At 52.4% G+C, this 215,366-nt stretch overlaps 1 protein-coding gene across 1 annotated transcript; it reads left to right on the top strand.

Annotated features, from left to right (window-relative positions):
• The first annotated feature begins 1,650 nt into the window (after positions 1-1,650).
• LOC140411400 (SLAM family member 5-like) lies at positions 1,651-200,526 on the top strand. Its single transcript, XM_072500508.1, has 7 exons — positions 1,651-1,724; positions 3,646-3,833; positions 110,470-110,793; positions 123,890-124,174; positions 196,424-196,555; positions 199,095-199,213; positions 200,187-200,526. Exons 1-7 carry the CDS (start codon positions 1,651-1,653, stop codon positions 200,280-200,282), a joined length of 1,218 nt encoding a protein of 405 aa, XP_072356609.1. The 3' UTR covers positions 200,283-200,526.
• Positions 200,527-215,366: the final 14,840 nt, after the last annotated feature.

Below are 215,366 nucleotides of genomic sequence, written 5' to 3'. Positions count from 1 at the left end.
CCTTAACACCTAAATCCCACCCTTAACACCTAAACAATACCCTTAACACCTAAACCCCACCCTTAACACATAAACCCCACCCTTAACAACTAAACCCCACCCTTAACACCTAAACCCTACTCTTAACACCTAAACCCCACCCTTAACACCTAAATCCCACCCTTAACACCTAAACCCCACCCTTAACATCTAAACCCCACCCTCAACACCTAAACCCCACCCTCAACACCTAAACCCCACCCTTAACACCTAAACCCCACCCTTAACACCTAAACCCCACCCTTACACCTAACCCCCACCCTCAACACCTAAACCCCACCCTTAACACCTAAACCCCACCCTTAACACCTAAACCCCACCCTCAACACCTAAACCCCACCCTTAACACCTAAACCCCACCCTTAACACCTAAACCCGACCCTTAACACCCAAACCCCACCCTCAACACCTAAACCCCACCCTTAACACCTAAACCCCACCCTTAACACCTAAACCCCACCCTTAACACCTAAACCCCACCCTTAACACCCAAACCCCACCCTTAACACCTAAACCCGACCCTTAACACCCAAACCCCACCCTTAACATCTAAACCCCACCTTCAACACCTAAACCCCACCCTTAACACCTAAACCCCACCCTTACACCTAAACCCCACCCTCAACACCTAAACCCCACCCTTAACACCTAAACCCCACCCTTACACCTAAACCCCACCCTTAACACCTAAACCCCACCCTTAACATCTAAACCCTGCCCTTAACACCTAAACCCCACCCTTAACATCTAAACCCCACCCTTAACATCTAAACCCCAATCTTAACACCTAGACCCCACCCTTAACACCTAAACCCCACCCTTACCACCTAAACCCCACCCTTAACATCTGAATCCCAACCTTTAACCTCGAAACCCACCCTTAACACTTAAACCTTTAACTCCAACAACAATCCTAACCCCGAACACAAATCTGTAAACCTAACCTCCAACCCAAACCCTCTCGAGCCATAAACCCAGCCCTTAACCCAACCCTTAAATCTCAACCCAAAAACTAAACCCTTAACTCCAACTGTAACGCCCAAACCCCTTAAACCCAATTCAAACCTCCCAACCCAACATCCAACCCAACCGTTGGATGTCTAGCACGAGGGGACATACCTTTAAATTGAGGGGAGATAGATATAGGACAGATGTCAAAGGTAGGTTCTTTACTCAGAGAGTAGTAAGGGGGTGAAAGCCTTGCCTGCAACAGTAGTGGACTCGCCAACACTAAGGACATTCAAATGGTAATTCGATAGACATATGGACAATAAGGGAATAGTGTAGATGGGCTTTAGAGTGGTTTCAGAGGTCGGCGCAACATCGAGGGCAGAAGGGCCTGTACTGAGCTGTAATGTTCTATGTTCTAACCCCTTAACCCGAACACTTACAACCTGTGAATACCAACAACAACCCTAAACAATATGAGAAAGGGCCTGTTTCAAGTGCACCATCACTGGCACAACCTGAGTGAGACACAGTCTGAGTGGGAGTAGTTGGGAATTTGGTGCAAAGTGGGAATTCGGTGCAGAGGGGAAAGAAATGCTGCTTTGCTTTTTGCTTTATAACTTTTCACCCTTCAGAAATTGGGCTTACCTTACTGCAGCAATAATGGAGAACTTGGTCCGCATTTCAGCTGCTGTGACGCACGGGAACCCTGTCAACCCTGAAGTCACAACAAACCGGTAAGTTGATTGTCCAGTTTTGAATCCGCGATAAGGGGAACGGACCGACAATTGTAGAAATTAAAGAACAAGGTTTATTTCAATACGATTACAATACTCCTCCACTCGTCTAACGGTCTGACCTCCAGCTAGGCCAGGGTTTTATACAGCTGGGCCTCTCCTTGTAAAACAGAAACACTGCCCCATGAAAGGGGATGCCCTGCCTGCCTTGAAGAGGAAGTTCATATTCCGGGGAGGTTATGGAAAATTGTATGGTCCTGACTCCGGGACCTCCATTTGGTTCATAACACTCCTCCCCACCAAGTCTGGAGCAACGTCCACATCGATGGGTAAGCGCACCGGGCCTTTCGACCGTTGCGCCTTCAGGGGTCAGGAGGCGTACATCAGACCGGGGAGTGGCGTTTACGCGGCAAGCTTCTGGGCGGTAGCGGAAATGCTGACGTGGCCACGAGAGCCGGCACGGACACCTCCGGCGGTGGCAGAATATCCGTCACGGTTTCCAAGTCGGAGCTCGGCGGCTCTTCGCCTGGCATCTCGGCGTCCTCAAATATTACCGCTGAATCCTCGACAACCAGCGAAGCCGGGTGCGTTGCCGCTAACGGGTGGCTGGGGCTGCGGTGAAGACGGCGGAGCCGGGATCTCTGAATCAACGGGAACGGTGAAGCGATGCCCGTTGATATAGTGATGGAATTTCTTGACCCCGAATATGACAGCCAGACCCTCCTCAATCTGGGCATATCACTTCTCTGCATCGGCCAACGTTCTTGAGGCGAAGGCGATGGCAAGTTCAGATCCGGCGTCCATGTCATGGGCCAGCACGGCCTCAATGCCATATGGAGAAGCGTCGCAGGTCAACAGGGTTGACCGGGATGGGTCAAAGTGAGTTAGCTGTCTTGACGAGGAGAGTTGTTGTTTCACCTTGACGAAAGCCGCTTGCTGTTCTCGGCCCCACTCCCCACTGCGGAGGAAACCCGAAAGAGCAGGGGGGTGTGTTCATATAGCCACCTGTGTGTGTTCATGGTTACGAAGTATCTGGACTCGGGGGGCCAGGACCAACTGGAGTTAAGCATGATGCATGTTTTGTAAATGTGTTTTGTAAACGTGCGCCCTTCACTGAGCTTAGGGTAAAGATCCTTGATCCGAGCAGCCACTCGAGACACAAGGTTGTGTTGTTTTATAGTCGCCACACAAGCGCACTGTTCCATCCGGTTTCACGACCGGGACAACCGGTGCCACCCAGTCAGAGAACTGTACCGGGCACATGATGCCCAAGTTCTCCATCCGTCCAACTCAGAATCCACCTTGGATCGTAAGGCCGACAGGGCAGGTCGGGCTCAGAAGTAGCAAGGTTGAGCCATTGGGTCCACACTTATTTGGGCCACAACTCCTTTTATAGTGCCCAAGCCACCCTTGAATACCGATGGAAACCTGGACAGAAGCCCTTCAGGGCCAGGTTTGCATACCTGCGGCACACCCGCTGCAAATCTCACCGAAAGTGGAGTAACCAGTCACGCCCCAATAAGATCGGACTGCTCCTGTGGACCACCACCAGTGGAAGGTTTGCAGACTGTGACCATACTCGACCCATAACCATGGAAGTGCCCTCTATTGCCAGTGGTTCCCCCAAAGAAGTGGCCAGCCGCATGTTGGCGTCCAACAGGTTCAGTGATAGAAGGCCAGATCGGATGCGGTTGAATGTACATCGACTGACTACTGCCACTGCTGCCCTAGTGTCAAACTCCTTGCAGATTGCGTGTCCATTAATTTGCAGCAAGATCTGGATGGGCACTACTCTTGGCACAGCCACACAATGTAACTGGTAGTAGGTGTTGTCATCATCTTCCATGTAGCAAGCCCTATCACGTAGGGTCAGCGGGCGGGTCGATCCTCACAGGGTCTCCTGTCTTTCCGGTTCCTGCAGGGTGTTGCAGCCCCCGCTGGCCGGTGGTCATATTCCTGTTCCTCCTGGTCAGAGGAGACCGTCCGGGGGCGACCCGGCCTCCAATGCGGTCGTCCGTGATCCTCCAATAGGTGGTCCAACGTCGGGAGCCATCCTCAGGTCTAGCCGAGTCCGATTGGCGCATGTTATGGTGTCCCAGACTGAACATTGTCAGTTCCTGGACCATTTTTTCGGTGCTTTCTCTGGAGATAGCTATGCCCGCCACGCGTTGCAGGTCCAGGTGGGCCTCAGGTAGTAATTTCCATGTTTGGTGTGGCCGCATTACGGAGTCCACACACCAAACGGTCCCTGAGTTTCTCAGTCAGCGTCACTCCGAATTTGCAAGTAAGTAATTATTTGAAACATATTAAGGATGGCGGGACAGGTAATGTGTCATGGGGAGCTCCTAGATACAATTGCGATCCAGGGCAAACACGTTAGCGGGAAGTGTTTGCGGCTTGAGGAGCTTCGGCTCAGAATCATTGAGCTGGAGGCTAAACTGCGGATACGGTACACATCAGAGAGGGAGAGAATTACCTGGATGTTTTGTTTCAGGAGATGGTCACGCCCTTAAGATAGAGTCTTCTGGTTTGGAAAGTGGTCAGGGACACCAGAGTGTGACTGCAACTGAGGCAGGTACAGAGACCCAGATGGCAGGAACGTCAGCCTCTGCAATTGTCCAGCCGGTATGAGGTTCTCTCAGATTATTTGGAGAGTGGGGGCTGCAGGGTGGATGAGCTGACTGACCATGGAACTGTGGCACTGGAAGCCATTCGAGTGGGGGGAGCACATCAGAATGTAATGGGAGTAGGGGGCAGCATAGTGAGGGGTATTGACATTGTTTTCTGCAGCAAAGAGCCGGAGTCCAGATGGCTGTGTTTTCTGTCCAGTGCCAGGGTCCGGAGGACATCTGCTCCAGGCTGGAGAGGAACTCAGGGGGAGGATCCCATTGTCGAGGTTCCTGTAGATATACCGACATAGGTAGAACAAGGAAAGAGGTAACTATAGCCCAACTTAACACCTCTCATTGGGAAAATATTAGAGTCCACATCATATTTAATGAATAACAAAATATATGTTTAAGGGGTGGTGGCTGCTATTGCCTCTGGACTAATAAACCAGAGACCCAGGGTAATGCTCTGGGAACCTGTGTTTGAATTGCACCACAGCATAAGAAAAATCTGGAATTAATTTGGTGATAACAATGCAAATTTAGCGGCAAATAGGTATGGGTAATAAATAATCCCCATCCCTGACCGTAATCCCAATTCTTGACCATAATCCTTGACCCTGACCATAACCCCAAAACCCCGAGGGTAACCCTAAAAAGCCTGGCTGTAATTTCAAACTCTGACATGAAACCCAAACTCTGACACCAAACACTCACCACAAAGTCTGAGCATAAATCCTGACCCCAAACCCTTGTCACAAGTGGTGATTCAAGTGCATGGACCATCTCGGCCTCCTCCAGAGGTCCCCAGCATCACAGATGCCAGTCTTCAGCCAATTCGATTCACTCCCTGTGATGTCAAGAAACGGCTGAAGGCGCTGGATACTGCAAAGATTAAGGGCCCTGGCAATAGTACTGAAGACTTGTGCTCCAGAACTTGCCGCACCCCTAGCCAAGCTGTTCCAGTACAGCTGCAACACTGGCATCTACCCAGCAATGTGGAAAATTGCCCAGATATGTCCTGTACACAAATAGCATACAAATCCAACCCAGCCAATTACCGCCCTATCAGTCTACTCTCAATCATCAGCAAAGTGATGGAAGGAGTCATCAACAGTGCTATCAAGCTGCACTTACTCAGCAATAACCTACTCAAAGACTCTCAGTTTGGGACCACCAGGATCACTCAGCTCCTCATCTCATTACCGTCTTGGTTCAAACATGGACAAAATAGCTGAACTTCAGAGGTGACGCGAAAGTAACTGCCCTCGACATTAAGGCAACATTTGATCGAGAATGTCATCAAGGAGCCCTAGTGTTATGACACCTTGGGTTAGTGCATGGTGAAGTTAAAAACTCACCACTATTCTTAAAATTCCCCCATACCAAAAAGGGTTGATATTCTAAATGGTAAACAGGGATTCTCACTCCCGACTCCTATGCAGGCTTCAGTGGGTGCTATTCAGGTCAAACTATGTTTTCAAGTTATCCCCCGGTATAACCCATACCTTCACAAAAGAATTGTACCTACTTACCCCTCAGTAGCATTGATATCCTGGGTCCAGCGTTGCTAAGTAAGTCAAGTAGGCTTTGTAATAACCACTGTTTCAGGTTAAAACTTTTAAGTTATTTTATTATATATTTTTTTCTTTTAAAATATGCAATCACTGTCTTTACAGAAAAGTAAAAAGATCTTGCTTCTGGATCCTTCTGGTTGGTTGAAGGGATCTTCAGGCCCAACTTGACAATCAATCTTCTTTTAAAAATCTGGTCTTCTTTAGATGTATTCGCTGGTGAGCTTGGTTGCTATGTCCTATCTTTCCCATGTACTGAGCTATGAGAGCTGGCTCTGCTGGCTGTCTCTGAGCTGACTCTGCCTCCTCTTTAAATTCTGGTCTTCCTTAGATGTATTAACTGTTTTAGCTCGGCTGTTTGGCTCTATCCCATGACCGAGCTGACTGTAAGCTGACTCTGCTTGCTTCTCTTCTTCCTTCTCTGCTTCTCCCTGAGTTCTCTCTGAGTTCTGGTAGTTCCTGCTCTGGTCTCTGGGTTTATATATTTTTCTAACAGTTATTAAGTTTTTATGACTTTATTGTAAAGTAACTTTTATTTCACTTGGATTGTGAAAGGTTCCTTTAACCAAATTTTTCTAACACTACTAAGTATTCATTTTGACATGACCTCAGCTCATAGATCTCTGATTACATTGTCCTTTGTGATGTTCAAAATGCTTTGATTTCAAGAGGGGTCTGAATCTCGGTTCCTGTCATTTCTATAGTTTTATTTTCCAATTGTGTCCCCAGCTCATAATTTTGACTTTGATTTTGGCTTTAAATTATGTTTCTCGTAGACTGATAGTCTCCAATTTTCTTTTAATTTACCTGATGTTAGCAGAATTTCACACCTAGAATTGTCACCAAATTCAACTGAACCTCATCCTTTCCTTTCCAGCTGCTTACTAAGATAGTTAATTTCAATGAAGGTGTGAGCCATTGTATTTAGCTTCATACAAAAATCCTGTTTGTTTGTTTGGGAGAAGGAATCTGCATTTTATAATCCTGCTCTTTGCAGCTGCTGTTAACCCTTCGTGGGATCTTTCCCTGTATCCTCTCATGTTTCTCTCAGACCAGATATTGCCAAACTTCCATGTTCCAAATGACACATCTTTCCATATTATCAATTACAATGGTCATTTCCATCCCCACTTGACCCGGAGTCACAACACCAATGAATTAACCAACAGTTCTTTGAAATATATCTGAGGTCTTTTACCCAATAATTACGGTCACCAGGTTTGTAAATGTAAACACAATTACTGTTTATTTGTAGCAAGCACTAGAATGAAATATACAGCAAATACAACGGGTTAATTAGTATCTAATTGCTAATCCCCACTTTAACTCACTCCCCCTAGACACACATAGACACACAAGACAGACAAACACAGAGGGGTGGAAAGAGGTAAAAATCATGAGTAAAAGGAAAGAGAGACTTTGTTGTAGATGGTGGCTTTTAGCACACCTTCTTTCACAGAAAACTTACAGGTTAAAGTCACTGTTTGCAGCTTCTAATGGTCTTCTTTGTAGATTCATTCATTCAGGTTTTCTGCAGTTTCTCGCAGCTTTTCTGGAGAGAGGTCATAGAGTCCCTACAGTGCAGAAGTAGGCCATTCGGCCCATCTTGTTTGCACTGACTCTCTGAAAGAGCGCGCTAGCTTGGCCTATGCCCCACCTTTTTCCCGTAACTTCATCTAACCAAACCTTTTGGACACTAAGGAGCAATTTAGCATGGCCAACCTGCACATCTTTGGACGATGGGAGGAAACCGGAGCACCCAGAGGAAACTCACACAGACACGGGGAGAACATGCAAACTCCACACAGTCACCCAAGACCAAATGGCAGGTTGTAGTCTTTGGTTTGCAGCATTTCTCTGCAAGTTCAGAAATACAGCACTCAGAGCAGTCTTTCTGGAAAGAGAGTGATACTCAGCCCTTGCCTCTGTTCCGCCGAGATAACAACTGAAATTCCCTGGGACTCTGAATGGTATTCCACTGGGACAGGATCCAATCACCATCTGTTACCGGGCAGAGTACAGCCTTTTGGGCCACTTCATTGGCCACCAGCCAATCGACCCATTTCTCTCTATGTTGCCGACAAGCCTAATCTCCTGTTCATACCAACACAGATGAGCAAAGGGATCTCTCCTGTAACTTATGGATTCTGATGCTTTCCTTAAAGACACATGTCCATTAATCGTCCATGGATCAAAATAATAACAGCAAAATAAATGAAATGGGAAATAAGGGAATAAACAGGAAGGGCCCTTATTAGCCCAGTTTTCAAGGGCAGCACGGTAGCATTGTGGTTAGCACAATTGCTTCACAGCTCCAGAGCCCCAGGTTCGATTCCGGCTTGGGTCACTGTCTGTGCGGAGCCTGCACATCCTCCCCGTGTGTGTGTGGGTTTCCTCCGGGTGCTCCGGTTTCCTCCCACAGTCCCAAGATGTGCGGGTTAGGTGGATTGGCCATGCTAAATTGCCCTTAGTGTCCAAAACATGTTAAGTGGGGGTTACTGGGTTACGGGGATAGATTAGATACATGGGCTTCAGTAGGATGCTCTTTGTAAGGGCCGGTGCAGACTCGATGGGCCGAATGGCCTCCTTCTGTACTGTAAATTCTATGATTCTTACACTAGCAAAACTGGAGTCAGTGGAAATCGGGGGAAAACTCCCCACTGGTTGGAGTCATACCTGGCACAAAGGAAGATGGTTGTGATTGTTGGAGGTCAGTCAGCTCAGTCCTGAAATATCATTGCAGGAGTTCCTCAGGGTAATGTCCTAGGCTCAGCCATCTTCAGCTGCTTCATCAATGACCTTCCTTCCGACATAAGGTCAGATGTGGGGATGTTCGCTGATGACTGCACAATGTTCAGCACCATTCGTGACTCCTCAGACACTGAACCAATTCATGTACAAATGCAGTAAGAACGAAATAATATTCAGGCTTGGACTGACAAGTGGCAAGTAGCATATGTGCCACAGAAGTGCCAGACAATGACCATCTCCAATAAGACAAAATCTAATCATCGCCTTGAGATTCAAAGGCAATACCATCATTGAATCCCTACTATCAACATGCTGTGGGCGGGGGGGGGGGGGGGGGTTCTCATTGATCAGAAACTGACTGGACCAGCCATATAAATACTGGGCTACAAGAGCAGGTCAGAGGTTAGGAATCCTGCAGTGAGTAACTCACCTCCTGACTCCTATTCGCCATCTACAGATTTTGCATTTGGGATTAAGTACAAGGAATGTTTTGTAGAATTATGTACTTAGTTACCTGTTATATTTACTGTATATAATGTACAGGTAAAATATAATGTTGGATGCAGTACTATGCAGTTTGTATTTTATAGAGGTCAAATAAATTAGCAAAGTTAGGAGTGTAATGGAATACTCTCCACTTGCCTGGATGAGTGCAGTCTCAGCAACACTTAAGAAGCTCAACGTCATCCAGGCCAAAGCACCCACTTGATTGTTCCCCGTTCGACAAACATTCAGTCCCTCTACTGACGCACAGTGGCAGCCGTGTGTACCATCTACAGGATGCACTGCAGGAACTCGCCAAGGCTCCTTGGGCAGCACTTTCTAAACCCACAACCACTGCCATTTCGAAGGACAAGGGCAGCAGGTACATGGGAATCCCAGCACTTGTAAGTTCCCCATCAAGTCATTCACATTCCTGACTTGGAAATACATCACCATTCTTTCACTGTCACTGGGTCAAAATCCTGGAACTCCCTTCCCTCCCTTACATCACAGTGGATGTACCTACACCACATGGACTGCAGCAGTCCAAGAAGGCAGCTCACCACAACCTTCTCAAGGGCAAATAAAAATGGGCAACAAATGCTGATCTAACCAGTGAAGCCCACTTCCCGTAAGAATGAATGAAATAAAAGATCCTGACTCCACAACCCGAGGCCATTGATTCAGATCCACTCACTGTTACTGAAAAGCCTTGATGTCACCCATCGGGCTCTTCTAACTTTGGTGGCACTTCCTCACAGCATAGTTTCCTGTGTTACCATGCACCTCTTTTTTGCTGCACACTTGTCCATAGATACAACAACACAGAAAAAACTCACTTGTGTTAGGATTATTCTCATCCTCAAAAGAAAATAGGTTAGCGACGGTGAAATGACCAACAGGTAATCATGTTTATTAATGTTTTTATACAAAATGAAAGATCAATAACAATGAATTCACATTACAAATAGCTCAGATCTCACATGGCATTGTACTGGTTATTGTGATCATGAATTGTTACAGAAGTACAGGAGACTGACACCTTGCAATATATTCTAGGTACTATGGAGAGATCTCCCGGGCCATTACTCCTGGTTATTGTGATGCGAATGAATAAAAGCAACTTTACAGCATGTAATATATTCTAAGTATTGTTGACAGATCTTCAGTGGCATTGCTCCCGGTTGCTGTGATGTTAGCAAGGGAAAGGAGCCTTACAGTGCAATATGTTCTAAGTATTATTGACGGATAACCCATGGCGTTACACCTGGTTAACATGATATTCTGATCTCTACAGTAGCAGGTTTCTCAAGGCACTGGATTGGAGTTAATTTTGGCCTTTAAAAATATAGACGAGAATCGCACAATTTAACAAAATGTCACATAAACTTTCTTGTATTGCTTGATACATAAATATTAATTTTGCTTTCTTTGAGGATTGTCCTCATCCTTTAAATAATAGATGGTGATATATCTGCAAATGAATCCCATTTGTTAGTTTTACACAAAATCACGTATCACCAGTAATGAATTCACGTTAAAAATCAAAGCAGTCCATGCAGTTCCTGGATTCTCACTCCCTGGAAATGAGGAGTGATCCTCAATCCTGATTATTAATGAAAAGTAGTTGAGATTTTCTTTGTAATCCTGATTGACCCCATGTTAAACATAAACGAGTGGGCAGCACGGTAGCACAAGTGGCTAGCACTGTGGCTTCACAGCGTCAGGGTCCCAGGTTCGATTCCCCGCTGGGTCACTGTCTGTGTAGAGTCTGCACATTCTCCCCGTGTCTGCGTGGGTTTCCTCCGGGTGCTCCGGTTTCCTTCCACAGTCCAAAGATGCGTAGGTTAGGTGGATTGGCCATGATAAGTTGCCCTTCGTGTCCAAAAAGGTTAGGAGGGGTTATTGGGTTACGGGGATAGGGTGGAAGTGAGGGCTTAAATGGGGGTGGAAGTGAGGGCTTAAGTGGGTCGGTGCGGACTTGATGGGCCGAATGGCCTCCTTCTGCACTGTATGTTCTATGTATGTTCTAAGTGTTTAGGCATAGATAATTGAAGTTGGCAGGACAGGTGGAGAGACAGTTAATAAAGCACATAGTGTTCTGGACTTTAGTAACAGGGGCATTGAGTACAAGAGCAAGGAGGTTACGCTTAACTTACACATAATAATAATAATAATAATCGCTTACTGTCACAAGTAGGTTTCAGTGAAGTTACTGTGAAAAGCCCCGAGTCGCCACATTCCGGCGCTTGTTCGAGGAGGCCGGCACGGGAATTGAACCCACACTGCTGCCTTGTTCTGCATTGCAAGCCAGCTGTTTAGCCCACTGTGCTAAACCAGCCCCTCCAGTTAGTCAAGACACTAGTTAGACCTCAGCTGGAATATTGTGGACAGTTCTGGGTGCAACACCATAGGAAAGAAGTGAATGCATTGGAGAGAGTGCAGAAGAGGTTGACAAGAATGGTTCCAGGGATGAGGAACTTGAGTGCTGAGGATCGATTGGCGAGGTTGGGACTGTTCTCCTTGGAGAGAAGAAGGCTAAGAGGAGATTTTGCAGAAATGTTCAAACTGATGAGTGGGCTGGATCGAGTAGATCGGGAGAAACAGCACCCGCTCGAAAAATGATCACGAACAAGAGGTCAAAGATTTGAAATGATTTGCAAAAGAAGCAAACGTGCCGTGAGAATTTTTTTCCGCACAATGAGTGATTGTGGTCTGGAATGCACTGCTCAAAAGTGTGGTGGAAGCAGGTCCAATCAAGGCATTCAAGATGATTACTTAAATATTATGGGGTCTGGAGAAAAAGCAGGAGAACGGCATTACGGCCCTCTCGGGGACCAGGGTTTTCCATTAACAGGTAGGAACCTAACTGTATAAAAACCCCGACCTGGGTGCAGGTCAAGCAGGGTGGCTCTTCAACAAGAGGAGTTGTTAGTAGCTGATGGAAATCTACTTTACAAAGTACAGATCCATCAGTCGTGTACTTTGTGTAAACCTAAATAAATCAGTAGTTCATTTTATCCGACCAAACTTTCCTACGTCTCTTTGGTTGGATTCTGCAGTCATGATGCTCGTTTTGGAGAGCTGATCAGTTTGGAGATCTGGTGCGGACATGATGGGCTGAATGGCCTCCTGCGCCATAACAATGCTGTGATCCTGTGGGTAATACTCTCCGGCTAAGGGAATCATTTATTTCCAGGCATGTGGCGGCCTTGGCGACCTACTGCTAGACCTGGAATACCTGACCGTGAAGTGCCGTCCATACTATCTTCCACATGAGTTCACTTCAGCCATTATCACAGCGGTCTACATCCCACCCCAAGCGGAAGTGAGGAAGGCGCTGGACGAACTATACACAGTTATAAACAACTACGAAACAGAACACCCGGAGGCCTTGTTCATCGTGGCCGGGGACTTCAACAAGGCCAACCTCAAGAGTGAGCTGCCAAAATTCCACCAGCACATCTCCTGTCCCAGGGCGACAACACTCGTGACCACTGCTACTCAAAAATCAAGGGCGTCTACCGTTCCATCCCCCGACCGCACTTTGGGAAATCAGACCATAAGACAGTGCTCCTTCTCCCGGCATACAAGCAGAAACTCAAGTGGGAGAATCCAGCTAAGAAGGTCGTGCAGTGCTGGTCCAAGGAAACAGAAGAGCTCTTACGTGACTGCTTAGAGACAGTGAACTGGTCCATATTTAAGAACTCAGCGGCCAACTTAAATGTGTATGTCACCACCGTCACAGACTTCATCAGCAAATGTGTGGACGGCTGCATGCCAAAGAAAGAAGTATGTACATTCCCCAACCGGAAACCATGGCTCAGTCGCGAGATTAACTCCCTACTGAAGGACAGGGCTGAGGCGTTCAAGTAGACGACCCTGACCTATACAAGAAATCCAGGTACAACCTCCGCAAAACCATCCGAAATTCCAAGGGAGAATATCAAACCAAGCTAGAGTCACAGACAGACTCTCGGCGGTTGTGGCAAGGACTAAACAACATAACGGGCTACAAAGCGAAGCCGAGCATTATCTCTGGCAGCAGCGCACCCCTCCCCGATGAACTCAATGCATTCTATGCTCGGTTCGAGCAGGAAACGAACAATTCGCTGTTGACTTCCCCAGCAGCCCATAACTCACCCATACCCACCATCACAGCTTCCAAAGTCAGATCGGCCTTCCTGAAAGTGAACCCTCGGAAGACGACGGGCCCGGATGGGATCCCTGGTCGTGCACTCAGAGCCTGCGCGGACCAGCTGGCAGATGCGTTCGCGGACATCTTTAACCTGTCCCGACTCAACTCCGAGGTCTGCACCTCCTACAGGCAGACCACCATCATACCGGTGCCAAATGTTATGGGCGAGGCCGTTTCAGAACCCCAAAATGTATCATGGAGTTCTACCAACCTCTCCCTTTAATGGATTTTTCGGTTTTCCTAGCACATGGCTTGTTCCCTAGGTGTGGGATTACAATTGTGGACACGTGAGTTTTTAAACACAAAACACTGTTTATTCCATGAACTCAACTTAATATCTTAAATAAACATTGGATCTCTTAACACCCCTTACTTCAAAGATAACTCAGAAAATATTGCAACAGTAAATAATTCCTTAAAATGTTCCTTCAAACCTCCAAGAGACTTAACACCTTTAAACAGAATCACATCAGGTTAAAGGCTTTACTTTAAATCACCCAAATGATCCAGAGATAGTCTTTCATGGCAGAGATCCAGCTCACTGCAAAACACAGACACTCCCAAGCTCTTTTCAAAACTAGCAGCTCTCTGGAAACATACAGACACACACACACTGCTTTTTTAAACTGAAACTAAAAACCTGTAAAATGGCTGACCTGAGCTCAGCCCCACCCACTCTCTGACATCACTGTTTTCTTAAAGGTACAGTACGAAGTCTTACAACACCAGGTTAAAGTCCAACAGGTTTGTTTCGATGTCACTAGCTTTCGGAGCGCTGCTCCTTCCTCAGGTGAGGAAACTTCACCTGAGGAAGGAGCAGCGCTCCAAAAGCGAGTGACATCGAAACAAACCTGTTGGACTTTAACCTGGTGTTGTAAGACTTCGTACTGTGCTCACCCCAGTCCAACGCCGGCATCTCCACATCATTCTTAAAGGTACATTCTTAAACATCCATGTCTTAAAGGTACTCTCACATGACACAAAGAAGAACCAGGCAACGTGCCTCAATGGCTAGCGTCCGGTGGCCCTGACTTCAGTCATAATGAATTGCTTCGAGAGGTTGGTCATGAAGCGCATCACCTCCATACTCCCAGAATGCCTTGATCCACTGCAATTCGCATATCGCCGCAACCGGTCCACAGCAGACGGCATTTCCCTGGCGCTACACTCATCCCTAGAGCATCTCAACAACAAGAACTCCTACCTCAGACTCCTATTTATTGACTGCATAATCCCAGCCAAGTTCATATCAAAGCTCCAAAACCTAGGACTTGGCTCCCCACTCTGCAACTGGATCCTCGACTTTCTGACCCACAGACCACAATCAGTAAGAATAAACAACAACACCTCCTCCACAATAGTCCTCAATACCGGGGCCCCGCAAGGCTGCGTACTTAGCTCCCTACTCTACTCCCTGCACACACACGACTGGGGGGCAAAATTTGGTTCCAACTCCATCTATAAGTTTGCTGACGATACGACCATAGTGGGCCGGATCTTGAATAATGACGACTCCGAATACAGGAGGGAGCTAGAGAATCTAGTGGAGTGTTGCAGCGACAACAATCTCTCCTTCAATGCCAACAAAACTAAAGAGATGGTCATTGACTTCAGGAAGCAAAGTACTGTACACACCCCTGTCAGCATCAACGGGGCTGATGTGGAGATGGTTAGCTGTTTAAAATTCCTAGGGGTGCACATCTCCAGAAATCTGTCCTGGTCCACCCACGTCGATGCTACCACCAGAAAGCACAACAGCGCCTATACTTCCTCAGGAAACTAAGGAAATTCGGCATGTCCACATTGACTCTTACCAACTTTTACAGATGCACCATAGAAAGCATCCTATCGAGCTGCATCACAGCCTGGTATGGCAACTGCTCGGCCCAGGACCGTAAGAAACTTCAGAGAGTCGTGAACACCGCCCAGTCCATCACACGAACCTGCCTCCCATCCATTGACTCCATCTACACCTCCCGCTGCCTGGGGAAAGCGGGCAGCATAATCAAAGACCCCTCCCACCCGGCTTACTCACTCTTCCAGCTTCTTCCATCGAGCAGGAGATACAGAAGTCTGAGAACACGCACGAACAGACTCAAAAACAGCTTCTTCCCCACTGTCACCAGACTCCTAAATGACCCTCTTATGGACTGACCTCATTAACACGACACCCTGTATGCTTCACCCGATGCCGGTGTTTATGTAGTTACATTGTATATGTTGTGTTGCCCTATTATGTATTTTCTTTTATTTCCTTTTCTTTTCATGTACTTAATGATCTGTTTGAGCTGCTTGCAGAAAAATACTTTTCTCTGTACCTCGGGACACGTGACAGTAAACAAATCCAATCCAATCTAACTGGGTGGCAGAGAATTGTCTAAAGCAGACACATGCAATATAATCTCATTCACTGTGCACAATCAGTGAAAATTCAGCTGAAGATTCCACTCTGAACAGCTCTCCAAAAATCACCTGAGAATCTCCCGAGTCATTGACATGTAACCCAGGGATAAGCAGAGTGATGTTCTCCTGATAAAGACGTATCCGTTTCTTATAATATTCAGGGCCGTAATATTCATGGGAGGCAGTGGCGTAGTGGTATTGTCGCTGGACTAGTAATCCAGAGACCCAAAGTCATGGTCTGGGGACCTGGGTTCCAATCTCACCATGGCAGATGGTTGATGCACAATCAATTGCACAAAGACGAGATTTGAATACAACTGAGGCTTTATTGCTCTAAGATGTGTGACCTCCCACAGCAGCTGGCGAAATGGCTGCTGCACGGAGGACACACATATTTATACTCCGCCTACTGGGCGGAGCCAGCAGGCAGGGACTAAGCCATTCCTGTAGTATAGGTCCGACTGTACATCACCTAATATAGGTGCAACAGTGGTTTACCACATTCACCCCCTGTTAAAATTGAGTCCGGCAGGGGTGGTGGAGAACTATATACAGCAATTGAATTTACACATACAATATTTGCGGGGGGAAAAAAATTATTTTGAAGTCCAGTGAACCAGTTAGAGGTTTTACTGGTCCGGGGCCTTGATGTGCCGCTGGGAGCGACGCAGTAGTGGTGGCGATGCCAATGCTGGTCTGGTCTTCGGTGACTCCGGGAGCATGCCAAAATCCTCTTCATCCTCGGGCGTGGGCAGGGGGAGGACGAATGGTCCTGGGGGAGGGGGGTGCTGCTGGGAGTGCCTGGGAAGGGGGAGGGGTGGAGCCGGGCCAGATGTGTGTGTGTGTGGAACTTGCTGGTGCCAGGCCCCTGAGGGAGACAGTACCCTGGCGGCCATCGGGGTGCGCTACGTAGGCATACTGGGGGTTCGCGTGGAGCAACTGCACCCTCTCCACCAACGGGTCCGCCTTATGGAGCCGGACGTGCCTACGGAGAAGGACGGGTCCTGGAGCTGCGAGCCAAGTTAGGAGCGACACCCCGGATGTGGACTTCCTGGGGAAGGCAAAGAGACGCTCATGGGGTGTGTTAGTGGCGGTGCACAATAGTGACCGAATGGAGTGGAGTGCATCAGGGAGGACCTCCTGCCAGCAGGAGGCCGGGAGGTTCCTCTGGACAGTAGGGCCAGCTGGACGGCCCTCCAACAGTCCCGTTCTCCCTCTCTACCTGTCCGTTTCCCCGGGGGTTATAGCTGGTCGTCCTGCTGGAGGCGATACCCCTGCTGACGAAGCTCATCACTCATGAATGAGGACCCTTGTCACTGTGGATATAGGCGGGGAAACCGAACAGAGCGAAGATTGTGTTGAGGGCTTTGATGACGGTGGCAGACGTCATGTCGGGGCATGGGATGGCGGAGGGGAATCTGGAGTACTCATCGACCACACTGAGAAAATATGTGTTACGGTCGGTGGAGGGGAGGGGCCCTTTTAAATCCACGCTGAGGCGTGCAAAGGGGTGGGAGGCCTTCATCCAGCGTACACGGTCTGGCTGGCAGAAGTGCGGTTTGCACTCCGCACAGACCTGGCAGTCCTTGGTGATTGTCCGTACTTCCTCGACGGAGTAGGGCAGATTGCGGGCCTTTATGAAATGGTACAACCGTGTGACTCCCGGGTGACAAAGGCTGTCGTGCAGATCCCGGAGTCGGTCTACTTGTGCGCTGGCACATGTACCTCGGGATAGGGCGTCCTGGGGCTCATTGAGCTTGCCGGGGCGAAACAAAATCTCGTAATTGTAGGTGGAGAGCTCGTCCTCCACCTCAAGATCTTATCATTCTTGATCTTGCCCCGCTGTGTGTTATTGAACATGAAGGCTACCGACCGTTGGTCAGTGAGGAGAGTGAATCTCCTGCCGGCCAGGTAATGCCCCCAATGCCGCACAGGTTCAACGATAGCTTGAGCCTCTTTTTCGATGTATGAGGGCCGAATTTCTGAGGCATGAAGGGTACGGGAAAAGAATGCCACGGGCCTGCCTGCCTGATTGAGGGTGGCGGCTAGGGCGACGTCTGATGATTCGCTCTCCACTTGAAAGGGCAGCGTCTCGTCTACTGCATGCATCGCGGCCTTGTCGATATCGGCTCTGATACGGGCGAAGGCCTGTTGAGCTTCGGCCGTCCGGGGAAAATGGATGGACTGTATGAGTAGGCGGGCCTTGTCTGCATAGTTTGGGACCCACTGGGCGTAGTATGAAAAGAACCTCAGGCAACATTTGAGGGCCTTGGGGCAGTGGGGGAGGGGGAGCTCCATGAGGTGGGCACATGCGGTCGGGATCAGGCCCCAGAACTCCGTTCTGGACCACATAGCCGAGGATGGCTAAGCGGTTCGTGCTGAACACGCACTTCTCCTTGTTGTAGGTGAGGTTTAGGAGAGTGGCGATGTGGAGAAATTTGGCAAGGTTGGCATCGTGGTCCTACTGATCGTGGCCGCAGATACCGGTCGGCCATTCGGTCCATCTCCCTTTGGATGACTGAGACCCCGTTGGTGACGCCAAAGGGAACCGTCTGCCTCGAAGGCAGTGTATGCACGGTCCGATTTACGGATGGGGAGCTTGTGGTAGGTGGATTTGAGGTCTACCGTTGAGAAGACCCAGTACTGTGCAATCTGATTGACCATATCAGATATGCGTGGGAGAGGATACGCGTCGAGCTGCGTGTTCCGATTGATGGTCTGGCTGTAGTCCATGACCATTCTGTGTTTCTCCACAGTTTTAACTACTACCACTTGGGCTCTCCAGGGGCTGTTGCCGGCCTCGATGCTGCCTTCCCGAAATAGCCGCTGGACCTCGTACCTGATGAAGGTCCTGTCCTGGGTGCTGTACCGTCTGCTCCTGGTGGCGGCGGGTTTTCAATCAGGGGTTAGATTTGCAAACAGAGAAGGTGGATCGACCTTTAGGGTCGCGAGGCCGCACACAGTAAGGGGTGATAGGGGCCCGCCGAATTTCAGGGTTAGACTCTGGAGGTTACACTGGAAGGCCAGGCCGAGTAGTAGGGCAGCGCAGAGGTTAGGGAGGACGTAGAGGCGGAAGCCGCTGAATTCTATGCCCTGGACCGTGAGTGTGACCATACAGTACCACCGGATCGCCACGGAATGGGATCCGGAGGCCAGGGAGATTCTTTGATTGGCGGGGTTTACTGCGAGGGAGCAGCGCCTTAAAGTATCCGGGTGAATACAGATTTCGGTGCTCCCGGAGTCCAGCAGGCAAGAGGTCACGTGTCCGTCGATTTTAACGCTGGTCGATGCGGTGGCCAGGTTGTGCGGACGAGACTGGTCGATGGTCACTGAGGCGAGTCGTGGTTGGTCGTCGCGGGTGTCGGATAATGTGGTGCCCGTGGATACGGTTCCTGGAATGCTGGTGGTGCCCATGTGCCTTGGGGGAGACAAGATGGCAGCAACTGAAGATCTTGGAGAGGACAAAATGGAGGTGCCCATGGGCCGCACGTGGCGGGGGTTGAACAAGATGGCGGCGCCCATGGGCCGCACATGTTGCGCGGAGGGGAAGATGGCGGCGCCCACTGTCTGAGGGGGAGAAGATGGCAGCGCCCACTGGCCGCGCGTCGTCTGAGGGGGAGAAGGTAGCGGCGCCCACTGGCCGCACATGGTCTGGAGGGGGCTGAAGATGGCGGCGCCCATTGTGCGTAAACGAGAGGGTGGGGGCAATAGCGGTGACTGCGTGGGCCTGGCACACCGCAGCGAAGTGCCCCTTCTTACCTCAAGCCTTACAAAGGGCAGCGCGGGCCAGGCCGCATTGGTGGGGGTGTTTTTGCTGGCCGCAAAAGTAACATCGTGGACCCCCGGGGTTAGCTGGCTGGTGCGTGGCGCAGGCGTATTGGCTGGGTAAGGCCCCCGCTGGGGCGGCCGTCATTGGTGTCCACGATGCGTAGGAGGGGTGGGCCGCGTGGCTGGGGTGTAGGCCTGATTGCACGAGCCGACCGTCATAGAGAGCACTAGCTTCTTTGTCTCTGCGAGATCGAGCGTGGCCCCTTCTAAAAGTCGCTGGCGTATGAGGTCCGACCCAATCCCCGTAACAAAAGCGTCCCGCATAAGGAGGTCAGAATGTTCAGTGGCCGTAATGGCATGACAGTCACAGTCCCGGACTAATGGGATTAGGGCCCGCCAGAAGTCTTCTATGGACTCACCAAGGAGCTGAGAGCGAGTGGCGAGTACGTGTCTGGTGAAGAGCGTGTTCATCCGCTGGGCGTAATTTTCTTTAAGTAGCGCCATGGCTTCATCGTAGTAAGGTGCATCCTGGATCAGCGGAAAGACGTTGGAGCTCAACCTCGAGTACAGTATCTGTATTTTCTGAGTCTGCGGAACAGGGTCTGGTGCAGACCTGATGTACGCCTCGAAACAAGCTAGCCAGTGCTGAAACTCCTTTTTGGCGTCGCTTGATTGCGGATCCAGCTGCAGGCGATCCGGCTTGATATGGAGGTCCATCTTCTGAAAATCTTAGAGCAATAAATTGATGCACGATGAATTGGACAAAGACCAGAGTTGAATACAACTGAGACTTTATTGCTCTAAGATGTGTGGCCTCCCACAGGAGCTGGCGAAATGGCTGCTGCACGGAGGACACACATATTTATACTCCGCCTACGGGGGCGGAGCCAGCAGGCAGGGACTAAGCCATTCCTGTAGTACAGGTCCTACTGTACATCACCTAATATAGGGGCAACAGTGGTTTACCACAATGGTGAAATTTGAATTCAATAAAAAACAATCTGGAATTAAAAGTCTAAAGTGACCATGAAACTGTTGTCGATTGTTGCAAAAGCCCACCTGGTTCACTAAAGGGAAGGAAATCTGCCATCCTTACCTGGCCTACATGTGACTCCAGATCCACAGCAATGTGTTTGACTCTTAAATACCCTCAGGGGATGGGCAATAAATGCGGCGCCAAGCCAGCAATGCCCACATCCCGTGAACAAATTTTTAAAAAGTCAACATGTTCCTGTATCTTGTGATTCGAAGTTTGTGTGAAGGCCGCTTCCATTCGACCTCGGTATCCATCCATCGATATACCTGTAACCTCTGGAGACAGGGAGACCGACTGACAATGGAATCCATTCACTGAGAAAGGCTCAATCCCAGTTGAAGCATCAGGAGGATACATGCAGACAGAGAAACCCTGGGAATGATTGATATCTGAAAAAGCAAAACAATCTGGGAAATTACTCGGCAGGTTACGGGGCGAAGTTGGGGGGGGGGGTGGAATTGAGCCGACACTTCAGCTCCCAGACCTCTCATCGGAACTGGGAAAAGGTAGAGACTTGATAGATTTTGAGTGAGCTCCGGGTGGGATGAGGACAAGAGGATTGAATGACAGAAATGTCAGAACGAGGGGGTCACTGTTTAAAAATAAGGGTGGAGCTGAGGGGAGTTTTTATTTCCTTTGAGTCGTGAGTCTCTGGAACTCGCTTCATCAAAAGGCAGTGGAAGCAGAGTCTTTGAATATGTTTAAGACAGAGCAAAACAGATTATCAATGAACACGTAGGCGAAAGGTTGTCGGGGGTCAGCGGGAATGTGGGGTTTCGGTTACAATCAGATCAACCATGATCCTATTGAATGGCGGAGCAGACTCGAGGGGCCAATGGCCTACCCCTGCTCCTAATTCATCCTCCAGGATCAAAGTGAATGGTGATAGGTGAGAAATCACAATCAAACAGCAGAAGTTGTGACGAGAGAAGATTTGTTTTGGCAGATAGCAAAATAAAGCGAAACGCGCGAAGGCATGGATAAAGGAAAATGGAAGGGAGATTATGGTTTGCAATTGACAAAGAAAATGTTGAGTCCTGAAATTGATGAAGTGTTGAATTGAGGAGCTTGTAATAACCTGCATGTGACATGCATGAGGTTCATCCAGCTGGGGATGATTGTTCCCTTCTCCTGATTGTACCGGGAATCAACCAGCATTTGTACAGTAGCTCGGCCTCTGTAGTAGCCGACAGAAGGGAGTAAGGACCCGGTTATGTGTAACTGGGCCCCATATATGTGCTGCTGTAAAGCTGAATAATCAACTTCCTGTGAATTCGCCGGACTTCCCTTGTCGTTACTATATTGGCGACGAGGGGGGCTGTAGCTGTCAGCCACCTCCCTGAAATGTTTTTTACGACTTTGTGGACTGAGGTACAGACTTATTTCATTGCTGTGATGCCTTTTCCTGTATTGAGATGGAGGGTGAACCCCGGGCCTAGGTTTGATAGCGGCTTGTGGATTGTGTATGCTGCGTATGTTCCGGGGTCGGATGTATCCGGCAGTACCGGAAGTGGCGTCGTCAGAGGCGACTTCCGGGGAGGTCACGTAATGTTTTCGTTCATCTCCATCTGCCGTCCTATTGCGCTGCTGTTTGCTGCGGCAGTGGGTAAACCGGGAATTCCGTTCATGTGTTTCCTGCCACCTCCTTGGACTGTTGTCCGGGTTGTGAGTGTGGCGTTGGTTTTGAGAGACTATTCTGCGATGACTGGGAAAGAGGACTGTACAATATTGATTTTCTACATCGGTGCATGGCTACAAATTTTGAGTCTAATGACTGTGTTGAATTGATATGCGTGTGACTGACTCCATTTGTGTTCAGTTGACTCAATCCGGTTAAGTGTGATGTGATGCGCTTGGGCAGGACAAACAAAACAAGGGAACCCATGATAAACGGCAGGACCCTGGGAAGCACCGAGGATCAGAGGGACCTTGGTGTGCATGTACACCCATCCCGGAAGGTAGCAGAGCAGGTGGATACAGTGGTTAAGGAGGCATAAGGTATACTTGCCTCTATTAGCCGAAGAATAGATTTTAAGAGCAGGGAGGTTATGCTGGAACTGTATAAAACGTTCGTTAGGCCACAGCTAGAGTATTGTGTGCAGTTCAGGAATCCACATTACAGGAGGGATGTGATAGCCAGTGGAAAGGGTGCAGAGGAGATTTACCAGCATGTTGCCTGGGCTGGAGAGTGTTAGTTATGAAGAGAGATTGGACAGACTGGGGTTGATTCCCTTGGAGCAGAGGAGACTGGGGGGGGGGGGGGGGGGGAGAGACATGATTGAGATGTAGAAAATTATGAGGGGCGTAGATAGAGTAGACAGGAAGAAACATTTACCCTTGTTGGAGGGATCAATGACCAGGGGGCATAGATTTAAGGTGAGGGGCAGGAGGTTGAGAGGGGATGTGAGGAAAAACGTTTTTACCCAGAGGGTGGTGGGAGTTTGGAACTCGCTGCCTTAAAGGGTGGTGGAGGCAGAGACCCTCATAACATTGAAGCAGTATTTAGATGTGCACTTGCGATCTAAGGGCATACAGGCTACGGGCCAAGTGCTGGAAAATGGGATTAATATAGTTCGGTGGTTGTTTATGGCCGGCGCAGACTCAATGGGCTGAAGGGCCATTTCTGTGCTGTATGATTCTGTGACTGGGCATTCCAGGTGTGAATGCTGGTGTTGTGATGGCCTGTGTGGGGCTCTGTTTTATTTACGTTGTGCTTAAACTACATTACTATGATGCAAAATTTTGGGGTAACAGCTTGCTGAGTGTTTTCCGAGGGCTCGTAAATCTTTCCCCTTCTTGAAAGCTAATGCTGTGGCAGGCGTTGGGGGTGTGTGGAGTGCGGAGCTGGACGTTGTCTGTCACCCAACCCCGTCCCTCTGTGGCTGGAAGTTACGTTGTGCCGGTGAGACCTTGGGTAGATGGATCAGATGTCAAGATCCGCATTGTCCCCAGGCTCAACCGTTAGCGACATCGCCTTTTGTGTGTGCCCAGTGCAGAATCTGTATAATAGGTTGGCCTCTTAGTAGCTGACAGAAAGGAGGAAGGACCTGGTAATGTGTAACCGGGTCCGATGAATGGGCCACTCTTCACTGTCCCCATCATACACTCCCAGGACAGGTACAGCACGGGGTTAGATACAGAGTAAAGCTCCCTCTACACTGTCCCCATCAAACACTCCCAGGACAGGTACAGCGCGGGGTTAGATACAGAGTAAAACTCCCTCTACACTGTCCCCATCAAACACACCCAGGACAGGGACAGCACGGGGTTCGATACAGAGTAAAGCTCCCTCGACAATGTCTCCTCCACACACTCCCAGGACAGGTACAGCACGGGGTTAGATACAGAGTAAAGCTCCCTCTACACTGTCCCCATCAAACACTCCCAGGACAGGTACAGCACGGGGTTAGATACAGAGTAAAACTCCCTCTCCACTGTCCCCATCAAACACTCCCAGGACAGGTACAGCACGGGGTTAGATACAGAGTAAAACTCCCTCTCCACTGTCCCCATCAAACACACCCAGGACTGGGACAGCACGGGGTTCGATACAGAGTAAAGCTCCCTCTACAATGTCTCCTCCACACACTCCCAGGACAGGTACAGCAAGGAGTTAGATACAGAGTAAAGCTCCCTCGACACTGTCCCCATCAAAGACACCCAGGACAGGTACAGCACGGGGTTCGATACAGAGTAAAGCTCCCTCTACACTGTCCCCATCAAATACTCCCAGGACAGGTACAGCACGGGGTTAGATACAGAGTAAAGCTCCCTCTACACTGTCCCCATCAAATACTCCCAGGACAGGTACAGCACGGGGTTAGATACAGAGTAAAGCTCCCTCTACACTGTCCCCATCAAATACTCCCAGGACAGGTACAGCACGGGGTTAGATACAGAGTAAAGCTCCCTCTACACTGTCCCCATCAAAGACTCCCAGGACAGGTACAGCACGGGGTTAGATAAAGAGTAAAGCTCCCTCTCCACTGTCCCCATCAAACACACCCAGGACAGGTACAGCACAGGGTTAGATACAGAGTAAAGCTCCCTCTACACTGTCTCCACCAAACACTCCCAGGACAGGTACAGCACGAGGTTAGATACAGAGTAAAGCACCCTCTGCACTGTCTCCATCAAATACTCCCAGGACAGGTACAGCACAGGGTTAGATACAGAGTAAAGCTCCCTCGACACTGTCCCCATCAAACACTCCCAGGACAGGTACAGCACGGGGTTAGATACAGAGTAAAACTCCCTCTACACTGACCCCATCAAACCCGCCCAGGACAGGTACAGCACTGGGTTAGATACAGAGTAAAGCTCCCTCTACACTGTCCCCATCAAACACACCCAGGACAGGTACAGCACGAGGTTCGATACAGAGTAAAGCTCCCTCTACACTGTCTCCACCAAACACTCTCGGGACAGGTACAGCACGGGGTTAGATACAGAGTAAAACTCCCTCTACACTGTCCCCATCAAACACGCCCAGGACAGGGACAGCACGGGGTTAGATACAGAGTAATACTCCCTCTACACTGACCCCATCAAACACTCCCAGGACAGGTACAGCACGGGGTTAGATACAGAGTAAAGCTCCCTCTACACTGTCTCCACCAAACACTCTCGGGACAGGTACAGCACGGGGTTAGATACAGAGTAAAACTCCCTCTACACTGTCCCCATCAAACACGCCCAGGACAGGGACAGCACGGGGTTAGATACAGAGTAATACTCCCTCTACACTGACCCCATCAAACACTCCCAGGACAGGTACAGCACGGGGTTAGATACAGAGTAAAGCTCCCTCTACACTGTCTCCACCAAACACTCTCGGGACAGGTACAGCACGGGGTTAGATACAGAGTAAAACTCCCTCTACACTGTCCCCATCAAACACGCCCAGGACAGGTACAGCACGGAGTTAGTACAGAGTAAAGCTCCCTCTACACTGTCCCCATCAAACACACCCAGGAGAGGGACAGCACGGGGTTCGATACAGAGTAAAGCTCCCTCTACAATGTCTCCTCCACACACTCCCAGGACAGGTACAGCACGGAGTTAGATACAGAGTAAAGCTCCCTCGACACTGTCCCCATCAAAGACACCCAGGACAGGTACAGCACGGGGTTCGATACAGAGTAAAGCTCCCTCTACACTGTCCCCATCAAATACTCCCAGGACCGGTAGAGCACGGGGTTAGATACAGAGTAAAGCACACTCTACACAGTCCCCATCAAATACTCCCAGGACAGGAACAGCCCGTGGTTAGATACAGAGTAAAGCTCCCTCTACACTGTCACCATCAAAAACTCCCAGGACAGGTACAGCACGGGGTTAGATACAGAGTAAAGCTCCCTCTACACTGTCCCCATCAAACACTCCCAGGACAGGTACAGCACGGGGTTAGATACAGAGTAATGCTCCCTCTCCACTGTCCCCATCAAACACACCCAGGACAGGTACAGCACAGGGTTAGATTCAGAGTAAAGCTCCCTCTACACTGTCCCCATCAAACACTCCCAGGACAGTTACAGCACGGAGTTAGATACAGAGTAAAGCTCCCTCTACGCTGTCCCCATCAAACACACCCAGGACAGGGACAGCACGGGGTTCGATACAGAGTAAAGCTCCCTCTACAATGTCTCCACCAAACACTCCCAGGACAGGTACAGCACGGGGTTAGATACAGAGTAAAACTCCCTCTACACTGTCCCCATCAAACACGCCCAGGACAGGGACAGCACGGGGTTAGATACAGAGTAATACTCCCTCTACACTGTCCCCATCAAACACTCCCAGGACAGGTACAGCACGGGGTTAGATACAGAGTAAAGCTCCCTCTACACTGTCTCCACCAAACACACCCAGGACAGGTACAGCACGAGGTTCGACACAGAGTAAAGCTCCCTCTACACTGTCTCCACCATACACTCCCAGGACAGGCACAGCACGGGGTTAGATACAGAGTAAAACTCCCTCTACACTGTCCCCATCAAACACTCCCAGGACAGGTACAGCACGGAGTTAGATACAGAGTAAAGCTCCCTCTACACTGTCCCCATCAAACACACCCAGGACAGGTACAGCACAGGGTTAGATACAGAGTAAAGCTCCCTCTACACTGTCTCCACCAAACACTCCCAGGACAGGTACAGCACGAGGTGAGATACAGAGTAAAGCACCGTCTACACTGTCTCCATCAAATACTCCCAGGACAGGTACAGCACAGGGTTAGATACAGAGTAAAGCTCCCTCGACACTGTCCCCATCAAACACTCCCAGGACAGGTACAGCACGGGGTTAGATACAGAGTAAAACTCCCTCTACACTGACCCCATCAAACACGCCCAGGACAGGTACAGCACTGGGTTAGATACAGAGTAAAGCTCCCTCTACACTGTCCCCATCAAACACACCCAGGACAGGTACAGCACGAGGTTCGATACAGAGTAAAGCTCCCTCTACACTGTCTCCACCAAACACTCCCAGGACAGGTACAGCACGGGGTTAGATACAGAGTAAAACTCCCTCTACACTGTCCCCATCAAACACTCCCAGGACAGGTACAGCACGGAGTTAGTACAGAGTAAAGCTCCCTCTACACTGTCCCCATCAAACACACCCAGGAGAGGGACAGCACGGGGTTCGATACAGAGTAAAGCTCCCTCTACAATGTCTCCTCCACACACTCCCAGGACAGGTACAGCACGGAGTTAGATACAGAGTAAAGCTCCCTCGACACTGTCCCCATCAAAGACACCCAGGACAGGTACAGCACGGGGTTCGATACAGAGTAAAGCTCCCTCTACACTGTCCCCATCAAATACTCCCAGGACCGGTAGAGCACGGGGTTAGATACAGAGTAAAGCACCCTCTACACTGTCCCCATCAAATACTCCCAGGACAGGAACAGCACGTGGTTAGATACAGAGTAAAGCTCCCTCTACACTGTCCCCATCAAAAACTCCCAGGACAGGTACAGCACGGGGTTCGATACAGAGTAAAGAACCCTCTACACTGTCCCCGTCAAACACTCCCAGGACAGGTACAGCACGGGGTTAGATACAGAGTAATGCTCCCTTTCCACTGTCCCCATCAAACACACCCAGGACAGGTACAGCACAGGGTTAGATTCAGAGTAAAGCTCCCTCTACACTGTCTCCACCAAACACTCCCAGGTCAGGTACAGCACGAGGTTAGATACAGAGTAAAGCACCCTCTACACTGTCTCCATCAAATACTCCCAGGACAGGTACAGCACAGGATTCGATACAGAGTAAAGCTCCCTCGACACTGTCCCCATCAAACACTCCCAGGACAGGTACAGCACGGGGTTAGATACAGAGTAAAACTCCCTCTACACTGTCCCCATCAAACACTCCCAGGACAGTTACAGCACGGAGTTAGATACAGAGTAAAGCTCCCTCTACGCTGTCCCCATCAAACACACCCAGGACAGGGACAGCACGGGGTTCGATACAGAGTAAAGCTCCCTCTACAATGTCTCCACCAAACACTCCCAGGACAGGTACAGCACGGGGTTAGATACAGAGTAAAACTCCCTCTACGCTGTCCCCATCAAACACGCCCAGGACAGGGACAGCACGGGGTTATATACAGAGTAATACTCCCTCCACACTGTCCCCATCAAACACTCCCAGGACAGGTACAGCACGGGGTTAGATACAGAGTAAAGCTCCCTCTACACTGTCTCCACCAAACACTCTCGGGACAGATACAGCACGGGGTTAGATACAGAGTAAAACTCCCTCTACACTGTCCCCATCAAACACGCCCAGGACAGGTACAGCACTGGGTTAGATACAGAGTAAAGCTCCCTCTACACTGTCCCCATCAAACACACCCAGGACAGGTACAGCACGAGGTTCGACACAGAGTAAAGCTCCCTCTACACTGTCTCCACCAAACACTCCCAGGACAGGCACAGCACGGGGTTAGATACAGAGTAAAACTCCCTCTACACTGTCCCCATCAAACACTCCCAGGACAGGTACAGCACGGAGTTAGATACAGAGTAAAGCTCCCTCTACACTGTCCCCATCAAACACACCCAGGACTGGGACAGCACGGGGTTCGATACAGAGTAAAGCTCCCTCTACAATGTCTCCTCCACACACTCCCAGGACAGGTATAGCACGGAGTTAGATACAGAGTAAAGCTCCCTCTACACTGTCCCCATCAAAGACACCCAGGACAGGTACAGCACAGGGTTAGATACAGAGTAAAGCTCCCTCTACACTGTCCCCATCACACACACCCAGGACAGGTACAGCACGAGGTTCGATACAGAGTAAAGCTCCCTCTACACTGTCTCCACCAAACACTCTCGGGTCAGGTACAGCACTGGGTTAGATACAGAGTAAAGCTCCCTCGACACTGTCCTCATCAAAGACACCCAGGACAGGTACAGCACGGGGTTCGATACAGAGTAAAGCTCCCTCGACACTGTCCCCATCAAATACTCCCAGGACAGGTACAGCACTGGGTTAGATACAGAGTAAAGCTCCCTCTACACTGTCCCCATCAAATACTCCCACGACAGGTACAGCACGGGGTTAGATACAGAGTAAAGCTCCCTCTACACTGTCCCCATCAAATACTCCCAGGACAGGTACAGCACGGGGTTAGATACAGAGTAAAGCTCCCTCTACACTGTCCCCATCAAACACTCCCAGGACAGGTACAGCACGGGGTTAGATACAGAGTAAAGCCCCCTCTCCACTGTCCCCATCAAACATACCCAGGACAGGTACAGCACAGGGTTCGATACAGAGTAAAGCTCCCTCTACACTGTCTCCACCAAACACTCCCAGGACAGGTACAGCACGAGGTTAGATACAGAGTAAAGCACCCTCTACACTGTCTCCATCAAATACTCCCAGGACAGGTACAGCACAGGGTTAGATACAGAGTAAAGCTCCCTCGACACTGTCCCCATCAAACACTCCCAGGACAGGTACAGCACGGGGTTAGATACAGAGTAAAACCCCCTCTACACTGTCCCCATCAAACACTCCCAGGACAGGTACAGCACGGAGTTAGATACTGAGTAAAGCTCCCTCTATACTGTCCCCATCAAACACACCCAGGACAGGGACAGCACATGGTTCGATACAGAGTAATGCTCCCTCTACAATGTCTCCTCCACACACTCCCAGGACAGGTACAGCACGGAGGTAGATACAGAGTAAAGCTCCCTCGACACTGTCCCCATCAAAGACACCCAGGACAGGTACAGCACGGGGTCGATACAGAGCAAAGCTCCCTCTACATTGTCCCCATCAAATACTCCCAGGACAGGTACAGCACGGGGTTAGATACAGAGTAAAGCTCCCTCTACACTGTCCCCATCAAATACTCCCAGGACAGGTACAGCATGGGGTTAGATACTGAGTAAAGCTCCCTCTACACTGTCCCCATCAAATACTCCCAGGACAGGTACAGCACGGGGTTAGATACAGAGTAAAGCTCCCTCTACACTGTCCCCATCAAACACTCCCAGGACAGGTACAGCACGGGGTTAGATACAGAGTAAAGCTCACTCTCCACTGTCCCCATCAAACACACCCAGGACAGGTACAGCACAGGGTTAGATACAGAGTAAAGCTCCCTCTACACTGTCTCCACCAAACACTCCCAGGACAGGTACAGCACGGGGTTAGATACAGAGTAAAACTCCCTCTGCACTGTCCCCATCAAACACGCACAGGACAGGTACAGCGTGGGATTAGATACAGAGTAAAGCTCCCTCTACACTGTCCCCATCAAACACTCCCAGGACAGGTACAGCACGAGGTTAGATACAGAGTAAAGCTCCCTCTGCACTGTCCCCATCAAACACGCACAGGACAGGTACAGCACGATGTTAGATACAGAGTAAAGCTCCCTCTGCACTGTCCCCATCAAACACGCACAGGACAGGTACAGCACGGGGTTAGATACAGAGTAAAGCTCCCTCCCACTGCCCCCATCAAACACACCCAGGACAGGTACAGCACGGGGTTAGATACAGAGTAAAGCTCCCTCTGCACTGTCCCCATCAAACACTCCCAGGACAGGTACAGCACGGGGTTAGATACAGAGTAAAGATCCCTCTGCACTGTCTCCACCAAACACTCCCAGGACAGGTACAGCACGGGGTTAGATACAGAGTAAAGCTCCCTCGACACTGTCCCCATCAAAGACACCCAGGACAGGTACAGCACGGGGTTCGATACAGAGTAAAGCTCCCTCTACACTGTCCCCATCAAATACTCCCAGGACAGATACAGCACTGGGTTAGATACAGAGTAAAGCTCCCTCTTCACTGTCCCCATCAAACACTCACACGACAGGTACAGCACGGGGTTAGATACAGAGTCAAGATCCCTCTGCACTGTCCCCATCAAACACTCCCAGGACAGGTACAGCACGGGGTTAGATGCAGAGTAAAGCCCCCGCTCCACTGTCCCCATCAAACACTCCCAGGACAGGTACAGCACGGGGTTAGATACAGAGTAAAGCTCCCTCTACACTGTCTGCACCAAACACTCCCAGGACAGGTACAGCACGAGGTTAGATACAGAGTAAAGCACCCTCTACACTGTCTCCATCAAATACTCCCAGGACAGGGACAGCACAGGGTTAGATACAGAGTAATGCTCCCTCGAGACTGTCCCCATCAAAGACTCCCAGGACAGGTACAGCACGGGGTTAGATACAGAGTAAAACTCCCTCTACACTGTCCCCATCAAACACTCCCAGGACAGGTACAGGACGGAGTTAGATCCAGAGTAAAGCTCCCTCTACACTGTCTCCACCAAACACTCCCAGGACAGGTACAGCACGGGGTTAGATACAGAGTAAAACTCCCTCTGCACTGTCCCCATCAAACACGCACAGGACAGGTACAGCGTGGGGTTAGATACAGAGTAAAGCTCCCTCTACACTGTCCCCATCAAACACTCCCAGGACAGGTACAGCACGAGGTTAGATACAGAGTAAAGCTCCCTCTGCACTGTCCCCATCAAACACGCACAGGACAGGTACAGCAAAGGGTTAGATACAGAGTACAGCTCCCTCTCCACTGTCCCCATCAAACACACCCAGGACAGGTCCAGCACGATGTTAGATACAGAGTAAAGCTCCCTCTGCACTGTCCCCATCAAACACGCACAGGACAGGTATAGCACGGGGTTAGATACAGAGTAAAGCTTCCTCTCCACTGCCCCCATCAAACACACCCTGGACAGGTACAGCGTGGGGTTAGATACAGAGTAAAGCTCCCTCTACACTGTCCCCATCAAACACTCCCAGGACAGGTACAGCACGAGGTTAGATACAGAGTAAAGCTCCCTCTGCACTGTCCCCATCAAACACGCACAGGACGGCTACAGCACGGGATTAGATACAGAGTACAGCTCCCTCTCCACTGTCCCCACCAAACACACCCAGGACAGGTACAGCACGATGTTAGATACAGAGTAAAGCTCCCTCTGCACTGTCCCCATCAAACACGCACAGGACAGGTACAGCACGGGGTTAGATACAGAGTAAAGCTCCCTCTCCACTGCCCCCATCAAACACACCCAGGACAGGTACAGCACGGGGTTAGATGCAGAGTAAAGCTCCCTCTGCACTGTCCCCATCAAACACTCCCAGGACAGGTACAGCACGGGGTTAGATACAGAGTAAAGATCCCTCTGCACTGTCTCCACCAAACACTCCCAGGACAGGTACAGCACGGGGTTAGATACAGAGTAAAGCTCCCTCTACACTGTCCCCATCAAATACTCCCAGGACAGGTACAGCACGGGGTTAGATACAGAGTAAAGATCCCTCTGCACTGTCTCCACCAAACACTCCCAGGACAGGTACAGCACGGGGTTAGATACAGAGTAAAGCTCCCTCTACACTGTCCCCATCAAACACTCCCAGGACAGGTACAGCACGGGGTTAGATACAGAGTAAAGCTCACTCTCCACTGTCCCCATCAAACACACCCAGGACAGGTACAGCACAGGGTTAGATACAGAGTAAAGCTCCCTCTACACTGTCTCCACCAAACACTCCCAGGACAGGTACAGCACGGGGTTAGATACAGAGTAAAACTCCCTCTGCACTGTCCCCATCAAACACGCACAGGACAGGTACAGCGTGGGGTTAGATACAGAGTAAAGCTCCCTCTACACTGTCCCCATCAAACACTCCCAGGACAGGTACAGCACGAGGTTAGATACAGAGTAAAGCTCCCTCTGCACTGTCCCCATCAAACACGCACAGGACAGGTACAGCAAGTGGTTAGATACAGAGTACAGCTCCCTCTCCACTGTCCCCATCAAACACACCCAGGACAGGTCCAGCACGATGTTAGATACAGAGTAAAGCTCCCTCTGCACTGTCCCCATCAAACACGCACAGGACAGGTATAGCACGGGGTTAGATACAGAGTAAAGCTCCCTCTCCACTGCCCCCATCAAACACACCCTGGACAGGTACAGCACAGGGTTCGATACAGAGTAAAGCTCCCTCTACACTGTCTCCACCAAACACTCCCAGGACAGGTACAGCACGAGGTTAGATACAGAGTAAAGCACCCTCTACACTGTCTCCATCAAATACTCCCAGGACAGGTACAGCACAGGGTTAGATACAGAGGCAAGCTCCCTCGACACTGTCCCCATCAAACACTCCCAGGACAGGTACAGCACGGGGTTAGATACAGAGTAAAACCCCCTCTACACTGTCCCCATCAAACACTCCCAGGACAGGTACAGCACGGAGTTAGATACTGAGTAAAGCTCCCTCTATACTGTCCCCATCAAACACACCCAGGACAGGGACAGCACATGGTTCGATACAGAGTAATGCTCCCTCTACAATGTCTCCTCCACACACTCCCAGGACAGGTACAGCACGGAGGTAGATACAGAGTAAAGCTCCCTCGACACTGTCCCCATCAAAGACACCCAGGACAGGTACAGCACGGGGTCGATACAGAGCAAAGCTCCCTCTACATTGTCCCCATCAAATACTCCCAGGACAGGTACAGCACGGGGTTAGATACAGAGTAAAGCTCCCTCTACACTGTCCCCATCAAATACTCCCAGGACAGGTACAGCATGGGGTTAGATACTGAGTAAAGCTCCCTCTACACTGTCCCCATCAAATACTCCCAGGACAGGTACAGCACGGGGTTAGATACAGAGTAAAGCTCCCTCTACACTGTCCCCATCAAACACTCCCAGGACAGGTACAGCACGGGGTTAGATACAGAGTAAAGCTCACTCTCCACTGTCCCCATCAAACACACCCAGGACAGGTACAGCACAGGGTTAGATACAGAGTAAAGCTCCCTCTACACTGTCTCCACCAAACACTCCCAGGACAGGTACAGCACGGGGTTAGATACAGAGTAAAACTCCCTCTGCACTGTCCCCATCAAACACGCACAGGACAGGTACAGCGTGGGGTTAGATACAGAGTAAAGCTCCCTCTACACTGTCCCCATCAAACACTCCCAGGACAGGTACAGCACGAGGTTAGATACAGAGTAAAGCTCCCTCTGCACTGTCCCCATCAAACACGCACAGGACAGGTACAGCACGGGGTTAGATACAGAGTACAGCTCCCTCTCCACTGTCCCCATCAAACACACCCAGGACAGGTACAGCACGATGTTAGATACAGAGTAAAGCTCCCTCTGCACTGTCCCCATCAAACACGCACAGGACAGGTACAGCACGGGGTTAGATACAGAGTAAAGCTCCCTCCCACTGCCCCCATCAAACACACCCAGGACAGGTACAGCACGGGGTTAGATACAGAGTAAAGCTCCCTCTGCACTGTCCCCATCAAACACTCCCAGGACAGGTACAGCACGGGGTTATATACAGAGTAAAGATCCCTCTGCACTGTCTCCACCAAACACTCCCAGGACAGGTACAGCACGGGGTTAGATACAGAGTAAAGCTCCCTCGACACTGTCCCCATCAAAGACACCCAGGACAGGTACAGCACGGGGTTCGATACAGAGTAAAGCTCCCTCTACACTGTCCCCATCAAATACTCCCAGGACAGATACAGCACTGGGTTAGATACAGAGTAAAGCTCCCCCTTCACTGTCCCCATCAAACACTCACACGACAGGTACAGCACGGGGTTAGATACAGAGTCAAGATCCCTCTGCACTGTCCCCATCAAACACTCCCAGGACAGGTACAGCACGGGGTTAGATGCAGAGTAAAGCCCCCGCTCCACTGTCCCCATCAAACACTCCCAGGACAGGTACAGCACGGGGTTAGATACAGAGTAAAGCTCCCTCTACACTGTCTGCACCAAACACTCCCAGGACAGGTACAGCACGAGGTTAGATACAGAGTAAAGCACCCTCTACACTGTCTCCATCAAATACTCCCAGGACAGGGACAGCACAGGGTTAGATACAGAGTAATGCTCCCTCGAGACTGTCCCCATCAAAGACTCCCAGGACAGGTACAGCACGGGGTTAGATACAGAGTAAAACTCCCTCTACACTGTCCCCATCAAACACTCCCAGGACAGGTACAGGACGGAGTTAGATCCAGAGTAAAGCTCCCTCTACACTGTCTCCACCAAACACTCCCAGGACAGGTACAGCACGGGGTTAGATACAGAGTAAAACTCCCTCTGCACTGTCCCCATCAAACACGCACAGGACAGGTACAGCGTGGGGTTAGATACAGAGTAAAGCTCCCTCTACACTGTCCCCATCAAACACTCCCAGGACAGGTACAGCACGAGGTTAGATACAGAGTAAAGCTCCCTCTGCACTGTCCCCATCAAACACGCACAGGACAGGTACAGCAAAGGGTTAGATACAGAGTACAGCTCCCTCTCCACTGTCCCCATCAAACACACCCAGGACAGGTCCAGCACGATGTTAGATACAGAGTAAAGCTCCCTCTGCACTGTCCCCATCAAACACGCACAGGACAGGTATAGCACGGGGTTAGATACAGAGTAAAGCTTCCTCTCCACTGCCCCCATCAAACACACCCTGGACAGGTACAGCGTGGGGTTAGATACAGAGTAAAGCTCCCTCTACACTGTCCCCATCAAACACTCCCAGGACAGGTACAGCACGAGGTTAGATACAGAGTAAAGCTCCCTCTGCACTGTCCCCATCAAACACGCACAGGACGGCTACAGCACGGGGTTAGATACAGAGTACAGCTCCCTCTCCACTGTCCCCACCAAACACACCCAGGACAGGTACAGCACGATGTTAGATACAGAGTAAAGCTCCCTCTGCACTGTCCCCATCAAACACGCACAGGACAGGTACAGCACGGGGTGTAGAGGGTGCCATCTCCGCTACTCCACTACTGGGCCGATATCTGGGGTTTGAATATCTGTGTGTGTCTCTCTCCAGCTGGCACTGAAACTTCAGAGGCCAGGGGATGTCGCACTGGGACACTTCCACTGAAGAGAGCACTGATTCAAGCCTGCCGTTTATTCCTAACCGACAGCCTGAGACTTATATCACACAGATCTCCAGACCCCTACCAATACCCAGGTGATTCTCTCTCTTGCCGGTGGTACAACCCCCACCCGGTTCCTACTCCACTAGAGTAGCTTTCCCAAGAGAGAGAATAGGACACTGCTGTTTATTTCCTAATCAGCAGTCTGTCCTGAGTGAACCGCTCAAGATGACCCTCGATTCTTGAACCCGGAATTAAGGTGAGGAGTATTTTTAACAATGACTTGGTCAGAGATCGCTGGTGAAGGATTGAAGAATTTAAACGACTCCAATTAGCATCAAATCAAGATTTATTGTAAAACCCAGGTCAAAATCATCAACAGAAGAAACACAATAAAATCTTATGCTCTAATACAACTAAGTCTATTCAAAAGGTAATATAGCGGACACAACGAAAATTCTTACGGTTACACAGGTTTTAGCAAAATCACAAGGCACAAAACAAGTTCCCTTCCCCAAAGCCTCAACCACTATTAAAATCAAGGGAGCTTCGCAAGCTGCTGCGGGTTACTTACGGTCACAGGCTGCAGAGGTCAAGTCAGGGGTGCAGAGGTCGAGCCAGGAACGAAGAGACCCCCAATCGAAAACACAGCCCCTTTTATATTGTTTTACCTGGCTTTGTCCTGTGGTCGGCCAGCCCCTTTTGCATTGAAAAGGTAAGTTTTAAAGTTCCCGCTGGTCCCGCCCCCTTTGAGCCGGTCAGAGCTGTCGAGATGGGAGTACCTCCCCTAGGTCCGCCTCCAGTCTGTTTTTTGAGATAACGAGGTTGAGCTCCCTTGAAGATTTTCAAAGACTTCCATCTGCTCCGGAGATGCTGCTATGTTGATGGGGTGTTGATTGGATTCTGCTCTGGTGGAGGCCAGGTCATTTACATTTGCATGGGGCTATGACCATCCCATTGTCCTGCTTGCATGCAAGCCTCCTGTGTATTCCCGTGCCCCTTTGTCTGTGTCTTGATGTTATCTTGTTGTCTGGCTCCTTCTTCCTTGTAGCTCCTAGGGGGGTGTTTGTAAATATTTATGTGCTTATGTCCCCACTCAGCTCAGCGGGCCAAGCCTGCTGGGAAAACTGGTTCTGTTCCCTTGGCTGGAAAGTCAGTTTACAGTCTCTGAGTTTCTCCAAAAGGGCCGAATTGCCCGAAAACCTTACAGATGCCCCTTCGATACGTCCCTACCTGCTTGGACCGTATCGACACAGGTGAAGGGCAATTATTTCCTTTTGTGTGGACCGTAGGTCCCCCCCCAACAACATGCGAAACTACAAGTCCCAAGACAGTTCCCTTAATCTAGGCTACCCCTGATTTCAATGAAAGGGAAAGACAAGACCATACTTAATTCAAGCAGACAGTAACATATACACATTTCACCGGAACCCCAAACGTAAGGGTCCCTGTACATATATCACACTCAAGTACACATTTCACCGGAACCCCAAACGTAAGGGTCCCTGTACATATATCCCAGTCAAGTAACTGGGACCCGCGAATCCATACAACTATTTACAATTGCATCTGTTTATTTCATCAAGGATCCTCCTTTCTTGGCTGCACTTCGCTTCTTCCCGTTGAGGGCTCTTCATTTATCCTCCATCGTCGATACCTGCAGCTGAAAGGTTTAGTCCAACTGAGGCGGCAGCATAATGTACCCCCTGTACAACATTTCCTTTGTGGGGGCAAACACTAAACCATTCTCAGGCTCCCCCCTGGTGGTGATCGGACAGTTGTGAGGGTCGATCGGTTGGGCTGTGGGCAGGGGTCGCTTTACCTGAACCAGCAGTTCGGTAGCTTCTACAGTCATCCCTTCCCTGGGCGTTACACATCCCTCCCCACTGCGGTCAATTTATCCCGTTCCCTGGGTTCTGCCACCACCTTACAAAAGTGATTAATGCCCTTTGTGGACATGCCTTGGTAGATCCCCATGAACACAAATAAATGCCCTGGTCAGAAGCCCACCCCTTATCCCCGCAAACGGTGATCCTACCCGGTGACCCCGTGATGGTCCGTTAGGTGTTGTCCAGTCCGTTCCCAGTCCGAGGACCGATCCCTCATGTCCAGCCTCAGCTTCCTGGGCCACCACCGTCTCCCCAAAGGAACGTCCCCCTCACAGGTTGAACACACCCGCCTGCCCTCAGTCACCCTAACCCGGTCAGTCGAAGGACTCTTCTGTCTCGCCTCTGCGGAGTTCTCCCGGTCCCACCATCGCCAAGATCAGCAAACTCCACATCGTCGGGTGCCCCATCTGTAAAAACAAAACACATTCTTGCCTCTACAGCCCTACCTACCTTGAAGTGCATGGGTGCTATCCGGTGGCGGCAGCAGCTCCTGCTTTGAAGTTGCCGCAGCCTGTCTGGGGTTCTGTGTTTTACAGCCCGGCTGCACCAGGGTCCTAGTGCCTGGTGCTTCATCATTTTACCCTTGCACCAGGCGCTTCTGTGTTCCCACGATCCTAAATACTTCACACACAACTACACACTAATTAGAACTAGCAGGGGGAAAGAAAAAGGAATATGATATATACAATGCCACCCGTCTCCGGGTGGCCAAATTAAAACTGTGCCCCGCTAAACTGGGGCAGTCCACCTGTTTGGTCCAACGGCTCGGGCCAGACCGTCCCCTCCCGGGGGTTCGGGCTGCCCCTTGCCTCTCCTTTCCCAACAGGGTTCGGTGATCCCTCATCGCTCCCTTCTACTCGGGTCCCCTTACTGCGGGACCGGGTGACAGGGAGATGGGATGGGGACCATCTTACCGGGGGCTTGGAGACCCGATTGCTCCTTCGTCCCCTGACTGGTTCCCAAACCCAAGGTGATACCTCCACTTCCTCCGCCTCCTTAGCCTCTATACTAAGGCAGGCCACCTGACCCACAGGTAAGGGCTTGGGAATCGTTCCTGTCCCTGGGCTGGGTGCTTGCAGCACTGTCGGTCTCTTTGGGACTGCCCCTTCGGGACAGCACCTTGTCACCGGTTGTGTGACCGTGGAGTCAGGGACCTCCCCCACCGTCGTTAATTCTACGGGGGGTTTCTCCACTACCACCCCCCGTCTTCCCCCCACCTTGCTCTTTTTTGTCCTTATGGGGTGGAACAATTTAAATTGACTGATGTGGCGTTCGCATGGGTCCCACCTTAAGGGATTTAAACTGCAAATAGCCCCTGAGGCAGCCTCCAGAATGGGACCCTGCACCTGGACCGGACCAGGGTCTGGGGCTAGAACTACCCCTGCGCTCCCTTTTTCCTGAGGCTGCTCCCTGGGTAGTCATACGGGTTCTTGTGGTGTGGGTGCGGGCAGGCCCTGGCCCGTTGCCATTGCCCCCTGTCCTGAGCCTTGCAAAAGGGCTAAAATTTTACTTATCTCGATGGTTCCCGGGGCAGCTGCTCCTACCGCCGGGGTCTGACTCTCTACTGCGGGAGCCCTCTCCTGCTTGCTAGGGTTTTTACATTCCCTCTTGAAATGTCCGGCCTTCCCACACCCGTAGCATACCGGTTTCTCGTCGGAGGTCCGGGTGCCCTCATGCTTCCACTCTCTCTTAGGGGCTGTTGGCGCGATTTCATGCACCCTACCCTTAAGGGGCTTGTCCTCACCCCTCTCCCCATTACGATATGCAAGGGTGAGTTTCCTAAGGACCTCTGCCTCATTAAGGTCCGGACTCTGCGGGTCGAACCAGTGTTCGGCCTTTGCCCTAATGTGAGGGAGACAGTTAGCTACGAGGGTCTTCAGCCAGTGGGCTGTTCTCTCATCTAAATTCTGCCTATCCGCGGGAGCCCCACACGCCTCCACATAGACAGTCCACAGCCTGTCTGCGAACATAGTGGGAGATTCCCCTGGTTGCTGCTTGGTTTCCCCCACCCTCATGAAAGGGCTCCCCAGATTCAAGCCCATTGCCTCCAGAACAGCAGTCTGTGCTGCCGCCCAGGTGTCAGGTCTTCCCCCATTCCCAGAGGTCACTGTCCTGCATAGCTGGGCATCTAGGGTTATCAGGAGCATCTTTATTTGCTCCCCTTCGTCGCAGTCATTGATGTTGGCAGCCTGTTCCACCTCCATAAAATGCAGCGACGGATCCCCCTTTGGAGTTAGTCTGGGAACGTGGGCCACCATCCCCCTGAGCGCGGATGCCCCATGAGGAACGATAATGTCGCCCTCAACCGGTCCCCTGTTTGCCATCCCCGCCGGGGGACCATACCTTCTTTGCCTGACAGGGCACATCTGCCCTACCCGGGGTTCCTGCTCCTCCTCCCCACTGTCCAGCTCTCCTGCCTCGTTGGGTAGCCCCCCTGTCCCCGGGCTAACTACCCATATAGGAGACGCCGCTATCTGGGGATACACCACTGACCCCCCTTGGACCTGCCCCTGACCGGGCGGTCCAAACCCTACCTGCTGACCCGGCCCCATCACCGGCATCCCAGGCAGCGGTTTGTCCCCATCCCATGGGGACCCACATACGAAACCAGGCGGACACGCCGCCAGCTGGGGGTACCCTGCCGACCCCCCTTGGACTTGCCCCTGAACGTGCAGTCCGATCCCCCCCTGCCGGCCCGGACACAATCCCGGTGCCTCAGGAGGCGGTCTATTCCCCTTGGCCTTTGGGGAATCATCCGCTGCGAGGAGCACCTTGCCCCTAGGGAACCCCCCTGGACCTACCAGGTGTATCTGTCCCCTGAACCTGGACAAGGCCTCCTCCAACTCCGTTATTCGTGCCTGGCACGGCCCATGGGCACAGTCCCCTACTTCCTCGCGAGCCACTCGGTATGCTGCCTGGATGTCCCGGAACTTCCCCTCCAGCTTCCTACACTGCTCTGTACTCCGAGCATATAGTTCCTGGAGCCTCCGTTCCTTTTCTTTACCCTCCACTATCTGGCAGTGGAGATAGTCCTTCTCACACCTGTTAGACTCGCTTTCCTGTTTCATTTCTGCCAATTCCCCCCGCAGTCGTTCCGCTGCGCTAGCCTCCTGCTCTAACTCTTCGATCCTTTGCTCTGCGTTGACTACCTGCTGAGACAGGCAAACCAGCCAAACTGCCTTCTCCAAGTGCCTTTTGTGCGCCTTGCTTTCTGTCCATGCAGCCGCTGCCATTACCGGTTGCTCCGCATTGATCAATTCTGAGACCCAAGGTTTGGTGAGGTTGACCTTTTGCCACAAATATGAGGATATTCTCTCCTCCATTTTGCTTCGTTCCCTCACCCCCTCTGCCAAGTCACATACTCCAAACCACCGGGCTCCTGCCCCGGTCGCCATTGTAGAGGGTGCCATCTCCGCTACTCCACTACTGGGCCGATATCTGGGGTTTGAATATCTGTGTGTGTCTCTCTCCAGCTGGCACTGAAACTTCAGAGGCCAGGGGATGTCGCACTGGGACACTTCCACTGAAGAGAGCACTGATTCAAGCCTGCCGTTTATTCCTAACCGACAGCCTGAGACTTATATCACACAGATCTCCAGACCCCTACCAATACCCAGGTGATTCTCTCTCTTGCCGGTGGTACAACCCCCACCCGGTTCCTACTCCACTAGAGTAGCTTTCCCAAGAGAGAGAATAGGACACTGCTGTTTATTTCCTAATCAGCAGTCTGTCCTGAGTGAACCGCTCAAGATGACCCTCGATTCTTGAACCCGGAATTAAGGTGAGGAGTATTTTTAACAATGACTTGGTCAGAGATCGCTGGTGAAGGATTGAAGAATTTAAACGACTCCAATTAGCATCAAATCAAGATTTATTGTAAAACCCAGGTCAAAATCATCAACAGAAGAAACACAATAAAATCTTATGCTCTAATACAACTAAGTCTATTCAAAAGGTAATATAGCGGACACAACGAAAATTCTTACGGTTACACAGGTTTTAGCAAAATCACAAGGCACAAAACAAGTTCCCTTCCCCAAAGCCTCAACCACTATTAAAATCAAGGGAGCTTCGCAAGCTGCTGCGGGTTACTTACGGTCACAGGCTGCAGAGGTCAAGTCAGGGGTGCAGAGGTCGAGCCAGGAACGAAGAGACCCCCAATCGAAAACACAGCCCCTTTTATATTGTTTTACCTGGCTTTGTCCTGTGGTCGGCCAGCCCCTTTTGCATTGAAAAGGTAAGTTTTAAAGTTCCCGCTGGTCCCGCCCCCTTTGAGCCGGTCAGAGCTGTCGAGATGGGAGTACCTCCCCTAGGTCCGCCTCCAGTCTGTTTTTTGAGATAACGAGGTTGAGCTCCCTTGAAGATTTTCAAAGACTTCCATCTGCTCCGGAGATGCTGCTATGTTGATGGGGTGTTGATTGGATTCTGCTCTGGTGGAGGCCAGGTCATTTACATTTGCATGGGGCTATGACCATCCCATTGTCCTGCTTGCATGCAAGCCTCCTGTGTATTCCCGTGCCCCTTTGTCTGTGTCTTGATGTTATCTTGTTGTCTGGCTCCTTCTTCCTTGTAGCTCCTAGGGGGGTGTTTGTAAATATTTATGTGCTTATGTCCCCACTCAGCTCAGCGGGCCAAGCCTGCTGGGAAAACTGGTTCTGTTCCCTTGGCTGGAAAGTCAGTTTACAGTCTCTGAGTTTCTCCAAAAGGGCCGAATTGCCCGAAAACCTTACAGAAAATATAGCGGACACAACGAAAATTCTTATGCTTACACAGCTTTTAGCAATATCACAAGGCACACAAACAAGTTCCCTTCCCCAAAGCCTCAACCACTATTAAAGTCAAGGGAGTTTCGTAAGCTGCTGCGGGTTACTTACGGTCACAGGCTGCAGAGGTCAAGTCAGGGGTGCAGAGGTCGAGCCAGGAACGAAGAGACCCCCAATCGAAAACACAGCCCCTTTTATATTGTTTTACCTGGCTTTGTCCTGTGGTCGGCCAGCCCCTTTTGCATTGAAAAGGTAAGTTTTAAAGTTCCCGCTGGTCCCGCCCCCTTTGAGCCGGTCAGAGCTGTCGAGATGGGAGTACCTCCCCTAGGTCCGCCTCCAGTCTGTTTTTTGAGATAACGAGGTTGAGCTCCCTTGAAGATTTTCAAAGACTTCCATCTGCTCCGGAGATGCTGCTATGTTGATGGGGTGTTGATTGGATTCTGCTCTGGTGGAGGCCAGGTCATTTACATTTGCATGGGGCTATGACCATCCCATTGTCCTGCTTGCATGCAAGCCTCCTGTGTATTCCCGTGCCCCTTTGTCTGTGTCTTGATGTTATCTTGTTGTCTGGCTCCTTCTTCCTTGTAGCTCCTAGGGGGGTGTTTGTAAATATTTATGTGCTTATGTCCCCACTCAGCTCAGCGGGCCAAGCCTGCTGGGAAAACTGGTTCTGTTCCCTTGGCTGGAAAGTCAGTTTACAGTCTCTGAGTTTCTCCAAAAGGGCCGAATTGCCCGAAAACCTTACAGGGGTTAGATACAGAGTAAAGCTCCCTCTCCACTGCCCCCATCAAACACACCCAGGACAGGTACAGCACGGGGTTAGATGCAGAGTAAAGCTCCCTCTGCACTGTCCCCATCAAACACTCCCAGGACAGGTACAGCACGGGGTTAGATACAGAGTAAAGATCCCTCTGCACTGTCTCCACCAAACACTCCCAGGACAGGTACAGCACGGGGTTAGATACAGAGTAAAGCTCCCTCTACACTGTCCCCATCAAATACTCCCAGGACAGGTACAGCACGGGGTTAGATACAGAGTAAAGATCCCTCTGCACTGTCTCCACCAAACACTCCCAGGACAGGTACAGCACGGGGTTAGATACAGAGTAAAGCTCCCTCTACACTGTCCCCATCAAACACTCCCAGGACAGGTACAGCACGGGGTTAGATACAGAGTAAAGCTCACTCTCCACTGTCCCCATCAAACACACCCAGGACAGGTACAGCACAGGGTTAGATACAGAGTAAAGCTCCCTCTACACTGTCTCCACCAAACACTCCCAGGACAGGTACAGCACGGGGTTAGATACAGAGTAAAACTCCCTCTGCACTGTCCCCATCAAACACGCACAGGACAGGTACAGCGTGGGGTTAGATACAGAGTAAAGCTCCCTCTACACTGTCCCCATCAAACACTCCCAGGACAGGTACAGCACGAGGTTAGATACAGAGTAAAGCTCCCTCTGCACTGTCCCCATCAAACACGCACAGGACAGGTACAGCAAGTGGTTAGATACAGAGTACAGCTCCCTCTCCACTGTCCCCATCAAACACACCCAGGACAGGTCCAGCACGATGTTAGATACAGAGTAAAGCTCCCTCTGCACTGTCCCCATCAAACACGCACAGGACAGGTATAGCACGGGGTTAGATACAGAGTAAAGCTCCCTCTCCACTGCCCCCATCAAACACACCCTGGACAGGTACAGCACGGGGTTAGATACAGAGTAAAGCTCCCTCTGCACTGTCCCCATCAAACACTCCCAGGACAGATACAGCACGGGGTTAGATACAGAGTAAAGATCCCTCTGCACTGTCTCCACGAAACACTCCCAGGACAGGTACAGCACAGGGTTAGATACAGAGTAAAGCTCCCTTTACACTGTCCCCATCACACACACCCAGGACAGGTACAGCACGAGGTTCGATACAGAGTAAAGCTCCCTCTACACTGTCTCCACCAAACACTCTCGGGTCAGGTACAGCACTGGGTTAGATACAGAGTAAAGCTCCCTCAACACTGTCCCCATCAAAGACACCCAGGACAGGTACAGCACGGGGTTAGATACAGAGTAAAGCTCCCTCTACACTGTCCCCATCAAATACTCCCACGACAGGTACAGCACGGGGTTAGATACAGAGTAAAGCTCCCTCTACACTGTCCCCATCAAATACTCCCAGGACAGGTACAGCACGGGGTTAGATACAGAGTAAAGCTCCCTCGACACTGTCCCCATCAAACACTCCCAGGACAGGTACAGCACGGGGTTAGATACAGAGTAAAGCTCCCTCGACACTGTCCCCATCAAACACTCCCAGGACAGGTACAGCACGGGGTTAGATGCAGAGTAAAGCCCCCTCTCCACTGTCCCCATTAAACACACCCAGGACAGGTACAGCACAGGGTTCGATACAGAGTAAAGCTCCCTCTACACTGTCTGCACCAAACACTCTCAGGACAGGTACAGCACGAGGTTAGATACAGAGTAAAGCACCCTCTACACTGTCTCCATCAAATACTCCCAGGACAGGTACAGCACAGGGTTAGATACAGAGTAAAGCTCCCTCGACACTGTCCTCATCAAACACTCCCAGGACAGGTACAGCACGGGGTTAGATACAGAGTAAAACTCCCTCTACACTGTCCCCATCAAACACTCCCAGGACAGGTACAGCACGGAGTTAGATACAGAGTAAAGCTCCCTCTATACTGTCCCCATCAAACACACCCAGGACAGGGACAGCACATGGTTCGATACAGAGTAAAGCTCCCTCTACAATGTCTCCTCCACACACTCCCAGGACAGGTACAGCACGGAGGTAGATACAGAGTAAAGCTCCCTCAACACTGTCCCCATCAAAGACACCCAGGACAGGTACAGCAAGGGGTCGATACAGAGCAAAGCTCCCTCTGCACTGTCCCCATCAAATACTCCCAGGACAGGTACAGCACGGGGTTAGATACAGAGTAAAGCTCCCTCTACACTGTCCCCATCAAATACTCCCAGGACAGGTACAGCATGGGGTTGGATACTGAGTAAAGCTCCCTCTACACTGTCCCCATCAAATACTCCCAGGACAGGTACAGCACGGGGTTAGATACAGAGTAAAGCTTCCTCTACACTGTCCCCATCAAACACTCCCAGGACAGGTACAGCACGGGGTTAGATACAGAGTAAAGCTCACTCTCCACTGTCCCCATCAAACACACCCAGGACAGGTACAGCACAGGGTTAGATACAGAGTAAAGCTCCCTCTACACTGTCTCCACCAAACACTCCCAGGACAGGTACAGCACGGGGTTAGATACAGTGTAAAGCTCCCTCTGCACTGTCCCCATCAAACACGCACAGGACAGGTACAGCGCGGGGTTAGATACAGGGTAAAGCTCCCTCTACACTGTCCCCATCAAACACTCCCAGGACAGGTACAGCACGAGGTTAGATACAGAGTAAAGCTCCCTCTGCACTGTCCCTATCAAACACGCACAGGACAGGTACAGCACGGGGTTAGATACAGAGTAAAGCTCCCTCTCCACTGTCTCCATCTAATACTCCCAGGACAGGTACAGCACAGGGTTAGATACAGAGTAAAGCTCCCTCGACACTGTCCCCATCAAACACTCCCAGGACAGGTACAGCACGGGGTTAGATACAGAGTAAAACTCCCTCTACACTGTCCCCATCAAACACTCCAGGACAGGTACAGCACGGAGTTAGATACAGAGTAGAGCTCCCTCTTCACTGTCCCCATCAAACACTCCCAGGGCAGGGACAGCACGAGGTTAGATACAGAGTAAAGCTCCCTCTGCACTGTCTCCACCAAACACTCCCAGGACAGGTACAGCACGGGGTTAGATACAGAGTAAAGCTCCCTCTACACTGTCTCCACCAAACACTCTCGGGACAGGTGCAGCACGGGGTTATATACAGAGTAAAACTCCCTCTACACTGTCCCCATGAAACACGCCCAGGACAGGTACAGCACGGGGTTAGATATAGAGTAAAGCTCCCTCTAAGCTGTCCCCATCAAACACACCCAGGACAGGTACAGCACGAGGTTCGATACAGAGTAAACCTCCCTCTACACTGTCTCCACCAAACACTCCCAGGACAGGTACAGCACGAGGTTAGATACAGAGTAAAACTCCCTCTACACTCTCTCCACCAAACACTCCCAGGACAGGTACAGCACGGGGTTAGATACAGAGTAAAACTCCCTCTACACTGTCCCCATCAAACACGCCCAGGACAGGTACAGCACGGGGTACCGAGTACAGCTCCCTCTATACTTTCCCCTTCAAACACACCCAGGACAGGTACAGCACTAGGTTCGATAGAGTAAAGCTCCCTCTACACTGTCCCCATCAAACACACCCAGGCCAGGTACAGCACGAGGTTAGATACAGAGTAAAACTCCCTCTACACTGTCCCCATCAAACACTCCCAGGACAGGTACAGCACGGAGTTAGTTACAGAGTAAAGCTCCCTCTACACTGTCCCCATCAAACACACCCAGGACAGGTACAGCACGGGGTTCGATACAGAGTAAAGCTCCCTCTACAATGTCTCCACCACACACTCCCAGGACAGGTACAGCACGGAGTTAGATACAGAGTAAAGCTCCCTCGACACTATCCCCATCAAAGACACTGTGGTAGTATGTATTGGGGGTCATGTGGGACTGGAAGCCCTAATGTCATTGGCTGACAGATCCCGGGTCCTGGTTGGCCGTTGACCTCTAGCTCCGCCCTGAATGCGGAGCATAAGAAGTCGGAGTCTTCCCCCGCAGGCCAGTTTACTATCGAGCTGCGGGGGAACAGACACGCTTAATAAAGCCTCATCGACTTCACTCTATTCGTCTCACGGAGTTTTTGTGCGCTACAATTTATTAAGCGTGCCTAAAAAGGACTATGGAGCTCAGGATCATCCCGGAATGCCTGAGGATCAGCCCCCACGCAGTGAACGCGGCAGCAGCCTTCAAGCACTGGCAGACTTGCTTCGAGGCCTACCTCAGAACGACCACCGGCCGGGTCACAGAAGACCAAAAACTGCAGGTCCTGCACTCGAGGGTGAGCACGGAGATTTTCTCCCTCATCGAAGACGCGGAGGATTTCCAGACGGCGTTCGCAGCACTGAAAAGTCTCTCTGTCCGCCCAGTTAACCAAATCTACGCTCGCTACCAGCTCGCGACGAGACGGCAAGCTCCCGGAGAATCGATGGACGAATTCTACGCCGCGCTGCTGATTTTGGGACGAGCCTGCAGCTGCCCGTCGGTGAACGCAAACGAACACACGGACATGTTAATGCGCGATGCTTTTGTGGCAGGTATGCAATCCTCCCAAATCCGCCAAAGACTTCTAGAAAAAGAGTCGCTAGGACTCTCAGAGGCACGGGCCCTAGCAGCCTCCCTAGACGTGGCCGCGCGTAATACCCGCGCCTACGGCCCCGACCGCGCGGCAGCCCATTGGGCCCCGTACGTACCCGTTGCGGCAAACCCCCTACCCCCCCCCCCGGACACCCCACAGGCTTGCGCGGTCCAAACGCCGAGTCGCACCGGGGGCGCCCGCTGTTATTTCTGCGGCCAGGCGAAACACCCCCGACAGCGCTGCCCGGCCCGCGCAGCTATCTGCAAAAGCTGCGGGAAAAAGGGCCATTATGCGGTTGTGTGCCGGTCCCGCGAGGTCGCCGCTGTCCCGGGAGAACAGTGAGTCCTGCAAGCCGTTTACGCGCCCCAACCCCACCAGCGCCATGTACGACCCGCAGGCGCAGCCGCTCTGGGTCCCGACCACCGCGGTCCCGGGAGAACAGGGAGCCCTGCACGCCGCTTACGCTCCCCAACCCCCCTCCCCGCAGCCCATGTATGACCCGCCGCCGGCACTACCGCTTTGGGTCCCGGCCAACACTCTCCACGGAGAGGAGGGAGTTTTGCGGTCCCTAACGCCCCCTTAACCCCCACCCCGCGCCCAACGCCTGACCCGCCGGCGCCACCTACTTGGGCCCCGACCACCGCTGTCCCCGGTGAGGGAGCTCCGCGCGGTCCTAGCGCTCGCGGTCCTAGCGCTCGCGGTCCTAGCGCTCCCCAGCACACCATGTGCGACCCACAGACGCCGCCAATTTGGGTCCCGGCCACCACGAGGGGAGGAGGGGTGCCGCCATCTTGGACCGCCCCAGACCTGTACGACGCATGGGGGCGGCCATTTTGTCCACCCCCGCCGCCATCTTGTGACCCCCCAGCCACGTGCGATGTATGGGGGCGGCCATTTTGTCCATCCCCGACGCCATCTTGGACGGCAACAACGGACCCCACTCCACTTCTACAACCACGTCTCGCTTCAATTACGCTCGATCAAGCTCGGCCCCGGACACTCCAGACGACGACGACAACGGTGCTAATAAACTGCCACGAGACGCCATGCCTAGTCGACTCCGGGAGCACGGAGAGCTTTATACACCCCGACACGGTAAGACGCTGTTCCTTGACCACCTATCCCAGCGCACAAAAGATTTCCCTAGCTGCAGGATCCCACTCCGTACAGATCCAGGGATTCTGCATAGTTACCCTAACGGTGCAGGGGAGGGAGTTCAAAAACTACAAACTAAACGTCCTTCCCCAACTCTGTGCCCCCACCTTGCTGGGATTAGATTTCCAATGCAATCTACAGAGCCTTACGTTCAAATTCGGCGGCCCAATACCCCCACTCACTATCTGCGGCCTCACAACCTTCAAGGTGCAACCCCCGTCCCTGTTTTCGAACCTCACCCCGGATTGCAAACCCGTCGCCACTAGGAGCAGACGGTACAGCGCCCAGGACCGAACCTTCATTCGGTCCGAAGTCCAGCGGCTACTAAAGGAGGGCATAATCCAGGCCAGCAATAGTCCCTGGAGAGCGCAGGTGGTAGTAGTGAAGACAGGGGAGAAACAAAGGATGGTCATTGACTATAGCCAGACCATCAACAGGTACACACAACCTAGACGCGTACCCTCTCCCCCGCATATCCGACATGGTCAACCGGATTGCCCAATATAAAGTCTTCACCGTGGACCTCAAGTCCGCCTACCATCAGCTCCCCATCCGCCCAAGTGACCGCAAGTACACAGCCTTCGAGGCAGACGGGCGATTATACCATTTCCTACGGGTCCCTTTTGGCGTCACAAACGGGGTCTCGGTCTTCCAACGGGAGATGGACCGAATGGTTGATCAACATGGGTTGCGGGCCACGTTCCCGTATCTCGACAATGTAATCATCTGCGGCCACGATCAGCAGGACCACGGCGCCAACCTCCAAAAATTCCTCCAGACCGCCAAAGCCTTGAACCTCACGTACAACGAGGACAAGTGCGTTTTTAGCACCGATCGGCTAGCCATTCTGGGCTACGTAGTGCGCAATGGGATAATAGGCCCCAACCCCGAACGTATGCGCGCATTCATGGAATTTCCCCTCCCGCACTGCCCAAAAGCCCTGAAACGCTGCCTGGGGTTCTTTTCATACTACGCCCAGTGGGTCCCCCAGTACGCAGACAAGGCCCGCCCCCTAATACAGACCACGACCTTCCCTCTGTCGACAGAGGCTTGCCAGGCCTTCAGCCGCATCAAAGCGGATATCGCAAAGGCCACGATGCGCGCCATCGACAAGTCCCTCCCCTTCCAGGTCGAGAGCGACGCCTCCGACGTAGCTCTAGCGGCCACCCTTAACCAAGCGGGCTGACCCGTGGCCTTTTTCTCCCGGACCCTCCACGCCTCAGAAATCCGTTACTCTTCAGTAGAATAGGAAGCCCAAGCCATAGTGGAAGCTGTGCGACATTGGAGGCATTACCTGGCCAGCAGGAGATTCACTCTCCTCACTGGCCAACGCTCGGTAGCCTTCGTGTTCGATAATGCACAGCGGGGCAAAATCAAAAACGACAAGATCTTAAGGTGGAGGATCAAGCTCTCCACCTTCAACTATGAGATTTTGTATCGTCCCGGAAAGCTGAACGAGCCGTCCGATGCCCTATCCCGCGGCACATGTGCCAACGCACAAATTAACCGCCTCCAAACCCTCCACGAGGACCTCTGCCACCCGGGGGTCACTCGGTTTTACCACTTCATCAAGTCCCGCAATCTCCCATACTCTTTAGAGGAGGTCCGTACAGTCACAAGGGACTGCCACATCTGCGCGGAATGCAAGCCGCATTTTTTCAGGCCGGATGGAGTGCACCTGATAAAGGCTTCCCGCCCCTTTGAACGCCTCAGTCTCGATTTCAAAGGGCCCCTCCCCTCCACCGACCGCAACGCATATTTTCTTAATGTGGTGGACGAATACTCCCGCTTCCCTTTTGCCATTCCCTGTTCTGACATGACCGCGGCCACAGTCATTAAAGCCCTGAACAGCATCTTCACACTGTTCGGTTACCCCGCATACGTCCACAGCGACAGGGGGTCCTCTTTCATGAGTGACGAGCTGCGCCAGTTCCTGCTCAGCAAGGGCATAGCCTCAAGCAGGACGACCAGCTACAACCCCCGGGGGAACAGGCAAGTAGAGAGGGAGAACGGCACGGTCTGGAAGGCCGTCCTACTGGCCCTACGGTCCAGGGACCTCCCAGTTTCACGGTGGCAGGAGGTCCTCCCGGACGCTCTCCACTCCATCCGGTCGTTATTACGTACGAGCACTAATCAAACGCCTCATGAGCGTCTCCTTGTTTTCCCTCGGAGGTCCTCCTCTGGAACATCGCTGCCGACCTGGCTGGCGGCTCCAGGACCCATCCTGCTCCGAAAGCATGTGCGGGCACATAAGGCGGACCCGTTGGTCGAAAGGGTTCACCTCCTCCACGCGAACCCCCAGTACACCTACGTGGAGTACCCCGACGGCCGACAGGACACGGTCTCCCTGCGGGATCGGTTCCCCTCCCCTCAGCACCGACCAAGAATAAAGCCCAAGCTGAAACCGTAAGGCTCCTGGAGGCGACAACACCGGTACAAGCACCACCACCACCAGGGCCGAGGCGATCGACACGGACGACCATCCACCCGACCGACTCGTGGCGTCGATCTAAAACTAAATATGGACTTTTCACAAGAACATTTTGCTTTTCTTCCTATACCCTCTGTAAATAGTTGCAACAGGACAAAATTGTACAATACTGTATTGCCATGTGAATGTTTTTTTTCCTCCCAGGACCAGCCCTGTAAACCCTTACCACCATACGAAGCATCACCCCGCCGGGTTCATTTTTGACAAGGGGTGAATGTGGTAGTATGTATTGGGGGTCATGTGGGACTGGAAGCCCTAATGTCATTGGCTGACAGATCCCGGGTCCTGGTTGGCCGTTGACCACTAGCTCCGCCCTGAAGGCGGAGTATAAGAAGCCGGAGTCTTCCCCGCAGGCCAGTTTACTATCGAGCTGCGGGGGAACAGACACGCTTAATAAAGCCTCATCGACTTCACTCTATTCGTCTCACGGAGTCTTTGTGCGCTACAGACACCCAGGACAGGTACAGCACGGGGTTCGATACAGAGTGAAGCTCCCTCTACACTGTCTCCACCAAACACTCCCAGGACAGGGACAGCACGGGGTTAGATACAGAGTAAAGCTCCCTCTACACTGTCTCCACCAAACACTCCCAGGACAGGTACAGCACCAGGTTAGATACAGAGTAAAGCACCCTCTACACTGTCCCCATCAAATACTCCCACGACAGGTACAGCACGGGGTTAGATACAGAGTAAAGCTCCCTCTACACTGTCCCCATCAAATACTCCCAGGACAGGTACAGCACGGGGTTAGATACAGAGTAAAGCTCCCTCTACACTGTCCCCATCAAACACTCCCAGGACAGGTACAGCACGGGGTTAGATACAGAGTAAAGCTCCCTCTCCACTGTCCCCATCAAACACACCCAGGACAGGTACAGCACAGGGTTCGATACAGAGTAAAGCTCCCTCTACACTGTCTCCACCAAACACTCCCAGGACAGGTACAGCACGAGGTTAGATACAGAGTAAAGCACCCTCTACACAGTCTCCATCAAATACTCCCAGGACAGGTACAGCACAGGGTTAGATACAGAGTAAAGCTCCCTCGACACTGTCCCCATCAAACACTCCCAGGACAGGTACAGCACGGGGTTAGATACAGAGTAAAACTCCCTCTACACTGTCCCCATCAAACACTCCCAGGACAGGTACAGCACGGAGTTAGATACAGAGTAAAGCTCCCTCTATACTGTCCCCATCAAACACACCCAGGACAGGGACAGCACATGGTTCGATACAGAGTAAAGCTCCCTCTACAATGTCTCCTCCACACACTCCCAGGACAGGTACAGCACGGAGTTAGATACAGAGTAAAGCTCCCTCGACACTGTCCCCATCAAAGACACCCAGGACAGGTACAGCACGGGGTCGATACAGAGCAAAGCTCCCTCTACACTGTCCCCATCAAATACTCCCAGGACAGGTACAGCACGGGGTTAGATACAGAGTAAAGCTCCCTCTACACTGTCCCCATCAAATACTCCCAGGACAGGTACAGCATGGGGTTAGATACTGAGTAAAGCTCCCTCTACACTGTCCCCATCAAATACTCCCAGGACAGGTACAGCACGGGGTTAGATACAGAGTAAAGCTCACTCTCCACTGTCCCCATCAAACACACCCAGGACAGGTACAGCACAGGGTTAGATACAGAGTAAAGCTCCCTCTACACTGTCTCCACCAAACACTCCCAGGACAGGTACAGCACGAGGTTAGATACAGAGTAATGCACCCTCTACACTGTCTCCATCTAATACTCCCAGGACAGGTACAGCACAGGGTTAGATACAGAGTAAAGCTCCCTCGACACTGTCCCTATCAAACACTCCCAGGACAGGTACAGCACGGGGTTATATACAGAGTAAAACTCCCTCTACACTGTCCCCATCAAACACTCCCAGGACAGGTACAGCACGGAGTTAGATACAGAGTAGAGCTCCCTCTTCACTGTCCCCATCAAACACTCCCAGGGCAGGTACAGCACGAGGTTAGATACAGAGTAAAGCTCCCTCTGCACTGTCTCCACCAAACACTCCCAGGACAGGTACAGCACGGGGTTAGATACAGAGTAAAGCTCCCTCTGCACTGTCCCCATCAAACACGCACAGAACAGGTACAGCGCGGGGTTAGATACAGAGTAAAACTCCCTCTACACTGTCCCCATCAAACACTCCCAGGACAGGTACAGCACGAGGTTAGATACAGAGTAAAGCTCCCTCTGCACTGTCCCCATCAAACACGCACAGGACAGGTACAGCACGGGGTTAGATACAGAGTAAAGCTCCCTCTCCACTGTCCCCATCAAACACACCCAGGACAGGTACAGCACGGGGTTAGATACAGAGTAAAGCTCCCTCTGCACTGTCCCCATCGAACACGCACAGGACAGGTATAGCACGGGGATAGATACAGAGTAAAGCTCCCTCTCCACTGTCCCCATCAAACACACCCAGGACAGGTACAGCACGGGGTTAGATACAGAGTAAAGCTCCCTCTGCACTGTCCCCATCAAACACTCCCAGGACAGGTACAGCACGGGGTTAGATACAGAGTAAAGATCCCTCTGCACTGCCTCCACCAAACACTCCCAGGACAGGTACAGCACAGGGTTAGATACAGAGTAAAGCTCCCTCTACACTGTCCCCATCACACACACCCAGGACAGGTACAGCACGGGGTTAGATACAGAGTAAAGCTCCCTCTGCACTGTCCCCATCAAACACGCCCAGGACAGGTACAGCACGGGGTACAGAGTACAGCTCCCTCTACACTGTCCCCTTCAAACACACCCAGGACAGGTACAGCACTAGGTTCGATAGAGTAAAGCTCCCTCTACACTGTCCCCATCAAACACACCCAGGACAGGTACAGCACGGGGTTCGATACAGAGTAAAGCTCCCTCTACAATGTCTCCACCACACACTCCCAGGACAGGTACAGCACGGGGTTAGATACAGAGTAAAACTCCCTCTACACTGTCCCCATCAAACACTCCCAGGACAGGTACAGCACGGAGTTAGGTACAGAGTAAAGCTCCCTCTACACTGTCCCCATCAAACACACCCAGGACAGGTACAGCACGGGGTTCGATACAGAGTAAAGCTCCCTCTACAATGTCTCCACCACACACTCCCAGGACAGGTACAGCACGGAGTTAGATACAGAGTAAAGCTCCCTCGACACTATCCCCATCAAAGACACTGTGGTAGTATGTATTGGGGGTCATGTGGGACTGGAAGCCCTAATGTCATTGGCTGACAGATCCCGGGTCCTGGTTGGGCGTTGACCTCTAGCTCCGCCCTGAAGGCGGAGTATAAGAAGTCGGAGTCTTCCCCCGCAGGCCAGTTTACGATCGAGCTTAGGGGGAACAGACACGCTTAATAAAGCCTCATCGACTTCACTCTATTCGTCTCACGGAGTTTTTGTGCGCTACAATTTATTAAGCGTGCCTAAAACGGACTATGGAGCTCAGGATCATCCCGGAATGCCTGAGGATCAGCCCCCACGCAGTGAACGCGGCAGCAGCCTTCAAGCACTGGCAGACATGCTTCGAGGCCTACCTCAGAACGACCACCGGCCGGGTCACAGAAGACCAAAAACTGCAGGTCCTGCACTCGAGGGTGAGCACGGAGATTTTCTCCCTCATCGAAGACGCGGAGGATTTCCAGACGGCGTTCGCAGCACTGAAAAGTCTCTCTGTCCGCCCAGTTAACCAAATCTACGCTCGCTACCAGCTCGCGACGAGACGGCAAGCTCCCGGAGAATCGATGGACGAATTCTACGCCGCGCTGCTGATTTTGGGACGAGCCTGCAGCTGCCCGTCGGTGAACGCAAACGAACACACGGACATGTTAATGCGCGATGCTTTTGTGGCAGGTATGCAATCCTCCCAAATCCGCCAAAGACTTCTAGAAAAAGAGTCGCTAGGACTCTCAGAGGCACGGGCCCTAGCAGCCTCCCTAGACGTGGCCGCGCGTAATACCCGCGCCTATGGCCCCGACCGCGCAGCAGCCCATTGGGCCCCGTACGTACCCGTCACGGCAAACCCCCTACCCCCCCCCCGGACACACCACAGGCTTGCGCGGTCCAAACGCCGAGTCGCACCGGGGGCGCCCGCTGTTATTTCTGCGGCCAGGTGAAACACCCCCGACAGCGCTGCCCGGCCCGCGCAGCTATCTGCAAAAGCTGCGGGAAAAAGGGCCATTATGCGGTTGTGTGCCGGTCCCGCGAGGTCGCCGCTGTCCCGGGAGAACAGTGAGTCCTGCAAGCCGTTTACGCGCCCCAACCCCCCCAGCACGCCATGTACGACCCGCAGGCGCAGCCGCTCTGGGTCCCGACCACCGCGGTCCCGGGAGAACAGGGAGCCCTGCACGCCGCTTACGCTCCCCAACCCCCCTCCCCGCAGCCCATGTATGACCCGCCGCCGGCACTACCGCTTTAGGTCCCGGCCAACACTCTCCACGGAGAGGAGGGAGTTTTGCGGTCCCTAATGCCCCCCTAACCCCCACCCCGCGCCCAACGCCTGACCCGCCGGCGCCACCTACTTGGGCCCCGACCACCGCTGTCCCCGGTGAGGGAGCTCCGCGCGGTCCTAGCGCTCGCGGTCCTAGCGCTCGCGGTCCTAGCGCTCCCCAGCACACCATGTGCGACCCACAGACGCCGCCATTTTGGGTCCCGGCCACCACGAGGGGAGGAGGGGTGCCGCCATCTTGGACCGCCCCAGACCTGTACGACGCATGGGGGCGGCCATTTTGTCCACCCCCGCCGCCATCTTGTGACCTCCCAGCCACTTGCGATGTATGGGGGCGGCCATTTTGTCCATCCCCGACGCCATCTTGGACGGCAACAACGGACCCCACTCCACTACTACAACCACGTCTCGCTTCAATTACGCTCGATCAAGCTCGGCCCCGGACACTCCAGACGACGACGACAACGGTGCTAATAAACTGCCACGAGACGCCATGCTTAGTCGACTCCGGGAGCACGGAGAGCTTTATACACCCCGACACGGTAAGACGCTGTTCCTTGACCACCTATCCCAGCGCACAAAAGATTTCCCTAGCTGCAGGATCCCACTCCGTACAGATCCAGGGATTCTGCATAGTTACCTTAACGGTGCAGGGGAGGGAGTTCAAAAACTACAAACTAAACGTCCTTCCCCAACTCTGTGCCCCCACCTTGCTGGGATTAGATTTCCAATGCAATCTACAGAGCCTTACGTTCAAATTCGGCGGCCCAATACCCCCACTCACTATCTGCGGCCTCACAACCCTCAAGGTGCAACCCCCGTCCTTGTTTGCGAACCTCACCCCGGATTGCAAACCCGTCGCCACTAGGAGCAGACGGTACAGCGCCCAGGACCGGACCTTCATTCGGTCCGAAGTCCAGCGGCTACTAAAGGAGGGAATAATCCAGGCCAGCAATAGTCCCTGGAGAGCGCAGGTGGTAGTAGTGAAGACAGGGGAGAAACAAAGGATGGTCATTGACTATAGCCAGACCATCAACAGGTACACACAACCTAGACGCGTACCCTCTCCCCCGCATATCCGACATGGTCAACCGGATTGCCCAATATAAAGTCTTCACCGTGGACCTCAAGTCCGCCTACCATCAGCTCCCCATCCGCCCAAGTGACCGCAAGTACACAGCCTTCGAGGCAGACGGGCGATTATACCATTTCCTACGGGTCCCTTTTGGCGTCACAAACGGGGTCTCGGTCTTCCAACGGGAGATGGACCGAATGGTTGATCAACATGGGTTGCGGGCCACGTTCCCGTATCTCGACAATGTAATCATCTGCGGCCACGATCAGCAGGACCACGGCGCCAACCTCCAAAAATTCCTCCAGACCGCCAAAGCCTTGAACCTCACGTACAACGAGGACAAGTGCGTTTTTAGCACCGATCGGATAGCCATTCTGGGCTACGTAGTGCGCAATGGGATAATAGGCCCCAACCCCGAACGTATGCGCGCACTCATGGAATTTCCCCTCCCGCACTGCCCAAAAGCCCTGAAACGCTGCCTGGGGTTCTTTTCATACTACGCCCAGTGGGTCCACCAGTACGCAGACAAGGCCCGCCCCCTAATACAGACCACGACCTTCCCTCTGTCGACAGAGGCTTGCCAGGCCTTCAGCCGCATCAAAGCGGATATCGCAAAGGCCACGATGCGCGCCATCGACAAGTCCCTCCCCTTCCAGGTCGAGAGCGACGCCTCCGACGTAGCTCTAGCGGCCACCCTTAACCAAGCGGGCAGACCCGTGGCCTTTTTCTCCCGGACCCTCCACGCCTCAGAAATCCGTTACTCTTCAGTAGAAAAGGAAGCCCAAGCCATAGTGGAAGCTGTGCGACATTGGAGGCATTACCTGGCCGGCAGGAGATTCACTCTCCTCACTGGCCAACGGTCGGTAGCCTTCGTGTTCGATAATGCACAGCGGGGCAAAATCAAAAACGACAAGATCTTAAGGTGGAGGATCGAGCTCTCCACCTTCAACTATGAGATTTTGTATCGTCCCGGAAAGCTGAACGAGCCGTCCGATGCCCTATCCCGCGGCACATGTGCCAACACACAAATTAACCGCCTCCAAACCCTCCACGAGGACCTCTGCCACCCGGGGGTCACTCGGTTTTACCACTTCATCAAGTCCCGCAATCTCCCATACTCTTTAGAGGAGGTCCATACAGTCACAAGGGACTGCCACATCTGCGCGGAATGCAAGCCGCATTTTTTCAGGCCGGATGGAGTGCACCTGATAAAGGCTTCCCGCCCCTTTGAACGCCTCAGTCTCGATTTCAAAGGGCCCCTCCCCTCCACCGACCGCAACGCATATTTTCTTAATGTGGTGGACGAATACTCCCGCTTCCCTTTTGCCATTCCCTGTTCTGACATGACCGCGGCCACAGTCATTAAAGCCCTGAACAGCATCTTCACACTGTTCGGTTACCCCGCATACGTCCACAGCGACAGGGGGTCCTCTTTCATGAGTGACGAGCTGCGCCAGTTCCTGCTCAGCAAGGGCATAGCCTCAAGCAGGACGACCAGCTACAACCCCCGGGGGAACAGGCAAGTAGAGAGGGAGAACGGCACGGTCTGGAAGGCCGTCCTACTGGCCCTACGGTCCAGGGACCTCCCAGTTTCACGGTGGCAGGAGGTCCTCCCGGACGCTCTCCACTCCATCCGGTCGTTATTACGTACGAGCACTAATCAAACGCCTCATGAGCGTCTCCTTGTTTTCCCTAGGAGGTCCTCCTCTGGAACGTCGCTGCCGACCTGGCTGGCGGCTCCAGGATCCATCCTGCTCCGAAAGCATGTGCGGGCACATAAGGCGGACCCGTTGGTCGAAAGGGTTCACCTCCTCCACGCGAACCCCCAGTACACCTACGTGGAGTACCCCGACGGCCGACAGGACACGGTCTCCCTGCGGGATCGGTTCCCCTCCCCTCAGCACCGACCAAGAATAAAGCCCAAGCTGAAACCGTAAGGCTCCTGGAGGCGACAACACCGGTACAAGCACCACCACCACCAGGGCCGAGGCGATCGACACGGACGACCAGACCACCCGACCGACTCGTGGCGTCGATCTAAAACTAAATATGGACTTTTCACAAGAACATTTTGCTTTTCTTCCTATACCCTCTGTAAATAGTTGCAACAGGACAAAATTGTACATACTGTATTGCCATGTGAATGTTTTTTTTCCTCCCAGGACCAGCCCTGTAAACCCTTACCACCATACGAAGCATCACCCCGCCGGGTTCATTTTTGACAAGGGGTAAATGTGGTAGTATGTATTGGGGGTCATGTGGGACTGGAAGCCCTAATGTCATTGGCTGACAGATCCCGGGTCCTGGTTGGCCGTTGACCTCTAGCTCCGCCCTGAAGGCGGAGTATAAGAAGCCGGAGTCTTCCCCGCAGGCCAGTTTACTATCGAGCTTCGGGGGAACAGACACGCTTAATAAAGCCTCATCGACTTCACTCTATTTGTCTCACGGAGTCTTTGTGCGCTACAGACACCCAGGACAGGTACAGCACGGGGTTCGATACAGAGTGAAGCTCCCTCTACACTGTCTCCACCAAACACTCCCAGGACAGGGACAGCACGGGGTTAGATACAGAGTAAAGCTCCCTCTACACTGTCTCCACCAAACACTCCCAGGACAGGTACAGCACCAGGTTAGATACAGAGTAAAGCACCCTCTACACTGTCTCCATCAAACACTCCCAGGACAGGTACAGCACGGGGTTAGATACAGAGTAAAGCTCCCTCGACACTGTCCCCATCAAACACTCCCAGGACAGGTACAGCACGGGGTTAGATACAGAGTAAAGCTACCTCTACACTGTCCCCAACAAACACACCCAGGACAGGTACAGCACGAGGTTAGATACAGAGTAAAGATCCCTCTCCACTGTCCCCATCAAACACACCCAGGACAGGTACAGCACGGGGTTAGATACAGAGTAAAGATCCCTCTACACTGTCCCCATCAAACACACCCATGACAGGTACAGCACGGGGTGAGATACAGAGTAAAGCTCCCTCTGCACTGTCTCCACCAAACACTCCCAGGACAGGTACAGCAGGGTGTTAGATACAGAGTAAAGCTCCCTCTACACTGCCCCCATCAAACACACCCAGGACAGGTACAGCACGAGGTTCGATACAGAGTAAAGCTCCCTCTACACTGTCTCCACCAAACACTCCCAGGACAGGTACAGCATGGTGTTAGATACAGAGTAAAGCTCCCTCTACACTGTCCCCATCAAACACTCCCAGGACAGGTACAGCACGGGGTTAGATACAGAGTAAAACTCCCTCTCCACTGTCCCCATCAAATACTCCCAGGACAGGTACAGCAAGGGGTTAGCTACAGAGTAAAACTCCCTCTCCACTGTCCCCATCATACACGCCCAGGACAGGTACAGCACGGGGTTAGATACAGAGTAAAGATCCCTCTGCACTGTCTCCACCAAACACTCCCAGGACAGGTACAGCACGGGGTTAGACACAGAGTAAAACTCCCTCTCCACTGTCCCCATCAAACACGCCCAGGACAGGTACAGCACGGGGTTAGATTCAGAGTAAAGATCCCTGTACACTGTCTCCACCAAACACTCTCGGGACAGGTCCAGCACGGGGTTAGATGCAGAGTAAAGCTCCCTCTATACTGTCCCCATCAAACACACCCAGGACAGGTACAGCACGAGGTTCGATACAGAGTAAAGCTCCCTCTACACTGTCCCCATCAAACACGCCCAGGACAGGTACAGCACGGGGTTAGAGACAGAGTAAATCTCCCTCTATACTGTCCCCATCAAACACACCCAGGACAGGTACAGCACGAGGTTCGATACAGAGTAAAGCTCCCTCTACACTGTCTCCACCAAACACTCCCAGGACAGGTACAGCACGGGGTTAGATCCAGAGTAAAACTCCCTCTATACTGTCCCCATCAAACACTCCCAGGACAGGTACAGCACGTGGTTCGATACAGAGTAAAGCTCCCTCTACACTGTCTCCACCAAACACTCCCAGGACAGGTACAGCACGGGGTTAGATACAGAGTAAAACTCCCTCTACACTGTTCCCATTGTGATGAACGGTTACTGCCTTATCATCATGTAAGGTGATGTCCCCTTTAAGACCGGGTTTGGAACGCTGGGTACTCTGCCTCTGGCTCCGCCCATCTGGGAGCCATACATAAAGGGCTGCCTCATGGTCTGTGTAACAGTCAGCTCTTGTCTCAGCTCTAGCATAGTTATTAGTCTAATAAAGCCTTCTTTACAGTTTAATCTCTAAGCGTCATTATTGAGTGTACCTCAATTTATTAGTCTAAACTAGATTCAGGATGGACACAGGCCTAAAACCAGAGAAGCTCAATCTGGAAGCACGAACGCCGGAGGCAAAGGAAATTTTTAAATACTGGCTGCGGTGCTTCGAGGCCTACCTGGACTCCGCAGAGACTCCCATCCTGGGGCCACGCAAGCTGCGTCTACTCCACGCCCGGGTGAGTCACAGAATCTCCGCCACGCTCAAAAAGGCGACGACTTAGGAGGAAGCGAACGAGTTGCTCCGCAAGCGGTTTGTCAAACCCATCAATGAGGTGCACGCCGGCATCTGCTCTCTACCTGCCGGCAGCGCTCGGGGGAATCGCTCGACGAGCTTGTTGAAAAACTCACCGCGCTTGCCAGGGACTGTGACCATAAGGATGTGACAGGGGATGTCCATATGAACCTGCACATCAGAGATGTTTTCGTGTCCGGCATCCGCTCGACCTACATTTGGCAGCGGCTGCTCGAAAACGGGGCAAATGACCTCCAGGACACGCTAACGCTCGCCTCCTCGCTGGCGGTGGCCCGACATAACTTGGGTACGTACCCCGCGGACTCTGCCAGCCCCCCCCCCCCCCGGACTTCCTCAGACTCAACTCTATTACAGGCCTGCGCCACGCGGCGACCCGCTCACCATGGGGGCACACCATGCTACTTCCGTGGGCAGGGCCAGCACCCACGCCCACGCTGCCCAGCCCGCTCCGCGATCTGCAGTGACTGCGGGAAGAAAGGGCACTTTGCGAGGGTCTGCCTGGCCAGAACCAGGGGCCAGCAAAACAAAGAACAGCCGGCCCGAAAATCAGGCTCTCAGGCCCGCAGGCCTCGCAATGCTGCTGCGCACCGACCCGACGCGCCCTCTTCTGACGCGTCATCAGCCTCGTGCGAATCATGGGAGCGGCCATCTTGTCGGCGGCCATCTTCTCGAGCCGACACGTGCGACCGACGGCGGCGGCCATTTTACGAGTCCCACTCGGCTGAGGACTCCGACTACCCGCGACTGGGTGCGATCACCCTCGATCAAACTCGGCCAAAACACCTGCAGAACTCCATAATGCCGGTCCAGGTCAACGGGCACGACACTGCATGCCTCTTCGACTCCGGGAGCACTGAGAGCTTTATCCACCCGGATCGGTAAGGCGCTGCTCCCTACGCACCCATCCCGCATCCCAAACCATAGCCCTCGCATCTGGGTCCCACTCGGTACAAATCACGGGGTACTGTATTGTGGATCTCTCGATCCAGGGCGCCAAATACACCCGTTTCAAATTTTATATCCTCCCTCACCTCTGTGCCCCCCTGCTGCTCGGACTGGATTTCCAGTGCAGCCACCAAAGCCTGACACTGAAGTTCGGCGGACCCTTGCCCCCCCCTCATGGTATGCTGCCTTGCGACACTGAAAGTCGCACCCCCCTTGCTATTCGCTAACCTCACCCCTGACTGTAAGCCCGTCGCTACCAGGAGCCGGCGCTACAGTGCCCAAGATTTGGCTTTTATCAAGTCAGAGGTCCAGCGTTTACTGGGAGAGGGGGTCATCGAGGCTAGCAACAGCCCTTGGAGAGCGCAAGTGGTGGTAGTCCGGTCCGGGGAGAACAAACGGATGGTTGTGGATTATAGCCAGACGGTAAACCGATTCACGCAGCTTGATGCGTACCCCCTTCCTCGCATCGCGGAAATGGTAAATCGGATCGCTCAATACCGAGTCTTTTCCACGGTCGACCTCAAATCTGCCTACCACCAGCTCCCCATCCGACCAAAAGACCGCCCCTATACTGCTTTCGAAGCAGCCGGCCGGCTCTTCCACTTCCTCAGGGTCCCCTTTGGTGTCACAAATGGGGTCTCCGTCTTTCAAAGGGCGATGGACCAAAAGGTGGACCAGTACGGTTTGCGGGCTACATACCCGTACTTGGACAATGTCACCATCTGCGGCCATGATCAGCAGGACAATGACGCTAACCTCAAAAAGTTCCTCCAGACCGCCCGAGCCCTTAACCTGACCTATAACGAGGGCAAATGCGTTTTCCACACCACCCGGCTGGCCATCCTCGGCTATGTCGTGGAAGACGGGGTCCTAGGTCCCGACCCCGACCGCATGCGCCCCCTTAAGGAACTCCCTCTCCCCCGCAGCCTCAAGGCCCTCAAACGGTGCTTGGGGCTTTTCTCCTATTACGCCCAGTGGGTCCCCAAGTATGCGGACAAAGCCTGCCCACTCCTAAATACCACCATTTTTCCCCTCTCGGCTGAGGCTCAATTGGCCTTCAACCGCATCAAGGCCGACATCATCAAGGCCGCTATGCACGCGGTGGACGAAACCATCCCTTTCCAGGTAGAGAGCGATGCATCAGACATCGCCCTGGCTGCTACCCTCAATCAAGGAGGCAGACCAGTAGCGTTCTTCTTCCGAACGCTCACCGCCTCCGAGGTTCGACACTCTGCAGTCGAAAAGGAGGCACAGACCATTGTGGAGGCTGTGCGGCGCTGGAGACACTACCTAGCCGGTAGGAGGTTTACCCTCGTCACCGACCGACAGTCGGTCGCCTATATGTTCGATAGCAACGGGGCAAAATAAAAAACGATAAAATTTTGAGGTGGAGGATCGAACTCTCCACCTACTCGTACGATATCAAGTATTGTCCAGGGGAGCTCAACGAGCCCCCAGATGCCCTGTCCCGCGGCACATGCGCCAACGCGCAGGAGGACCGCCTGCAAGCCATCCACAATGACCTCTGCCACCCGGGAGTTAACCGGCTCGTCCATTTCATCAAGTCCCGCAACCTACCTTACTCAACCAAGGATGTCAAGGCCATGGTCAGGGCTTGCCAAGTCTGTGCGGAGTGCAAACCGCACTTCTATCGGCCAGACAAGGTTCGGCTCGTGAAGGCCTCGGGCCCCTTTGAGCGACTGAGCGTGGACTTCAAGGGGCCCCTCCCGTCCACCAACCGTTATGCCTATTTCCTCACCGTGATCGATGAGTTCTCCCGTTTCCCATTCGCCGTTCCCTGCACTGACATGACCTCAGCCACGGTGATTAAGGCACTGCACAGCATCTTCACCCTGTTCGGTTTCCCTGCTTATATCCACAGCGACCGGGGTACATCGTTCATGAGCGATGAACTGCGTCAGTATCTGCTCAGCAAAGGCATCGCCTCGAGCAGAACGACCAGTTCTAACCCGCGGGGAAACGGGCAGGTGGAGAGGGAGAATGCGACCGTGTGGAAGGCTCTCCTTCTGGCCCTGCGGTCGAGAAATCTCCCAACCACCCGCTGGCAGGAGGTCCTACCCGATGCCCTACACTCCATTAGGTCACTCCTCTGCACGGCCACGAATGAGACCCCTCACAACCGATTGTTTCTCTTCCCCAGGAAGTCTACCTCCGGGGTCTCACTTCCACCTTGGCTGATGGCTCCGGGACCTGTTCTTCTCCGGAGGCACGCGAGGAGCCATAAAACGGACCCCCTAGTTGAAAAGGTCCGACTGCTCCACGCCAACCCCAGTTACGCCTACGTGGAGTACTCCGACGGCAGGCAAGATACGGTTTCCCTCCGGGATCTGGCACCTGCTGGATCCTCCACCACAGACGGCCCTTCCCGCGCCGCTCCCCTGCAGGACCCGTCGCCTCCTACAACACCCCCCCTTCCGGTCCTACCACCCGTTGGTGAGCCCCTACCGTGCGCCACCCCTTGCGCCACTCCTTTACACACCCCGCCGGCGCCGGCACCGCTACCCCCGGCCCTGCCTAGTTTACCTGCCCCGACCCGGACCGAAGCTCCGACTGCTGTGCTCCCGGATGTGCCCTCAACCGGGACGTCCGTGCCCGCCGCACCACCGCCCGAATTGAGGAATTCGAGGAGGACGATCCGGCCACCGAGACAGATGGACCTCTGTTTGCACTTCAACCCCTCCGGACTCTTTTTTTAAACAGGGGGTGAATGTGATGGACGGTTACTGCCTTATCATCATGTAAGGTGATGTCCCCTTTAAGACCAGGCTTGGAACCCTGGGGACTCCGCCTCTGGCTCCGCCCATCTGGGAGCCATACATGAAGGGCTGCCTCAGGGGCTGTGCAGCAATCAGCTCTCGTCTCTAGCTCTAGCATAGTTATTAGTCTAATAAAGCCTTCTTTATAGTTTAATCTCTAAGCGTCATTATTGAGGGTACCTCACCCATCAAACACTCCCAGGACAGGTACAGCACGGGGTTAGATACAGAGAAAAGCTCCCTCTACACTGTTCCCATCAAACACTCCCAGGACAGGTACAGCACGGGGTTAGATACAGAGTAAAGCTCCCTCTATACTGTCCCCATCAAACACTCCCAGAACAGGTACAGCACGGGGTTAGAAACAGCGTAAAGCTCCCTCTACACTGTCCCCATCAAACACTCCCAGAACAGGTAGAGCACGGGGTTAGAAACAGCGTAAAGCTCCCTCTACACTGTTCCCATCAAACACTCCCAGGACAGGTACAGCACGGGGTTAGATACAGAGTAAAGATCCCTCTACACTGTCCCCATCAAACACACCCAGGACAGGTACAGCACGGGGTGAGATACAGAGTAAAGCTCCCTCTGCACTGTCTCCACCAAACACTCCCAGGACAGGTACAGCAGGGTGTTAGATACAGAGTAAAGCTCCCTCTACACTGCCCCATCAAACACACCCAGGACAGGTACAGCACGAGGTTCGATACAGAGTAAAGCTCCCTCTACACTGTCTCCACCAAACACTCCCAGGACAGGTACAGCACGGTGTTAGATACAGAGTAAAGCTCCCTCTACACTGTCCCCATCAAACACTCCCAGGACAGGTACAGCACGGGGTTAGATACAGAGTAAAACTCCCTCTCCACTGTCCCCATCAAATACTCCCAGGACAGGTACAGCAAGGGGTTAGCTACAGAGTAAAACTCCCTCTCCACTGTCCCCATCATACACGCCCAGGACAGGTACAGCACGGGGTTAGATACAGAGTAAAGATCCCTCTGCATTGTCTCCACCAAACACTCCCAGGACAGGTACAGCACGGGGTTAGACACAGAGTAAAACTCCCTCTCCACTGTCCCCATCAAACACGCCCAGGACAGGTACAGCACGGGGTTAGATTCAGAGTAAAGATCCCTCTACACTGTCTCCACCAAACACTCTCGGGACAGGTCCAGCACGGGGTTAGATACAGAGTAAAACTCCCTCTACACTGTCCCCATCAAACACTCCCAGGACAGGTACAGCACGGAGTTAGAGACAGAGTAAAGCTCCCTCTACACTGTCCCCATCAAACACTCCCAGGACAGGTACAGCACGGAGTTAGAGACAGAGTAAAGCTCCCTCTTTACTGTCCCCATCAAACACACCCAGTACAGGTACAGCACGAGGTTAGATACAGAGTAAAGCTCCCTCTACACTGTCTCCACCAAACACTCCCAGGACAGGTACAGCACGGGGTTAGATACAGAGTAAAGCTCCCTCTACACTGTCCCCATCAAACACTCCCAGGACAGGTACAGCACGAGGTTAGATACAGAGTAAAGCTCCCTCTACACTGTCCCCATCAAACACTCCCAGGACAGGTACAGCATAGGCAGGACTACAGGGAAAGACTGAGGGGGTCACTAAGAGGTATAAGAGAGATTGGGGGTAATAGTGAGTTACAGGAGAGAGACTGGGGGGGGGGGGGGGTCACTGGTAGAGAATTACGTGAGAGACTGAGGAGGTCACACAGAGTCACTGGAGAGAGACTAAGGGGGTCACTCGGTATTACAGGAGAGACTGAGAGGGTCACTCAGATCGAGTTACAGGAGAGACTGTGATGAATGATAACTGTATAACTGTACCTTTAATGTGATGATCCCTTTAAGACCGGGTTTGGAACCCTGGGGGAAGCCGCCTCTGGCTCCCCCCCCACCCCAGGGAACTGTATATAAGGTCATGTTCAGTGGGCAACGTGCAGTGAGCACACTTCTCGGCAGCTGTCTGGTTCTCTCCTAATTAAAGCCTTTGAATTATCAATCTTCTCTTTCGAGTCGTAATTGAGGGTATCTCAATTTAATTAGCAGAATACTTCGAGATGGACTGCGGTCTAAAGCCGGAGAAGCTCAATCTGGACGCTCGGTCGCCGGAGGCCGCTGAAATTATTGAATACTGGCTCCGGTGTTTTGAGGCCTATCTGAACTCCTCAGAGACTGCCGTAGACGGATCTCGCAAACTGAGCTTACTACATGCCCGGGTGGACTCTCCTCCGTGATTGAGAAAGCTACGACGTACGAAACAGCGGTCGAAATCCTACAGAAGCGCTTTGTTAAGCCGATAAACGAGGTACACGCCCGCCATTTGCTCTCGACCTGCCGCCAGCGCTCCGGGGAAACGCTAGACAAATACTTGGAGAGACTCACCGCGCTCGCAGGAATTGCGACCATAAAGAGGTGACGGCAGAAGTCCATATGAACTTACATATTCGTGATGCTTTTGTGTCCGGTATCCGATCCACGTACATCAGGCAGCGACTCCTAGAAGATGGGGCAAAAGATCTCCAAGGCACGGTAACAGTCTCTGGAAGCGGCCCATCATAATCTCTGCACGTACTCCGCGGACCTTGCGAACCCCTCTCGATCCCCTCCAGACTTGGCCACGCTACAGGCCTGCGCCGCGCAGCGACCCGCTCACACCGAGGGCACACCGTGCTATTTCTGTGGGCAAGGCCAACACCCACGCCAGCGTTGCCCAGCCCGCTCCGCTATCTGCAACGACAGCGGAATGAAGGGGCACTTCGCAAAGGTCTGCCTGGCTGGGCCCAAAGGCAAGAAACAATAGTTCCATCGGGCCCAGAAATCGAACTCCCGGGCCCACAGGCCCCGCAACGCGGCTGCGCGCCGGCCAGACAATCCCACTTCTGACACATCATCGGCCTCGTGCGAGTAATGGGGCGGCCATCTTGTCGGTGGCCATCTTCAAAATCCGACACCTGCGACCGATGGCGGTGGCCATTTTGTGACTCCCGGCGGCCATTTTGTGAGTCCGACTCAACCGAGGACTCTGACTACCCACAACTGGGAGCGATCGCTCTCGATCAATCACGGCCGAAGCACCTGCGGAACTCAATGATGCAGGTCCAAATCAACGGTCGCGACACCCCCTGCCTATTTGACTCTGGGAGCACGGAGAGCTTTATTCACCCAGACACGGTAAGACGCTGCTCCTTGCGCACCTATCCCGCCTCCCAAACTATCGCCCTCGCATCTGGGTCTCATTCGGTCCAAATCACAGGGTATTGTGTCGCGAACCTCGCTATTCAAAGCGCCGAATACGCCCGTTTTAAACTTTATATCCTCCCTCACCTCTGCGCCCCCCTGCTGCTCGGTCTGGACTTTCAGTGCAGCCACCGAAGCATGACACTGAAGTTCGGCGGACCCCTGCCCCCACTCACGGTATGTAGCCTGGCAACACTTAAAAGTTGCACCACCCCCCTCTTCGCGAACCTCACCCCTGACTGTAAGCCCGTCGCCACCAGGAATCGGCGGTACATTGCCCAAAACATGACTTTCATCAAGTCAGAGGTTCAGCGACTGCTAATAGAAGGGGTCATAGAGGCTAGCAACAGCCCTTGGAGAGCACAAGTATTGGTAGTCCGGTCTGAAGAAAAGCAACGAATGGTGGTGGACTGTAGTCAGACCATAAACCATTTTACACAACTCGATGCGTACCCATTTCCCCGCATAGCAGAAATGGTGAACCAAATCGCCCAGTATCGGGTATTCTCCGCGGTCGATCTAAAATCCGCCTATCATCAGCTCCCTATCCACCCGGAGGAACGCCCCTACACGGCCTTCGAAGCAGCCGGTCGGCTTTTTCACTTCCCCAGGGTCCCTTTTGGCTTCACAAACGACCAGTACGGCTTACGGGTACATACCCGTACTTGGACAACGTCACCATCTGCGGCCATGACCAGCAGGACCATGACGAAAACCTGAGGAAGTTCCTCCAGACCGCCCGGGCCCTCAATCTGACATTCAACAAAGAGAAATGCGTGTTTCACACAACCCGACAAGCCATCCTCGGCTACGTCGTGGAAAATGGGGTGCTAGGCCCAGACCCCGACCGCATGCGTGGAACTTCCCCTCCCCCGTAGCCTCAAGGCACTCAAGCGGTGCTTGGGGCTCTTTTCCTATTACGCCCAGTGGGTCCCCAGATATGCGGACAAAGCTCGACCACTCATTAAGACCACGGTTTCTCCCCTGACGACTGAATCGATTATGTGAAATGTGGTCTGTGCAAAGGTTTACTCCTATTTATCATAGAACATAGAACAGTACAGCACAGAACAGGCCCTTCGGCCCTCGATGTTGTGCCGAGCATTGTCCGAAACCAAGATCAAGCTATCCCACTCCCTGTCATTCTGGTGTGCTCCATGTGCCTATCCAATAACCGCTTGAAAGCTCCTAAAGTGTCCGACTCCAGTATCACAGCAGGCAGTCCATTCCACACCCGAACCACTCTCTGAGTAAAGAACCTACCTCGGACATCCCTCCTATATCTCCCACCCTGATGTTATAATCTTTGTGGTTATGGGAAGACAGTGCTTTTTTTGTCACCCCTTATCTTGTTTATAATGAAGATGACTGGAGTTAGGGCGGTGTGAAGGATGGCTGGTTGGGAATGGTAGGATTAGTTCACTTCTCCACCCCCATCCCACCCCCAGCACCACTGTGAATTACACATGCAGCGAATGATGTCCTCTCTGTCTCCACACGAGTAGCTGTGCCGCAATCGCTAGGAGGGGCCCCAGGCTGGCGGAGGGGTGCCAGACATAAGAATCCTCATGACCTTCGAGCAATGAGCCCTGGAGGTTACAGGGGTGACTGAGGACAGAACGGTCACCAATGCTGTGTTTGGCGCACGTCACAGAGGTGAGGATCCATGGGGATTCACCCAGAGGGCCTGTCAAACGTGAATTGTTATTGCCATACAGAGGGCAGCACGGTGGCGCAGTGGTTAGCACTGTTGCCTCACGGCGCCGAGGTCCCAGGTTCGATCCCGGCCCTGGGTCACTGTTCTTGTGGACTTTGCATATTCTCCCCGTGTTTGCGTGGGTTTCGCCCCCACAACCCAAAGATGTGCAGGGTAGGTGGACTGGCCACGCTAAATTGCCCCTTAATTGCAAAAAATGAATTGGGTACTCTAAATTTGTTTTAAAACTTATTGCCATCCAGACTGACCCATCCGTCCCACTGGCCATGTGTCCATTCTCCAGCAGGTCCTCCAGCCGATAGCGTCGGCCCACCCGAGGTGGCCCCCTCCATTGCCTCCCATGAGACCACTTTGGAGGAGAGCACCGAGGATGCCGCAATCGCTGCGTCACAGCTGTCATCTCCACCCTCCACCAGTGCAGCAACACCAGTGAACAGGCTTCTGGGGCACAGTCTGGTGAGCACCACAGTCGCTGATGCACATCAGGTGGAGGCAGGAACGCCCAGGCGCGACAGCAGTCGGAGGTCTGCCGGATCCCGGGACCCAGGCGGGTCCAAGCCAGATGCTGAGCCTATGGAATATTCCACCCCGGAGCTGATGGAGACATTAGGGAGCGGCCTGGACATTCAGAGGGCGATATCAGCGATGCTCCAACAGGTCCATTGCTGACTGGAGGACTCCCAGAGGCTACGGGCGCAGGAGATGTCGCCAGCAATGCATGGCACCGAAGCCAACACGGCTAGGGGGACGACCACGTGGAGAGCCTGGTGCATGAAGTCAGCACCAAACCTCTTCTATCTGAGTGACACATCCTGTAAATGATGTAAAGTTTCAGTGACCACAGGTTTATTCACACTCAATGACGTTTGTTCCGTTATCTGCTTCCTGACTTCGACAAATTCGATTTGTTTCGACCTAAAACGAGTAATTTCTCGATGGCAAGGATCTACAGCCTGCTCTGTGTCTCCCTTTCGGCTTTGTGTGTTGGTAAGAAATATCATTTGTAATCCATTCTGTTTTTGAAAACAGTGAGCAGTCTGTAGTTCCGGCGAATGTTTCCAGTGTGGAAAGACCATTTAACCCTGCCGTACCAGAATCTACTAGACCCCACCCTGAAGCAAATCGTATTCACTCTACTCTCTATCTTTCTCTCTCCCTCCCCTATGCCCTCACTGTCTTCCTCTTTCTCTGTCACTGCCTCTCTCTCTCTTTCCCTCTTTCCCTCTCGCACTCACTTTATGAAACTTTGCTTCATTTACGAGAAGTGTTCGTGTCTCGCCACATCCTGCTAATGAGGTTTATTGAAACAAGTGCCGCCATTACGGATGAACATTTTTTGTTCCATGTTCTCGACTACAAACAGCACCAGGAGTTGATTCACATGAATTTGGTGCTTAAAAGTAAAAGTTAACAATACCAATAAAATCTGAACCTCATACATTCTACTAGATAATTCAGGTGGAATAATTTCTTGCTGCCAAAAAATACATTTTCTGTGTCTAATCCCATGCTGTACCTGTCCTGGGAATGTTTGATGGGGACAGTGCAGAGGGAGCTTTACTCTGTATCTAACCCCGTGCTGTACCTGTCCTGGGAGAGTTTGATGGGGACCGTGTAGAGGGAGCTTTACTCTGTATCTAACCCCGTGCTGTACCTGTCCTGGGAGTGTTTGATGGGGACAGTGTAGATGGAACTTTACTCTGTATCTAACCCCGTGCTGTACCTGTCCTGGGAGTGTTTGATGGGGACCGTGTAGAGGGAGCTTTACTCTGTATCTAACCCCGTGCTGTACCTGTCCTGGGAGTGTTTGATGGGGACAGAGGAGAGGGAGCTTTACTCTGTATCTAACCCCGTGCTGTACCTGTCCTGGGAGTGTTTGATGGGGACCGTGTAGAGGGAGCTTTAATCTGTATCTAACCCCGTGCTGTACCTGTCCTGGGAGTGTTTGATGGGGACAGTGTAGAGCGAGCTTTCATCTGTATCTAACCCCGTGCTGTACCTGTCCTGGGAGTGTTTGATGGGGACCGTGTAGAGGGAGCTTTACTCTGTATCTAACCCCGTGCTGTACCTGTCCTGGGAGTGTTTGATGGGGACCATGTAGAGGGAGCTTTACTCTGTATCTAACCCCGTGCTGTACCTGTCCTGGGAGTGTTTGATGGGGACAGTGTAGAGGGAGCTTTACTCTGTCTCTAACCCCGTGCTGTACCTGTCCTGGGGGTGTTTGATGGGGACAGTGTAGAGGGAGCTTTACTCTGTATCTATCCCCGTGCTGTACCTATGCTGGGAGTGTTTGATGGGGACAGTGTAGAGGGATCTTTACTCTGTATCTAACCCCGTGCTGTACCTGTCCTGGGAGAGTTTGATGGGGACAGTGTAGAGGGAGCTTTACTCTGTATCCAACTGTTATAACCTGCCGACTGACGATTGGCTGGGGACTAATGATTATCCCACAACCCTATGGGAGTATGAACTTCCCCAATGAGGGGGGCGGAGAAACTCCTACTATAAATAAGCTGGCCAGTCCAGGAACCAGGAGGAAGGAGAAGGTAGCAAGGGAAGTTACTGCTACTACTATGTATATATTGTTATGGTAAATAAACTTTATTATTTTGTATCCTTAAAACTCGTGCTGGATTCTTCGGGGCCCTTCCAAAACTGGCGACGAAGGTAAAAGTGAATAGCTGTCTACACTGCTGAAGCCACCTCCCTGGATTTTTGTTGGATACAGGTTGGAAGTTGTTTTCTATTATACCATGCCTCTGTACGGACGTTTGGATGTTTTTGATGCTGCGCTGGAAAGCTGGAACCAGTACACGCAACGGATGCGTTACTATTTCCGGGCAAACAATATCACTGAAAACGAGCGCCAGGTGGTCATATTGCTCACCGCCTGCGGGCCGCATACGTTTGGGGTGATTAGGAGCCTTACGTACCCAGCTGCGCCGGACACCAAAACGTTTGACGAACTTGTGAATATAGTGGGGCAACACTTTAACCCAACCCCGTCCACGATAGTCCAGCGTTACCGGTTTAATACTGCTGAGAGGACCCCTGGAGAATCCCTTGCCGATTTTTTATCCAGGCTACGCGGGATTGCGCAATACTGTGACTATGGTGAGACCTTGTCAGAAATGTTACGCGACCGTTTGGTTTGCGGTATTAACAATGCGGCCACCCAGAGAAAGTTGTTAGCGGAGCCAACATTGACTTTTCAACAGGCAATACAAATAGTCTTGTCCCGAGAGAGCGCAGAGCGAGGAGTACAGGAGCTACAGGGAATGGAAGTGCATGCCTTGGGGCGAAACCCTTTCCGCCCAAAAACGTCCCCCCGCACTCCTGCGGTACCTTGGGCGAGGCAACGACCAGACCGACGCCAGTGGCCATCGGACATTCCTCCCCGAAGGGAGCCTTCTCCAGAGCCAATGGATGAGGAGCCATGTCCGTGTCAGACTTGTAGGCGCCGACCCCGTCGCGGACGGCGGTCCTGGGGACGCCAGAGGCGCCGTCGTTCCGAGCGAAACTGGGACCAGCCCAGGGGCCGTAACTGGGACCAGCCCAGAGGCCGTACCTTCCATGTGGATGAACCTGCGGCGACCACTCCTGAGGACATGGAGACGGAGGACGACTGCCTGCAGCTGCATTGTGTGGCAGCTCCCCGTGTGGCCCCCATTAAGGTGACAGTACGGGTCAATGGCCACCCGCTGGAGATGGAGTTGGATACTGGCGCAGCGGTCTCCGTGATCGCCCAGAGGACATTCGACCGCATCAAGCAGGGTATACAGACCCTTACACTAACTGACTCACAGGCCAGGTTGGCCACCTACACGGGGGAACCACTGGACATTGCAGGAACTACAATGACCCCTGTTGTCTATGGACGCCAGGAGGGGCGTTTCCCACTTATCGTAGTGCGTGGCCATGGGCCCAGCCTGTTGGGTCGGGACTGGTTGCGCCATTTGCGGTTGCAATGGCAGCACATCCTCCAAACAGTTTCTGGAGGGTTGACTGAGGTGCTAGGACGATACCCAGAGGTATTCCAGCCTGGTCTGGGGAAAATAAAAGGGGCCGTAGCCCGTATCCAAGTTGAACCAGGAGCCACACCGCGCTATTACCGGGCGCGCCCAGTGCCTTACGCTTTGCTCGAGAAGGTAGAAGGGGAGCTCACTCGTTTGGAGAGTTTGGGTATTATCAGGCCTGTCCGTTTTGCTGACTGGGCAGCACCAATTGTGCCAGTAATGAAGCCAGATGCCACAGTTCGCTTGTGTGGCGACTATAAACTTACAGTGAATACAGTTTCCCGACTCGACCGATACCCAATGCCTCGCATAGAGGATCTCTACGCGAAACTTGCAGGCGGACTCTCATTCACAAAATTAGATATGAGTCACGCCTACCTGCAGTTGGAGCTGGACCCTGCCTCCCGACCATATGTAACGATTAATACACACCGGGGCCTGTATGAATATACACGGTTGCCCTTTGGAGTATCCTCTGCCTGCGCAATTTTTCAACGTGTTATGGAGGGCATTTTGAGAGGTTTACCACGTGTGGCTGTCTACCTAGATGACGTGTTGATTACAGGGACATCGGAGCAAGAGCATTCGGAAAATCTGGAGGCTGTCCTTAAACGCCTTTCGGAGGCTGGAGTCCGTTTACGTCACACAAAATGCGTATTTCAGGCAAAAGAAGTAGTCTACCTAGGTTATCGGGTGGACCGCGAGGGTCTGCACCGCGTCGCAGAGAAGGTGCGTGCAATTCAACATGCCCCCACCCCGACTGACACTTCGCATCTTCGTTCTTTTCTCGGTCTCGTAAACTATTACGGGAAGTTCCTCCCCAATCTGGCAACTACGCTGGCCCCCTTACACCTGCTGCTAAAGAAAAATCACACCTGGGTTTGGGGTCAGCCGCAAGAAACCGCTTTCCGGCGGGGAAAGCAACAATTGTCGTCGTCTGGGTTACTAACCCACTATGATCCGGGAAAGCCTTTGCTCGTCACATGTGATGCATCCCCGTATGGTATTGGGGCTGTCCTGTCCCACAAGATGGAGAACGGGGCCGAGCGACCGATAGCTTTCGCCTCCCGCACATTGACTGCAGCGGAGAAGAAGTACGCGCAGATCGAGAAGGAGGGCCTGGCAGTGGTTTTCGCGGTGAAACGCTTCCACCAGTATGTGTACGGCCGCCATTTCACTATCGTGACTGATCATAAGCCCCTGCTGGGACTCTTCAGAGAGGATAAGCCGATACCGCCCATTGCTTCTGCACAGATCCAGCGCTGGGCTTTGTTGCTTGCTGCATATGAGTATTCTCTGGAGCACAAACCAGGTACAAATGCGTCGGCATTTGCAGATAGCAAATGCCGACGCACTGAGCCGATTGCCTTTATCGACCGGCCCCATGTCGACCCCCACGACCGGTGAGGTGGTCGCAACCCTAAACTTTACGGACACCTTGCCTGTCACGGCATCACAGATCCGTGAGTGGACCCAGACGGAGCCAGTCCTGTCAAAGGTTCGGCACATAGTCCTGTATGGTGGGCAGCATAGACAGCTCCCAGGCGAGTTACGGGCATTTTCCTCCAAGCTGTCAGAGTTCAGCGTGGAAGACTGCATCCTCTTGTGGGGGACGCGTGTGGTTGTCCCGGAAAAAGGCCAGGAGCTGATATTATCAGACTTGCACAATGGGCATCCGGGCGTGACCAAGATGAAAATGTTGGCCCGGAGTTATGTCTGGTGGCCAGGCCTCAACACCGACATTGAGAAGGTGGCCCAAAACTGCTCCATTTGCCAGGAGCATCAGAAGCTTCCGCCGGCCGCGCCCCTACATCACTGGGAATGGCCAGGGCGGCCTTGGGCACGCTTACATGCAGATTACGCAGGCCCTTTTCAGGGATCCATGTTCCTTCTACTAATTGATGCCCAGTCCAAATGGCTGGAGGTGCATAAGATGCAGGGGACAACGTCCTGCGCAACAATTGAAAAAATGCGTTTATCATTTAGCACGCATGGCCTCCCCGAGGTGCTGGCCACGGATAATGGCACTCCATTCACGAGTGAGGAGTTTGCTAGGTTTACAAAGATGAACGGCATCCGCCATATCCGCACTGCCCCTTACCACCCGGCTTCAAATGGGTTGGCAGAGCGTGCAGTGCAAACATTCAAAAGAGGCCTAAAGAAGCAGTCTTCCGGATCAATGGACACGAGACTGGCTCGGTTTTTGTTTACGTACAGGACCACCCCCCATACAGTGACTGGGGTAGCTCCCGCAGAACTCCTAATGGGCCGGAGACTTCGCACCCGCCTTAGTATGGCCTTCCCGGACATTGGCGCAAAAGTACGCCGCACACAAGAACGGCAGGGACCGGGATTGTCTCAGCATCGTCCGATTCGGCAGTTTGCGCCCGGTGACCCAGTATTCGTGCGGAATTTTGCTGGTGGTGCCCAATGGGTTCCTGGGGTAATCTTTCGCCAAACGGGCCCTATATCGTACCAAGTGCAAGCCCAGGGTCGTCTCCAGCGAAAACATGTGGACCACGTCCGGTCCAGAAGATCATCCCCGCAAAAGATTCCCCGCCCCCGGAGCTCAGTTCAACAGCGGCAAAGACCAGAAACAAGGGAAGGTAGTCCTCCAAATCTTCCACTGGTGCCTCACTCAAAGCCTGCGCAGGTCATGACGGGACCGAATGGGGACAGAGACGCTGACATGACGGAGGCAGCAGACTCTGACTCCGAGATGGAGACACAGGATGAATCAGAGGGGGAATCCTCGGGTCCACAGGCCGTGGATGTACAACCGCGCCGTTCATCACGGAAGCGCCGGTCACCGTCTTGTTATACGCCGCCTGATCCAGCGCCGCGTGCAAATGGCGTCCGGCCTGCGGCCAAACGAGTTCGACGCCTTCTTTCGCCAGGGCCTACGGTGGATTCCTTGGACTTTGCGGGGGAGGGATGTTATAACCTGCCTACTGACGATTGGCTGGGGACTAATGATTATCCCACAACCCTATGGGAGTATGAACTTCCCCAATGAGGGGGGCGAAGAAACTCCTACTATAAATAAGCTGGCCAGTCCAGGAACAAGGAGGAAGGAGAAGGTAGCAAGGGAAGTTACTGCTACTACTATGTATATATTGTTATAGTAAATAAACTTTATTATTTTGTATCCTTAAAACTCGTGCTGGATTCTTCGGGGCCCTTACAAAACTAACCCCGTGCTGTACCTGTCCTGGGAGTGTTTGAAGGGGAAAGTGTAGAGGGAGCTTTACTCTGTATCGAACGCCGTGCTGTACCTGTCCTGGGAGTGTTTGATGGGGACAGTGTAGAGGGAGCTTTACTTTGTATCTAACCCTGTGCTGTACCTGTCCAGGGAGTGTTTGATGGGGACAGTGTAGAGGGAGCTTTACTTTGTATCTAACCCCGTGCTGTACCTATCCTGGGAGTGTTTGATGGGTGATGCACAATCAATACGCTTGAGACCACGAGGAGTCAGATTGATTCAGCTTTAATCAGATAGAACTGTACCCAGCAGCGAAGTTACAGAAGTGAAGGCTGGTGGTGACGGCACTGGTTCTTATACCCTGTCTCTCAGGGCGGGGCTATGTACATTGCCCAAAGGTAGACCCCGCGGTCTTGCCAATGGTTATTCCTCTCTCTGGCACCACAGTCCCTGGTAATACCTCATTCACCCCCTGTTAGAAAAAGAGCTAGCGGGTTGATGGCCAGTATTGCTGTCGCCTTTTTCTGGTAGGACCATGTATTGCAGGTACCATGCTATCGAGGTTTGCGGAGAAAGTTCTTGCGTTGTTAATTCTTCTTCATGGTGCTGCAATCAGACGATCGGGCGGCCTGGTCATCCTACTGGAGCGTCTAAATTTCGGCGGCGATCCTGGTGAGGGCCCCGGCAGTATGACTCCGGGAACGTGGTGTCTTCCTCCCAGGCAGTTTCGTCACCCCTAGTCGGCGCTGGAAGGTCGAAGGATGGGCAGAAGGAAGGGCTGCCTGAAGGGGGCGTCGGTGCCTGCTCGGCTCCGGGTCGGGGTTCTGGCGGCAGTACTGACCCTCCGGTCAGGTACAGGGGGGGGGAGGGGGGGTGGCAGTGGCTCGGGCGCGCGTGGTGCTCCGGCGGGCGCCAGGTCCCGGAGGGTGACTGTATCTTGGCATCCGTCGGGGAATGCTATGTAGGCGTACTGGGGGTTGGCATGCAGCAGGTGGACCCTTTCGACCAGCGGGTCCGACTTGTGCGCCCTCGCATGTTTCCGCAGCAGGACGGTTCCAGGTGTCGCTAGCCAGGTTGGGAGCGAGGTCCCCGAGGAGGACTTCCTCGGGAAAACAAGGAGACGTTCATGAGGTGTCTGGTTTGTGGTAGTACATAGCAGTGACCGAATGGAGTGCAGGGCCACTGGGAGGACGTCTTGCCAGCGGGAGACTGGGAGATTCCTGGACCGAAGGTCTTCCAGATCGTTCCGTTCTCCCTTTCTACCTGCCCGTTTCCCCGGGGATTGTAGCTGGTCGTCCTGCTCAAGGCGATGCCTTTGCTAAGCAGGAACTGGCGCAGCTCGTCGCTTAAAAAAGGAGGACCCCCTATCACTGTGGATGTATGCGGGGAAACCGAACAGTGTAAAAATAGTTTGGAGTGCCTTGATGACGGTGGTTGTGGTCATTCCCGGCAGCGGATGGCGAATGGGAACCGGGAGTACTCATCACTCACGTTAAGGAAGTACGTGTTGCGGTCGGTGGAGGTGAGGGGGCCTTTGAAGTCCATGCTGAGGCGTTCAAAGGGACGGGAAGCCTTGATCAGATGCGCCCTCTCTGGTCGGTAGAAGTGCGGTTTGCACTCCGCGCAGATTTGGCAGTCCCTGGTGACAGTCCTGACCTTCTCGATGGAGTAAGGCAGGTTCCGGGACTTAACGAAATGGAAGAACCAGGTGACTCCCGGGTGGCAGAGGTCCTCATGGAGGGCTCGGAGGCGGTCTACTTGCGCGGTGGCACAAGTGCCGCGGGATAGGGCATCAGGAGTCTCGTTCAGCTTCCCGGGAAGATATAAGATCTCGTAATTGAAGGTGGAGAGTTCGATCCTCCACCGCAAGATCTTGTCGTTCTTGATCTTGCCCCGCTGTGCATTATCGAACATGAAGGCCACCGACCGTTGGTCCGTGAGGAGAGTGAATCTCCTGCCGGCCAGGTAATGCCTCCAGTGCCGCACAGCTTCCACTAAGGCCTGGGCCTCCTTTTCGACCGAGGAGTGGCGAATTTCGGAAGCATGGAGAGTGCGGGAGAAGAAAGCCACGGGCCTGCCTGCTTGGTTGAGGGTGGCGGCCAGAGTTATGTTAGACGCATCGCTCTCGACCTGGAAGGGGAGGGACTCGTCGATGGCGCGCATCGTGGCATTTGCGATGTCCGCTTTGATGCGGCAGAAGGCAGGGCGGGCCTCCGTCGACAGGGGGAAGGTCGTGGATTGGATTAGGGGTCGGGCCTTGTCGGCGTAATTAGGGACCCATTGTGCATAGTAGCTAAAGAAGCCGAGGCAGCGCTTTAGGGCATTGGGGCAGTGAGGGAGTGGGAACTCCATAAGGGGGCGCATGCGTTCGGGGTCGGGGCCTATGACTCCATTTCGCACTACGTAGCCTAGGATGGCTAGACGGTCGGTGCTAAACACGCACTTCTTCTTATTGTAGGTCAGATTCAGGAGGTGCGCGGTCTGGAGAAATTTACGGAGGTTGGTGTCATGGTCCTGCTGGTCATGGCCGCAGATGGTGACGTTGTCAAGATACGGGAACGTTGCGTGTAAGCCGTACCGGTCAACCATTCGGTCCATCTCACGCTGGAAGACCGAGACCCCGCTTGTGACACCGAAGGGAACCCTTAAAAAGTGGTAGAGCCGCCATCTGCTTCGAAGGCAGTGTACTGGCGGTCACTAGTACGGAGGGGTAGCTGGTGGTAGGCAGACTTGAGATCCACCATGGAGAAGACTTTGTATTGCGCGATCCTGTTCACCAGGTCGGCTATACGGGGGAGGGGTCCAGTTGCGTAAACCTGTTGATGGTCTGGCTATAGTCTATGACCATCCTATGCTTCTCCCCGGTCTTTACCACCACTACCTGAGCCCTCCAGGGGCTGTTACTCGCTTCGATGACCCCTTCCTTCAGCAGCCTTTGGACTTCGGACCTGATTAAGGTCCGGTCCTGGGCACTGTACCGTCTGCTCCTGGTGGCGACGGGTTTGCAATCCGGGGTGAGGTTCGCAAACAGGGAAGGCGGGTCGACCTTAAGGGTCGCGAGGCCGCAAACAGTAATAGGGGGGTATAGGGCCGCCGAATTTAAAAGTAAGGCTTTGTAGGTGGCACTGGAAATCCAGTCCCAGAAGGGTGGCTGCGCAGAGGTGCGGCAGCACGTCTCGGCGGAAATTGCGGAATTCCCTGCCTTGGACGGTGAGGTTCGCGAGGCAGAACTCTTTTATCTGCACCGCGTGTGACCCGGAGGCCAGGGAGATCCTTTGTTGGGTAAGGGTAGGTGACCAGAGAACAGCGCCTTACCGTGTCGGGGTGGACGAAACTCTCCGTGCTCCCGGAGTCGATGAGGCATGACGTCACGTGGCCGTTGATGCTGATCGTCATGGTGGCCTTTGCTAGCGTTCGGGGCCGACTCTGGTCTAGGGTGACGGAGGCCAGCTGCAGCAAGGAGTGAAGATCGGGCAGCGCATCGTCAGCCGTGTTGGGGCTTGAGGCCCCATCCAAGATGATGCGTCCATAGCTCGCACATGGAGTCCGGGGACTCCGAGGATGGCGGCAGGGAGAAACAAAATGGCGGCGGGAGGGACAAAATGGCAGCGCACTCTGCTCCCACGAGGCGGAGGCCAGCTGCAACAACGGGTTTTGGTCGGGCAGCGCGTAGCCACCCGTGCTGGGGGCTTGAGGCCCCATCCAAGATGGCGCCGGCCATGGATCGCACGTGGAGTCCGGGGACTCGGAAGATGGCGGCGGGGAGGAGCAACCTGGCGGAGGTGGGCCTTGGACGGCCGGGACCCGCCAGAAAGACTGCGCCCGTGGGTCGGCCGTGGCCCTAGGGCAGGGGGGTGGAGGTGAGCGCTGGAGCGGGGCGTGCCGCGGCCCTTTGGGTGGTGAGCGCTGGCCGGTCGGGGCCCGGAGCGGGGCGTGCTGCGTCGTTCCGGGTGCGCAGAAGACCGCGGCCACGGCGCGGGGCGGGGAGAGGTGTGCGCTCAGGGCCTGGAGCTGCAGCGTTTTGGGCAGGGAGGAGTAAACTAGCGGCGCATGCTGCTCCAGTGTGACGGAGGCCAGCTGCAGCGAGGGGTTTTGGCCCGGCAGCGCGTAGCCAGCCGCGCTGGGGGCTTGAGGCCCCGTCCAGGATGGCGCCGGCCAGGGGTCTCCCGTGGAGTTCGGGGACAGAGACCCCGACGATTGGGTAGGCGAGGGACCAAATGGCTGCGCGTACTCCTCCAGCGTAGTTGCCGTGGAGAAGAAAGGCTGTGGCAGCGACGCTGCCTGGCGGGGCAAAAAACTGCGGTGCGCGTTGGGCCGGCGGGGCTGGGAAAAGGGAGTGCGGCGGTGGGCCTGGAACGGCGGGCAGCTGGAGGAATGGCTGTGGGTAGTCGCTGGACACCGCGTTCACCGCGCGGGTGAGGCAGACCGGCATAGTGGCCTTTCTTGCCGCACCCTTTGCAGGTGACTGTGCGGGCCGGGCAGCGCGCGCGCGGGTGATTCGCCTGGCTGCAGAAGAAGCAGCGTTGGCCGGCGGCGATAGCGGGGCGCCTTGCCGCGCTGGCCTGCGGAGTTTGCGGGTAAGTCTGGGGGTTAGGCGGGTAAGTCGGGGGGGCTGCCGCGGCGGGGTGCCACGCAGCCCAGGGGGGCGCGGGGGCGTATGCCAGAGCGTTTCAGTACGCCAAGTCCATAGACCCTGCCAGGGCCCGGGCCTCGGCGAGGCCCAGCGTCTCCATTTCGAGCAGCCTTCGGCGAATATCGGGGGCTATCATACCTGCCACGAAGGCGTCTCGAATTAAAGGTTCAGAGTGCTCGTTCGCTGTCACCGCTGGGCAGCCGCAGTTTTGGCCCAGCACGATCAGCGCCCTGTAGAAATCTTCTAGCGTCTCATCTGAGCTCTGCCGTCTCGTTGCCAGCAGGTGACGGGCGTAGACCTGATTAAGTGGGCGAATGTAGTGTCCTTCCAGCAGTTCCATGGCTTTATCATAGTTCGCCGCCCCTTCGATCAGGGGGTAGATCGCCGGGCCGACCCGCGAGCGTAGGAGGTGCATTTTCTGCCTTTCCGTGGGGGTGTCGGCAGCCGTCTCGACGTAGCTCTGGCAGCGTGCCAGCCAATGCTTAAAAATCTCGGTGGAGTTTTCTGCGTTCGAGCTGAGCTGAAGGCACGCTGGCTTGATGCGGAGATCCATCCTTCAAAAGTACTTATCTGATTAAATTGATGCACAATCAATACGCTTGAGTCCACATGGAGTCATATCGATTCAGCTTTAATCATATAGAACTGTACCCAGCAGCGAAGTTACAGAAGTGAAGGCTGCTGGGGACGGCACTGGTTCTTATACCCCGCCTCTCAGGGCGGGGCTATGTACATTGCCCAATGTTAGACCCCACGGTCTAGCCAATGGTTATTCCTCTCTCTGGTACCGCAATACTTGGTATTACCACAATGGGGACAGTGCAGAGGAATCTTTAATCTATATCTAACCTCGTGCTGTACCTGTCCTGGGAGTGTTTGATGGGGACAGTGTAGAGGGAGCTTTGCTCTGTATCTAACCCCGTGCTGTACCTGTCCTGGGAGTGTTTGATGGGGACAGTGTAGAGGGAGCTTTACTCTGTATCTAACCCCGTGCTGTATCTGTCCTGGGAGTGTTTGATGGGGACAGTGTCGAGGGAGCTTTACTCTGTATCTAACCCCGTGCTGTATCTGTCCTGGGAGTGTTTGATGGAGACACTGTAGAGGGAGCTTTACTCTGTATCTAACCCTTTGCTGTACCTGTCCTGGGAGTGTTTGATGGGAACAGTGTAGAGGGAGCTTTACTCTGTATCTAATCCCGTGCTGTACCCGTCCTGAGAGTGTTTGATGGGGAAAGTGTAGAGGGAGCTTCACTCTGTATCTGACCCAGTGCTGTACCTGTCCTGGGAGTGTTTGATGGGGACAGTGCAGAGGGAGCTTTACACTGTATCTAACCCTGTGCTGTACCTGTCCTGGGAGTGTTTGATGGAGACAGTGTAGAGGGAGCTTTACTCTGTATCTAACCCCGTGCTGTACCTGTTCTGGGAGTGTTTGATGGGGACAGTGTAGAGGGAGCTTTACTCTGGATCTAACCCCATGCTGTACCTGTCCTGGGAATGTTTGATGGAGACAGTGTCGAGGGAGACTTACTCTGAATCTAACCCCGTGCTGTACCTGTCCTGGGAGTGTTTGATGGGGGCAGTGTAGAGGGAGCTTTACGCTGTATATAACCCCGTGCTGTAGCTGTCCTGGGAGTGTTTGATGGGGACAGTGTAGAGGGAGCTTTACTCTGTATCTAACCCCGTGCTGTACCTGTCCTGGGAGTGTTTGATGGGGACAGTGTAGAGGGAGCTTTACTTTGTATCTAACCCTGTGCTGTACCTGTCCAGGGAGTGTTTGATGGGGACAGTGTAGAGGGAGCTTTACTTTGTATCTAACCCCGTGCTGTACCTATCCTGGGAGTGTTTGATGGGTGATGCACAATCAATACGCTTGAGACCACGAGGAGTCAGATTGATTCAGCTTTAATCAGATAGAACTGTACCCAGCAGCGAAGTTACAGAAGTGAAGGCTGCTGGGGACGGCACTGGTTCTTATACCCTGTCTCTCAGGGCGGAGCTATGTACATTGCCCAAAGGTAGACCCCGCGGTCTTGCCAATGGTTATTCCTCTCTCTGGCACCACAGTCCCTGGTAATACCTCATTCACCCCCTGTTAGAAAAAGAGCTAGCGGGTTGATGGCCAGTATTGCTGTCGCCTTTTTCTGGTAGGACCATGTATTGCAGGTACCATGCTATCGAGGTTTGCGGAGAAAGTTCTTGCGTTGTTAATTCTTCTTCATGGTGCTGCAATCAGACGATCGGGCGGCCTGGTCATCCTACTGGAGCGTCTAAATTTCGGCGGCGATCCTGGTGAGGGCCCCGGCAGTATGACTCCGGGAACGTGGTGTCTTCCTCCCAGGCAGTTTCGTCACCCCTAGTCGGCGCTGGAAGGTCGAAGGATGGGCAGAAGGAAGGGCTGCCTGAAGGGGGCGTCGGTGCCTGCTCGGCTCCGGGTCGGGGTTCTGGCGGCAGTACTGACCCTCCGGTCAGGTACGGTGGGGGGAGGGGGGGGTGGCAGTGGCTCGGGCGCGTGTGGTGCTCCGGCGGGCGCCAGGTCCCGGAGGGTGACTGTATCTTGGCATCCGTCGGGGAATGCTATGTAGGCGTACTGGGGGTTGGCATGCAGCAGGTGGACCCTTTCGACCAGCGGGTCCGACTTGTGCGCCCTCGCACGTTTCCGCAGCAGGACGGTTCCAGGTGTCGCTAGCCAGGTTGGGAGCGAGGTCCCCGAGGAGGACTTCCTCGGGAAAACAAGGAGACGTTCATGAGGTGTCTGGTTTGTGGTAGTACATAGCAGTGACCGAATGGAGTGCAGGGCCACTGGGAGGACGTCTTGCCAGCGGGAGACTGGGAGATTCCTGGACCGAAGGTCTTCCAGATCGTTCCGTTCTCCCTTTCTACCTGCCCGTTTCCCCGGGGATTGTAGCTGGTCGTCCTGCTCGAGGCGATGCCTTTGCTAAGCAGGAACTGGCGCAGCTCGTCGCTTAAAAAAGGAGGACCCCCTATCACTGTGGATGTATGCGGGGAAACCGAACAGTGTAAAAATAGTTTGGAGTGCCTTGATGACGGTGGTTGTGGTCATTCCCAGCAGGGGATGGCGAATGGGAACCGGGAGTACTCATCACTCACGTTAAGGAAGTACGTGTTGCGGTTGGTGGAGGGGAGGGGGCCTTTGAAGTCCATGCTGAGGCGTTCAAAGGGACGGGAAGCCTTGATCAGATGCGCCCTCTCTGGTCGGTAGAAGTGCGGTTTGCACTCCGCGCAGATTTGGCAGTCCCTGGTGACAGTCCTGACCTTCTCGATGGAGTAAGGCAGGTTCCGGGACTTAACGAAATGGAAGAACCAGGTGACTCCCGGGTGGCAGAGGTCCTCATGGAGGGCTCGGAGGCGGTCTACTTGCGCGGTGGCACAAGTGCCGCGGGATAGGGCATCAGGAGTCTCGTTCAGCTTCCCGGGAAGATATAAGATCTCGTAATTGAAGGTGGAGAGTTCGATCCTCCACCGCAAGATCTTGTCGTTCTTGATCTTGCCCCGCTGTGCATTATCGAACATGAAGGCCACCGACCGTTGGTCCGTGAGGAGAGTGAATCTCCTGCCGGCCAGGTAATGCCTCCAGTGCCGCACAGCTTCCACTAAGGCCTGGGCCTCCTTTTCGACCGAGGAGTGGCGAATTTCGGAAGCATGGAGAGTGCGGGAGAAGAAAGCCACGGGCCTGCCTGCTTGGTTGAGGGTGGCGGCCAGAGCTATGTCAGACGCATCGCTCTCGACCTGGAAGGGGAGGGACTCGTCGATGGCGCGCATCGTGGCATTTGCGATGTCCGCTTTGATGCGGCAGAAGGCATGGCGGGCCTCCGTCGACAGGGGGAAGGTCGTGGATTGGATTAGGGGTCGGGCCTTGTCGGCGTAATTAGGGACCCATTGTGCATAGTAGCTAAAGAAGCCGAGGCAGCGCTTTAGGGCATTGGGGCAGTGAGGGAGTGGGAACTCCATAAGGGGGCGCATGCGTTCGGGGTCGGGGCCTATGACTCCATTTCGCACTACGTAGCCTAGGATGGCTAGACGGTCGGTGCTAAACACGCGCTTCTTCTTATTGTAGGTCAGATTCAGGAGGTGCGCGGTCTGGAGAAATTTACGGAGGTTGGTGTCGTGGTCCTGCTGGTCATGGCCGCAGATGGTGACGTTGTCAAGATACGGGAACGTTGCGTGTAAGCCGTACCGGTCAACCATTCGGTCCATCTCACGCTGGAAGACCGAGACCCCGCTTGTGACACCGAAGGGAACCCTTAAAAAGTGGTAGAGCCGCCATCTGCTTCGAAGGCAGTGTACTGGCGGTCACTAGTACGGAGGGGTAGCTGGTGGTAGGCAGACTTGAGATCCACCATGGAGAAGACTTTGTATTGCGCGATCCTGTTCACCAGGTCGGCTATACGGGGGAGGGGTCCAGTTGCGTAAACCTGTTGATGGTCTGGCTATAGTCTATGACCATCCTATGCTTCTCCCCGGTCTTTACCACCACTACCTGAGCCCTCCAGGGGCTGTTACTCGCTTCGATGACCCCTTCCTTCAGCAGCCTTTGGACTTCGGACCTGATGAAGGTCCGGTCCTGTGCGCTGTACCGTCTGCTCCTGATGGCGACGGGTTTGCAATCCGGGGTGAGGTTCGCAAACAGGGAAGGCGGGTCGACCTTAAGGGTCGCGAGGCCGCAAACAGTAATAGGGGGGTATAGGGCCGCCAAATTTAAAAGTCAGGCTTTGTAGGTGGCACTGGAAATCCAGTCCCAGAAGGGTGGCTGCGCAGAGGTGCGGCAGCACGTCTAGGCGGAAATTGCGGACTTCCCTGCCTTGGACGGTGAGGTTCGCGAGGCAGAACCCTTTTATCTGCACCGCGTGTGACCCGGAGGCCAGGGAGATCCTTTGTTGGGTAAGGGTAGGTGACCAGAGAACAGCGCCTTACCGTGTCGGGGTGGACAAAACTCTCCGTGCTCCCGGAGTCGATGAGGCATGACATCACGTGGCCGTTGATGCCGATCGTCATGGTGGCCTTTGCTAGCGTTCGGGGCCGACTCTGGTCCAGGGTGACGGAGGCCAGCTGCAGCAAGGAGTGAAGATCGGGCAGCGCATCGTCAGCCGTGTTGGGGGCTTGAAGCCCCATCCAAGATGATGCCGTCCATGGCTCACACATGGAGTCCGGGGACTCCGAGGATGGCGGCAGGGAGAAACAAAATAGCGGCGGGAGGGACAAAATGGCGGCGCACTCTGCTCCCACGAGGCGGAGGCCAGCTGCAACAACGGGTTTTGGTCGGGCAGCGCGTAGCCACCCGTGCTGGGGGCTTGAGGCCCCATCCAAGATGGCGCCGGCCATGGATCGCACGTGGAGTCCGGGGACTCGGAAGATGGCGGCGGGGAGGAGCAACCTGGCGGAGGTGGGCCTTGGACGGCCGGGACCCGCCAGAAAGACTGCGCCCGTGGGTCGGCCGTGGCCCTAGGGCAGGGGGGTGGAGGTGAGCGCTGGAGCGGGGCGTGCCGCGGCCTTTTGGGTGGTGAGCGCTGGCCGGTCGGGGCCCGGAGCGGGGCGTGCTGCGTCGTTCCGGGTGCGCAGAAGACCGCGGCCACGGCGCGGGGCGGGGAGAGGTGTGCGGTCAGGGCCTGGAGCTGCAGCGTTTTGGGCAGGGAGGAGTAAACTAGCGGCGCATGCTGCTCCAGTGTGACGGAGGCCAGCTGCAGCGAGGGGTTTTGGCCCGGCAGCGCGTAGCCAGCCGCGCTGGGGGCTTGAGGCCCCGTCCAGGATGGCGCCGGCCAGGGGTCGCCCGTGGAGTTCGGGGACAGAGACCCCGACGATTGGGTAGGCGAGGGACCAAATGGCTGCGCGTACTCCTCCAGCGTAGTTGCCGTGGAGAAGAAAGGCTGTGGCAGCGACGCTGCCTGGCGGGGCAAAAAACTGCGGTGCGCGTTGGGCCGGCGGGGCTGGGAAAAGGGAGTGCGGCGGTGGGCCTGGAACGGCGGGCAGCTGGAGGAATGGCTGAGGGTAGTCGCTGGACACCGCGTTCACCACGCGGGTGAGGCAGACCGCGGCATAGTGGCCTTTCTTGCCGCACCCTTTGCAGGTGACGGTGCGGGCCGGGCAGCGCGCGCGCGTGTGATTCGCCTGGCTGCAGAAGAAGCAGCGTTGGCCGGCGGCGATAGCGGGGCGCCTTGCCGCGCTGGCCTGCGGAGTTTGCGGGTAAGTCTGGGGGTTAGGCGGGTAAGTCGGGGGGGCTGCCGCGGCAGGGTGCCACGCAGCCCAGGGGGGCGCGGGGGCGTACGCCAGGGCGTTTCAGTATGCCAAGTCCATAGACCCTGCCAGGGCCCGGGCCTCGGCGAGGCCCAGCGTCTCCATTTCGAGCAGCCTTCGGCGAATATCGGGGGCTATCATACCTGCCACGAAGGCGTCTCGAATTAAAGGTTCAGAGTGCTCGTTCGCTGTCACCGCTGGGCAGCCGCAGTTTTGGCCCAGCACGATCAGCGCCCTGTAGAAATCTTCTAGCGTCTCATCTGAGCTCTGCCGTCTCGTTGCCAGCAGGTGACGGGCGTAGACCTGATTAAGTGGGCGAATGTAGTGTCCTTCCAGCAGTTCCATGGCTTTATCATAGTTCGCCGCCCCTTCGATCAGGGGGTAGATCGCCGGGCCGACCCGCGAGCGTAGGAGGTGCATTTTCTGCCTTTCCGTGGGGGTGTTGGCAGCCGTCTCGACGTAGCTCTGGCAGCGTGCCAGCCAATGCTTAAAAATCTCGGTGGAGTTTTCTGCGTTCGAGCTGAGCTGAAGGCACGCCGGCTTGATGCGGAGATCCATCCTTCAAAAGTACTTATCTGATTAAATTGATGCACAATCAATACGCTTGAGTCCACATGGAGTCATATCGATTCAGCTTTAATCAGATAGAACTGTACCCAGCAGCGAAGTTACAGAAATGAAGGCTGCTGGGGACGGCACTGGTTCTTATACCCTGCCTCTCAGGGCGGGGCAATGTACATTGCCCAATGGTAGACCCCGCGGTCTAGCCAATGGTTATTCCTCTCTCTGGTACCGCAATACTTGGTATTACCACAATGGGGACAGTGCAGAGGAATCTTTAATCTATATCTAACCTCGTGCTGTACCTGTCCTGGGAGTGTTTGATGGGGACAGTGTAGAGGGAGCTTTGCTCTGTATCTAACCCCGTGCTGTACCTGTCCTGGGAGTGTTTGATGGGGACAGTGTAGAGGGAGCTTTACTCTGTATCTAACCCCGTGCTGTATCTGTCCTGGGAGTGTTTGATGGGGACAGTGTCGAGGGAGCTTTACTCTGTATCTAACCCCGTGCTGTATCTGTCCTGGGAGTGTTTGATGGAGACACTGTAGAGGGAGATTTACTCTGTATCTAACCCCTTGCTGTACCTGTCCTGGGAGTGTTTGATGAGAACAGTGTAGAGGGAGCTTTACTCTGTATCTAATCTCGTGCTGTACCCGTCCTGAGAGTGTTTGATGGGGAAAGTGTAGAGGGAGCTTCACTCTGTATCTGACCCAGTGCTGTACCTGTCCTGGGAGTGTTTGATGGGGACAGTGCAGAGATTTTTTTCTGTATCTAACCCTGCCCTATATCTGTCTGGGAGTGTTTGATGGGGACGGTGTAGAGGGAGCTTTACTCTGTATCTAACCCCGTGCTGTACCTGTCCTGGGAGTGTTTGATGGGGACAGTGCAGAGGGAGCTTTACACTGTATCTAACCCTGTGCTGTACCTGTCCTGGGAGTGTTTGATGGAGACAGTGTAGAGGGAGCTTTACTCTGTATCTAACCCCGTGCTGTACCTGTTCTGGGAGTGTTTGATGGGGACAGTGTAGAGGGAGCTTTACTCTGGATCTAACCCCATGCTGTACCTGTCCTGGGAGTGTTTGAAGAGGACAGTGTCGAGGGAGCCTATCTCTGTATCTAACCCCGTGCTGTACCTGTCCTGGGAGTGTTTGATGGGGACAGTGTAGAGGGAGCTTTACTCTGGATCTAACCCCGTGCTGTACCTGTCCTGGGAGTGTTTGATGGGGACAGTGTAGAGGGAGCTTTACTCTGGACCTAACCCCGTGCTGTACCTGTCCTGGGAGTGTTTGATGGGGACAGTGTAGAGGGAGCTTTACTCTGTATCTAACCCTGTGCTGTACCTGTCCTGGGAGTGTTTGATGGGGACAGTGTAGAGGGAGCTTTACTCTGTGTCTAACCCCGTGCTGTACCTGTCCTGGGAGTGTTTGATGGGGACAGTGTCGAGGGAGCCTTACTCTGTATCTAACCCCGTGCTGTACCTGTCCTGGGAGTGTTTGATGGGGACAGTGTAGAGGGAGCTTTACTCTGTACCTAACCCCGTGCTGTACCTGTCCTGGGAGTGTTTGATGGGGACAGTGTAGAGGGAGTTTTACTCTGTATCTAACCCTGTGCTGTAGCTGTCCTGGGAGTGTTTGATGGGGACAGTGTAGAGGGAGCTTTACTCTGTATCTAACCTCGTGCTATACCTGTCCCCATCTACCGTTAATCTTTGTTTCCTGTTCCCAGGACCAATCTATCTACCTCTGCCTTAAAAATATTCAGTGACCCTGCTTCCACAATCTTCTCAGACAGTGGACAGAATTCATCAGCTGTTGCGCCAGCGGGATATTCCAGTCCCACTAGTGGCGCACGGGTTTTGCGGCGACAAGTAGTTCAGTCAACAGGAAATCCTGTTCACAATGGCAGGACCAGAAAATCCCACTGGCGGGCCACCTCCACCGCCGAAACACACGCGGCAGGTTGCTAGGGAACCTCCACCCAGTGAGTGCCAAGTCGCACAACCCTCTTGAGAGAAAACGGGCTGGATTCTCCGGTCCCCTAGCCGCATGTTTCTCGATGGCGTGCCCTTTCGCAGATGGTGGGATTCTATACTCTCGCTAATTGTCAATGGGATTTCCATTTGAAGTCACCCCATACCGCCCGAAAACCAGCGGACTGCGGGGGGCACTGCCAGTGTGAAAAGGGAATTGCAGTGGCTGGAGAATTCCGGCCACAAATTCTCCTCATCTCTGTCCTATAATGGCGACCCCTAATTTTAAACAGTGTCCCGACTTCTGGATTCACTCACAAGAGGAAACATCCTTTCCATTCATCTTGTCAATGCCATTCAGGATCCTCTACACTTCAATCAAGTCACCCCTCGCTCTTCTAAACTCCAGTGGAAATAGGTCCAGTCTGTTCAACCTTTCCTCATAAGACAATCCGCTTATTCCAGGTATCAATCTAGCCGTAATCCTCTGAACCACCTCCAACGCATTTACATTCCCCTTAAGTAAGGAGTAACAAAACTGAACACTCTATCCGAATGTGGTCTCACCAGGGTCATGTATAACTGAAACATAACTTTCTCAGTCACAATCAATTCCTCTTTCAAAAGCCTAGTTTTTCATTTGCCTTCTTAATTACTTACTGTATCTGCATACTACCCTTTTGTGATTCATGCATGGGAACACCTAGATTCCTCTGCATCTTGGAATTCTGTAGTCGTTCTTCAATTAAGTGATACTCTGCTTTTTAATTCTTACTGCCAAGTGAACAACTTCACATTGTCTCACATTTTAATCCATCTGCCAAGTATTTGTTCATTTAGCAAACCTATCCCTATCCTGCAGCCTTAAAATATTGGATTGGATTTGTTTATTGTCGCGTGTACCGAGGTACAGTGAAAAGTATTTTTCTGCGAGTAACTCAACAGATCATTAAGCACATGGGACGAAAAGAGAATAAAAGAAAATACATAATAGGGCAACACAACATATACAATGTAACTACAGAAGCACTGGCATCGGATGAAGCATACAGGGTGTCGTGTTAATGAGGTCAGTCCATAAGAGGGTCATTTAGGAGTCTGGTGACAGTGGGGAAGAAGCTGTTTTTGAGTCTGTTCGTGCGTGATCTCTGACTTCTGTATCTCCTGCCCGATGGAAGAAGTATCCTCTTCACAACATCCTTTCCTACCTATCTTTGTGTGATCAGCAAATTTAGCTACCATGATTTCGCTCCCTCATCTGTGTCACTTTTTTTTTAATTAAAAAAATGAGGACCCTTAGCACTCCACTCGTCACATCCTGCCAATCAGACAAAGACCCGTTTCTGCATACTCCTTCTTTTCTGCCAGCCAATCTTCAGTCTGTGCTGATATAGGGGCTGGTTTAGCACACTGGGCTAAATCGCTGTCTTGTAATGCAGAACACAGCCAGCAGCGTGGGTTCAATTCCCGGACTGGCCACCAAGAACATGCCCCGGAATGTGGCGACTAGGAGCTTTTCACAGTAACTTCATTGAAGCCTACTTGTGACAATAAGCTATTATTATTATTAACTGCACTATGAGCTTTTTGTGTGTGCAATGGCTGTTGATGTGGCACCTTATCAAATATCTCCTGGAAATCCAAGTTCATTACATCTACGGGGTCCACTCTATCCACGGCCTATGTTACTCCTTTACAGAACTCCAATAAATTGCTCAAACATAATTTTTGTTTCTCAAAACCAGACCGATTCACTCCGATTACCTTGAGTTTCTAAGTGCCCAACTATAACCTTATCAGTGATCGATTCAACACCTTCTCCACGACAGACCTCAAGCTAACTGGCCCACAGTTTCCTGTTTGTTTTCTCTCCGTTCTTGAATAGAGGGGTTACATTTGCTACTTTCCAGTCTGATGCAATCTTTCCAGAACCCAGTAACTTTGAAAAATTAGCACCAATGCATCTACTACCTCATTAGCCACCTCATTTAACACCCAAGGATGAAGTCCACTAGTCTGCAGCATCCTCAGTTAGTTCAGTACAGATCCCCTCGAGATTGTAATTTCACCAATTTCCTCTCTCCCCTCCACCTCCTGATTCACAAGTATTACTGGAATGGTTTCTGTATAAGACCATAGCAGCAGAATTAGGCCACTCGGCCCATCGAGTCTGCTCCGCCATTCAATCATGGCTGATATTTTCTCATCCCCATTCTCCTGCCTTCTCCCCATAACCCCTGATCCCCTTATTTTATTTTATTTTAAATTTAGAGTACCAAGTTCATTTTTTCCAATTAAGGGGCAATTTAGCATGTTCAATCCACCTTCTTTGCACATCTTTGGGTTGTGGGGGCGAAACCCACACAAACACGGGGAGAATGTGCAAACTCCACACGGACAGTGACCCAGAGCCGGGATCGAACCTGGGACCTCGGTACCGTGAGACTGCAGTGCTAACCACTGCGGCACCGTGCTGCCCTCTGATCCCCTTATTAATCAAGAACCTATCTATTTCTGTCTTAAAGACACTCAGTAATTTGGCCTCCACAGCCTTCTGCGGCAAAGAATTCCACAGATTCTGGCTGAAGAAATTCCTCCTCATCTCTGTTTTAAAGGATCGTCCCTTCAGTCTGAGACTGTGTCCTCTGGTTCTAGTTTTTCCTGCAATTGGAAACATCCTCCCCACGTCCACTCTATCCAGGCCTCGCAGTATCCTGTAAGTTTCAATAAGATCCCCCTCATCCTTCTAAACTCCAATGACTGCAGACCCAGAGTCCTCAACAGTTCCTCGTACGACAAGCTGTTCATTCCAGGGATCATTCTTGTGAACCTCCTCCGGACCCTTCCCAAGGCCAGCACATCCCTCCTTAGATACTGGGTGAAGTAAGAAGCAGAATAGTTGTTCAGTCCATCCAACATTTCCGCATTATCTGTTTTGAACTCCCCTTCTCACTCTCTAGTGGACCAACACTAAATTTATTTACATTCTTCCAGTTTCAAATACCTGTGGACATTCTTGCTATCTGTTTTTACATTTCCAATAGCTTCCTCTCATACTCTATCATTTCTTCTTTCACATAAACCATTTAGTAATTCTCGACCATTCTTTATATTCTGTCAAGTTAACTGATCTGCCACTCACCTGTACGCAGCTTTCTGCTTTTTTCTTAAGTTTTGGATAGTCAGAGGCTTTTCCCCAGGGTAGAGGGGTCAATTACTAGGGGGAATAGGTTTAAGGTGCGAGGGGCAAGGTTTAGAGGAGATGTACGAGGCAAGTTTTTTACACAGAGGGTAGTGGGTGCCTGGAACTCGCTACCGGAGGAGGTGATGGAAGCAGGGACGATAGTGACATTTAAGGGGCATCTTGACAAATACATGAATAGGATGGGATAAGAGGGATATGGACCCAGGAAGTGTAGAAGATTGTAGTTTCGACAGGCTGCATAGTCGGCACAGGCTTGGAGGGCCGAAGGGCCTATTCCTGTGCTGTACGTTTCTTTGTTCTTTGATGCTTTCCTTAACTTTAGTGAACCACAAATGGTTGTACTACACGTTTGACTTTTTCATTATATTAACAAAATGCTTATTCTGAAATATCCACTTAATTGTCGACCACTGTCATTCTGTTGATCTATCCTCTAGCCTAGTATATCAGTTCAGTTCAGCTAGCTCATTTTCATGTCCACATAGTTGCCCTAAGTGCTAGACTTAGAGCCACTCTTCTCCCATTCGAAATGTATGTCATTGTTGCGACCTAGAGGTACCTTCATTTGAGGTTATATACTGGGAGTATGTTGATGTGGACAGTGTAGAGGGAGCTTTATTTTGTATCTAACCCTGTGCTGTACCTTTCCTGGGAGTGTTTGATGGGGACAGTGTAGAGGGATTTACATTGTATCTAACCCTGTGCTGTACCTGTCCTGGGAGTGTTTGATGGGGACAGTGTAGAGGGAACTTTACTCTGTATCTAACCCTGTGCTGTCCCTGTTCTGGGAGTGTTTGATGGGGACAGCGTAGTGGGAGCTTTACTCTGTATCTAACCCCGTGCTGTACTTGTCCTGGGAGTGTTTGATGGGGAAAGTGTAGAGGGAGCTTTACTCTGTATCTAACCGCGTGCTGTACCTGTCCTGGGAGTGTTTGATGGGGACAGTGTAGAGGGACTTTAACTCTGTATCTAACCCCGTGATGTACCTGTCCTGGGAGCGTTTAGTGGGGACAGTGGAGAGGACTTTAACTCTGTATCTAACCCCGTGATGTACCTGTCCTGGGAGCGTTTGATGGGGACAGTGGAGAGGGAGCTTTACTCTGTATCTAACCCTGTGCTGTACCTGTCCTGGGAGTGTTTGATGGGGACAGTATAGAGGGAGCTTTACTCTGTATCTAACCCCGTGCTGTACCTGTCCTGGGAGTGTTTGATGGGGACAGCGTAGTGGGAGCTTTACTCTGTATCTAACCCCGTGCTGTACCTGTCCTGGGAGTGTTTGATGGGGAAAGTGTAGAGGGAGCTTTACTCTGTATCTAACCCCATGCTGTACCTGTCCTAGGAGCGTTTGATGGGGACAGTGGAGAGGGAGCTTTACTCTGTATCTAACCCTGTGCTGTACCTGTCCTGGGAGTGTTTGATGAGGACAGTGTAGAGGGAGCTTTACTCTGTATCTAACCCTGTGCTGTACCTGTCCTGGGAGTGTTTGATGGGGACAGCGTAGTGGGAGCTTTACTCTGTATCTAACCCCGTGCTGTACCTGTCCTGGGAGTGTTTGATGGGGAAAGTGTAGAGGGAGCTTTATTCTGTATCTAACCCCGTGCTGTACCTATCCTGGGAGCGTTTGATGGGGACAGTGGAGAGGGAGCTTTACTCTGTATCTAACCCCGTGCTGTACCTGTCCTGGGAATATTTGATGGGGACAGTGTAGAGGGACTTTAACTCTGTATCTAACCCCGTGATGTACCTGTCCTGGGAGCGTTTGATGGGGACAGTGGGGAGGGAGCTTTACTCTGTATCTAACCCTGTGCTGTACCTGTCCTGGGAGTGTTTAATGGGGACAGTGTAGAGGGAGTTTTACTCTAACCCCGTGCTGTACCTGTCCTGGGAGTGTTTGATGGTGAAAGTGTAGAGGGAGCTTTATTCTGTATCTAACCCCGTGCTGTACCTATCCTGGGAGCGTTTGATGGGGACAGTGTAGAAGGAGCTTTACTCTGTATCTAACCCGTGTTGAACCTGTCCTGGGAGTGTTTGATGGGGACAGTGTAGAGGGAGCTTTACTCTGTATCTAACCCCGTGCTGTACCTGTCCTGGGAGTGTTTGATGGGGACAGCGTAGTGGGAGCTTTACTCTGTATCTCACCCCGTGCTGTACTTGTCCTGGGAGTGTTTGATGGGGAAAGTGTAGAGGGAGCTTTACTCTGTATCTAACCCCGTGCTGTCCCTGTCCTGGGAGTGTTTGATGGGGACAGTGTAGAGGGACTTTAACTCTGTATCTAACGCCGTGATTTACCTGTCCTGGGAGCGTTTGATGGGGACAGTGGAGAGGACTTTAACTCTGTATCTAACCCCGTGATGTACCTGTCCTGGGAGCGTTTGATGGGGACAGTGGAGAGGGAGCTTTACTCTGTATCTAACCCTGTGCTGTACCAGTCCTGGGAGTGTTTGATGGGGACAGTGTAGAGGGAGCTTTACTCTGTATCTAACCCCGTGCTGTACCTGTCCTGGGAGTGTTTGATGGGACAGCGTAGTGGGAGTTTTACTCTGTATCTAACCCCGTGCTGTACCTTTCCTGGGAGTGTTTGATGGGGACAGTGTAGAGGGAGCTTTACTCTGTATCTAACCCCGTGCTGTACCTGTCCTGGGAGTGTTTGATGGGGAAAATGTAGAGGGACTTTAACTCTATATCTAACCCCGTGATGTACCTGTCCTGGGAGCGTTTGATGGGGACAGTGGAGAGGGAGCTTTACTCTGTATCTAACCCTGTGCTGTACCTGTCCTTGGAGTGTTTGACGGGGACAATGCAGAGGGAGCTTTACTCTGTATCTAACCCTGTGCTGTACCTGTCCTGGGAGTGTTTGATGTGGACAGTGTAGAGGGAGCTTTACTCTGTGTCTAACCCCGTGCTGTACCAATGCTGGGAGCGTTTGATGGGGACAGTTTAGAAGGAACTTTACTCTGTATCTAACCCCGTGTTGTACCTGTCCTGGGAGTGTTCGATGGGGACAGTATAGAGGGAGCTTTACTCTGTATCTAACCCCGTGCTGTACCTGTCCTGGGAGTGTTTGATGGGGACAGTGTAGAGGGAGCTTTACTCTGTATCTAACCCCGTGCTGTACCTATCCTGGGAGCGTTTGATGGGGACAGTGTAGAAGGAGCTTTACTCTGTATCTAACCCGTGCTGTACCTGTCCTGGGAGTGTTTGATGGGGACAGGGTAGAGGGAGCTTTACTCTGTATCTAACCCCGTGCTGTATCTGTCCTAGGAGTGTTTGATGGAGACTGTGTAGAGGGAGCTTTACTCTGTATCTAACCCCATGCTGTACCTGTCCTGGGAGTGTTTGATGGGGAAAGTGTAGAGGGAGCTTTACTCTGTATCTAACCCCGTGCTGTACCTGTCCTGGGAGTGTTTGATGGGGACAGTGGAGATGGAGCTTTACTCTGTATCTAACCCGTGCTGTACCTGTCCTGGGAGTGTTTGATGGGGACAGTGTAGAGGGAGCTTTACTCTGTACCTAACCCCGTGCTGTACCAGTCCTGGGAGTGTTTGATGGGGAAAGTGTAGAGGGAGCTTTACTCTGTATCTAACCCCGTGCTGTACCTGTCCTGGGAGTGTTTGATGGGGACAGTGTAGAGGGAGCTTTACTCTGTATCTAACCCCGGGCTGTACCTGTCCTGGGAGTGTTTGATGGGGACAGTGTAGAGGGAGCTTTACTCTGTATCTAACCCCGGGCTGTACCTGTCCTGGGAGTGTTTGATGGGGACAGTGCAGAGGGAGCTTTACTCTGTATCTAACCCCGTGCTGTACTTATCCTGGGAGCGTTTGATGGGGACAGTGTAGAAGGAGCTTTACTCTGTATCTAACCCGTGCTGTACCTATCCTGGGAGTGTTTGATGGGGACAGTGTAGAGGGAGCTTTACTCTGTATCTAGCCCCGTGCTGTACCTGTCCTAGGAGTGTTTGATGGAGACGGTGTAGAGGGAGCTTTACTCTGTATCTAACCCCGTGCTGTAACTGTCTTGGGAGTGTTTGATGGGGAAAGTGTAGAGGGAGCTTTACTCTGTATCTAGCCCCGTGCTGTACCTGTCCTGGGATTGTTTGATGGGGACAGTGGAGAGGGAGCTTTATTCTGTATCTAACCCGTGCTGTACCTGTCCTGGGAGTGTTTGATGGCGAGAGTGTTGAGGGAGCTTTACTCTGTATCTAACCCCGTGCTGTACCTGTCCTGGGCGTGTTTGATGGGGACAGCGTAGTGGGAGCTTTACTCTGTATCTAACCCCGTGCTGTACCTGTCCTGGGAGTGTTTGATGGGGAAAGTGTAGAGGGAGCTTTATTCTGTATCTAACCCCGTGCTGTACCTATCCTGGGAGCGTTTGATGGGGACAGTGTAGGAGGAGCTTTACTCTGTATCTAACCCCGTGTTGTACCTGCCCTGGGAGTGTTTGATGGGGACAGTGTAAAGAGAGAGATTTACTCTGTATCTAACCACGTGATGTCCCTGTCCTGGGAGCGTTTGATGGGGACAGTGGAGAGGGAGCTTTACTCTGTATCTAACCCGTGTTGTACCTGCCCTGGGAGTGTTTGATGGGGACAGTGTAGAGGGAGGTTTACTCTGTATCTAACCCCGTGATGTACCTGTCCTGGGAGCGTTTGATGGGGACAGTGGAGAGGGAGCTTTACTCTGTATCTAACCCTGTGCTGTACCTGTCCTGGGAGTGTTTGATGGGGACAGTATAGAGGGAGCTTTACTCTGTATCTAACCCCGTGCTGTACCTGTCCTGGGAGTGTTTGATGGGGACAGCGTAGTGGGAGCTTTACTCTGTATCTAACCCCGTGCTGTACCTGTCCTGGGAGTGTTTGATGGGGAAAGTGTAGAGGGAGCTTTACTCTGTATCTAACCCCATGCTGTACCTGTCCTAGGAGCGTTTGAAGGGGACAGTGGAGAGGGAGCTTTACTCTGTATCTAACCCTGTGCTGTACCTGTCCTGGGAGTGTTTGATGAGGACAGTGTAGAGGGAGCTTTACTCTGTATCTAACCCTGTGCTGTACCTGTCCTGGGAGTGTTTGATGGGGACAGCGTAGTGGGAGCTTTACTCTGTATCTAACCCCGTGCTGTACCTGTCCTGGGAGTGTTTGATGGGGAAAGTGTAGAGGGAGCTTTATTCTGTATCTAACCCCGTGCTGTACCTATCCTGGGAGCGTTTGATGGGGACAGTGGAGAGGGAGCTTTACTCTGTATCTAACCCCGTGCTGTACCTGTCCTGGGAATATTTGATGGGGACAGTGTAGAGGGACTTTAACTCTGTATCTAACCCCGTGATGTACCTGTCCTGGGAGCGTTTGATGGGGACAGTGGGGAGGGAGCTTTACTCTGTATCTAACCCTGTGCTGTACCTGTCCTGGGAGTGTTTAATGGGGACAGTGTAGAGGGAGTTTTACTCTAACCCCGTGCTGTACCTGTCCTGGGAGTGTTTGATGGTGAAAGTGTAGAGGGAGCTTTATTCTGTATCTAACCCCGTGCTGTACCTATCCTGGGAGCGTTTGATGGGGACAGTGTAGAAGGAGCTTTACTCTGTATCTAACCCGTGTTGAACCTGTCCTGGGAGTGTTTGATGGGGACAGTGTAGAGGGAGCTTTACTCTGTATCTAACCCCGTGCTGTACCTGTCCTGAGAGTGTTTGATGGGGACAGCGTAGTGGGAGCTTTACTCTGTATCTCACCCCGTGCTGTACTTGTCCTGGGAGTGTTTGATGGGGAAAGTGTAGAGGGAGCTTTACTCTGTATCTAACCCCGTGCTGTCCCTGTCCTGGGAGTGTTTGATGGGGACAGTGTAGAGGGACTTTAACTCTGTATCTAACGCCGTGATTTACCTGTCCTGGGAGCGTTTGATGGGGACAGTGGAGAGGACTTTAACTCTGTATCTAACCCCGTGATGTACCTGTCCTGGGAGCGTTTGATGGGGACAGTGGAGAGGGAGCTTTACTCTGTATCTAACCCTGTGCTGTACCAGTCCTGGGAGTGTTTGATGGGGACAGTGTAGAGGGAGCTTTACTCTGTATCTAACCCCGTGCTGTACCTGTCCTGGGAGTGTTTGATGGGACAGCGTAGTGGGAGTTTTACTCTGTATCTAACCCCGTGCTGTACCTTTCCTGGGAGTGTTTGATGGGGACAGTGTAGAGGGAGCTTTACTCTGTATCTAACCCCGTGCTGTACCTGTCCTGGGAGTGTTTGATGGGGACAGTGTAGAGGGACTTTAACTCTATATCTAACCCCGTGATGTACCTGTCCTGGGAGCGTTTGATGGGGACAGTGGAGAGGGAGCTTTACTCTGTATCTAACCCTGTGCTGTACCTGTCCTTGGAGTGTTTGACGGGGACAATGCAGAGGGAGCTTTACTCTGTATCTAACCCTGTGCTGTACCTGTCCTGGGAGTGTTTGATGTGGACAGTGTAGAGGGAGCTTTACTCTGTGTCTAACCCCGTGCTGTACCAATCCTGGGAGCGTTTGATGGGGACAGTTTAGAAGGAACTTTACTCTGTATCTAACCCCGTGTTGTACCTGTCCTGGGAGTGTTTGATGGGGAAAGTGTACAGGGAGCTTTACTCTGTATCTAACCCCGTGCTGTACCTGTCCTGGGAGTGTTTGATGGGGACAGTGGAGATGGAGCTTTACTCTGTATCTAACCCGTGCTGTACCTGTCCTGGGAGTGTTTGATGGGGACAGTGTAGAGGGAGCTTTACTCTGTACCTAACCCCGTGCTGTACCAGTCCTGGGAGTGTTTGATGGGGAAAGTGTAGAGGGAGCTTTACTCTGTATCTAACCCCGTGCTGTACCTGTCCTGGGAGTGTTTGATGGGGACAGTGTAGAGGGAGCTTTACTCTGTATCTAACCCCGGGCTGTACCTGTCCTGGGAGTGTTTGATGGGGACAGTGTAGAGGGAGCTTTACTCTGTATCTAACCCCGGGCTGTACCTGTCCTGGGAGTGTTTGATGGGGACAGTGCAGAGGGAGCTTTACTCTGTATCTAACCCCGTGCTGTACTTATCCTGGGAGCGTTTGATGGGGACAGTGTAGAAGGAGCTTTACTCTGTATCTAACCCGTGCTGTACCTATCCTGGGAGTGTTTGATGGGGACAGTGTAGAGGGAGCTTTACTCTGTATCTAGCCCCGTGCTGTACCTGTCCTAGGAGTGTTTGATGGAGACGGTGTAGAGGGAGCTTTACTCTGTATCTAACCCCGTGCTGTAACTGTCTTGGGAGTGTTTGATGGGGAAAGTGTAGAGGGAGCTTTACTCTGTATCTAGCCCCGTGCTGTACCTGTCCTGGGAATGTTTGATGGGGACAGTGGAGAGGGAGCTTTATTCTGTATCTAACCCGTGCTGTACCTGTCCTGGGAGTGTTTGATGGCGAGAGTGTTGAGGGAGCTTTACTCTGTATCTAACCCCGTGCTGTACCTGTCCTGGGCGTGTTTGATGGGGACAGCGTAGTGGGAGCTTTACTCTGTATCTAACCCCGGGCTGTACCTGTCCTGGGAGTGTTTGATGGGGAAAGTGTAGAGGGAGCTTTATTCTGTATCTAACCCCGTGCTGTACCTATCCTGGGAGCGTTTGATGGGGACAGTGTAGGAGGAGCTTTACTCTGTATCTAACCCCGTGTTGTACCTGCCCTGGGAGTGTTTGATGGGGACAGTGTAAAGAGAGAGATTTACTCTGTATCTAACCACGTGATGTCCCTGTCCTGGGAGCGTTTGATGGGGACAGTGGAGAGGGAGCTTTACTCTGTATCTAACCCGTGTTGTACCTGCCCTGGGAGTGTTTGATGGGGACAGTGTAGAGGGAGGTTTACTCTGTATCTAACCCCGTGATGTACCTGTCCTGGGAGCGTTTGATGGGGACAGTGGAGAGGGAGCTTTACTCTGTATCTAACCCTGTGCTGTACCTGTCCTGGGAGTGTTTGATGGGGACAACGTAGTGGGAGCTTTGCTCTGTATCTAACCCCGTGCTGTACCTGTCCTAGGAGTGTTTGATGGAGACGGTGTAGAGGGAGCTTTACTCTGTATCTAACCCCGTGCTGTAACTGTCCTGGGAGTGTTTGATTGGGAAAGTGTAGAGGGAGCTTTACTCTGTATCTAACCCCGTGCTGTACCTGTCCTGGGAATGTTTGATGGGGACAGTGGAGAGGGAGCTTTACTCTGTATCTAACCCGTGCTGTACCTGTCCTGGGAGTGTTTGATGACGACAGTGTAGAGGGAGCTTTACTCTGTATCTAACCCCGTGCTGTACCTGTCCTGGGAGTGTTTGATGGGGACAGCGTAGTGGGAGCTTTACTCTGTATCTAACCCCGTGCTGTACCTGTCCTGGGAATGTTTGATGGGGAAAGTGTAGCGGGAGCTTTATTCTGTATCTAACCCCGTGATGTCCCTGTCCTGGGAGCGTTTGATGGGGACAGTGGAGAGGGAGCTTTACTCTGTATCTAACCCGTGTTGTACCTGCCCTGGGAGTGTTTGATGGGGACAGTGTAGAGGGAGGTTTACTCTGTATCTAACCCCGTGATGTACCTGTCCTGGGAGCGTTTGATGGGGACAGTGTAGAGGGAGCTTTACTCTGTCTCTAACCCTGTGCTGTACCTGTCCTGGGAGTGTTTGATGGGGACAACGTAGTGGGAGCTTTGCTCTGTATCTAACCCCGTGCTGTACCTGTCCTGGCAGTCTTTGATGGGGTCAGTGTAGAGGGAGCTTTACTCTGTATCTAACCCCGTGCTGTACCTGTCCTGGGAGTGTTTGATGGGGACAGCGTAGTGGGAGCTTTACTCTGTATCTAAACCCCTGCTGTACCTGTCCCGGGAGTGTTTGATGGGGAAAGTTTAGAAGGAGCTTTACTCTGTATCTAACCCCGTGTTGTACCTGTCCTGGGAGTGTTCGATGGGGACAGTATAGAGGGAGCTTTACTCTGTATCTAACCCCGTGCTGTACCTGTCCTGGGAGTGTTTGATGGGGACAGTGTAGAGGGAGCTTTACTCTGCATCCAACCCCGTGCTGTACCTATCCTGGGAGCGTTTGATGGGGACAGTGTAGAAGGGGCTTTACTCTGTATCTAACCCGTGCTGTACCTGTCCTGGGAGTGTTTGATGGGGAAAGTGTAGAGGGAGCTTTACTCTGTATCTAACCCGTGCTGTAACTGTCCTGGGAGTGTTTGATGGGGACAGTGTAGAGGGAGCTTTACTCTGTATCTAACCCCGGGCTGTACCTGTCCTGGGAATGTTTGATGGGGACAGTGGAGAGGGAGCTTTGCTCTGTAGCTAACCCGTGCTGTACCTGTCCTGGGAGTGTTTGATGGCGACAGTGTAGAGGGAGCTTTACTCTGTATCTAACCCCGTGTGTTGATCCCCAAATTTCTTTCTCTGTCAGTCTGGCCTCAATAAAAGTTGAGATGGATTCGCACGTAAAAAGAAGTTATTTATTTAGCTTGCAAGCTTAAATCATCTTACAGAAACGTAAGAGACATCCAGCCTCTTACACCCCAGAAAACGACTGAACTAAAAGACAAAGGGATCTCTGCAAAATCAATTCAAATGGTATCAAGTTTCACATACTCGACGGACATAGGTCAGCCTATGTCCCTCCTGACCTGTTCGATCTATTCTGATTGGCTCACTTCCAATCCCTTTCTCTGGCCCCTATCAATGCAGCATCACTCTCATAAACACACCTCTTCCTGCTTTTTCCATGCGGTCTCAAACCCCTTTGTCCCTAACTGCCAGAATCAAAGTGGCTTATTTCTACATTACATTAACTAGTATCTCTAAAGTAACTATTTTATATCACATTCGTCATTCCCTCCTTTTATCATTCCATGATAACCGAACTATCCAATCCATAGCTACGGTTCCTCATCTAAAAAGATCCGTCGCTGCATTTCCAATTCCTGTCTTAGCCCCCCTTCATCTGCCTCACCCTCATGGATTTTAACAGTTAAAAATTTTTTTCCGGTGATTGGGGCGGTGATCTGATCTAGTGCACCCCGCATTCTACCCATCACACATTTAAGGATGGCCAGGCCCACAAAGATGCAGCCGATAGCTACCACTAGATACATGGCCATATTTATCAACCAGTCCTTCCATCCTCCAAATCCCCAGTTACCCCAAGAGCCAGGATCCTGCATCCCGTCCAAGTGATCCCGTCTGCGATCCATAAATTTAGTGATGTTAGCGGTCAAGTCCTGAACCCCCATGATAAACTTGCCCTGTACTATGGCGCATACCCCACCCTCACGGGCCAGAAGATAGTCAAGAGCATACCGGTTCTGCATTGCAAACAACCGTAGCTGAGACAACTCCTTAGTTATTGCCCCGAGGGCTCCCAAGGTTTCATTTCCCAAGATGGTAAGGCCGCAAATAAAATAATTCCGATCACTAACAGCCAAGGGACCCCCCACACCTCCCAGTTTATCCAACTTTGAAATGCCCATTCGGGCCGCCCAGCAATGCGGAAAGTCCTCGTCCCAACAGTGATATGAGAGACATTCGCCCAGCCACAGAGGAGCTGGAGGCCGGCGTTCAATGGAACGCAAGTGGTGTTGTAACAAACGCATTGGCCAGACGCCTGGGTGATATGGCACCTCCTGTCCGTACAGGTGGGAAACAGACATGTTATATATGTGTCCACCTCTACCAGCAAACAGCCATATCCTTCACTGCTGAAGCAATTCTCGTACGACCGGGAATCCCTATTGGGAGTGAAGTGGCTAGGTATGTACGCCCTCCACCGTCGCAGCCTATCGTACTGTGAATGAGAATTATCCAGAGGAAGGGGAAGGCAAATAGCCGGTGGTGCTGAATCCGGATCGTAAGGAAGAGTGACTTGCTCGGGCAATGGCTCGGAATGCTGACAATGAACCACCGTTTGGGGAGTGCCCCAAAGCGGTGAAACAGAAAATAACCTAGACACCGTTGCGGGGTTTGGGTAGCAGACAACCCGTCCCTGGCCATACAAGCGGTGGTAAATCTGGTAGAAGAGATTCATACTACCCGGGTTTTCCTCAGTTTGGCCTTTAATTAACTTAAGTGTATCTCCCGGTAACGTACGTTCTAGCTGTACTTCCCTTCTCATACGCCCCGTCCTCTCTCTAGTCCCTTTCTCTTTCTCATGGTCTCTTCCTACTCTTCTGACAGCCTGATGTTACCTTTATTGTACCACTTTTAACACATCCAAAATCAAATTTACATGTATTCCAAAAACAAGGCAATGGTTCCCTTCCCATCGCCGGGACCGGTGCAGCTGCTTCATGACTCCTGCATTCTCCTTAACTTTGATGACCTTCCATGAGTCGATACCATGTCCTCGTATATGGGGGCAGCGAAGAACATCACCTTTGCATAGGTGATGTATCCTTGTAGATTGGTTGGGGCTACACAGATACATAATATTCCCCTTTTCCATGTCCATCGCCAATAACACGGCAAGCGAAGTGAGGCCAAATATCAGACAGACGATGCGTAGCCACTCCATCATGCTCCACACCTGTAAAATAGCACTGGAGAAGGGAGGCAGGTTAGTATCCGACCTTTTACAGTAGTGGAGATGGACTCAATTTACAGTGATGTAGGTGGACCCAAGCACTTCGTCCCTCCACTTTAACTGCTGTGGGGGTGGTAAGGAGAACTTGGAAGGGCCCGTCCCATCGCGGCTCCGACCCCTTCCTAGTCCAATTTTTGACCATGACATAACTACCGGGCTGGACTGAAAGTGAGCTAGGTACTGGGGGCAATGGCTCGTGAGCCGCGCGGACTTGGCCATGGAGTTCCTTGAGCACTTGCGTAAGGGCTAGAACATAGGCGGTCATTTCTTCAGTCATCTGATGAAACTGAACCCGTCTGGGAACCTGCAGGCTCCAAGGAGTTCTAAGAGGCCTGCCATAAAGAATCTCGGCGGGAGAGAGCCGGGCCGGTCCCGCAGGTGTAACCCGCAGCTGGAAGAGGGCAACGGGGAGCAACTTAAGCCATGTCAGTCCCGTGTCTGCTCTTAATTTAGCCAATTTAGTTTTGAGGGTCTGATTGTGTCTCTCAACCAACCCGGCCGCCTGCGGTCTGTAAGCACAGTGTAACTGCTGGCGTATGCCCAACTGGGAGCAAAACTCCTTGTTAATTTGTCCAATAAAATGAGGCCCATTATCAGAACTTAACTGAGCTGGTATACCGTACCGGGGAATGATTTCCCTCATCAAGACTTTAACCACAGTAGCAGCTTTATTATCGATAGTCGGATACGCCTCGACCCATCTGCTGAACACATCCACAATGACCAAAACATATTTGTAACATTGACACCTTTCCAATTCAATGTAATCCATTTGGAGCGTCTCAAAGGGACCACTGGGCAACGGGGTTTGCCCCTTCCCACAAGGGATACCTTTTCCGGTGTTATATTTCTGACAAATCAAACACCGATTACTGATACTTTGGGCCAACCCCTGCATTTTAGGGTGCCACCAAGTGTCCAGCAACAAATCACTCGTCCCTCGAGCCCCACAATGAGTTGCAAAGTGTACACATTCAATGACCCATAAAGCCAGCACATCAGACATACAAGTCTGATGTGCAGGCGTGGTCCATAAAGAGGAAACAGAATCATATGTACAACCTAACCGTTTCCACATTTGTTTATCACTCTCAGGAGCGTCCTCCTGTAACCTTATGACGTCTTGGATGGTTGGCATTGGCTTGTCAGAAGCAGACATATTCATAGTAGATCGTTTAGTCTGACTTAACATTTTAGGCACCATCACTTGCTGAATTTGTGCGGCTGTGCGCGCTGCATGATCTGCTCGTTCATTACCAACGTCAACTGGGGTTGTACCATTCGTGTGGGCAGCGCATTTAATAACGGAAATCTGCGCTGGCAGAAGGAGGGCCTGCAGTAGGTCATTAACTAAACCCCGGTGGGATATTTGACCACACATAATCATGTCAGGTTGTTCTGACGAAATGTCACTCAAATCGCCCCTTATTGTGGTAGTTTCCTGAATCAAGGCTAAACAGTCGTGGCCAGGTGCGTCTTCATGGACAGGGGGACCACTAAGAAAACAGGCTGGATTGATAGTGGTACAGTATTTAAATGTCAGACGTGGATTGTTCAAAAGGTATATCTCATACCTATTCTGACGAGCTGCGGTAAGATGCTGACCATTCGCCCCATATCCCTGGCATGGTACTGGTCATGGACCTGACGTGTAATATGAGGGCTTACCGAAGCTGACTGTGGCCATAAATGTGGTGATATTGTAACAAAATCGGCTGTACCTTCTTTTCCCGTGACTGTGGCTATAACCTTGACTGGCCATTCGGTCTCAAGTAATGGCCGGTATTTGTCCTCCAACTCCCTGTTTCGTCCAGTTCTGTCATAGGCCAGGGTAACGTGATGCAGTGACTGTTCAACGTCTAACGTCCACCACTGGGGGGTGATAGAAATATAGCACTGTTGTCTCATCCCCCTCTTCGCTGATCCACCCACCCAAAGTCACTATATTGGGGCTCCTGCTGGTAAACTACCATTTCTGCCGCTTGTTGGGGTCGCAGATCATCCTTTTTCATTACATACTCAGTCTTAACCTTTGTAACTGAGCCTCCTTCTTGGACTACACCCTCCTACCAGTAAAATCTGACTGCCCTTGCCATCTGGGAAGGGTCGATCTCTGTCCAATTCATGTTATTACATTTCACAGCAGTAACCACAGAAGGTGGTAGGCAATGCATTAACATAGCACAGTATTGAGGGGAATTCTGACCATTTTGATACAGCAAATCGCCTGACTGCCCCCGGTAGATTTCATTAAAACGCTCCAGAAATTCCTCTGGCTCTTCAATCTTCCTAGGTTTTAGGTCTAAGATAACAGAAAGATTTATGGGCCTTTGAAATGTGCTATTCAACGCATTCAAGATCTGTGTCCTTCTTTTCTCTATTTGCTCTCTTTTTTTTTTAAAACTTAAAAATGTTTGAAAATTCAAATTGAATTACTGCAACTTGCAAGCTTAGCTCTGATCTCAACTCAGAACTAAATTTACAATTTGCTTAACACAAACTTGTATAACATTTACAACTTAATTATTTCTTTATCTTAACAATTTTTCTTTTAACAAGTTTTTTTTTCTTTTACATACACATAAGTATTAGCAAAATCAACTATCATCTCCAGATTGACACTTTTTAAAATGGTGTCCATGATCTTCTTTAAGTTTCTATTAATCTCCAGATAAAATGAGATAAACCTTATTTCAAGTAAGTAAAACTTAAGATTCTGGCAATTTCAATCAATTGCTTTCGAAAATAATAACTTTTATCAAAGAGGTGGAGAAACCCACTGGTTTCCTTTAATTAATTTAAAACCTAACTTTGCTGGTGTTCACTGACTCAAAGGAAAGGTATCCGATTACACTACGGCTGCTGCTGTTATCTCAAAGCCTGAGTGAGAAGCACTGTCTGTTTTCAACTCCGCCTGCTGCTGTTAACCCTTTGAGAGACTTCTGCTTCAACCAATATGCAGCATTCCTCACAATCTCAACTAGACCTCGGAACTTTACAGTCCAAGGAGACAATTTTAGCTTCATCAACTATATATTTAAAACACTCACACATAGAGTTGAACCATCTTCAGATTTAAAAACAGTTATACTGGACTGAACCTTCATCTATTGAAGTCCCATCAGCCCCTGAACCCATATAATAGACTGAACCTTCATTAATGAAGTCACATCAGCCTCTGAACCCATATAATAGACTGAACCTTCATTACTAAAGTCACATCAGCCTCTGAACCCATAGAATAGACTGAACCTTCATTACTAAAGTCCCATCAGCCCAAAACCCTAACCCAAGCCGAAACAACAATATGAAATCCCATCAATTAAAGTGCTAATCCCCAGACTGACCTGTGATTTCGTCGAGGCGGTCTTTCTGTGCCAACCGCGAGTGACCAGACTAATCAGACGATAAGAATAGGGGAACAATCAATGCGCGGTCGTTTTCCAGTTCTACATTGAGGGCCCTTTGTTCCCCATCCTCCTGTTCATAATCAGTCTAATTCTGATTTCGCAGTTGGATCAGGATCGCCCTGAGAAATCCCGGTTTTCGGCACCAAATGTTGATCCCCAAATTTCTTTCTCTGTCAGTCTGGCCTCAATAAAAGTTGAGATGGATTCGCACGTAAAAAGAAGTTATTTATTTAGCTTGCAAGCTTAAATCATCTTACAGAAACGTAAGAGACATCCAGCCTCTTACACCCCAGAAAACGACTGAACTAAAAGACAAAGGGATCTCTGCAAAATCAATTCAAATGGTATCAAGTTTCACATACTCGACGGACATAGGTCAGCCTATGTTCCTCCTGACCTGTTCGATCTATTCTGATTGGCTCACTTCCAATCCCTTTCTCTGGCTCCTATCAATGCAGCATCACTCTCATAGACACACCTCTTCCTGCTTTTTCCATGCGGTCTCAAACCCCTTTGTCCCTAACTGCCAGAATCAAAGTGGCTTATTTCTACATTACATTAACTAGTATCTCTAAAGTAACTATTTTATATCACATTCGTCACGTGCTGTACCTGTCCTGGGAGTGTTTGATGGGGAAAGTGTAGAGGGAGCTTTACTCTGTATCTAACCCCGTGCTGTACCTGTCCTGGGAGTGTTTGATGGGGACAGTGCAGAGGGAGCTTTACTCTGTATCTAACCCCGGGCTGTACCTGTCCTGGGAGTGTTTGATGGGGACAGTGTAGAGGGAGCTTTACTCTGTATCTAACCCCGTGCTGTACCTGTCCTGGGAGTGTTTGATGGGGGCAGTGTAGAGGGAGATTTACTCTGTATCTAACCCCGTGTTGTACCTGTCCTGGGAGTGTTTGATGGGGACAGTGTAGAGGGAGCTTTACTCTGTATCAAACCTGGCTGTACCTGTCCTAGGAGTGTTTGATGGAGACGGTGTAGAGGGAGATTTACTCGATCGGTTACTCCTACACAGGTTTCTTGCATATTTCCATAAATTGCTTCCATGTCTTCATCTCCGAGGTAATTGTTTGTCTTTCAGTCTTTGAATCGTAGCTGTGATCCTCGGTTCAATATCTGTGAAATTCTTCCTCCAGTCTTGTCTCGTTCCGCACTCACTAACTGTCTCCTCTTGTTACCTCAGTTCAGAGTCAGGATGCCCGTCTCCTTGTGAATGGATCCCTGGGTCAGACAGCCTCCCTGTCTCCGGAAATCCCACATGGAAAGCTGGATATCGAGGTTGTTTGGAGGCGATCTTCACCCAAACTCCAAATAGCACGATACATCAAGAAACATGTCGATTATTATGGTTCTGAGGATTACAAGAAACGGATCAAACTTCACCCTGGGAACTTCAGTCTGCAAATCAGTGACTTACAGAGAGAGGACGCTGGGGGTTATGAGGTGTTGTTTGTAACAACAGATTCAGGAGAGGAAACTAGAGAGAGCTTTCAACTGGACGTGTACGGTGAGTGGGATTCTATTGGACATGCCTGGTTTTACACAGTTGCCGAAACCTGTCTTGTAACATTTTCAGGGCAGATTTCAGATATTTCAGTTTCCAGAACTCACTCACTGCAGAACCCATAATGGTGTCACTTCTCCACTTTAGAGACTAAGCGCTGACGCCGGCCTGGGGACAGGGGTGTTTTACGACGGGAAAAATGGCGCAACAGCTGCACCGATTCAGCAACTGTGAATGGTCTAGTACCATCGCCACGGGAAACACAGCTGGTTCCATGCGCAATGGCACCAGATTCGCCGGGCCCGTGATTGGCTCACACATGAGGCTCACACGCCGCACTTAAACGGTCCCTCCCCCCACACACACTGTCCCACTCAACAAGGTGGCTGGAAGGAGAGCAGCGCCACAGTTCAGGGACGCTGAGCTGGACACCCTCCTGGACGCCGTGGAGAAGAGGCGGAAGACCCTATACCCCAGCCCGGGAGGAAGGCCGCCCGGCGCCGAGCCTGGCCACAGGTGGCAGAGGCGGTCAGCGCCGTGGGCAACGTCGTTTGGACTGGCATCCAGTGCAGGAAGAAACTCCGCGACCTCCTCAGAGTGGCCAGGGTGAGTAGGCAGCGCTGTGCCCCTGACACTAACCCCCCCACATACCCGTAAACACCCCCCCCCCCGGGACCACCCTAACCCTGCCCCACATGCCAGCACCCATGCCAGCCGCAATGGCCGAGTGCTCTGGCCACTGATGCCATCATCATCATCTACCCAACCCCTGGGCTGCATGCGGCGGAAAGTCTAATACTGTCGTTGTTCGTGCCCCCCGCCCCCCCAGGATAAGGCCGGAGGGGGGCCACCAGATCTGCGGCCCCTCACGGAGCCCGAGCAGTGGGCACTGGGCGTGGTCGGCGGCCCTGAGGAAAGGGAGGTCGCCGAGGTGGATGTCGGCGGCGGGCGAGCAAGTGCGATCCCGCTTAGTTGCGCATCCCCATGACAACTGTGGAGCCCCCCCCCGCCCCCCCCCCCCCCCCACAGCCCGCTGTCTAATCATACATGACGTCTTGTGTCTTACAGGACCTGCCGGGGATGGGGCCGGTCCATCCGGAGCCCGCCTCCCCCAGCCAGTGCCAGGGCCGGTGCCCCCAGATGGCTGAGCACTGACGGGGAGAGCAGCCCCATCACCCGCCCTCTGCCCGAGACCCCGGAGTTCGGGTCGGAGGAGGGCACTGACTTCCCGTCACTGCTGTCTCCAACACCTTCCACCATCTCCGAGACTATCACCCCGGCTGGGCACTCAATGGTGCGCACCACATAGTCGTTCCGGGAGAGCAGGTGGAGGTAGGGGCAGCCGAGGGGCCGGACGGTCGGAGCGCAGCCCGGCCCCAGGAACCAGCTGCCGCCCGGACGGGTCCCGGGCTCCTGGAACATCCAGTCCCAGCCACAGTCCAGATGCAGTCAGAGACCCGGGGACTACAAGAGGGGACGACAGGGAGCATCCAGCACCTGCGGGCACAGCTGGAGGAGTCCAACCGCGTGCAGGAGCAGGGAGTGGTGTTGGTCATGCCTGCCACCCAGGCCGGCACCACTGGGGGGGGTCCGTGGTGGAGGTAATGGGGGTGACGGTGTCGGATATGGGTCAGTTTGTGCAAGGCCTGGGGCATTCTGTGCAGGGGGGGGCCGAGGCCCAGGACAGGGCTGCCCTCTCACAGGCCATCATGTGCCAGAGTCAGCTGGAGATTGCAATGGCGCTCCTCAGCATCGTCCAGTCACAGCAGGCTGAGAACGTCGGTGGTGCTGACCGGCGTGGCGCAGACACTGGGCGGGGTGGCTCCGTCCCAGACAGAGGAGGCCCAGTCCCAGAAGGAGGTGGCCCAGTCCCAGAAGGAGGTGGCCCAGTCCCAGAAGGAGGTGGCCCAGTCACTGGTTGATGTAGCACAGACGCTCAGGGAGGTGGCACAGTCGCAGTGTGATGTGCCGCAGTCCCAGAAGGAGATGGTCCACGGCCGTGAACATGCAGACCCTGGTCGCAACCGGAGCCAGCCTCCAAGACTGGCAGCGCCAGGTGGCAGGGGAGCCTCAGGGCATGGCTCTGCTCGCAAACCAGTTCCATGGAGTAGCCGGGGGGCCATTGGGCACCCCGAGGGAGGAGGAGCTGCTGGGGCCCGTGATAGTGACCCCCGCATGGGAACAGCGCAGCACCTCGGACTCCCCCCCCCCCCTCCCCCGACCCTGGTGCATCTGGTGGGCAGTTGGCAGAACAGGGCGGCACCACGAGCAGTGGCCGGGCCCATCCAGGCCAGGAGACACCCGCCAACGGGGGCCCTTGTCGCAGGTCAGGAGTCACAGCAATCCGCCTCCACTCCTGCTGTACTGTCTGGGGAACCACCTAGGCATAGTAGATGACCCAGAAGGCCAGAAAGCTAAGTTGGCACGGGTGCAGGGCACAGTAGGGGCTATGGGCACAAACTGTATATATTTCTCCACAATAAACACCTGTTAACACTGTTGAAAGCTGCCTCTGTGCTCTGTCTGATGGGTGCGGGGGTGGGCCGGTCAGTGCTGGCCGGGGGGGCGGAGTTGGGGGTGGGGGGCCAGTGCAGGTCCCGTGGGTGGACCGTCCTCCCCACCCTCCCTCCCCCCACACAGCCCTGCCCCGACCGTCCCCAGCACCCCCACCCCAGGGATTCGACGTGACCGTGTGACAGACTGGCCGGCTCGCATGCAGGGATCACTCAGGTGGAAGGTGTTACTGTGGGCCCGAGTCAGACATTGTCACACAATGAGGAGCACCAGAGCTCATCGCAGAGCAGGCTGCCATCATCCTCCATCCCATGGACCAGCCCCACTGTCACTCCAACCCAGTGTTCCCAGCTCGTTGCACCGCACGATATGTCATGGAGGGTGTGTGCATGCGGGCGGTTTGGTGGTGTGGGAGGTGAGGGGTGTGGGTCTGGGATGTGATGTCCGTGCCCCTGGCCGACAACCCACCTCCCTAGTCGGCAAACCGGGTCGCGATGAGGGCATCCCGTGCGCGCTGGCCCTGACGATGGTGTCGTACGGCCTCCCGTACCTGCCCAGGCCCCATCCTGCTCATCGTTCCCCCTCCCCCCGCAGCCTCCTCGTCGGACGAGGCCTGCCCTTCCTCCTCCTCCTCCAGCACATCGCCCCTCTGCTGTACTCTATTGTGGAGGAGGCAGCAGGCCACCAGGATGCGGGCGACCCTCTCAGCCTCGTACTGGAGGCCCCTCCAGAATGTTCCAGGCACCTGAAGCGCGTCTTTAGGACGCCGAAGCACCGCTCGACCACACCCTTGGTCGCTGTGAAGGCGTTGTTGTGTCGCATCTCTGCGTCGGTCAGTGGCCTCCGGATAGGTGTCATCAGCCACGACCGCAATGGGTAACCCCTGTCGGCCAGCAGCCAAACCTGGAGCCAGGGGGGTGCCCCTCAAACATGTCGGGGATCACCGAGTGCGCCAAGATCAATGAGTCATATACATTGCCAGGGTATTGGGCGCAGATGTGCATCATGTGCATCTGATGGTCACAGACCAGCTGAATGTTCATCGAGTCAAACCCCTTTCTGTTGGTGTCCAGTGGCCTGTTATCCACCGGTGCCCATCGGGTGACATGCATCCCCGCGATCACCCCCTGGACCCGAGGCATCCTGGCGATAGCAGCGAATCCCACTGCCCGGGAATATTGGTGGGCGCGGTCCACGTGGAACTGTATGCACTGGTCCGCGTGTGCATATAGGGTGTCCATGATGGCGCACATGCACCTGTGCACCGATGTCTGTGAGATCCCGGCCAGGTTCCCATTTGGCGACTGGAAGGACCCTGTCGCATAAACGTTCAGGGGTACAGTCACCATGACAGTCACCGGGAGCGGGTGTCCTCCCCCATACCCCCGCGGTGCCACGTGTGCCATCATCGGGCAGATGTGTCTCACAGTCCCTCTGCTCATCCGCAGTCTCCATCTGCTTGCCGAGTCCGGCAGGTCCTCGAATGACATCCGGTTCGGGTACACACGAGGCCTCATGCGGCGGCTCCATGGCACCTCCTTCTCCTCGCCCTGTTGGGCGGCCGGCCCTCCAGCCTGTGCGGCTGCCCCTCTGCAGCTTCGCCCTCCTCTCCGAACGGCCCCCGCTCACACGGCCGCAGGGTATCTCGCAGGGCTGTGGCCATCACCACAGCAGCCAGCATCGCGGGTTACTGTCCGAATGCCGTTGTCTGCAGGGGTGAAAGGCCAACATGTAGGCAAGGGCAGCACAGTAGCACATTGGTTAGCACAGTTGCTTCACAGCTCCAGGGTCCCAGGTTCGATTCCCGGCTTGGGTCACTGTCTGTGCTGAGACTGCACATCCTCCCCGCGTGTGCGTGGGTTTCCTCCGGGTGCTCCGGTTTCCTCTCACATTCCAAAGATGTGCAGGTTAGGTGGATTGGCCGTGATACATTATCCATAGTGTCCAAAATTGCCCTTAGTGTTGGGTGGGGTTACTGGGTTATGGGGATAGGGTGGAGGTGTGGACCTTGGGTCGGGTGCTTGTTCCAAGAGAGCCAGTGCAGACTCGAGGGGCCGAATGGCCTCCTTCTGCACTGTAAATTCTATGATCTATGATCTACTCCCGTCCACATCCTGGTACCATGGACTACATAGTGGCCCCGGTTGGCACTGCGGGCCCCGCCCATGCATGTTTCCCCGCACCCCTACCCTGTCGGTATCCGGCCCTGTAGCTGCCCGTCTCTGCTGCCAAGGGCACCGTCGGCTGGCACTGCCTTCACCGGGGACTGCCTTGGGTGTGGCCGTGAGTGCTCACCCGGTGGGTGGCGGCCGGTTGGGCAGGGTATTCGGGGACGGGGGCGGTTCGGTTTGGCTGGGGGGGGGGGGAGCGCACCGGTATGGCCAGTGTCACTGTAGAACCAGGGGCCAGTGTGGGTGGTCAGTGGGTGTTGAGCAAGACGGCGGTTGGTACTTGGGCACCACCCCAGTCCTGTGAGGGGGCACCCCGGCTGCTTGGCCCGCCCCCCTCCCTCTCCCTCCTCTTCCCCGGCCCTGGCAGGCCACCCCCCCCCCCCCGATGTGACGGAGCATCCCGATTTGCCGTGAAACCAGCGCCTATCCCGATTTCGCCGTCGGAAGCTGTTCTCCGCCCAATCGCGTTTCTCGATTTCGCCGTCGGAAGCTATTCTCCGCCCAATCGCGTTTCTCGATTTCGCCGTCGGAAGCTATTCTCCGCCCAATCGCGTTTCTTGATTACGCTTTCGGCAAACGGAGAATCCTGCCCAAAATCGCAGAATGTAAGGGCAGAATAAATCTTCACCGCTGAGGGCCATTCAACCCCTCTTATCAGATTAAATTATTCTCTAAGCTCTGTTCATCCACATCGACTCTGCCATCCCACTCTGTTCCCTATATCCCTCGTTGTTGTCCCGATCCATCTGACTTTGAAATAGACCAATTGGCTCAGAAGCCCCAACTCTCTGAGGTAGAGAATCCCAAACATTCACATTCCCCATGAGTGAAGTCATTTCTCTCTATCTCAATCCAAACTGGCTGAACCATTATTCTGTGACTGTGAACCGTCCTCCACCGTACAAGATTCCCCGATCAGCATGAAACACCCGCTCAGCATTTGCCCCATTAACTGCTCCAAAAATGTGATACTTTTCAATGAGACCACCTCCTTTGTGGTCTCACCAGGATATGGAGACCAGAAATGTGCACAGGGCTCCAAATGTGGTCTGACCAGGGATATGTTCTCTGGTGAGTAAAACTGTGCACAATGATCCAAATGTACTAGAAGCAAGGTTTCATAAAAGTTGAACATAACTGCCATCATTGTTAATTCTATTGCCATAACAAATGCATTCCAATGTTATGTCTGAAAATTTCAGGGCCTTACTCACAGGCACGGGTGCAGGCAGAGGCCTCTCAATCTCTACCAAAGCAGACATTTGTGAGACCATCACAGGCCCTCTCTGATTAATATTGAAATTGGGCAGCGCGGTAGCACAGTGGTTAGCACTGTTCCTTCACAGCGCCAGGGTCCCAGGTTCGATTCCTGCTTGGACCACTGTCTGTGCGGAGTCTGCACGTTCTCCCCATGTCTGCGTGGGTTTCCTCCGGCTGCTCCGGTTTCCTCCCATAAGTCCCTCAAGATGTGCTGTTAGGTGAATTGGACATTCTGAATTCTCCCTCTGTGTACCCGAACAGGTGCCAGAATATGGCGACTAGGGGCTTTTCACAGTAACTTCATTGCAGTGTAATGTAAGCCTACTTGTGACACTGATAAATTCTGCCTCTGTGAGTGAGTGAGTGGAGATTTCCATTATGTTCCCCACATTTACACACTCACTCTGAACACCATAATCAATCCCAGTGTAAAACTATTCCAATGTCGGAGACGCCACAAGCATGAACCAAACACTGAATAGAGAGAGAGGGTAGTACTCTCCACATAATGAGGGTCACAGGGACCACTGACTGGTGTCGCCAATGAGACTGATCCAGAGGAATTCCCAGGATGCAATCCCAAAACATTCACAGAGAATGAGGGCTGGATGCTCCAGTATTGGGACTCTGTCCCCACGCCGGCCTCAAAATGGTGGAGTTTTAAGGCTGAAAATCCTGAATCAAAGGGACACATTTCCCAGCCTTGCAGGGGGCGAGCAGGGACCCTGAGTAGATCTCGCAGCTTTTGCTGCAGATACGGGCCCGAGCACTTCCGGGTCGGAGGCCGGACATGGGCACGGTGGCGGCCTGCAGCGGCCTCACCGTGCTCCATGGGGGACTCAGACCGCGGAGCTAGACCCACAAAAGAGACCCCCCCCCGATCGGCAGCACGCCCGACCCTCAACCCCCGCACGAACATTCCCCAGCCGCCTATAAGGCCCCCCCCGGCCTCCGATCCGCCTGCCCCTGACCAGGGCGGCGCGGACTCAGTCCGCAGCCGCCACGCGAGCATCCCGACCGGCTGGAGCACATTAGTTCCTCGCCGTTGAAACTTCAGCCGGTCGGGGGCGGAGAATGGCGGTGCGGGCCTCTGGCAATGGCCCCAGGCAGCGCGGCGTACTCCCTGAATATGCCGCTTTTGGCGGCCCGCAGAATCGGTGAACTGGCACTGGTCCCCATTCCTTGTGGGAACATGGATTCACCGCCCCTACGCCGGCCGAGAGTTCGGTGCGAGGCTGCGGAGAATCCAGCCCTGAGTGTTTGTGATTGGAGTGAAACACTGTGTAACACACTGTGTATATTTCATCCACCCGTCTGATGCACGATCAATTGCACAGTTGAATACAACTGAGGCTTTATTACACTAAGATGTGTGCCCTCCTACAGCAGCTGGAGAAATGGCTGCTGTATGGGGAGCACATATATTTATACTCCGCCTACTGGGCGGAGCCAGCAGGCAGGGACTACCTGTAGTACAGGGCCTTACCACACATCTCCTAATATATACAACAGTGGTGATTACCACATTCACCCCCTGTTAAAATTGAGTCCGGCGGGGGTGGCGGAGAACTATATACAGAACAAGTTTTAATATACAGAGGCAAAAAAATATTTTTGAGTCCCGTACATGGTGCTTTAACAATCCGAAACCAATTACAGGTTTAGCCGGTCCAGGGCCTTGATCTGACTTTGGGTGCGACGCAGTGGTGGCGGCGATTCCGGTGCCGGTCTGTTCCTCGGTGACTCCGGGAGCGTGCCGAAATCCTCCTCATCCTCGGGCGTGGGCAGGGGGAGGACTGATGGTCCTGGGGGGGTTGCTGCTGGGTGCTCCGGGGGAGGGGAGGGTGGCGCCAGGCCGGAGGGGTGTGTGTGTATGGAATCTGCTGGTGCCAATTCCCTGAGGGAGACAGTATCCTGGCGGCCATCGGGGTACACCACGTAGGCATACTGGGGGTTCGCGTGGAGTAACTGCACCCTTTCAACCAACGGGTCCACCTTGTGGAGTCGTACGTGCTTACGGAGGAGTACGGGTCCTGGAGCTGCGAGCCAAGTCGGGAGCGACAACCCGGATGTGGACTTCCTGGGGAAGGCGAAGAGACGTTCATGGGGTGTGTCGTTAGTCGCCGTGCATAGGAGCGACCGAATGGAGTGAAGTGCATCGGGGAGAACCTCCTGCCAGCGGGAGGCCGAGAGATTTCTGGACCGGAGGGCCAGCTGGACGGCCCTCCAGAACGTCCCGTTCTCCCTCTCCACCTGCCCGTTTCCCGGGAATTGTAGCTGGTCATCCTGCTGGAGGTGATACCCTGCTGAGCAGGAACTGACGCAAATCATCACTCATAAATGAGGATCCCTTGTCGCTATGGATGTAGGCGGGGAAGCCGAACAGAGCGAAGATGGTGTTGAGGGCTTTGATGACGATGGCAGACGTCATGTCGGGGCATGGGATGGCGAAGGGGAATCTGGAGTACTCATCGACCACACTGAGAAAATACGTGTTACGGTCGGTGGAGGGGAGGAGCCCTTTGAAATCCACGCTGAGGCGTTCAAAGGGGCGGGAGACCTTCACCAGGCGCGCGCGTTCCGGCTGGTAGAAGTGCGGTTTGCACTCTGCACAGACCTGGCAGTCTCTGGTGATTGCCCGCACTTCCTCGACGGAGTAGAGCAGATTACGGGCCTTGATGAAGTGGTACAACCGTATGACTCCCGGGTGACAAAGGTTGTCGTGCAGAGTCTGGAGACGGTCCACCTGTGCGCTGGTACATGTACCTCGGGATAGGGCATTGGGGGGCTCGTTGAGCTTACCGGGGTGAGACAAAATCTCGTAGTTGTAGGTGGAGAGCTCGATCCTCCACTGCAAGATTTTATCGTTTTTGATCTTGCCCCGCTGTGTGTTGTTCAACATGAAAGCTACCAATCGTTGGTCAGTGAGGAGAGTGAATCTCCTGCCGGCCAGGTAATGCCTCCAATGCCACACAGCTTCAACGGGCCTCATTTTTGACGGAGGAGTGTCGAATTTCAGAGACATGGAGAGTGCGGGAAAAGAATGCCACGGGCCTGCCTGCCTGGTTGAGGGTGGCGGCCAGAGCGACGTCTGATGCTTCGCTCTCCACTTGAAAGGTAACGTCTCATCGACTGCGTGCATCGCGGCCTTGCCAATGTCGACCCTAATACGGTTGAAGGCCTGTTCCCTTAGTTTGGGACCCACTGGGTGTAATAAGAAAAGAACCCCAAGCAGCGTTTGAAGGCCTTGGGGCAGTGGGAAAGGGGAGGTTCCATGAGGGGGTGCATGCGGTCGGGGTCGGGCCCCAGAACTCTGTTCTGGACCCACATAGCTGAGGATGGCTAAGCGGTTTGTGCTGAATAGGCACTTCTCCTTGTTAAAGGTGAGGTTTACGAAAGCGTCGGTGTGGAGAAATTTGGCACGGGTGGCATCATGGTCCTGCTGATCGTGGCCGCAGATGGTGACATTGTCTAGGTACGGGAAGGTGGCCCGCAAACCGTACCGGTCGGCCATTCGGTCCATCTCCCTTTGGATGACTGAGACCCCGTTGGTGACGCCGAAGGGAACCCTAAGGAAGTGGTAAAGGCGGCCGTCTGCCTCGAAGGCAGTGTATGGGCGGTCCGCCTTGCAAATAGGGAGCTGGTGGTAGGCGGATTTTAGGTCTACAGTTGAGAAGACCCGGTACTGTGCAATCTGATTGACCATATCAGATATGCGTGGGAGTGGGTACACGTCGAGCTGCGTGTTCCGATTGATGGTCTGGCTGTAGTCAACGACCATCCTGTTTTTCTCCCCAGTTTTCACCACTACCACTTGGCCAGCAGCAGCCCCTGGAGAGCCCTCGATGATGCCTTCCTGAAGCAGCCGCTGGACCTCGGACCTGATGAAGGTCCTGTCCTGGGCGCTGTACCGTCTGCTCCTGGTGGCGATGGGTTTGCAATCCGGGGTTAGGTTTGCGAATAGGGAAGGTGAGTCGACCTTTAGGGTCGCGAGGCCGCACACAGTAAGGGGTGGTAGGGGCTGCCGAATTTCAATGTTAGGCTCTTGAGGTTGTACTGGAAGTCCAGGCCGAGTAGCAAGGCAGCATACAGGTTGGGGAGGACGTAGAGGCGGTAGCCACTGAATTCTATGCCCTGGTTCATGAGCGTGGCTATACAGTACCCCCGGATCGCCACAGAGTGGGACCTGGAGGCCAGGGAGATTCTCTGATTGGCGGGGTGTACCGCGAGGGAGCAGCGCCTTACCCTATCGGGATGGATGAAGCTTTCGGTGCTCCCGGAGTCCAGCAGACAGGAGATCTCGTGCCCATCGACCATCACGCTTGTCGAGGCGGTGGCTAGATTGTGCGGGCGAGACTGGTCAATCATGACCGAGGCGAGTCGTGGCTGGTCGATGCTGGTGGCGGACGATGGGGTGCCCAGGGGCACGGGTCCTGGTACGATGGTGGCCGTGGGGAAGACACGATGGCGGTGCCTGGAGATCCTGAGGTGGACAAGATGGCACCACCCATGGGCCGCACGTGGCGGGGGTTGAAAAAGATGGCGGCACCCACTGGCCGCGCGTGGCCCGAGGAGGGGAAGATGGCGGGGCCCACTGTCCGTATGCGGGGGGGGGTGAGGGGGGGGGGAGGTCGTGGCGATCACGGCGAATGAGCGGGCCTGGCACACCGCGGCGAAGTGCCCCTTCTTACCGCAGGCCTTGCAAAGGGCGCTGCGGGCCGGGCAGCGTTGGCGGGGGTGTTTTTGCTGCCCACGGAAGTAACATCTGGGGGCCCCGAGGTGGCTGGCTGGCGCGTGGCACAGGCGTAGGATTGGCTGAGTGGGGTCCCCGGTGGGGCAGCCGTCTGCGGAGTCCACGATGCGTAGGAGGAGTGGGCCGCGCGGCCGGGGGTGTCGGCCTGGATACTGCGCAACGCAATTGTCATCGATAGCGCCAGCTTTTTGGTTTCTGCGAGATCGAGCGTGGCCCCCTCTAAAAGTCGCTGGCGGATGTGGTCTGACCCTATCCCCATGACGAAAGTGTCCCGCATGAGGAGGTTCGAATGCTCCGTGGCCGTGATGGCCTGACGGTCACAGTCTCTGACCAGAGGAATTAAAGCATGTCAGAAATCTTCTACTGACTCACCGGGGAGCTGACTACGAGTGGAGAGTATGTGTCTGGCGAAGAGTGTGTTCGTCCGCTGGGCGTAGTTCTCTTTCAGTAGCGCCATGGCTTCATCATAGGTCGGCGCGTCCTGGATAAGCGGAAAAACGTTGGAGCTCAGCCGCCAGTAGAGGATCTGGATCTTCTGAGCTTCCGGAATTGGGTCTGGTGCAGACCTGATGTAAGCTTCGAAACAAACTAGCCAATGTTCAAAGTCCTTTTTGGCGTTGCCTGATTGCGGATTCAGCTGCAGGCGATCCGGCTCGATGCGGAGGTCCATCTTCTGAAAATTTTAGTGCAATAAATTGATACACGATCAATTGCACAGAGATGAGAGTTGAATACAACTGAGGCTTTATTACACTAAGATGTGTGGCCTCCTACAGCAGCTGGCGAAATGGCTGCTGTATGGGGAGCACACATATTTATACTCCGCCTACTGGGCGGAGCCAGCAGGCAGGGACTACCTGTAGTACAGGGCCTTACCACACATCTCCTAATATATACAACAGTGGTGATTACCACACCGCCATATTGACACATAGAACATAGAACGATACAGCGCAGTACAGGCCCTTCGGCCCACGATGTTGCACCGAAACAAAAGCCATCTAACCGACACTATGCCATTATCATCCATATGTTTATCCAATAAACTTTTAAATGCCCTCAATGTTGGCGAGTTCACTACTGTTGCAGGTAGGGCATTCCACGGCCTCACTACTCTTTGCGTAAAGAACCTACCTCTGACCTCTGCCTATATCTATTACCCCTCAGTTTAAAGCTATGTCCCCTCGTGCCAACCATTTCCATCCAAGGGAGAAGGCTCTCACTGTCCACCCTATCTAACCCCCTGATCATTTTGTATGCCTCTATTAAGTCTCCTCTTAACCTTCTTCTCTCTAACGAAAACAACCTCAAGTCCATCAGCCTTTCCTCATAAGATTTTCCCTCCATACCAGGCAACATCCTGGTAAATCTCCTCTGCACCCGCTCCAAAGCCTCCAGGTCCTTCCTATAATGCGGTGACCAGAACTGTACGCAATACTCCAAATGCGGCCGTACCAGAGTTTTGTACAGCTGCAACATGACCTCCTGACTCCGGAACTCTATCCCTCTACCAATAAAGGTCAACACTCCATAGGCCTTCTTCACAACCCTATCAACCTGGGTGGCAACTTTCAGGGATCTATGTACATGGACACCTAGATCCCTCTGCTCATCCACACTTCCAAGAACTTTACAAATTAGCCAAATATTCCGCATTCCTGTTATTCCTTCCAAAGTGAATCACCTCACACTTCTCTACATTAAACTCCATTTGCCACCTCTCAGCCCAGCTCTGCAGCTTATCTATATCCCTCTGTAACCTCTACATTCTTCCACACTGTCGACAACACCACCGACTTTAGTATCATCTGCAAATTTACTCACCCACCCTTCTGCGCCTTCCACTAGGTCATTGATAAAAATGACAAACAGCAACGGCCCCAGAACAGATCCTTGCGGTACTCCACTTGTAACTGAACTCCATTCTGAACATTTCCTACCAACCACCACCCTCTGTCTTCTTTCAGCTAGCCAATTTCTGATCCACATCTCTAAATCACCCTCAAACCCCAGCCTCCGTATTTTCTGCAATAGCCTACCGTGGGGAACCTTATCAAACGCTTTGCTAAAATCCATATACACCACATCAACTGCTCTACCCTCGTCTACCTGTTCAGTCACCTTCTCAAAGAACTCGATAAGGTTTGTGAGGCATGACCTACCCTTCACAAAGCCATGCTGACTATCCCTGATCATATTATTCCTATCTAGATGATTATAAATCTTGTCTCTAATAATCCCCTCCAAGTGACCTGTTTGAACTCAGTGGGATGAGGGGAATGATTAAAATGGTGGATGGAGGGATGAGCGGGGGGGCTGGGGAATGTGCTGGATATTGACGTGGCCACAAGGGTCGACATCCCTTCCTCATGTTTCTTTTGTCTTTCAATCTGAATGTCAGAGCCTGTGACAGGAACAGAGATCAGCCGAGAGATCACCGACAACTGTACCGTGACCCTGACCTGCTCAGTGAACACAGGCGACCACATCAGCTTCAGATGGTGGAGGGGACAAACAGCTCTGATAAACAACAGCTCCCACCATCTCTCCACCAATGGACAGGAATTGCAGTTTCATGTCACAGAGGACACCAATGGCACTGTGTACATGTGTGAGGCCAGGAACCCAGTCAGTGAGGGCACTGCACAATTCAACGTGGGTGCCGACTGTAGTGCACGCAGAAATGGTGAGTGTCCCAGAAAAATAAACCGAGGTATTAGACAGTCCAGTGTTCCAGTTGTCCTGGGAGCGTTTAATGGGGCAGTGTAGTGGGAGCTTTACTCAGTATCTAACCCCGTGCTGTACCTGTCCTGGGAGTGTTTGATGGGGACAGTGTAGTGGGAGCTTTACCCTGTATCTAACCCCGTGCTGTACCTGTCCGGGGATTGTTTGAAGGAGACAGTGTAGTGGGAGCTTTACTCTGTATCTAACCCCGTGCTGTACCTGTCCTGGGAGTGTTTGATGGGGACAGTGTAGAGGGAGCTTTACTCTGTATCTAACCCCGTGCTGTACCTGTCCTGGGAGTGTTTGATGGGGACAGTGTAGAGGGAGCTTTACTCTGTATCTAACCCCGTGCTGTACCTGGCCTGGGAGTGTTTGATGGGGAAAGTGTAGAGGGAGCTTTACTCTGTATCTAACCCCGTGCCGTACCTGTCCTGGGAGTGTTTGATGGGGACAGTGTAGAGGGAGCTTTACTCTGTATCTAACCCCGTGCTGTACCTGTCCGGGGATTGTTTGAAGGAGACAGTGTAGTGGGAGCTTTACTCTGTATCTAACCCCGTGCTGTACCTGTCCTGGGAGTGTTTGATGGGGAAAGTGTAGAGGGAGCTTTACTCTGTATCTAACCCCGTGCTGTACCTGTCCTGGGAGTGATTGATGAGGAAAGTGTAGGGGGAGCTTTACTCTGTATCTAACCCCGTGCTGTATCAGTCCTAGGAGTGTTTGATGGGGACAGTGTAGAGGGAGCTTTACTCTGTATCTAACCCCGTGCTATACCTGTCCTGGGAGTGTTTGATGGAGACAGTGTAGAGGGAGCATTACTCTGTATCTAACCCCGTGCCGTACCTGTCCTGGGAGTGTTTGATGGGGACAGTGTAGAGGGAGCTTTACTCTGTATCTAACCCCGTGCGGTACCTGTCCTGGGATTGTTTGATGAAGACAGTGTAGTGGGAGCTTTACTCCGTATCTAACACTGTGCCGTACCTGTCCTGGGAGTTACTGATGGGGACAGTGTAGAGGGAGCTTTACTCTGCATCTAACCCCGTGCTGTGCCTGTCCTGGGAGTGTTTGATGTGGACAGTGTAGAGGCAGCTTTACTCTGTATCTAACCCTATGCCGTACCTGTCCTGGGAGTGTTTGATGGAGACAGTGTCGTGGGAGCTTTACTCTGTATCTAACCTCGTGCCGTACCTGTCCTGGGAGTGTTTGATGGGGACAGTGTAGAGGGAGCTTTACTCTGTATCTAACCCCGTGCTGTACCTGTCCTGGGATTGTTTGATGGAGACAGTATAGTGGGAGCTTTACTCTGTATCTAAGCCCGTGCTGTACCTGTCCTGGGAGTGTTTGATGGGGACAGTGTAGAGGGAGCTTTACTCTGTATCTAACCCTATGCCGTACCTGTCCTGAGAGTGTTTGATGGAGACAGTGTAGTGGGAGCTTTACTCTGTATCTAACCCCGTGCTGTACCTGTCCTGGGATTGTTTGATGGAGACAGTGTAGTGGGAGCTTTACCCTGTATCTAACCCCGTGCTGTACCTGTCCTGGGAGTGTTTGATGGGGACAGTGTAGAGGGAGATTTACTCTATATCTAACCCCGTGCTGTACCTGTCCTGGGAGTGTTTGATGGGGACAGTGTAGAGGGAGCTTTACTCTGTATCTAACCCCGTGCCGTACCTGTCCTGGGAGTGTTTGATGGGGACAGTGTAGAGGGAGCTTTACTCTGTATCTAACCCCGTGCTGTACCTGTCCTGGGATTGTTTGAAGGAGACAGTGTAGTGGGAGCTTTACTCTGTATCTAAGCCCGTGCTGTACCTGTCCTGGGAGTGTTTGATGAGGACAGTGTAGAGGGAGCTTTACTCTGTATCCAACCCCGTGCTGTACCTGTCCTGGGAGTGTTTGATGAGGACAGTGTAGAGGGAGCTTTACTCTGTATCTAACCCCATGCTGTAGTTGTCCTTCGAGTGTTTGATGTGGACAGTGTAGTGGGAGCTTTACTCTGTATCTAACCCCGTGCTGTACCTGTCCTGGGAGTGATTGATGAGGAAAGTGTAGAGGGAGCTTTACTCTGTATCTAACCCCGTGCTATACCTGTCCTGGGATTGCTTGATGGAGACAGTGTAGTGGGAGCTTTACTCTGTATCTAAGCCCGTGCTGTACCTGTCCTGGGAGTGTTTGATGGGGACAGTGTAGAGGGAGCTTTACTCTGTATCTAACCCTATGCCGTACCTGTCCTGAGAGTGTTTGATGGAGACAGTGTAGTGGGAGCTTTACTCTGTATCTAACCCCGTGCTGTACCTGTCCTGGGAGTGTTTGATGGGGACAGTGTAGAGGGACCTTTACTCTGTTTCTAACCCCGTGCTGTAGCTGTCCTGGGAGTGTTTGATGGGGACAGTGTAGAGGGAGCTTTACTCTGCATCTAACCCCGTGCTGTACCTGTCCTGAAAGTGTTTGATGGGGACAGTGTAGAGGGAGCTTTACTCAGTATCGAACCCCGTGCTGTACCTGTCCTGGGAGTGTTTGATGGGGACAGTGTAGAGGGAGCTTTACTCAGTATCGAACCCCGTGCTGTTCCTGTCCTGGGAGTGTTTGATGGGGACAGTGTAGAGGGAGCTTTGCTCTGTATCTAACCCCATGCTGTACCTGTCCTGGGAGTGTTTGATGGGGACAGTGTAGTGGGAGCTTTACTCTGTATCTAACCCTGTGCTGTGCCTGTCCTGGGAGTGTTTGATGAGGAAAGTGTAGGGGGAGCTTTACTCTGTCTCAAGCCCTGTGCTGTATCTGTCCTAGGAGTATTTGATGGGGACAGTGTAGAGGGAGCTTTACTCTGTATCTAACCCCATGCTGTACCTGTCCTGGGAGTGTTTGATGGGGACAGTGTAGAGGGAGCTTTACTCTGTATCTAACCCCATGCTGTACCTGTCCTGCGAGTGTTTGATGGGGACAGTGTAGAGGGAGCTTTACTCTGTATCTAACCCCGTGCTCTACCTGTCCTGGGAGTGTTTGATGGCGTCAGTGTAGAGGGAGCTTTACTCTGTATCTAACCCCGTGCCGTACCTGTCCTGGGAATGTTTGATGGAGACAGTGTAGAGGGAGCTTTACTCTGTATCTAACCCCGTGCCGTACCTGTCCTGGGAGTGTTTGATGGGGACAGTGGAGAGGGAGCTTTACTCTGTATCTAACGCCGTGCTGTACCTGTCCTGGGAGTGTTTGATGGAGACAGTGTAGTGGGAGCTTTACTCTGTATCTAAGCCCGTGCTGTACCTGTCCTGGGAGTGTTTGGTGAGGACAGTGTAGAGGGAGCTTTACTCTGTATCTAACCCCGTGCTGCACCTGTCCTCAGAGTGTTTGATGGGGACAGTGTAGTGGGAGCTTTACTCTGTATCTCACCCCGTGCTGTACCTGTCCTGGGCGTGTTTGATGAGGAAAGTGTAGGGGGAGCTTTACTCTGTATCTAGCCCTGTGCTGTATCTGTCCTCGGAGTGTTTGATGGGGACAGTGTAGAGGGACCTTTACTCTGTATCTCACCCCGTGCTGTACCTGTCCTGGGGGTGTTTGATGGAGACAGTGTAGAGGGAGCATTACTCTGGATCTAACCCGGTGCTGTACCTGTCCTGGGATTGTTTGATGGGGACAGTGTAGAGGGAGCTTTACTCTGTATCTAACCCCATGCCGTACCTGTCCTGGGAGTTATTGATGGGGACAGTGTAGAGGGAGATTTACTCTGTATCTAACGCCGTGCTGTAGCTGTCCTGGGACTGTTTGATGGGGACAGTGTAGTGGAAGCTTTACTCTGTATCTCACCCCGTGCCATACCTGCCCTGGGAGTGTTAAATGGAGACAGTGGAGAGGGCGCTTTACTCTGTATGTAACCCCGTGCCGTACCTGTCCTGGGAGTGTTTGATGGGGACAGTGTAGAGGGACCTTTACACCTTATCTAACCCCGTGCTGTACCTGTCCTGGGAGTGTTTGATGTGGACAGTGTAGAGGCAGCTTTACTCTGTAACTAACCCCGTGCTGTACCTGTCCTGGGAATGTTTGATGGGGACAGTGTACAGGGAGCTATACTCTGTATCTAACCCTGTGCCGTACCTGTCCTGGGAGTGTTTGATGAGGACAGTGTAGGGGGAGCTTTACTCTGCATCTAACCCCGTGCTGTACCTGTCCTGGGAGTGTTTGATGGGGACAGTGCAGAGGGAGTGTTACTCTGTATCTAACCCTATGCCGTACCTGTCCTGGTAGTGTTTGATGGAGACAGTGTCATGGGAGCTTTACTCTGTATCTAACCCCGTGCTGTACCTGTCCTGGGAGTGTTTGATGGGGACAGTGTAGAGGGACCTTTACTCTGTATCTAACCCCGTGCTGTACCTGTCCTGGGAGTGTTTGATGGGGACAGTGTAGAGGGAGCTTTACTCTGTATCTAACCCCGTGCTGTACCTGTCCTGGGTGTGTTTGATGGGGACAGTGTAGAGGGAGCTTTACTCTGTATCTAACCGCGTGCTGTACCTGTCCTGGGAGTGTTTGATGGGGACAGTGTAGAGGGAGCTTTACTCAGTATCGAACCCCGTGCTGTACCTGTCCTGGGAGTGTTTGATGGGGACAGTGTAGAGGGAGCTTTGCTCTGTATCTAGCCCCATGCCCTACCTGTCCTGGGAGTGTTTGATGGGGACAGTGTAGTGGGAGCTTTACTCTGTATCTAACCCCGTGCTGTACCTGTCCTGGGAGTGTTTGATGAGGAAAGTGTCGGGGGAGCTTTACTCTGTATCAAGCCCTGTGCTGTATCTGTCCTAGGAGTGTTTGATGGGGACAGTGTAGAGGGAGCTTTACTCTGTATCTAACCCCGTGCTGTACCTGTCCTGGGAGTGTTTGATGGGGACAGTGTAGAGGGAGCTTTACTCTGTATCTAACCCCGTGCTGTACCTGTCCTGCGAGTGTTTGATGGGGACAGTGTAGAGGGAGCTTTACTCTGTATCTAACCTCGTGCTGTACCTGTCCTGGGAGTGTTTGATGGGGACACTGTAGAGGGAGCTTTACTCTGTATATAACCCCGTGCTGTACCTGTCCTTGGAGTGTTTGATGGGGACAGTGTCGAGGTAGCTTTACTCTGTATCTAACCCCGTGCTCTACCTGTCCTGGGAGTGTTTGATGGGGACAGGGTAGAGGGAGCTTTACCCTGTATCTAACCCCGTGCTTAACCTGTCCTGGGAGTGTTTGATGGGGACAGTGTAGAGGGAGCTTTACTCTGTATCTAACCCCGTGCTGTACCTGTCCTGGGAGTGTTTGATGGGGACAGTGTAGAGGGAGCTTTCCTCTATATCTAACCCCGTGCTGTACCTGTCCTGGGAGTGTTTGGTGGGGACAGTGTAGAGGGAGCTTTACTCTGCATCTAACCCCGTGCTGTACCTGTCCTGGGAGTGTTTGATGGGGACAGTGCAGAGGGAGTGTTACTCTGTATCTAACCCTATGCCGTACCTGTCCTGGTAGTGTTTGATGGAGACAGTGTCATGGGAGCTTTACTCTGTATCTAACCCCGTGCTGTACCTGTCCTGGGAGTGTTTGATGGGGACAGTGTAGTGGGAGCTTTACCCTGTATCTAACCCCGTGCTGTACCTGTCCTGGGAGTGTTTGATGGGGACAGTGTAGAGGGAGCTTTACTCTGTATCTAACCCCGTGCTGTACCTGTCCTGGGAGTGTTTGATGGGGACAGTGTAGAGGGAGCTTTACTCTGTTTCTAACCCCGTGCGATAACTGTCCTGGGAATGATTGATGGGGACAGTGTACAGGGAGCTTTACTCTGTATCTAACCCCGTGCTGTAGCTGTCCTGGGAGTGTTTGATGGGGACAGTGTAGTGGGAGCTTTACCCTGTATCTAACCCCGTGCTGTACCTGTCCTGGGAGTGTTTGATGCGGACAGTGTAGAGGGAGCTTTACTCTGTATCCAACCCCGTGCTGTACCTGTCCTGGGAGTGTTTGGTGGAGACAGTGTAGAGGGAGCTTTACTCTGTATCTAAACCCATGCTGTACCTGTCCTTCGAGTGTTTGATGGGGACAGTGTAGTGGGAGCTTTACTCTGTATCTAACCCCGTGCTGTACCTGTCCTGGGAGTGATTGATGAGGAAAGTGTAGGGGGAGCTTTACTCTGTATCTAACCCCGTGCTGTATCAGTCCTAGGAGTGTTTGATGGGGACAGTGTAGAGGGAGCTTTACTCTGTATCTAACCCCGTGCTATACCTGTCCTGGGAGTGTTTGATGGAGACAGTGTAGAGGGAGCATTACTCTGTATCTAACCCCGTGCCGTACCTGTCCTGGGAGTGTTTGATGGGGACAGTGTAGAGGGAGCTTTACTCTGTATCTAACCCCGTGCGGTACCTGTCCTGGGATTGTTTGATGAAGACAGTGTAGTGGGAGCTTTACTCCGTATCTAACACTGTGCCGTACCTGTCCTGGGAGTTACTGATGGGGACAGTGTAGAGGGAGCTTTACTCTGCATCTAACCCCGTGCTGTGCCTGTCCTGGGAGTGTTTGATGTGGACAGTGTAGAGGCAGCTTTACTCTGTATCTAACCCTATGCCGTACCTGTCCTGGGAGTGTTTGATGGAGACAGTGTCGTGGGAGCTTTACTCTGTATCTAACCTCGTGCCGTACCTGTCCTGGGAGTGTTTGATGGGGACAGTGTAGAGGGAGCTTTACTCTGTATCTAACCCCGTGCTGTACCTGTCCTGGGATTGTTTGATGGAGACAGTGTAGTGGGAGCTTTACTCTGTATCTAAGCCCGTGCTGTACCTGTCCTGGGAGTGTTTGATGGGGACAGTGTAGAGGGAGCTTTACTCTGTATCTAACCCTATGCCGTACCTGTCCTGAGAGTGTTTGATGGAGACAGTGTAGTGGGAGCTTTACTCTGTATCTAACCCCGTGCTGTACCTGTCCTGGGATTGTTTGATGGAGACAGTGTAGTGGGAGCTTTACCCTGTATCTAACCCCGTGCTGTACCTGTCCTGGGAGTGTTTGATGGGTACAGTGTAGAGGGAGATTTACTCTATATCTAACCCCGTGCTGTACCTGTCCTGGGAGTGTTTGATGGGGACAGTGTAGAGGGAGCTTTACTCTGTATCTAACCCCGTGCCGTACCTGTCCTGGGAGTGTTTGATGGGGACAGTGTAGAGGGAGCTTTACTCTGTATCTAACCCCGTGCTGTACCTGTCCTGGGAGTGTTTGATGGGGACAGTGTAGAGGGAGCTTTACTCTGTATCTAAGCCCGTGCTGTACCTGTCCTGGGCGTGTTTGATGAGGACAGTGTAGAGGGAGCTTTACTCTGTATCCAACCCCGTGCTGTACCTGTCCTGGGAGTGTTTGATGAGGACAGTGTAGAGGGAGCTTTACTCTGCATCTAACCCCGTGCTGTGCCTGTCCTGGGAGTGTTTGATGTGGACAGTGTAGAGGCAGCTTTACTCTGTATCTAACCCTATGCCGTACCTGTCCTGGGAGTGTTTGATGGAGACAGTGTCGTGGGAGCTTTACTCTGTATCTAACCTCGTGCCGTACCTGTCCTGGGAGTGTTTGATGGGGACAGTGTAGAGGGAGCTTTACTCTGTATCTAACCCCGTGCTGTACCTGTCCTGGGATTGTTTGATGGAGACAGTATAGTGGGAGCTTTACTCTGTATCTAAGCCCGTGCTGTACCTGTCCTGGGAGTGTTTGATGGGGACAGTGTAGAGGGAGCTTTACTCTGTATCTAACCCTATGCCGTACCTGTCCTGAGAGTGTTTGATGGAGACAGTGTAGTGGGAGCTTTACTCTGTATCTAACCCAGTGCTGTACCTGTCCTGGGATTGTTTGATGGAGACAGTGTAGTGGGAGCTTTACCCTGTATCTAACCCCGTGCTGTACCTGTCCTGGGAGTGTTTGATGGGGACAGTGTAGAGGGAGATTTACTCTATATCTAACCCCGTGCTGTACCTGTCCTGGGAGTGTTTGATGGGGACAGTGTAGAGGGAGCTTTACTCTGTATCTAACCCCGTGCCGTACCTGTCCTGGGAGTGTTTGATGGGGACAGTGTAGAGGGAGCTGTACTCTGTATCTAACCCCGTGCTGTACCTGTCCTGGGATTGTTTGAAGGAGACAGTGTAGTGGGAGCTTTACTCTGTATCTAAGCCCGTGCTGTACCTGTCCTGGGAGTGTTTGATGAGGACAGTGTAGAGGGAGCTTTACTCTGTATCCAACCCCGTGCTGTACCTGTCCTGGGAGTGTTTGATGAGGACAGTGTAGAGGGAGCTTTACTCTGTATCTAACCCCATGCTGTACCTGTCCTTCGAGTGTTTGATGTGGACAGTGTAGTGGGAGCTTTACTCTGTATCTAACCCCGTGCTGTACCTGTCCTGGGAGTGATTGATGAGGAAAGTGTAGGGGGAGCTTTACTCTGTATTTAACCCCGTGCTGTATCAGTCCTAGGAGTGTTTGATGGGGACAGTGTAGAGGGAGCTTTACTCTGTATCTAACCCCGTGCTATACCTGTCCTGGGATTGCTTGATGGAGACAGTGTAGTGGGAGCTTTACTCTGTATCTAAGCCCGTGCTGTACCTGTCCTGGGAGTGTTTGATGGGGACAGTGTAGAGGGAGCTTTACTCTGTATCTAACCCTATGCCGTACCTGTCCTGAGAGTGTTTGATGGAGACAGTGTAGTGGGAGCTTTACTCTGTATCTAACCCCGTGCTGTACCTGTCCTGGGAGTGTTTGATGGGGACAGTGTAGAGGGACCTTTACTCTGTATCTAACCCCGTGCTGTAGCTGTCCTGGGAGTGTTTGATGGGGACAGTGTAGAGGGAGCTTTACTCTGCATCTAACCCCGTGCTGTACCTGTCCTGAAAGTGTTTGATGGGGACAGTGTAGAGGGAGCTTTACTCAGTATCGAACCCCGTGCTGTACCTGTCCTGGGAGTGTTTGATGGGGACAGTGTAGAGGGAGCTTTACTCAGTATCGAACCCCGTGCTGTTCCTGTCCTGGGAGTGTTTGATGGGGACAGTGTAGAGGGAGCTTTGCTCTGTATCTAACCCCATGCTGTACCTGTCCTGGGAGTGTTTGATGGGGACAGTGTAGTGGGAGCTTTACTCTGTATCTAACCCTGTGCTGTGCCTGTCCTGGGAGTGTTTGATGAGGAAAGTGTAGGGGGAGCTTTACTCTGTCTCAAGCCCTGTGCTGTATCTGTCCTAGGAGTATTTGATGGGGACAGTGTAGAGGGAGCTTTACTCTGTATCTAACCCCATGCTGTACCTGTCCTGGGAGTGTTTGATGGGGACAGTGTAGAGGGAGCTTTACTCTGTATCTAACCCCATGCTGTACCTGTCCTGCGAGTGTTTGATGGGGACAGTGTAGAGGGAGCTTTACTCTGTATCTAACCCCGTGCTCTACCTGTCCTGGGAGTGTTTGATGGCGTCAGTGTAGAGGGAGCTTTACTCTGTATCTAACCCCGTGCCGTACCTGTCCTGGGAATGTTTGATGGAGACAGTGTAGAGGGAGCTTTACTCTGTATCTAACCCCGTGCCGTACCTGTCCTGGGAGTGTTTGATGGGGACAGTGGAGAGGGAGCTTTACTCTGTATCTAACGCCGTGCTGTACCTGTCCTTGGAGTGTTTGATGGAGACAGTGTAGTGGGAGCTTTACTCTGTATCTAAGCCCGTGCTGTACCTGTCCTGGGAGTGTTTGGTGAGGACAGTGTAGAGGGAGCTTTACTCTGTATCTAACCCCGTGCTGCACCTGTCCTCAGAGTGTTTGATGGGGACAGTGTAGTGGGAGCTTTACTCTGTATCTAACCCCGTGCTGTACCTGTCCTGGGCGTGTTTGATGAGGAAAGTGTAGGGGGAGCTTTACTCTGTATCTAGCCCTGTGCTGTATCTGTCCTCGGAGTGTTTGATGGGGACAGTGCAGAGGGACCTTTACTCTGTATCTCACCCCGTGCTGTACCTGTCCTGGGGGTGTTTGATGGAGACAGTGTAGAGGGAGCATTACTCTGGATCTAACCCGGTGCTGTACCTGTCCTGGGATTGTTTGATGGGGACAGTGTAGAGGGAGCTTTACTCTGTATCTAACCCCATGCCGTACCTGTCCTGGGAGTTATTGATGGGGACAGTGTCGAGGGAGCTTTACTCTGTATCTAACCCCGTGCTGTAGCTGTCCTGGGACTGTTTGATGGGGACAGTGTAGTGGAAGCTTTACTCTGTATCTCACCCCGTGCCATACCTGCCCTGGGAGTGTTAAATGGAGACATTGTAGAGGGCGCTTTACTCTGTATGTAACCCCGTGCCGTACCTGTCCTGGGAGTGTTTGATGGGGACAGTGTAGAGGGACCTTTACACCTTATCTAACCCCGTGCTGTACCTGTCCTGGGAGTGTTTGATGTGGACAGTGTAGAGGCAGCTTTACTCTGTAACTAACCCCGTGCTGTACCTGTCCTGGGAATGTTTGATGGGGACAGTGTACAGGGAGCTATACTCTGTATCTAACCCTGTGCCGTACCTGTCCTGGGAGTGTTTGATGAGGACAGTGTAGGGGGAGCTTTACTCTGCATCTAACACCGTGCTGTACCTGTCCTGGGAGTGTTTGATGGGGACAGTGCAGAGGGAGTGTTACTCTGTATCTAACCCTATGCCGTACCTGTCCTGGTAGTGTGTGATGGAGACAGTGTCATGGGAGCTTTACTCTGTATCTAACCCCGTGCTGTACCTGTCCTGGGAGTGTTTGATGGGGACAGTGTAGAGGGACCTTTACTCTGTATCTAACCCCGTGCTGTACCTGTCCTGGGAGTGTTTGATGGGGACAGTATAGAGGGAGCTTTACTCTGTATCTAACCCCGTGCTGTACCTGTCCTGGGTGTGTTTGATGGGGACAGTGTAGAGGGAGCTTTACTCTGTATCTAACCGCGTGCTGTACCTGTCCTGGGAGTGTTTGATGGGGACAGTGTAGAGGGAGCTTTACTCAGTATCGAACCCCGTGCTGTACCTGTCCTGGGAGTGTTTGATGGGGACAGTGTAGAGGGAGCTTTGCTCTGTATCTAGCCCCATGCCCTACCTGTCCTGGGAGTGTTTGATGGGGACAGTGTAGTGGGAGCTTTACTCTGTATCTAACCCCGTGCTGTACCTGTCCTGGGAGTGTTTGATGAGGAAAGTGTCGGGGGAGCTTTACTCTGTATCAAGCCCTGTGCTGTATCTGTCCTAGGAGTGTTTGATGGGGACAGTGTAGAGGGAGCTTTACTCTGTATCTAACCCCGTGCTGTACCTGTCCTGGGAGTGTTTGATGGGGACAGTGTAGAGGGAGCTTTACTCTGTATCTAACCCCGTGCTGTACCTGTCCTGCGAGTGTTTGATGGGGACAGTGTAGAGGGAGCTTTACTCTGTATCTAACCTCGTGCTGTACCTGTCCTGGGAGTGTTTGATGGGGACACTGTAGAGGGAGCTTTACTCTGTATATAACCCCGTGCTGTACCTGTCCTTGGAGTGTTTGATGGGGACAGTGTCGAGGTAGCTTTACTCTGTATCTAACCCCGTGCTCTACCTGTCCTGGGAGTGTTTGATGGGGACAGGGTAGAGGGAGCTTTACCCTGTATCTAACCCCGTGCTTAACCTGTCCTGGGAGTGTTTGATGGGGACAGTGTAGAGGGAGCTTTACTCTGTATCTAACCCCGTGCTGTACCTGTCCTGGGAGTGTTTGATGGGGACAGTGTAGAGGGAGCTTTCCTCTATATCTAACCCCGTGCTGTACCTGTCCTGGGAGTGTTTGGTGGGGACAGTGTAGAGGGAGCTTTACTCTGCATCTAACCCCGTGCTGTACCTGTCCTGGGAGTGTTTGATGGGGACAGTGCAGAGGGAGTGTTACTCTGTATCTAACCCTATGCCGTACCTGTCCTGGTAGTGTTTGATGGAGACAGTGTCATGGGAGCTTTACTCTGTATCTAACCCCGTGCTGTACCTGTCCTGGGAGTGTTTGATGGGGACAGTGTAGTGGGAGCTTTACCCTGTATCTAACCCCGTGCTGTACCTGTCCTGGGAGTGTTTGATGGGGACAGTGTAGAGGGAGCTTTACTCTGTATCTAACCGCGTGCTGTACCTGTCCTGGGAGTGTTTGATGGGGACAGTGTAGAGGGAGCTTTACTCTGTTTCTAACCCCGTGCGATAACTGTCCTGGGAATGATTGATGGGGACAGTGTACAGGGAGCTTTACTCTGTATCTAACCCCGTGCTGTAGCTGTCCTGGGAGTGTTTGATGGGGACAGTGTAGTGGGAGCTTTACCCTGTATCTAACCCCGTGCTGTACCTGTCCTGGGAGTGTTTGATGCGGACAGTGTAGAGGGAGCTTTACTCTGTATCCAACCCCGTGCTGTACCTGTCCTGGGAGTGTTTGGTGGAGACAGTGTAGAGGGAGCTTTACTCTGTATCTAAACCCATGCTGTACCTGTCCTTCGAGTGTTTGATGGGGACAGTGTAGTGGGAGCTTTACTCTGTATCTAACCCCATGCTGTACCTGTCCTGGGAGTGATTGATGAGGAAAGTGTAGGGGGAGCTTTACTCTGTATCTAACCCCGTGCTGTATCAGTCCTAGGAGTGTTTGATGGGGACAGTGTAGAGGGAGCTTTACTCTGTATCTAACCCCGTGCTATACCTGTCCTGGGAGTGTTTGATGGAGACAGTGTAGAGGGAGCATTACTCTGTATCTAACCCCGTGCCGTACCTGTCCTGGGAGTGTTTGATGGGGACAGTGTAGAGGGAGCTTTACTCTGTATCTAACCCCGTGCGGTACCTGTCCTGGGATTGTTTGATGAAGACAGTGTAGTGGGAGCTTTACTCCGTATCTAACACTGTGCCGTACCTGTCCTGGGAGTTACTGATGGGGACAGTGTAGAGGGAGCTTTACTCTGCATCTAACCCCGTGCTGTGCCTGTCCTGGGAGTGTTTGATGTGGACAGTGTAGAGGCAGCTTTACTCTGTATCTAACCCTATGCCGTACCTGTCCTGGGAGTGTTTGATGGCGACAGTGTCGTGGGAGCTTTACTCTGTATCTAACCTCGTGCCGTACCTGTCCTGGGAGTGTTTGATGGGGACAGTGTAGAGGGAGCTTTACTCTGTATCTAACCCCGTGCTGTACCTGTCCTGGGATTGTTTGATGGAGACAGTGTAGTGGGAGCTTTACTCTGTATCTAAGCCCGTGCTGTACCTGTCCTGGGAGTGTTTGATGGGGACAGTGTAGAGGGAGCTTTACTCTGTATCTAACCCTATGCCGTACCTGTCCTGAGAGAGTTTGATGGAGACAGTGTAGTGGGAGCTTTACTCTGTATCTAACCCCGTGCTGTACCTGTCCTGGGATTGTTTGATGGAGACAGTGTAGTGGGAGCTTTACCCTGTATCTAACCCCGTGCTGTACCTGTCCTGGGAGTGTTTGATGGGGACAGTGTAGAGGGAGATTTACTCTATATCTAACCCCGTGCTGTACCTGTCCTGGGAGTGTTTGATGGGGACAGTGTAGAGGGAGCTTTACTCAGTATCGAACCCCGTGCTGTTCCTGTCCTGGGAGTGTTTGATGGGGACAGTGTAGAGGGAGCTTTGCTCTGTATCTAACCCCATGCTGTACCTGTCCTGGGAGTGTTTGATGGGGACAGTGTAGTGGGAGCTTTACTCTGTATCTAACCCTGTGCTGTGCCTGTCCTGGGAGTGTTTGATGAGGAAAGTGTAGGGGGAGCTTTACTCTGTCTCAAGCCCTGTGCTGTATCTGTCCTAGGAGTATTTGATGGGGACAGTGTAGAGGGAGCTTTACTCTGTATCTAACCCCATGCTGTACCTGTCCTGGGAGTGTTTGATGGGGACAGTGTAGAGGGAGCTTTACTCTGTACCTAACCCCATGCTGTACCTGTCCTGCGAGTGTTTGATGGGGACAGTGTGGAGGGAGCTTTACTCTGTATCTAACCCCGTGCTCTACCTGTCCTGGGAGTGTTTGATGGCGTCAGTGTAGAGGGAGCTTTACTCTGTATCTAACCCCGTGCCGTACCTGTCCTGGGAATGTTTGATGGAGACAGTGTAGAGGGAGCTTTACTCTGTATCTAACCCCGTGCCGTACCTGTCCTGGGAGTGTTTGATGGGGACAGTGGAGAGGGAGCTTTACTCTGTATCTAACGCCGTGCTGTACCTGTCCTGGGAGTGTTTGATGGAGACAGTGTAGTGGGAGCTTTACTCTGTATCTAAGCCCGTGCTGTACCTGTCCTGGGAGTGTTTGGTGAGGACAGTGTCGAGGGAGCTTTACTCTGTATCTAACCCCGTGCTGCACCTGTCCTCAGAGTGTTTGATGGGGACAGTGTAGTGGGAGCTTTACTCTGTATCTAACCCCGTGCTGTACCTGTCCTGGGCGTGTTTGATGAGGAAAGTGTAGGGGGAGCTTTACTCTGTATCTAGCCCTGTGCTGTATCTGTCCTCGTAGTGTTTGATGGGGACAGTGTAGAGGGACCTTTACTCTGTATCTCACCCCGTGCTGTACCTGTCCTGGGGGTGTTTGATGGAGACAGTGTAGAGGGAGCATTACTCTGGATCTAACCCGGTGCTGTACCTGTCCTGGGATTGTTTGATGGGGACAGTGTAGAGGGAGCTTTACTCTGTATCTAACCCCATGCCGTACCTGTCCTGGGAGTTATTGATGGGGACAGTGTAGAGGGAGCTTTACTCTGTATCTAACCCCGTGCTGTAGCTGTCCTGGGACTGTTTGATGGGGACAGTGTAGTGGAAGCTTTACTCTGTATCTCACCCCGTGCCATACCTGCCCTGGGAGTGTTAAATGGAGACATTGTAGAGGGCGCTTTACTCTGTATGTAACCCCGTGCCGTACCTGTCCTGGGAGTGTTTGATGGGGACAGTGTAGAGGGACCTTTACACCTTATCTAACCCCGTGCTGTACCTGTCCTGGGAGTGTTTGATGTGGACAGTGTAGAGGCAGCTTTACTCTGTAACTAACCCCGTGCTGTACCTGTCCTGGGAATGTTTGATGGGGACAGTGTACAGGGAGCTATACTCTGTATCTAACCCTGTGCCGTACCTGTCCTGGGAGTGTTTGATGAGGACAGTGTAGGGGGAGCTTTACTCTGCATCTAACCCCGTGCTGTACCTGTCCTGGGAGTGTTTGATGGGGACAGTGCAGAGGGAGTGTTACTCTGTATCTAACCCTATGCCGTACCTGTCCTGGTAGTGTGTGATGGAGACAGTGTCATGGGAGCTTTACTCTGTATCTAACCCCGTGCTGTACCTGTCCTGGGAGTGTTTGATGGGGACAGTGTAGAGGGACCTTTACTCTGTATCTAACCCCGTGCTGTACCTGTCCTGGGAGTGTTTGATGGGGACAGTGTAGAGGGAGCTTTACTCTGTATCTAACCCCGTGCTGTACCTGTCCTGGGTGTGTTTGATGGGGACAGTGTAGAGGGAGCTTTACTCTGTATCTAACCGCGTGCTGTACCTGTCCTGGGAGTGTTTGATGGGGACAGTGTAGAGGGAGCTTTACTCAGTATCGAACCCCGTGCTGTACCTGTCCTGGGAGTGTTTGATGGGGACAGTGTAGAGGGAGCTTTGCTCTGTATCTAGCCCCATGCCCTACCTGTCCTGGGAGTGTTTGATGGGGACAGTGTAGTGGGAGCTTTACTCTGTATCTAACCCCGTGCTGTACCTGTCCTGGGAGTGTTTGATGAGGAAAGTGTCGGGGGAGCTTTACTCTGTATCAAGCCCTGTGCTGTATCTGTCCTAGGAGTGTTTGATGGGGACAGTGTAGAGGGAGCTTTACTCTGTATCTAACCCCGTGCTGTACCTGTCCTGGGAGTGTTTGATGGGGACAGTGTAGAGGGAGCTTTACTCTGTATCTAACCCCGTGCTGTACCTGTCCTGCGAGTGTTTGATGGGGACAGTGTAGAGGGAGCTTTACTCTGTATCTAACCTCGTGCTGTACCTGTCCTGGGAGTGTTTGATGGGGACACTGTAGAGGGAGCTTTACTCTGTATATAACCCCGTGCTGTACCTGTCCTTGGAGTGTTTGATGGGGACAGTGTCGAGGTAGCTTTACTCTGTATCTAACCCCGTGCTCTACCTGTCCTGGGAGTGTTTGATGGGGACAGGGTAGAGGGAGCTTTACCCTGTATCTAACCCCGTGCTTAACCTGTCCTGGGAGTGTTTGATGGGGACAGTGTAGAGGGAGCTTTACTCTGTATCTAACCCCGTGCTGTACCTGTCCTGGGAGTGTTTGATGGGGACAGTGTAGAGGGAGCTTTCCTCTATATCTAACCCCGTGCTGTACCTGTCCTGGGAGTGTTTGGTGGGGACAGTGTAGAGGGAGCTTTACTCTGCATCTAACCCCGTGCTGTACCTGTCCTGGGAGTGTTTGATGGGGACAGTGCAGAGGGAGTGTTACTCTGTATCTAACCCTATGCCGTACCTGTCCTGGTAGTGTATGATGGAGACAGTGTCATGGGAGCTTTACTCTGTATCTAACCCCGTGCTGTACCTGTCCTGGGAGTGTTTGATGGGGACAGTGTAGTGGGAGCTTTACCCTGTATCTAACCCCGTGCTGTACCTGTCCTGGGAGTGTTTGATGGGGACAGTGTAGAGGGAGCTTTACTCTGTATCTAACCGCGTGCTGTACCTGTCCTGGGAGTGTTTGATGGGGACAGTGTAGAGGGAGCTTTACTCTGTTTCTAACCCCGTGCGATAACTGTCCTGGGAATGATTGATGGGGACAGTGTACAGGGAGCTTTACTCTGTATCTAACCCCGTGCTGTAGCTGTCCTGGGAGTGTTTGATGGGGACAGTGTAGTGGGAGCTTTACCCTGTATCTAACCCCGTGCTGTACCTGTCCTGGGAGTGTTTGATGCGGACAGTGTAGAGGGAGCTTTACTCTGTATCCAACCCCGTGCTGTACCTGTCCTGGGAGTGTTTGGTGGAGACAGTGTAGAGGGAGCTTTACTCTGTATCTAAACCCATGCTGTACCTGTCCTTCGAGTGTTTGATGGGGACAGTGTAGTGGGAGCTTTACTCTGTATCTAACCCCGTGCTGTACCTGTCCTGGGAGTGATTGATGAGGAAAGTGTAGGGGGAGCTTTACTCTGTATCTAACCCCGTGCTGTATCAGTCCTAGGAGTGTTTGATGGGGACAGTGTAGAGGGAGCTTTACTCTGTATCTAACCCCGTGCTATACCTGTCCTGGGAGTGTTTGATGGAGACAGTGTAGAGGGAGCATTACTCTGTATCTAACCCCGTGCCGTACCTGTCCTGGGAGTGTTTGATGGGGACAGTGTAGAGGGAGCTTTACTCTGTATCTAACCCCGTGCGGTACCTGTCCTGGGATTGTTTGATGAAGACAGTGTAGTGGGAGCTTTACTCCGTATCTAACACTGTGCCGTACGTGTCCTGGGAGTTACTGATGGGGACAGTGTAGAGGGAGCTTTACTCTGCATCTAACCCCGTGCTGTGCCTGTCCTGGGAGTGTTTGATGTGGACAGTGTAGAGGCAGCTTTACTCTGTATCTAACCCTATGCCGTACCTGTCCTGGGAGTGTTTGATGGAGACAGTGTCGTGGGAGCTTTACTCTGTATCTAACCTCGTGCCGTACCTGTCCTGGGAGTGTTTGATGGGGACAGTGTAGAGGGAGCTTTACTCTGTATCTAACCCCGTGCTGTACCTGTCCTGGGATTGTTTGATGGAGACAGTGTAGTGGGAGCTTTACTCTGTATCTAAGCCCGTGCTGTACCTGTCCTGGGAGTGTTTGATGGGGACAGTGTAGAGGGAGCTTTACTCTGTATCTAACCCTATGCCGTACCTGTCCTGAGAGTGTTTGATGGAGACAGTGTAGTGGGAGCTTTACCCTGTATCTAACCCCGTGCTTAACCTGTCCTGGGAGTGTTTGATGGGGACAGTAGAGGGAGCTTTACTCTGTATCTAACCCCGTGCTGTACCTGTCCTGGGAGTGTTTGATGGGGACAGTGTAGAGGGAGCTTTCCTCTATATCTAACCCCGTGCTGTACCTGTCCTGGGAGTGTTTGGTGGGGACAGTGTAGAGGGAGCTTTACTCTGCATCTAACCCCGTGCTGTACCTGTCCTGGGAGTGTTTGATGGGGACAGTGCAGAGGGAGTGTTACTCTGTATCTAACCCTATGCCGTACCTGTCCTGGTAGTGTTTGATGGAGACAGTGTCATGGGAGCTTTACTCTGTATCTAACCCCGTGCTGTACCTGTCCTGGGAGTGTTTGATGGGGACAGTGTAGTGGGAGCTTTACCCTGTATCTAACCCCGTGCTGTACCTGTCCTGGGAGTGTTTGATGGGGACAGTGTAGAGGGAGCTTTACTCTGTATCTAACCGCGTGCTGTACCTGTCCTGGGAGTGTTTGATGGGGACAGTGTAGAGGGAGCTTTACTCTGTTTCTAACCCCGTGCGATAACTGTCCTGGGAATGATTGATGGGGACAGTGTACAGGGAGCTTTACTCTGTATCTAACCCCGTGCTGTAGCTGTCCTGGGAGTGTTTGATGGGGACAGTGTAGTGGGAGCTTTACCCTGTATCTAACCCCGTGCTGTACCTGTCCTGGGAGTGTTTGATGCGGACAGTGTAGAGGGAGCTTTACTCTGTATCCAACCCCGTGCTGTACCTGTCCTGGGAGTGTTTGGTGGAGACAGTGTAGAGGGAGCTTTACTCTGTATCTAAACCCATGCTGTACCTGTCCTTCGAGTGTTTGATGGGGACAGTGTAGTGGGAGCTTTACTCTGTATCTAACCCCATGCTGTACCTGTCCTGGGAGTGATTGATGAGGAAAGTGTAGGGGGAGCTTTACTCTGTATCTAACCCCGTGCTGTATCAGTCCTAGGAGTGTTTGATGGGGACAGTGTAGAGGGAGCTTTACTCTGTATCTAACCCCGTGCTATACCTGTCCTGGGAGTGTTTGATGGAGACAGTGTAGAGGGAGCATTACTCTGTATCTAACCCCGTGCCGTACCTGTCCTGGGAGTGTTTGATGGGGACAGTGTAGAGGGAGCTTTACTCTGTATCTAACCCCGTGCGGTACCTGTCCTGGGATTGTTTGATGAAGACAGTGTAGTGGGAGCTTTACTCCGTATCTAACACTGTGCCGTACCTGTCCTGGGAGTTACTGATGGGGACAGTGTAGAGGGAGCTTTACTCTGCATCTAACCCCGTGCTGTGCCTGTCCTGGGAGTGTTTGATGTGGACAGTGTAGAGGCAGCTTTACTCTGTATCTAACCCTATGCCGTACCTGTCCTGGGAGTGTTTGATGGAGACAGTGTCGTGGGAGCTTTACTCTGTATCTAACCTCGTGCCGTACCTGTCCTGGGAGTGTTTGATGGGGACAGTGTAGAGGGAGCTTTACTCTGTATCTAACCCCGTGCTGTACCTGTCCTGGGATTGTTTGATGGAGACAGTGTAGTGGGAGCTTTACTCTGTATCTAAGCCCGTGCTGTACCTGTCCTGGGAGTGTTTGATGGGGACAGTGTAGAGGGAGCTTTACTCTGTATCTAACCCTATGCCGTACCTGTCCTGAGAGAGTTTGATGGAGACAGTGTAGTGGGAGCTTTACTCTGTATCTAACCCCGTGCTGTACCTGTCCTGGGATTGTTTGATGGAGACAGTGTAGTGGGAGCTTTACCCTGTATCTAACCCCGTGCTGTACCTGTCCTGGGAGTGTTTGATGGGGACAGTGTAGAGGGAGATTTACTCTATATCTAACCCCGTGCTGTACCTGTCCTGGGAGTGTTTGATGGGGACAGTGTAGAGGGAGCTTTACTCAGTATCGAACCCCGTGCTGTTCCTGTCCTGGGAGTGTTTGATGGGGACAGTGTAGAGGGAGCTTTGCTCTGTATCTAACCCCATGCTGTACCTGTCCTGGGAGTGTTTGATGGGGACAGTGTAGTGGGAGCTTTACTCTGTATCTAACCCTGTGCTGTGCCTGTCCTGGGAGTGTTTGATGAGGAAAGTGTAGGGGGAGCTTTACTCTGTCTCAAGCCCTGTGCTGTATCTGTCCTAGGAGTATTTGATGGGGACAGTGTAGAGGGAGCTTTACTCTGTATCTAACCCCATGCTGTACCTGTCCTGGGAGTGTTTGATGGGGACAGTGTAGAGGGAGCTTTACTCTGTACCTAACCCCATGCTGTACCTGTCCTGCGAGTGTTTGATGGGGACAGTGTAGAGGGAGCTTTACTCTGTATCTAACCCCGTGCTCTACCTGTCCTGGGAGTGTTTGATGGCGTCAGTGTAGAGGGAGCTTTACTCTGTATCTAACCCCGTGCCGTACCTGTCCTGGGAATGTTTGATGGAGACAGTGTAGAGGGAGCTTTACTCTGTATCTAACCCCGTGCCGTACCTGTCCTGGGAGTGTTTGATGGGGACAGTGGAGAGGGAGCTTTACTCTGTATCTAACGCCGTGCTGTACCTGTCCTGGGAGTGTTTGATGGAGACAGTGTAGTGGGAGCTTTACTCTGTATCTAAGCCCGTGCTGTACCTGTCCTGGGAGTGTTTGGTGAGGACAGTGTAGAGGGAGCTTTACTCTGTATCTAACCCCGTGCTGCACCTGTCCTCAGAGTGTTTGATGGGGACAGTGTAGTGGGAGCTTTACTCTGTATCTAACCCCGTGCTGTACCTGTCCTGGGCGTGTTTGATGAGGAAAGTGTAGGGGGAGCTTTACTCTGTATCTAGCCCTGTGCTGTATCTGTCCTCGTAGTGTTTGATGGGGACAGTGTAGAGGGACCTTTACTCTGTATCTCACCCCGTGCTGTACCTGTCCTGGGGGTGTTTGATGGAGACAGTGTAGAGGGAGCATTACTCTGGATCTAACCCGGTGCTGTACCTGTCCTGGGATTGTTTGATGGGGACAGTGTAGAGGGAGCTTTACTCTGTATCTAACCCCATGCCGTACCTGTCCTGGGAGTTATTGATGGGGACAGTGTAGAGGGAGCTTTACTCTGTATCTAACCCCGTGCTGTAGCTGTCCTGGGACTGTTTGATGGGGACAGTGTAGTGGAAGCTTTACTCTGTATCTCACCCCGTGCCATACCTGCCCTGGGAGTGTTAAATGGAGACATTGTCGAGGGCGCTTTACTCTGTATGTAACCCCGTGCCGTACCTGTCCTGGGAGTGTTTGATGGGGACAGTGTAGAGGGACCTTTACACCTTATCTAACCCCGTGCTGTACCTGTCCTGGGAGTGTTTGATGTGGACAGTGTAGAGGCAGCTTTACTCTGTAACTAACCCCGTGCTGTACCTGTCCTGGGAATGTTTGATGGGGACAGTGTACAGGGAGCTATACTCTGTATCTAACCCTGTGCCGTACCTGTCCTGGGAGTGTTTGATGAGGACAGTGTAGGGGGAGCTTTACTCTGCATCTAACCCCGTGCTGTACCTGTCCTGGGAGTGTTTGATGGGGACAGTGCAGAGGGAGTGTTACTCTGTATCTAACCCTATGCCGTACCTGTCCTGGTAGTGTGTGATGGAGACAGTGTCATGGGAGCTTTACTCTGTATCTAACCCCGTGCTGTACCTGTCCTGGGAGTGTTTGATGGGGACAGTGTGGAGGGACCTTTACTCTGTATCTAACCCCGTGCTGTACCTGTCCTGGGAGTGTTTGATGGGGACAGTGTAGAGGGAGCTTTACTCTGTATCTAACCCCGTGCTGTACCTGTCCTGGGTGTGTTTGATGGGGACAGTGTAGAGGGAGCTTTACTCTGTATCTAACCGCGTGCTGTACCTGTCCTGGGAGTGTTTGATGGGGACAGTGTAGAGGGAGCTTTACTCAGTATCGAACCCCGTGCTGTACCTGTCCTGGGAGTGTTTGATGGGGACAGTGTAGAGGGAGCTTTGCTCTGTATCTAGCCCCATGCCCTACCTGTCCTGGGAGTGTTTGATGGGGACAGTGTAGTGGGAGCTTTACTCTGTATCTAACCCCGTGCTGTACCTGTCCTGGGAGTGTTTGATGAGGAAAGTGTCGGGGGAGCTTTACTCTGTATCAAGCCCTGTGCTGTATCTGTCCTAGGAGTGTTTGATGGGGACAGTGTAGAGGGAGCTTTACTCTGTATCTAACCCCGTGCTGTACCTGTCCTGGGAGTGTTTGATGGGGACAGTGTAGAGGGAGCTTTACTCTGTATCTAACCCCGTGCTGTACCTGTCCTGCGAGTGTTTGATGGGGACAGTGTAGAGGGAGCTTTACTCTGTATCTAACCTCGTGCTGTACCTGTCCTGGGAGTGTTTGATGGGGACACTGTAGAGGGAGCTTTACTCTGTATATAACCCCGTGCTGTACCTGTCCTTGGAGTGTTTGATGGGGACAGTGTCGAGGTAGCTTTACTCTGTATCTAACCCCGTGCTCTACCTGTCCTGGGAGTGTTTGATGGGGACAGGGTAGAGGGAGCTTTACCCTGTATCTAACCCCGTGCTTAACCTGTCCTGGGAGTGTTTGATGGGGACAGTGTAGAGGGAGCTTTACTCTGTATCTAACCCCGTGCTGTACCTGTCCTGGGAGTGTTTGATGGGGACAGTGTAGAGGGAGCTTTCCTCTATATCTAACCCCGTGCTGTACCTGTCCTGGGAGTGTTTGGTGGGGACAGTGTAGAGGGAGCTTTACTCTGCATCTAACCCCGTGCTGTACCTGTCCTGGGAGTGTTTGATGGGGACAGTGCAGAGGGAGTGTTACTCTGTATCTAACCCTATGCCGTACCTGTCCTGGTAGTGTTTGATGGAGACAGTGTCATGGGAGCTTTACTCTGTATCTAACCCCGTGCTGTACCTGTCCTGGGAGTGTTTGATGGGGACAGTGTAGTGGGAGCTTTACCCTGTATCTAACCCCGTGCTGTACCTGTCCTGGGAGTGTTTGATGGGGACAGTGTAGAGGGAGCTTTACTCTGTATCTAACCGCGTGCTGTACCTGTCCTGGGAGTGTTTGATGGGGACAGTGTAGAGGGAGCTTTACTCTGTTTCTAACCCCGTGCGATAACTGTCCTGGGAATGATTGATGGGGACAGTGTACAGGGAGCTTTACTCTGTATCTAACCCCGTGCTGTAGCTGTCCTGGGAGTGTTTGATGGGGACAGTGTAGTGGGAGCTTTACCCTGTATCTAACCCCGTGCTGTACCTGTCCTGGGAGTGTTTGATGCGGACAGTGTAGAGGGAGCTTTACTCTGTATCCATCCCCGTGCTGTACCTGTCCTGGGAGTGTTTGGTGGAGACAGTGTAGAGGGAGCTTTACTCTGTATCTAAACCCATGCTGTACCTGTCCTTCGAGTGTTTGATGGGGACAGTGTAGTGGGAGCTTTACTCTGTATCTAACCCCGTGCTGTACCTGTCCTGGGAGTGATTGATGAGGAAAGTGTAGGGGGAGCTTTACTCTGTATCTAACCCCGTGCTGTATCAGTCCTAGGAGTGTTTGATGGGGACAGTGTAGAGGGAGCTTTACTCTGTATCTAACCCCGTGCTATACCTGTCCTGGGAGTGTTTGATGGAGACAGTGTAGAGGGAGCATTACTCCGTATCTAACACTGTGCCGTACCTGTCCTGGGAGTTACTGATGGGGACAGTGTAGAGGGAGCTTTACTCTGCATCTAACCCCGTGCTGTGCCTGTCCTGGGAGTGTTTGATGTGGACAGTGTAGAGGCAGCTTTACTCTGTATCTAACCCTATGCCGTACCTGTCCTGGGAGTGTTTGATGGAGACAGTGTCGTGGGAGCTTTACTCTGTATCTAACCTCGTGCCGTACCTGTCCTGGGAGTGTTTGATGGGGACAGTGTAGAGGGAGCTTTACTCTGTATCTAACCCCGTGCTGTACCTGTCCTGGGATTGTTTGATGGAGACAGTGTAGTGGGAGCTTTACTCTGTATCTAAGCCCGTGCTGTACCTGTCCTGGGAGTGTTTGATGGGGACAGTGTAGAGGGAGCTTTACTCTGTATCTAACCCTATGCCGTACCTGTCCTGAGAGTGTTTGATGGAGACAGTGTAGTGGGAGCTTTACTCTGTATCTAACCCCGTGCTGTACCTGTCCTGGGATTGTTTGATGGAGACAGTGTAGTGGGAGCTTTACCCTGTATCTAACCCCGTGCTGTACCTGTCCTGGGAGTGTTTGATGGGGACAGTGTAGAGGGAGATTTACTCTATATCTAACCCCGTGCTGTACCTGTCCTGGGAGTGTTTGATGGGGACAGTGTAGAGGGAGCTTTACTCTGTATCTAACCCCGTGCCGTACCTGTCCTGGGAGTGTTTGATGGGGACAGTGTAGAGGGAGCTTTACTCTGTATCTAACCCCGTGCTGTACCTGTCCTGGGATTGTTTGAAGGAGACAGTGTAGTGGGAGCTTTACTCTGTATCTAAGCCCGTGCTGTACCTGTCCTGGGCGTGTTTGATGAGGACAGTGTAGAGGGAGCTTTACTCTGTATCCAACCCCGTGCTGTACCTGTCCTGGGAGTGTTTGATGAGGACAGTGTAGAGGGAGCTTTACTCTGCATCTAACCCCGTGCTGTGCCTGTCCTGGGAGTGTTTGATGTGGACAGTGTCGAGGCAGCTTTACTCTGTATCTAACCCTATGCCGTACCTGTCCTGGGAGTGTTTGATGGAGACAGTGTCGTGGGAGCTTTACTCTGTACCTAACCTCGTGCCGTACCTGTCCTGGGAGTGTTTGATGGGGACAGTGTAGAGGGAGCTTTACTCTGTATCTAACCCCGTGCTGTACCTGTCCTGGGATTGTTTGATGGAGACAGTATAGTGGGAGCTTTACTCTGTATCTAAGCCCGTGCTGTACCTGTCCTGGGAGTGTTTGATGGGGACAGTGTAGAGGGAGCTTTACTCTGTATCTAACCCTATGCCGTACCTGTCCTGAGAGTGTTTGATGGAGACAGTGTAGTGGGAGCTTTACTCTGTATCTAACCCAGTGCTGTACCTGTCCTGGGATTGTTTGATGGAGACAGTGTAGTGGGAGCTTTACCCTATATCTAACCCCGTGCTGTACCTGTCCTGGGAGTGTTTGATGGGGACAGTGTAGAGGGAGATTTACTCTATATCTAACCCCGTGCTGTACCTGTCCTGGGAGTGTTTGATGGGGACAGTGTCGAGGGAGCTTTACTCTGTATCTAACCCCGTGCCGTACCTGTCCTGGGAGTGTTTGATGGGGACAGTGTAGAGGGAGCTGTACTCTGTATCTAACCCCGTGCTGTACCTGTCCTGGGATTGTTTGAAGGAGACAGTGTAGTGGGAGCTTTACTCTGTATCTAAGCCCGTGCTGTACCTGTCCTGGGAGTGTTTGATGAGGACAGTGTAGAGGGAGCTTTACTCTGTATCTAACCCCATGCTGTACCTGTCCTTCGAGTGTTTGATGTGGACAGTGTAGTGGGAGCTTTACTCTGTATCTAACCCCGTGCTGTACCTGTCCTGGGAGTGATTGATGAGGAAAGTGTAGGGGGAGCTTTACTCTGTATTTAACCCCGTGCTGTATCAGTCCTAGGAGTGTTTGATGGGGACAGTGTAGAGGGAGCTTTACTCTGTATCTAACCCCGTGCTATACCTGTCCTGGGATTGCTTGATGGAGACAGTGTAGTGGGAGCTTTACTCTGTATCTAAGCCCGTGCTGTACCTGTCCTGGGAGTGTTTGATGGGGACAGTGTAGAGGGAGCTTTACTCTGTATCTAACCCTATGCCGTACCTGTCCTGAGAGTGTTTGATGGAGACAGTGTAGTGGGAGCTTTACTCTGTATCTAACCCCGTGCTGTACCTGTCCTGGGAGTGTTTGATGGGGACAGTGTAGAGGGACCTTTACTCTGTATCTAACCCCGTGCTGTAGCTGTCCTGGGAGTGTTTGATGGGGACAGTGTAGAGGGAGCTTTACTCTGCATCTAACCCCGTGCTGTACCTGTCCTGAAAGTGTTTGATGGGGACAGTGTAGAGGGAGCTTTACTCAGTATCGAACCCCGTGCTGTACCTGTCCTGGGAGTGTTTGATGGGGACAGTGTAGAGGGAGCTTTACTCAGTATCGAACCCCGTGCTGTTCCTGTCCTGGGAGTGTTTGATGGGGACAGTGTAGAGGGAGCTTTGCTCTGTATCTAACCCCATGCTGTACCTGTCCTGGGAGTGTTTGATGGGGACAGTGTAGTGGGAGCTTTACTCTGTATCTAACCCTGTGCTGTGCCTGTCCTGGGAGTGTTTGATGAGGAAAGTGTAGGGGGAGCTTTACTCTGTCTCAAGCCCTGTGCTGTATCTGTCCTAGGAGTATTTGATGGGGACAGTGTAGAGGGAGCTTTACTCTGTATCTAACCCCATGCTGTACCTGTCCTGGGAGTGTTTGATGGGGACAGTGTAGAGGGAGCTTTACTCTGTATCTAACCCCATGCTGTACCTGTCCTGCGAGTGTTTGATGGGGACAGTGTAGAGGGAGCTTTACTCTGTATCTAACCCCGTGCTCTACCTGTCCTGGGAGTGTTTGATGGCGTCAGTGTAGAGGGAGCTTTACTCTGTATCTAACCCCGTGCCGTACCTGTCCTGGGAATGTTTGATGGAGACAGTGTAGAGGGAGCTTTACTCTGTATCTAACCCCGTGCCGTACCTGTCCTGGGAGTGTTTGATGGGGACAGTGGAGAGGGAGCTTTACTCTGTATCTAACGCCGTGCTGTACCTGTCCTGGGAGTGTTTGATGGAGACAGTGTAGTGGGAGCTTTACTCTGTATCTAAGCCCGTGCTGTACCTGTCCTGGGAGTGTTTGGTGAGGACAGTGTAGAGGGAGCTTTACTCTGTATCTAACCCCGTGCTGCACCTGTCCTCAGAGTGTTTGATGGGGACAGTGTAGTGGGAGTTTTACTCTGTATCTAACCCCGTGCTGTACCTGTCCTGGGCGTGTTTGATGAGGAAAGTGTAGGGGGAGCTTTACTCTGTATCTAGCCCTGTGCTGTATCTGTCCTAGGAGTGTTTGATGGGGACAGTGTAGAGGGACCTTTACTCTGTATCTCACCCCGTGCTGTACCTGTCCTGGGGGTGTTTGATGGAGACAGTGTAGAGGGAGCATTACTCTGGATCTAACCCGGTGCTGTACCTGTCCTGGGATTGTTTGATGGGGACAGTGTAGAGGGAGCTTTACTCTGTATCTAACCCCATGCCGTACCTGTCCTGGGAGTTATTGATGGGGACAGTGTAGAGGGAGCTTTACTCTGTATCTAACCCCGTGCTGTAGCTGTCCTGGGACTGTTTGATGGGGACAGTGTAGTGGAAGCTTTACTCTGTATCTCACCCCGTGCCATACCTGCCCTGGGAGTGTTAAATGGAGACAGTGTAGAGGGCGCTTTACTCTGTATGTAACCCCGTGCCGTACCTGTCCTGGGAGTGTTTGATGGGGACAGTGTAGAGGGACCTTTACACCTTATCTAACCCCGTGCTGTACCTGTCCTGGGAGTGTTTGATGTGGACAGTGTAGAGGCAGCTTTACTCTGTAACTAACCCCATGCTGTACCTGTCCTGGGAATGTTTGATGGGGACAGTGTACAGGGAGCTATACTCTGTATCTAACCCTGTGCCGTACCTGTCCTGGGAGTGTTTGATGAGGACAGTGTAGGGGGAGCTTTACTCTGCATCTAACCCCGTGCTGTACCTGTCCTGGGAGTGTTTGATGGGGACAGTGCAGAGGGAGTGTTACTCTGTATCTAACCCTATGCCGTACCTGTCCTGGTAGTGTTTGATGGAGACAGTGTCATGGGAGCTTTACTCTGTATCTAACCCCGTGCTGTACCTGTCCTGGGAGTGTTTGATGGGGACAGTGTAGAGGGACCTTTACTCTGTATCTAACCCCGTGCTGTACCTGTCCTGGGAGTGTTTGATGGGGACAGTGTAGAGGGAGCTTTACTCTGTATCTAACCCCGTGCTGTACCTGTCCTGGGTGTGTTTGATGGGGACAGTGTAGAGGGAGCTTTACTCTGTATCTAACCGCGTGCTGTACCTGTCCTGGGAGTGTTTGATGGGGACAGTGTAGAGGGAGCTTTACTCAGTCTCGAACCCCGTGCTGTACCTGTCCTGGGAGTGTTTGATGGGGACAGTGTAGAGGGAGCTTTGCTCTGTATCTAGCCCCATGCCCTACCTGTCCTGGGAGTGTTTGATGGGGACAGTGTAGTGGGAGCTTTACTCTGTATCTAACCCCGTGCTGTACCTGTCCTGGGAGTGTTTGATGAGGAAAGTGTCGGGGGAGCTTTACTCTGTATCAAGCCCTGTGCTGTATCTGTCCTAGGAGTGTTTGATGGGGACAGTGTAGAGGGAGCTTTACTCTGTATCTAACCCCGTGCTGTACCTGTCCTGGGAGTGTTTGATGGGGACAGTGTAGAGGGAGCTTTACTCTGTATCTAACCCCGTGCTGTACCTGTCCTGCGAGTGTTTGATGGGGACAGTGTAGAGGGAGCTTTACTCTGTATCTAACCTCGTGCTGTACCTGTCCTGGGAGTGTTTGATGGGGACACTGTAGAGGGAGCTTTACTCTGTATATAACCCCGTGCTGTACCTGTCCTTGGAGTGTTTGATGGGGACAGTGTCGAGGTAGCTTTACTCTGTATCTAACCCCGTGCTCTACCTGTCCTGGGAGTGTTTGATGGGGACAGGGTAGAGGGAGCTTTACCCTGTATCTAACCCCGTGCTTAACCTGTCCTGGGAGTGTTTGATGGGGACAGTGTAGAGGGAGCTTTACTGTGTATCTAACCCCGTGCTGTACCTGTCCTGGGAGTGTTTGATGGGGACAGTGTAGAGGGAGCTTTCCTCTATATCTAACCCCGTGCTGTACCTGTCCTGGGAGTGTTTGGTGGGGACAGTGTAGAGGGAGCTTTACTCTGCATCTAACCCCGTGCTGTACCTGTCCTGGGAGTGTTTGATGGGGACAGTGTAGAGGGAGCTTTACTCTGTATCTAACCCCATGCTGTACCTGTCCTGCGAGTGTTTGATGGGGACAGTGTAGAGGGAGATTTACTCTGTATCTAACCCCGTGCTCTACCTGTCCTGGGAGTGTTTGATGGCGTCAGTGTAGAGGGAGCTTTACTCTGTATCTAACCCCGTGCCGTACCTGTCCTGGGAATGTTTGATGGAGACAGTGTAGAGGGAGCTTTACTCTGTATCTAACCCCGTGCCGTACCTGTCCTGGGAGTGTTTGATGGGGACAGTGGAGAGGGAGCTTTACTCTGTATCTAACGCCGTGCTGTACCTCTCCTGGGAGTGTTTGATGGAGACAGTGTAGTGGGAGCTTTACTCTGTATCTAAGCCCGTGCTGTACCTGTCCTGGGAGTGTTTGGTGAGGACAGTGTAGAGGGAGCTTTACTCTGTATCTAACCCCGTGCTGCACCTGTCCTCAGAGTGTTTGATGGGGACAGTGTAGTGGGAGCTTTACTCTGTATCTAACCCCGTGCTGTACCTGTCCTGGGCGTGTTTGATGAGGAAAGTGTAGGGGGAGCTTTACTCTGTATCTAGCCCTGTGCTGTATCTGTCCTCGGAGTGTTTGATGGGGACAGTGTAGAGGGAGCTTTACTCTGTATCTAACCCCGTGCTGTACCTGTCCTGGGAGTGTTTGATGGGGACAGTGTAGAGGGAGCTTTACTCTGTATCTAACCCCGTGCTGTACCTGTCCTGCGAGTGTTTGATGGGGACAGTGTAGAGGGAGCTTTACTCTGTATCTAACCTCGTGCTGTACCTGTCCTGGGAGTGTTTGATGGGGACACTGTAGAGGGAGCTTTACTCTGTATATAACCCCGTGCTGTACCTGTCCTTGGAGTGTTTGATGGGGACAGTGTCGAGGTAGCTTTACTCTGTATCTAACCCCGTGCTCTACCTGTCCTGGGAGTGTTTGATGGGGACAGGGTAGAGGGAGCTTTACCCTGTATCTAACCCCGTGCTTAACCTGTCCTGGGAGTGTTTGATGGGGACAGTGTAGAGGGAGCTTTACTCTGTATCTAACCCCGTGCTGTACCTGTCCTGGGAGTGTTTGATGGGGACAGTGTAGAGGGAGCTTTCCTCTATATCTAACCCCGTGCTGTACCTGTCCTGGGAGTGTTTGGTGGGGACAGTGTAGAGGGAGCTTTACTCTGCATCTAACCCCGTGCTGTACCTGTCCTGGGAGTGTTTGATGGGGACAGTGTAGAGGGAGCTTTACTCTGTATCTAACCCCATGCTGTACCTGTCCTGCGAGTGTTTGATGGGGACAGTGTAGAGGGAGCTTTACTCTGTATCTAACCCCGTGCTCTACCTGTCCTGGGAGTGTTTGATGGCGTCAGTGTAGAGGGAGCTTTACTCTGTATCTAACCCCGTGCCGTACCTGTCCTGGGAATGTTTGATGGAGACAGTGTAGAGGGAGCTTTACTCTGTATCTAACCCCGTGCCGTACCTGTCCTGGGAGTGTTTGATGGGGACAGTGGAGAGGGAGCTTTACTCTGTATCTAACGCCGTGCTGTACCTGTCCTGGGAGTGTTTGATGGAGACAGTGTAGTGGGAGCTTTACTCTGTATCTAAGCCCGTGCTGTACCTGTCCTGGGAGTGTTTGGTGAGGACAGTGTAGAGGGAGCTTTACTCTGTATCTAACCCCGTGCTGCACCTGTCCTCAGAGTGTTTGATGGGGACAGTGTAGTGGGAGCTTTACTCTGTATCTAACCCCGTGCTGTACCTGTCCTGGGCGTGTTTGATGAGGAAAGTGTAGGGGGAGCTTTACTCTGTATCTAGCCCTGTGCTGTATCTGTCCTCGGAGTGTTTGATGGGGACAGTGTAGAGGGACCTTTACTCTGTATCTCACCCCGTGCTGTACCTGTCCTGGGGGTGTTTGATGGAGACAGTGTAGAGGGAGCATTACTCTGGATCTAACCCGGTGCTGTACCTGTCCTGGGGTTGTTTGATGGGGACAGTGTAGAGGGAGCTTTACTCTGTATCTAACCCCATGCCGTACCTGTCCTGGGAGTTATTGATGGGGACAGTGTAGAGGGAGCTTTACTCTGTATCTAACCCCGTGCTGTAGCTGTCCTGGGACTGTTTGATGGGGACAGTGTAGTGGAAGCTTTACTCTGTATCTCACCCCGTGCCATACCTGCCCTGGGAGTGTTAAATGGAGACAGTGGAGAGGGCGCTTTACTCTGTATGTAACCCCGTGCCGTACCTGTCCTGGGAGTGTTTGATGGGGACAGTGTAGAGGGACCTTTACACCTTATCTAACCCCGTGCTGTACCTGTCCTGGGAGTGTTTGATGTGGACAGTGTAGAGGCAGCTTTACTCTGTAACTAACCCCGTGCTGTACCTGTCCTGGGAATGTTTGATGGGGACAGTGTACAGGGAGCTATACTCTGTATCTAACCCTGTGCCGTACCTGTCCTGGGAGTGTTTGATGAGGACAGTGTAGGGGGAGCTTTACTCTGCATCTAACCCCGTGCTGTACCTGTCCTGGGAGTGTTTGATGGGGACAGTGCAGAGGGAGTGTTACTCTGTATCTAACCCTATGCCGTACCTGTCCTGGTAGTGTTTGATGGAGACAGTGTCATGGGAGCTTTACTCTGTATCTAACCCCGTGCTGTACCTGTCCTGGGAGTGTTTGATGGGGACAGTGTAGAGGGACCTTTACTCTGTATCTAACCCCGTGCTGTACCTGTCCTGGGAGTGTTTGATGGGGACAGTGTAGAGGGAGCTTTACTCTGTATCTAACCCCGTGCTGTACCTGTCCTGGGTGTGTTTGATGGGGACAGTGTAGAGGGAGCTTTACTCTGTATCTAACCGCGTGCTGTACCTGTCCTGGGAGTGTTTGATGGGGACAGTGTAGAGGGAGCTTTACTCAGTATCGAACCCCGTGCTGTACCTGTCCTGGGAGTGTTTGATGGGGACAGTGTAGAGGGAGCTTTGCTCTGTATCTAGCCCCATGCCCTACCTGTCCTGGGAGTGTTTGATGGGGACAGTGTAGTGGGAGCTTTACTCTGTATCTAACCCCGTGCTGTACCTGTCCTGGGAGTGTTTGATGAGGAAAGTGTCGGGGGAGCTTTACTCTGTATCAAGCCCTGTGCTGTATCTGTCCTAGGAGTGTTTGATGGGGACAGTGTAGAGGGAGCTTTACTCTGTATCTAACCCCGTGCTGTACCTGTCCTGGGAGTGTTTGATGGGGACAGTGTAGAGGGAGCTTTACTCTGTATCTAACCCCGTGCTGTACCTGTCCTGCGAGTGTTTGATGGGGACAGTGTAGAGGGAGCTTTACTCTGTATCTAACCTCGTGCTGTACCTGTCCTGGGAGTGTTTGATGGGGACACTGTAGAGGGAGCTTTACTCTGTATATAACCCCGTGCTGTACCTGTCCTTGGAGTGTTTGATGGGGACAGTGTCGAGGTAGCTTTACTCTGTATCTAACCCCGTGCTCTACCTGTCCTGGGAGTGTTTGATGGGGACAGGGTAGAGGGAGCTTTACCCTGTATCTAACCCCGTGCTTAACCTGTCCTGGGAGTGTTTGATGGGGACAGTGTAGAGGGAGCTTTACTCTGTATCTAACCCCGTGCTGTACCTGTCCTGGGAGTGTTTGATGGGGACAGTGTAGAGGGAGCTTTCCTCTATATCTAACCCCGTGCTGTACCTGTCCTGGGAGTGTTTGGTGGGGACAGTGTAGAGGGAGCTTTACTCTGCATCTAACACCGTGCTGTACCTGTCCTGGGAGTGTTTGATGGGGACAGTGCACAGGGAGTGTTACTCTGTATCTAACCCTATACCGTACCTGTCCTGGTAGTGTTTGATGGAGACAGTGTCATGGGAGCTTTACTCTGTATCTAACCCCGTGCTGTACCTGTCCTGGGAATGTTTGATGGGGACAGTGTAGTGGGAGCTTTACCCTGTATCTAACCCCGTGCTGTACCTGTCCTGGGAGTGTTTGATGGGGACAGTGTAGAGGGAGCTTTACTCTGTATCTAACCCCGTGCTGTACCTGTCATGGGAGTGTTTGATGGGGACAGTGTAGAGGGAGCTTTACTCTGTTTCTAACCCCGTGCGATAACTGTCCTGGGAATGATTGATGGGGACAGTGTACAGGGAGGTTTACTCTGTATCTAACCCCGTGCTGTAGCTGTCCTGGGAGTGTTTGATGGGGACAGTGTAGTGGGAGCTTTACCCTGTATCTAACCCCGTGCTGTACCTGTCCTGGGAGTGTTTGATGCGGACAGTGTAGAGGGAGCTTTACTCTGTATCCAACCCCGTGCTGTACCTGTCCTGGGAGTGTTTGGTGGAGACAGTGTAGAGGGAGCTTTACTCTGTATCTAAACCCATGCTGTACCTGTCCTTCGAGTGTTTGATGGGGACAGTGTAGTGGGAGCTTTACTCTGTATCTAACCCCGTGCTGTACCTGTCCTGGGAGTGATTGATGAGGAAAGTGTAGGGGGAGCTTTACTCTGTATCTAACCCCGTGCTGTATCAGTCCTAGGAGTGTTTGATGGGGACAGTGTAGAGGGAGCTTTACTCTGTATCTAACCCCGTGCTATACCTGTCCTGGGAGTGTTTGATGGAGACAGTGTAGAGGGAGCATTACTCTGTATCTAACCCCGTGCCGTACCTGTCCTGGGAGTGTTTGATGGGGACAGTGTAGAGGGAGCTTTACTCTGTATCTAACCCCGTGCGGTACCTGTCCTGGGATTGTTTGATGAAGACAGTGTAGTGGGAGCTTTACTCCGTATCTAACACTGTGCCGTACCTGTCCTGGGAGTTACTGATGGGGACAGTGTAGAGGGAGCTTTACTCTGCATCTAACCCCGTGCTGTGCCTGTCCTGGGAGTGTTTGATGTGGACAGTGTAGAGGCAGCTTTACTCGGTATCTAACCCTATGCCGTACCTGTCCTGGGAGTGTTTGATGGAGACAGTGTCGTGGGAGCTTTACTCTGTATCTAACCTCGTGCCGTACCTGTCCTGGGAGTGTTTGATGGGGACAGTGTAGAGGGAGCTTTACTCTGTATCTAACCCCGTGCTGTACCTGTCCTGGGATTGTTTGGTGGAGACAGTGTAGTGGGAGCTTTACTCTGTATCTAAGCCCGTGCTGTACCTGTCCTGGGAGTGTTTGATGGGGACAGTGTAGAGGGAGCTTTACTCTGTATCTAACCCTATGCCGTACCTGTCCTGAGAGTGTTTGATGGAGACAGTGTAGTGGGAGCTTTACTCTGTATCTAACCCCGTGCTGTACCTGTCCTGGGATTGTTTGATGGAGACAGTGTAGTGGGAGCTTTACCCTGTATCTAACCCCGTGCTGTACCTGTCCTGGGAGTGTTTGATGGGGACAGTGTAGAGGGAGATTTACTCTATATCTAACCCCGTGCTGTACCTGTCCTGGGAGTGTTTGATGGGGACAGTGTAGAGGGAGCTTTACTCTGTATCTAACCCCGTGCCGTACCTGTCCTGGGAGTGTTTGATGGGGACAGTGTAGAGGGAGCTTTACTCTGTATCTAACCCCGTGCTGTATCTGTCCTGGGATTGTTTGAAGGATACAGTGTAGTGGGAGCTTTACTCTGTATCTAAGCCCGTGCTGTACCTGTCCTGGGAGTGTTTGATGAGGACAGTGTAGAGGGAGCTTTACTCTGTATCCAACCCCGTGCTGTACCTGTCCTGGGAGTGTTTGATGAGGACAGTGTAGAGGGAGCTTTACTCTGCATCTAACCCCGTGCTGTGCCTGTCCTGGGAGTGTTTGATGTGGACAATGTAGAGGCAGCTTTACTCTGTATCTAACCCTATGCCGTACCTGTCCTGGGAGTGTTTGATGGAGACAGTGTCGTGGGAGCTTTACTCTGTATCTAACCTCGTGCCGTACCTGTCCTGGGAGTGTTTGATGGGGACAGTGTAGAGGGAGCTTTACTCTGTATCTAACCCCGTGCTGTACCTGTCCTGGGATTGTTTGATGGAGACAGTATAGTGGGAGCTTTACTCTGTATCTAAGCCCGTGCTGTACCTGTCCTGGGAGTGTTTGATGGGGACAGTGTAGAGGGAGCTTTACTCTGTATCTAACCCTATGCCGTACCTGTCCTGAGAGTGTTTGATGGAGACAGTGTAGTGGGAGCTTTACTCTGTATCTAACCCCGTGCTGTACCTGTCCTGGGTTTGTTTGATGGAGACAGTGTAGTGGGAGCTTTGCCCTGTATCTAACCCCGTGCTGAACCTGTCCTGGGAGTGTTTGATGGGGACAGTGTAGAGGGAGATTTACTCTATATCTAACCCCGTGCTGTACCTGTCCTGGGATTGTTTGAAGGAGACAGTGTAGTGGGAGCTTTACTCTGTATCTAAGCCCGTGCTGTACCTGTCCTGGGAGTGTTTGATGAGGACAGTGTAGAGGGAGCTTTACTCTGTATCCAACCCCGTGCTGTACCTGTCCTGGGAGTGTTTGATGAGGACAGTGTAGAGGGAGCTTTACTCTGTATCTAACCCCATGCTGTACCTGTCCTTCGAGTGTTTGATGTGGACAGTGTAGTGGGAGCTTTACTCTGTATCTAACCCCGTGCTGTACCTGTCCTGGGAGTGATTGATGAGGAAAGTGTAGGGGGAGCTTTACTCTGTATTTAACCCCGTGCTGTATCAGTCCTAGGAGTGTTTGATGGGGACAGTGTAGAGGGAGCTTTACTCTGTATCTAACCCCGTGCTATACCTGTCCTGGGATTGCTTGATGGAGACAGTGTAGTGGGAGCTTTACTCTGTATCTAAGCCCGTGCTGTACCTGTCCTGGGAGTGTTTGATGGGGACAGTGTAGAGGGAGCTTTACTCTGTATCTAACCCTATGCCGTACCTGTCCTGAGAGTGTTTGATGGAGACAGTGTAGTGGGAGCTTTACTCTGTATCTAACCCCGTGCTGTACCTGTCCTGGGAGTGTTTGATGGGGACAGTGTAGAGGGACCTTTACTCTGTATCTAACCCCGTGCTGTAGCTGTCCTGGGAGTGTTTGATGGGGACAGTGTAGAGGGAGCTTTACTCTGCATCTAACCCCGTGCTGTACCTGTCCTGAAAGTGTTTGATGGGGACAGTGTAGAGGGAGCTTTACTCAGTATCGAACCCCGTGCTGTACCTGTCCCGGGAGTGTTTGATGGGGACAGTGTAGAGGGAGCTTTACTCAGTATCGAACCCCGTGCTGTTCCTGTCCTGGGAGTGTTTGATGGGGACAGTGTAGAGGGAGCTTTGCTCTGTATCTAACCCCATGCTGTACCTGTCCTGGGAGTGTTTGATGGGGACAGTGTAGTGGGAGCTTTACTCTGTATCTAACCCTGTGCTGTGCCTGTCCTGGGAGTGTTTGATGAGGAAAGTGTAGGGGGAGCTTAACTCTGTCTCAAGCCCTGTGCTGTATCTGTCCTAGGAGTATTTGATGGGGACAGTGTAGAGGGAGCTTTACTCTGTATCTAACCCCATGCTGTACCTGTCCTGGGAGTGTTTGATGGGGACAGTGTAGAGGGAGCTTTACTCTGTATCTAACCCCATGCTGTACCTGTCCTGCGAGTGTTTGATGGGGACAGTGTAGAGGGAGCTTTACTCTGTATCTAACCCCGTGCTCTACCTGTCCTGGGAGTGTTTGATGGCGTCAGTGTAGAGGGAGCTTTACTCTGTATCTAACCCCGTGCCGTACCTGTCCTGGGAATGTTTGATGGAGACAGTGTAGAGGGAGCTTTACTCTGTATCTAACCCCGTGCCGTACCTGTCCTGGGAGTGTTTGATGGGGACAGTGGAGAGGGAGCTTTACTCTGTATCTAACGCCGTGCTGTACCTGTCCTGGGAGTGTTTGATGGAGACAGTGTAGTGGGAGCTTTACTCTGTATCTAAGCCCGTGCTGTACCTGTCCTGTGAGTGTTTGGTGAGGACAGTGTAGAGGGAGCTTTACTCTGTATCTAACCCCGTGCTGCACCTGTCCTCAGAGTGTTTGATGGGGACAGTGTAGTGGGAGCTTTACTCTGTATCTAACCCCGTGCTGTACCTGTCCTGGGCGTGTTTGATGAGGAAAGTGTAGGGGGAGCTTTACTCTGTATCTAGCCCTGTGCTGTATCTGTCCTAGGAGTGTTTGATGGGGACAGTGTAGAGGGACCTTTACTCTGTATCTCACCCCGTGCTGTACCTGTCCTGGGGGTGTTTGATGGAGACAGTGTAGAGGGAGCATTACTCTGGATCTAACCCGGTGCTGTACCTGTCCTGGGATTGTTTGATGGGGACAGTGTAGAGGGAGCTTTACTCTGTATCTAACCCCATGCCGTACCTGTCCTGGGAGTTATTGATGGGGACAGTGTAGAGGGAGCTTTACTCTGTATCTAACCCCGTGCTGTAGCTGTCCTGGGACTGTTTGATGGGGACAGTGTAGTGGAAGCTTTACTCTGTATCTCACCCCGTGCCATACCTGCCCTGGGAGTGTTAAATGGAGACAGTGTAGAGGGCGCTTTACTCTGTATGTAACCCCGTGCCGTACCTGTCCTGGGAGTGTTTGATGGGGACAGTGTAGAGGGACCTTTACACCTTATCTAACCCCGTGCTGTACCTGTCCTGGGAGTGTTTGATGTGGACAGTGTAGAGGCAGCTTTACTCTGTAACTAACCCCGTGCTGTACCTGTCCTGGGAATGTTTGATGGGGACAGTGTACAGGGAGCTATACTCTGTATCTAACCCTGTGCCGTACCTGTCCTGGGAGTGTTTGATGAGGACAGTGTAGGGGGAGCTTTACTCTGCATCTAACCCCGTGCTGTACCTGTCCTGGTAGTGTTTGATGGGGACAGTGCAGAGGGAGTGTTACTCTGTATCTAACCCTATGCCGTACCTGTCCTGGTAGTGTTTGATGGAGACAGTGTCATGGGAGCTTTACTCTGTATCTAACCCCGTGCTGTACCTGTCCTGGGAGTGTTTGATGGGGACAGTGTAGAGGGACCTTTACTCTGTATCTAACCCCGTGCTGTACCTGTCCTGGGAGTGTTTGATGGGGACAGTGTAGAGGGAGCTTTACTCTGTATCTAACCCCGTGCTGTACCTGTCCTGGGTGTGTTTGATGGGGACAGTGTAGAGGGAGCTTTACTCTGTATCTAACCGCGTGCTGTACCTGTCCTGGGAGTGTTTGATGGGGACAGTGTAGAGGGAGCTTTACTCAGTATCGAACCCCGTGCTGTACCTGTCCTGGGAGTGTTTGATGGGGACAGTGTAGAGGGAGCTTTGCTCTGTATCTAGCCCCATGCCCTACCTGTCCTGGGAGTGTTTGATGGGGACAGTGTAGTGGGAGCTTTACTCTGTATCTAACCCCGTGCTGTACCTGTCCTGGGAGTGTTTGATGAGGAAAGTGTCGGGGGAGCTTTACTCTGTATCAAGCCCTGTGCTGTATCTGTCCTAGGAGTGTTTGATGGGGACAGTGTAGAGGGAGCTTTACTCTGTATCTAACCCCGTGCTGTACCTGTCCTGGGAGTGTTTGATGGGGACAGTGTAGAGGGAGCTTTACTCTGTATCTAACCCCGTGCTGTACCTGTCCTGCGAGTGTTTGATGGGGACAGTGTAGAGGGAGCTTTACTCTGTATCTAACCTCGTGCTGTACCTGTCCTGGGAGTGTTTGATGGGGACACTGTAGAGGGAGCTTTACTCTGTATATAACCCCGTGCTGTACCTGTCCTTGGAGTGTTTGATGGGGACAGTGTCGAGGTAGCTTTACTCTGTATCTAACCCCGTGCTCTACCTGTCCTGGGAGTGTTTGATGGGGACAGGGTAGAGGGAGATTTACCCTGTATCTAACCCCGTGCTTAACCTGTCCTGGGAGTGTTTGATGGGGACAGTGTAGAGGGAGCTTTACTCTGTATCTAACCCCGTGCTGTACCTGTCCTGGGAGTGTTTGATGGGGACAGTGTAGAGGGAGCTTTCCTCTATATCTAACCCCGTGCTGTACCTGTCCTGGGAGTGTTTGGTGGGGACAGTGTAGAGGGAGCTTTACTCTGCATCTAACCCCGTGCTGTACCTGTCCTGGGAGTGTTTGATGGGGACAGTGCAGAGGGAGTGTTACTCTGTATCTAACCCTATGCCGTACCTGTCCTGGTAGTGTTTGATGGAGACAGTGTCATGGGAGCTTTACTCTGTATCTAACCCCGTGCTGTACCTGTCCTGGGAGTGTTTGATGGGGACAGTGTAGTGGGAGCTTTACCCTGTATCTAACCCCGTGCTGTACCTGTCCTGGGAGTGTTTGATGGGGACAGTGTAGAGGGAGCTTTACTCTGTATCTAACCCCGTGCTGAACCTGTCCTGGGAGTGTTTGATGGGGACAGTGTAGAGGGAGCTTTACTCTGTTTCTAACCCCGTGCGATAACTGTCCTGGGAATGATTGATGGGGACAGTGTACAGGGAGCTTTACTCTGTATCTAACCCCGTGCTGTAGCTGTCCTGGGAGTGTTTGATGGGGACAGTGTAGTGGGAGCTTTACCCTGTATCTAACCCCGTGCTGTACCTGTCCTGGGAGTGTTTGATGCGGACAGTGTAGAGGGAGCTTTACTCTGTATCCAACCCCGTGCTGTACCTGTCCTGGGAGTGTTTGGTGGAGACAGTGTAGAGGGAGCTTTACTCTGTATCTAAACCCATGCTGTACCTGTCCTTCGAGTGTTTGATGGGGACAGTGTAGTGGGAGCTTTACTCTGTATCTAACCCCGTGCTGTACCTGTCCTGGGAGTGATTGATGAGGAAAGTGTAGGGGGAGCTTTACTCTGTATCTAACCCCGTGCTGTATCAGTCCTAGGAGTGTTTGATGGGGACAGTGTAGAGGGAGCTTTACTCTGTATCTAACCCCGTGCTATACCTGTCCTGGGAGTGTTTGATGGAGACAGTGTAGAGGGAGCATTACTCTGTATCTAACCCCGTGCCGTACCTGTCCTGGGAGTGTTTGATGGGGACAGTGTAGAGGGAGCTTTACTCTGTATCTAACCCCGTGCGGTACCTGTCCTGGGATTGTTTGATGAAGACAGTGTAGTGGGAGCTTTACTCCGTATCTAACACTGTGCCGTACCTGTCCTGGGAGTTACTGATGGGGACAGTGTAGAGGGAGCTTTACTCTGCATCTAACCCCGTGCTGTGCCTGTCCTGGGAGTGTTTGATGTGGACAGTGTAGAGGCAGCTTTACTCTGTATCTAACCCTATGCCGTACCTGTCCTGGGAGTGTTTGATGGAGACAGTGTCGTGGGAGCTTTACTCTGTATCTAACCTCGTGCCGTACCTGTCCTGGGAGTGTTTGATGGGGACAGTGTAGAGGGAGCTTTACTCTGTATCTAACCCCGTGCTGTACCTGTCCTGGGATTGTTTGATGGAGACAGTGTAGTGGGAGCTTTACTCTGTATCTAAGCCCGTGCTGTACCTGTCCTGGGAGTGTTTGATGGGTACAGTGTAGAGGGAGCTTTACTCTGTATCTAACCCTATGCCGTACCTGTCCTGAGAGAGTTTGATGGAGACAGTGTAGTGGGAGCTTTACTCTGTATCTAACCCCGTGCTGTACCTGTCCTGGGATTGTTTGATGGAGACAGTGTAGTGGGAGCTTTACCCTGTATCTAACCCCGTGCTGTACCTGTCCTGGGAGTGTTTGATGGGGACAGTGTAGAGGGAGATTTACTCTATATCTAACCCCGTGCTGTACCTGTCCTGGGAGTGTTTGATGGGGACAGTGTAGAGGGAGCTTTACTCTGTATCTAACCCCGTGCCGTACCTGTCCTGGGAGTGTTTGATGCGGACAGTGTAGAGGGAGCTTTACTCTGTATCTAAGCCCGTGCTGTACCTGTCCTGGGAGTGTTTGATGAGGACAGTGTAGAGGGAGCTTTACTCTGTATCCAACCCCGTGCTGTACCTGTCCTGGGAGTGTTTGATGAGGACAGTGTAGAGGGAGCTTTACTCTGTATCTAACCCCATGCTGTACCTGTCCTTCGAGTGTTTGATGTGGACAGTGTAGTGGGAGCTTTACTCTGCATCTAACCCCGTGCTGTACCTGTCCTGGGAGTGATTGATGAGGAAAGTGTAGGGGGAGCTTTACTCTGTATTTAACCCCGTGCTGTATCAGTCCTAGGAGTGTTTGATGGGGACAGTGTAGAGGGAGCTTTACTCTGTATCTAACCCCGTGCTATACCTGTCCTGGGATTGCTTGATGGAGACAGTGTAGTGGGAGCTTTACTCTGTATCTAACCCCGTGCTGTAGCTGTCCTGGGACTGTTTGATGGGGACAGTGTAGTGGAAGCTTTACTCTGTATCTCACCCCGTGCCATACCTGCCCTGGGAGTGTTAAATGGAGACAGTGTAGAGGGCGCTTTACTCTGTATGTAACCCCGTGCCGTACCTGTCCTGGGAGTGTTTGATGGGGACAGTGTAGAGGGACCTTTACACCTTATCTAACCCCGTGCTGTACCTGTCCTGGGAGTGTTTGATGTGGACAGTGTAGAGGCAGCTTTACTCTGTAACTAACCCCGTGCTGTACCTGTCCTGGGAATGTTTGATGGGGACAGTGTACAGGGAGCTATACTCTGTATCTAACCCTGTGCCGTACCTGTCCTGGGAGTGTTTGATGAGGACAGTGTAGGGGGAGCTTTACTCTGCATCTAACCCCGTGCTGTACCTGTCCTGGTAGTGTTTGATGGGGACAGTGCAGAGGGAGTGTTACTCTGTATCTAACCCTATGCCGTACCTGTCCTGGTAGTGTTTGATGGAGACAGTGTCATGGGAGCTTTACTCTGTATCTAACCCCGTGCTGTACCTGTCCTGGGAGTGTTTGATGGGGACAGTGTAGAGGGACCTTTACTCTGTATCTAACCCCGTGCTGTACCTGTCCTGGGAGTGTTTGATGGGGACAGTGTAGAGGGAGCTTTACTCTGTATCTAACCCCGTGCTGTACCTGTCCTGGGTGTGTTTGATGGGGACAGTGTAGAGGGAGCTTTACTCTGTATCTAACCGCGTGCTGTACCTGTCCTGGGAGTGTTTGATGGGGACAGTGTAGAGGGAGCTTTACTCAGTATCGAACCCCGTGCTGTACCTGTCCTGGGAGTGTTTGATGGGGACAGTGTAGAGAGAGCTTTGCTCTGTATCTAGCCCCATGCCCTACCTGTCCTGGGAGTGTTTGATGGGGACAGTGTAGTGGGAGCTTTACTCTGTATCTAACCCCGTGCTGTACCTGTCCTGGGAGTGTTTGATGAGGAAAGTGTAGGGGGAGCTTTACTCTGTATCAAGCCCTGTGCTGTATCTGTCCTAGGAGTGTTTGATGGGGACAGTGTAGAGGGAGCTTTACTCTGTATCTAACCCCGTGCTGTACCTGTCCTGGGAGTGTTTGATGGGGACAGTGTAGAGGGAGCTTTACTCTGTATCTAACCCCGTGCTGTACCTGTCCTGCGAGTGTTTGATGGGGACAGTGTAGAGGGAGCTTTACTCTGTATCTAACCTCGTGCTGTACCTGTCCTGGGACTGTTTGATGGGGACACTGTAGAGGGAGCTTTACTCTGTATATAACCCCGTGCTGTACCTGTCCTTGGAGTGTTTGATGGGGACAGTGTCGAGGTAGCTTTACTCTGTACCTAACCCCGTGCTCTACCTGTCCTGGGAGTGTTTGATGGGGACAGGGTAGAGGGAGATTTACCCTGTATCTAACCCCGTGCTTAACCTGTCCTGGGAGTGTTTGATGGGGACAGTGTAGAGGGAGCTTTACTCTGTATCTAACCCCGTGCTGTACCTGTCCTGGGAGTGTTTGATGGGGACAGTGTAGAGGGAGCTTTCCTCTATATCTAACCCCGTGCTGTACCTGTCCTGGGAGTGTTTGGTGGGGACAGTGTAGAGGGAGCTTTACTCTGCATCTAACCCCGTGCTGTACCTGTCCTGGGAGTGTTTGATGGGGACAGTGCAGAGGGAGTGTTACTCTGTATCTAACCCTATGCCGTACCTGTCCTGGTAGTGTTTGATGGAGACAGTGTCATGGGAGCTTTACTCTGTATCTAACCCCGTGCTGTACCTGTCCTGGGAGTGTTTGATGGGGACAGTGTAGTGGGAGCTTTACCCTGTATCTAACCCCGTGCTGTACCTGTCCTGGGAGTGTTTGATGGGGACAGTGTAGAGGGAGCTTTACTCTGTATCTAACCCCGTGCTGTACCTGTCCTGGGAGTGTTTGATGGGGACAGAGTAGAGGGAGCTTTACTCTGTTTCTAACCCCGTGCGATAACTGTCCTGGGAATGATTGATGGGGACAGTGTACAGGGAGCTTTACTCTGTATCTAACCCCGTGCTGTAGCTGTCCTGGGAGTGTTTGATGGGGACAGTGTAGTGGGAGCTTTACCCTGTATCTAACCCCGTGCTGTACCTGTCCTGGGAGTGTTTGATGCGGACAGTGTAGAGGGAGCTTTACTCTGTATCCAACCCCGTGCTGTACCTGTCCTGGGAGTGTTTGGTGGAGACAGTGTAGAGGGAGCTTTACTCTGTATCTAAACCCATGCTGTACCTGTCCTTCGAGTGTTTGATGGGGACAGTGTAGTGGGAGCTTTACTCTGTATCTAACCCCGTGCTGTACCTGTCCTGGGAGTGATTGATGAGGAAAGTGTAGGGGGAGCTTTACTCTGTATCTAACCCCGTACTGTATCAGTCCTAGGAGTGTTTGATGGGGACAGTGTAGAGGGAGCTTTACTCTGTATCTAACCCCGTGCTATACCTGTCCTGGGAGTGTTTGATGGAGACAGTGTAGAGGGAGCATTACTCTGTATCTAACCCCGTGCCGTACCTGTCCTGGGAGTGTTTGATGGGGACAGTGTAGAGGGAGCTTTACTCTGTATCTAACCCCGTGCGGTACCTGTCCTGGGATTGTTTGATGAAGACAGTGTAGTGGGAGCTTTACTCCGTATCTAACACTGTGCCGTACCTGTCCTGGGAGTTACTGATGGGGACAGTGTAGAGGGAGCTTTACTCTGCATCTAACCCCGTGCTGTGCCTGTCCTGGGAGTGTTTGATGTGGACAGTGTAGAGGCAGCTTTACTCTGTATCTAACCCTATGCCGTACCTGTCCTGGGAGTGTTTGATGGAGACAGTGTCGTGGGAGCTTTACTCTGTATCTAACCTCGTGCCGTACCTCTCCTGGGAGTGTTTGATGGGGACAGTGTAGAGGGAGCTTTACTCTGTATCTAACCCCGTGCTGTACCTGTCCTGGGATTGTTTGATGGAGACAGTGTAGTGGGAGCTTTACTCTGTATCTAAGCCCGTGCTGTACCTGTCCTGGGAGTGTTTGATGGGGACAGTGTAGAGGGAGCTTTACTCTGTATCTAACCCTATGCCGTACCTGTCCTGAGAGTGTTTGATGGAGACAGTGTAGTGGGAGCTTTACTCTGTATCTAACCCCGTGCTGTACCTGTCCTGGGATTGTTTGATGGAGACAGTGTAGTGGGAGCTTTACCCTGTATCTAACCCCGTGCTGTACCTGTCCTGGGAGTGTTTGATGGGGACAGTGTAGAGGGAGATTTACTCTATATCTAACCCCGTGCTGTACCTGTCCTGGGAGTGTTTGATGGGGACAGTGTAGAGGGAGCTTTACTCTGTATCTAACCCCGTGCCGTACCTGTCCTGGGAGTGTTTGATGCGGACAGTGTAGAGGGAGCTTTACTCTGTATCTAACCCCGTGCTGTACCTGTCCTGGGATTGTTTGAAGGAGACAGTGTAGTGGGAGCTTTACTCTGTATCTAAGCCCGTGCTGTACCTGTCCTGGGAGTGTTTGATGAGGACAGTGTAGAGGGAGCTTTACTCTGTATCCAACCCCGTGCTGTACCTGTCCTGGGAGTGTTTGATGAGGACAGTGTAGAGGGAGCTTTACTCTGTATCTAACCCCATGCTGTACCTGTCCTTCGAGTGTTTGATCTGGACAGTGTAGTGGGAGCTTTACTCTGTATCTAACCCCGTGCTGTACCTGTCCTGGGAGTGATTGATGAGGAAAGTGTAGGGGGAGCTTTACTCTGTATTTAACCCCGTGCTGTATCAGTCCTAGGAGTGTTTGATGGGGACAGTGTAGAGGGAGCTTTACTCTGTATCTAACCCCGTGCTATACCTGTCCTGGGATTGCTTGATGGAGACAGTGTAGTGGGAGCTTTACTCTGTATCTAAGCCCGTGCTGTACCTGTCCTGGGAGTGTTTGATGGGGACAGTGTAGAGGGAGCTTTACTCTGTATCTAACCCTATGCCGTACCTGTCCTGAGAGTGTTTGATGGAGACAGTGTAGTGGGAGCTTTACTCTGTATCTAACCCCGTGCTGTACCTGTCCTGGGAGTGTTTGATGGGGACAGTGTAGAGGGACCTTTACTCTGTATCTAACCCCGTGCTGTAGCTGTCCTGGGTGTGTTTGATGGGGACAGTGTAGAGGGAGCTTTACTCTGCATCTAACCCCGTGCTGTACCTGTCCTGAAAGTGTTTGATGGGGACAGTGTAGAGGGAGCTTTACTCAGTATCGAACCCCGTGCTGTACCTGTCCTGGGAGTGTTTGATGGGGACAGTGTAGAGGGAGCTTTACTCAGTATCGAACCCCGTGCTGTACCTGTCCTGGGAGTGTTTGATGGGGACAGTGTAGAGGGAGCTTTGCTCTGTATCTAACCCCATGCTGTACCTGTCCTGGGAGTGTTTGATGGGGACAGTGTAGTGGGAGCTTTACTCTGTATCTAACCCTGTGCTGTGCCTGTCCTGGGAGTGTTTGATGAGGAAAGTGTAGGGGGAGCTTTACTCTGTCTCAAGCCCTGTGCTGTATCTGTCCTAGGAGTATTTAATGGGGACAGTGTAGAGGCAGCTTTACTCTGTATCTAACCCCATGCTGTACCTGTCCTGGGAGTGTTTGATGGGGACAGTGTAGAGGGAGCTTTACTCTGTATCTAACCCCATGCTGTACCTGTCCTGCGAGTGTTTGATGGGGACAGTGTAGAGGGAGCTTTACTCTGTATCTAACCCCGTGCTCTACCTGTCCTGGGTGTGTTTGATGGCGTCAGTGTAGAGGGACCTTTACTCTGTATCTAACCCCGTGCCGTACCTGTCCTGGGAATGTTTGATGGAGACAGTGTAGAGGGAGCTTTACTCTGTATCTAAGCCCGTGCTGTACCTGTCCTGGGAGTGTTTGGTGAGGACAGTGTAGAGGGAGATTTACTCTGTATCTAACCCCGTGCTGCACCTGTCCTCAGAGTGTTTGATGGGGACAGTGTAGTGGGAGCTTTACTCTGTATCTAACCCCGTGCTGTACCTGTCCTGGGCGTGTTTGATGAGGAAAGTGTAGGGGAGCTTTACTCTGTATCTAGCCCTGTGCTGTATCTGTCCTAGGAGTGTTTGATGGGGACAGTGTAGAGGGACCTTTACTCTGTATCTCACCCCGTGCTGTACCTGTCCTGGGATTGTTTGATGGGGACAGTGCAGAGGGAGCTTTACTCTGTATCTAACCCCATGCCGTACCTGTCCTGGGAGTTATTGATGGGGACAGTGTAGAGGGAGCTTTACTCTGTATCTAACCCCGTGCTGTAGCTGTCCTGGGACTGTTTGATGGGGACAGTGTAGTGGAAGCTTTACTCTGTATCTCACCCCGTGCCATACCTGCCCTGGGAGTGTTAAATGGAGACAGTGTAGAGGGCGCTTTACTCTGTATCTAACCCCGTGCCGTACCTGTCCTGGGAGTGTTTGATGGGGACAGTGTCGAGGGACCTTTACACCTTATCTAACCCCGTGCTGTACCTGTCCTGGGAGTGTTTGATGTGGACAGTGTAGAGGCAGCTTTACTCTGTAACTAACCCCGTGCTGTACCTGTCCTGGGAATGTTTGATGGGGACAGTGTACAGGGAGCTATACTCTGTATCTAACCCTGTGCCGTACCTGTCCTGGGAGTGTTTGATGAGGACAGTGTAGGGGGAGCTTTACTCTGCATCTAACCCCGTGCTGTACCTGTCCTGGGAGTGTTTGATGGGGACAGTGCAGAGGGAGTGTTACTCTGTATCTAACCCTATGCCGTACCTGTCCTGGTAGTGTTTGATGGAGACAGTGTCATGGGAGCTTTACTCTGTATCTAACCCCGTGCTGTACCTGTCCTGGGAGTGTTTGATGGGGACAGTGTAGAGGGACCTTTACTCTGTATCTAACCCCGTGCTGTACCTGTCCTGGGAGTGTTTGATGGGGACAGTGTAGAGGGAGCTTTACTCTGTATCTAACCCCGTGCTGTACCTGTCCTGGGTGTGTTTGATGGGGACTGTGTAGAGGGAGCTTTACTCTGTATCTAACCGCGTGCTGTACCTGTCCTGGGAGTGTTTGATGGGGACAGTGTAGAGGGAGCTTTGCTCTGTATCTAGCCCCATGCTCTACCTGTCCTGGGAGTGTTTGATGGGGACAGTGTAGTGGGAGCTTTACTCTGTATCTAACCCCGTGCTGTACCTGTCCTGGGAGTGTTTGATGAGGAAAGTGTCGGGGGAGCTTTACTCTGTATCAAGCCCTGTGCTGTATCTGTCCTAGGAGTGTTTGATGGGGACAGTGTAGAGTGAGCTTTACTCTGTATCTAACCCCGTGCTGTACCTGTCCTGGGAGTGTTTGATGGGGACAGTGTAGAGGGAGCTTTACTCTGTATCTAACCCCGTGCTGTACCTCTCCTGCGAGTGTTTGATGGGGACAGTGTAGAGGGAGCTTTACTCTGTATCTAACCTCGTGCTGTACCTGTCCTGGGAGTGTTTGATGGGGACAGTGTAGAGGGAGCTTTACTCTGTATATAACCCCGTGCTGTACCTGTCCTTGGAGTGTTTGATGGGGACAGTGTCGAGGTAGCTTTACTCTGTATCTAACCCCGTGCTCTACCTGTCCTGGGAGTGTTTGATGGGGACAGGGTAGAGGGAGCTTTACCCTGTATCTAACCCCGTGCTTAACCTGTCCTGGGAGTGTTTGATGGGGACAGTGTAGAGGGAGCTTTACTCTGTATCTAACCCCGTGCTGTACCTGTCCTGGGAGTGTTTGATGGGGACAGTGTAGAGGGAGCTTTCCTCTATATCTAACCCCGTGCTGTACCTGTCCTGGGAGTGTTTGGTGGGGACAGTGTAGAGGGAGCTTTACTCTGCATCTAACCCCGTGCTGTACCTGTCCTGGGAGTGTTTGATGGGGACAGTGCAGAGGGAGTGTTACTCTGTATCTAACCCTATGCCGTACCTGTCCTGGTAGTGTTTGATGGAGACAGTGTCATGGGAGCTTTACTCTGTATCTAACCCCGTGCTGTACCTGTCCTGGGAGTGTTTGATGGGGACAGTGTAGAGGGACCTTTACTCTGTATCTAACCCCGTGCTGTACCTGTCCTGGGAGTGTTTGATGGGGACAGTGTAGAGGGAGCTTTACTCTGTATCTAACCCCGTGCTGTACCTGTCCTGGGTGTGTTTGATGGGGACAGTGTAGAGGGAGCTTTACTCTGTATCTAACCGCGTGCTGTACCTGTCCTGGGAGTGTTTGATGGGGACAGTGTAGAGGGAGCTTTGCTCTGTATCTAGCCCCATGCTCTACCTGTCCTGGGAGTGTTTGATGGGGACAGTGTAGTGGGAGCTTTACTCTGTATCTAACCCCGTGCTGTACCTGTCCTGGGAGTGTTTGATGAGGAAAGTGTCGGGGGAGCTTTACTCTGTATCAAGCCCTGTGCTGTATCTGTCCTAGGAGTGTTTGATGGGGACAGTGTAGAGGGAGCTTTACTCTGTATCTAACCCCGTGCTGTACCTGTCCTGGGAGTGTTTGATGGGGACAGTGTAGAGGGAGCTTTACTCTGTATCTAACCCCGTGCTGTACCTGTCCTGCGAGTGTTTGATGGGGACAGTGTAGAGGGAGCTTTACTCTGTATCTAACCTCGTGCTGTACCTTTCCTGGGAGTGTTTGATGGGGACAGTGTAGAGGGAGCTTTACTCTGTATCTAACCCCGTGCTGTACCTGTCCTTGGTGTATTTGATGGGGACAGTGTCGAGGTAGCTTTACTCTGTATCTAACCCCGTGCTCTACCTGTCCTGGGAGTGTTTGATGGGGACAGTGTAGAGGGAGCTTTACTCTGTATCTAAGCCCGTTCTGTACCTGTCCTGGGAGTGTTTGATGAGGACAGTGTAGAGGGACCTTTACTCTGTATCTAATCCCGTGCTGTACCTGTCCTGGGAGTGTTTGATGAGGACAGTGTAGAGGGACCTTTACTCTATATCTAACCCCGTGCTGTACCTGTCCTGGGAGTGTTTGGTGGGGACAGTGTAGAGGGAGCTTTACTCTGTATCTAACCCCGTGCTGTACCTGTCCTGCGAGTGTTTGATGGGGACAGTGTAGAGGGAGCTTTACTCTGTATCTAACCCCGTGCTCTACCTGTCCTGGGAGTGTTTGATGGCGTCAGTGTAGAGGGAGCTTTACTCTGTATCTAACCCCGTGCCGTACCTGTCCTGGGAATGTTTGATGGAGACAGTGTAGAGGGAGCTTTACTCTGTATCTAACCCCGTGCCGTACCTGTCCTGGGAGTGTTTGATGGGGACAGTGGAGAGGGAGCTTTACTCTGTATCTAACGCCGTGCTGTACCTGTCCTGGGAGGGTTTGATGGAGACAGTGTAGTGGGAGCTTTACTCTGTATCTAAGCCCGTGCTGTACTTGTCCTGGGAGTGTTTGGTGAGGTCAGTGTAGAGGGAGCTTTACTCTGTATCTAACCCCGTGCTGCACCTGTCCTCAGAGTGTTTGATGGGGACAGTGTAGTGGGAGCTTTACTCTGTATCTAACCCCGTGCTGTACCTGTCCTGGGCGTGTTTGATGAGGAAAGTGTAGGGGGAGCTTTACTCTGTATCTAGCCCTGTGCTGTATCTGTCCTAGGAGTGTTTGATGGGGACAGTGTAGAGGGACCTTTACTCTGTATCTCACCCCGTGCTGTACCTGTCCTGGGGGTGTTTGATGGAGACAGTGTAGAGGGAGCATTACTCTGGATCTAACCCGGTGCTGTACCTGTCCTGGGATTGTTTGATGGGGACAGTGTAGAGGGAGCTTTACTCTGTATCTAACCCCATGCCGTACCTGTCCTGGGAGTTATTGATGGGGACAGTGTAGAGGGAGCTTTACTCTGTATCTAACCCCGTGCTGTAGCTGTCCTGGGACTGTTTGATGGGGACAGTGTAGTGGAAGCTTTACTCTGTATCTCACCCCGTGCCATACCTGCCCTGGGAGTGTTAAATGGAGACAGTGTAGAGGGCGCTTTACTCTGTATCTAACCCCGTGCCGTACCTGTCCTGGGAGTGTTTGATGGGGACAGTGTAGAGGGACCTTTACACCTTATCTAACCCCGTGCTGTACCTGTCCTGGGAGTGTTTGGTGGGGACAGTGTAGAGGGAGCTTTACTCTGTATCTAACCCCGTGCTGTACCTGTCCTGCGAGTGTTTGATGGGGACAGTGTAGAGGGAGCTTTACTCTGTATCTAACCCCGTGCTCCACCTGTCCTGGGAGTGTTTGATGGCGTCAGTGTAGAGGGAGCTTTACTCTGTATCTAACCCCGTGCCGTACCTGTCCTGGGAATGTTTGATGGAGACAGTGTAGAGGGAGCTTTACTCTGTATCTAACCCCGTGCCGTACCTGTCCTGGGAGTGTTTGATGTGGACAGTGGAGAGGCAGCTTTACTCTGTATCTAACGCCGTGCTGTACCTGTCCTGGGAGGGTTTGATGGAGACAGTGTAGTGGGAGCTTTACTCTGTATCTAAGCCCGTGCTGTACTTGTCCTGGGAGTGTTTGGTGAGGTCAGTGTAGAGGGAGCTTTACTCTGTATCTAACCCCGTGCTGCACCTGTCCTCAGAGTGTTTGATGGGGACAGTGTAGTGGGAGCTTTACTCTGTATCTAACCCCGTGCTGTACCTGTCCTGGGCGTGTTTGATGAGGAAAGTGTAGGGGGAGCTTTACTCTGTATCTAGCCCTGTGCTGTATCTGTCCTAGGAGTGTTTGATGGGGACAGTGTAGAGGGACCTTTACTCTGTATCTCACCCCGTGCTGTACCTGTCCTGGGGGTGTTTGATGGAGACAGTGTAGAGGGAGCATTACTCTGGATCTAACCCGGTGCTGTACCTGTCCTGGGATTGTTTGATGGGGACAGTGTAGAGGGAGCTTTACTCTGTATCTAACCCCATGCCGTACCTGTCCTGGGAGTTATTGATGGGGACAGTGTAGAGGGAGCTTTACTCTGTATCTAACCCCGTGCTGTAGCTGTCCTGGGACTGTTTGATGGGGACAGTGTAGTGGAAGCTTTACTCTGTATCTCACCCCGTGCCATACCTGCCCTGGGAGTGTTAAATGGAGACAGTGTAGAGGGCGCTTTACTCTGTATCTAACCCCGTGCCGTACCTGTCCTGGGAGTGTTTGATGGGGACAGTGTAGAGGGACCTTTACACCTTATCTAACCCCGTGCTGTACCTGTCCTGGGAGTGGTTGATGTGGACAGTGTAGAGGCAGCTTTACTCTGTAACTAACCCCGTGCTGTACCTGTCCTGGTAGTGTTTGATGGAGACAGTGTCATGGGAGCTTTACTCTGTATCTAACCCCGTGCTGTACCTGTCCTGGGAGTGTTTGATGGGGACAGTGTAGAGGGACCTTTACTCTGTATCTAACCCCGTGCTGTACCTGTCCTGGGAGTGTTTGATGGGGACAGTGTAGAGGGAGCTTTACTCTGTATCTAACCCCGTGCTGTACCTGTCCTGGGTGTGTTTGATGGGGACAGTGTAGAGGGAGCTTTACTCTGTATCTAACCGCGTGCTGTACCTGTCCTGGGAGTGTTTGATGGGGACAGTGTAGAGGGAGCTTTGCTCTGTATCTAGCCCCATGCTCTACCTGTCCTGGGAGTGTTTGATGGGGACAGTGTAGTGGGAGCTTTACTCTGTATCTAACCCCGTGCTGTACCTGTCCTGGGAGTGTTTGATGAGGAAAGTGTCGGGGGAGCTTTACTCTGTATCAAGCCCTGTGCTGTATCTGTCCTAGGAGTGTTTGATGGGGACAGTGTAGAGTGAGCTTTACTCTGTATCTAACCCCGTGCTGTACCTGTCCTGGGAGTGTTTGATGGGGACAGTGTAGAGGGAGCTTTACTCTGTATCTAACCCCGTGCTGTACCTCTCCTGCGAGTGTTTGATGGGGACAGTGTAGAGGGAGCTTTACTCTGTATCTAACCTCGTGCTGTACCTGTCCTGGGAGTGTTTGATGGGGACAGTGTAGAGGGAGCTTTACTCTGTATATAACCCCGTGCTGTACCTGTCCTTGGAGTGTTTGATGGGGACAGTGTCGAGGTAGCTTTACTCTGTATCTAACCCCGTGCTCTACCTGTCCTGGGAGTGTTTGATGGGGACAGGGTAGAGGGAGCTTTACCCTGTATCTAACCCCGTGCTTAACCTGTCCTGGGAGTGTTTGATGGGGACAGTGTAGAGGGAGCTTTACTCTGTATCTAACCCCGTGCTGTACCTGTCCTGGGAGTGTTTGATGGGGACAGTGTAGAGGGAGCTTTCCTCTATATCTAACCCCGTGCTGTACCTGTCCTGGGAGTGTTTGGTGGGGACAGTGTAGAGGGAGCTTTACTCTGCATCTAACCCCGTGCTGTACCTGTCCTGGGAGTGTTTGATGGGGACAGTGCAGAGGGAGTGTTACTCTGTATCTAACCCTATGCCGTACCTGTCCTGGTAGTGTTTGATGGAGACAGTGTCATGGGGGCTTTACTCTGTATCTAACCCCGTGCTGTACCTGTCCTGGGAGTGTTTGATGGGGACAGTGTAGAGGGACCTTTACTCTGTATCTAACCCCGTGCTGTACCTGTCCTGGGAGTGTTTGATGGGGACAGTGTAGAGGGAGCTTTACTCTGTATCTAACCCCGTGCTGTACCTGTCCTGGGTGTGTTTGATGGGGACAGTGTAGAGGGAGCTTTACTCTGTATCTAACCGCGTGCTGTACCTGTCCTGGGAGTGTTTGATGGGGACAGTGTAGAGGGAGCTTTGCTCTGTATCTAGCCCCATGCTCTACCTGTCCTGGGAGTGTTTGATGGGGACAGTGTAGTGGGAGCTTTACTCTGTATCTAACCCCGTGCTGTACCTGTCCTGGGAGTGTTTGATGAGGAAAGTGTCGGGGGAGCTTTACTCTGTATCAAGCCCTGTGCTGTATCTGTCCTAGGAGTGTTTGATGGGGACAGTGTAGAGGGAGCTTTACTCTGTATCTAACCCCGTGCTGTACCTGTCCTGGGAGTGTTTGATGGGGACAGTGTAGAGGGAGCTTTACTCTGTATCTAACCCCGTGCTGTACCTGTCCTGCGAGTGTTTGATGGGGACAGTGTAGAGGGAGCTTTACTCTGTATCTAACCTCGTGCTGTACCTTTCCTGGGAGTGTTTGATGGGGACAGTGTAGAGGGAGCTTTACTCTGTATCTAACCCCGTGCTGTACCTGTCCTTGGTGTATTTGATGGGGACAGTGTCGAGGTAGCTTTACTCTGTATCTAACCCCGTGCTCTACCTGTCCTGGGAGTGTTTGATGGGGACAGTGTAGAGGGAGCTTTACTCTGTATCTAAGCCCGTTCTGTACCTGTCCTGGGAGTGTTTGATGAGGACAGTGTAGAGGGACCTTTACTCTGTATCTAAGCCCGTGCTGTACCTGTCCTGGGAGTGTTTGATGAGGACAGTGTAGAGGGACCTTTACTCTATATCTAACCCCGTGCTGTACCTGTCCTGGGAGTGTTTGGTGGGGACAGTGTAGAGGGAGCTTTACTCTGTATCTAACCCCGTGCTGTACCTGTCCTGCGAGTGTTTGATGGGGACAGTGTAGAGGGAGCTTTACTCTGTATCTAACCCCGTGCTCTACCTGTCCTGGGAGTGTTTGATGGCGTCAGTGTAGAGGGAGCTTTACTCTGTATCTAACCCCGTGCCGTACCTGTCCTGGGAATGTTTGATGGAGACAGTGTAGAGGGAGCTTTACTCTGTATCTAACCCCGTGCCGTACCTGTCCTGGGAGTGTTTGATGGGGACAGTGGAGAGGGAGCTTTACTCTGTATCTAACGCCGTGCTGTACCTGTCCTGGGAGGGTTTGATGGAGACAGTGTAGTGGGAGCTTTACTCTGTATCTAAGCCCGTGCTGTACTTGTCCTGGGAGTGTTTGGTGAGGTCAGTGTAGAGGGAGCTTTACTCTGTATCTAACCCCGTGCTGCACCTGTCCTCAGAGTGTTTGATGGGGACAGTGTAGTGGGAGCTTTACTCTGTATCTAACCCCGTGCTGTACCTGTCCTGGGCGTGTTTGATGAGGAAAGTGTAGGGGGAGCTTTACTCTGTATCTAGCCCTGTGCTGTATCTGTCCTAGGAGTGTTTGATGGGGACAGTGTAGAGGGACCTTTACTCTGTATCTCACCCCGTGCTGTACCTGTCCTGGGGGTGTTTGATGGAGACAGTGTAGAGGGAGCATTACTCTGGATCTAACCCGGTGCTGTACCTGTCCTGGGATTGTTTGATGGGGACAGTGTAGAGGGAGCTTTACTCTGTATCTAACCCCATGCCGTACCTGTCCTGGGAGTTATTGATGGGGACAGTGTAGAGGGAGCTTTACTCTGTATCTAACCCCGTGCTGTAGCTGTCCTGGGACTGTTTGATGGGAACAGTGTAGTGGAAGCTTTACTCTGTATCTCACCCCGTGCCATACCTGCCCTGGGAGTGTTAAATGGAGACAGTGTAGAGGGCGCTTTACTCTGTATCTAACCCCGTGCCGTACCTGTCCTGGGAGTGTTTGATGGGGACAGTGTAGAGGGACCTTTACACCTTATCTAACCCCGTGCTGTACCTGTCCTGGGAGTGGTTGATGTGGACAGTGTAGAGGCAGCTTTACTCTGTAACTAACCCCGTGCTGTACCTGTCCTGGGAATGTTTGATGGGGACAGTGTACAGGGAGCTATACTCTGTATCTAACCCTGTGCCGTACCTGTCCTGGGAGTGTTTGATGGAGACAGTGTCATGGGAGCTTTACTCTGTATCTAACCCCGTGCTGTACCTGTCCTGGGAGTGTTTGATGGGGATAGTGTAGAGGGACCTTTACTCTGTATCTAACCCCGTGCTGTACCTGTCCTGGGAGTGTTTGATGGGGACAGTGTAGAGGGAGCTTTACTCTGTATCTAACCCCGTGCTGTACCTGTCCTGGGTGTGTTTGATGGGGACAGTGTAGAGGGAGCTATACTCTGTATCTAACCGCGTGCTGTACCTGTCCTGGGAGTGTTTGATGGGGACAGTGTCGAGGGAGCTTTACTCAGTATCGAACCCCGTGCTGTACCTGTCCTGGGAGTGTTTGATGGGGACAGTGTAGAGGGAGCTTTGCTCTGTATCTAGCCCCATGCTCTACCTGTCCTGGGAGTGTTTGATGGGGACAGTGTAGTGGGAGCTTTACTCTGTATCTAACCCCGTGCTGTACCTGTCCTGGGAGTGTTTGATGAGGAAAGTGTCGGGGTAGCTTTACTCTGTATCAAGCCCTGTGCTGTATCTGTCCTAGGAGTGTTTGATGGGGACAGTGTAGAGGGAGCTTTACTCTGTATCTAACCCCGTGCTGTACCTGTCCTGGGAGTGTTTGATGGGGACAGTGTAGAGGGAGCTTTACTCTGTATCTAACCCCGTGCTGTACCTGTCCTGCGAGTGTTTGATGGGGACAGTGTAGAGGGAGCTTTACTCTGTATCTAACCTCGTGCTGTACCTGTCCTGGGAGTGTTTGATGGGGACAGTGTAGAGGGAGCTTTACTCTGTATCTAACCCCGTGCTGTACCTGTCCTTGGAGTGTTTGATGGGGACAGTGTCGAGGTAGCTTTACTCTGTCTCTAACCCCGTGCTCTACCTGTCCTGGGAGTGTTTGATGGGGACAGGGTAGAGGGAGCTTTACCCTGTATCTAACCCCGTGCTTAACCTGTCCTGGGAGTGTTTGATGGGGACAGTGTAGAGGGAGCTTTACTCTGTATCTAACCCCGTGCTGTACCTGTCCTGGGAGTGTTTGATGGGGACAGTGTAGAGGGAGCTTTCCTCTGTCTCTAACCCCGTGCTGTACCTTTCCTGGTAGTGTTTGATGAGCACAGTGTAGTGGGACCTTTACTCTGTATCTAACCCCGTGCTGTACCTGTCCTGGGAGTGTTTGATGGGGACAGTGTAGAGGGAGCTTTACTCTGCATCTAACCCCGTGCTGTACCTGTCCTGGGAGTGTTTGATGGGGACAGTGTAGAGGGTGCTTTACTCTGTATCTAACCTCGTGCTGTACCTGTCCTGGGAGTGTTTGATGGGGACAGTGTAGAGGGAGCTTTACTCTGTATCTAAGCCCATTCTGTACCTGTCCTGGGAGTGTTTGATGAGGACAGTGTAGAGGGACCTTTACTCTGTATCTAAGCCCGTGCTGTACCTGTCCTGGGAGTGTTTGATGAGGACAGTGTAGAGGGACCTTTACTCTATATCTAACCCCGTGCTGTACCTGTCCTGGGAGTGTTTGGTGGGGACAGTGTAGAGGGAGCTTTACTCTGTATCTAACCCCGTGCTGTACCTGTCCTGGGAGTGTTTGATGGAGACAGTGTAGAGGGAGCATTACTCTGTATCTAACCCCGTGCTGTACCTGTCCTGGGAGTGTTTGATGGGGACAGTGTAAAGGGAGCTTTACTCTGTATCTAACCCCGTGCCGTACCTGTCCTGGGAGTGTTTGATGGGGACAGTGGAGAGGGAGCTTTACTCTGTATCTAACGCCGTGCTGTACCTGTCCTGGGAGTGTTTGATGGAGACAGTGTAGTGGGAGCTTTACTCTGTATCTAAGCCCGTGCTGTACCTGTCCTGGGAGTGTTTGGTGAGGTCAGTGTAGAGGGAGCTTTACTCTGTATCTAACCCCGTGCTGCACCTGTCCTCAGAGTGTTTGATGGGGACAGTGTAGTGGGAGCTTTACTCTGTATCTAACCCCGTGCAGTACCTGTCCTGGGCGTGTTTGATGAGGAAAGTGTAGGGGGAGCTTTACTCTGTATCTAGCCCTGTGCTGTATCTGTCCTAGGAGTGTTTGATGGGGACAGTGTAGAGGGACTTTTACTCTGTATCTCACCTCGTGCTGTACCTGTCCTGGGGGTGTTTGATGGAGACAGTGTAGAGGGAGCATTACTCTGGATCTAACCCGGTGCTGTACCTGTCCTGGGATTGTTTGATGGGGACAGTGTAGAGGGAGCTTTACTCTGTATCTAACCCCATGCCGTACCTGTCCTGGGAGTTATTGATGGGGACAGTGTAGAGGGAGCTTTACTCTGTATCTCAACCCGTGCCATACCTGCCCTGGGAGTGTTAAATGGAGACAGTGTAGAGGGCGCTTTACTCTGTATCTAACCCCGTGCCGTACCTGTCCTGGGAGTGTTTGATGGAGACAGTGTCATGGGAGCTTTACTCTGTATCTAACCCCGTGCTGTACCTGTCCTGGGAGTGTTTGATGGGGATAGTGTAGAGGGACCTTTACTCTGTATCTAACCCCGTGCTGTACCTGTCCTGGGAGTGTTTGATGGGGACAGTGTAGAGGGAGCTTTACTCTGTATCTAACCCCGTGCTGTACCTGTCCTGGGTGTGTTTGATGGGGACAGTGTAGAGGGAGCTTTACTCTGTATCTAACCGCGTGCTGTACCTGTCCTGGGAGTGTTTGATGGGGACAGTGTAGAGGGAGCTTTACTCAGTATCGAACCCCGTGCTGTACCTGTCCTGGGAGTGTTTGATGGGGACAGTGTAGAGGGAGCTTTGCTCTGTATCTAGCCCCATGCTCTACCTGTCCTGGGAGTGTTTGATGGGGACAGTGTAGTGGGAGCTTTACTCTGTATCTAACCCCGTGCTGTACCTGTCCTGGGAGTGTTTGATGAGGAAAGTGTCGGGGGAGATTTACTCTGTATCAAGCCCTGTGCTGTATCTGTCCTAGGAGTGTTTGATGGGGACACTGTAGAGGGAGCTTTACTCTGTACCTAACCCCGTGCTGTACCTTTCCTGGAAGTGTTTGATGAGGACAGTGTAGAGGGAGCTTTACTCTGTATCTAACCCCGTGCTGTGCCTGCCCTGGGAGTGTTTGATGAGGACAGTGTAGAGGGAGCTTTACTCTGTATCTAACCCCGTGCTGTACCTGTCCTGGTAGTGTTTGATGGGGACAGTGTGGAGGGAGCTTTACTCTGTATCTAACCCCGTGGTGAACCTGTCCTGGGAGTGTTTGATGGAAACAGTGTAGTTGGAGCTTTACTCTGTATCTAGCCCCGTGCTGTACCTGTCCTGGGAGTGTTTGATGTGGACAGTGTAGATGGAGCTTTACTCTGTATCTAACCCCGTGCTGTACCTGTCCTAGGAGTGTTTTATTGGGACAGTGTAGAGGGAGCTTTACTCTGTATCTAACCCCGTGCCGTACCTGTCCTGGGAGTGTTTGATTGGGACAGTGGGGAGGGAGCTTTACTCTGTATCTAACCCCGTGCTGTACCTGTCCTGGGAGTGTTTGATGGAGACAGTGTAGTGGGAGCTTTACTCTGTATCTAAGCACGTGCTGTACCTGTCCTGGGAGTGTTTGATGAGGACAGTGGAGAGGGAGCTTTACTCTGTATCTAACCCCGTGCTGTACCTGTCCTGGAAGTGTTTGATGGGGACAGTGTAGTGGGAGCTTTACTCTGTATCTAACCCCGTGCTGTACCTGTCCTGGGCGTGTTTGATGAGGAAAGTGTAGGGGGAGCTTTACTCTGTATCTAGCCCTGTGCTGTATATGTCCTAGGAGTCTTTGATGGGGACAGTGTAGAGGGAGCTTTACTCTGTATCTAACCCCGTGCTGTACCTGTCCTGGGAGTGTCTGATGGAGACAGTGTAGAGGGAGCATTACTCTGTATCTAACCCAGTGCTGTACCTGTCCTGGGATTGTTTGATGGGGACAGTGTAGTGGGAGCTTTACTCTGTATCTAACCCCATGCCGTACCTGTCCTGGGAGTTATTGATGGGGACAGTGTAGAGAGAGCTTTACTCTGTATCTCACCCCGTGCTGTACCTGTCCTGGGAGTGTTTGATGGGGACAGTGTAGAGAGAGCTTTACTCTGTATCTAACCCTATGCCGTACCTGTCCTGGGAGTGTTTGATGAGGACAGTGTAGAGGGAGCTTTACTCTGTATCTAACCCCGTGCTGTACCTTTCCTGGGAGTGTTTGATGAGGACAGTGTAGAGGGAGCTTTACTCTGTATCTAACCCCGTGCTGTGCCTGCCCTGGGAGTGTTTGATGAGGACAGTGTAGAGGGAGCTTTACTCTGTATCTAACCCCGTGCTGTACCTGTCCTGGTAGTGTTTGATGGGGACAGTGTGGAGGGAGCTTTACTCTGTATCTAACCCCGTGGTGAACCTGTCCTGGGAGTGTTTGATGGAGACAGTGTAGTTGGAGCTTTACTCTGTATCTAGCCCCGTGCTGTACCTGTCCTGGGAGTGTTTGATGTGGACAGTGTAGATGGAGCTTTACTCTGTATCTAACCCCGTGCTGTACCTGTCCTAGGAGTGTTTGATTGGGACAGTGTAGAGGGAGCTTTACTCTGTATCTAACCCCGTGCCGTACCTGTCCTGGGAGTGTTTGATGGGGACAGTGGGGAGGGAGCTTTACTCTGTATCTAACCCCGTGCTGTACCTGTCCTGGTAGTGTTTGATGGAGACAGTGTATTGGGAGCTTTACTCTGTATCTAAGCACGTGCTGTACCTGTCCTGGGAGTGTTTGATGAGGACAGTGGAGAGGGAGCTTTACTCTGTATCTAACCCCGTGCTGTACCTGTCCTGGAAGTGTTTGATGGGGACAGTGTAGTGGGAGCTTTACTCTGTATCTAACCCCGTGCTGTACCTGTCCTGGGCGTGTTTGATGAGGAAAGTCTAGGGGGAGCTTTACTCTGTATCTAGCCCTGTGCTGGACATGTCCTAGAAGTCTTTGATGGGGACAGTGTAGAGGGAGCTTTACTCTGTATCTAACCCCGTGCTGTACCTGTCCTGGGAGTGTCTGATGGAGACAGTGTAGAGGGAGCATTACTCTGTATCTAACCCGGTGCTGTACCTGTCCTGGGATTGTTTGATGGGGACAGTGTAGTGGGAGCTTTACTCTGTATCTAACCCCATGCCGTACCTGTCCTGGGAGTTATTGATGGGGACAGTGTAGAGAGAGCTTTACTCTGTATCTAACCCTATGCCGTACCTGTCCTGGGAGTGTTTGATGAGGACAGTGTAGAGGGAGCTTTACTCTGTATCTAACCCCGTGCTGTACCTTTCCTGGGAGTGTTTGATGAGGACAGTGTCGAGGGAGCTTTACTCTGTATCTAACCCCGTGCTGTGCCTGCCCTGGGAGTGTTTGATGAGGACAGTGTAGAGGGAGCTTTACTCTGTATCTAACCCCGTGCTGTACCTGTCCTGGGAGTGTTTGATGGGGACAGTGTGGAGGGAGCTTTACTCTGTATCTAACCCCGTGGTGAACCTGTCCTCGGAGTGTTTGATGGAGACAGTGTAGTTGGAGCTTTACTCTGTATCTAGCCCCGTGCTGTACCTGTCCTGGGAGTGTTTGATGTGGACAGTGTAGATGGAGCTTTACTCTGTATCTAACCCCGTGCTGTACCTGTCCTAGGAGTGTTTGATTGGGACAGTGTAGAGGGAGCTTTACTCTGTATCTAACCCCGTGCCGTACCTGTCCTGGGAGTGTTTGATGGGGACAGTGGGGAGGGAGCTTTACTCTGTATCTAACCCCGTGCTGTACCTGTCCTGGGAGTGTTTGATGGAGACAGTGTAGTGGGAGCTTTACTCTGTCTCTAATCCCGTGCTGTACCTTTCCTGGGAGTGTTTGATGAGGACAGTGTAGGGGGAGCTTTACTCTGTATCTATCCCCGTGCTGTGCCTGCCCTGGGAGTGTTTGATGAGGTCAGTGTAGAGGGAGCTTTACTCTGTATCTAACCCCGTGCTGTACCTGTCCTGGGAGTGTTTGATGGGGACAGTTTGGAGGGAGCTTTACTCTGCATCTAACCCTGTGCTGTACCTGTCCTGGGCGTGTTTGATGAGGAAAGTGGAGGGGGAGCTTTATTCTGTATCTAGCCCTGTGCTGTATCTGTCCTAGGAGTGTTTGATGGGGACAGTGTAGAGGGAGCTTTTCTCTGTATCTAACCCCGTGCTGTACCTGTCCTGGGAGTGATTGATGGAGACAGTGTAGAGGGAGCATTACTCTGTATCTAACCCCGTGCTGTATCTGTCCTAGGAGTGTTTGATGGGGACAGTGTAGAGGGAGCTTTACTCTGTATCTAACCCCGTGCTGTACCTGTCCTGGGAGTGTTTGATGGAGACAGTGTAGAGGGAGCATTACTCTGTATCTAACCCTGTGCTGTACCTGTCCTGGGGCTGTTTGATGGGAACAGTGGAAAGGGAGCTTTACTGCACATCCTTCTGGTAGTGTGGTGACCAGAATTGAATACTATACTCACCAAGTGTGGCCTAACTAAGGTTCTATACAGCTGCAACATGACTTGCCAATTCTTATACCCAATGCCCCGGCCAATGAAGGCAAGCATGCCGTATGCCTTCTTGACTACCTTCTCCACCTGTGTTGCCCTGGCTGGTACACATTACTTGGTGATGTAATTTGTAGCAAGTTCCCTCTCTCTCTCTTGCTCTCTCTTTCTCTCCCTCTCTTTCTCTCCCCCTGGTTAAATAATCATCTTCTCGAGATCTTCTCCTTCCAAGCAATTTGTGTTTGTTCTTGTCACTTCACAATCTCTGAAGTATCAGGTGGAGTTAACAAATCAAACTGTTCGTAGTTTCCTCTTGAAAAACAGCATTGCCGGTGAACTTTGCGGGTAACATGAACAGTGTTCGGATAAGAAATTCAAATCTTGTTTTCTCTTCCTGCTAAAGTTCCCTGATCCTTTGATGCTTTCATAAAATGCTTTCATGATTTTACAGAATGTTTGGCCAACCCATTCGCTGCTGAATGATATGGAGCTGACTTGACATGGTGTATACTGTTTTTTTCAAGTAGTCCTCAAACTCCTTTGAAGTAAACTGCGTACCATTATCACTGACAATCTGCTCCAGGTTCCAAATCTTGTGAATATTTTGTCTAGTTCTTCAATGGTCTGCTCAGTCGTCGTTCTTTCGAGTGCGAGTCCAAAATCACGAAGAACATGTGACTCTCCGACTCTCCAGTGGGACAGTTGATGTGTATTCTCTGCCGTGGCTGAGTTGGCCGTTCCCACTGATGTAATGGTGGAGTGTTCCTTGCCATTGCCAAACTTTCTCTTCAAGTTGAGCGTCTAATCCTGGCCACCCAAAATAACTGCGTGCCAATTCCTTCATCCTCACCACACCAGGAGGTCCCTCATGCAGTTTTGCCAAGGTAAGGGGCATAACGGTGGCACAGTGGTTAGCACAGCTGCCTCGCAGCGCCATGGACCGGCATTGGGTGACTGTGTCGAGCTTGCACATTCTCCCCGCGTCTGAGTGGGTTTCCTCCGGGTGCTCCAGTTTCCTCCCAAAGATGTGCAGATTAGGTGGATTGGCCATGTTAACATTTCCTCTTAGTATCCCAAGATGTGTAGGTTACGGGGTTGGCAGGGAAAGTGCAGGGGGCCATGTAGGGTGCTCTTTCGGAGGGTCGGTGCAGACTCGATAGGCCAAATGGCCTCCTTCTGCACTGTAGGGATTCCACGGATTCTATGGACTCTACCGTGTACGCACGGAGGAATTATTACACGGATTCCGCACAGTAGAACTCCATAGGGCAGCAAGGTGGCACAGTAGTTAGCACCGTTGCATTACAGCGCCAGGGACCCGTATTTGTTTCCGACCTCGGGAGTTTGCATGTTCTCCCCGTGTTTCTGTGGGTTTCCTCCGGGTGCTCCTCCCGTAGTCTAAAGCAGTGTTTTTCAAACTTCATTTCCGGCGACCCATTTTTACAAAATGGCCACCTCTCGCGACCCATGCCACGTTCGCAAAAGATTCTCCGTCGTTACTTTTCAAAAGATCACAATCATTGTTGGCACTTCTGTATTATTAAATGTAAAAAAATTGTAAATGAAAATATATTTACTATTTCTTTTTGTTATTTGGAGATCCAAATAACTTGGAGATCAGCGTGCGAGACGTTTGATCGCAGACTCCTGAGGTTTTTGAAGGGGGAATCAGGAAATGTTTGGAAACACATCTGGATTTTGGACTGATTGGGAAGGGAGGAGACTCACCATTGATCGCAAAGTAAGCCTCACTGAGAGAGCGACTGATCTCAGAATGTGAGCGGAGAGCGGCTCCCCATTTTAAATATACATTAAACCCCTTATACACACACAGCATAACTTTGAACATAGATCTGATTGAAAAGGTTAAGAGTAACCTCAACAGACATCAACAAGATTAACTATCACAGAAATTGAACCAACACTGACAATGTTAATGGTAAGAGAAATTCAAGATTAATTGACAATGGTAACAGTGGCAGACATTAAACATGAATCCAATTCAGAACGTTCACCCTGAATTCGGTCTCTTTCTGTGATCGTTGACTCCGTGCTGCCTATGAGCTGAACTTAAACAGATGGATTTCCCCCCCCACCCCCCTCTGTCTGGGATGGATGGAGTTCCCAAACTCACACTTGTCACTCCAGAGCCAAGTTCAGAATGTGGCAAACATAAATCAGGGGCGAAATTCTCAGGAAACGGCGCGATGTCCGCCGACTGGCGCCCAAAACGGCGCCAATCAGACGGGCATCGCGCCGCCCCAAAGGTGCGGAATGCTCCGCGTCTTTGGGGGCCGAGCCCCAACATTGAGGGGCTAGGCCGACGCCGGAGGAATTTCCGCCCCGCTAGCTGGCGGAAACGGCCTTTGTTGCCCCGCCAGCTGGCGCGGAAATGACATCTCCGGGCGGCGCATGCGCGGGAGCGTCAGCGGCTGCTGACAGTTTCCCGCGCATGCGCAGTGGAGGGAGTCTCTTCAGCCTCCGCCATGGTGGAGACCGTGGGGGAGGCAGAAGGGAAAGAGTGCCCCCACGGCACAGGCCCGCCCGCGGATCGGTGGGCCCCGATCGCGGGCCAGGCCACTGTGGGGGCACCCCCCAGGACCCCGGAGCCCGCCCACGCCGCCTTGTCCCGCCGGTAAGGTAGGTGATTTAATTTACGCCGGCGGGACAGGCAATTTATCGGCGGGACTTCGGCCCATCCGGGCCGGAGAATCGAGCGGGGGGGCCCGCCAACCGGCGCGACGCGATTCCCGCCCCCGCCAAATATCCGGTGCCGGAGACTTCGGCAACCAGCGGGGGCGGGATTCACGCCAGCCCCCGGCGATTCTCCGACCCGGCGGGGGGTCGGAGAATGTCGCCCCAGCTTTGTGACAATGGAGCAATTGAAAGGTGAGGAGATCCCCACAGGAGACACAGGAATTATCTGCTGGAGTTAGATCCTGTGTCAGGGAGTACTCTGGCTAGGAGTTACTGTCTGGGGTGCTTGTGGATACAGATTCCAGTTGTTCTGGGTGTGGGTGGAGGCCTGGAAAAAGAAGAGAGCGAAGCACTGCTGGAGAATAACGTTGTGCAGGAGACGTATCTGTAGGAAATAAATTTAAAGATGGTTGATTTTTTTTCCCTTTAAACTCGTCAGTTGCAGGTGCTGACCAACCTGGCTGATCCGCTGCTGCAGAAACGGGTGTGGCTGCTGGAGCCTGTGTTGGTGGCGGTGGCTATAAGAGTGACCCATGGAGGCAGAAGGTCCACAGCACCGGCCTCTACATCAGCCTCATGTGGCCACACATTGCACTGTAGCCAGAATTCACCCAGGGAGAAAATGGGAAAGAAGGTCAGGCGATCCTCGGGGATCAGTTTTAGAGACCTTTTGGCGACCCGTTTTACATCCCACGACCCACCCGCGGGTCGCGACCCCCACTTTGAAAATCTGTCTAAAGGTGTGCAGGCTATGTGTATTGGCCATGCTAAATTGCTCCTTAGGGTGGGGTTACAGGAGTAGTGCGGTGATATTGGGCCTAGCTGGGTGGTCTTTCGAAGGGTCGGTGCAGACTTGATGGGCCAAATGGTTTCATTCTGTATTGTAGGGATTCAATGCTCAAATTCTTCGAAGATGTAACAAGCCAAGTGGATAATTGGGATCCTGTAGGTATAGTATATCTGGGCCGGGATTCTCCAATCCCGCGACCAAGTTCCGAAGCCGGCGTGAAAAGCGGCGCCAACCACTTTGGCGGGCACCATGTAGCTCCAGCCGGCGCGGCATGGTCGGCGCCGGTTCGCGCATGCGCGGAACAGCCGCCGTGATTCATCGCATGCATGGGGGTTCCCGTCTCTGCGCCGCCCCCGGGCAATATGGGGGAGCCCTACAGGGGCCCAGTGCGGAGGAACATAGGCCACCACGGAACCAGCCCACCCATCGATCGGTAGGCCCCGATCGCGGGCCAGGCCACCGTGGAGGCCCTCCCCCGGGTCGGATCCCTCCGCCCCCCCCTCCAGAACGGCCCCCGCAGACACTCCTTCCAGGTTCCGCCGTGGGACCTGAGTAACCCACGCCGGCGGGACTTGGCCAACCTCGGCGGGCACTCGGCCCATCGGGGCCCGGGGAATCGCGCGGCGGTGATCCTGTGGGCGCCCAAAAATCAGTCCAAGATGGCCAGTTCCCTTGTTGGTTCCTCAACATATTAGCCCAGAAAACAATCCCGTTTACACTCCAGAAATTCCTCTTCTATTGTACTGTGACTAATTTGAGTCATCCAATCCATATACAGATTAAAGTTACCCATAATCACGGATGTTCCTTTATCACATGCATCACTGATTTCATGTCTAATGCGATTCCCAACATTACCACTGCAGTTTGATGGTCTGTATATCATCCCTACAAATGTTTTTTGTGCCTTGATGTTTCTAAACTCGACCCAGTCAGGATCCACATCACCTGGTCTAATATCTTTCCTCAATACTGTATCAATATCTTCTTCAATCAACAATGCAACTCCACCACTTTTTTCTTTCTGTCTGTCCTTCCTAAAAACTGAATAGCCCTCATTGTTTAGTTCCCATCCTTGGTCACCTTGGAGCCGTGTCTCCGTAATCCCAACCATACCATACCCTTTACATATACCTGCGCAACTAATTCATCCATTTTATTTTGAATGCTCCATGCGTTCAGGTACAAAACCTTAAAGCTAGTCCTTTTAACGTTCCTTGTCCCGTCCCTACTACTTTTTGCAGTGTTATCATCTGATACGCCGTTGATTTCCCTGCCTATCGCTTATCTTATTCTCCTTGCTGTCTTTTTCTCTTGTTCTTGATTTCCCCCTGCTCTGACTCCTTACATAGGTTCCCACTCCCCCTGCCAACCCTCCCCAACCGCTCTAGCATGTGCCCCCCCAAGAACGTCAGTCCCGGTCCTACCCAGGTGTAACCTGTTCAGTTTGTACAGGTCCTGCCTCCCCCAGAATGGTCCCAATGCCCCAGAAATCTGAAACCCTCCCCATCACACCATCCCATACATCCTACTATTTCTACACTGACTGGCATATGGCACTGGTAGTAATCCTGAGATCACTACCTTTCGAGGCCCGTCTTCTCACCTTTCTTCCTAACTCCCTATATTCTGCTTTCAGGACGTCATCCATTTTTCACCTATGTTGTTTGTACCAATGTGTACCACAGCCACTGGCTATTCACTCTCCCCCTCCAGAATGTCCTGTAATTGCTCCAAGACATCTTTGACCCTTACAGAAGGGAGGCAACATACCATCGTGGAGTCTGCGGCCACAGAAATACCGATCTATTCCCCTTACAATCGAATCCTCCTATAACTATTGCATTCCCAGACTTTTTATTCCTCCCATCTGAAGCAGAATCAAACATGGTGCAACAAATTTGGCTGTTGCTGCTTTCCCATGAGAGGTTATTCCCTCAACAGTATCCAAAGCGGTATATCTGTTCTGCAGGGGAATGGTCACAGGAGTTTTCTGTACTACCTGCCTAGTTCTCTTGCTCTGCCCAGTGGTCACTCATTCCCTTCCTGCCCGTGGAGTCTGATCCTGCAGTGTGACCACCTCTCTATACGTGCTATCCGTGACACTCTCCGCCTCATGGATGCTCCACAGTGTCCCCAGCCGCCGCTCCAGCTCCAAAATCCGGGTTTCCAGGAGCTGTAGCTGGTGACACTTCCTGCACACATGCTGGCCCCGGGCATTGGAAATGTTCCCGGCTCCCACATGGAGCAAGAGGAGCAAGCCAAGGCTTGGAGTTCTCTTGCCATGGCTTAACCTTTCCAGCGGAACTCTTCCTTTTTTAGAGCGGCCGCTCGGCCCATCCCGGGCCGAGAATCGGCAGCCCGGCCGCATACAGCGGCCCGCGACCGGCGCTGCGCCAAACGCGCCGGCGCCAATGGAGCCGATTCTTCACTCGGCCGAGAATCGCGTGCCGGCGGCGTGGCCCGGTTGCGGGGATTCTCCGGCCCGGCCCCGGGCTGGGAGAATCCCACCCCACGTCTCTTCCCGCTCTGCACTGAATTTCCACTCTGGTTCAAATTCCCAAGTTTAACTCCCACTCCGTCTGTGCCTCACTCCGGATGTGGCCCCTCCCACTGTGTGCAGATGTGCAGATTTGGTGGATTGGCCATGTTAAATTGCCCCTCAGTGTCCAAAGATGTGCAGCTTAGGTGGGGATACAGGGATAAGGTGGGGGAGTGGGCCTAGTTTGGGTGTTTTATCAGAGTGTTGATGCAGACTCGATGGGATAAATGATCTCCTTCTGCACTGTAGGAATTCTATGGTTTGTGATTAGCTATTAAAAACAATTAGAATCTATCCTCATCCAACGTGTCCATGACACCAGTTGTTCCCCCCATTTATGGAGCCCGGTTCCTATGGCCTGCACTTCCTCCCTTCCGACTGCATGGCACAAGCAACTAGGAATTATTCCCCATTTTGTATGACTACATTTTGACATTTCCCCCACCTGGTGGCCCGTGCAGAGTCAGCAGACTTCGCAACCCCATTTCCGGCAGCTTGTGTAGCTTCACCACGTGTGAATCACAATCACTGCAGCCCAGACCCCACTCACTTCAACACAAGAAAGTCATCCCCGACTGTCAGTCTTCTACTCACAGCTTCGCCTGACATGGCTGCGTGTGTGAGTCCGATCCCGAAAATATTCTGTTGCTCCCGGTACTGTCCCACAATGCGTCGATAAAAATCTTCTTTTCAGTGATTTTTCTCTCACGATCCTCATCGCCGGTTGTCTCTTCTGTTATATTTCTTCGTTGCTGCAAAGAGAAAAGGTATGCCCACACGCCGAACTCTACTGAAACACGATGAAAGGTTGATAAAGGGTTTTGTTCACTACATCAAGATGGTGATTTGCTCAAAGCTGCGCAAACACCAGAGTATTTGATTGGACAATCGAACGTGATGTCATAAAAATGATTGAGATCCTGTTCATATCAGGACGCTGCACGAGGGGTTCTTGAATGATTGTGTTAGTGAACTGGATTAATATCAGTAGAGATACAGTCAGTAACACAGGGTGCTGGGGGAGAGGGGTTACTGTGTGACAGTGTGAGGGAGCTGGATTAACATCAGTAGAGATACAGTCAATAAAACAGGGTGCTGGGGGAGAGGGGTTACTGAGTGACAGTATGAGGGAGCTGGATTAACATCAGTAGAGATACAGTCAGTAACACAGGGTGCTGGGGGAGAGGGGTTACTGTGTGACAGTGTGAGGGAACTGGATTAACATCAGTAGAGATACAGTCAGTAATACAGGGTGCTGGGGGAGAGGGGTTACTGAGTGACAGCGTGAGGGAGTTGGATTAACATCAGTAGAGATACAGTCAGTAACACAGGGTGCTGGGGGAGAGGGGTTACTGAGTGACAGCGTGAGGGAGTTGGATTAACATCAGTAGAGATACAGTCAGTAATACAGGGTGCTGGGGGAGAGGGGTTACTGAGTGACAGTGTGAGGGAGCTGGATTAACATCAGTAGAGATACAGGCAGTAACACAGGGTGCTGGGCGAGAGGGGTTACTAAGTGACAGTGTGAGGGACCTGGATTAACATCAGTAGAGATACAGGCAGTAACACAGGGTGCTGGGGGAGAGGGGTTACTAAGTGACAGTGTGAGGGACCTGGATTAACATCAGTAGAGATACAGTCAGTAACACAGGGTGCTGGGGGAGAGGGGTTACTGAGTGACAGTGTGAGGGAGCTGGATTAACATCAGTAGAGATACAGTCAGTAACACAGGGTGCTGGCGGAGAGGGTTTACTGAGTGACAGTGTGATGGAGCTGGATTAACATCAGTAGAGACACAGTCAGTAACACAGGGTGCTGGGGGAGAGGGGTTACTGAGTGACAGTGTGAGGGAGCTGGATTAACATCAGTAGAGACACAGTCAGTAACACAGGGTGCTGGGGGAGAGGGGTCACTGAGTGACAGTGTGAGGAGCTGGATTAACATCAGTAGAGATACAGTCAGTAACACCAGGTGCTGGGGGATTGGATACTGAGTGACAGTGTGAGGGAGCTGGATTAACATCAGTAGAGATACAGTCAGTAAAACAGAGTGTTGGGGAGAGGGGTTACTGAGTGACAGTGTGAGGGAGCTGGATTAACATCAGTAGAGATACAGTCAGTAACTCAGGGCACTGGGGGATTGGATACTGAGTGACAGTGTGAGGGAGCTGGATTAACATCAGTAGAGATACAGTCAGTAACACAGGGTGCTGGGGGGAGAGGGGTTACTGAGTGACAGTGTGAGGGAGCTGGATTAACATCAGTAGAGATACAGTCAGTAACACAGGGTGCTGGGGGAAAGGGGTTACTGAGTGACAGTGTGAGGGAGCTGGATTAACATCAGTCGAGATACAGTCAGTAACACAGGGTGCTGGGGGAGAGGGGTTACTGAGTGACAGTGTGAGGGAGCTGGATTAACATCAGTAGAGATACAGTCAGTAACACAGGGTGCTGGCGGAGAGGGGTTACTGAGTGACAGTGTGAGGGAGCTGGATTAAAATCAATGGAGATATAGGACATGATTTAACAGGAAAATGATCTCTAGTGGTTCACTTGGCGAAGTGACTGAACGAGGCAATGCGTCTGCAATGATTAGGTCTTTGCCAGGCGTATATACAAGATTGAAATCGTGGGGCGTCATTCTCCGACCCCCCGCCGAGTCGGGGAATGGCCTTAGGCCGCCGTGAATCCCGCCCCCGCCGAAGTCTCCGGTACCGGAGATTGGGCAGGGGCGGGAATCGGGCCGCGCCGGTTGGCGGGACCCCCCGCTGGATTCTCCGGCCCAGATGGGCCGAAGTCCCACCCAGAAATTGCCTGTCCCGCCGGCGTAAATCAAACCTGGTATTTACCGGTGGGACCAGGCGGCATGGGCGGGCTCCGGGGTCCTGGTGGGGGGGCGCGGGGCGATCTGACCCCAGGGGGTGCCCCCACGGTGGCCTGGCCCGCAATCGGGGCCCACCGATCCGCGGGCGGGCCTGTGCCGTGGGGGCACTCTTTCCCTTCCGCCTCCGCTACGGCCTCCACCATGGCGGAGGCGGAAGAGACTCTCCCCACTGTGCATGCGCGGGAAACTGACAGCGGCTGCTGACGCTCCTGCGCATGCGCCGGGAACCTGTCAGCGGCCGCTGGCGCTCCCGCGCATGCGCCGGGAAACTGACAGCGGCCGCTGACGCTCCCGCGCATGCGCCGCATTTCCGCGCCAGCTGGTGGGGCAACAAACGCCATTTCCGCCAGCTGGCGGGGCGGAAATCCCTCCGGCGTCGGCCTAGCCCCTCAATGTTGGGGCTAGGCCGCCAAAGATGCGGAGCCTTCTGCACCTTTGGGCCGGCGCGATGCCCGTCTGATTGGCACCGTGTTTGGCGCCAGTCGGCGGACATCGCGCCGTTGGGGGAGAATTTCGCCCCATATTTCCGAAGTTTGAGTCGTATTCTTTGTAATCGAGGAGTCATGTCATTTCAATTCTTTTGAATGACGTACACCAGCGGCCTATGAGTCTAGTTTTGGGCTTGTTTAGCGAGCTGTTTCTCGGCCTTTCCTGAGCTGTTTCTCAGCTCGTCATCGCAGGAAAAGTATTTGGGGATCGGGATGTCATTTTTAAGTGCCACCCCTATCTTTCGACCCCCTCTCAGCATCCCCACATGGGCTCCGGATCCGCCTCCCACACAACCTACCTCTTACGGGGCCCAAAAGCCTCCCACACCCAACCTCAAAAGGCAAGGCACTCCAGGCCCAAACCCTGGTATGGTAAACCAGGCACCTGGGTGTTATATTACTGGGTTTAAGTAATATATGTCATTACTAACTGTAGATGATGTTGAAGAACACTCGAGTCTTCGAAGTAAACTGAAAGAATTTATTAAGTAACGATAAAACTAATAAATGAGTTTGACACTCCACTGAACTAACTCTAGCAATAAATAAGGACAAATGACTGTACAAACTGTATCCAAGCTACACATGGCTGTGATCTTACTCTGCTACACTGCTGCTATCTGAGGACTCCTGCATGGAAAGAGAGCAAGAACGTCTGGGAGCTCATTTATGTAGTGGCTTTTGTAATGCCCTCGAGTGGTAGTGCCACAGCTAGGTGTTGTGATTAGCCCTTTAGTTACATGTCTGTCAACATATCACTACACTGGGCACTGCCAGCTTGGCACCATGGCAGTGCTGCTGCTAGCCTGGAAGTGTCACCAGGCCAGTGCCAGACCAGCACATTGGAACTGCCACCCGGACACCTTGGCAGTGCCACGAGCCCTGCCAACATGCCCAGGCGTCAGCGAGGGTACCACCCGACCCAGAGTCCAACTACCCAGGAGTCTGTACTGAGCCTGGGCGACCCTCCCCTCCCCCAGGTGCCATTACACCTGGCCCATGTTATAAAAAACGTTCCTGAACGGTGCCCTGGTTAATTCCCGGCCTCCAGGAGAATGCAGCGCAGACATATTTAAATGAGCCCGAAGGCTGACTTAAATATGCGAATATTAATCTCGCCCAACAAGGGCGAGATCCAGATCTTGACATCTCATGAGAATCTTACTGGCCATTTAGTGTATCGGGAATCTCGTGAGTGGCCCCTCGTGAGATTAAACAACCTCGTCATGCCACCAAGTCGGGTGCAACTAGGCCATTATTTCACACCCATAGTCAGTAACATAGGTTGCTGTGGGGAGAGGGGTTACTGAGTAACAGTGAGGGAGCTGGCTGGAGAGTGGAATGTGTGCTGCTGTCTCTCTGTTTGAAGATCACATTGTCATTGGAAAATCTATCTTTCCCTTTTGCAGAGTCAGGAACATCCCAGAACAAACCTTTGCTCTATATACTGTTGGTATTAGCCCTCGTCGTCGCACTCTCCTCTATACTGATAATCTGGAGGATAACAGATGCAAAAAAGAAAAGACGCTTGACGTTAGGAGGCAAGTTTGGGGAACCCATCCCTGTTGTGTGAGGGACTCATAGTACTGAGATGATGTAATTGTGCGTGTGGACTGGGTGAGAATTAAAGGTTGGAGCACGATTGAGGGGCAGTACTGAGGTGAAAGAGTGGGAGTGAGGACAGTGGGAAGAATTGATGGGAAGAGTGAGTGGGTGGTAGTGCTGGGGAAGGGTCTGGTCTGAGAGGAGGGGCCTGGTGTGAGGGAGGCGGGAGTAAGGGAAAAGGCCTGGTGCGAGCTGCGCGGGAGTGAAGGAAAGGGCCTGGTGTGAGGGGGCGCGAGAGAGGAGGAGGGCCTGGTTGAGGGGGACGGGAGTGAAGGGAAGGGCCTGGTGTGAGGGGGCGTAGGAGAGGAGGAGGGCCTGGTGTGAGGGCGCGGGAGAGAGGAGGAGGGCTTGGTGTGAGGGGGCGGGAGAAAAGGGAAGGGCTTGGTCTGAGGAGGCGGAAGTAAAGGGAAGGACCTGGTGTGAGGGGGCGGGAGTAAAGGGAAGGGCCTGTTGTGAGGGGGCGGGAGGGAAGGGAAGGGCCTGGTGTGAGGGGGGCGAGAATGAAGGGAAGGGCCTCGTGTGAGGGGGGCAGGAGTGAAGGGAAGGGCCTGGTGTGAGGGGGTGGGAGGAAAGGGATGGGCCTGGCGTGAGGAGGGCGAGAGTGATGGGAAGGGCCTGGTGTGAGGGGGGCGAGAGTGAAGGGAAGGGCCTGGTGTGAGGGGGTGGGAATAAAGGGAAGGGCCTGGTGTGAGGGGGGCAAGAGTGAAGGGAAGGGACTGGTGTGAGCTGGAGGGAGTGAAGGAAAGGGCCATGTGTGAGCTGGGCTGGAGTGAAGGGAAGGGCCTGGTGTGAGAGGGCGGGAGTGAAGGGAAGGGCCTGTGTGAGCTGGGCGGGAGTGAAGGGAAGGGCCTGGTGTGATGGGGCGGGAGGGAAGGGAAGGGCCTGGTGTGTGCTGGGCGGGAGTGGAGGAAAGGGCCTGGTGTGAGGGGGGGTGGGAGTGAAGGAAAGGGCCTGGTATGAGGGGGGCGGGATTGTGGGGAAGGGCTTGTTGTGAGGGGGCAGGAGTGAGGGGAAGGGCCTGGTGTGAGGGGGCAGGAGTGAAGGGAAGGGCCTGGTGTGAGCTGGGCGGTAGTGAAGGGAAGGGCCTGGTGTGAGCTGGGCGGGAGTGAAGGGAAGGGCCTGGTATGAGATGGCGGGAGAGTGGAGGAGGGCTCGGTGTGAGGGGGCGGGAGTGAGGAGAAGGGCCTGGGTGTGAGGGGGTGGGAGTGAGGTGAAGGGCTTGTTGTGAGGGGGCGGGTGTGAGAAGGGCCCGGTGTGAGGGGGCAGGAATGAGGGGAAGGGCCTGGTGTGAGGAGGGCGGGAGTGAAGGGAAGGGCCTGGTGTGAGCTGGGCGGGAGTGAAGGGAAGGGCCTGGTGTGAGCTGGGCGGGAGTGAAGGGAAGGGCCTGGTGAGAGGAGGTGGGAGTGAGGGGAAGGGCCTGGTTTGAAGGGGCGGGAGTGAGGTGGAGGGCTTGGTGTGAGGGGGCGGGAGTGAGGGGAAGGGCCTGGTGTGAGGAGGTGGGAGTGAGGGGAAGGGCCTGGTGTGAGGAGGCGGGAGTGAGGGGAAGGGCCTGGTGTGAAGGGGTGGGAGTGAGGGGAAGGGCCTGGTGTGAGGAGGCGGGAGTGAGCGGAAGGGCCTGGTGTGAGGAGGCGGGAGTGAGGGGAAGGGCCTGGTGTGAGGAGGCGGGAGTGAGCGGAAGGGCCTGGTGTGAAGGGGTGGGAGTGAGGGGAAGGGCCTGGTGTGAGGAGGCAGGAGTGAGGGGAAGGGCCTGGTGTGAGGGGGGCGGGAGTGAAGGGAAAGATCTGGTGTGAGGGGGGCAGGAGTCTGGGGAAGGGCCTTGTGTGAGGGGGGCGGGAGTGAGCGGAAGGGCCTGGTGTGAGGGGGTGGGAGTGAGGGAAAGGTCTTGGTGCGAGGGGAGGGGACAGCAGTGAGGGGAAGGGCCTGGTGTGAGGGGGTGGGAGTGAGCGGAAGGGCCTGGTGTGAGGAGGTGGGAGTGAGGGGAAGGGCCTGGTGTGAGGAGGCGGGAATGAGGGGACGGGCCTGGTGTGAGGGGGTGGGAGTGAGCGGAAGGGCCTGGTGTTATGGGGTGGGAGTGAGGGGAAGGGCCTGGTGTGAGGGGGCGGGAGTGAGGGGAAGAGCCTGGTGTGAGGGGGGCGGGAGTGAGGGGAAGAGCCTGGTGTGAGGGGGGCGGGAGTGAGGGGAAGGGCCTGGTGTGAGGGGGGCGGGAGTGAGGGGAAGGGTCTGGTGTGAGGGGGTGGGAGTGAGGGGAAGGTCTTGGTGCGAGGGGAGGGGGCAGCAGTGAGGGGAAGAATTTGGTGTAAGCAGATGGCAGTGAAGGGTGGGGACAGCAGTGGTGGGGCAGGAGTGAGGGGAATGAGGGGCGAGCTGGGGAACGTGGTACAGGGGAGACTGGGACTGTAAAACAGGGGTCTGTATAATGTGGTTACATTGACAAACCCCATGTCACTCACTCTTGTGTATTCTTCCCTTTCAAAGTTTCGAATGAGCCGGGAAACGGGCAGAATTGTATCTGCGAGTCACAGACCGTTTATGCTTTTGTGCAGCCAGTGAAGAAACATCAAGAGAGACGCCCTCCCCCAGAAGGAAATGAGATGGTAAACGGAAACGGGACACACATTTCTCCCCCAGAGACTCTACATTCCCTGAATCACTGATTCCCTCTCAATCTCCTGAGAATCTTCTCACCGTTCCCGAGATGCTGGACCGAGTCCTTCAAACACGCACAGGAAGATCCCTGCATTCAATCAGCGGCCTCATTTTTCAAAGTGACCTCCACCAGTGAGAATGGCGATGGCAGAGGTTGCGTGGAAATACCAAAACTAGCAAACACACCTCCCAAACCTCTCGCAGGCGCACACACATCACCCCGATCAGGATGTCCACTGACACTGGGCCAAACATCATCCTAAACAGCATTGAGGGACGTTCATTGCCATTATCTTCACTGAGTTCCCATTCCCCCACCACCACCACCACCACCACTCCCCTCCCGACCCTCACCTCACACCCTGGGGGTTACCATTGACCAGAAACTGAACTGGACTAGCCATATTAATACTGTGGCTACAAGAGCAGGTCAGAGGCTAGACATCCTGTGGCGAGTAACTCACCTCCTGACTCCCCAAAGAGCATTCACTCCCTCCACCACCGACGCACTGTGGCAGCCGTGCGCACCATCTACAAGATGCACTGCAGGAACTCGCCAAGGTTCCTCAGTCAGCACCTTCCAAACCCACGACCTCTACCAACTAGACGGACAAGGGCAGTAGAGACCTGGGAACCCCACCACCTGGAGGTTCCCCTCCAAGTCACTCACCACCCTGACGTGGAAATATATCGCCGCTCCGTCACTGTCGCTGGGGCAAAATCCTGGCACTCCCTCCCTAACAGCACAGTGGGTGTACCTACATCTCAGGGACCGCAGCGATTCAAGATTGCAGCTCACCACCACCTTCTGAAGGGCAATTAGAGACAGACAGTAAATGCTGGCCTAGTCAGCGATGCCGTCCCATAAAAAACAGAATATTTCTTTCTTTCACTAATCAGACTTTTCTACTTTTTCTGCAGGTTCCGAAGGAGACTGAGACACCATTCACAGTCTATGACACGGTCAAGAACCCTGGAGCCCCAGTTTCTGAACTGCCTGACCAACAATGTGATTAAATTCTAACCCTGTTCACACCAGGATAGGCTCAGATATTGGCCTGGTCTGAACTGTGTGAGCTGAACCCAGCCTGGCTCGACGGCAGGTTACGATTAAACTTTGTTCCAAATCAGAGAAGATACCATTTGGCTCATCTAATCTGTGCTGGATTCTTTTTTTAAAACTTATTTTTTAAGGTCTTTCAATTTGAATTTGCTTTACATACTCACACCGCCATTGCCTCAATAATTCTTACATGGAACCCGCCACCGGGTTGGGAGGGGGTGGGGGGGGCTTACATGGAACCCGCCACCGGGTTGGGAGGGGGTGGGGGGGGGGGTCACCTTCGGTGGGACCGGAAGGTCCTGCTGGCAGGAATGACTGGAAAATCTTGCCCATTGCAATGAAACGTGTGCTTAAGAGAGAAAGACAGGGCAGCACGGTGGCGCTGTGGGTTAGCACTGCTGCCTCACGCACCGAGGTCCCAGGTTCGATCCCGGCTCTGGGTCACTGTCCGTGTGGAGTTTGCACATTCTCCCCGTGTTTGCGTGGGTTTCGCCCCCACAACCCAAAGATGTGCAGGGTAGGTGGATTGGCCGCGCTAAATTGCCCCTTAATTGTAAAAAATGAATTGGGTACTCTAAATTTAAAAAAAAGGAGAGAGGAAGACAGAGAATATAGATATCTTTACATTTATTTTAATTAGCAATAAAGAATGTAAGTAGACAAGGAATAGGAATGGGAGTAAACCACACGGCCTCCTCAAGCCTGCTGCACCATTCCATATCACATGGCTGATTGTCGACCTCAAATCCAGCCAGTCTCTTGATTCTCCGAGAGACCAAGAATCGCTTTGTCTCAGCCTTAAATATGTTCAAGGATGGAGCGTCTACAGCCCCCTGGGGTCAAGAAAGCCAAAGATTCATAGCCCTCTGAGTAAGGAAGTTTCCTTTCATCTCAGTCCTAAATCACCGTCTCCTTTGAGACTGTTTCAAGATTGAGATAAATAGTTTTCTGAAGAATAGGGGAATAGAGGGTTATGGTGTTCGGGCGGGAAAGTGGAGCTGAGTCCACAAGATCAGCCATGATCTCATTGAATGGCGGAGCAGGCTCGAGGGGCCAGGTGGCCGAATCCTAAGAAGTCCTACAACACCAGGTTAAAGTCCAACAGGTTTGTTTCAAACACTAGCTTTCGGAGCACTGCTCCTTCCTCGGACCTGGTGTTGTAAGACTCCTTACTGTGCTCACCCCAGTCCAACGCCGGCATCTCCACATCATGGGAGAAACAGCTTCACAGTGGTGACCCTGTCAAGCCTCTTCAGGATCTCAGTGAATGGTATTGTCAATGGGCTAGTAATCCAGAGGGCCAGGCTAATACTCTGGGGAACCGGGTTCAAATTCCACCACAGGGACCGCTGAATTTCAATTCAAATAATAAAAATCTAAATATTGAAACTAACGCCGATCACAAAGTCATTGTCGATTGTCACAAAAACCATCTGGTGTCCTTCAGGGAAGGAAACCTGCAGTCCTTCCCTGGTCTGGCCTACTTGTCACTCCAGGTCCACAGGAATGTAGTTGACTCTTAAATGCCCTCTGAAATGGCCCATCTTCACCTGCCTGCCTGCTGCTGATACGTGTATCCATGGTGGTATCAGTAGAAGGGACCACCGCACAGTCCTTGTGGAGACAAAGTCACATCTTCTCATTGAGGATACCCTCCATCGTGTTGTCCGGCACTTCCATTTTGCTCAATGGAATAGACTTTGAACAGATCTGGCGACTCCAGACTGGGCATCCATGAGACACTGTGAACCATCAGCATCAGCAGAATTGTACTCAGCCACAATCTGCAGCCTCATAGCCCGGCATATCCCCCACTCTTCCATTACCATCAAGCCAAGGGATCAACCCTGGTTCAATGAAGTGTGCAGGAGAATATGCCAGGAGCAGCGCCAGGTGTACCGAAAAATGAGGTGTCACTTTGGTACATTCCTTTTTGCTCCCCGCACTTGAATGCTTCTGCACCACAGTGCCATGGTCAGTTAGTTCATCCACCTTGCAGCCTCCACTCTCATCCAAACAAGCTGAAAAACCCTCAAACCTGTTCGACAACTATAAAGGCTGAGGCTCCTGCGCTCCTGCCTTCTTGAGTCCCCTTACCTGCCTCACTCGCAGTCATGCTCTCCTGTCCTGACATACTCCGCCTTCAGGGCGGAGCTAGAGGTCAACGGCCAACCAGGACCCGGGATCTGTCAGCCAATGACATTAGGGCTTCCAGTCCCACATGACCCCCAATACATACTACCACAATAAAGATTCCAGGTAACTTCCCCTTCCTGATGTGCCGCAGCATCTGCAGCTCAGGCTCCAGTGCCGAAACTCTGAGCCGAAGCTCCTCGAACTTCAAGCACTGACTGCAGACTTGCCAGTCCTGGATCAGACTGCCTCCCACAGGCTACAGCTGTGACACATCACCGGTCCCTTTGTTTTATTGGTTCATGCAACGTGGGCGTCGCTGGCTAGGCCAGCATTTGTAGAACCTATTTGCCCCAGAACTGAGTGGATTGCTAGCCCATCTCAGAGGGCAGTGAAGAGTCAGCCACATTGCTGTGGCTCTGGAGTCACATGTAGGCCAGACCAGGTCAGGATAACAGATTCCCTTCCCTTAGTGAACCAGGTGGGTTTTTACGACTTTAGACTTTTAATTCCAGATTTTTACTGATTTAAAATTTCACCCTGCCATGGTGGGACTCGAACACTAACCCCAGAACATTACCGTGGTTCTTTGGATTACTTGTCCAGCAACAATACTATTACACCACTGCCTTCCCACGGATGATTCCTAGGGGTGATTCCCATCTTGCCATCCTTAATGTGTTCTAATTAACTATCGAATTATTTTTATTCAATGAGATATTTTGCTTTTATTTTTATATATTTTATTAACCTTATCGCGAGTTCCTAGATTATTTCGAACGTTGGGAATATAATAAGCCTTCGTCAATTCCGAGTTCATTAACAAATAACTAGAAGTGCCAAGTTGTCCACAAGGCACAAGTCAGGAGTGTGATGGAATACTGCCCACTTGCCTGGGTGAGTGCAGCTCCAACAAAACACAAGACGCTTGTGTCAGGAAATAGAGGTCGTTTTACTTCATTAGTATTTGTTTTGTGCGTATCAGAAATAAGGTGTGGCTTTAAGTTTCAGCTTAATTTGTGTTTCTGTATTTGTATGCTAAGAAAGTATTGAAACCCAAAAAAAGAGAGGATTGAAACTCGAGTTTAGCTTCCTGTTAAAAAATGTTCCTGCCAGTCTGTAGTTTGGTTCAGATGCCTGCAGTGGAATGGTGGTTTTACAACTTTAAAGCCAATAGGGTTAAATCAAAAGCAGGCCATTGAGAAGCAACCAGAGGCCACACTGAGACAGAATTAGCTTTTGACTTACTTGTAGGTGAGTGCCAGGAGCAGCTAGACATAGGGCAGGGAACTGCAGTCAGCTGGGGTGTCATTCTCCGAACCCCCGCCGGGTCGGAGCATCGCCGGGGGCTGGCGTGAATCCCGCCCCTGCTGGTTGCCGAAGTCTCCGGCACCGGATATTTGGCGGGGGAGGGAATCGCGGCGCGCCAGTTGACGGGCCATCCCCCGCGATTATCCTGCCCGGAGGGGCCGAAGACACGCCAATAAATTGCCTGTCCCGCCGGCGTGGATTAAACCACCTTTTGAACGGCGTGACAAGAGGCGTGGGTGGGCTCCGGGGTCCTCGGGGGGGGGGGCGCGGGGCGATCTGGCCCCGGGGGGGTGCCCCCACGGTGGCCTGGTCCGCGATCAGGGCCCACCGATCCGCGGGTGGGCCTGTGCCGTGGGGGCACTCTTTTCCTTCCGCCTCCGCCACGGTCTCCACCATGGCGGAGGCGGAAGAGACTCCCTCTACTGCGCATGCGTGGGAAACTGTCAGCGGCCGCTGACGCTCCCGCGCATGCGCCGCCCCGAGATGTCATTTCCGCGGCAGCTGGCGGGGCAACAAAAGCCGTTTCCGCCAACTGGCGGGGCGGAAATTCCTCCGGCGTCGGCCTAGCCCCTCAATGTTGGGGCTCGGCCCACAAAGATGCGGAGCATTCCGCACCTTTGGGGCGGCGCGATGCCCGCCTGATTGGCACCGTTTTGGGTGCCAGTCGGTGGATATCGCGCCGTTTCCGGAGAATTTCGCCCCTGATCTCCCAAAAGAATGAAAAAAAGTCCTAGAATTCCCAGGGGATGGGGCTAAGGAATATCTCAGGAGGATGATGAAGTGAAGAAACAAAGAAGAGAAATGTGAGCAAGGTCCTGTTCAGGGAAATAGTCAGAGAATCATACAGCACAGAAAAGACCCTCCGGCCCATCAAGTCTGCGCCAGTCAAAAACAACCAGCTAACGATTCGAATCCCATTTTCCAGACTTGGCCCAAAGCTTTGTGTGCCCTGGGATCGCAAGTGCGCATCTAAATACTCCTTCTGAGAGTCTCTGCCTCCACCACCCTTGCAGGCAGCAAGTTCCAAACTCCCACCACCCCCTGGGTAAAAATGTTTTTCCTTACATCTTCACAGGGTGGCACAGTGGTTAACACTGTTGCCTCACAGCTCCCGAGACGTGGGGTAAATTCCGGCCTCGGGAGACTGTGTGGAGTTTGCACTTTCTCCCCGTGTCTGCGTGGGTTTCCTCCGGGTGCTCAGGTTTCCTCCCACAGTCCAAAGAAGTGGAGGTTTAGGTAGATTGGCCATGATAAGTTGCCCCTTAGTGTCCCAAAAGTTAGTGGGGTTTCTGGGTTATGGGGACAGGATGGAGGCATGGGCTTGCTCTTTCCAAGGGCCAGTGCAGAATCAATGGGCCGAAAAGCCTCCTTCTGCACTGTAAAATCTAAGATCTATCTCTGATACCCTCTAAACCTCGACCCGGACCTTAAATCTATGTCCCCTGGTCATTGACCCCTCCACCAAGGGGAAAAGTTTGTTCCTGTCTACTCTATCTATGTCCCTCTTAGTTTTATACATCTCAAGCATGCCCCCTTGAGAAGGTAGTGGTGAGCTGCCTTCAAATTTAAGTAAAGAGCAGAGAAATGGCTCTGAATTAAAAAGACAGGTTAAGGAAACAGATTTAAAGTCAGCTGTATAGGAAGCCAGATATCTGAGCTGCTCAAAAGGTTGGTGACTCCTTATTGCAGGCCTGCGAGGCAGGGCGTTCTGTTGGCATGGCTGAGTACCTGAGAGAGTCTGTGGAAGGCAAAGATTGAATGCACGTGGTGATCCTGGGTAGAGATATACCAAAAAGGAGAGATTGAAACCCTGGAGATGGATCTTTGGTGAAGGCCTCGGAGACAAAGTGTTGTGTGGGAGAAGATTCCAAACTGCATTCTTCTGGAACAGAGATTAGTATCTCTCATGTGAAAGATAATTCCAGTGAGGCCAGTTAGCTCACAGTGTGACAAACGTCTGCGGGGTTGATGAGGAATCAGTAAAAGTTGTATTGGGTGGCATCTAGCACCTGATTTCAGAGTGCACAGTGTCTGACAACATTTCACCTATTTGTTTACATGGACTTTGTACTTACAACATTAGAGGACGAGATATATTTTGTACAATATGTTATCCTTACAAATCTGAATATATATGTAAAGGTATAGCTGAGGTGGAGGAGCAGGGTATTATTATTCATCTTTTCTTTTTTAATTCATGTTTTATTCTTCTGTTAAGAGTTCAGCACTCGCCCTGCGGCCCTTTTCATCCACGTCTCTAAACAGATCCTGCGATCTGATCTGTCCAGTAGTAACTTCAGCTGGGACTGTAACACTTGACACCATCCTGGGTAAAGGAACACATTTAATTGGCTCCTCAGCACTACCTTAAAGACTCACTCCTACCAACACCGAGCCTCAGTGGCAGCCCTGTGTACAATTTACAAGATGCACTGTAGCCACTCACCAAGGCTCCTCAGGCAGCACCTTCCAAACCTGTGACCGTTACCATCTAGAAGAACAAGGGCAGCAGATAGCTGGGAACACAACTACGTGGAAATTTTCCTCCAAGCCACACGCCATCCTGACTTGGGAATATCTTGGCCGTTCCTTCACTGTGGTTGGGTCAAAATCCAGGAACTCCCTCTCTAATAGCACAGTGGGTGCACCTATACCTCAGGGACTGCAGCAGTTCAAGAAGGTAGCTCATCACCACCTCCTCAAGGGGCATTTAGGGATGGGAAATAAACGCTGGTCTCGCCAGAGATGCCCACATCCCATGAATCAATAAGGAAAATAAGGTGAAACAACATGATTTGATCAGTCTCAGTTTAAACAGTGTGTTGGAAAAACCTTTCCTTTTAATGAGGGTGAAGTTGAGGGAATGTTGGCGTGGGATGAAGGTTTAGACAATGATAAGGAGATTGATCAGGATTGACCCTCGGTAGCTCTGTGTGTGTGTTCAGCTGTCTGATGGACAGGAAATACCCAACTCTGTAAGCACTGGATAATGTATGTTGTATTTAACCTTATGTTAAGGGTCAACTAGGAATAAAAGAAAAATTCAAATTCCTTTCATTAACACCTGGGAGAGAGGATCTTTCCTCGTTCCCGGAGAGTCCTATGTAAGAGTCCTAGGACTGCGTGAACTGCTTTGGCTGTATTTTTAGGGTGAATGTGTTATAGTATTTTTCACAATAATATTAATAAATGTGATTAACGTTGAACACATTACTGTCAGTAACCTGTTATTTAAAGGAAGGGATAATCCTAACAAAAACAAATTTAATCCTTATTCGTTTATGTAACAAGCGGTATAATAAATATTAGCAAAACATTTTGTCAAATTGTGCACTATTCTCTTATCTATCTCTCTGAAAATATCAAATGTCTCACAGATTCCAAGCCAATGCCGTGAGAAACCCCTCATTGGCAGAGATTAGAGTATCACTGGGAATAATATGGACCATTTCAATACAATCAGAGGATCTTGCAATCATTAGCTGAGATATTGGGCAGAAAACACTCACTTCAGTCTGAATAAAACATCTCCTAATGCAATTGCACGATTCTTTATTACTAATCAGGAACAATGCCATGGGAGATCTGTCAGTATTAACCCATTACATAGTGGATCATCCTTATGTTACCTAACGCTCAACAACGCACAAACCAGGAGCAAATGCCATGGGAGATAGAGTCATAGGGCACGATCCACCAGCCGCGTTGCACCCGAAAGGCAGTGCGATGTGACTGGTAGGTGCCGGGAGATCTCTCTTCCGGAATCTACCTGACTCACCATGCCTTGCAAGATCTAACGCGATCTGAATCCCACCCATTGTGAGACAGGTCGTCTCATTCTAATATTCTATCCCTTGATCTAACCCCTTCGCCTCGGAGACCTTGGACGAGCGCAGCTCAGTGCTAGCCTCCACAACGGGGACCAGACGGAAGGCACTTGTGGGGGTCTCCCAGGGGATCGGAGGTGTCCAGGTGCTTGCCCACTGGGTAGGGGGGCATGCTGGCACTGCTAGTGCCACCTTGGCAGTGCCTGACTGACACCCTGACAATGCCACCTAGGTGCCAGCCTGGCATTGCCAAGAAGCCCAGGTGACCCTGTCAGCTGGCAGGAGCACTTCCAAGGTTCCAGACTGGCAGTGCCAAGGTGCCAGACTGGAATTGCGTGTGAGGTGGGGTACAGAGGGACCCGAGGGCCCCCTTATAGGTGAGTTGGGGCTTCGAGAGGGCTCAGGGGTTGCATCGGGTGGGGGGGGGGGGGGGGGGAGGGGTTTGAGATCGGGTTGCTATTTAAAAATGCCGTCCCGATCACGTCCTGCACTGAGGGGGTCCGGATAGTAGAGCTCCTCAATGCAGGAAACGGGACTGTGTGCGGCCTCGGTGGGGAGTTCTCTGCTGAAACAGACTCCCGATAGCGTGGTGTTTCTCGGGCTGAGCGCCGGGAAATCCTGGCTAAATGTGTTAGTCACTGGACTGTGTTCCAATCTGGTTAGATCTCGCCCACAGAGCTCAACAGCAAGGAAAGAATCCCTTCAGCCCATCAGGTCTGCGCCGGCTACCAAGCACCTATCTATTCTCATCCCATTTTCCAACACTTGCTCCGTAGCCTTGTATGCTAGGGCATTTCAAGCATTCATCTAAATACTTCTTAAATGTTGTGAGGGTTCCCGCCTCTACCACCCAATCAAGCAGTGAGTTCCAGAGTCCCATCGCCCTCTGGGTGAAAAAGATTTTCTTCACGTCCTGATATTCGATAACATTCTATCCAGGAGTAATAGCATGAGAAATCTGTCAGGAATATCCATAACATATTGCACGGTGTAAGGTGCCTAATCTTGTCCAATTCTGAGCAACAGTCACCACGAGCAATGCCATGAGAGATTTGACATTAATACCTATGAAACATCACATAGTGTAAGGTTCCTAAACTTATTTATTGCTCCACACCACACTAACCAGGAGCAATGCCACTGGTGATCAACCAGCATTAATTATCACATCTGCATTGCTTCTATCACGGTAGGGAGCGTTAATATTGAAATATAAATCTGAACACCCTGTAATGAACTAAAGGAACTACACCATGAACTTTATTGTATTGAGACTTACACAAAGCAAGTACGATAAACTTGATGAGACACATTTTGTAACCACAGATGCTGTGAATTCAATTTTCACTTCCCTCGAAAGGCCACATGAAATCCAGAAGATTAATTCACATCTCATGGGATTTACCCAATGGCATACCACAGGAAGGATTGCAAGGCCTGGAGGAGGTTACAGAGAAGGGAGGTTACAGAGAAGGGAAGGTTGGCGGGCCTGGAGGAGCTTATTGAGATAGGGAGGGTTGTAGGGGCTGGAGAAGTTTACAGAGATAGAGAGGGTGGTAGGGGCTGGAGAAGGTTACAGATATAGGGAGGGTTGTAGGGGTTGGAGGAGGTTACAGAGATAGGGAGGGTTGTTGGGGCTGGTGGAGGTTACAGAGATAGAGAGCGTTGTAGGGGCTGGAGGAGGTTACAGAGATAGGGAGAGTTGTCGGGGCTGGAGGAAGGTTCAGAGATAGGGAGGGCTGTTGGGGCTGGAGGAGGTTACAGAGATAGGGAGGGTTGTCGGGGCTCGAGGAGGTTACAGAGATAGGGAGGGGTGTAGGGGCTGGTGGAAGGTACAGACATATCCAGGGTTATTGAGGCTGGGGGAGGTCACAGAGATGGGAACGAGGTCAAATTGGGAAATTGAAGAGGAGGTTGGGGAAAATATAAAATTGGACTCGGAGATAATGTAGATCAGTGAGCACAGAGGATGATAGGTGAATGGTTCTTGATGCGAGTCCATGGGAACAGCCCTCTTGTTGTCTGCTGTTGGGATCTTGCTGTGCACAGGTGGGTGCAATTTTCCTGATGGGATGACAGTGGACTGCTGTCTGGAAATAGCCCGTGGCACTTTGAGATAGTTCCTGAGGCAGCTGAAAATCTCTTCTCTTCCTTCTCCCCACGCCCTTCTTCAGCTCCTCTGTCGCCTCCTCCTCCAGTCCATTTCCTCATTCTCTTCTTCCATCCAGCCATGGACAAGTCCCCCTCCTCGCAGCTCTGTGAGGGAGGCAGGAGTCACAACAAGTTATGTCAGGACATCCGGTTGGTGGATTCTGGTTGGGTGACTGAGCGGCTGTCTGGAGGGAGATGCAGGAGAGAGCGAGAGGGGAGTGGAGTTGAAGAGGAGAAAGAACAGGAGAAAGGGCAGAGAGGGGAGGGGAGCAGTGTGACGGGATGGAGAGGAAGGGAATGAGGGAGAGGGAGAGTGAGGAAGATGGAACAGAGTTAGTGGAGGGAAGGATTGAGCAGTCGGGAGCAGAGGAAAGGGAGAGGAGGGGAGGAAAGGAGGTTGGAGGGAGGAAAAGGGGAGGGGTGTGGGAGAGGAGAGCATAGGGAGAGGTGAGGGTGAGAAGGGAGTGGTGAGTGGAATGTGGGAGGAGAGGGATATGGGAGGGAGAGGAGAGCGGGGGAAGGGTGGGAGAGGTGAGTGGAGATAGGGGAGAGGGGAGAGAGCAAATTCGGAGAGGAGTGTTTGAGCAATGGGAGGAGAACAAGGGAGTAGAGAGGAGAGTGACAGAGACTGGAGGAAAAGAGAGGAGAAGAAGGGGAGGGAATGGAGGAGGATGTGGAGTGGAGGGTCATTAGAGGAGGGAGCAAGAGGAGGGCCTGTATTGTGGAAAGGCAAAGGAATGGTAAGTGGAGAGATGGGGAGGGGGATTCGAGTCTACAGAAGGAGTTACCAGCCTTTCCAAGTTTGCATCTGGGTTCCCCTGCCCCCAACTCAGTGCCTGGGGGAAAAGAGAAGGAGGGAAATCAGTGATCCCAGTTCTGACACAGGGCTGGATCCCAATCCCTCGCTCTGTCTCTTTTCTTCATTATCCTCTCTCTACATCTCTTGCTCTACATTCAATCTCCCACTCAAACCCCATCTCTCAATCGTTATCTCTTCCCCTTCTCTCTGAGAATTTGGACATCATCAGCGCAAGTGAGGAAGCAAAGTGTTGAGTTCAAAGAAGAAGCCACTTGGGAAGCGTTAGGAATGAGAGGTTTATTTACAGAGGTATGAAAAGACAATGTACACAGGTCCCACCGCAGTGACTACCAGGCCCGGCTCACACTCGGGCCAGGTTAAAATGCTCTGGTTACCTCTCCCACTGATGAGGGGGTCCGCCCCTCGGGGGGGGGGGGAAGCTCATACTCCACGAGATTCACTGGGACCCTAATCGGCTCAGCCCCGTGTGTCCTGTGTAGGTTACAACACAGAAAATTCAGAGAGAGACCGAGAAGCACAAATACTGAATAAAACCCACAGACTGATATGGAGAGAGCTAGTGAACTGCAGATTATCCATTTCCTCAACTCCATCTTCCTTCAGTATCAGGCGGGAGGAGTAGCTCTGAGTATTGGAGACAATCCAGGGGGAAGAATTGGGGATTTCTGGTGACGGTGGGACTGGAAAGACAGATCAGTCCTCGGAGGCCCTGTTAAGACCTTTCCTTGACCCTTTGCCGGATTGTTGAAGTGAAATAGAGAATTAGGTTGGGATTAAGTTGGATCGTGGGCTAGGGGAGGCTTCACTCATTTCAGAATGTGTGCACAGGGGTCAGAGTTTGAGGTCAAGATGTGCGACATGAATTCTCTGAGAGGCTGTCTTATATACAGAGAATTAGTAACGCCCTCTAGTGTTTGATTTACACATAGACAGCCATGGATGCCTTGGCCTCCCCTCAGCATGTTTCCTCCTCCTTGGGATGAATTCCTGTTGTGCCTCCCGAATAACCCCCAAAAACTCCTGCCATTGCTGTTCCACTGTCTTCCCTGCTAGGCTCCTTTTCCAATTAACTCTGGCCAGCTCCTCCCTCATGTCTTTGCAGTTACCCTTATTTAATTGTAATACCGTTACATCTGATCGCAGCTTCTCCCTCTCAAACTGCAGGGTAAATTCTATCATGTTGTGGTCACTGCTCCCTAAGGGTTGCTTCACCTTAAGTTCCTCAACTCTACCCACAGAGATTCTATGCCTTCTGATCCTATATCGCTCCTTGCTATCGCTTTAACTTCATTCCTTACTAACAATGCAACCCCGCCCCCTTTGCCAACCTGTCTGTCCTTTCGATAGGACACATATCCTTGGCTATTTAGATCCCAGCCCTGACCCCCTTGCAGCCATGTCTCTGCGATGCCCACAACGTCGTACCGGCCAATTTCAATGTGCACAACAAGCTCATTGACCTTGTTCCGTATACTGCGTGCATTTAGGTACAACACCCTCAGTCCTTCATTGACCACCTCCCTTCTCACACTTGTCACCTTTTTTGCTCTGCCTGAGAGTGATGTTCTTGTCTTATTTGTGTTCTCTAGTTCCCCTTCAGTTATTACACCTTCTAAGCTAACGCTCTGGTTCCCACCCCCTGCCATACCAGTGTAAATGCTCCCAAGTGAGTCTAGCAAACCTCCCAGCCAAGATATTGGTGCTCCTCCAGGTTAGATGCAACCCGTCATTCTTGTACAGGCCCCAACTGCCCCAGAAGAGGTCCTAATGGTCCAGAAATCTGAAACCCTTCCTCCTGTACCACCAGTTTAGCCACGTCTCTAGCTGCACTATCCTTCTATTTCTCGCCTCACTGGCACATGGTACAGGGAGTAATCCTAAGATTACAACTCTAGAGGTCCTGCTTTTTAGCTTACTGCCTAACTCCTGAACTCCTTCTGCAGGACCTCATCACTCTTCCTGCCTTTGACTTTAGTACCTATGTGTGCTACGACTCTGGCTGTTCACCCTCCCCCTTCAGGATGTCCTGTGTTCGTTCAGAGGCATCCTTGACCCTGGCACCAGGGAAGCAACATACCATCCTGGAGTCTCTTTCTGCGCCTATCTGTGCCCCTTACTAGAGAGTGCCCTATAACTATCGCTCTCCTGCATGAGGCCCTTCCCTGCTGAGCAACAGAGCCAGTTGTGGTGCCACTGTTCTGGCTGCTGTTTTCCACTGATAGGCTATCCTCCCTACAGAATATCCCCCCAACAGTATCCAAAACGGTACACCTGTTAGAGAGGGGTCAGCCACAGGGGATTCCTGCACTGACTACCTGCCCTTTCTAGCAGTCACCCATCTGTCTGTCTGCACCTTGGGTATGACCGTGCCTCTATAACTCCTATCTATGACGCTTTCCGCCACCTGAATGCTCCTAAGTGCATTCAACTGCTGCTCCAACCGAACCACGCGGTGTGTGAGGAGCTGTCATCGATTACATTTCATGCAGACGTAGTCAACCGGAAAGCTGGAAGCGTCATCGATCTCCCACATCTCACAGCTAGAGCACTGCACCCCGCTGAGTGACATTTATGCACTAGTTAATTATTTCAAAATAAATACTTAAATTGTTGTTAGATAAAGTTACAATTAACCAAATAGCCCTGGTGCTAGACTTTTACTGTAAAATTAAAAGCGAAATGCTAATCTCGGCCCTCAGGTTTAGTTACTCCTCTACCTAGTTAATTAATTAGTTTTAATTGGATTTTTCAATTATGTATTTTTTTCCAATTTAGCAGATTCCCTTCAAGCCAACCAGGTCACATCTTTACTGTGGTGTCACTTCAGTTTCCCCCCCCCCCCCCCTTCCCATCGCCCCCCCCCCCAACCTCCCCCTGCCGGTCCACTCGGTAATCCACCCAGTGCAGCGTGTGGTCAGAGACCATGATTGCTGAATACTTAAAGTCAATCACCCCCACCAGCAAAGCCTTATCCAGCACAAAAAAGTCAATCCGGGAGTGCACCTTGTGCACATGGGGGAAATACGGAAATTCCTTCACCTTCGGCCTCCCAAACTTCCACGGGTCCACCCCGCTCCCAACCCACTCCCCCGATACGTTGCATCAGCCCCTTCAGCACCCTCGTCGCCACCGACACCTTCACCAACCTCGGGCTCAACCGATTCAAACTTGGCTCAATAACCAAGTTAACATCACCTCCCATGATCAACTGGTGCAAATCCAGGTCTGGGATCTTCCCCAGCACCCGCCTCTTAAAATCCATCCCAATTCGGGGCATAAACGTTTACCAGGAACACCGGCATCCCCTCCAGCTTCCTGCTCACCATCACAAAACAACCCCCCCCTGAATCTGCCACAGTGTTCCCCACCTCGAAGGCCACCCGCTTATTCACCAACACCACTACCCCCCATGTCCAGTCCCGAATGGAACACCTGCCCTGCCCATTGTTTCCTCAGCCTTGTCTGGTCCCATTCTTTAAATACGTCTCTTGTAAAAAGGTCACGTCCGCCTTCAGATTCGTCAGGTGCGCGAACGCACGTGACCGCTTGACTGGCCCATTCAGCCCCCTCACGTTCCACGTGACCAGCCTGCTCGGGCGGGCTCTCCACCTCCTTCCCCTGCCAATCAGCCACATCTCTTTTTGGGCCCTGTAGCCACCTGGGTTGGCCACTTCCCGACTTAAAATGGAAATCCGCAAAGAATGCAGGGAAGTTCAGTCAAACCAGGAACAACTAGCAGGTGCAAAGTTTCCTGTGTATTAGAACTTGCAGAAACCCAGACAGCACTGAAACCAACAGCCATCTGCATATTTATGAGCAGCAACAATTAAACATTTAAGATAAATAAGGCCAAGCCAGACTCCTCGGCGCCAGCAGGAGCCAAGACAAAGGAAGGCCAACGGACACTCAGGAACCACCCAGCGATCAGGGAAAGGCTCCAGTATTGGAGAAATCGATCCAAGTGATCGGAACGTAGTCCAATCACTTGGAACCAGATACGGGGTCTGCCCCGAACGGCGCGAAGCCCCTGGGGACGAAAAAGTAGAGCCCCCAAGTTCAAATCGGTCTTCTTGGCAGGGTCACTCAGCAACTCGAATCAACCCTTGACAGTGAACTGCCTAGCTGCTGCAACAACCAAGTAAGTCTCCAGTCAACGCTCGCTACGAGATAGGTGCTCCGAGCTACCAGTCCATACCAGCTTTGAATCCTGCAGACTCAGATCGAACGAAAGGACATTTGTTCCCCTGAACTGGTGGGCCAGTTCCGAAGCTAAGTATAGCCCTTTTAGTGGGAGAGATAGTCTGGTAAGTAGAGTTTTATGCATGAGTAGTGATTGACTGTGTGTAATAAATGTGTATTGATTTGGAACTTACTAACTGGTGTATTGAGTTATTGATCAGTACTTGAACTTGAACCTCATGGCGGTATCATAAAGATACCTGGCGACTCTAGAGCAAAGGTTATAGAAAGAGAGCAAATTCCGTAAAGACACAATGGGCAACATTTAAGAGCCAACCAAAAGTTATCAACAGCCCTCCCCATCTCGTGGCACGCGACCCTCCAGGCCCACCCTCGGATGCCCACCCTCATCACTCCTTTTCCAACTGGCCACAACAACCTCGCCCGTGTCAGCACCCCTCCCCATTCCAAACAAAACAATAGCCGCAACCCCTCCCATACGCCTGCCTCCTGACCACCCCCCACTATGTTCCTGTTAAATAGCCCACCCAGCTAGCATGGCAGCCCCTGCCCAAGGCCACCAAACCTCCTACTCCCCCACCTTCCCCCAATCCACA

Source organism: Scyliorhinus torazame, chromosome 4, assembly GCF_047496885.1.
Source record: "Scyliorhinus torazame isolate Kashiwa2021f chromosome 4, sScyTor2.1, whole genome shotgun sequence".
NCBI classification, from domain to species: domain Eukaryota; kingdom Metazoa; phylum Chordata; class Chondrichthyes; order Carcharhiniformes; family Scyliorhinidae; genus Scyliorhinus; species Scyliorhinus torazame.
Note: the sequence above shows the minus strand (reverse complement) of the source record. Positions and strands in the feature narration are given on the sequence as shown.

Bases quoted from the DNA above. Each gene is read 5' to 3' on its own strand.
- LOC140411400 (XM_072500508.1), top strand. From the start codon at position 1,651: ATGGAGAACTTGGTCCGCATTTCAGCTGCTGTGACGCACGGGAACCCT. The intron at 196,556-199,094 runs GCAAGTTTGGGG...TCCCTTTCAAAG, and splicing joins AAGACGCTTGACGTTAGGAG to TTTCGAATGAGCCGGGAAAC. The intron at 199,214-200,186 runs GTAAACGGAAAC...CTTTTTCTGCAG, and splicing joins CCCCAGAAGGAAATGAGATG to GTTCCGAAGGAGACTGAGAC.